The following is a 288,358-nucleotide window of genomic DNA, read 5'->3' as shown; positions in this document are numbered from 1 at the left end:
GGCCGACGACGGCTGAAATGCCAGAAACCAGTCCCCGGAAGCTTGTTTCCTTCCCAGTGTAAGAATTGGTTTGGTAGTTTGGTTTGCCCTGTTCCCATCATGCACTGGGACAGGAACAGACTAATTTGCATATGGCCAGGTTCTGAGCTGGGATGGTGCAGTGAGCTAAAAAACGGTGTTGGATCTAGCCCTGATCTCTTGACTGGGTGAGAGTATTCTGCTTAATTCAGAAACTCTGTCCATCACCACCCCTTGTTGTTAAATGATTTGAAGTAATCGGCATGTTTTCCCCGCATGGTGAAATGGCATAAATTACAGTTCGTTTGATGCTGAACATGTAGGACAGCCGGATGGGGGCTTGTGCAATCCCGATGAACCCCCGTCCCTGAAGTTTGAATGCACCCTCCCAGCCTCTGCTCGAGGGACGGGGTATGGGAACCTTGTGACACGGCCTCACTGTGCAGGGGAGGGACTATAATACTGACAGAACAAATCAAACAAGCTGCTGATGGCCCCACACCCCCCAAAATAGCCCAGTTTAGCAATGTAAAAGCTAGCCCCAGCTCTAAATCCCTGTTGAACTTCTGCCCATGTAAATCCTGCACATCGTCACATTTGTTTGACAAGGGTCGGTTATTCATCCACTTATGTGGGGGCTGAGATGGAGTCTTTTCACTTGCAATGTATGGGACCGAGATGGAGACTTTTCACTTGCTTTGTGTGGTGGCCTATATGGTGACTTTTTATTGGCTTTATGCATGGGGCTGAGATTAAATCATGGGAAAGAACTATATGAACAAGGTTTAATCACTGAAGGATGTCGCAGTGAGGCAGAAAAGAGGTGGATAGATGCGAGACCTCATTACCTTGAGAGCGACTCCTGTAGAAAGCCTCCAGCACAGCAGTTGTGTCAGTTCCGGGGGCTTGCTGGTCCTGCTCGAAGGTCAAAGGCGACGTATATATTGGAGATTCAAGGACACCATAACTTCTGGTCTTCACAAGGTTTGTGATCAAAAAGACCTTGTAAGTGTTAACTCATCATTGCCTATGCCCTAGGTCTGACAACATAAAATTTGAGTGAGGGGCCTTGACGGATTCCTTGCACCCCTGCAATATATGTTGGCCTAGAGACCAGCTATCTCACAGTGCCATCACAAGCCCCCCTAACCCAAACAAGGTGTGAACGGTTTCTGGTAACCACTAAATATGTCACCTCTGACACGTGGTAACAGAACTTGAACCCTTTCGTTCAGTCACTCACGCACTCTTGTTCTCAGAGAAATATACAGAATGCACGATGGCATTTGCTTCAATAGATTTATTGAACCAACATTATTCTGATATAAAATACATGTGCTGCAATAATCAGTAGGCAGAAGCATATGAAAGTGATAGCGATCACCAAAATAGTAAATAGTAGGTTTAGTTCCACCATGGTGCTAAAACACTGTATATGCAGCATGTGCAACAAGATGATAACCAGGTATACTGCTGCTATGCAATCCATACTCGCTGTGCGTCTAGAGTGTATGTTGGTGTATATCCAAGAATCCCCCCATAGGATGATCCAACCCCATTACCTGGCAGGATATAATACAGGATCCTGTCTTGGTCACAAACTGGACACCCCTCACGGAGATGTCAGGCAGCTGCTTAGCAAAGCCTTAGAATACAGGGACCTCCCGATGTCAGCAGAAGTGTCTCATCTGACTAACCCTCAGAAATGCTTATTTTTTATAATAAAAAGCATCCTTGTGATTTATATACAAATTAGCACTGTTATGGGATTGCAGATAGCCCTGCCATCCCGTGGATGAAGATAGGAGGACATTGTATAGCGTGCAAGGCCTTGTACTCAGTGTTCAAGGCATCATGATAATGTTGCGTGCGGCGAAATATGTAAGCAAAGCAGTTTCAGAGAAACCAATCCAACATTGTCACTCACACAAATATGTTCAAAAGGTTACAGTAAAATGTTATTGTGCAGAAAGAGGACAATGTAAAAAAATGTGCAGCATTGCTACGTGGGCCTAATTCAGTCACATAAAACCCGTTCCTTATACTAACTGTCGACCTAAAAGCAATTTAAAAACAGTAGGTCATATAAAACTATAAAAATTGTAAAATCTAAAATCACTCTATGATCGCCTAAAAGCAATTTTCTAAACAAAAACCTCTAAAACAAGCATTTGCAATGCAATATGTCTCGCATTTATGAGAGTTTGAACTATTGGAATTGTAAATGACAGTGCCTTTTATTTATTATTTGGTTTTTAAAACATATATAAAAGGCATTGTCACTTACAATGCCAATAGCTTAAACTCGCCTAAATGCGAGACCTATAGCATTGGAAATGCTTGTTTCTAGAATGCGGCGATTTTTTATTTAATTAACAGTTTTACAAAGCGCTCAAGCACAGTAAGGTATGCGGGTGCTTTACAATAAACACCAACAGTCAAAGATACATTGAATGGGCGAAGATGGGCGAAGACGTCATCGAAGAGGCTCAGTCATAAACCACAGGCATAAACGAAAAGATACAACAGTGTGTGGTAGGAGGACGATAAAGAGAGGAAATGACAGCAATTCACCTGCAACAAATGGACAGGGTGAAGGAAGAAGGTTACCGCTCAGTGACCTGGGCAAATAGTACTTGAAAGAGCTGAAACTGTATCATAAATTCAGAGCTGTTCCAAACAGGGGCCCCCAAAATACATTGGCCCAGGGCCCCCAAAATCCATACAATGTCCCTGCTGCTTAGACAGGTAACTAGAAAGATTTGCCTCACCGTGAGCAGACGTTCTTGTCGCCTTTAACCGCATCGCTGCTGCGGCGATTTTTGCGCTGCGCGGCTTTTTTCACTTTTCCGCGTTACATGACGAGCTCAGCTCGTCATCAGCACACGCCACCCGTGGGTGATGACGAGCTGAGCTCGTCATCAGCATCGAAGGGGTTAAATACCATCCACTGTCAGCTTCCTGTTCTTCTGATTAGTGAACAGTCTGCTTTCCACCACCAATAGTCCAAGAACATACAACCACAGACATTCCACACAGGGAGGTTGGCAATGTGCCAGCTGCCCCTCCATGAAACAATGGGTGAGGCACAGGCTGAGAGCAGCCTGCAGGAAGGGGAACCCTCTGCCTATATGTGGGTCCCTGCGGGCCTTTCAGCAGCAAAACTCTGCAAAGAGCCCACTCACAACAGGAAGAGTGAGGGGCACCACAAGGAGAAGCTAATAAATGACAATGCCTACATGAATAACCATCTCGCCTTTGGGACATTATATGTATTTAGCATGCAGCACATTAGCCTGGGGGCTGAAACATCTACTGTTATTTAACATGGAGGGAAAGTAAGCACCAAACTGTGTGACACGCCAGGTATGGAAACACACGGAGAGAAATATTGCCTTTTAGCGGGAACTGGTATAGTCCAAGGGCTCTGGAAGGAACGCTAAAAGCTAATGAGCCATGGGCATACCCTACTTTTCTCTTAGCAGAGCACCAGCACTGGAACTCCAAGAAGAAAGGGGAGGATTGTTTGTAGAAGTTCCGAAGCAAACTCATATTGGAAACCGTGCACTTTGTGAGGATAATACCAGCCCATATTTTACCCTCCACCACCGGAGCAGTCCAGTCAGGTTGAAGGCGCTGCACTAGTACATCAATACCCAGAGACCATTATATTTTAGAGAGTTCTAGGGCCACCTGGTTAATCGGTCTATAAAACCTGCGGATTTACCTGTGAGGATTTACTGATGAAGGTCTACTATGGTCTCAGGTGCACTGCTAGAGATGCAGACGCTTGTCAGAACATGCTTCAGACTTAAAGACATTGGTGAAACATTTGAATTTTAAAATACAGCAATAACCAGGGTTCAGTGGTCACTTCAGACCTCTGTGCCCTGGTGCAACTGCACCTGGTGCAACTGCACCTGCTGCAGCACAGGGAACTACGCCCCTGGGAGTGGCTGCCCATTATTGACGTCCATGGGGAACGTACCGCGGCATATGCAAGTAAATCAACGGCAATAAGGCACGAGGTTACCCTTGAAAACAAACTCACCAGTTACAATTCCACTTGTGACACTTTACTAGCAACCCTTATACAACGCTTAGTAAAACTGTATGGAACGTAGACTGAAGTTTGGTTGTTCCTCTTATTTCAGTGGGTGATTTGTACCACCCTCACAGAAAGCGCCATGTCTCATCCTGGGTGACGGATGGCGCTTTGGAGCCTGAGGGGGAAGGGCAGAGAATTACCTCAGTATGTGAAGGTTAGAAGTGCGTTCTCATCTCCAAAAAAAAGAGCACTTGCCTGGGGTTCAACATATGCTCTCTTCCTGGAAATAAGTAACAGAACTTGCACCGACCCCCAGACACTGGCCCACCATGGGGTTAATTTAAAAAAAGTTGCAGCAGAGCTCCACGTCCCTTGTTGCTCTTACTAGTGAACATTAAAATTGAAACAAGGTTATAGGCGATCATATGAAAGGCACGCTGATGCAAGAACATTAAATTAGGTAACAGGACCCAGTGCAATTGTAGCTTATAGTGAAAGTAGAATCAACATTAACCGTGCGATGAAAGGCACGATGAGGCAAGAACATTAAATGAGGTAACGGGACTCAGTGCAGTTGTAGCGCAGAGTGAAATTAAAAGCTACATAAAGCGCGCAGTGGGAGCGTGATAGGTGGCAGTATAGAGTGCGGGGCAGAGGGACAGACACAGCGAGGGAATAACATGAGGATACTTGGCAGGAGAGAGTGTGGGGCACAAGGCTATAGACGGTCCCTAACTGTACGGGCAGGTGGAAACAGTAGTTGTGTGCAACAAGTGACTATGAAATTAACTGTCACAGATAATTGATGCCTGGTTCCATTCCACAGCAGCTTTGATCATTCAGCATCAAATAACTCCCATTAGAGAGTGGCTTCAAAACCGGATGAACCACAGTAGCCGGATAACCCTTCAGATAACAGGATAAATCTGAAACCAACACATTTCAAGCCTCATGAAGTAAAATATCCTTGCATACTAAGGACCCGCTTAAAGCATTCTCACACTCGAAGCCGCTGAGAAAAACATGTGTCCATATCACTGCATTGAAATTTGAAAGTTAATTCACAGTATTCAAGCATAAATACTTCCTCTTTGGCTTCATATCTGCATACCTGATGATATTGTAGACAATAATGGAATTGGAATGTCGTGGCAGATAGGGTGATATATCCATGGATAATCCATACCGTGGACAGTGTGTCAGCAACTGTGAGAGGTAATTTTTCAATGTGCAACATGGTATACTTTGCATCTCTCCGTGCCATTGATATCTGTCTTTCAGTTAGAGCGTATGAATAAAACAGATTGGAGGTGTTAATATAACGCCACAGCCATGGCTAGAATGTACGGCTTGAAGGGTCCGACTTAATAACACAATGGATTGGAGACGTGACTGCCCATGTTGTAAAATAGACATGTCTTGCTGCATTATGTCAATTGCAGATGATACTAAGTTTCCCAATGAATATATCCTAGAGGACAACCTGATCATGCCATTGTCAGACACAGCAAAATCCTTTCCTAAAATGAGCCTATCAGTCTTGTGCAGTCTCTCAGCAGCTTCCTGTAGAGAAACTTTTCAAAGTTCATTGTATATGGCATACAAGAAGCGTTTTGACATGGGTTCCAGGGACCTAACAAGAAATACCTGAGATCCAGGTCATCTGACAGAAGGGGCAAGTGTAGTTTCCCCTGAGACAGTGTCAAGGTGTTTAGCGAATCAAGACATAACTTCCCAACATTGTATGATGTCACTACCCCCAAGTGTTCAGATTGTACATAACGTTGGTCAGACCTATTGATCTTAACCCGTTTTGCATTAACTAGGAATCTGGACTGACACCCATTAGTGTATGTAGACCAAATCAACCATCCCTTCCATTTGGGGTCTGATGAATTGTAGGAGCCGTTGCTTAGCATGGCATCTAGTGAATCCTCACTATGGCATGTAAAGTGTAGCCAGTTCTCAAAACATGCAAATGTGGGAATTTTTGGTGTGTTTAAGTGTTTTATCATGGCTATTCCAAGAGAGGAAGTCTGTTGCACAGTTCTGTCCAGGAACTATTTTTGATGTGGTTATTAGGCTTGCTCTAAACAATTCTTTTGTTCCCCAAACAGATTTTGTATCCATTGTGTCCTTCCAAATATCGAAACCCTGTACAGACAACTGGGAAAGGAAGGAAGCGGAGTATATCAGCTTGGTGTTTGTTAGCATATTTGCAGATGTAGGTGCAAGCCTGTTAAAACATGAAGCTAGGTCTCATGTGTCAAAACCTGAAAAATAAGCAAACTTCTGTGCAAACGTTTTTGAGCTACCTTTTGGTGGAGGTGGGCAGTGTTCTCATTGGGTGTAATTGTAATTAGCACGTGGAATACTAGCTTTATGCAGAAAGTGGTGACCATAATGTTGATAACAGAACATATCACGGAAATTAGATGTACCATCAAAAATTTACAGAAGAAAATGTAGTTGATCTTCTAGCAAATTATGCACTTTATCAATGTCTGAATCATCAGAAATAGTACTAGAGTTGACAATATCATTTAAAGAAATTTTAAACAAATACTGAATTTGCAAAAGTTCAGTAGGGCCAAACACAAATCATATGATACCCTGTCCTACACTGTTCTTTTGGGAATTGGAACCACTGCAATGTTCCCTAGGGACGGATTCCTTTGATCACAGTGCGGTGATGCATGTGGTTTCAAAACCAAGTTTTCAAGTTGCACTGCAGAGCGTTCTGGGAGATAATGTCCATTCAGAAACAGGAAAAAGACAGTCACCAAACCAATCCAGAGGACCAGGAATAGCAGCCCAATTGCAATGCAAAGATGTAACCAGTGAGTAACAAAGTATGTATTTTTCAGCTAAAGATAGTGAGCATGCACTTATAGCTTGAAAGGTAGAGGCAGTGGCAGTGGTATCAGGTTCAGTTAAATCCGATGAGAAGTTGCCGTAGTCCACAAAGTAGCTGGACATCGTTCGGTCTATTTTTTGCAGCTCAACAGGTTTTGTAGAACCTGAAGATGACTCAACCTGTGACATATTGATGTAGATCTTATTGTCTTTGTGTAACAGAACTGATATTTGTCTCAGTACTAGTCGATTGTATAGTGGCTATTGTTTCAACAGGGAGAAGAAATACTTCATTGTTGTTCACTGTTTCTTGTGAGAGAGAGGAATCTGCTTTAGTTATCAAAGCATCTGATCTTCCTGTATGTTAGCGAGAGGAGAGAAGTGGCTACCTATAATCCATGTGGCCTAAAATTGAGAATAGGCCACATAATGTGGTTTGATCAGATCAATAGAGACAAACCTTTTCTTCCCGTCTACCAGCAAGGGGCGGAAGAAGTATATTTCTGGTACCTTCGACAGCCAGGACAGGTTCAGGCGCTCTGTAGGACAGCCCAAATTATTTTTTGTCCACTATTTTCTCCCTGACCAGACCCCCAATCTTCAGGACCCAACCGGGTCTTGTCAAGAGTCAACCTTTACTTCCCCAGCATTGGTGTGTTTTACTTGAACGTTGCTTTGTTTGCCCCAGAATTAATTTAGTTCCTGTAAAACAGACAAACATTCATTGATGTCAAATGGTGTGTCTGCCGCCACTGTGCTGACTCGAGGTCTGGACCCCAAATTCTTACCCCAAACAGGATTTCATATGGAGTCTGACCTCACAGGGATGTTCTTGGCATATTATTAGTGCCCTCTGGTCCCCATATAGGTGATGGAGCCAACTGTGACCTGAACCTAGTACCCTTGCTGTTAAAGACTGTTTTAAGTCACGGTTTTTCCTCTCAACTACCTCATTTCCCTCAGGATGATAGGGGGAGGCGTACCGCAAGGTCACACCCAATCTTACCGTGGCCTCTTTGTAATCCCTATAACCAAACACTGTACGTCCATCGGTATGTAGTGTGCCAAATGTGTATCTACCGATTAAGACTCACAAGTCTCTGACAACAGTTCGGGTGCCAGTAGAATACCCACTTAAATCTAGAGCATGAATACACTGCCACCAAGATGTACTTGTAAGCACCATCAGATTATAAGGGACCGCAGTGATCCAAATAGACATAAGCAAGAGGCTTCTTTGAATTAATAGAGGTGTCTGTGGTAAATGTGTGAATATTGATCCCTTCATCCATCTGCTGGCAGATGTCACATTTCAGGATAAAGTCCTTGGTCTGTTTTGTAAAACCAGGCCAAGAATAGCGCTGCTTCAGTAATGGAACTGTGGCAGTAATCCCTGTGTGTGCTGAACCCAGACCCTCATGTGCAGCTACTATTAACCCCAGTCCATGATCAGTGTTAGGTACGACTCTATTCCTCACTCCTGGCATGTGAGCATATGGTATGTTCTGTGCGCCTGTCTTGTAGGAGTACTTGAGTGGAAAGCCTTTTGGCAGGTGTGTGTCTATGCGCACAGCATTGACAGCCACCATAATATCTCTGTCTATTCTCGTTCTAGAATAAGTTATTGCAGCAACGGCAGTAGTATGAACTGTTGCCTTAGTGACTTCATCAGCCATGGAATTTCCTGCAAAGTGAACGCCAACACATTGATGACTTAATGTGTGTATTACATGAGCCTGTGACAAGCAATCTTTCAGCTTTGCCACTTGTTCCCAAAGCATCATGTGCTTTATTGTACAACCCTTAGAATCTCTAAAAAACATTTTGGCCTAAGTAGTGAAGGTATTCATTATATGACTGGACACATTAATAATATTCACACTCTATAAGTGGGGGGAATTCATGATCCATATTCTTCGGTGCCAGTCTCAGGGACTTGAGTTCTGCCAGCTGTGCTGTGCAGTAGGTTTTTTCGGGATTGAACTTTTCATCATGCGTGTGCTCTTTTACTATTGTGCATGCTGCGGTATATTGGTGCTTTGTCCCTTAGGCAGGCTGGGCAGACCCATCAGCATAGATGATATATTCATATTGATCTAAATGCATTATTTCATATGGCAGCTTATATTCTTGCTCATACTGTAAAAATGCTTGTGTTTGTGATGTAGAGTCAAATCTGTAGTCTACATCTGTTGCAGTGAGAGAGTTAGCCCACTGTATCCATCGTGGATGTAAAGACTTGGCATTTGGAACGCTTGCTTTGTTGACAGCCTCTAAGGTTGGTACCGGGGTTACAACAATTATGCGTTTATATTGCGCTAGTGCTCTCTCTCTCTCACCACAACAGTCTGTTCCACTGTGAGGATGTTCTCTGTTGGTGCAAAACGCATTTCAGCGTTTGTGTATAAATATGATTTGTATGCTATGGGTACTATATCACCTTTGTTGAATGTGATATAAGTGTACCCGGTTGATCCAGTGACAACGCGGTTCAGCAGGTTTGTGGTGTTTACACATGTGTGTAAGTATTTGGAAGCTATCATATCGGTTTGTATATTAGTGTGTTCCTTGTGTTCAATGTGTGCTTTAAAAGTCTGGTCTTATCAAGTCGTAAAATGGTTTTACACGTTCTGTGTAATCCAAAGTGTATGTTCAGACAAACTGGCTGAACAATCTGCAGTCATGAGAGCACAGATTTTCGAAATGGGGGAACAATCTGGGAAAATTCTGGCAAAAAAGTTGAGACAAAAAGAGGCATCAAATTTTATTGGCTCAATTAAAGATGAGGCTGGTCAGACACATACTAAACCTGATGGGATTCTAGATGTTTTCCGTCAATTGTATTGCAAGCTACATGCTCAAGATACCCTATATTATTCTAGTGATTTATTTTTGAATTTTATTTTTAACGATAATGTGTCTAAACTCTCTTCAGAACAGACCCAGTTTTTAGACTTGGATATTGCCTGGGAAGAGATAGATTCTGCGATACTTTCTCTGGCTATTGGTAAAGCCATGGGACCAGACGAGATTCCCTTAGAATTTTATCGAATGTTTAGAAATGTGCTGAAACAAGACATGTTGACTACATTCTTGGAAGCACAGAAAGGCGACACTCCCCCTTCGTGGGCCGAATCGACCATTATGGCATTCATTAAAAAGGATAAACCTATTCTTGACCCGGCTTCTTATAGGCCGATATCACTTATAAATGCCGACAGCAAAGCTTTCTCTAAAATCTTAGCAACTCGGCTCTCATCGATAATTCCCACCATAGTATCTCAATGGCAACATGGGTTTATACCCAAACGCGACACTACGGACCATGTTCATCGAGTAATTGCTTTGCTGGATTGGACAAAAGGTACAAATACACCAGTGGGGGTCACTCTCGTAGACGCCGAAAAGGCGTTCGATCGAGTGACTTGGCCTGATCTTTGGGACCTACTATCATTTAAGGGGTTTGGACCAGGTATGATGAGGGCACTGAAAGCTTTGTATAACACACCTACCTCATCTATTAAAATTGAAGGAAACAAGTCATCCTCGTTTCCCATTTGCCGAGGTACAAGGCAGGGGTGCCCGGCCTCCCCGTTGCTATTTGCAATTTATATTGATGTTTTTTTAAACAAACTAAACCATGCGCACGATATAACTCCAGTGGTAGCGGCAGGCATACATTATAGGGCACTCGCATATGCTGACAATCTGGTTGTCCTTACCACCGATATAGCAAAAGCAATTCCAAAGATAGAAGACCTGGCCAATCAGTTTGGTGCCTTTTCGGGTTACAAATTAAACATGGCTAAGACACACATTTTATTTACAGGCCATAACCCTCCATCACTCCCTAATATAGTCCCCATTGCGACTTATCTGGGTATTAAGATCACATCACCAGTTTCACAGATTCCCGAAATAAATATTGGACCTACGAGAAAAAAATATGAAGCTTTACTTTAGCGTATTAACCATCTACATCTGTCTCTATATGGCAGAAACAATGTCATGAAGATGACGATTTTGCTGAAATTTTTATATTTATTTCGTTGTATTCCCTTAGAGTTCCCTTTTCCTATTTTTAAACAGTTGGAGAAAATGACAGGGAGATTTCTCTGGGGCTATAAACGACATTGAAGAGCCTACCAAAAATTGATAATACCAAAGGATAGAGGGGGTTGGGGCACCCCATATTTTTTTTATTACTATCTATCAGCCGTGATGCAATTCATTTCTCCTTTAATAATTAGTGACAAGGCCCCGATCTTGGACTCCCACTCCCCATCAATTTACCAATTGGTTCTAGGAGTAGAGGCTAAGGGCTGTTTATTAAAATTTGTTGAGCCCAGTTATTATCAAAGAACCAAATTTAAGATTCTAAAAGCTGCTTTTAGGACTTGGAAATCCATCAAACAAATTGTTGATATCCCTAGAATCACGAGATATACTCCTTTGATGTCCCTTCACATTTTTCCATTTGTGGGTACAGATCATATTATGAAAAGGTGGCGCAACCTTGGCATCACTCAGCTTAGTGATCACTTACACGATAATAAATTGATATCCTTTACTGAGCTCCAAAATAAATTTAAACTAACGAATGCTGATTACTTCAAATATCTACAGTGGCATTGCTATCTTAATTCATTAACAGTGCAAGAACGCACATCGCTGCAACGAATTCCTTTGATTGACTCTATGTATCAAAGAAGAAAGATAGGTTACTTTTATAATCAGTTGTTGTCCTTGCATCCAGATGACTTATTTTTTAGACAACAACTTTGGGCTGAGAAACTGGGATTGGATTCCATCAAGATGGAGGAATCCATCTATTTGGCCAACTCTATCCTGTTCTCCCGAAGGAGTAGAACACAGCACTACATGGTGTTGTACGATCTTTATTACACGCCAGCCAAAATCTCTAAATGGGGTTCTTCAGTAGGTACTGCTTGTAGTAGATGTGATCTGCACGCGGCGGACGTGGTGCATATGTTTTTTTTATGCCCGCAGTTAAGCAGAACCTTAGCAGAAATTCAACATTTTCTTTCTTTGATACTTGGCATTTCTCTAATACTCACATCAGAGCTTGTATTGTTTGGAGTCTCCTCTACATCCATGATAGATGATCACAAAAAGTTGTTATTTATTTCTGTTGGGATCTTTCGTTCTTGTGTGACTCAAGACTGGATCAGTCCAGACCCACCCTCTTTCTCTGCTTGGAGAGTGTGTCTGTTGGCAAGGTATATCCTAGATCCTTCGGGCGGACGGCAGTCCTGAACTATAGGTCATACGCGGGGAGTCGCGAGTCGAATAATTTTACACCGCGTGAAAATTACTGTGCCGTCTTAACCCAGGAAGAGGATCTTTCTCCTTCTCTCTGTAACTTTGGCTGCTGTGAACCACAGTGTGCCGGCACGGGCAATATCCGTGAGTAATATCACTATGACTTTTTCTTTTTCACATTAAGTACCTCACGGTAGGGTGTACCTTAGCGCGTACATACCACCGAAGTGCAATTTGTCTATGGTCCTGATGAAGGCTGTGCGAACCTGCATTTTTTGACAGCAGAAACATGTTGGCCTATCTTATCTAAGGACACAGGTCTCCTAATCCAGAACCTAGTTTTGTCCGCTCATACACGTTTTTAATCTCAATACAGGTTGGCCCACATTAAATATTTTGTTTGGGTTTCAACCCTGTATTTTTTAATTCTGCACTCACATTTGTTTAGCACATTTTGAGTTAAATCACTGTTACACTCACCACCAACCCGCTCCGCAGTAAATCAGGCGTTGTAGCACGCTGGGGGGGGGCATTCGGCCACCCCAGCGGGGACCCAATGATGAAGCATGTCGCCAACTAGTGGTGAGTGAGGGTCCTTTTAACAAAGAGGTAGACTTGCCCTTTCAGCTGTGTGCTAACACAACAGTACACTAGGTTGCTACCTCCTGGTTGTTATTACTGGATTTTTCCAATCTTGCAGTTACCGTAACCGGGTAGGGGCTTCTGCAAAGTCTAACACATTTATATTTTGTTACACGTTTTTTACTTTTCACTGAGTCACTCCTTAGTTGTTTGAAGATATACTTATTGGGGTACAGTAGTGTCTACTCGAGCCCTTTCTCTCTTGTTGATATTGTTCGGTTTTACATCCTAGAACGTGCCATCTATAGAACGAAAGGGCGTAAAAGAAGGGTAATAGGAACAAAAATGTGGGCACCGGTAGAGCGATGGATGAAGGGGGAAGTGGGGCAGTAGCCTATTTATTCTCTGTGTTATTATTTACAGAGTTACCATATCAATCTATAATCCTGATCGGAAAACTGTTTTCTTGGTTTTTTTTTCACTCCATGTTTGTTTTACATACGAAATTTTCTCTGCTGTTTTTGTTCTGTTCAGTATTAAAAATGCTTGTAACCTGATCAACTTGCAATGAAAAACAATAAAATCAATAAAAAGGGGGGAAAAAAGGAAGCTATCAGATCGGTTTGTATATTAGTGTGTTCCTTGTGTTCAATGTGTGCTTTAAAAGTCTGGTCTTATCAAGTCGTAAAATGGTTTTACACGTTCTGTGTAATCCAAAGTGTATGTTCTGCCAAATTTCATAAAAACCTGCAGAGTCCTCAGCCAATGCAGCTGCCTTCCTTTTTATGTTGCTCAACATAATGGCTGATACTGTGGCAAAATTCGCCATCAGTTTCACCCCTAAGTCCAGGGCAGGTGCTGCCCTATACTCATTCTGTAGCTGCTCCAATACATCCAGTAAAACAGCCAAGGAAGGGGTACCATGTGTTATGGTATAAACTGCAGCAAAGACTGTACCCCAAGTTATGCGGTCTTCCATCAGGAGAGTTATCCCCATCGGCAAGAAGATAGTATCCTGTGTTTTTTCTGCGGACCCATATGGAGAAACACTGCTTCAAGTTGGCTTGTTTTTTGTGCTATCCACAATGGAATTTGTTCCCGATTGGTGGGATCCTTTCCCATAATGGCATTCAGTGTTTGTGGGCTGATACCAGTAGTAGATAATTATGGTTGTGCAATTAGAGCCGTCTGCACAGGGTTTACTGTGAGTGTTCATATTGTGAACTGTGTGACATTTCTGTTTATTTTTACTAAATCTTTCATACAGTGTATGCATTTCTGCTGCAGTAAAATTTTCAGTGTTTGAATGTGCCGGCCATGACCGGCCATGGGACAAAGCTTCCCACGCATTAAACATTATGGAGAACTGCAGACACACGGCTACTCTCAAATTGTTAAATTTTGGTCTCCTGGATACAGATTGAGCTGTTACCTTCGTGTTAGAAGCATTTAGGACAGAGGTATTCTATTCCTGGGTTAAATTATGATAATGTTGCTCAAAGCAAATGTGTAAGCTAAACGGATTCAGAGAAACTGGTCCAACATTGTCACGCATGCAAATATATGCAAAAGTTTACAATAAAATGGCATTGTGAGGAAAGATGACAATGTAAGAAAATGTGCAGCATTGCTACGTGGGCCTAACTCAAGGCACATAACAAAAGTACAGTGGAGCTGGGGCAGCGTTGGTAGACTTGCAGACAAGCAGACAGGTAGCCTCTCCCTCTTTACTGAGCAGACTGAGTCTCATGTGTTCTGTGTGTGTGGGAGGGCGCCTTTTATACTAATAAATATGTTCTTGCTAAGATAGAGATATTTCTATGTCTTTATATGGAGTGTATTCCTCTGATATTTCATCCTCAATGTAGGTATGAAATCATTGTGCACGAGCATTTGCAGCCAAGAATTTAAGCCTGAAATGACAGGGGAGGAGGGGCAGTGACTGAAGACTTACTGGCAGGCCTGGGAGTGTGAAAGGGCAGACTGGGAGTCTGAAAGGACAGATGAGCCGGGGCAGTGCCAGTAGGTGTATTGGCAGGCTTGGGAGTCTAAAAAGACACTTTCAAAATTGCTTTATTAACCTTCTTGCTTTCTCAAATATGCTTGAAAATGCATAATTTGTCCACTCTTTTTTCAAAATTTCCTTTGGGGGAAACCCCTGCTGAAAGCTGCTTATGACGGTCTGGCTCACGCACAGGCAGGCACTCACCCTGAACTTTTGCACCACACCACTTTCAAATGTCACCATCCGCCACTGTCGTCCAGTAGCAGAAAGCGCATTAAAGTTCTTCATTAAGCCTTGAATAGGCTACAGAGAAATTATAAGTAAAAGAGACAATTATTTGCGGGTTACAGGAAAAATTCCAGAAACGAGCATGATGGTCTTCCTCTGCAACAGTTAACAAAAGAAGAATACTGTTTTAGTAAGAGGCATCCCATTAGGGGATAATACAAACTTTTTCTTAGACCCACAGGCATGCAAGCACTGCCTCTTGCAATCACATCCCTGTCACTTTCACCCTGGCATTGTGCCCGTTAGACAGGCAATGGCTTAGTCAACATCATTTGGCAAAGAGTCTGAGTGAAAGCATTAGAACTTTCATGCCTGTTCCTTGAGGGATTGACAGATTTCATGCCTGGTCCAACAAGCTCACCTATTGTGAAGTTCTCTTCCGTCTCCACTCAATTACACAAGTATTCACAGGGTGGAGACAACCATGTGATTCTGCTGTAGCTGCATAAACATTTTAAAAGAAGCAACACTTACAATACTCTATACTAGATGCCTCAGTAGTTGGGACAGTCAATACTGCACCCCCTTACTGTGCTTTAATGGGATATGAATGGGCTTGACAATAAAGTCAAGAGCGGGCTGGTTGCACAGGGCATTAGATGGCTACCGCTGAACATGATCCTCCTACAGGAGACGCACCTAACAGGGTCGCACTGTAATTTTTTGTGAGGAGGAGCATACACCACAATGGTCCATGCAGAGCCCGCAGAGTGGCAATATTGACGAGGAAGAACCCTACCTTCAATGTGTTGAAAATATGGGAAGACCCTCTGGGGCATTACATTGGAGTGCAGGGTACCAGGGGGAGAACTGCCACTTGGTATATATGCCTCACCCCACCTGCAAGCACATACTCCATCTAAGGTCACAGACATACTGTAGGAATCCACCTCAACAATACACATCATGGGGGAGATTTTAATGATGGGATGGCCCCAACTTTGGATTGCTATAGTATCCAACGACAGGTACCCCATCTGTCTGGCCTAGAACCGTTCTCCTGTGGCTTAGGCCTGCAAGATTTGTGGCATCAACAACACCATACTACTAGGGCATACTCTTATTTTTCGGGTGCACATAAAGTGTACTCCAGATTGGACTACATCTTTGCAACCTAGAGAGAGATATGGGAAGTTTCTCAGGCTGAATATCTGGTGAGAGGCCTCTCAAATCACTCATCCTTACTTATCGGTATGGGGCAGCTGCGAGAGGGTACAGCTACAGGATAGAAGCTCTCTGCATTGGATTTGAAAGACACTGAGATTGGGAAGGTTCTCAATGTTGACACAAAACTCTATTTCAAAGAAAACTAACATACCGTAGAATCTCGTATTATGTTATGGGAGGCCTTCAATGCAGTGGCTCGATATACGGCCCAAAACTTGGTCGCTCCAAAAAGAAATTGGGAAGCACCAAACTAGAGGCCTTGGAGTATAACATTTTACAGCTCAAACAGCCCCAGATTCGGCAATGGATCCCTTAAGGATGAGACAGATAGCGACATACCAGATAGAATAGAGGGACCTGGCGCAAGAAAGGCCAAACAACAAATGATGGCATCCACGCACCATTTATACGTAATGGGGGACAATTCTGACAAGCTGCTCGCATGGATTGGCTGTCGGGAAAGAGATGCCAGATTGGTATATGCCGTTTGCACTCAGTCTGGGCAACTCCTCAAAAAAGATACTTCAATAGTGGCTGAATTTGCACTGTACTATGAACTATGCTGCTAGACCACTTCATGGCCCTTCGGCCATTGCCTCTTATCCGTCTCTCTTTGCCATGCCAGTTCTGGACAGGGAAGATCGCGAGTCCCTCGAAGTAGACAACACCTTGGATAAGGTGCAGGATGCCATAACTAGATTTTGAACAGGGAAAAGGCTGGGTCCAAACAGCATCCAGGCGGAGTTTTATAAACAAAATATAAACCTGCTAGGGCCTCATCTACTGATTCTATTTAAGGAGGGGAAGAAAAAGGGGGAAAGGGGGAACTACCATTGGATCTCCGGAGAGCAACGATAGTGGTCCTCCCCAAAGTGGGCAAACCCAAAGATTGATGTGAATCATACTGCCCTATATCCCTCCTAAAAGTAGAGTCCAAAGTACTGGCCACACGTCTACTCCAGGTGATTACATGCAGATTCAATGCAACCAATCAGGATTTATGCCCTTCAGATTGACCCGCCACAACTTGCGTCAAACACAGGACTGCCAGTTGCCCCATGTATTTTTATTGTTAGATGCTGAAAAAGCATTTGACGCAGTTCACTGGCCCTTACTGGAGCAGGTGCTCTCCAATTTCAGCTTTGGTCCACAATTCAGGGGATGGTTAGCTCTGTTATGCAAGAATCCGATAGCCACGATCCGGGTAAATGGAATAATGTCAGAGGAATTTCCCATAGAAAGAGGGACCAGGCAGGGATGCACTCTCTCTGCTGCTGCTTGCCCTCACTTTGGAATCACCGGCCTTTATAATCAGACAACTCCCAAACATACATGGGTTCTGCACATCGCCAGAAGATACACTTGAGGAAAAAAATAGTCTCTCTACGCAGATGGCATGCTCCAATTATGTGACAGAACCCGATGTTACCATCCCACTCCTTTTCGAGGTAATCGAGAAATATGGGGCCCACTCTGGTTACAATATCAATTGGTCCAAATCAGGGTTGTATACCCACAGAGCACAGTAACGGCATTGCCTCTCCCACAGGTACTCCGATTGTCGGCAGAGGGTTTCGTATATTTGGGAATCTTTATTACTGCCAACAGGGAGCTTTGTGCTAGGCGTAATGTTGGGAATGTCATCACAGCTTTCCTAACAGGCGTAGACAGGTGAAGGGGGCTTCCCCTGACACTGATGGCCCACACTGCATTGTTTAAAATTATCATCTTACCTAAACTACCATATGGTGAACAAGGTGGAGATCAGGGATAATAAGTATTTGGAAGCGCAAAGTCAATGGGATCTGTGGATGCTATTGTGGAATGGTGGCCACCAGCCACAGCTCGTGCAGGTAAAAGTGTGGGGGGGGGGGGGGCAGTGGGACCAGGTGGGGGGATTTCAACGGATGATGATGAGGGAAATGGAAATAAATAAGAAATTTACCTTGGCCTTGGTTAGTCTAAATACCCCCTACCCAGCCCCACCACCACACCGCTCTTACCTACACAGAACCAAGTGTCGGTTCCACCCAACAGCAGTCCCAATATGACAGACGTTTTGTGCTTAGAGATGTTGAGGGCTACTACTGAGCTTCTCATCTAATCGCCATCAATGATTGGCTTTACTCCCCACAGGACCACCGACATTTCATCTGGAATGGGCAGGGCTGGAGAAACATACACACCTCCACTATCTGTACGGAGGTGAGGGCGCCCATGCTTTGGTGCCCGCAATGCTGGTGTCCTTACAAGTGTGGTACAAGGCCAACAGAACACTGGGTTGGGTGCACAAGACAATCCATGAGACACCTCTCTGGAAGGATAAATGGTTGGGGAAGATTTCTGAACTATGTGGTTTTGAGGCTTAGGACAAAATTGGCATCTACAAAATAGGAGATGTCCTCGAGAATGCTACGGTCATGTCATTGTCATTCCTCTCAATAAAAAGAGAATACCAACTGTAGCATACCACATTTTTTGGATATGCACAATTATGACATGCTTGGATAGTGAAGATATCCCCCAATTCACCCCTGTTGAGGGACGTATCCTAATGGAAGCACTTGATAGAGGCGCCACATCACAAATATACAGGCCCATAAACTATAATATGCCAGACAACTGGTACATCTGTGGGAGAGGTGGGTATGAGAGCTGGGTGTGTTCGAAGACATAGTCTGGGAGGCAGCGTTGTTGCATCCCCGGGAAGGGCAATCAAGGCACGTTTGCACCTTATCCAGTTCAAAATATTATACAGAGCTTACTATGACTGCCAAAAACTATACAATGGGTAAAGGCCCCACAGTCACATGCTTGCGTTGCACAGTGGGAGTCTGCTCCTTTATGCACACTATCTGCGGCTGTCCATTCAGACAGACATATTGGAAAGAGATAAATAATGAGCGTTCATATATACAACAAAACAATACAATGCGGCGAAAGTCACCTACTTATATGCACTTTAAGAGATCAATATTTAGTGTACACAATTAGTGATAGTTCTTTAGACACTCAACTTGGAGTGGTCCACCGCAAAGGCCACTACAACTATAATTTATATACAACACCAAGGAGTATCTCGTATTTAGAAAGATATCTTTTCAAAAGTCATATGTAGACAAAGTTCATTTCAAAAGAAACTCTTTAAAGCAGGCTTTGCTTCTTCTTTTCGATTTTTATTTTTATTTTTCACTTCAAGTGTAATTTTTCAAAGATACTTCAAAACAATAGATGTTCCAATACAGCCAGTTCAATTGGTGATCAACTATATTCCCATACAGCCTACGCGTTTCGTCCTCACAGGGACATCATCAGGGCTAGATTAAAAAAAAATATACGAGGAAAATCTTCCATTGGGATCAAGTTGTTTACACGAAAGCGGTTGAGAAGTCTTCAGTGATAATAGCCTGTAATCTCCTGCGTCCAATAATCATTGAATTCCCATCCAACGCTGCCTGTTCAGTCTCTTTGCCATGAATATTATCCTAGGTTACGATTAAATTTCAAGTGGACAGTTCTCCGTCTGCAATGATCAGCTTCTCCCGCCTCCGCTTCCTTCGACGACTCGCCTGGTAAAAAGTCGCCTTTAATCTAGCCCTGATGATGTCCCTGTGAGGAGGAAACGCGTAGGCTGTATGGGAATATATTTGATCACCAATTGAACTGGCTGTATTGAAACATCTATTGTTTTGAAGTATCTTTGAAAAATTACACTTGAAGTGAAAAAGAAAAAGAAAAATCGAAAAGAAGAAGCAAAGCCTGCTTTAAAGAGTTTCTTTTGAAATTAACTTTGTCTACATATGACTTTTGAAAAGATATCTTTCTAAATACGAGATAATCCTTGGTGTTGTATATAAATTAGTGTTCATATATACTGAAGAAACTGCTCCCAAAGTACCCCAAATAAATTATATTAGGGACCCCTAATGATGTAGATCCAACCCGAGCTAAACTCCTATTTGGCGCATTGGGCCTAGTTGTGGCCAAAAGAGATACTGCAAAGTACTGGGGTATAGTGGAGACCCCCTCCCTGCAGGAATGGTGTTGTGAGATGGACCTCTATATGGTGGTGGAGAAGGTGATATAGCATAGTAGGGGATACCCATGTAAATTTCGTAAAATCTGGGGATGGTGGAGAGTGTACTATGGACTTGATGTAGGTGGTAGTACTGCCCCTCAACAGTTCTTGGAGGGAATGGGACTCAAGTGGCTGGGAATGAGATGAGCTGGATTGTTACCATTGCATTTACAATGTGTTCCTGTGCTGGCACCAACTGGAAATGTGTTGAGTGCACTTTTTAATTTGATACACAATTGCTACAGTATATTGGTGATGCATAACAGCTGTAAAGGGCACATGTTCCGTGGACTTGTGGAATGTTTCCTATTTGTTGTTTTAAACATATAACCAAAAAAAATACATTAAAAAAAACATTTCCAGTGCTACAACAACTCATGATTTAGTTTACAGAAAACATTTTTAAACATGATGACCTCTGGCAGATTCAAGCAGACGTAGCAAAATCTGAAGACAAATCACAACCAACTAAGACACAGGAGTGAGCCATAATATTATGTGGATTTGCCCAAGGGGCAACAAACAATCCACCTTCCTAAAGAAAGCCATTGTATCAATGTATATGGACAGAGCTCTGTGTAGAACTAATGAATGCAAACCCACTTCCACCTGTGAAGCTGGACAGGGAAAATAAACTGGCAATACCAACGTTGGTAGTGATTGAAGAAGAAAGGAATATTTGGAATGAAAACATTACTTTTCCACAAGACCATTTTTCTTTTTTTTTTTTTATATTTTTATTGCATTTTTTTTGCATATTTATTCCCCCCACCTCCCCCGGACAGGTAGACATTCTACACATTAATAACATGTGTTTTACATTGTTTTTGACATACGTACATAATCATTATATAGAATTTACAAAAAATAAGAAACAATAACATAAATACATGACAGCATCAATATTAATTAGTTTTGTGCGTCTCTCTATTGTGTAAGAGCGGTCCAGATTTTCATACCTCTTTTGCGTCGCGATCTGCCTTTTCGTTTGTATATCGCTATCTCGATGTTATACACAGCTAAAAGCCTGGCTAACCACTGTTGGAAGGAGGGTATTAACGGGTCAAGCCAAGCCGAGGCTAGGCATAGCCGCAGAACTGCCATAGCAATGAATATAAAACCGTGACCACTCTCAAGGTTATCTGGATCTTCCGCCCCAAGTACTATTGCTTCATGTGACAAAATAACACTTCTGCAAAGAACTGAGCTTAAGAACCTCTCTATTTCTTGTATCAAAGGTAATAGCACTGGACAAGAGGCAAACATATGAACAGAATCTGCTTTAAATAAATTACATCTCGGGCAGCGAGTCCCTTTACCACTTCCCCATTTTGCAATCTTATCCGGCGTATAATAGAGAAAGAAGCAGGTTTTGTAAAATTGTGCTTGGAGTTTGGTGGAGATAAGAATGCTTTGGGCTAACTGATCGGAATATAGAAATCCTTCCTTTGAGATATTAAGTTTACTTTGCCACTTCATTGCAGTTTTATCTAAATCGTCCGGGAGCATATCCAGTAGTGAACCATACACCCCGCCTATTGAGTCTTTCTTAAAGTGTATAATTGTCTCTACTACTGTACATTTTTCAACAGGTGTCCTTGCCCCAAGTTTATGAATTAAGAAATCCCTTATTTGGAGGTACTTAAAAAAGTCCCGCCAGTCTAAGTCAAATTCTTCCTTCAAAGTATTAAAGGACTTAATTCCCTCAGTAGATTAGAAATCCCCTAATTGTGTTATTCCTAGATTATACCATTTGTTTACACAGTTGTCCTTAAAAATTATTGGAGGAAGAATAGGATTATTCAGAACTGGAGTATAATATGAGATTGGTCCTATTCCTAATATTTTCTTTACGACCTTCCATACTTTAAAACTACTATAAAGTGTCTTAAATTTGACCTTTTTAGGTCTCGCGACCTATCAATGCGCGCAAGCGCATTGAGCGGAGCAAGAATTCATGTCTCGAAACCAAGGGCTTCTTGTGCTGCGGTTTTGTTTGAGCACGAGCATTCCCGGCTGCACAGCACATCAAAGGGCTTCTCCTCCCCTAATTATTCATGGCCGGCCGCAGGCCGACCGTACTTTCAGTTTGCCGGCATTATCAGGTACGTGTTGTTTTTTTCACTTTGTCTCCGTGCGTGCTTTTTCGTTCTAACCTTCTCTAATTTCTCTCTTTCTTTGCAACATCGTATATATCTTCTGTCTAACCTTCTCTAATCTATAGCTGTCTCTGATTCTATCTACAATCTCTCTGTGTCTACCTCTTCCCTCCCCTCTTGTCTTTCTCTCTAGTCTCTACTCCACCCACCCCTCCCACCCCACCTGGCACCACCACCTCCTCCACTAATTTAATCATGGCTGGCCGGCCGTACTTTCAGTTTCCCGGCTGGCCGCTCTTAACGCTTGTTTTATTAAGCGGAAGTAAAAGCGAACGCTTTCTCTGCCGCTTGCTTTTTTTTTTGATCCATCTCACGCTGACTTCTTGTTATCTTTAGTTATATTTTGTGAGGTTAAGAAAGTTAATGGAAATATAGTATGGCGCTTGGGGTTTCAAACTGTATAAAACCACTGGACAGTCTCCCTCAAGCTCCCAGCGAGACAGAACCCGCGTTGCCATAGACCACCACTGCAGCTGGCACTAATTGGTCTCTTTCGCCATCTCAGCAGACAGGCCAGAGAAGGAATGTGTTAAATATTCTGAGTGAGTGCCCTCCCACCCGCTCCCAGTGACCCCTCTGGAGCTTGCTGCATGGCCATTGGCTGGCAAGTGTGGGAATCACTGCACCGCTGCCACCCATGCTGGGCTTGCTGTGCGGTATCTGGTAACATTCAACTAGGCAACATACATAACAGTACAACTCTGATGCACCAACACCATGCTATTCTCACAATCAGTAAAGCATCAAAGGCCATGCAGAAGTCAATGTGCCACTCTCCAGCAGGCATACTGCGCATTATCTACAAGTGCAGGCAACACACAACCATAACACTGTAAATTTAAACCCAACAAACATGGCCGCACAGGATTCTGATGAAACAGAATTTCAGATCAGTGGGGCTCTGGCCAATAATAGAGTGAGTTCGCATAGGAAGAGACCCTGACGGTTATATTTATTTAGAGGAGTTTTATATAGCTCGAACATAACCCGAAGGGATCGGGTATCAGAGCGCTTTACATAGCACCAGTTGCGTTACATGATTGTTAGGCATGGGGAGATTAAGTGATTTGCCCAGAATCACAGAATGCTCAGCATCGTTGCCGAGTCTCGAACCAAGTTCCCCAGATTCGAGGTCGACTGCCCAAACCATTTGGCCGACTCCTCTCCCAGAGTATGTGTGAAACGCAGATATGTGCAGACAAGCAACACACACCAAATGCAGAAGAGTAAGCATGAAGCCCAATGTTATGGCTTTATGTTCATCTGACAGTTTTAGCTTCAATTTCCCACGACTTGTGGCAGAGAGAGGCCGGCCCCAATGACATTCGGCCCATCTAAGTACAGCCCACACTCAAATAACAGGGCAGCACTGAAGCTCTGTTTCTGTAATGACAATTACACAACATGCAGAAAACCGCCCACAAAACCATAATGTAACACAACTTAACTTCCAGTGCTTCCACTAATGATCAGTAAAAACAAATACCATCAATCACACATAGCATGCATGCATGCGCACGCGCAGACACATACATACAAATACAGATGACACATTATGGAAATATCAGCAAGCATAACACAAGTTTCAGTGCTTCCACCAATATGTAAAAACGCACAAATATGTATCTGTGGGTGCGCGTTTAAACACACAAGATAAAGGCATACAAACGAAAATAGTCGCAGTGCACAATTTGCTGGCTTTTTGGTGGACAACTGCCAATGTTCATGGATTTACAGTTAGACACACAGATCTGCTTATTGCACAACTCTTCTGCTTTCTTTCTATGCACACACAACTCCCAGCCTTGGCTGGATTGTGTCAAACAGAACCACTCAGTCCGACTGACATTCTGCCCAGCAACAGAACACCCACACTTCAAACAGCAAGGAAAGCCCTATTTCTTCAAGTCATTTGACACTGTCAAAGGTCAGCTACGGGACCTGTCAGGGACAATTAAACGATTCTAATGTGGAAAGGGCAAGGGGTCATCAATTCAAGTCAATTAAATATTCCGTTTTATTTTTAGTAGTAAATTGGGGCCATTGTTGGCAAAAATGGCAGGGAGGTGATGGTAAAAAGCTCTAGAAGTTTGAGAAAACAGAATAAAACGCAAAAAACAGCCACCTTATGGAATGGAGCCTTGAATATGGATCAAAGTGTGCCCTGGTGAAGGGAACTGAGGGGCTGGGGCCACTGACTCCTTTCTTGCAGAAAGTCTTTGAAGAGAAAGCTTTGTTCTCCTGGTTCACTTTTTAAGCCATTCAGCTAGGATGTTGAGTTGAATGCAAAGCTTTACATGACTCTGCCTTCTATTTGAAAAGGAAGGGTGCACGTTGGCTCTGGCTGAATTAATCATTTGCTGTTTTTATGTAGGTTTTGCCCCATTGGTATCAGATGATAAGAAATAAAAGGCTGCGTTGCTGACATGCATGCTAACTAGACAATAAATGCAGCCTGGTTTGGTAGTGACATCATGGAATGTGCCTACCCACAGTGTCCCTGCATGCATACGTCATCAGAGAAACTGAATGCCATATGTGCATTTTAATACTGTCTATGATAGACAGGAACAGAAGTGAATTAGATGCCGGCTTTGAAACCTGTGACGTGGGCTCTATCAAAGCTTCAGTACTTGACCAAAAATATGGGTATGTCTCCCTCTCTGCACCTCAAAGTGAAAATAGGTAAATAGAACAACTGCACTTTGCTCTCTAGGGACCCCTTAGTTCCTCCCTCCGTAATCGTGGGTCATACTGTTCAGGTCCTGTAGTTGGGCTGCAAAAAGTGGAGGGGTTTCTATAAGGGATATGGGCTATGTAATCAAGGGTGTGGCTTAAACACATAAACTGCATTTCTGTGATTCCCACAGTGTGCCGGCTGAACGGTATTTTGGTTCGTCTAACCTGCATTCAGAAAAACAAGCACTGGCGTTGCCAATAGGTCTCGCAGTAGGAAAGTTGGAGCTATTGGTTTTGTAAATGACATTTTATATTTATATATTGTTATTGGCATTGTCAATAACAATATATACATATATATATATATATATATATATATATATATATATATATATATATATATATATATATATATATATATATATATATATATATATATATATATATATATATATATATACGCCAGTGCTTGTTGTGATAGCTGTTGTGAGTGTGCCTCCAGAAATAGCCATAGCTAGCATTCCCCACTAATAGCTGAAAGATTGAAGCGGTATGTTCCTCTGAGTTTTCTCCCCCTCGCAGTAATTCCTTACTGTAGAGCAATACACATGCCCAGTAATATCTCCTTAAATTGGGAAGAGCTAGCCCGCCTCTGTTCTTAGGGAGGGTAAGATATTTATACGCCCGGCGGGGTTGTGCATATGACCATATGAATCTAGAAAAGGTACGCTCTATTGCAGTGAACCACTGGCTAGAGAACTCTAGACACACAGCCCTAAATAGGTATAGTATTTTGGGAAAGTACACCATTTTAATTGCATTTGCCCTCCCAATAATGGACAAGTGGAGATTATCTAGACGTCGTAAATCCTTTTGTATTGTGTTCAACATTGGCTTAAGGTTTATGTCCACCACTTCCTCCAGCTTTGAGGAAATTGTAACTCCCAAGTATGTCGCTCCCTTCACCACCCTTAGATCATCCATAGCAATTTTGGAGTTCAAAACAATTTGTGTCTTACTTTCGTTTAGCGCATAGCCAGAAACCAGCCCAAATTTCCTGGCTTCAGCCTAGATAGTCAGCATTGCTGTTATGGGATCTGCCGTGACTACGGCAATATCATCAGCATATGCTAATGTTTTTGTAGCATATCCCTGTGATATAATAGGTGTTATATTGCTGTTTTTCACGAGATAGCGAATAAAGGAATCTATGTATATTGCAAAGAGCAATGGAGAGCATGGGCACCCCTGGTGAGTTCCCCTGGAAATAATAATTTCCTTGGTTAAGCTTCCATTAGCAGAATTTATATACATTTTTTGTATCGCCTTTATAAATTTTGTCCAAAATCCCATTATCACCATTGCTTTCCAGAGAAACTGCCAGGAGACCCTATCAAAGGCCTTCTCTGCATCAAGCAGAATTAGGGCCATAGGGTCTCCTGTAGTTTCTGTTCCGTCAAAGAGCGCAATCACTCTCTGGATATGATTTATCGTTGACCTTCCAGGAACAAAACCGTGCTGACCATTTTTCTGACAAGAATCGTAGTAAATGTTCTGAACATAAAAAGCCTCAACAAACAGTCACCAAAATAGTCACCAAAAATAAGACCTCAAATGATAGTTATTTGAGATCTTCTACATGTGATGGTTCAAACAGTTAAGACTGCAATGTGTTTAACACTAATGGAAGACCCCAAGAAGAAACAGGGAAGAGCATAGCTGGTCTTTGCAGAAAAAAACTTTGCAACAATTGAGAAGCTAAATTAGAAATGGAATGCATTTCTACCCCTCTAAAAGCCTGAACTGTGGCCAATGGGTAGTAGAGTGGACACTGCTAGAACCAATAGAAAGTGTTCTCTTAGAAAATTCAGTACTCTGGCTGGATCATACGAAGAACAAATAATCCCTTTGGATGTGCACCAGTTATCAAAATTTCACTAATGGTGGGTAAAACCTTTAAGAGCTGTGGAGCATCTTGATTGCAGAACACAAAGTCTACATTAGACGAACAACCATGTGCCTCTCAAGCTCCAGACCCCACTCCCAACTGCAGAAGACTGGACTCTGGAGGCAGGGGATACTTGAGAGCAGATGGGGTGACTGGAAAACCCCAATGGAGCCTGGAGTAAAGATGAAAAAGAAGAGGGTACCACAGTCACTGAGGCCAGCACTATACTACCAACAAGACTCCGCCCTGCTCCTCATTAATCTTTTGTAACACCCTCGGTATCCACAGGATTGGGAGAAGGCATAAAAAAACACAGCCATGCCAAGGATAGAGCATCCATCCTGCCCCATGTCTTTAGAAATGGGCTCCGAGTGCAATACCTGGAAAGAGGTGAATTCTCCGAAGTTACAAAAAACTTCTAACCATGGAACTTTAACCCTCTCCATAATCTGCTGAAAAATGAAGGGATGGGGAGAGGGTGAGTTTGAGGAGGGAAATACCCAGCTGAATGAATGAATGAATTATATCTTGTACCGCGCTAACTTAGCCCAATGGGCGTCAAGGCGCCTAAATCAAATAAAGAAACTAGCCAGGTCAGACAGCAGTGTCTCATTGGTAGGCTCTGATGAAGTACCAGGTTTTGAGGGCTTTTTTAAACAGGTCGATGGAGGGTAAGGTTTTGATCTCCATTGGAAGAGAATTCTAGAGCTGAGGAGCGGCGACAGAAAAAGCTCTTGCTCCCCATCTGGTCAACCTAGCGCGGGGCACTACCAGTTGATGTAGCCCGGCCGATCGTAGGCATCTTGTGGGTACATAGCGGGTGAGCAGGGTACCAAGTGCGTCTACAGGGCCAGCCGCAAGTGCTCTATATGTGAGACATAGGAGCTTAAAGGAGATTCTAAACTGGACAGGGAGCCAGTGGAGATTTCTCCTAGCAATGGTGGCAGATGATGCTATAGGGAGGGCCAGAACAAAGCGCGCTGCGGCGTTTTGTACAGTTTGCAGTCAATGGATAAGGCCCTTGTTGGACTCCACATAAAGAGAGTTACAATAATCAAGCCTGGAGCCAACAAGAGCAATTACAATCTGCTTGCGCGCCTGGAAGGAGAGATAGTGTTGAATTCTTTTTAAGATCTTAATAACGCCCCAGCAAGTGGCCACGGTCCTATTCACTTGGAGCGTCATGGAGAGTGAAGTGTCAAAAATGACGCCGAGGTTTCTGGCCGATTGGGAGGGAGTGGGGCAGGTGCCAAGAGATGAAGGCCACCACTCGTTCGACCACATGTGTTGGTCTTTTCCAAAGACCAAGACCTCTGTCTTGTCACCATTCAGCTTTAGGGAGTTGAGGATCATCCACTCCGCCACACGCTGCATGCATGACCTAAAGCTGAATGCGGATGTACTGACAGAGTGGGCTAGTGACACCATGATCTGGGTGTCGTCGGCGTAAGACACCACCTCCATCCCCTGCGATCTTACTAGTCTAGCAAGGGGGGCCACATAGATGTTAAATAGGGTCGGACTAAGGGCCGACCCCTGTGGCACCCCACACTGCAATGACTTGGCAGGGGAGAGAAAATCTCCAAGCATGACTCTCTGTTCTCTATCATGGAGAAAGGAATTAAGAAGACTTAGGGCCGGTCCAGTAACCCCTACCTCCCTGAGCCAAGATGTTAAAATGGCGGGAGACAGAGTATCGAACGCAGCCGTGAGGTCTAATAGGACCAGTACTGTGGTTTGGCTAAGGTCAACTTTGCGGCGAATATTATCCACCACAACAGTGAGGGCGGATTCAGTGCTATGATGTTTTCTGAATCCGTGCTGCGAGCTATCAAGATACTCACTAGACTCAAGAAAGGTGGAAAGATGAGTATTAAGGTGCGCTTCTAGCATTTTTGCCGGGGCAGGGAGTAAAGAGATCGGCCTAAAATTCTTAAGGAGGCCCGGGTCCAGAGACGGTTTTTTAAGGAGAGGCTTCACTATAGCCTTCTTCCACACCGGCGGAAAAGAGCCCTGGACAATAGCCCCGTTCATGATTTCGAGCAGGGGCGGAAGGATGCTATTTCTACACTCCTTTAATTTTTTCAGCGGTACAGGATCCATAGGAGAGGAGGATTTGGTCCTGTCTAGCAGGAGATTAAGTCCTTCCAGTGAGAGTGTTGGAAATTGGGTGAAGGATTCAGAGGAGCCTTCAACCAGAGTATCAAGGTTGGCTATAGTGAGAGGAACATCATCGTCCAGGGAGTGTCGTTGAGCTTCTAGAGAAGTGTGGATATCCGTGATTTTACTATAAAAGAAATCCGAAATGTTATTGCAAAGATCTTGTGAGCTCACCACTGGATCTGGAAGTTGGAGAGAGCACAGCGAATCAGCAATTTTGAAGAGTTCTCTAGATGAAGTTAGAGAACTTGAAAGATTGGAGAAATACTCCTGCTTTTCCATGATCACTCTCTGTTTGTATTCCCGCAAAGCGGACTTGTGTTCCTCCCGGTCCTTCATATCCCAAGATTTCCTCCAACTTCTCTCCTTACTCCTACAACTCTGCCTCAAAAGTCTCAGATGTTCAGAGAACCAGGGAGCAGTGGGTTTCTGTCTCGTCACATAGCGGAGAGAGGCGGGGGCAAGCTTCTCAACTGCAGTAGTGATGGAATCAGCGAGTTCTTGAGCTGCCTCACCCGCCTTCCTTGAGGAGAAGGGCTCTGTGGCCCGAACGTAGGTGGCAAGAGCTTCATCTGTGACGTTTCTGTAATTTCTCCTGAGAGCATATGTGGTGGCAACCTGCTTAGCCGTGGCTGAGGCGGGGAGAGCAAGTTCTAGCGGCACTGCAAGATGGTCTGACCAGACCAACGGTAAAGGGGGGCCAGTAGATAATCTTGAGTCACTGGAAAATACCCCGTCCAGAATATGGCCAGCCTTGTATGTAGGGCTGTTCACCAGCTGAACGAGGTCACAGGCTTCAAGTGACTCAATTAGTGTAGAGGTGTCCTTTGAACCAGCTTCCTCAAGGTGGAAGTTAAAATCGCCCAGAATAGAAAAACAAGATTTTCCAAAATAGGGTTCTAGGATTCTAAGTAGATCTACACAAAAACTAGCTCTAGGACCAGGTGGTCTGTATATAAGTATTCCGGTATATGAGACAGATGGGGCACACAGAATGCAGAAGTATAATGCCTCAAAACGGTCTTGAGGCATCGATAGGGATTTGATGGAGCAAGAGAGAGAGGATTTATAAAGGATGGCAATTCCTCCACCTCTACGGATCAGTCTGCCATGCCTATGGAGAGAGTAGCCATCGGGAATGGCCAGAAGTAAGTCATGACCAGAGGAGTGCGAGGCCCAGGTTTCGGTCACAAAGACCCAGTCTGGCTGTCTCTCTTCCACAAACTCGTGGAAGGCAACATTATTTTTAATAAGCGAGCGCGCGTTTATTAAGAAACCCGTTCTAGGAGGAATGGTAAGACGTTTTCCAAGATATGAATGGGGTCCTATCGTAGCGGGAACAGGGAAGCAAAGGGGAGCTCTGCATGTAAGACAATGAGGGGAATGTAATATCCCCTCAGGAGAGAAGCAATAATGGCAAGAAGCGCTGACGGTTTAAGAGCCATCAGCTCAGAGATAGAATAATGCCTAAGTACCTCGAAAGATGAAGAAGGAGTGTGAGCCGAGTCCAGCCCGTCCTGCAGCGTGTCCTCAGCGCGGACGGGCGCAGACGGGCTGAATTCAGGCGTAACTCCGGCGGAAATCCGGCGATCCCGCTGCGCGATACCGCTGCGCGTCGGCATGGCTTGTATTTATACTGGTCCAGCCTCCTAGTGAGAACTAGACCGCTGTGAGCCTTAACCCTCAATCAATATGGCCGCCAATGAGACGGGGCGAGGGACCCGCTAAGTGCGGTGTACTGCCAATTATAATGCGGGTAAGCGGGTCAGAGGTGCAAGATAAGCGTGGCCGGCAATTAACAGCTATTTAAAACAGGGGATAAGTGCTAAAAAATACGAGTAACCAAGGAGAGAAAACGGGGTAATTTAAAATTCAGGAGAGCTGCGCAAAGGATACAGCTCTGTCAGGTAATGCGCCGAGGCTAGTAAGCTCTAGTGATCTGCTGGCCAATTCTCCTTTCCCAATAGATACAAATCAATGAGAGGCAAGAGATTCTCCTCTGTCCATAGACAGATATCCTGTGTAAAGCATGTGAGGGTCAGAGCATATGTCCTGCCCCCCACACCTGAAAATTGATAGGACCAGACTACTTCATTGTCGGTCCAAACCTGGACTAGCTATTGTTTTATAATGAGATAAATGGAGCATTGTCAATTTACAGCTGCTTGATTCCGTTGGACGAACTCTTGCGTTCGCTTGGATTCCACATACACTGGGGTCCTCCTGGGTTGCTCTCCACCCTAGACTACAGTTATCACTTTTCTATCCCCCCGCATATCTTTTGACAAGTTCTTCCAACGGAAGGAAAAATATTTTTGCACCTGAAAGAGACAGATACACCAACATTACTTCCTGGGACGCTTACCCCTTCCATACCTGCATTCATAAATGCCTTTTAGCCGCAAGGTAAGACCAAGATGCCACTACATATAAAGAATCAAAGGAAATATTAGGTAAGGAGCACACTTGCTGCTTCATACAAGACAAGGTAGATGTATACTCTCCACCCAGTTGGATGTGGTCTGCCAAAAAATGAAACGCCTGCAGCAGTTACTAGATTGTATCATTTGCATACATACTTGCTTGAATTGTAAAGTTGGACGCCGAGTTTGATCGCTTGTTTTTCCTTCTCTACAACAGTTCTTGCTTTTATTCTTTTAGCCGTGGAAAAGTAACATAGTAACCACCCATCCTCTCTCGGTTCTTCTGTCATCTAAGCTCCAGGCATCGGTTGCTCTTCTACCAGTAGTCCCAATCTGCCGAATGGATGTTTTACCAAAATGCTTCAAGATGGATAACCCTTCTCATGCAGACTGCAGTTCCGCTTAAAATCCCTAGGGCAGATTTCAGTACCTGTGCACCAGAAATGAACCCTTAGGGTCGCGCTGCTTGGTCCTGAAGCAAGGTGCAAGGTGCCATATATTTGCAACTGGGAATCTCTTATCTATAAAAACATATATATAGAAACTCCCTATATAGATATTGCCTACTCCCAAGTGTCACATTCTAAGGCAAGACACAAAAACAGGAAGCAGCAAGGCTGGCTTGATCCTGTTTCTAGAGATGGGATTCATAGCTGATAGCAGACGCCATGTTGGATTAGTGTGAAAGAAGCTTGCTTGGGTAGGCAAAAAATGTCTGTAGTAGAAAAGAGACTCATTCAGTGAGGACTGGGGGGTGGGGGGGTAATGTGTGATTTTCTATTCAGAGCAAGCTGATTCCGAATCTTGCAATAAGGGTATTAGCATTGAATGAAGGAGCATTTTATTGTAATTTCCCGGTCCCACAAACTGAGACAAATTGTTGGAGGAGTACTCAATGGTCATGTTGATTAGCAACTTAGGGCTCATATTTTATCACAAATATTATATTTGCTATTAATTTAAACGCAATCAAATCGGCCAGAAGACTCTTAATTTAGGGATCCCAGGTACTTCACAGCAATTTCTCAATTCTGGTCATCGTGATACTGCAATTGACCGATAATAGAGGTATGATTGCAAACTTACATACAAATAGATAATAATGAAGCACACTGTGTTTCTGTGTGTTTTCTACATTGTTTGCTGTGAAATTAACCCAGCTTAGCTTCTTGCATTTGGTAATGGACACAGATATGCTGCGCAGAGAAGTGGTATTTTTTTATCATTTGATGCGGCAACCCTGATTTTCTGTAAATTCATAAAATGTGGTAAATGTACCAGAAAAATATTTTCTACACATTTGCCAAAATGACTTACATTTTCAAACAGAGCCTAAATTAGTGCCTTCGCGTTTGGCTCATGGAACGATGGTGGCCCTTATTTCACAGCCAGAGCAAAGAGATGGAGGCAAGCCAGAGGTCTGAGGTCACATGAATATTTTGCCTTATTACTCAAAAGTTCAGCCTTCACTGTTTGTCGGCAGAACCTTTATAACCCCTAGCAACGCTTCTCCGGAGTTACCTCCAATAATACTACAGCTGAAGGACGAAGGTAAATGATTTCACATGTAGGTAAAAACCGCTCTGTTTCAGGGGTGCAGTGAGGCACAGCAAACCTGGATAAGATTCAATGGCAAAAACACCGAGGTTGCTACGATATGGCATTAGGTGCTTTCTAAGTCATTTAATATCAAACAAACAGTAGCATATCTGAAAATATGAGATCAAAGATGTGGTACAGGCAGCCATTGACCTGCGCTGCAGGCAAAAAAGGTAAGCACTTAAACTGGCATATCTCAGTTGGAAGACATGAAGGTATAAAGTGCTTGGTGAATCCACGACCGTCACAGACAAATATTAGAAAAAGTCAATGTGTCTGTCAAGCGAGGCTATGAAGATGCCTTGTGATGCAGGTTTCCTGAATCATCAGCTCTAAAGATAGAACATGTGATTAAACGCCTCCAAATCATCACGTTACTCTCACACAAAGAGTGCCTTTCAGAAACCAATTCTAGGAGTCCCGTGGCACCAATGCACACTCAATGCTTAATTTGTAAAATGATAAATGCTGGTGCCCAAACTCTTTCTCAGAAACCATTCTGAAAGGAGTTGTGAAATCCCAAGGCTATATAGTCTTGAATCCAACTTATGCCTCTTTTTTCCACCACCTCCTGTTTTATTTCACTCTGTCAGGTTCTTTTTCATCCATTCCTTCTTTCTGTGTCACTATTTTAGGTCTCGCCTGAGCCAGCCCAAGCGCTACTCTGGCGAGACATTTTGTGAGTGGGCTTTAAAAAGCAGACCACAGCTTTTTGTGTGGCCTAGAGCATGCGGTTACACACACAGTTATGAGCAGAGGCGCCATCTGGCTTTCCTCTCTTGTCATGGCTCATTAAGTGCATTGCTTGCGGGCACCCTCACAGCCCGCGATCGGGATCACTTTCACTTTGACGGCCGCACGGCCAATGCTTGTTTCTTTTCTTTAACTTTTCACCAATCACCCTTTATTTTGCCCTCTCTTTCTCATCTGTTCGACAGCTTACGGCCAAAGGCCTGTTATTTCCTGAACTTCTGCTGCAACTTCTAAAGTATCATTGCGCTTTGAGTTCCTGCTCTTGACGCACCAACCGAGCAGGCCGCTGTTTATCATACAACAAAACAGTCACATTTTTTTTAGATTTAAATATATCCGAGTAAAAACGTCTTTCAATATATTTCTAATAGCGTGCGCGTGTGTTCCCTTTCAGACAACCTTTATAGCAAGTATTGCAGTGCTTTTTAAAGGTCCGAAACTGAATGGTTACGTTTCTTCTCAGCCTTAAGACCCAGCTTTTTACAAAGAAAACTTTCTGCAATTCCAACAGTGGTACCGCCCTCAAAGGTTAATTGGACTTGTTGATTCCTCGGCTGAATAAATGTTCATTTTGACTGTGTTAAACTGTGTGGGGCAGATGAATCTGTTCCAAAGGTTTTGTGCACGTTTTTAAAGAACATAACATTTTCTTCACATCTTTGTGGAAATTTTAATATACTCCAAAACACTTCTTCATGTTTCTCTTTAAATGATATTTAGTCATCCATCAATTTTCTTTTCAAATCACAGATGATGAATCGGGAAATTCATCCAAACTGGTTGAATCCAAAAACAGTTATTCAATTACCCAATGCATTTTGGGTCCAATGATGACCCTTCATGAGGGGTCTACAAGGAAATAAACAGAGCTAGTCTCTATTGTAATATTACAATTATAGTTCATACATTGTTATTCAATACAATAGCTATAATGCAGAAAAACACAGTAAGTTAATCATATCACCATGTTAGAATATGAATATCTCTGTCCGTGCCTATGTGTCATGTGTCAAGATGTTACTAACAGTAAAACAATGTGGGATAGACGGAAATCAACAAAGTTTAAAAATAGTTTCCTCGAGTAAACGTGCAGTCTGAACATGAGTACATTTTTTGTGTTGCATGTACTTGAATGTAGTGAAGACATTCTTTTACCCGTCCTCGGGTGTGTGAATACACTGCCTGGAATGACATTGTTACAGTGTGTGCAATTTTCACATCTTTGCATTCGCTTATGCGCCAGCTGTGTAGTCATTTTATTTTTGCTTGTAAGCAATTCTTTTAAGTTCTTTGAACTACTAAAAGCAAAAGTAATTTTCTCAGCAAATAGTGGTTTTAAATCCGGTTCTTGGGTGAATAATGACCAGTGCTTACTCATTATTTTTGTAATTCTGTTTGCTTGTGGAGAATACTTCAATACACATACGGTAGGATTCTTATCTGGTTTGATTTTGCTTTCCAATAAGGATTCTCTACTTAAGGTAGCAACTTTAACTTTGGACTTCTCAAGGATGTTGCGTGGATAACCTCTTTTAAGATACTTGCAGATCTGACCTTCATGCAAAGATGTGAACATTGTACACACTGTAACAATGTCATTCCAGGCAGTGTATTCACACACCCGTGGACGGGTAAAAGAATACCTTTACTACATTCAAGTACATGCGTCACAAAGAATTTCATTCATGCGATCAAATGCCCGTGTGGCAAAATTTACGTGGGTCAAACTGAAAGGAAAGTAAAAATAAGACTGACAGACATAAAAGCAATATACGCTTAAAGAACTTGAAATCCACAGTGGCCTTGCATTGAATTGAAACGGGCCATAACATAGCTCAAGTGAGATTCACGATTTTGAAAACTATTACATCAAAGGGTGATATTGATTCACAGAAGCAACGTTTAAGATCAGAATATTATTGGATCAGAAAATTGGATACCATGTACCCAATTGGGATGAACGATAAGATTGAATTATCTTGTTTTCTTTAATGACTTTAACCGCATTTGTATCAATGATGCTGATGTTGTTCCTGTAATGACTTGTGTATTGTCTGATGTCACATCCACACATTGTGCCTATGGAGTTGACACGTCTAGTATTCTTGCTTACCATTGATAACATTGTATTTTGTTATTCATTTATTTTGTCTATACAATATGGTATTTATTTTGTTCACTTTGCATTTTAGATAGTGTAGGTGACACCACTTGCTTTTCGTCATTACCATATTAACATAGCCGCTGTTTACTTCCATAGACACAGCCTCCACCTTTACCAACATGGCCACCACATTGCGATCGAGTCGCGCTGAAGTGATCTTTAATGATTTATACCTGATTCTTATTTAGCCATTCTTATATAGCCAGACGTAGATTAATCAAATAATTAATATACATTAATATCTTTTAACTAGGGTAATTCATCCCCGTGTATATGACTACCGGTTCAACCTTTCTGCACGTAGTGTTCACCGCGTCATGTGACCCATCTTCCGCCCATCATCGATAGGCTACCCCGCATTTCTATTGCACATTTAAAGAGGCTTGCCGCTATAGGCTATTACACAACACATGAGCACGAAGTCAACAGCTGGTCACTTCGGGATTTCTAATGAAGCCCGGTAGTGGTACAATTTGTAAGTTTGTAGCTTTTTGAGTTTCTACTTTAAAATAGTTGGAACTATCCTGCTCGTATTCGGTGTCCTGATGCGTTTATCGCTATTTCATTTTTGTTTATGAAAGTGCTTTCATAACACTTGTGTTCAGACGTTTAGTCGAGGAAATTATTTTTAAACTTTGTTGATTTCCATCTATCCCACATTGTTTTACTGTTAGTAACATCTTGGCACATGACACGTAGGCACGGACAGAGATATTCATGTTCTAACATGGTGATATGAGTAACTTATTGTGTTTTTCTGCATTATAACTATTGTATTGAATAACAATGTATGCACTATAATTGTAATATTACTATAGAAACTAGCTCACTAGGTTTCTGTTTCTTTCCTTGTAGACCCCTGATGAAGGGTCTTCATTGGACCCGAAATGCATTGGGTAATTGAATAACTGTTTTTGGATTCAACCAGTTTGGATGAATTTCACGATTTATCATCTGCGATTTGAAAAGAAAATTGATGGATGAATAAATAGCATTTAAAGAGAACCATGAAGAAGTGTTTTGGAGTATATTAAAATTTGCACAAAGATGTGAAGACACTTTTATGTTCTAAAAAGGTGCACACATCCTTTGGAACAGATTCCTCTGCCCCACCCAGTTTAGTTTTACATGAGCACTTACAGACAAAGTGCTTGGATGGAGTAGCACACAAGGAATCTTTGATAGAACTTTGAAAAAATAGATAAGCACGAGTGCACCAAAGAATTCAATTATTCATTTTGGTTGTGTGTCACAGTTACAGCATCTCATACCTCCTCTGCAGGCAGTTTTTAGAGATTAGCTAGTCATCGTAAGTGAGATGTGGTTGGACCTTTCATCGATTTCTATTTTCTCCATTGGACATTTTCCATTTGCTAATTACAAGTGGGGCCCCCGTGTGCCCCCGGGGTTAGTTTAGCATCTGCAGTGTTTTCTCTTGTGTTTACTCCAGTTGATTGTTAATGTTTGGGCCTCGAGCCCGGATTTGTTTTCACGTGTCATTTTTACATTTGCAATATTTGCAAAGCCCTGAAACGGGAGTTTGTTTTAACGTGACGCTGCCTGGTGGCCTGTCATTGGGCGGTTTAAGGGCAGGGAACGCGTTCTCTACAGAGCCCATTATATCTCTTTGTACCCTGAGAGGGAATGCTGCTAATTAAGATTGTCCTAATTGAAGAAACAGGGGCGCTATGTCCCCCCCTTTGTCCCGGGAGTGGGTAAATGGCTTTACAGTGCTGTGCATTGCAAATGGGTGAGTGTTGTGTGTGTATACACTGGCCCCATTTGCAATTCAATCTAGATTGCAATGCCATCGAATACTATCAGGCTGTCCCATCTCCAGAATGCAGGGGCGCTTTACAGGGAGCTCCTTCCACTCCCCTTCTCAGACTCTCCCCATGTCACTCAAGCCTCCAAGTCCCCTCTCCCCCCACACACACACTCCAGCCACCACCCGCAGTCTGACAGTGCTCTCTTGCGCTCTCTTTTCTAAAGGCAGTTGGTGCCAGCAGGGTAGGTTGCACCGTTTATATCCTCCCAGTGGACAAACCGAGTATTACTGGGTGTTTGTTTGCAGTGGAACTGGATGGTACATAAATACATGTTTTCTCCGTCCTAACGCCCATTAATCTGCAGCTCCATTGTTTTTGCTTCTCTGCAAGCCTCTCTCACATCTCCCTCATTGCCCGTGTGTCCTCCAATCCAACACAGTGGCCCCTCATGTGTGCTCACACCCATAGACAAAACAAGCATCAGCATAGCCAATAGGTCTCGCCTTTGGGACCTTATATGTGCTTAGCCATGCAACAGTTGATGTTGTTGCACCAATGATATTGTGCTGTATAACTAAACAATTATAAGGTCCCAAAGGCGAGACCTATTGGCTATGCTAATGCATGTTATCTCTTTCTCTTCCTCCTTGTTTCTCCATTTTGTTTTTTTTCTCTCTCTCTGGCTGTGGATCAAAATCTATTGTAAAGGAAAAAGTGCTTGGTCCCAATAATGAGTGCCGGTGGGCATCACCTGGACCCGCTGGCTCAGTGTAGGCACCACTGCCTCAAGTTTTGACATACTTCATGCTCAGCTTACTCCACCCCCTGAATCACAGGAGAGATCAGCCATTCACTCTCTTCCTCTGTACACTTAATAGACAACCTTTTGCAGTCTCCACTAACCCTTGATACCAGTGATTTCAAAATTAAACCTGCTCGAATTAAACCTCCTATGGTGTGAAAATTATTAACAAGAGTTGTGAAATTAACAGAGAAATTATTAACATGGGTATTTGGAAAGGGAATTGAAAAATGTGCAGGACAATAACAAATGGTTTCTGTAGGCCACAAACGATTTGTGCACGAAAGAAAGCAGAGAAATAATGCTAAGAGGTTTGAGTTTTCATGAGCTACGTTAATGAAATGTGTTAACAAAAGAGTTTTACCCGAATTATATTAATTCTATACACTACTCGTTGAGAATATTTACGTTTATTTTAGAATAGTAGAAGACTAAAATGAATAATCAAATGGAGCTTTTTATGTGAACAAATAAACTGAGTTTGTTTATTTCTCCTAGAGAAAATGGCACGCTTTACAGAAAAGGCCTCAAACCACTGTTAAGATTAATTTGCTTTTTAAACGTATTGTGTTTTGTCCTTCGTTATGATTGTTGTATTGTTTTCTTGTTGACGGCTAAGTGGATGGGATAGCAACAGAACTTCCTTACTGTCAGAGAAAATATTTTGTTTTGTGGATAACTGCTCTAGTAAAATGTTGCAATTGTTTCGAAGTGTGAAGAGCTTAGGAAGGAGAATATCGTGATTTCCTCTGCTGAAGGACGATGATGACTGATTGGCTCTAAACAAAGAACTTTTGAGAGTGAGGTGCGACTGAAGTGGTGTGACTGAACACCCTATGTTCCTGAACCAATGCAAACTGTGAATTTTCTTGACTTTGATAAAAGTTAGTGATGGACTTAAACATTTAGGGTATAACTATTAGTATTAGCATCTTCTGTTTGGCTGGCAAGGGTGAGCATCTTCATATGATCTGTTTCCCTTGAGGAGAGAACTGTTTCCTTAAGCTCCATCTTTGGCTGCTGCTGTCTGATCCTGACACTTTAACTTTGCTCCTCATACCTTTGAGGTTGCCTCAGCTTTCCCTTCCGAGACTGAGCAGGTATCAGAAAGAGGAATTGTTATTCTTGTGTAAGAACATTGCGATGAGAGCAAGAAATCTTCATGAAAAGTTTGCTGAAGTTACACAGACATATGTTGGGGATATAGAAAATTCGAAAGCTTTACAAAAAACATACAGATTGGATTTCAGTGATAAGGATCTGGAGAGTTGAAGTGCTTCTGCAAAGAGATTGCAAGTTAAGGAGTTAATTAGTACCTTGAGACAATGGGGTGAGTTGGATCGTTGAAAAGGGCATATGGTCTAAAAAGAAGGAAGAAACAGTTGTGACAACAGGGGTTTTACCAATGTTCCCAGTGAGAGAAACAGGTGTGTAGGCAACTGAAATGATATATCCAATGAGAGAAGTACCAGGAGGTGGGTATGTTTATGTCCCATGATCAAGACAGGATATATTGTCATTTACAAATGAATTTCCCAGATTGAGAGAAAAGCCAGTGGAGTAGTTCAAACAGGTGGAGAGGGGTGTGAAAGTTTCAAAGGTCTTGTTGCAAGACTTAGATGGTTTGTTTGATATTGTAGTTCCAGCTGAGTTGTGGGTCAAATGTAAAATTGCTGTAGATTGGTCAAAATAAGAATATCCTAGAGATGCAAAAACTGGAGCACCATCTGATGAAGTGATTAAAAAATATAATCAAGCTATTACTTACTTGAAGGGGAAAATTTCACCAAAAGAGACAGATTGGGTAAAAATAGATATACCTACTCAGGAATCGAATACAACAGTGCATGCTTATTATGAAAGGCTTCTTCAAGTGTTTAAACAGTATAGTCGCATTGAAAACATTACTGACAAGGATATGGGTCATTTTTAGGTCTCGCCTGGAATAGCATCCGAAGGGTGCCACGCGCTTCTCTTGTGCTGGATTTGACTGCGTGCACGCGCACCCACACTCACGCATGCACACATACACAGCCACACGCGTACACAGCACTCACGCATGCGCACATACACAGCCACACGCATACACAGCCACACGCATACACAGGCACACACACACAACCCCCGTTGCCGCCGCACCTACACACACACTAGCGCACCTACACGCACACACAGAGACCCCCCCACACACACCAGCGCACCTACACACACGCACGCACACACAAGCGCGCACACACATACACACATGCGCCCCCCGCTCCCGAATACAGTCCCACTTACCGCCAATCCGGTGTTCTGTAGCCTCTGCGGGGCTCTCCCTTGGGCATGGGAGCCCCGCGTTACCACTGCTACTTGGGCCAGGAACTCCGTAGGAGCTGATTCGCGCACAAGACGGAAGTCCCACCCCCACGCTAAGTTTCGTTTTCAAGAGTGTGCGCGCACATCTTGTCTTTTCCTTGCAGCTGTATTCCACTAGTCTCCCTCCATGTACGCATCTGTATTCTCCGTGTCTCTTGCCCTGGCGCACCTCCCACCCTGCGCACCCCGTGCATCGACTCCTTCCACGTGCCCCTCGTACAGCGCACTGTGTTCTGCGTGTCACCATCTTCTCTCACTGTCCGTCGGCGTGAGGCAAAATGATGGCCGCTCCCTGCAGAATGTAAACAGGGGCACTCCCACATCTCAAATAAATGAATTAATCTTGGCCTGAATTGAGGGGGAGGGGGTCGGAAGGGGTGTACCCCTTCCGCCACTGCGCAGCAGGGGGTGTAGGGGCTTGTGTTACGCCCCTGTCGATATCCTTCTACCCTTTGGTGGCTCTCAAAGTGTTATTTATATGGAAGATGCGTGTTCTCTAATGTAATCGCCTATTATGTTATTAGGCAGGGCCATTGGAGGTGTTAAATTTTGCGGACGTGGCATTTGTTGCATAATTATGGATTTACCGCATTTGACACATAGTCCATCATCTGACGCATTAACTGCAGGTTTCAGCAAAAAAAAATGATTTAAAGATGCTGCAAAGTGTGTCCCGACGTTGCACTGCACCGCCAAAAGTATCGCAAGGTGAAGCGTCTTGGCTTTGCCAATGCATGTTCATTGAAGCAGTTATGCATTTTTTGACATAAATGATAAAGAGCAATGTAACCCATACGCTGTCCTCCGAACGTATGTAAGGTAACTGAAAAATACAGTGAATATGCGTTTTTCGCGTGAGATTACATTTCTATCTAGCCCGTTCTGCTAATTTGGAATTAGGTGGTGTTGCATTATTTTAAAAAAAAACACGGCAAGACCTAGTCGTGCGCAGAAATGTCTCGGGTTTAAAATCTGCGGATGCCTGCAAACCGTGGAAACTCCGTGTAACTCACACGTGTGGAAATTCTGCTGACCCTGAAGGCAGTCGGGTCATTACAGCATAGTGGCATTGCCCTCATTGAGTTCGCCTGGTACTCGAACAGGAGGTCAGTCAACGGCCTGCCTTGCTTTTGCCCTATAGACCCCCCTCCTGCCTTGGGAATCAGGCGTGTGGGATGTAGTGTGTTGTGGCGCAGCTGTGAACAGAATGCGCCCTTCCCTGCACACAGCCTATATCCACATAGCAACTTTATACACAACAGCCTGGCCCTGCGGGTGAATAACTTCCTCCATTCTGCTCTTCACGAGCGACGTGATATTGGCTCTGATGACACAGCGTAGTGTCGGCGTGCAGGGTGTGCGGAGTTGTAGGTGTTCTACGAGGTAAGGGGCATTGCAAGTAGGAGGGGCCTGGCGGGCCAAGCCCCTCCGGGGGCAGCGTGCACGCTATTTGTGACTTGCGGAGCCTCCTGTGTCGGATCGGGATACACTGGCACAGACGAAGGCCTTCCCCCGGGCACCCTGGCACAGCCCCTCACCGCTCTTTGGGCGGCATGCACACAGTGTGCAGAGAGCGGGGGACTGCAGGCATGTGTCCGGTGGGAGCTGCGACTAGACGCTGCTCAGGGAACCAGCTAGTAAAAGCTTGTTTGTATATGTGTCTGCCTTTACTACTCTTTCTAGGGCTAGACACAGTGTGGTTGTGAACGAAGTCAGCCAGGTCTAGGCCTTTCAGCAGCACGAGAGCGAGCGGAGTGTCACAGACACCTTTCACCAGTGGACGGAGGAGGTACAGCGACACGCCTTTCATCGACTATGGGCTGCGCCTCATTGCCCGATGCTCCCTCCTCCCAGCACTCGGGCAGAGTCTAAAATGCATCCCACGGTTTGTTGCTCTGTTTGTTGTTAGTGACAGGGTAGGTGGGGGCATTTGCTTGGCATCGAGGGAGGCTCTGCTGTCTGGTCGAGCAGTGCGTTTTAGGATGCTGTGAAGGCCTCACATGGTTACTGTGGCAGGAAGCAGTGTCCAGTGTCTGTCCCTCACCATGCACTCGACCAAAAAGCCTCAGTCCTGCTGTCCTCCGGGCGCTCTATTCCTAGCCCAGGCTACTGCTGAGCCAGCATGCCTCATTTTCTCAAAAATGTTGTCTTTGAACACAGATTCTTTTTCCACAGGCCCCGGCACTGGGTTGATTATTTCTGAGCCACACTGAGAAAGAACATCGTCCTCGAGGCTGCCCTTGGTGACAGCCCTGATTATGCAGGATGCCAGGAATGGCATCTCTCTTAAAGCACACGCTAGCCCTACTTATGCGACGTTAAAGGGTTACTGTGTCATGCAGTGAACTGCAGGCTTGGGCCCACAAGCATTGAGGTAGGCTCACCTGCAGTGTAACTAGGGGTGCTACAGGATGAAATACGTACACCACTGAGGCATGCACCACAAACAAACTGTGCACACTTACACCACACACATTGCGCACAGAAACCAATTATAGGCACGCTGTTCACCAACACATCCACCCCACTAACCTGCACAAATAGCTACAGTCAGCAGATACACACACAAACCTCCTCACACTCACACACCCCCACACACTCACACACACACACTTACTCTCCTATTACACATATAACACACCCCTTTCACGTATACATACAGCACACACACACTCCTATCACTTACACACACACGCACACTCACAGTCCACACACACACATACACTCTCCTATCATTTAGACATACAGCACACACACATTCACACAAAATAATCCACCGATTATGTTTTGGGAAACTGAAGGCAGTGCATTAAGCTGCAAGTGTGGCTTGGAAAAAAAGATGGCTGCTTTTCGTTTGGAGGTACTAGGCATTGTGGGCGAAAACCTTTAGTAACACCAATACAGACTTTTCTAAAACTGTAATGCAACCCATTGTCATATACAATGCCAATACCTCAAACTTTAATGCTGCGAGACCCATTGCATTGTAAATGCTTGTTTATATAGGTTTGTGTCTGGTTTAAGACCATAGATTAGAATGATGATTCAGCAGCATTTAATTTGTTGGCAGAGTAAGACAGTTGATGAGATATTGCGTTATCCAAAGTATTGTAGTGATGACATTGAGACGAGACACAAAAACTTGAAAGAGAAATATATGTGGGCTCAGATGAAAGCGGGACAGAAAGCTTGGTTTGTAGATTTCGCTCAGACAGGTTTTCAGGGAAAGGGTCAGAATGTTACAGATACTCAGACTATTTCTGCTATGAAAGGTGTTGGAAAAGGTAGAAGTAAAAGAAAAGATATGAAGAAGAAATATTAGTGTCATGCTTGTGGCGAATTGGGGCATTGCAGACGCGGATGTAGGAGTCTGTTGGCAAATACAGATGATACAAGCATAAATTATAGGAATCAGATACAAAATCAGAGTTCTCAAGTAGCAGATGGGAGAGGACAAGGTTCACAAATACCTCAAGCTCCTATGTCAAATCAGAATATGAATGGTCAAGTACAGAAATACAGTGTGAATAAATATGGGTTTTCACATGAATAAATCGGTTAATTCAAATGTATAGGTGGCTTCACAATATAGGTTGCAGGGCCAAGAGAGTGATACAGATACATCTCAATGACGGTGCCTGAGGGAAGGGGGTGCCTGCTTGGCGCATCCCTAGAGCTAGATCAGTGTGTTCCTTTTGTGGATGGTTAAGTAGAAACTAATGTGATTACATTCCTAGTAGACACTGGTGCTACCCGTTCCACTGTCAGAACTGCGGAAATTCCTAACCTACCACTCTCAGGAGATACTACCCAAGTTGTAAGCATTTCAAATCACTTGATTAAAACTCCAGTGGTGAAACCAATGAAAGTACAGATTGGAGATTTTTCGAGATTTGCATCATTTTGTGTAGTGTGTGTGTCACAAGTCCAGTTAACCTTTTGGGTAGAGACTTCTTGTGCAAAATGAATTACACCATCTATAGCACACCAGATGGAATACCATTTCATACAAAGGATGAAGATGTGGTGTTCAAGATGGTAAGGCAAGGGCCAGAAGTGAATGATTTGTATCCTTTATTTACAGCAAAGGATTTGCCCGTCGAATTGAGACACTGTGTTGACTAATGTGTGGGATTTTTCAGGGAAAGATATCGGATTAATGAAAGGAGTAAGTCAAATTTCTGTTAAACAGGGTGCAGAATTTCCAAAAACACCATCTTACAAAATGAGTCCTGAGACAATTGCAGGAGTAACGCCTGCAATTGAAATGATGATTGAACAAGGTATTTGAAAAGAGATATTATTTATTTTATAGTTTTATAGAGCGCAAACTTGACCCGTTAGGGTATCAGAGAGCTTTACAGGGCATCACATTAGGCAAGGGATCACATTAAGGGTAGAGGACATGTATATACAGTTTACATTTAAATAACTCCAGATAAGGCCCCAGATTTCCTGATGAGGTAGCGTGGTATTCCGAAGGGAGTCGCTAGTCGGTAGTTGGTCAAAGTCTATGTGTTGGTAGGAGGCAGCATTTAGGAGAGGAATTCACCCATAAGGAAGGTTTTGGCCTCCTTTTTGAAATGTGCCAAAGAGGGGATTCTTCTGATGGCTGGCGGGAGAGAGTTCCATATTCTTGGAGCGGATCCAGAGAAAGCCCGGTTAAAAGTTGTTTTTTTCCGAAACCGTGCATGTTGGAGTAAGAGGTCTCTGGCGGACCGGGAGTATCTGATTCCGCCAGATACCACGAGTTTCTGTGCAAGATAAGCAGGGGAGTTTGAGTATAAGGCCTTGTGTGTAATGCAGGCCAGTTTGAGTTGTATTCAGGCCTCAAGGGGAGGCCAGTTCAATACTTTCAGGTGTGGAGTTATATGGTCAAATTTTTTTGAGCTTGTAAAAAGTCTGGTGGCAGCATTAAGGCAGGCTTTTAAGGATCCCAGGGAGATCTTGGGTAAACCAGAGAGGGTAGAGCATCCATATTCCAGTCTAGAGATTACTAGCCCTTGGACTACACTTTTTAGGTCGGTAGTGTCACGAAATGGTTTCAGTTTCCAGAGGTATCTCAAGTGGAATCTGGCTGATTTGGCCATCGAGTTGATGTGGTCTCCCGTGTTCAACTTGCAGTCAAGGATTATTCCCAGAGATGTTGCTGCTTCCACGATGGTCGGTGGGCAACCTAGGGCTGTGATAGCCTTTATCCATATCTGCGTCTCGGGATTGGTTTTTGGAGAGGAAATTAAGAGAAATTCTGTTTTCTTAGCATTGAGCTTGAGTTGATTGGAGGTGAGCCAATAGACGGTTGATTTCAGGGCCTCATTCAGGGAGAGAATATCCTCGAGAGAGGAGACTTTGATGTAGGGCTGGGTGTCATCAGCATACATATGGTAGGAGATATTTGCTGAGCGTAATACTTCGGCAAGTGGTTCGGGGTAGAGGTTGAAAAGGGTAGGGGACAGGGTTGATTCTTGGGGGACTTCGACTTTGACCGGAGAGGGAGCAGAGAGGTTGCCGTTGATTAGGAATCGCTGCGATCGGTTTTGGAGCAAGGATCTAAACCGTTTTAGAACAGCGTCATTCAAACCCATCCTGAGTTTGAGGCGTTCAATTAGTTTATCGTGGTTGACCGTGTCGAAGGCCGAGGAAATATCCAGGAGGATTAAAAGGCATGTTTTCCCTTGGTCCAAAGCTAGGAGGGCGTTGTCAACGATGTGGAGCATGGTTGTTTCAGTACTCTGCCCAGGTCTGAATCCAGATAGGAAGTCATTGAGAAGGTGGAAGTTGTTGATGTGTTGACTTAGTTGCTGTTGTACACACTTCTCCAACACTTTGGCTAAGAGGGGGATGTTGGAGATAGGTCTGAAATTGTCTGGAATGGCTGGGTCCAGCGACGGCTTTTTTAAAATGGGGAGGACTTGGCCGGCTTTCAGAGGGTCAGGAATGGAATCCTGCTGAAGCGAGCCGTTATTTATTGCAGTCCAGATAGTAATAGTAGCTTGGGCGACGGCCACTAGGCAGTTGGAGGGGAGCGGGTTGTTGAAGTGGTTATTCGGTTTTAGGGACGATCGGATTTTAGATACGGAGTCTTCGTTGTAGAGGTTGAAGTCAGTCCAAGGTGCTGGGTTATTAGTGAAGTTTGTGGGGGCATCTCAGGAGGAGGGTGCATGCCTGGAAGGGATAGAGAGTATGTGGCTGCACTAAGTTCATTTTCTAAGGCTGTGACTTTGACAGAGAAAAAGGAGGAGAATTCCTCCGATGATATTAAGGACTTGGGTGTTTCGAGGTTTTGACCAGTTTATTGGATTGGTGTTTGACCAGATCGAAGAGCTTACGAGGTCTGTTCTTGGCGTTCTCTAGTTCGGATCTGAAAAAATAAGTTTTTTAGAGTTATGGATGTTCTTGTTGTAGGTATTTCTGGCCTGGCGGAGAAGTTCAAGATGTGCGGCGGAGGGGTGCTGTCTCCAGATTCGTTCGGATTGCCGGAGGCATCTCCTCTCATTGTTGTGGGGTCCAGTGAACCTGGGGTTCTTATCTTTTGTTTGGGTTCTTTTTAGCTTTAGTGGGGCTAGTTCATCCATGATGTTCGAGATAGTTGCAGAGTAATGATTATTGAGGTCATTGACCATTGAGAAATGGGAGGGGGGGTTAGATATGGAGCAAACCTTCAGTTTATTGTGGTCTAGGTTTCTAATGTCTCTAATCCAGCGTTTAGGAATCACTGGTTGTGGTGCCCTTATCTTGTGGGTGCCAGGTAGTAGGAATGTGATGGTGTGGTGGTCAGACCAGTCACATGGGTCTATAGAGATAAGCTTGACTATTGATTCCTTAGAGATGATCCAGTCGAGGGTGGCCCCGTTCGAGTGTGTTGGGAGTGAACAGGCTTGGGTCAGGGCTTGATCGGACAGGAGGTCTTTGATGGCGTTGACATGAGGGTCCTTGGAGTCATTCGAGTGCAGGTTGAAATCACCCAGGAAGATATCTTTAGAGTTTGAGGAGGACTTAGCAGTGATAAGTTCCATGAGTTGGTCAGTGAAGGAGTCGTTCGTGCCAAGGGGATGATAGATGATGTGTAACTTGCACAAAAGAGTGGAGTTGCTACAGATGGAGAGTGCAAGGTATTCGCAAGAGTTGGTAGAATCCGCCAGGAGTTCTGTGGCACTGAGGTTGGATCAGTAGATGCAGGCGATGCCTCCTCCTTTCTTGTTAGATTGCCTGTCCAGTCTAGCAATGTTGTAGCCGGGAGGGACTAAGAGGTCCAAGCATGGAGATGAAGAGTCATTGAGCCATGATTCTGTTAGAATAGCTAAGCCAAAGTTTTTGTTCATGATGAGTGCAGCCATGTCAACGACATGCTTAAACGCCGATTGGCAGTTGATTAAGAGGCCAGGCAGAGAGGAATCAGGGGGAGTGTCAGGAGTTAGGGTGGACAAGCGTACCTGTGCTAGGATACTCTTGACCACACTTCTGTTGCGGAAGGTAGCCGATCTGTTGGTGTTAATAGAGACTATGCGGATGGCATGTGCGCTTCTGGTGTCTAGCGGGCAAAGGGTAATTGGGGCAGAGTTGTAGTCACTGAGGATGGCAAGGATTTTCTCTTCAGTTTGGTCTAGTGGGCTAGGGGTGGCATGTGTAGAGTGGTAGGAGAGGGCGAGAGCTAGGGTTTCTTCCTCCGAGAGGTGACATGGTTGCTTGCGAGGGCGAAGATGTCTCAAAGGTAATGGTAGAGGGTGCTTGGGGGTCTCGGCGGTGTGTGGGGGGGGGAGGTCCACTGGGTTTTGAGGATGGCGAGGGAGAGTTCAGCGAGGTGCCGGAGGATCATTAGGTGTAGTATGGCGATAGGGATATTCTGAGTTGCATGGCAACTCTGGAATGCAGGGTTTCGAAATCCCTATAGGAGGGGGTTGTTGGTGAGCAGGGCGGCAGTAGCTCTGGGGCAGTGCTATCAGACTCCCTGCAAGGGGACGGCGTTCGGGGGTAGGGGGGCAATATTTCTGGAGCCCTGGTATCGGTATGCATAGGAGGCCAGGTAGAAGGGGTAGATCGTTCTATATCGTGGAATTCTGATGGCAAACCAGTCTCATGGTTAGCATGTGAGGCTGGCAGGGGTAGACCAAAGGTCTGGAGATGACTTTATTGGCAAGGCTAGGAGATAAGTTAGCGATGTTAGGAAGGGCAGTGGTAGAGAATCTTCAGGAGGTGGTTTGTGAGCTCGGCAGGCAGGTAGGATCTGTGTCACAGGTGTTTGAAGGTGTAAGATACTCACAGTTAGAGTGGGGAGCTGGCGGGGCGGGGATCAGTGGTGCAGGGATGATTCTCCTGGTACGGTCAGGCACCAAGCAAGAGGGGATGGGATGATCGGTGTTGGGAACCCTAGGCGGGATGATTAATGGGTGGTTAGGGATGATAGGCAGGCTGGTCAGAGGGGTGTCGAGGCAAGTGTTAGTTAACCTGTTAGTGTCGGGCACATGGTTACTGAGGTTGGTAAAAATGCTTGGAAATTTGTTGAGGTTTCTGGATGAGACTTGGATCAAGACAATGCCGCTTTTATAGATGGTGATTGTGAGGTCAGCTCGCAGGGTTGCGGAGGGTGCTATTGTAAGCTTAGTGCTGTGTGGGATGTTCCTGGTTGCACGTACGTTGAGGAGGTGTGCAAAGGTTTTTCGCCAGTAGGGGGTCCTTTTGGAGTAGAAGATTACGTCATTGATGACTGAGCCCTTCTCCGTGCTATAACGTAGGTCGGAAATCAATGTCTCAGGGTGACTCTTCAGGGTGGAATGCTTGAAGGTTTTTGCAGCGGCTTTGGAGAGTTTGGGGGGGGGGTAATCCAGAGTAAGAGGGATTTCCCTGGTATTACTTAGGCTAGGGGTGGGTACTGAGGCAGCGACACAAGAAATATAGCAGTTGAGCCACTGTCTGGTCGTTGTAATTCACCTATAATGGGAATTAAGAAACCAAGCAGAAAATATAGGATTGTTCAAGATTTGAGAAAAATTAATCAGATGGTAATACCTTGTTCTCCAATAGTGCCAAAACCAGCAGTAATTCTTTATCAAATCCCATGTGATGCGGAGTGGTTCACAGTGATTGATTTGTTTCAAGCATTTTTCTCAATACCTTTGCGTCCGTATAGTCAATTTTTATTTGTGTTCCGTTTCGGAGATCGTGTTTTTGCATTGTGTGGAGTTCCTCAAGGGCATACTGAGAGCCCCTCAATCTTCAATCAAATTTTGAAGAGGTGCTTAGTGTCACTGATAATGCCTAATGACTCGGTCTTGGTGCAGTATATCAATGATTTGCTTGTTTCATCAAAGATAAAAGAAGCTTGTGTGACAGATACTTTTGCTCTACTGAATCATTTGGCAGTAGGTGGGCATAAAGTGTCACCAGCAAAATGTCAATTTTGCCAGAAATGAGTTCTTTATTTAGGGCACAACATTGAAAAAGGAGTCAGGAAAGAGTCACAAGATCGAATAAATGTGATCTTGAAAATTAAACCACCCAAGAAAAAGAAAGAGATTCTGATGCTTTTAGGTATGGTTGGGTACTGCAGACAGTGGATCAATGGATTCTAATTGACAGCCAAGCCATTGCAAAGATTGACTCACAAACATGTGTCAGATCCGATTCAATTAAATGAGGAATATATGAAGGCATTCATTGAGTTGCAGGACAGCCTGTGTTGAGCACCAGCATTGGGAATGCCAGATTTCAACAAGTCAATAACAACAAAGGGTAAGGCTCTATAGCAGCAAGGCTGAGCACTTTTAAACCAACAACCACAAAGAATTGCCAATACTGCTGCTTATTCAAAAAGATGTGCGGATCAACCATCAAATCATCTTTAAGCTCATTAGTAGCTTTTCTTTATACATCAACACTTATTTGTTTCAAAAATTTTCATTGTAAACAATACATCAACACTGTACACACAACTACTGTACAAAGAATCCTACAAAAAAATACTACAAAAAATTCTACTTATATTCAACAGTTCTCACCATTCTTGCCGTCCCACTCGTTCCACATTCATACCCACCATACTCATGAAAGAAACAATATTATACACACATACTACACACCAAACATTGTTGCTTACAAGTCTTTTCTTATTTGAAAAAAGTGACTATACAATTTTTACAAAATTTTTAGCATTTGATAAACCCATTAATTTCAAATGAATCCGATTGAATGAACGTGCTATTTACACAAAACCAATGTTTGGTGTCTCCAATAGTCTATGCGTTTCAAACCCCTTTTAGTCTAGGGGTTCTCATCAGGACCAAACCTCACTAGAAAAAACACAAAAAAACAATAATCAATAATTAACCTTACACTGCCTTTATGATCGCACCAACAGTCTTCCAGTCTAAGCTGGCTTACCTCTATGTGAGCTTGAAACGGATATCATGAATGAATCTCTTGGGGACGGTGAATCTAATGACACAGTGAGGAGACACAAGAACAGAGGTAAGGGGTGACCGTCCTGTCTTTGAGGATTGAAATGGAACTTACAGTCATGTTGCACCAGTGCACGTTACTTACAACTTAGTTCGAAAATGTCGCTTCTATGAGTTACAATCCATCAGTGATGGTGAGACCCCCCCTTGGTATCATGGGGTCAAAAGCCGAATCTGGGTGAGGGAGTCAAAAATGGTGCTGTTAGCGAATTCAGGCGTATATGAGGTGTATCCATTTTTTGCCATTGGGTGCTACCGGAGTTTATTATCTAAACCAGTCAGGCTTTGCACTCCGGGTCGCTGTAGTTGCTATTTTCCACGGATGCTCTAGAAAAGGAGAGTTTTTTGTAAGTGGCTATTTTTTCTGAAGAAATAAACCGCATCTCTTAGTGAAGAAATCAGGGAACGGTTGTCTCACCTTGTAGCGGATCTCTTTCCTTTCCGGTATTTTGGCCAATGAATGTGCCTGGAATGTATCCCGTTACTTCCTGTCTTAAAAACATGGATCCTTTCTCTACTGGCGCTGGGATTTGTAGTTTACTGTAGAACGGTGTCACATTAACGTTGTACGGCCAGGGTTCAAATCTCTGGCTGGCTATTTGTAAACTCGTTGACCAGCAAACTCAACCTCTCCCTACCCTCGTCCAATAAGTCTGCTGCTGGGTGCTGCTGCTGCTGGGTGTATGCACAGTGCTCCGCATTCTCTAGAATCAGCACTAAAAACACACCTGCTAAACACCCACACAATACTGATCACTCTTCTACAAAACAAAGTCCCACTATCACCAAAGGCCACTATCTACACTGTCTACTAATAAATGCTCGATCCCTCTCTAAAAACAAGCATCACATCTACGACCTTCTCACCGATGCAAAACCAGACATACTATTCATAACCGAATCATGGTTGGGAGAGGATATGGCTCCAGTCCTGCATGAAGCCATTCCTCTAGGCTATCAAATAATCACCCAAAATCGTATAGCCAAAAAAGGAGGTGGTCTAGCTGTTGTATTCAGGCAAACAATACATATCACTAAAGTTGACAACATCTCCATAAAGAATTGTGAGGCTCTTCTAACAAGATGCAATCCTACACCGTCTTCCACCTGTAACTTCCTGCTCCTTTACAGACCTCCACCTAGCAAGGCAACATTCCCAGACGCACTTCTAGACACAGTTTCAAATCTGATAACAATACACTCCAATCTGTGCATTCTGGGTGACCTTAACATTTGGTTTGATAAAACCAATATGACCCATCCAAAAACAATAATCACTGGCCTAGACGCATTGAACCTACATCAGATTGTCCCCAATCCGACACACATCGCTGGACATATCCTAGATGTCATTTTTGCTAATACTGAACTAGTTACCTTTCAAACGATAACTCCAGTCACATGGTCAGACCACCACTTGCTTGCTTTCCAACGTAAAACAACACTAAGCGACTCACCTAAAACTACCTTACATCCATCCACCTATCGGCCGTGGAACAAACTCAATTTTGAACACTTGGAAACACAACTAACATCCAGTATAAATCTGGAAACCATAAATTCTGTTCAGAATCTATATGAGTGGCTACATGAAGCTTTTGACATCCTGATACCACTCAAACCCACACAACAGAACAAAAGGAAAAAAGCGCCTTGGAGAAACATAGAAATAAAAAACATAAAACAACTAATTAGAAAGCTGCAACGTACTTGGCTCAAAACAAATGCCAAACAAGACAAACTTCACCTATAAAAAATTAACAGATTATATAAGTCGGCTATCAAAAAAGCTAAGAAAAAGTACTATTCAGACAGAATTCAAAACGCTAAATGTGCAAATAAAGAATTCTTTTAAATACTCAATGAATTTCGAAAACCAAATTGCCTAGAAGGAACTCATCCTGTTACTCATGATTTCACAGACAAACTGGAAAATCATTACAAGGACAAAGCAGACACGCAGGACTCGTATTTACAACAGAAACAAAGCACCAGCACCAACCCTTGTACAAAACAACTATCCAAGAATGCTCTAATCAAGCCTCTCCGTTCCTTCCAACACATCTCACACGATAAATGTATGGACCTGGTCAAAGCAAGCAGGCCTGCCGGCAGTCCTTCTGACCCCTGTCCGCCACAAACTTTCAAGACAATTCTTTTAACAACGTCTGCTGCCATTCCAGTAAGAAGAATCATCAACGATTCCTTAACTACTGGAATATTTCCAGAAGAACTCAAAAAGTCATACATACACCCTTTACTGAAGAAAACAAACTTGGACCCGCTGAACCCCGACAACTACAGACCCATTACAAATGGACCTTTCCTGGGCAAACTGATAGAAAGAGCAGCGTTCGCCCAGATGTCACAATTCATTGAAGAAAATGACATACTTTCAGATTTCCAAACAGGATTCCGTCCGGGAAGAGGCACTGAATCTTCCCTCCTTGCCATCTGGGATGACCTAAAGAATACAGTTGACCGCAACGGTGTTGCTGCGCTACTCCTCTTGGACCTCTCAGCTGCCTTTGACATGGTTGACCATGACACTCTGAAACAAAGACTTTATGAAGCCGGCATAGAGTGAACTGCTCTAGACTGGATCACGTCCTACCTTCGAAACAGAACTAATGTCATCCACACCCCACCTTTCTCGTCCAAACCGTACTCCACAAAAGCAGGGGTCCCTCAAGGTTCTATCATCTCGCCCATGCTTTTCAACATCTACATGAAGTCTTTACCAGTACTGACCAATAAATTTCACCTCACGTGCTACAACTATGCAGATGACACGCAAATACTCCTTCAACTGGAATGCCCCAAAGACATTGGAAAATCACCAATTTTCAGCTGTCTCAGAGCCGTGGATCAGTGGATGACTTGGAGCCATCTCAAATTGAATGCTTCAAAAACTGAAATACTCACGTGTGGCGATTGGAAAAATTACAACCCGCTTGCCGCATGGCCTGATGAACTGGGATCACTGCCTAAAGTATCGAAGGAAGTAAGAAACCTCGGAATGACCATGGACTCCAAGCTGTCGATGAATGTCCAAGTAAATAAACTAGCAAGATCAAGCTTTGCTACTATAAAAACGCTGAGACGAATTTTGCCTCATTTGGGATTTCCACACAAGGTCCAAGCTACCATCTCCCTTGTTCTATCCAAACTCGATTACGCCAATAGCCTCTACCACGGATCACCTTTAGCGACCATGAAAAGACTACAACTAGTTCAGAACTCGGCTGCCAGACTACTCTTGCATATCAAACCACAAGACCACATCTCCCCTGCCTTGAAAGCCCTGCATTGGTTACCGGTTGCCAGAAGATCCACGTTCAAGCTGCTTTGTATTACCCACAAAGCAATACATGGAATAGGACCACTCTTCATCAGGAATAAAATCACCAAACACATTCAACAAAGGAACCTGCGCTCTAAAGGAGCATCTCGCCTCAAAATCCCACCATACAAGAAAAAAACAATGGGTGGCACATCCTTCTCTGTTCAAGCAGCCAAATTATGGAACTCTTTACCCCCAAACATAAGATCCACCGACAACCACCTTGTCTTCCAAAAACTACTCAAGATCTGGCTCTTCCCCACATAAGCACCATACGGAAATAGAAATTTACAGCATATCCCTCTGTATATATGCATTTGTTTTCACTATAGATATGTACCTATCTTTGTGTATTACTTTATAAAACATGTAAAACAATTATGTTGTTAAAAGAAGAAAAAAAAATAATAATAATAATCATCATCAATAAATAAAAATCATTTTTGGTCTACATGTACATACTTCCTTTGTACATCTATGTACCTTCCATGTACTTGGATCTGTGTGTCTGTTACTTTTCTCCTGAAAAAGCATATCCAATGCACTACCCTATCTTTCATCCTGTGCCTCTATCAATATATTTAATCTAAATATACTTACTTTTTTATGTATCTATATACTTTTAATGTACTTATGGATCTATATACCAATCTCTTTCTTCTAATTTAGCATTTCCAATGCACTAGCCTATTTCTCAGCCTATACCTCACTCAATATATCTTCTACCCCAACCTTCTGACTCCTCTCAAACTTCTTTCTACTACTCCTTCTAATGCAATACCCTATCTCTCATCCTATAGATCTATCAACATATCCTCTACATCAACTCTCTCATTTATCCCAAACCCCACACCACTACTATGATCGCCAAAATAACCTTTTCTAGACTCTCTCCTGCTCTACCCCTCCTTGCATCATCTGACACCTCTTTTTACAAACTCTCCCCTCTGACTCCTTCCCTCCAAAACTCATTTTTACTCATCCAAAAGCTTCTTCCTACTGCTAAGACTTTAAAAAAAGAAAATCCTTCACTCTTTTATCCCTCCACTATTCTTTTTCAATAAAAATTAACAGACTAACATGTTTCACTTCTTTCGCTTCTCAAATTCCATATTCCATATTCAACTATACTAATATACTGCCCAAATAACTGAATAACATATCTACTACTCAAATTACTTCATATTTATACTATACTAATTTTCAACACTAACCCATTATGGGTTCCGGAGTGGCGTGCTACTCGCCAGAAAAGCGCTTCAACGCCCATCAGGGGTAACAAGTGCTATATGAATGCAAATCTTTCTTCCCCTTTTATCCATCCGCTATCCTTCTCACTCCAAGTAACAGACTAATATCCACCACTGAAATTACCTCATATATCACCATATTAATTCACCACTAATCCTCTATAGGCTCCCTGAATAGCATGCGTCAACAAGCGAGCGATAAATAAATACAAACCTTTTTCCTCCTCTATCCTTCTGCTATCATTCCAAATCCAAATAACTGGTTAACCTATCCACCACTTAAAATGTACTTGCATGTTTCACTATACTAATTCAACACTAATTCTCTGTGGGTCCCGGAGTAGCGTGCTACCCGCCGAAAAAGCGCTTCGCCGCCTCGTCAGGGGTAGTAAGCGCTATATAAATGCAATTACAATACAATACAATACAATACACGAGAGCGGGATGCCTGGCGCATGTAATTATCGGATGTGTAGGTTCTGTGGACCCGGGTTCGAGTCTGGGGGCAATGACTTCAGCAATAACTCAAGAATGAATCTATGTGGCGCGTTGCAAGCCTTGCTCACTATAATTTTGATTACATGGTAAACAAGAGGAATATGGCTGGTGCACGTCTGCAAATTTCTCATCTTATCATAAACACCCGATATCAAATACTGCTAAAGGTCAGAGTTGTGATCTCATAAATGTTGACCACTTCCTAGACTCAACGATCTTACAGTTTGAACAGTTCCAATATTTCATTTAGTCCTGACACTGCTGTGCCGAATTTGACGATCAATAGGGCTTCTCTTCTTGATAGTTTCTGTTCTCGGTCACCTCCTCGAGGGTCTGTTTCCACATTTGAGATTACTGTCCAGTGGAGGTCTTTTTCCGTGTGTAGTTTTTTAACCCAATGATTAACGAGAGGAGCTGTCTCCACATTTTTCCTAATCCGGGATTTATGTTGACAGATCATTTGGTGTATTCCTTGTCTAGTTTTTCTAATGTACAGCAACCCATGTTATTCCATATACTACATATTTTGTTTTGCAGTTTGAAAAGGTTTCGTGTTTCCAGTATTGTCCTCTGTGGGTAAATAATGAGCCTTCAACTGTTGTGTCGCAACAGGCACATGTGCCACATTTGTGATGACCCTTAACAGGTGCTAATCCCATTAGTTGTCTCAATGTTTATATTAATTATATAGAATACTTGTTGAGAATATTTGCATTTCTATTAGAATTATAGAAGACTAAAATAAACAATGAAATTGAGCTTTTTATGTGAACAAATAACAGAGTTTGCTTATTTCTCCTAGAGAAAATGGCACTCTTTACAGAAAAGGACTCAAATCACTGTTAAGATTAAGTTGCTTTTTAAACGTAGACAGCAAAGAATTGTGTTTTGTCCTTCATTTTTATTGTTGTGCGTTTTTCTTGTTGATGGCTACGTGGATGGGATATCAATGGAACTTCCTTACTGTCAGAGGCAATGTTTAGTTTTGTTGATAACTGTTCTAGTAAAATGTTACAATTGTTTCGAAAGTGTGCTCAAGCCTAGGAAGGAGAATATCATGATTTCCTCTGCTGAAGGACGATGCCCGCATGTCTCTAAACAAAGAACTCTTGAGAGTGAGGTGTGACTGAACACCCTATGTTCCTGAACCAATGAGAACTGTGAATTATCTGGACTTTGTTACAAGTTAGGGATGGTCTATAACATTTAGGGTATAACTATTAGTGTTAGAATCCACTGATTGACTGGCGAGAGTGGGCATCTTTTTGTGAGCTGTTTCCCATGAGGAGAGAGCCGTCTCCTTAAGCTCCTTCTTTGGCTGCTGCTGTCTGATCCTGACTCTTTAACTTTGCTCCTCATACCTTTGTGAGGTTGCCCCGGCTTTCCTTTCCAACGTAGGGTTAGCTCTTAAGACTATTAGCACGCTGTGCTATAGTTTCTTTAGGTTCATATAATACTCTGTAAATACATTGATCTTGCTACAATACTCTTTTGTCTCTTTGCCTATCCATTCACTCATGCTAGTTAAATGAGATGTTATTGTAAATTACTTACTTTCTTTTGTGTGATGATTTATGATTCAATGATGTTTCTTTGATTGACCAATTCATATGCTTCAAAGAAATGGATAAAAGCTAAGTGATAAGTGAAACAGAGTCTGTCATTATTGAGGACTATGATTAGTGTGATTCGTACATTGTAATGTTTAGTTGGTTTGCAGAATATTCGCTTTGTTTTAGATCCTCATGAGGGGATATTATCTGTTTTAACAAGTCAGTCTCTGACAACTCTCAAAAAGGTTTGTCAGAGGACCAGTTATAGGTATGGGCCATATTTAGTTTCGGAGGTAGAAAAGACTAGTGTTATTAAATTGGTTACATGTGTTATATATGTTTGCCCCATGTTTCTGCTGCATCAACAGGACTGATTGCCAGATGACCAATTGACAGATCACAACTCTTCTGTAGCAGTACGAACATCTAGAAAGAAAGACTGATGTTGTAATGTATGAGTACTTGTTAAGCGCGGCTGCCACCCAAAAGGGTATCCTGGCGCTGTTGGGCGTACGAGCACCCAAGGGTTTCTCCTGCTTTAGCTGGAAAAGGAGCGTGAACCAAAGTTCAAAAGCGAAGTGGACAAGCACCATTGCGGTAATGACCAAATGTTCTGTTTCATTGTCAAAGACCACCTTGCGACATCAAGCAAGCATCGCACAGGCATGTCACAAGGAACGCTACTCTACCACGCCTGCACTTACAACTGCGATCGCAGTATGCCGGCTCTTCATTTAGACCATGGCCCTTCGAGGTATGACCATCACAGGTTGGGCTCCCGGTCCAATAAGAGGCTGGACTTACTGTTCAAGGACAAGCAGCGTATAACTTCACGTGCCGTTTGCTGTGGAGGGCTAGGTCGGCCGCCATCTTTGGTGTGGGTCGGACCCTGCCGGACCTGAGTTAGCGGCCCAGCGGAGGTTGGGGCTTCTGTCTATAATTAGACCTGATGCTCGTGGGGCAGTGCGTTTGTGTAGAGGCAGTGGCAGTACCTCGGCACAACGCTTGAGAAAGGCGAGCAGATTGCGAGGGCTCTCCTCTGCTTGCACCTTATTCCTTCTGATGCATTTGAACTGATTCGTTTTTTAAACTTTTAATTACTTTTATACATCACTGTGTTTAATATTGTGTGCTCATTTAAAAATCTACCGCTACTTGCTTTTCATTGACTGTGGTCCCCGTAAGCCCCGTTCCATCGCGGCTTCACGTGCCGTTTGCTGTGGAGGGCTAGGTCGGCCGCCATCTTTGGTTGGGTCGGACCCTGCCGGACCTGAGTTAGCGGTCCAGCGGAGGTTGGGGCTTCTGTCTATAATTAGCCATGCTCTTTAGGACGCGCAGCGGGCGCGCCGTCTGCGCGCCGAAGGAGCGCCAAAGGAGGGCCCGTCTGTGCCCGTCCGTGTCTCGGACGCGGCCAGCGCCAGCCCCTCTGCTGGTGCTTTTCCATCCACTGACAGGTCCAGAGTTCGCTACTCCCGTGAGTATCTCATGGCACTCAGTGCGAATTCCTGCCCCTGCAGGGATCGATGGGAGCTGGCCGATAACTCTCGGCGGATTTGCCAAGTATGCAAATTTCGCTTTCAGCCTACTCTAACTGGTCCTATCCAGCTTCCCATCGATACGTCATGTATTCGGGCTGGCTTGATTAATGCTAGATCATTGGTCAAGCACTCCAATGACATTTTTGAACTGCTAAGTGATAATGAGTTTGATCTTCTCTTTGTCACAGAAACGTGGCTAAATGAGACATGCAACCCAGCTGTCGAATTTGCTATTCCACGTGGTTTTAAAAACACTAGACAAGATCGCCCCTTAGGCAGAGGAGGTGGCATAGCAGCCATTTTTAGAGAAAAGTGGATTCTTTCTATTGATCCTCTGGGCCCCCCTGTGGAAAAAGGTAGGGCTAGGACCTTTCTCAAGATTTGCCCGGCGCTAACCGCCCTTGTACCATTCAAATTTACCAAGCAATGAGGCAGGCGCCGGAGACCAGAAGGCAGGAAACAGAAGTTTATTCCGACGGAGCAGAACACATCAGATCAGACAACAAGGTATCGTCTCGAGGTGCTCTAACAAGTGAGCTGAGACTCTGGCTTTTATATCTTACAAAACACTTGAGAGTACAATCAGGACAGTATGACGCAAAGGAAAAGACATCCCTATAATCCTCGTGTCAATCCTACCCCACATGCGTTCACAATAGGGACCCTTGACCTGCTGATAAGAGGGGAGGGGTCGTCACGCAGTTGAGTGTTCTGCCGAGTCTTAGGATGTGTGCGCCTGATCATATCACAGGGGGTGGGGAGGCCTTGGATCAATAGAGGGTCCTTTGAAGGAGAGCGACCTCATACAATAAGGGGCAGTAAATGATATCTCCCGGCTTAGGCGATGGCCTCGGACCTGTGTGGACAGGGGTCATCAAAGGAGTGGTATTCATGCCTCGTGGACAATCCAGTGCGGGGGGGAAGGTTGATCAACAGAGGGGCATTCATCGGAGGAGAGGAGGTGTTGGTCAGGCGCTGGCGTGACTCCCAAGGACAGGGTCATGCAGAAGGGTTATGTTCATGAGGGGAGGGAGGGGGAGCCAGGGTGCGCGGAGGATGCTTGCTGGGTCAGAGGGGCGCGCTGGCGATCGATCGTGGACAGGGAGACCATGATGCCTAAAATGGCGATCGTGCACGTTGTACGTGGGTGACAAGTGGGCGCAGATAATGTTTAGCTCACAAACTAGAATTCCACAGTCCTCCCTTTTAACATATCTCGCCAACTTGTCAGTTTGGATTTATCCCCATAAGGCCACGTATTTCTACTTCATAGAGGGGACTCATGTGCTCATTTCGGAAGTCCAAAGTCTTTGGGCACATACAGTTGGAAACAAGGCCGCACAAAGATGGTAGACATTGGATACCTAAGCAACACCCACATAAGATCACAACAGGTATCAGCACGAAGGAAAACAACCTCCAACCCCAGTTCCTCAAAGTGTCCCAAAACCAGCTCCCAAGCGACCATCCTTCCTGCTCCTGGTGAACCTCCGAGGAAAGTCTGTGGAGGTGTTCAATGGCTTTGTAGACTGAAGGCGAGTTGTCTGGCACGTAGGTGCAGCAGCTAGATCCGATGATGCGGCATGCTCCTCCTCGGTCGGCTAGGACCACATCCAGGACAAGGCGATTTTGAAGGGTCACAAGGCGGACCGCCTGAAGCTCCGCAGTGTTGTTGGCGAGGATGCCAGCCGTGATGTTGATCGTTGTTTCTATTGCCTGGGTCAGGTGTCGGATAGCGCGGCTGTTTGCCATTGGGCCCCACAGAGGAACAAGTCCCTTTGCTGCATCTAGGAACTGTGCTCCGGTGGAGTCGGCTTGTCCAATGTCATCTGCACGCCTCTGTCGGTGATGGTTGGCAGGGGCTACATATGTGGATGGAAGAACGAAGGCAATGTAACATGCGCCCTTCCAGCCTCTCGGGAGCCAGGTGTAAGCTTTGGTGCCACACACAAAGTACATATTCGGAGAAGCAACAAAGGAAGGGGGGTCAACTGAGTCCAATGTTCTGGTGATTCGGCAGGCACTGTGACCCACCAGCTGCGTTCCATGGCCTTCGAGACACACAAGACCTGTGACATTGATAACAGACAGGGCCACAGTCAGAGTAGCGGTAGTTTGTTTTTGCAGATGAGAGAAGGTGGTCCTGGCTGGGTTGTGGAGCACCTGTACTTCGACTCGTTCTTTGGCAGGAATGTCTTTAAGGAAGGTGGCGCCCGTAAGCGCTGGACACAGAGCAACAGAGGTCTTTTCGGTTTTGTTCAGCCAGAACCCAGAGTAGAAGTGCGACACTGTCCGGCTGGAGGTGGCGTTGTCCTTGTGGCTCTCTTGCATGAGGATCAGCCAGGCGAGGCAGGAGCCGTGAACTGAGAAAGGAGAAGGGATGAAGGGGATGGAGTGTCCTGTAGCATGCGGGAGCAACCCGCAGATCCAGCAGTTCGTAGCATTTGCAGCAAGGTTGTGTTGGTGCAACAGTTGCACGAAGGAATTGTTCCAAAATTCCCTGCGCCTCTCTCAGAGCTGAGGCGACAGAGAGATTAGGTGATGCTCTTTCAGGGGTGTTGGCTGTGCAGTAGGGAGCAATGCCTCATGAGCCGGTGTGCTTTCCTCCAGAATCCAGAAGGAGGTCATGAGGAGGAGGCAGAAGAGGAAGACAATGAAGAGTGCGATTGTCTTTGATTTGTGCAAGTTGTCAGTCTTTGGATTTCTATACTGGGTATTTCCTGTTGCTTCCATCATCTTCTTATCTGGCGCTTCCATCATCTTCTTATCTGGCGCTTCCATCACCTTCAAGGGGGCTCGGTAGCGGGCAGAACCACAGACTTCGTTTAGCTTCTCTCCCGGTAACCCTTGATTGTGTTTAGGTTACCGGTCTGAGATTTTAACTTAGTCCGTGGCCTACTTAGCCGAAACTCCCTCCTTTCGACGCAGGAAATACCCTTCTCTGGATGGCACAGTGGGATCAGAGAATTTTGCAAGTTCGAGTGCCTCAGTATCGGGATAACAGTCCAATATCGGTCGGTCTTTGCTCAGGAGCTCTTCTTGGGCGCTGACGTTTTCTGTCGTGGTTAGGTTTGCAGAGACCTTCCGGCAATGATGCGCGTGCAGCCAGTGCTTCTTCCCCTCCACTCGGAGCGCCGTTCGGGTGGTGATCAGCACTTGCCAGGGGCCCGTCCACCGAGGTTCCAGACTCTTGGTTCGCTGGAAATTTCGTATCAGCACGAAATCTCCCGGTTGGATGTCATGGCCGGGGCCCCTGGAAGCATCGGGGATGGCTTGCTGCACCTGTTGATGAATGACAGACAACGTTTTGGTTAACTTGCACAAATAATCAGATAGTAGGACGTCTGGGACGTCATGAATGGAGGTCGGTTTGGGAGCAGTCCAGAGGTTCATCGGTCGCCCAAACACGACCTCGTAGGGGGTCAAATGGTGCTTGGTGGGGGTGGAGCGCATCGATAACAAAGCCAGCGGGAGGGCATCCGGCCAGTTAAGTCCAGTGGTGGCCACTATTTTTGCCAGTTTCAGCTTCAGTGTGGCATTATGGCGTTCCACTAGACCGGCGGATTGGGGGTGGAAGACCGCATGAAACCGTTGCCTCACCCCCAACCCTTTTAGGATTAGTTGGATAACCTCAGCTATGAAGTGGGGGCCATTGTCGCTCCATAAAATTCGACAAAGGCCATAGCGAGGGAAGAATTCCTTCAGTAGTACTTTGGCAGTAGTCATGGCAGTGTTGTCACGGGTTGGATAGGCCTCCACCCATTTGCTGAAGGCACATACGATGACTAGTACATACTTCAGGTTTTGGCATCTCTCTAGTTGGATGTAGTCCATCTGAAGGACCTCAAAGGGGTGATTGGGGGTCCCAAACCCTCCCCGGGGTACTACAGTTCCTTTCCCGGGGTTGTGTTGCAGACAGATAAGGCACTGCTGAACTAGGCGTCTGGCTGAGTCGGGGATTTTGTCATTGTGCCAGACTTTGGAAATGAGTTCGATCATGGGTGCAGATCCTATGTGTGCGGGGGAATGTGCCATTGTCAGTATGGGGATCAGGTATGAGTCGGGCAGTAACCACTTATTTGCATCCTTCGTTCGCCAGCAACCCTCTTCGTCCTTCAAACCCACCCTTGCCCACTTAGTCAATTCGTGAGGGGTGCTGGCCGACTGTATGTCTCTGATCATTTCCCTTGTGTCACTCCATTTTTCTGCTTGCGACCTGGTCACATATATGCGTGTCACCGTCCTATTCTCAGCTGTGGTTCGTGCAGTGATGTCGGCTAATGCATTCCCTTGTCCGACTAAGTCTGTCACTCTTTTGTGTGCCTGACATTTGATCACCGCTAATCGTTTGGGGAGGAGAACTGCCTCAATCAGAGTGGAGACTAAATCTCCGTGGAGGATTGGGGTGCCGTGGGACGTCAGGAATCCCCTCTCCCTCCACAAGAGCCCAAAATGGTGGACCACTCCGAAGGCATACTGGCTGTCCGTATATACGTTCGCGGTGGTCCCTGCGGCTATGATGCATGCTCGGGTGAGGGCTATCAGTTCTGCTGCCTGGGCAGATCGTTGTGTGATGCAGGCTGTCTCAATTACTGTTCGGGCTGTCGTTACTGCATAGGCAGCTGAAGTGGTACCATCTGGGAGTTTGATGCATGAGCCGTCTACCCATAGCTCTCCATCGGGGTCAGGAAAAGCAGTGTCTCGGAGGTCAACCCTACTCCTAGTCTGTTCGTCTGTGAGGGTCACACAGTCGTGTATGGGAGGAACGTCGGGGTCGTTTTCAGGCAGGGGTAACAATGTGGCAGGATTCAAAGTCGTGCATCTCTTTAGTGTGATGTGGGGTGCAAGCAGAGTCAACTCGTACCCTGTCAGTCGTGCGCTAGTCAGGTGTTGGGTCTTTGTCTGGTTCAAAAGGGTGTCAACTGCATGGGGCACTAATACAGTGAGGGAGTTGGAAAGTACGATTCCCTCGCTCTGACGGATAGAGACAGCAGCGGCAGCTACTGCTCGAAGGCAGGCAGGTAAAGCTCTGGCTACAGGATCAAGAGTGGCGGAGAAGTAGGCACAAGGGCGCTGCTTAGGGCCAATCGATTGAGTCAGGACAGACAATGCGCATCCCTCCCTTTCGTGGGTGAAGAGGGAGAAGGGTTTGGAGTAATCCGGCGTTCCGAGGACGGGTGCTGAGCAGAGTGCATCCCGTAATTCCTTAAAGGAGGCTTGACACTCAGTGGTCCAAGGAAGCGGGGAGGGGACATCTTTGGTCAGCAGGGCAAGTAATGGTTTCACAATGAGGCTGTAATTAGGCAACCACTGTCTGCAAAAAGAGGTTAGGCCGACCAAAGAGCGGACCTGTTTTTGTGTTTTTGGGATGGGGGTGTCTAGGATGGTTTGGATTCGGTCAGGGGTAAGTTTCCTCCCTTCTTTGGACAGAAGATGGCCTAGGTAAGTCACTTGTGGCTGGCAGAACTGTAACTTCTTTTTGGAGACTTTATGGCCATTTTCTGCAAGAAAGTGTAGGAGTTGGACGGTGGCTGTCATTGCAAGCGGGGTGGTGTCGGCCGCCAAAAGGATATCATCGACATATTGGATCAACACCACTCCCTCTGGTAGCTGGAAGGCATCCAGCTGTCTTTTGAGGGCCTGGCTGTAAATGCTGGGACTTTCAGTGTACCCCTGGGGAGCTCTACAAAATCGGTACGAGCGGGATTTTAAAGTGAAGCCGAAGAGATAACGGCTGTCTGGATGGATGGGGATAGAGAAAAACGCGTTCTTAAGGTCGATAACAGTGAAGGTGGTGGCGGTGGACGGGATGAGGGTCAAAATGGTGGTGATATCAGAGACTACGGGATATTGGGGTACAACCACTTTGTTAATCTCTCGTAAGTCGATGATGAAGCGGTACGCTTTCTCATCTCCTTCACCTTGCTTCTTAACAATAGGTAGGATTGGGCTGTTGCAGACGTTGCTAACCACCTCTTCAACCACTCCTGCATCTACCAGAGACTGAATGATCGCTACCAGTGCCTTCTCACCCTCTGGGGATATCCGATATTGCGGGAGCTTCGGGAGCATAGCGTCCTGTCGTACAGTTATGTGGATAGGATCAATCATCATTCGCCCCACATCAGAGTCGTTTTTGGCCCACAGGTACGGGGGCAGGGTGTCAAGCAAGGACATGTCAGCGTCAGTTATGGGGCACATGTGTCGTGGGGGACGGGATCTGGGCATGTCTGGGTTGTCGTATAGGATGACTCGTATTCCATCTGGGGAACACCTAATGGTAGCTCGAAAATGTTTCAGTAAGTCAAAGCCCATAATGGCGTCAGGGGAGTTGGAGGAAAGCAGGAATGTTGCGTCAGTGGTGTTGTTTTCTAGATCAAAGGAAATAGGTACGGACAGGGGGTTAGTGGAGGGCGTTCCATCGAAACCTATCGACGTTATGTGTGAGCCAGACAAGGGTGCCCTTGGAATCAGTCGTTTTGATAACACACTACGTGTCGCCCCAGTGTCTACCAAGAATGGAGACTCTGTACCCAGGACCTTAGCGGTGACATAAGGACCTTGCTGGTCAACACAGAGCTCGACTGGATCCCTCCCTTGCCCCTGGCAGTCCTATGCAAAGTCGGGGGCATGTTCACCTTCGGACAGCTGATATTGGTTCTGCCGGGGACGGTCAAATGTGTTCAGTCTCCCTGATCTGTCATTGTTGGTGCCGTTGGCATGCCCTCGTCCTTGTACCCCATTTCTTGGACCACTTGCCACATCCCTAGAGTCCCTATTTCTATTCATCTCTAGCATAACCGGACACTGGTATTTCCAATGGCCGAACCCTTTGCAGAAGGCGCATTGGTCGTTGCTAATGTCTCTACGTCCAGGGTGGGGTGTGGGAGTGTGATCTTTAGGAGGTAGATCTCTGGGGGTGGCTGATTGGTAGTTCCCCCTTTGATGTTCCCGTCCTATCGTTATACCTTGTATCTGGGCTATCATTACCCTTTCCTTTAAATCTTTCTTCTTTTTCTCGGACGCCCTATCATTCTCATTTTTTTGGTGCTCGTAATACTGAGCCATCTGAAGGATAGCTGCAGGTTTGGAGGCCCCCCAACTACTCTCACTTGTCTGCAGCTTTTGGGAGACCTCTTGCGTTAGACCCTTTACGTAATTTTGTACAAACAGGTGCTGTCCGGTTGCGGTGGTCATGTCTTGGCCACTGTAGTCGGAGAACACTGTCTCGAATCGGGAGAAGTATTCTGACACATCTTCCTGCGGTTTCTGTCGACAGGCCGTGACTATCGACCAGTCTACCTTTCTTTCTGGGATCAGTGTCTTTAATTTTTGAACTATTTTGTCTGGGAGTTCTAGTATGTCTTTCACTGGTTTCCTTCCAGGTTCTCGTTGTCTATCTAATTTACCGAGTTGGTCCCAGGTATGCCCAAACAGATCCGTGTGGTCAGCCTTCCGGATTTGCTTCCACACGTCAGCTGGCAGGCATAACCCGAAGAACAAGTCAATGTCTGCTAAAGTCATTATCGTCGAACCCAAGGCTGTGCCTAATTCGGTATAAAATGCTGTCGGGTTCTTTCTTAAGTCGGGCAGGGTTTGCTTAAAGGTTAGGATATCTTGTCGGTCCCATGGTTGGTAAACCCAATTGTACACAACCCTTCCCTTTGCATTTTCATTATTAATATCATCGCTCGTTCCCTGGCCCCGTGGCGGGATCCAGTAAGGGGCTGCTTCTCTGATAGGCATCATAGTATTGGCTACCTCTACCGAGGTCGTTTCAGGGACTGTAGCCTTGGCTTCTGGTTTCTGTTCCGTGAGGTGGCGGAAGACCTCAAGCATCTGCATGAAGAGCTCCGTCGCCTCACGTTCAGTCCCATCTCCAACATCAATTTTCCTATACAGTGTTGTCAGTTTAGCGGGACCCTTACTCTGATACCTATCTTCATACGCGTTCAGGGTGTAGTAGCTGAATCGCAAGATGAAATGCCGTCTGTGGCTGTCGGCATGTGAATTATATACGCTCATTGTATAATCTTCGCTCTCCCTTCGTTCTACTAATGTCTTTGCTATTTTGTCGATCCCATCCCGCTCATCTTTGCTCAACCTATTTAGTCTGGCTGATGATTGTTTGCTAGACTCGGGGTCGTCTGATGAGGTTGTTAATGTGGCTGGTGCACTAGCACTGAGATCGCTTTCGCTCACACTCGGAGCGTGAAAGCTTTGTCGGCAGGGGGCATATGGAGGGGGCATGTAGATGATTGGGGGACCTAGTAGTAACTCATCGTTCGCCCGTTGTTTGGAGGGCAATTCAGGGTAGAGCGCAGAGGGGGTCCTAACAGGACATTGGCCTGTCGACCCTGATTCTTGGTTTTGCATAGTATCTTTTCTTTCTTTTATTTCTTCTTCTAGTTGCTTCGCGGCTAGGTGGGCTGCCTTTCGTAATTCTTTCCCTATTTTTGCTTCTTCTCTTTTCTTTCGTTGTTCCGTTTCTTTGCGCCACATGCCGATACTGTCGAGCATAGTGGGCGTGGTCTTATTCTTCTGGAGCGCTATTTCTAATGTTTTTATTTTATTTTCGTCAAAGGAACCTATCAGTGGCCACTGACTTTCAGGGTTCCTTTTCGTATATTTATGCCATAGTTTAGTGTAAGCTATAGCGACTAGTCCATACTTAGTGAACATGTCCTTATTAGGGGTGCCCTCCAGTGGAGCTGGATGGTTCATCTCTAATAAGCGGTCCGGGCTAAACAGGCTACCAACCAGTGGGGAGAAGACGGGCATGACGGATTACAACGGGGACAAAAGTCTGCACTACCTATCTTATCACGGCGGACAAAGACTAGACAGAATATTTCTATTCTACGTTATTTGGAGGCCGTGAATACCTCAAAAGAACCAATACCGAATAATCGGTCAATCAAACAATTCAGTGGGGAGAATAAGTGGGCACGAAAAGTTATCGTTACCCACTCTTTCTCTACCTGCAAAGAGAGACCTTGTTCTTCCCTGTTTGCAGACAAAGAATCTCCAGACAATAATCCACGAACGACAGTTCGGGAAACAGTGGGGGAGGAAGATAGGCACGACGGATTACAACGGGGACAAAAGTCTGCGTTACCTATCCTTCACTGCTTGCAAAGAGAGAGCCTGTTTGTTTTTCCCCGTTTGCAGACAGTGAATCTCCAGAGGGTTTCAACAAAGCGTAATACTAGTATTATCCAAACAAAACAATATTTTTTCCAATCTGTCGTGTTTACACGACCTTACCCGGACCGCATGGACGGTTTCCTGTCCTCTGGATCCAGCGCCCGATCGTCCTCTCTTCTTCGTGATGTTCGTGGCACTCCTGATGGTTCCCAGTCAGGACCGTAGATCACTCGAGAGAGGTCTGTTCAGAACTAGTGAAGGTCGGATGATCGGCTGTCAGACGAGGGTCTATCGGACACGAGCTCTTCCCGATCGTTGCAGTCGTTCACTCTGTCATCGGGACCACTCCCACTGGATCCACGTGTCGCTGATGGGCCCCACGCTTTGGGACGCCAATTGTGGAAAAAGGTAGGGCTAGGACCTTTCTCAAGATTTGCCCGGCGCTAACCGCCCTTGTACCATTCAAATTTACCAAGCAATGAGGCAGGCGCCGGAGACCAGAAGGCAGGAAACAGAAGTTTATTCCGACGGAGCAGAACACATCAGATCAGACATCAAGGTATCGTCTCGAGGTGCTCTAACAAGTGAGCTGAGACTCTGGCTTTTATATCTTACAAAACACTTGAGAGTACAATCAGGACAGTATGACGCAAAGGAAAAGACATCCCTATAATCCTCGTGTCAATCCTACCCCACATGCGTTCACAATAGGGACCCTTGACCTGCTGATAAGAGGGGAGGGGTCGTCACGCAGTTGAGTGTTCTGCCGAGTCTTAGGATGTGTGCGCCTGATCATATCACAGGGGGTGGGGAGGCCTTGGATCAATAGAGGGTCCTTTGAAGGAGAGCGACCTCATACAATAAGGGGCAGTAAATGATATCTCCCGGCTTAGGCGATGGCCTCGGACCTGTGTGGACAGCTGGACACGGGGTGAGGGGTCATCAAAGGAGTGGTATTCATGCCTCGTGGACAATCCAGTGCGGGGGGGAAGGTTGATCAACAGAGGGGCATTCATCGGAGGAGAGGAGGTGTTGGTCAGGCGCTGGCGTGACTCCCAAGGACAGGGTCATGCAGAAGGGTTATGTTCATGAGGGGAGGGAGGGGGAGCCAGGGTGCGCGGAGGATGCTTGCTGGGTCAGAGGGGCGCGCTGGCGATCGATCGTGGACAGGGAGACCATGATGCCTAAAATGGCGATCGTGCACGTTGTACGTGGGTGACAAGTGGGCGCAGATAATGTTTAGCTCACAAACTAGAATTCCACACCCCAGCTGATGCTGAGTTGCTCCACTTTTCTCTATCTTTGGGGGCACATTTTACTTTAGGGGGAACTTTGGTGTATCGGCCACCTGGCCATGCTGGTAAATTTCTAGGGGCACTAGAGGACATGATAGTCCCACGGGCCTTGAAATACTCTAGATATCTCCTTTTGGGGGATTTTAATATTCATGTGGATCATTTAGATCTACCTGATACAGTTCGGTTAAATGATGCTTTTGCGATGGCCCAGCTAAAACAGTGGGTTAAGGCTCCCACTCATTCAGGGGGACATGTCCTTGACCTAGTATGCACTAACTTTGATATAAATATGACTCACCCTGAAATAGTGACCTGGTCTGACCATATGCTGATTATGTTCACTTGGCCCTTATCTCGCCCCGCTGAGACCAATCATTCAGCTGCTCATACACAGAAAATTAATATAGATACTCTTTGTGATCAACTAGATACCTCTCGCCTTACACTTCCCTCTGAAATTGAGTCAGCCGTTAGTTCTTTCAACTCATGGATTGAATGTGGAGCTGCTGCTTCAATTAAAACAGGTCTTGTTTGTAGAGTGCGCTCTACCCCTTCTAAACCTTGGTTTTCTAACACTCTCCGCGATCTTAAATCAGGCTGCAAAAAACTTGAAAGACGTTGGAGACAAGCCTATCTCCCTGAGGCTAAGAAAGAACTGAGGACGGCACAAAAGAGGTACTACGCAGCGATTAAATCGGCTTAAAGTCTATACTACGATGGGCGAATAACCAAGGCTAATAACAATAGCAGGGAAATCTTTGCTATTGTTAAAAGCTTTGTTTCACCATGTGCTGCTCAACCCCTTCTAACCTCTTCGGCCAAATGGTGTGAAGAACTCTCTGTGTTCTTCGTGGACAAAATCGCCAAAATTCAAGACGATTTACTCACTGTTTGTAATAATTTTCCATCCTCAATGATTATCCCACCCCCCATTATGCCTGTCCCTATGGATCAGTTTGTCCATTTTACTCCAGTTGATAAAACAGACGTTGTTAAAATTCTTGCTACTCTACAATCAGGATCCCCCTCTGACCCTTGCCCTGCCAGAGTTCTTGCGGGCCTGGCTAATACAGTCGGCCATGAGGTGACACACATTATCAACCTCTCTCTTTCCACTGCCACTGTTCCGGCATGTTGGAAGCAGGCCAAACTGCTACCACTCTTAAAAAAAAAATGGCTTAGACCCTACGGTCCCCGCTAACTTCCGGCCCATATCATTGTTGCCTGGCAAAGATATGCGAAAAGGTTGCTTTTACACAGCTGGATAAATTTGTTGAAAGCTCTCAGGCTCTTCACCCAGCGCAATCAGGCTTTAGAGCTGCCTTCAGCACAGAGACGGCTTTAGTTGAAGTTTCTGAGGCTATCCGGGAATGTTTGGACGGAGGTGGCAGAGCGGCTCTGATTTTATTGGACCTCTCTGCCGCCTTCGATACGGTTCCTCACTCCCTTTTACTTACCAGATTAGCGGACATAGGCATAACTGGCTCCGCTCTTGACTGGCTGACATCTTTTTTAGATAATAGGTCTCAGCAAGTGTGGATGCCGCCCTTTGCCTCCTCTCCCAAAAAACTTACAACTGGTGTTCCACAGGGCTCCGCCCTCAGCCCCCTGCTTTTTAATATATACATGACCCCTCTCATTTATCTTGCGGAACAGCTGGGAGCAAAAATTATGGCCTACGCCGATGACACACAACTTCTGTTCACATGGCCAAAAAACAACTTGGACACGTCGAGAGTTCAATTTTGTCTATCATCGGTCTTTCGCTGGCTAGCCTGTGCCCAACTCAAATGTAATGAGAGCAAATCTGAAATCCTGCTGTATGGCGCCTTTCCAGATAACTTTAGTGACTCTCTCTGGCCCACCGATCTCCCATGCCCCAAATCCATCAGTGGACCTGCAAAAAACTTAGGAGTTTGGTTTAATAATAACCTCAGATTTGAGGATCATCTAAAAAAACTTACTGGGATTTGCTTTTCTACACTCAAAACATTACGCAGATTTCTTCCTTTGCTCCCGAGAGAGGCCAAGGAGACGGTCATTCGCGCTCTTATATTATCCAGATTGGACTATGCAAATGGCCTCTTCTGCGGACTTCCGGCCTATTTGATTCATCGCCTCCAAGTCATTCAAAATGCTGCGGTCCGGCTGTTGTTTAATATACCCAGAAGCTCTAGTGTTCGTCAACCTCTTAGAACTCTTCACTGGCTTCCAGTTGCTCAAAGGATTTTATTTAAAATCCTTGTTCTGGCATACCGAGCAGTCCATCAAACTGGCCCAGTTTATCTAAGGAAAAGATTCTCCCTTTATGTTCCTAATCGCCTTCTCAGGTCAACCAATCTTCACCAAATGAATGTTCCAAAGTTTAAATACAGCAGGCTCGGTGGCCAATCCATCTCTGTCAGAGCGGCGAGAGCTTGGACTACCCTTCCTCTCCAGTTGAGAACATCCTCATCCATCATGGTGTTTAGGAAAGGCCTAAAAACCCATCTCTTTAACATCACTGCTTAATGGCTGTCTCTCTACTCTGGATTTACTCTGATTTGTCTCCCCTTTCTCTCGCGCCAGGATACTATTGTTTTAGTAACAGAGCGCGCTACAAAAGCCTCTATAATAATAACTCACCCTACATGTCTTTTCAGTGCTCTGCAACAAGTTTGTTCCCTAGTGCTCTCCGTACCTGGGGTTGTCTCAGATCTGGATTGTGTTTGGGACTTTGTCTGGCCTCTGCCAGCGCATCCTGAATGTTGAAATCCTTAGGACACAGCCGAGGTCTTCCTCCGAAATGTCCATTGAGTGGTGGTGATGGCACCAACGCGTAGTTCCCTGCATGTTTTAAGTTTTCTAAATCATCGCAGCAAGGTCACCTGGGTTTGTCAGCTCCTGGACATCAGGGCAGGACACCGACCCGCTCCTGACCATATCAACAGAGGAGAGAGGGCCTTCTGGGAGGATTGTCCAGCAGCTTCCATGGAACTTATAGGAGAACTCGGCGCCCACAGTCCTAGTACCACAGCGTGGAGGCGAAAGCAGCGCAGCCTATTGATTTAGTGTGAGGTTGTTGTAAATCCCTGCATGCACCTGTTGGCGGCCGGCAGCTTCAGGGCGCAACAAAGCTAATTACTTTCTTGAAACCAGGATTGAATCCCTTCCACCATGAAGAGCAAGACCCTGCCTTGATCGCACGACAGCATCTACACTCAAACCCAGGTACAATGGGGGCATGAGAGGGGCTCCTCCTGAGGGCAGGGCAGCTGCCCTCGGGGACGTTCAATTACAACACTCAGGGGCGCAGCTGCCATTGGTGCAGCAGGTGCATTGGCACCGGGGCCCAGCGGCCGCAGACAGGGGCCCATGGATCCACGATGTGTGGTGTATTTAATAATCCAAACAGCAGGCCATTTCCTTCCTTGCACTGGGGTCCCTGACATGCTGGCTAAGCTTCTGACAACAATAAAAGAGCGGGTGGTAAAATAGCGAAGGGGTTAATATGTTGCACTTGCTTTTCAGTTGGAAGTGAATTTTGGAGCAGACAAAAATGGACCAAAAACAACAGCATTCTGTTTTTGCGTTTCCAGTTTGCGTGCAAAACACGGGACTAACCCCTGGGCGCTAAGCATTTAATCAATCCCTCGAGCGACCAGAAATAGAACAAAGCTCCGTGTTGTTAGTCAAAATGCCATTGCACGCTAGTCTCCTGCTGGATATTCCAGTTGAACAGACACAAATGGTTTCTTCTAGACACCTTTGCAGACATAAGGGGTTTGACGGCTGCTGAACTGCCACTGGAGAGAATTCGCATTCATCTGCAACATATCCCTGTATTTTTCCCTGAACATGTGGATACCTTCAGCCCCTCCATGTCACAACTGGGCCATGTGCAATTAACAAGTGGAATTAGCACTGGGCCATCCCTGCACTGGTGTATTGATATTTACACCGGTGACAGGGCGGCTGGTGGCTCCGCCCCCGCTCGGTGGATGCCTGTAGTGGAGAGAGAGGGTGCTGCTGTGGGAGAATGCGGGCTCCGCCGGCCGGCGGGTGAAGGGTTAAGCGTGCTATCAGCGGCGCTGCCTGTGAGGCGTGTCTCCCTCACACACAAACACACGTCTCCAGTCTGCACCGAGGCTGGCCGAGCACTGCCCCGGCGGCGGCGGGGAGGGGAAGTTCACCAGGGGCAGGAGGGAGAGGAGGAGACGAGAAACGGGGAGCGGGGGCTGCCACTGACAGGAGGAGTACCGGGAGGAACCCCGGGTCCAGCAGCAGGAACGGGAGCAGCAGCAGGCACTGCAGAGCACTGCCCCCGCCCCGCAGCAGGAGCCCCCCACCTCCGAAGATCGGGGACTGGAGAGCGTCCGCCGCCCCTATCAGCAGGAGCCCCCCTCCAGCAGCAGCCAGCCAGGCTCCAGCCCCGCAGCAGGAGTCTGGGGCTGGCCAGCAGCCTCGTCCCCAGCAGCGGGGTCTGAGCCACCATGCCTTGCCTCGCTGTGCCGGGAGCAGACCCCGCGGCTGCCTCCCGCCCCCTCTGGTAGAGCCCCCCCTCTCAGTGCTGGAGCGGACAGAGTGGCAGGATGCCTGGAAGCGACACCGGCATTGCCGTGGACCGGACCTACTCGGACCCCGAGAGGCACCAGCGCGCCAAGAGCAGGGTAAGCAGCGGAGCCGGGATTCGTGACACGCAGGCGGGAGAAGTGCAGGCTGTAGCCGGGTGGGGGTTCAGGGGTAGCCCTGTGTCCTTTGTGTGTGGCGTGGAGGCAGCTGGGGGCGAGGAGCTGGGTCTCGCCAGCCCCGGGGTCGGGGTGAATGATCAGGTTTTACCCGGGGGGTGTTTGCAGTGTCCGGTCAGACGGGGTAACGCGCTCTGGGAGTTGCGGTGTCTCCCCTGTGTCAGGCATCTCCCAGTGCGGCGCAATGCCCCATCATACATAGAGCCTGCTGTACTTTGGTGGTATCTGTTTCTGGGCGGTAGGGGGGTCCGTCAAGACCTTGTGTCTCCCTGTCTGGGTTCATGACTTGTTTCCCTGAGGCAGGACTTTGTGATGTGCTGTGTCCTGCTAGCGCTCAGGTGTGCATCTTTCTTCTTGAGCGGTAACGCACGCTGGCTGCGTGAGATCCGGTGTCCCTCGGTCTCAAACACATTTGCTACTTTCTGAGCGACAGCTTTAGAGTAGGCGCTCGCCCCACCCCCGGGATGGCATCGCTGGGTGTGATGTCCTCCGGGGAGATGCAGTCTCGCCGTCTGGTGTCTTGTATCTGGGGTGGATCTTGAGGCTCTGAGCCCCGACAGGTTACTCTGCGAAGGGCAGGGCATTGGGAGGGGGCAGTTTCCTCCACCCACCTATCACCTGCTCTTGGTGTTTCTAGGAAATCCATAGAATGGATTGGTCTCTATATTGCTTAAAACAAGCCTGGGCCCGTTGTGCATGCTTCCAACTTGGCAGAGAAGTGAAATGAGGCACAAGGAACATTGATATGCACAAGATCACAATGTAGTAAAGTGCGTAGCCGGTATTAGATGTCACTAATACTGGGCCCACTCTTTAAGTAATGAAATCTGAACACACACGAGAGTGCAAAGCTTTTAATTGGGACCGGGCTCTACAAGGGTCTCTGATTGAAACTACTAGAAAGATGCAAAGTACAGGCGCAGAGGTGCTTTAAAGTCACTCAAGCCAAGGAATACACCCATAACGCTTCCTTTTAATCTCACGTTTGGTGACATGCTGTTCTGTGTTGGTTATTGTTATGAAGGGCCAGCTGTTGGTTATTTATTGCAAACTCAACTCCACTGAAAACGTGTCCCGATGCGTTCATCTGTTTTAATTATGCTCAGGCGCGTCTCCTCGAGCATGCTAGCTGCTTCCGGTGTTTGCGGCGGTGATATCTATGGTTCTACATTTCTTTCCATGAATGTACATTAAGTGGTGTAAATGTGTATTTTTGGGGAGGTAAGGGGGTGTGGGCGGCATTCCAGGTCCTTGCACGGGCCCCTGGGATAACTGGATCATATTCCAAAGCCAGGCCTGTGCTTCACGCGTGCCAATACAATAATATTGCTTAACATTACCGCGAATACAACTGTAAGAAATGTACTTAGAAGCAACACAGCGTGGGCGCCTTTGGTGGAGTATTGGGGGGGAGGAGGGGGAAGTATAACGAGTGCACCTTCTAATATCGACTTGTGCGCAGATCAGAATGGCTGCATAGTGTCCACACATGCATTGTAACTGGTTTGTGAATTCCAGCGCTTGTCATGTTTCCGGGATCCATATTCTACACACCCAAATACAGTTTACATTGAGATTCTGTTAGTACTCCATTTTGTGAAAAGCATGGGGCCTTCTTCGCCATGTCTTAAGTGTGCAGGGAGTGCACCCTGGTTTAAGCGTGCGAGTCAGGTTCCGTAACATTTGTTACGGAGAGTTTTCATCCATTTCAATTAGTGTTTTTTTCAGAAATTATTGTTCAAAAATTGGCTTATATAGGTTGATTTCTATTCGAAATGTGATAGACTTCTGTCAAAAACTCCCAAAGCCATAGGCGGCGCCCGCACGATTTGTGAATTCCAAATGGACACTGCAGTGAACAATTAACTGCCCTGGCACGAGCAGTTGTAATGCATCTGATACGAAAGGAAACTCCTTCCTCCTGTGCCTGTGGGGATGTTCGCAGGGATAGGTCCCAGCGGTCTGATGGAACATGTGTGCGGAAGAGGTTGAGCGGGAGCTCGCATGCGCCGCTGCTCAATAGCACATGACCTGCTCTGGCATTCAAACCCCCCCGTGGGAAGAGGGCCGCGGGCCGCGCCAGATGTTCATCCCCAACCTTCTTTCACCGCTGGATTGTCAGAAATAATGTGCCGGCTGCTCCGTGGGCTTTCCTGTCACGTGGGTGCGCCGAGGTCGGTTTATGTGAAGTGCCCCCCTTCCCCCCTCCAACGCACCCGACTTAAAGGAGGGACCCAATCGTGCATATCAGTGCCTATGCACTTCTTGCACTGTGTGTGCACATAGGCGCTGCCGCCTTGGGAGTGCTGCTGCTAGCCCCGGCCCCTCCAGCCTCAGCGCAGAGTAGTGCTGTGACCTGTGGAGAGGTCAGCGGAGCCCGGCGTGCATACGTCTCTCTCTGCTTCCATTCTTGAGGTGTGGGGCAGCCCCCCATGGGATGCACTTGGCTCAATTCCAGCGCGTGTCCGTGACGCGGACAGCCTAACTGACATTTAAGGGCATAGCGGCAACATTTCCAGTCGGGCTCATCCTTTCGCGTCGTGACACCGCCTTATCACCATCCCTTTCGTGATTAGTATTACCCTTGACCTGACCCCTGTGACTCCCCGCCTGTGTGTGCCTGCTGCAGCATGATGCTCTTTTCTTTTATGTGCCTGATGCGGGTAGAAGCCCTTCCTGCATGTGCCTGCTCTTGTCCAAGTCTCCCCTTCGACGCTCCTGTGATCTGAGACTCGAGTGTGCCTGCATCAGCCTTAGAGTCCTCCCCAATGAGTGCTTGCTGCACCCGAGGCTCCATTTCTGCATGCCCCCCCCCCTCCTGCATTTGCCTACTCTGCGGCGGCATCTTTGCTATCTGACTCCCCTCCACCCGCATTGAAATATACTGTATACAGGAGGGACACAACTGCTGCAACAGAAGGGGTAGCGTGTCGCCGGCCATCCCCACACCAAGCCCGTCTTGTTTCTCATCTTCCTTGAGTGTGTCTCTGCTTGTTTTTTCCGCCTGCTCTTCTGACTCTACTTAAAGTGTCCTGTATGAGTGTCTCGCCGCAGCACCCGTCTGAAGCATTAGATTTGCTTGAATTTGATCAATATTGCATACAAAAATAATGTACCCTGTCAGCTGCACTCCACCTTGCAATGCTGGAATCAATAGATATTCAATATGTGTCTGCTTCGGGAAAGGATTAAGAAAAACCTCATGTTCATATTCCCTGACCAGACAAATCAGCAAATCGACAGACAAACTGACCTCACTTGGCTAATGATGTCCTTACTGAACCTCGGTGATTTCGGGAGCAGGCCTTCTCACAACACTTAAGTAGACGCCAATTATTACAGACCTCTGATGACCAGGCTCTCAGGCTTGGAAGATGGCAGCCCACCTAACTAGCCTGACATGCCCCCCACCAGATCCTGGTGGAGTGTGGAATCTAGATCAAACTGCTCGTTTCATGGCAAACAGGGACAGAGGCCTGGAATCCTTTCAGAAACTAGTGCTCCATTGGCATCCAGTTTGAGCCCTTGTAACAGCACACTCTTTCACAGCCCTGCCCGGATCCAAACGGAAAAGCAAGGAGAACAACAGGCCTTGGCATGGAACCAGGCCGCAGAGGTGTGTGGTGCCGTCAGCAGGCGTGTTCTCTGCCTGCATATGTGCCTGTATGTGTTATCTATGCCAATATATACATGGATGTTGGCTCTTTGTGGACATACACTATACAAAAAGCACACCAGTTGGTGTTGTCAATACTAATTTGAAACGATACCTAACAGCTGATGGTACTTCAAATTGCGCGAAAAACTGAACTATTCGTGGACTCTGGAAGGCACAGTACTGGCCACAGTGACAGAAGGGACCCTCAAACTCCGCACTCACTAGACTGGAGCATCTACCAGAGTGTGCTCATGTCAACCCCATACAGGAGCCCAACCTCAAGGAAAGCCAGGAAATGACGTAAAGGCCTGTAGTGGCCAGCCAAGCCTAGGTAACTGGTGGAAAGTCAACCTTTGTATTATTAAGTTTACGCCTAAACCTTTAGATTTTTGCTAAAATGTGTGTGTGTGTGTGTGTGTGTATGTATGTATGTACACACACACATTTATGGCGCATGTAGCCAATCCTCGGAATCCATTTGTCTATTCTTCTCATTCACGTATTTATTCTGCCCACTGCAGCTACAGCATAGTGCAATGACGGCCCCTTCCGCTGCTGCCTGTCTTCACTGTGATGCCATTTTGCACTTTCACAAGGAGCACCCACAGTATTTCCTTTCATTGCCAGAAACTACTATGACGATGTGTGCTTTTTGAGACTAAAAGTAATTGAGCTTTTATACACCTTTTATTTATTGGTGAGCCACCGCAGACCGCTACTATTCCCCCCCCCCCCCCATAAAGAACTGTGACAAAATAATACACGATTTCGGAAAACCCAAAGGCTAGCAGGCTGCCAATGCTTGTTTGATTATAGATTTCGTCTCTGCCACAGTAAGCTTGACTTTGCGTTTTGGATAATTAAGCAGTTGCCATGTGTCGAATACAAGGCTTTAGCTGAGTTTTGCGCCCTTCCAGCGTGATTTGCCCAGGATCACTTAATGGTGGTGAATTTGGAGAAGCTGGGATTACAGCTCAGGTCTCCCGTATCCTCAAAACCTAAGGTAACTACTAGACCAAATCTCCTATTCTGCTGGGCCTGGTGGATGTAATTATAACTAGTGGCATCTATCAACTGAGCCACAGTTTGGACCAGTCTCAGCTAACACAAGCGACTCATCCTTTCTGATGCCAGACACAAAAAAAGGCTAAAATGACTGGTTACCTTATAGAACGCTATTTCTATGCTACAAACAATTCACAGAACAGAATGATGTAGGTAACGCTCTGCTTTCCTGGTGACAGTGATATGTTATTTCGACAATTACATCACAATAAATAAATATATATGTATCCGCTGTTTAGGCACATATGCTACTGTTACTTCAAAAATTACACCAAATTCCATATATATTTTTTATTGGTTAGGCACAGGGAGATAAACTTGCAAAATCAGACTGTTTGTGGTCAAGCATAGTAGCTATGATTAGAACCTGCTTGATCTTCAGAGACAGTCGACACAATTTAGTTTGTGGTGTGTGCTCTATAATGAATATATTCTATAATTAATTGTAATTATGTAAAGAGCATCCTTATCAGCAAGTGATGACATTGTATTCAAGAGAAACTAATGGTATCAGGTGCGCTTTAACACAGGTCTGAAATGAACATCGAAACTTCCACCATTTAGTTCAGAATAGTTGCCCAAATCCGTGCCTGACCTCACCTTAATTGGGCATAAGACGACTGTGAAATGTATATCACAGTGAAATGTATATACATCTTGAATAGGAACGCGATGCTTTCAGTTTCTTAGCAGTCTCGGTCATTATCAGAAAATAGGGAAGGTAGTGAGTTCCACAACCTCGTTCTGTCCCTTTCTCTGTTATGTGGTAATTCTGCTGTCACGAAGGGGTTACTTTCAAGATTACCAGCTGGCTGTGTCTCCACAGAACTGGACATAGCTTCTTCTATTTGTGAGTTTAGTGGTTTAAAAGGAGAGCGAGAGGCAGCTCAATCTCCTGTCTCTTCTATTGTGTGGACATACTCCTAAAAGTCGCCTAGCACCTCCCACCTTTTCTATTGCTGCCATGTTGTGGGTGGTGTGAACTTTGCTCCACACTTGAACAACCTGTAAACCAGAGGCGGAGCCGCACAAAGTTTACTTTTCACTCGGGTTGCATTTTCTATCCGAGTTTCTGACTTTTGCAAGGCGTTTGTCCCACGTGACAGGTGTGCGTGGGGCCTCGGAGTGCGGAAATGCACACCTTAATGTATAAAACGCGTTGTTTCATTGTGGAGTCCCGGCCTCTGTTGTGTCCCCGAGGGTCCGCCCCCGAGGTCCGGAGGGACGGACGAGTTGGTCATGTGACCGCCCTATAATAAAAAGAGGTCGAGCACGTGAGAGGGCGTTCAGAGACACGCGCCGACCGACCAAGCAACCTTATTTCCCAGTGTCCGGCTGAGTTTATTCTAGGGCCACGTGTTAGGCCTAGTCAGGGTTAGATGCCCCTTGAGCGTAGATCACCCGACACAACAATTGGCGACGAGGGTGGTGATCGATTCCCCGCACGGGGTGCGTGTGTGTGTGTGAGGCGGCGGCTGCGGGCACTCCCACGTGTCCGCGGTGCTCGTGCCGTGCCACCACACACCCCCGCTCGGCCTGCCTGGAGGAAATACTCTGATCCCTGGCTCTCTTCAGGTGAGCAGCGCTGGCCTGCATCTATCTGCAGCGCGCAGGAGCGTGATTGGTCGCGCGAGGTGTGTCCGGCGCTCCGGCTGGACTATATCCCGGCTGCCCACGGCCATTCTACCGGGCGTCCAAAGCGATGGCTAATATTCCGCCCATTGAGCCGTTTGTGGTGGAAGGTGCGCCGTCCACTCTCGCACCGAAGTGGAAAGAATGGGTGGACAGGCTATTCATATTCTTTGAGGCCACCAAGGTCCATAAGGAACAGAAGCGTGCCATGATCCTCCATCTTGGTGGCAAGGACATTCATTCCATCGCCCGCACCCTTACGGAAGCAACTCCTAAAACCCACCACACGCTCATAAACGCACTCAATGCGCACTTTGAACCCATGGCCAACCAAGACTATGAACGGTTCATCTTCAGACAAGCGCGGCAACTACCAGAGGAATCGCTGGACGCCTATCACTCTCGGTTGAAGAAACTGGCACTAACGTGTGGATTTCAGGATGTCACGGAGGAAATCAGAGGCCAGATCATTCAGGGTTGCGCTTCTGCTAAACTGCGTGAGAGAATTCTAGAGGAGTCGGGGAAACCCCTCCCAGACATTCTCACGCTGGGCCGCACGAAGGAGCTGTCCAAGGCCAGGGCAGCCCACATGGAAGCAGCTCTGCAGGCCAATATGAAAGTGGAACCGGTGAACAAACTGCAGGTCCGCCCACAGCCCAAATGGGTGAAGAGAACAACAACTCCGCAGGGCGGAGCCTCGGCGCAGTCATGTGGTTACTGTGGAGGCCCGAGACACCCGGCGCCAGAATGTCCAGCACGGGGTAAGATATGCTCCGGGTGCGGAAAAATGAACCATTTTGAAAAGGTGTGTCGGTCCAAAAAGTTCAGCAAGCCCCGCCAGACAGTACACGCGGTGGCGGAGCCTGAAGGCGCGGAAGGAGGACCCAGCAACAGTGATATGGACGACGACGAGGAAGAACGGTCCACACACAAGGTGCACATGATCGGCACAGCCACCCGACGCACAACGACACTACCACAGTGCGCAATACAAGTAGCTGATCAGGACATCATGGCAACGGTGGACACGGGCGCCTCAATAAATCTGATGAGTGCGTCCCTCTATGGAGACATGGCTACTCCACCCAGCCTCCGCTCCACTCCGATCACCGTTTTTGCCTATGGCCAGGACGTGCCCCTCCGCATTCGAGGAAAGTTTAAAGCAGCAGTCCGGCACGGAGACAAGATCACGCGTGCCAACATCTTCGTGTCGGAGGAAGGCCAAGGTATGCTCCTGAGTTGCCGGACGGCAGAAGACCTGGGAGTGGTCTCTTTTGCGTTTGGGGTGCACGAGGAATCAGTGCAGCAACTGATCACAGACTTCTCGGACCTGTTCGAAGGGATTGGCCGATTCAAGGGTCGGGAAATACACCTGCATGTGGACCCCACTGTCCAACCGGTGGCCCTGCGACACCGGCGGGTCGCGTTTCATTTGAGGCCGCTGGTTGAAGAAGAGCTACAGAAGCTGGAAGCAGCGGGCATCATTGAAAAGGTGTCCGGACCCACCCCCTGGGTATCGCCCATCGTGGTCACTCGGAAACCCAAGCAGCCGGGAGCGGTCCGGATATGCGTGGACATGCGCCTCCCCAATGCGGCCATCAAAAGGGAAAGACACATCACCCCCACGATCGATGACCTGATCGGAGAGATGGCTGGGGCCCGGTGGTTCTCCAAGTTGGATCTCAGGGCGGGGTACCATCAGCTTGTGCTGGATAAAGAGTCCCGGAACATCACGACGTTCTCCACTCACATCGGACTGCGCAGGTACACCAGACTGAGTTTCGGGATATCCAGTGCTGCCGAGGTATTCCAGAACGTCATCCAAGAGCTCATTGCTGGCATACCGGGGGTGATCAATGTCAGTGACGATATCATGGTGCATGCAAGGACAATTCCCGAGCACAACCAACGCTTGGCACAGGTGTTCCGCAGGCTCCGCAGCGCTGGACTCACTTTGCACCGAGACAAATGCGAGTTCCTTCAGACCAAGCTGGGGTTCTTCGGCTACGTATTCTCGGCCGATGGCGTTAATCCTGATCCGGACAAGGTCAAAGACATCAAAGATGCACCTCCGCCCACGACGGTCACGGAAGTCCGAAGCTTCCTCGGGATGGTGAACTACTGTGGTCGCTTCATAAGAGACTTAGCTAACCTGACCCTCCCTCTACGTGAGCTAACAAAAGACTCCACGCCATGGAACTGGGGACCGGAGCAGGAAAGAGCATTCCAAGCCATCAAGAGTGCGCTGTCCAGCAACACCACGCTGGCGTTTTTTGACCCCAGACATTTCACTCTTATTGCAGTAGATGCTGGACCGGCGGGATTGGGGGCTGTCCTGATGCAGAGAGCCCGAGATGAGATAGACTGGGCCCCCGTCGCCTTTGCCAGCCGGTCCCTCACGGACACCGAACAAAGGTACTCCCAAATTGAAAAAGAAGCCATCGCGATTCATTGGGGATGCCGGCACTTCCACCTGTATGTATATGGCAAACCCTTCACAGTAGTAACGGACCACAAGCCACTGCTGTCGCTGTTCTCAGGTACCTCATCCAAACCCCCCCCCAGAATTGAAAAGTGGATTTTGCAATTACAGGAGTACAACTGTGCCATTGAGTACCAGCCAGGGGCAAAGAATCCGGCGGATTATCTGTCACGACACCCCCGGGCGGCCACCCCAGAGGAGATGGAGGAAGCTGAAGAGACGGAGGCCTATGTGCGATGGGTCGTGGCCAGATCATGTCCGCGCCCCATATCCCTGGAAGAGGTGGTGAGCGCCACGGCTCAGGACGCCTGCATACAGCGGGCCAAAGACCTGCTCCGGACGGCCAACTGGCAGAAAGCTAGGGAGAGCTGGAAGGTACTCACACCCGAGGCCCAGAAAATCATGGACGGTCTGTACCACGTGAGGGCTGAACTGAACGAAGACGAGGCGGGGTGCCTCCTGCGAGGGCATCGTCTGGTGATCCCGACGGCTTTGACGAGCCGAGTAGTTCAGCTGGCGCATGTAGGGCACCAGGGAATGGTTAAAACAAAGGCCCGGCTGCGGACCAAGGTGTGGTTCCCGCTAATGGACGACATGGTGGAAACTGCTGTGCGCACATGCACGGCCTGCCAAACCACAGGTGACAGCCCCCGCGAAGCACCCATCATCGTGGAACCCAGGCCCCGAGGCCCGTGGGAAAGGGTCAGCATGGACTTTGGCAGTCTTCCGGATGGACGGCACACGCTAGTGATGATCGATGATCACTCCAAGTACCCGGAAGTCGAAATTATCACCGGCACCAGTGCCGACTGTGTGATTCCCAAGATAGAGAAAATCATTGCCACGCATGGAGCCATGAAAGAACTCAGAACGGACAATGGACCGCCCTTTCAGGGCCAAGACTTCGCAGACTATCTCTCATCCCTAGGAACCCGCCACAGGCGCATCACCCCAAGGTGGCCTCAGGCCAATGGGGAGGCCGAGCGGTTCATGAGAACCTTAAACAAGGTAATCCGCATTGCACATGATAAAGGACAGTCCGTGGAGATGGCCATTTTCACGTTTCTTCGTAGCTACCGCCAGACCCCTCACTCTACAACGGGGGTAGCTCCTGCACACCTTCTCCTAGGGCGAGTAATAACGGACTCCATTCCCCATCACCCCCAGTGGGCACCTGAACTGATAAAGGAACAGACGGTAGAAATGAGGAGACGGGCCGCCTATGATCAGATCAGCAAGAAACGGAGGGCTGTGGCCCCCCACTTCAAAAGAGGTGACCTAGTGCTCATAAAAAATCGGGCCACTGGGGGAAAATTCAAACTCAGTTATGAAAGACGACCATGGCGAGTCAGTGGTGTGAAGGGCACCCGCATCACAGCTACTCGAGGACGAGATAAGGTGACTCGCAACGTGTCTCATTTCAAACTCTACCACCCGGCGAGCAGCGAGCCAAGGCGCCAGCAAGGCGACAGAGAAACCGAAACTGCAACTATGTTGCCGCCTGGTGAATCAACATCTCAACCCGAGGTCCGGCCACGTGCAGAGCAGCCGGTTTCTGGTGAGGATGTGGGCGGAGATCCGGAGGCCCTGGATGAGGCCCCAGATCCGGAGGGGGCCGACAACGAGGCGCCAAGCCAAGAGGTGGAGGCTGGAACAGAGCCGATGACTCAGCGAGGGTCCCAGCGCCAGCTACGTGCCAACCCCACCCCCTCCAGCTGGCTGAGGGACTACTTCACGTAAGACTGTTCTCATTTATATGTGGGCCCGCAAGATGTGAACTGAATGCGCTAGCATTTGTAACAGACGCTGAAGGTATCAGTCCCGATGCTAGTGAGACTGTAGGCTCGATCAGACCATGTTTGCGATGTTGCAGTATGTTTTTGGTTTTGTTGTTTTTCTTGTTTTAGGAGGAATGTTGTGTCCCCGAGGGTCCGCCCCCGAGGTCCGGAGGGACGGACGAGTTGGTCATGTGACCGCCCTATAATAAAAAGAGGTCGAGCACGTGAGAGGGCGTTCAGAGACACGCGCCGACCGACCAAGCAACCTTATTTCCCAGTGTCCGGCTGAGTTTATTCTAGGGCCACGTGTTAGGCCTAGTCAGGGTTAGATGCCCCTTGAGCGTAGATCACCCGACACAACAGCCTCCTCGAAGAGAAAGCTGAAATACCCTTTCAGTGCTGGCCTTTTCTGTTGGGCTTTCCACTGTGCCATTTTTCCGCTTCTGCCCTGTGATTCCCTCCTCCAGCCTTGTTTCTTGAGGCAGACTTCTCTTGGCAGCACAGTTGCCTGTCACACCCATCCTAACACCAGCTTCCAGAGAAGCGGTGCCCTAAAAAGGAAGGGAGTGACGTTGTTGAACACACTTTTTTTTTGGTTTAGCCTAAAATGCAAACATTCTGAATAAGATTGCATACAGAGTAAAGTGGGCAGCAGTTTAATTTGGGAAAACTGCTAAATCTGAGAAACATTTCAACATCTAACTAATTTATTTACAAGCTCTCTTAATTACCCAGGCTGAGAACGAAGCCTAAAAATGATTCAACTTTATATTGCAAACCAACTCCCTTTCATCTCGTCTGCTGCCTTGTGATTTGTGCGCAGAGTTCTGCTTAGTAAGGCATATTTAATTTTTGCATATTAAAGAAGATCCCCTCTGCTACAAACCTTTTACTTCGAACCTATTTCCACCTAGGAATATAGAAAATAGTTATTATTATTTTTTTTTAAGACTATCACTTACACAAATGTGTGGCATGCTGCATCATTAAGTCTTATGCCCTGCACATATGTTATTGCTGGACAGGCTCAACCTGACGTTTGGAGGGAGGGAGCACTTTGATGGTAGTCCTAAGCACCTGGGAGGGATATGATTTGATGATTTAAAATAGCCTTCCGGTGTAACTCGATCACCTTTAACTAAAGGGCATCTTTGGCAGATTACATACAAAGCGGAATGTGTGACGAGCCTGTTGGATCTGAAATCGACATGTTTCAGCCGGTCATGCTCGACCCGAAGGTCTCCTGACTTTCGTCACAACTGGTCAGATCCTGTAAACTTTCGAAATGATAATTCTCCATTGAATTAATCATTTTCTCCATCTACACACACACTCGCCCACTCAATCACTATAGTTTCTCTGCTTGTAACATCGCCAGAAGGCCTGAATAGTGCCATTTACCAGTTATCGTGTTGACACTCCTCAGAGTGGGAGATATATGTGACTACCACAACCTCAGGGTATATTGGTATCACACCTCCCTCCTGTTGCTCATGTTGCCCGGCCGTCCCTCCTACCCACCTCCTGTTGTACTTGTTGCCCATCCCCACCCACCATGGGAACAAAGCTCTATGCCATGGCCAGCGCTGGTCATAGCACTTTTTCTTTTTAACTTTCTTTTTTTTTCTCGAACTTTTAACCATGCTGCACTGCAGCGGTGCTGCTGTACAATATGGCTAAAAGACTTTGGCAAAGTAAGTAGTATTCACAAAGGCAAGACCTTTTTACCTTGCCAGTGCTTGTTTAAAAAAAAAGATTTCCATTCTAGATCATGCAGGTAATGCAAATGTGGCAAGTATAGCCAATATTCCATCTTAGTTTCTCTAGTATAGAAGCATTAAAGCACAGAGGAGCACTCGGATATTATCATAAGATTGAATCGAGTGCTTTTCAAAACTCCTAACTCGTAAATAGATTTGTAATGTCATCGTCTCAAAGCCCTTGTCTTTGTGTTCATCAGATTGTGTACACACGACCCATACACTTGTTCCCCCCCCTCGCGTGGTGTCTTTTTTTATTTGTTAGACTTCTGCAGCTCTAGGCGCTATGGCCTGTTGGTTCCCTCCTATGGTGCGGTCAGCTCATCCAACAACAGTGTCAAGAACCTGTAACAACAGGTTACACAAGTTCTGCAGAATATGACTAATGAGAGGCAGACCTGCTGCTGTTTCCTTTTTTTTGCTAAAGTGAATATCAACGTTTTTCCACTGGTCAAATCGCTCACTGATTATTTCCTTTTTGGTCTGAGTTTTGAGAGCACTGCTGTCAAAGAGACCTGAAGTTTAAGCATCTGGTGGGCTTCGAGTCCACTTCATTCAACCACTGGCTTTCTTTGACCCGCCTCTTTCAGCAATTGGCTTGAGAGTTTGTCAATCATGTTTTAGCTCAGCCTCATGGTGTAGTGATGTCTCGCCTTATGCTATTGGCTGATTGTGTGTGCCCTTCCTCCTCCACATTGGCTACATTGAAAGCATGAGAGACGTCTGTACAAGAATAGCCCTCTTTCTCCACTCCTGCTGGCACCTTCCCGCGTGTCTCCCTCTGATGTGCTAACGCAGCACATTAAACCCAAACCTAGCTGTTTTGTCAATGCTTGTTGTGTTTGTTTGCGCAGTGATGTTTAAATAGAACAGCCATGAGTCGCAAGGATCGGATCTTTTGCTCTGCATTTACTCCCACTTGAAATGTCCAACGATTTGCCTCCCCCTCTGTGGTTGAGCACAGTGGGCTGAGCCGGGAGGTGTGATTCTTGCTTCTGTATGCCTGAGTGTGTGCGTAGCAGTGGTTTGCACAGAAATATGCCTGAAGAGGATATGCGTGCTGTAGCTCAGAAGCATCAGGAGCCCTGTGGGATTCTGATAGGGCTGGCGCAGACATTGCATAATTCGAATGAAGACCAGGTTGTTCAGGTGGTCCCATCCCTTCTTCTGAAAGTGCAGTTGGGGCGAGGGATATCCATAGTGCTGCTTCATCCAATGGAAGGCCAGGTCACATGGGCCTGCTGCTCGTTTCCTACCGCCCTGGTCTATAGGCGGGTCACAACACATGTGTGGGCCATGTCCTTGGTGATCAGTAGGGCAGTGATAGGTGCCAACACCTTTTACCACTTTATTATGAAAGCAGGGTTCTGGAGTTGGTCGAGTGTGGCACGAATGGTTATTCATATTTGCTGTGGCATTTTGTGGTGAGATATTCGTGTGCTGCTGTACTTCAGTGGTAGGTACATCATAGGTACGTGATGTGTTTTGTTGTGGACGTTGCACTGCGTTCAGGCTTGAGCCTGTTATGCTTTGCGTTATGTTTCTTTGTGTATATCACTATGCCATGTAATTCACAATAGTGATGTCTGAAGAGGCTGCTATATTTTAGACAAATGCAGCACGTGCCTTTACATGTAATGTGACGAGTAACACATTACCACTGCCTCGGGAAGTAAAATAGCGCCGCTTCTTCTGCAGCACAAGTGTTTAAGACACCGCCTTAATTTGGTAATGCCAGTGTCCGCTCTGTGACGTGTCCCCCATAGCAAGCATGGCCGCCCCTGGCACTCAAAGGCCTTTTAAATGAAGTGTGTGGAAAGCCTGGCAGCTGGACCGGAAGCGGGCACTTTATGAAACTGTTCATTCTATTTGCACTCGTTACTGGGGCTCGTTTCCACGCATTGCTCGCTCGTGGTGGTTCACCTAGTAAAGCGCTCCCTTTGATTTGACTGCGTTCCTTCCCTGGCTGCCGGTGTGTGGGTGCTTGCCGCCAGCTCGCGCAGGGTAAGGGCCGGCTCTTACCTAGCTCTGCTCTTATTATATTGATGCGGGTCCTCTCGCGCAGCTCGCTGCTTGCAAGGCAGTCTGTGCTGGTTGCAGTCCGCATACTCAGAAACCCTCCGTGTCTCCAGGGAGCTGCTAGGAGATTGCTAGGGCTCGCGCCAGGACTTCCCTAAGCTCCCTTTCTGCTGCGGATGCATCCGTGGGCTTACTGCCTCGTTTTGGGAGCTTCGGATGTTAAATATAACTCGCAGCCGCCTTGTGCTCATTCGCTCTTCGGTTCTGTGGCCATTGCTAACCGCTCAGCACTGCTTCCTGCTTTCCAATATATTGGCTCCCAAACAGATTTTGAATCGACCATTTCTAAGTGTTATTCTATTGTTATTTCAGGATTCTACCCGCACTCCCCTCTTGTACGGCCTCCCTACTATGTTCACGCATCCCCATCTGATTTAGGGATCCGTTTTCTCCTCTGTTGTATTTGTCTTCCATAAGAAGACAGGATTGAAATCTGGTTATTCACTGCAGTGACATCACAACAATGGCTGCTTCACCCTTGTTCTGCGGCCTTGCTGAGGTCTCAAGAGGCCTGAGTGTGTCCGTGGAATGGTGGCTGCTGGTCTCACCTGCTTTCTCTCACCTCTCTTGGGTCTTCACCGGCCAGAGGGAGACAGGAGAACAGGGCAGGGTTGTGCCTGCGCCATCGGGCATCTTCCCTGGCAGCGCAAGCCTCCGCAGGCCTGTGGTGAGAGGACAATGAAGCCATGCTGAGAAGATGGATATATTCACATTATTGTGTCCTGTTATTTAAAACCATCACAGTGTAAAACAAATAGTTAAAACAGAGTACAGACAAAATATGTCTTATTCAGCTCCATCCTGCTTATTCTATACATTTAGTACATCGTAAAGGCATGTGTGAATTGAGTCTTTAAAATTCAAATCTAAAACAAAGAAAAAGAAATCCTACTTATTCAAGAGTTCTGCCAGAGACCTGGAGAACATTCAGGGGCAAAAGCTGATGGTTGCCCGCTCCAGGCAGGCGTATAAGGACATAGGCCCTGCTATAAGACAGTGGTTACAAACAAAAAAGTGAGTTCAATAAAGTGCATGTTGCAGTGTCTGGTATCCTGTGGAATTCGACTCAGTCGGATCCATGCTGACCAGGAGTTGCCTATTCTTGAGCCGGTTTGCTTCCCTGCATGAAACGTTTCCTGTGGCTGCATCGCCTAAAACCGCAGGCCAATGACAAGAGTGCAGGGTTGAATCGGATTGATTGACCTTAGGTGCCTCTTGCCTTCTTGTGTACCCAGCCAAATGTAGGGAGCTACATTCCCTGGTATCCCGGGGCTGGGAAATTATGAGGGGCAGTTGGTGCCATATGCAAGGTGATTTTGTTAATCACAATTCTAGCCGATTGCTAGTTGGCCAACAAGGATTTTTTATAGTGAAGCCAGGAAGTAAAGTGCAGGCAGCAGACCAGTGCAGAGCTGGTTTATTTAGCTTTGCAATCCCAGGTTTTTGCTTATTTGGTCAACCAGGTTCTCTTATACTGAAAAGACTGTTGAGCCAAATAAAAGCCATTGACAGATAAGGTGCATGGTGCAAGTTCGTCTAATGTGATGATTTACGCACGCTTCTTATACGAGACTGCCAGAAGCAAGTGTGCAGTCTGCACAGCATTTGGTTCTGGTAAAGTGCAGATGCAATAGCCTAAGTGACGACAGGCAGACCATGTGAGCGTAACTGGTGCACTGTGCAAAGCGGTTTTATAAATCTTCGCCAGCCCTGACTAAGCCAATTTTTTTGCCTCAAACATCTTTTGTATGGAATAAACAGTAAATAAAGTGCAGGCAACGATCAGCATGTGCCATACGCCCAGGTGATTCTTATTTGGTCAGCAAGTTTCTTTTGTGCTGAGAAGTGTGTCTCACAGAGCTGCATTCAGCGCAGTACTGGATCTGCACTCTCATTGTGAGAGCGTGGACCACCGATTTGGGCTGCATGTGGGTGGTATGGCACAAAGGGTGGTGGGGTGGGTGCCATGAGGCCAGGTGTTTTTTAAAAACATTTGTTCATGTTGTACAGGGCTGAACTCGCCTTCAAGGCAATCTGGCATGGCCAGAAGGTATGGTTGGACAGGGCAGTGTTTGCGCTACATTTGTAGCTACCTGTGGGCCTGTTTTATGTTCTGATGGATTAGTGATTCTCTGATATTACAACAAACATTTCTATGACCAAGCACAAATGTAGGCAGTCTCTCACACTGTGCAGAACTACTATACTGCAGTTCAAAAAGTCCCAATTTGCAGAAAGTCGGTCACATTTTTAGCTATCTGCTTCACTAATGGGAGACGGTTTTATTTTGGTGCCTGGGCCAGTATTCTGTTGCAGTGTGACTCTGGTGTTATATGTGACTCCCCATGGTGTTATATGTGACTCCCCATCACCCCTCTGCCCCTGTGTATATGTTAGAAGGTGGTAGAGATAATTAGAGGGGGCCATACAACACAAAATGATAGATGGGAAAATGTCAATATCAGGGATGCTTTTCACCTTTGGGTGCTGAGTGACATCAGAGACAACTCGAGCTCTGCTTTTTGATGTCACTCAGAAGCAATGGTGTAATATATCTCAGTTATTCACTTTCCCCCCTATCTATACTTCTATGTGTTTGTTATTCTTGCCCCCCCTCCATTGTCAAGTTTCTTCTGCAATGCAGGGGCGTAATACAGGGCCATGCAGCCCCCAAGCTCCAGGGCCCCCCCTCAGCACAGCACTCTGGCTGCAGAGCTCTTGATTGAGCCCGGAGGGGGCCCCTTCACGTGCCTTGCAGGGAGACCCCCTCGAGTTTGGTTATGCCAGTGCTGACATTTTTTGTTCTTGATTCATTTGCTCTTACAACTCCTTTTTTGGGTGGTTCTGATTCTTTCATTTTCATTGTTTCTATTTTATTGTTAAGTGTTTATGCCAGTGCATAAGCTCTTTTTTGTCATAACTGTTCTGTAACTTCTGAACTCCAACCTCGCTCCTCATCTAGAGCTTTTCTGTCCCAGCCTCCCGCTCTCCTGAATAAACCTGTAAGTAAATTCTACTTTATTATCTTTATTCAGAATAACATTAACCACTACTCTTCAGAGGGTAGACAAACAGAAACGTAGGTGCAATGGGTCCAAGTAGGTAAAATGCCACATAAAGTCGTTCTTGAGAAGAGTATTCTCAACTGTCAGGGCCGGACTGGCTGTAGCGGGCACCAGGCATTTTCACTGTGGGGCAGAAGGGTGAGGGCCGGTTTTGGACCAGTGGGGGCCGGTTTTGCTGCAGTGCTGCAATATCGGCACCCTGTAGCAAATGTGCCCCCCCCCCACCTCCAAGCGGCTGGTCCAACTTAATTGCCAGGGCTGGTTTTGGTTCTCAGTCCGGCCCTGTCAGGGCAGGACTGGCTGTAGCAGGCACTTGGCATTTTCCCGGTGGGCCGCCAGGATGGAAAGCTGGTTTTGGTCCTCTGGGGGCTGTTTTTGTTACCGGGGGCCAGCAACATCGGCCCCCTGTAACGAAATCAGACGAAACTGGCCCTAGCAAACCGCTCTGCCACACTTCCCTGCCCCCCAGGGATACCGGCCCAGCAGTTTGCCAGGGCCGTTTTCGGTCCCCGTCCGGCCCTGTCTGACACACACCAGTCCTTTGAAGAAGCGTAGATGTGTTCTCTTCTGCACACAGCTTCTCCCTCAGTGTGGTGTGAAGAGTGAACGGTGTTTGGGATACAAGTCGGCCAGGTTGCCCAGAACTGCTGCTTCTTCTTGCGTTTACAGCATGGCATACTTACAGACAGAACTGATACAACCTTAGTTTCCCGGAACAATTGATAACCTTGCACGTCACCAACCGCGGCTCTCCTTACAGCATTTCTTGGAAATGGACTGACAGATCCACCTGGCCTTCGTGGAAAGGGCTGGGTCCCCGAAAGCACATTCTACAGGTGAAACGAAAGAAAATATTATAATAATTGGGAGTCATTTAGAAACTGAAACTGGCAGGTGAATTCCGCTCACATACGTCACAACTCGTGCATGATTGTGAAAGTCTCTTGTTAAGATTAGTGCGGCCGTCACCGTCAGCTGCTCGTGGTGCCACGTGCTCTGGTTCAAAGTTCTTTACTAATACTCCGGAGAGATGCCATTGGTGCACTGCACCAGCCAGTACCCAGCGCTCTTTTTGTCTTTGGCACTGAATGACCATTTCTTTGTCTCGGAGGACTTTATTGGACAACATAATGATGGCAGATTCTGAGCCTCTCCGAAATGGCTCGATCGAAAGTTGATTGAAGTCACACCGGAAAGGATTAAATAATCTCTTTGAAGGCGCCACCCAGCCAGCAAAAGCACTTATTTAAGTGGCATGTTATGGTTATGTTATTGTAGATAAATGTGGTTGTAGAGTGCACGGCGTGGACTAGCAATTCTCTGCATGCTGCTTTCTGAGGTAATACTGAGAGAAGAGGGGTGCTCTTGAGAGAGATAAATGAGGAACCGAGGGCAAAAAGAACAAAATAGATGTGTGTGAATGTAAATTGAAAGAGGTGAAGACGAGGTGGGCGAGAAAACCCACCTTACATTTTCTGGTATCCCGTGCTAGGAGGTAGAACCCCAGCAGCTATAGTGGGAACAGGCCGGACATGCTAGTAAAGCAGTAAGGTTGCTAATGTTCGGTGCTTCAGACCAACACATTGTCCGTACTTCACACTGCAAACTAAGGGGCCATATCCATGAACACATTTTCCCATAGTCACAAAATGGGCAAAACCCCTTGATGTATCTGGCTCTAAGTCAGTGAACCAGTAGGTATGTTTGTACTCAGACCTACAGGATTTAGGCCCCTTTAGGCACTTGAGAGAGCTTACTACATTTGCAAGCTACTGATGTGATGACCGTATGGAACAGAGGTTTAAGAGGCGTCTGCCAGTGCCCACAAGCACTGTGTCCCCACCCAGAGAGGCTCTAAGTGCACCCACTTAAACCGGCCCTAATCAGCAGTGCCTGCATCTGTAGGTAATTCAGTGGTTAATGGACAACATGCTTGAAGGGTATTAATTGTTGGTGCCAATGCTGTTCGGTCCATTCATTCTCCAGGACGCAGTAGTGGGTTTGGAACTAGGATAGACTATCACACAGTGATTACAAACAATAAACTTAAGTGCCCAGTAAGACCAAAGACAAATATTGTTCAAGACCAGTATTGCCAAAGTCAATAGGCCTGATTAAAACAAAAGTACAGGCGTGTTTTTTTAAAACCGGTTCCTTTCAATTTTTAATAGTTTGGGAAGAGAATTAGAGTTTGGTGCCAGTCAGTCACACTTCTCAACTTCTTTATCCCTGGAAACATAAATCACAAACCCTGTTCAGGGTTCTCGGATAGTCTTTGCAAATAGCTCTGCCGCTGGCAACTAGGAAATGTCAAGAATATCCCATCTGGGCTGGAAGGGGTGCGATGCTGGCTCTTACAAAGTCAGAAATGGTACCAGGGCGATGCAGGATCGCCACACTCTGTCATGGAAGGTCTTGTGTAGCCTCTCAAGTATCCTGTGAAGGTCATGGCTTTGGCTCTGTTCTGGCCAGAAGAGATGGAAGGTCATCACAGCTCCACGGCATCTCACTTCCATGATATGACCTCCATGCAGGTTACAAACCAGTTGGCCTTTCTGGCAACGACCATCAGAAACATTTGTCCAGGCACCCCAGGAATGGAGTGAGCCCAAAAAGAAAGATAAAAAATTAAGATGCTTTCAGGAGTCACCTATAAGGAGCCTCTGCAAAGGAGGAAGGAAATTGTGGTTTCTGCCCCAATTCAATGGTAAAACACTGGAGTTTAACCGGGTTTGCAAGTAGATTGAGTGTTTTTCTGAAAAGACTTATCAAAACTGGTGAATATTTAGTTGCATGTCATTGTTTTGCTTATCAAACAGATTACATTTTGGTTTTATAAAAGTATAAAAATATTTGGAGAAAAACGAATGATCAAACTAATGGGACTCCCATGCGTGGACCGCATATTTCTCTACAACCACCATGCAAGTACCATTTTGAATATTAATAACTGCGGTTTTTTAACTTACAGGACATACCCCACTAACCAGTTTGAACATTGGCACTTAGAAGCAGGTGATCTATTGATCTTTCTAAATAATGCTTATTTTATGTAGCTGTGTAGGTTGAACGTTTGAGTGTCACTTCAATTGATTGGCTCTGTGACATTCAGATCATACACTGACCTCTGCACCAAACCTGGCCTGTCTTACTGTGATTGGCACATGTGAAAAAAATGTTAGAAACATAACTCTGCCACTGAACCCACTGAGCTATTCTGCCAGCACTCCACATTTGATTAAATATCATCATCAAAGTTCATAATTGTCACAGCTAAGGAACATGCATACCATATATATTTTTGCACCAGAAAATAAAAAACCTCTGGTAACCATAATGGATGTATAATCGTCTGTAGGTTATTGGCCTTCAGCGCCTCAGAATACCGTCACAAGTAATAAGCAACCAGTAATAAGATGTTACCAATACTAAGCCAATACTGATATCAAACCACTGAAGATGCTGGCATGGTGAGTTTTTTTTCTAGAAGTGGTGAGAGGGTCGGGGATGGATGGTGTTTAGGGGTGGTGAGAGGTGAGCAAATTAAAGTATCCAAAGTCATTGTTTGACAATATAAAATATATAAATCCAAAATAATTCCCTCGAAGTAAAGCACGAGAATGAAACACTTCCTTGAAAAATGTTTCTAAATGCAAGACCTGTATACACTGCAATTACACCTTAACAATAAACGTGCAGAAGACATTTTAGAATAAGGCATTCTATAAATTGAAATGGTTATTGCCATTTATCCTGTAAATTTCCATTGAACAGTTTAAGCGAAATGGGTTCTCAACAGTGATATTCCATACAATCATTTTACTTTGAAATCACATACAACCCTTCCCCTTACAGGAGGTCTTAGCTACCCTGCCTTGATCAAGCATTGCTGACAAGACTGACGAGTGCAGCGGTGGTCAGGCCGACTTTGTCTGATGCTGCGCAAATCCCGAATGAGAGGTGAGGGGAACCCGCATGGGTTCGGCTTATGGTAGAGGAGACCTACACACATTTAACAGACCTTTTTTAAAAAAAACTATTCATGTGGAAGTTACTTTTAAAAACTCATTTGAAATGGCTGTCTTGCTTGCAGCCCTCACTATCTCTAGGACTTGAGAACTTTAAACAACTGCTGGGTTTGGGTGAACTCCTCCCATGTGATGTTGTTTGGTTTGTAATGTCCCTCTACCTTTGAATTACTGCTGATGCTTTGGATCCTGGTGAGACACCACTTCCTCTCCACTGCTCTCATCACAGCGCCATCTTCTTCCATGGCATGGCAGCTGGACCGCCTTCAGTGAACGCAGTTTGTTTCTATCCTAGAGTTCAGGGCGGATAGAGGAAGAGAAATGTCCTTGCAACTGGTCAGAGAGCCCTAACAGCTGATACTGACAAACGTCGCCAGAAGGCAAGAAGAATGTAAAGAACTGCTGCTGGTGGGGCCAGTTCAACTTTAGGTCAGTGGGTGGAAGCCACTGTCAATCAAAGGCTGCTCCACATTCAGAATTCCTCCCTGAAGGGCCCTGGGCTCCTTTTCCTGGGCACTCCCATAACAGACAGGAGAGGCAAGTGCAAATAGTGAAATGAATGTGATTTCGAATAGACAGTTCAAGCTTTCTGAGTTGTTTCTCTCCTTTTAATCAGGGGTAAGCATCTCTGTGTGATGGAAGAACAGGGCACATAGACCAGTGCTGGTTAACCCTTTGTTCTCTGGAAGACCCCCGGCCTGGCAGAATCCCTTTGTGGAGTCTACCTCTTGCATAGGGAACAGGATTTTCAGAGGGAGAGCTACATGAAGGGTTTTGCATCCACCAACACAGCAAGGAAGGGAACCTTTATCCTGTGCTGTTTCATTTGCAGTCTCTCAGAGGACTCCATTCTCTCAACACATGGACCCATAGGCACGTAACCGGCAACAACAATCACACCATACGCATGCCAGGGATCGCACAACCCAACAGATAAATGCAGGAAGGAGTGAATGAGCCCAGTTATAGCTGTCCAGACCTATTCATAAGATGGGGTTTATAGCCCCTCGTTCAGGTGTACATGGAAAGAGGGCGATGATCCTACAGGTGATGTCCCCCATAGACTGGGGGGAATATGCCAGGGCCATATACATCTTCGTAAACCTAATTCATGTGTGGGTAAAAGGTCCCCTTTGGTGCCTCCCCTCCTCCCTCAAGCAGAGGTGTGTGCTCTGCTTCGAAGCAACAGAAACCACGAATAACTCCAGTGGGCGTCAACGCTTTAGAGTCCAGTGAGGGAAACACAAAAGGTCGGTCAGAAAAAACGAAAAAGGCAGAATGTCACAGGGGTCTCTACACTGGAGGGGCATTTGTCCTCGATCTGTGAGTCCTGCTCTGTGCAAAGGCCACACGTCACGTCTCGTCTGCTCCTCAAAACTTAAAAACGTATGTATAGGGTTTGGGATTGAAATGTTATCTTCTGATTATCGCCCACTTAATGTGCCATATAGATACAACTAAGGCAATTCCAAGTGCATTGTGGGTAATGGACCCATTATGCATTCTGACTGGTATGTGGGATTGTTCTGTTCTGGAAGCTCACGTGCTGATGATTATTAATACGCAGGCTAGACAGATGGACATGCCACTTATCTCTATGCGAAGACATGTTTGTTTTCAACACTAATCCAAAAACAGAGGACACAGGGTGCTGCAAGGTAGCTTTCTGTTTTTTTCTGGATGACTTTGGCATATCTCGCAAACAGCTGATGTGGTGATTCATGCTCTCCACGCGGCAGAGTCACAGTTAGCATATAATTATTTTCAGATTGTTCTCGCCAGTTTTGCTGAAGACGTGCATTTGAAAATTTGCATATGCAATGGGATTCTACCCAGCAGTGTTCCACTGGAAGAGAGCGTCATGTTTGTTCCATGCACAGCTAGTCCGTAATGCCACCGATGGATTTAAAGAAATCTCACTGTGTGGAATCATCTTTAACGCGGTAGGCGACACCGATGATTACTCTATGAAGATTCACCACTGTCTGCGCGGTTTTATTTGTGGCGCTGCTTCAGTCGCGAAGTGCTCTCATTTCAGAAATCCATTTTAACTGGTCAATTTATAGCAGCTGCAGGCTGGTAGGCGGGGTGCTTCTCAGCCCTACTGATGTATTTTGTGTTGCCTCATGCAACTTAGAGTGATTAGTGTCAAAATGGTTTTGGCAGTGTGGGTTTTCAGTTATCGGTCAAAAGGTGAATTTTTAGTAGTTTCTGTGTGAGTTCCATGCTGAGTTTAGAAGATCTAGGCCAGGGGTCTCCAAACCGGTCCTGGAGGGCCTGATCCATGCCAGATTTTTTAAATAACTACATGTATCTCAATGGGGATATCCAAAAAATCTGGCATGGATCAGGCTCTCCAGGACTGGTTTGGAGACCCCTGATCTAGGCTATTCTAGAGCATTGCTCCAATGGTTATGTACTTCTATATTTTTAGGTCTCGCCTGCAACTGCATGTGAGCTCCCGCCTGCAAGAGATATTGTTTTCTACAGGGGACTTGGAGCCCGCACACATTGGAGCCACATTTGTTGGCTTTATTTTCACTCTTATTTGCTTGTTCCTAATTGGCCAGCGTGTCCCGATTTCACTTCCTCTTTTGTTCTGTGGTGCAAAGGCTATGTACTGGTTGTCCATGTTGCTAAATCCCTCCCATGCCTCATCTTCCCATTGTCCATGTTGCATCTACCCCCCCTTTGTCTGTGTTGCTTATTTTCTTCCACCCCTCTACCCTCCTGTTGTTCTTCTTTCATATTCCTGACAACCCGCACACCCTCCAGTTGTCTGTCTGACTTAATCCCTCATACTCCCCACCCTCTAGTTGTATGCATTGGCTTGAACGCACCGGCCATTAAAAAATGCAATGATACCCAGCATTGGCCGCGTCATAGTGGTTTTTTTCGTCAACTTTTTAGCCATGCTGCACAACAGTTACATTGTTATATAGTAAGGCTAAATTGACAAATCCAAAAGCCGAAAGCTCGTACATATGCGAGATCTATTGGCTCTGCCAATACCTGCTGCTTGTGTTGTGTACTGCAGATAACGGATGAAGGCATACCTGTTATGGCTTTGTTAATCCGGCTCAGAGGAGGTGTACTAGTGGCTTAGATTGATGCAATATCTGTGTTTGTAGAAGGTGGAGGCTATGTTCAAGGCAAAAAAAAAAAAAATATATATATATATATATATATATATATATATATATATATATCCATACACACCTTTCATGGATAACCCTGAGGGAAGACGGAGCTCTTCACAACAAATGTAGTGTGTTAATCATGGTTCATGGGCGTTAAATTGTTTCCTTCTTTTGTAGCATGATCTAGTGTTGAGGTTTATGGTATTTTAGAGGTTTCCCTTTGTGGGCAAAGCAGAGAGTTTTGAAAGGGGCTCTGAAGCTGAGGCCGAGCCATTAGAACATGAGACACTACCAGTTGCTGTCTTCAAGGTCAATTAAGGGGATACGTGGGTGGACCTAGTCAATCCTGGAGTCAGTTGGCATCCCGACCACTGCCAGATGGTCTTCACAGTGGGCAAAAGGGAAAGGTCGATATGCATGAATGATCATTTGGTTGATGGTGGCATGGTTCTGGTTCTGCGTGAGAAAAGCAACATCAAGCAGTAACCAGTGGTTAGAACTATTGCAAGCATTCCTCCCATCATCTTTTGAGTGTTTGATGTAACGCCTTAAGTGGCCAATGTTATTCCCAGATGTGGGTCACTTGCTCAGAGTGCCACTGAAACCAAGATACACTGACTGAATAGACCCAATGATGGCCAAACTGGTCTTGGGTTGCTTGTGTTTTTGGTTCAGTGAGGACCTGGCTCGGCAGCTCGGGCTGGACTGTTACTGTTGCAGCAGGGTCAAGACTGACTTGCATATGGCTGTGTCTAATCTTAGGTGGTATGGTGGGCAAAAGAACAATGGGTCGGGTTCTCTACCCCGAACAGTTTCCAGTGGTTAGAATTATTGCTAGCATCCTCCAAACACCTTTAGTGTGTTTGCAATGTCCTTTAGGGCATATGTACACAATCATGACGCTTTTTTTTTATTAGAAGGGCTCCAAGAATTCAATGCAGCAGATTATAATGTGATAAAGGTGGGACTGAATTTGACAATGCTGCACTACTGCTCTGTTCTTAAAAATAGCATATAATTGAAATATTAAAATTTTAAAATAATATCAAAGGCAGTGTCTCGGAGGGGCGTGGCTTGGGCGCCGATGGCGATGGTCGCCTGAGAGCTCGGCTCCGGGACTAAGCCCGAGATTATCCTGAAAATCGGAGGCTGAGGGGCACCCCAAACCCCGCATTCGGTTGTGCGAGACGACGACACCCTGCCGGGGGCCTTAGTGGAGTTTGGACGGGGTCTGCTCTGAAGAAATGCCGAAGTTTGCGGAGTGGCGGAGTGCGACCCATCATGGCGCCCGGATTCCTTTGTCCCCTCGATCGAAGCTACTGAGCTGAGGAGGACTCGCGGATGTCGGCTGGCACCCGGCTTCATCATCCTCGGTTGTTTTGGACAGTGGACATTGACGGGCCCAGACTTTATACAACGGGTTCACACCCGATTAGACGACTGGGCGGGTGCCCACGCACTGGAGGGCACCGAGTGTGGGAGCCTTCGGCTACAGGTGGTGGCCCGCATCGCGACTCCGCAGCCAGATACGTCCTCCCGGCCAATTCAACTACATGGGAGGCGCGACACTCTGGCGCCACGGAACGACCGAGGGAGTTGGTGGCCCTCACCCGGGAGCTATAGTGGGTGAACGGGCCTGCCCGTCCAGGCGACGGTTGTCTCCGCCCCCTCGTCGGTGCCCTCGGACGACGTGGCGGTGGTGTGAGCCGAGGCGGCGGAGCCCCTACAGGCACTGGAGAAGGAGATCCCCCAGACCCGATGTGAGACGGAATTCCCGGGAAGGTCGCGATCGACTCCTGTACGCGGAGACGCTTACTCCGGGACACCTACGGAGAGCCCCCGGCAGCATGGGGAAACCCAGAGGAGCCAAGGGATCCACCCAGACCACCTCTGACTCTGAAGCCCAGGACAAGGAAGAGCAAGGAGACCCCAAAAGACCTGATGGCGCTCCGCTGCAGCAACAGTTCGACCGAATACTGGAGGCGATAGAGGCTACTCGGTCGGCCCTCCAACAGGACATTGCTCAGGTGGCGACAGGCCTGGGCCTCCTTAGGGCGGACCATGGAAAACTCTCGGACCGGGTCAAGGAGGTGGAGGGCACGGTGAAAACTTTGGAACCGGCGCAGAGAACCTTAGCTGCGACGATAAAGGATGCCATGTCCCGAATCGAGACCCTCGAACGGAGGGCGGAGGATGCGGAAGGCCGCAACAGAAGGAACAACATCCGAGTGGTGGGCCTGCCGGAAAAAATCGAGGATGGTGATATGGTGCGATACTTGGAGACCTGGCTCCGAGACACGGTGGTCCCGGAGGGGCTGTCCTCCTTCTACACTCTGGAACGGGCCCACAGAGTTCCAGCACGACCCCTACAGCAGGGACGCACTCCAAGGCCGGTGGTGGCGCGGTTGCTACATTTTCGGGACAGAGACTTGATCCTAAACGCCGCCAGGCACAATGGTCCGTTCCAGGTCGCGAACAGTCAGGTGAACATCTTCCCTGACTATACCTACGAGACGCAACGCAAGCGGTTCTCCTTCCTGGCGGTTAAGCGTGAACTCAGAAGTGAGGGCATCCAATATTCCCTCCTATTCCCCGCGAAGCTCCGCGTCATTGTCGACGACAAAACCCAGTTCTTCGACACCCCGGAGGAGGTCTGTAACTGGCTCGAACTATATCGGACAGGGAAAGATGGTTTCGGCGCCTCGACCCAACGGGAGGATGAGCCGGAACAAAGGAGGCGATCCAAGAGAGTCAGAAATCGCCGCGGCCGCACGGGAGGGCCATCGACTGCGGAGACATCATCGGAGCGGAGGGGAGTGTTGGAGGTTCTGTCGGAACTATCGGGAGCAAGAGATGAAACTCTCGAGGAGGAGGAAGAAAACCCGGGTGCCCAGGGGGCACCATCGGACTCGGAGGATTCAGTGGCAGACAGTACCCATACACCGGTGATCACACCGAAGTCGGTGGAGGACCTCTTAGACGGACAAGGGTGACGGGGTACGCTGCCTTGTTTTGGGTGGGGGCCCGGCAGGGGGGAGGCGGTTACCGTTCTTTATTGCTGACAACGGAGGAGGGAGGGTTGGGGGGCCTCTGCTCTTGCCCCAGGAGGGTTTGATACCGGGGGGGGCTTGCTATAGTCCTGGTAGCCTGGGCGACGAGGGCCCACTGCCTCCGCCCAGCCCGCACCAGGCCCATAAGGCCTTCCTACGGTGGCGACCGTGGGACTAGGGGAGGTTTTGGGGTTGATACACGCCGAGGTTTGGATGGGATCTAGATGGTGCAGTTTGGGTCCTGTTCTGGGGTGGTTGGGGGGGGGGCCTTGTTGGTTTTTGGGTGGTTTGGTTTTGGTTGGGGAAAATGGCCGCCATCAGCGCTGGGTGGATTGATACTTTTTCTTTGGGGGGACCCAAACGGGAAGACTGTGCAAGAACACTATGGGACAATGGCTGATGTTGCTAACTTGAAATGTGTTACTTGGAACGTGAGGGGGCTTCACACTATGTCCAGACGTCACAAGGTCCATGCTTATTTAGTGCGTAGGGGAGTGCAAATGGCGCTGCTGCAGGAAACGCATCTGAACAAGGCGGAAGGGGCGGCGCTTCAGCGTAGGTGGCGAGGGCAGGTCTTCTCCACGGCGTACTCTGCTTATGCCAGGGGGGCGCTAATATGGATTAGGGCAGGAGTCCCCTTTCAGGTCAAGAGGACAGCGTTGGACCCAGAGGGGCGTTTCGTGGCCATCTCAGGCACCCTAGGAGGGAGGGATCTGAACGTTTGCTGTGTGTATGCTCCTAATGTTGACCAGACTGCCTTCCTTTCCGGGTTATCGGGCTCGCTGGCCCACTTTTTTGCCGGGCCCCTCCTGCTGGGGGGAGACTTTAACTCCGTAGTAGATGTGGACATGGACCGCTCGCATCCCCCGCTCCCCGATTCCCCGGTCCGGCGTACGGCCAAGGGTCGTCAGGATTGGCAGACCCGCTGGGGTTTGACGGACATTTGGAGGGCGCATCACCCCGCGACTAGAGATTATTCATACTTTTCGAGCCTCCATGAGCTACATGTCAGGCTAGATGGCTTTCTTGGTTCGTCCGAACTAGTTTCGGCAGCGGTCCGTTCGGAGTACCTATCGCGGACCATCTCGGACCATAACCCCCTCCTGCTGGACGTTCGCTGGTTCCCCGGGACGCCGGCAGTACCCACCTGGAAGATGCGCCCCGAGATCCTCGAGGACAATGTCTTCAAGGCGGACCTAGGGGAGAAAATCACGGATTATTTTGCGTCCAACGGCGGTTCCGCGAGTACTAGGGCGTTCGAATGGGACGCTTTTAAGGTGGTGGTGAGGGGCTACTGTATCTCTAAGAAGGTGGGCATGAGGCGTGTTATCCTGGCAGATTTAGATACAGCGGACCGGGCACTCCGCGAACTTGAGGTTAGCCGTCCCGGGCACCCGGAATTGCAAACGCAAACGGTAGAGGCGAGGGAGAAGGTGGCGGTGGAGGTCGAGCGGCTCCGCTGTTTTGATTATAAGGCCTATACGGTCCGGTCTATTGCGGAGGGAGACAGGTCAAGTGCGTTGCTGGCGTGGTTGGCCAACCCCACGCGCCAGTCCCAGACAACGACAAATATGCGTAGGGCAGATGGGACCGAGGTTTGCACCCAACCGGAGATTCTTAGTTGCTTCCGGCATTACTACGAAAGTTTGTACCATAGTCGCTCCGCGCGTGACCCGGATCGGCTTGACAACTATCTTAGCCCACTGGAACTACGCACAGTAGGACAGGAAGTGGCTGAAACCCTGGGATCCGATATCGACTTAGGGGAGATCCGCGGGGCCATCAAACGGATGGCGAGAAACAAGACCCCGGGCCTGGATGGCCTCCCAGTGGAGTTCTATGCAGCTTACGCTGACCTCTTGGCCCCTCGGTTACTAGTGGTCTACAGGGAGGCGAAGAGGTTGGGTCGTCTCCCTGGCTCGATGTGTGAGGCGTTGGTGGTTCCTCTCCTCAAACCGGGCCGGGACTCGTCCGACCCGGGGTCTTACCGTCCCCTATCCATGCTGACGGTGGACTACAAAATATTGAGCAGCATCTTAGCCTCGAGGCTGCTGGGACATATGAGTTCCCTAGTACATGAGGACCAAGCCGGTTTCATCCCACGGCGGAATACAACTATGAACATCCGACGGCTGTTCCGCTTGCTTGGGGAACCATTTGTGGAAGCCCCGTCCCCGGTGGTCTTGTCGGTAGACCTGGAGAAGGCTTTTGATAGCCTGGAATGGGACTACCTATGCACGGTATTACGGAGATTCGGCCTCGGGGAGGGATTTGTCAAATGGACCACAGTCCTCTACGCTTCCGCTTCGGCCAGGGTTAGATCGGGCCCTTTGATTTCGTCGCGATATCCGGTGGAACGGGGCACGCGGCAGGGATGCTCTTTATCCCCGCTTCTTTTTGCACTAGCGGTAGAGCCGCTGGCGATGCACCTCCGCTCGGGAGCCCACTACACGGGCTTATGGACGGCGGCGGGCCCGCATTATGTCTCGCTCTATGCGGACGATCTGTTGCTCTTCCTGGAGGATCCGGTCGACGCTTTGCGGGGAGCGGAAGTAGCGCTAACGGAGTTCGGAGCAGTCTCGGGTCTCCAAGTGAACTGGTCTAAGACCTGCCTCTTCCCAATGCGCAGGGGCACCCCCGCTCCTACGCTAAGTAAGGAGATCAGGTGGGAGCCCGACTGCTTTAAATACCTCGGGGTATTTGTGTATCATGACCAACCCGACCTCCTAGATGGGAACATTGCCCGTTGCATGCGAGCGCTCCGAGGCTGCATGGACTTCTGGGCCACGCTGCCGCTCTCAGTGGCGGGACGTATTGCCCTGCTCAAAATGGTGGCGCTCCCCCGGCTACTGTACTACTTCCGAACCTTGCCGATCTGGGTCCCACCGGCCACGTTTCGTCGCCTGCGTTCTATGGTGACCGGGTTCCTCTGGGGAACGGGCCGGCGGCGGGTGGCCCTCAACACCCTGATGAGGCCAAAGGACGAGGGGGGGCTTGCTGTGCCGGATTTCGAGAAGTACTATCTGGCGGCACAGCTCCAGACCTACACCCAGGAGATAGCCAGGGAATTCAGAGGCCCGGAAGTCGGAAGGGGGACGGGTATGGCCAGGCACATCCTCTCCTTTATCGCGCTGCGACAACGCTTGATCCTACGGGACCTATCGATGGAGGAGCGGACTATCCGACTGTGCTGGAACCGGGCTCACGCTAGAGGCCACTCACGGAATCCATATGCACCTGAAATACCGTTGGGGATGCTGACGGCCCTCCCCCACGGAGGGGATTGGTCACGATTGGCGGACTGGGAGGACTCAGGTTTACAGCTCGTCGGGGACCTGTATGAGGACGGAGCGCTCTTGTCCTTTCAGGATCTCATTGACCGCTTTGGGATCTCCAGGGGCGACTTTCTGCTGCATTCGGCCATTGTGCGAGCGATCCAGGCGCACTGGCAGAACGGGCTAGAGGAACCCCAATTATCTCAGGTATGCCAGTACGTGATGATGTCGGCGGGCACGGTGAAGGCGGTCACTTGCCTCTACGGCAGGTTGATCACCGAGGGGTTGGTTCCTCTCACCACATTGAAATCCCGCTGGGAGGAGGACATTGGTAGGGAGATACCGGAGACGACCTGGGCCCAGCTGGTGAGGCGTGCCTGGAAGGGTACACGCAGCGCCCGTTTCCAACTGGTCCACTATTATGTTCTCCACAGAGCGTACCTGACCCCGGTAAAGATCAGGCGTTACTTTGCCACGGCTTCAGCGGAATGCCCTAGGTGCCCGACTCAGGAGGCGGACCTTTTACACATGCTATGGGCCTGTCCAGGACTGACGTCCTACTGGCAGGAGGTAGCGGCGACCTTAGAGGAGGTGACGGGGAGGCATCTATCATTCGATGTGGCGGTGGGGCTCTTGCACTGGTTCCCCCATACCCCCCGGAATAAAATCTCCAGTAAATTCATTGACCTGGGGCTCCTACTTGCTAAGCGAGAGGTGACCGGGAACTGGAAGGCACGGGCTGGTCCGGCAGGCAGCAGATGGCACAGTGAGCTTTTGAAGTGGGCGGCGGGTGAGAGCGCGCTAAGATACCAGCTGGCTTGGAGGCAGGGTAACGAGAAGGCGCAGGAGGCCGCGTTAGAGTGGGAAACGCTGGTGCAGGCCCTCAGAGATTATTGTACCCCCAGCGACTCCGATTGTGATGAGGCAACTCGCCCCGAGTCCCGATAAACATTAGCATTGATAGCACTATTACCTTCACCGTGGGTCAAGCAAGGGATCCTACGTTGATGAGCTCCCTGGCGCTGATGGTGGGGGGGGGGGGGGGGGGGGGGGAGAGTTCCGTAGTTAATGGGCAGTTCAAGGGGGGGGGTTACTGTGGGGGTTTTGGGTTTGTTTAGAAAAGCAGAAGACGGACAGTGTGTCATCCGGACCAGCTCCAGCATTCTACTGACCCCAGCTTATTTGCCGCCCGACCCCAGGGATATGGGCTAATTGGCTGTGTACAAACGTTATGGAGGGGGATCAGTGGGCTTTCTGTTGTAAATATCGTTCATACCACAATGCTGGTCGATACTGTATTGATTTACTGATTCCTGCAATAAAAATATATTTAAAAAAAAAAAAAAAAAAATCAAAGGCAGTGTCTCCTGTGAATTCATTGTGATACCTGAGGAAGCCACAGCTTTCAGCTTGTGAGTACTTTCCCCACAGTGATGGCGCAGCAAATAAAATATTACCAGGATAGAGATTTGTCTTTTGTTGCGAGTGTGCAGCATGCACTGTACATGAAGCAATACTGATTCCTTTGGCAATGAGTGGTCTCCATCTGGCCATAGCACTCAGTTTTAGTTTGATTAGGTTTGTGATCTTAAAAAAAAAAAACTTTAGTAAGCCCTTTTTTGAACACAAAAAGTAACATGCCACTCATATTTTCCAGAGCTCCAACTGGAGCAGTGTGCTTTTCATTTGTGCTGTTCCACAAAGGCATTCCCCAGGGGAAAATTCCAGGTGACTAGTTTCTAATGGTTTCTTCAAGCTGGTTTTCCTTGTTGCATATGGTGTTCCACTTAGCCTTTGAAATGCTATGGAAAAAATGTAATTGGCATCTTGGAAATGGTTATTGGTGCCTAACCTTGCCTGTGGGTTTTGCCTAGTGTTTCCTCTCTGTACAAAAACCGTATTCCTATGTTCAAAGGCCTGCCTGGTCAACAGGAATGTATACATGGAACAAATGCTTATATGTTTCTTCCGATCCGTACCATGGTTCCAAAGGGGAATCTTTCTCTGCCTCTCTGAGATTGGAAATGTACGGATTCAGAAGTGCAGCAGTAATAAGAAGCTGCAGCAAAGTCTTCAACACCTTGAGATTTAATCTAATTATATAGATTCCAGGAATCTGGCGGGCAGGAGAAACCTCCCCAACAATGTTATCCCTCCACCTCTAGGGCATAAATAAGCATGTGACGCCCAGTCGGTGGTCAGCATTAAGTTGGGTTCCTTGAACGACTTTAACTTTAAATGTTATTTAAAAACAACTTCAGAACTAAAGTTTGCATTCCCACGACTTTATCTGCACTCGCTGCACCTACTGAACACGAGAAATAGAAAGTACTCCTGCCTGCCATTATGAATTTGGCCCTGAAATTTTTTACTCCCTTTTGGCGGCATGGGAAGAGGCCACAGCCCTTTCTACTTGTACTAGCAGCATCTGTCTATTCCATGAATTTTCATATTTTTTGTGTTATGGGTCAATTCTCACATATATTTACAGTCATGTGATGTGCTACTACTTAATGTTCTCACACATGCCTTTGTGAATCGGCCCCAGAGGCAACCTGGGATCCGGCCTACTGCCCTCCGCAGTCCTCAGAACTCTTACATTTGGTACCAAATCAACTTGAAGTTGTGACTTGATAATCGTGTTTTAAACCTATGTGTTCTGTAGTGAACGGTCCCTTTGCTGTTCTAGGCGGTACAAAAGGGGGTGGTGATGGACGGAGCATCTGAACCAATCAAACACTCACACCCAGTCAACAGATCTGGGTTTAATCCATCACCGTTCTTTAGCCCACTCTGCCACCCCAGTTCAATCATGGCCATATGCAAATCAGTCTGACCCTGTGCCTCATGGGAACAGTCCAGCCCGAACTGCCAAACCATGCCTTCCCTGGACCGGAAACAAGCTTCCTAGGACCTGTTTCTGGCATTTCAGCCGAATTCAGCCCGGCTTGCTTGAATCCAGTGGCAAAGTGAGCAAGGAACTCACGTCTGAGCATACCCTGCCAACTTATGGCGAACAAAGGGGTACAAAAGGGGGTGGTGATGGACGGAGCATCTGAACCAATCAAACACTCACACCCAGTCAACAGATCTGGGTTTAATCCATCACCGTTCTTTATCCCACTCTGCCACCCCAGTTCAGACATGGCCATATGTAAATCAGTCTGACCATGTGCCTCATGGGAACAGTCCAGCCCGAACTGCCAAGCCATGCCTTCCCTGGACCGGAAACAGGCTTATGCCAGAAACCGGTCCTAGGAAGCTTGAATCTGGTCCAGGGAAGGCATGGCTTGGCAGTTCGGGCTGGACTGTTCCCATGAGGCACAGGGTCAGACTGATTTGCATATGGCCATGTCTGAACTGGGGTGGCAGAGTGGGCTAAAGAACAGTGATGGATTAAACCCAGATCAGTTGACTGGGGGTGAGTGTTTGATTGGTTCAGATGCTCCGTCTATCATCACCCCCTTTTGTACCCCTTTGCTGTTCAAGTTTGTCATTCGAAGTCAATGGTCGTAGTAATTTCAGCTCACTTGTACTCTGCAATAATTACTGAGAGGTGCAGCATGCACTGATATTGGCTACCATGGCAACAGATGGGTTTGAGTGGGGCAGGCTCCCATTGTTTCATTCAAACGCAACACCTTTAAACAAGTCCTAAATAAATACGGCCATAATGCACATTTCCTAGCTTGATAACCTAAACAGGGGCTGTTGCCTCTACTGTCACATTGGAATTAAAATGCTGGTATCTATTCTCCAGTAGTGTGTTCAGCGTGCATCACTCCCTGCATCGAATGTGATCACATTTTATTCCTATAAAAAATGCACATGTTCTTTCAACAAAACAAGATTAAACTAGGGAACTTACACTGATAATTTCACCAGGCATTTGTCCTCAGTCTTTCTGACAACAGGCTCAGTAGAGGTGATGTTTTTTATTTGATACGTGGAAGTAATAAGTAAACATTGCAGATATATGTGCTGACTTCATCCAGCAGTTTTTCCAGACTTTTACCCATTCCACAAGCCCCTTTTAAGCTCTATTTACACAAATAAGGCTACCTGGTGAAAAGAGAGTTGAAACCTACCCGAGGCATTCCCACGTCCTACCTCATTGTAAGATTTGTTGTTTTTGTCCCAGTGCTGAATGGATTGGAATGAGCTTGGCATTCCCCGTGTAGTTTAAAAAGAATTTGTAGAAAAAACTATCTTTTATCTTTTACTTTAAAACTGAACTAAGAATCACAACCACTGCCATTGTTACATTAGAAGTCTATTCACTAAAATGTAATGGGGCAGCAAAAACCACTCCAGGCACCCGTTGACCCAAAAGACGTCACATGGTTAACAGCTTGTTATGTTAAAATTACTTTCAAGGTCACGTACACCGATTGGTTTCTTGGCGCTAGTATAGGAGTAGTTGAGCCCCGTAGCGCTACTCATATGCCTGGACAAAGAGCCATATCTTAAGAAGTCTCCTGAACACTGAGAACCTGCTGCCCCCTAGTCTCTTCCGTTTTTAAGACGGAATGACCATTACATTCAAGTGGGCAGACCTCAGATTACACGAAGGTACATGTCTGTAGGGACTTAAAAGATGAGGCACCCACTTTAAAAGCACAGCGTTGTGGTATTGGGAGCCTGCGGAGCTACCGCATAAGAGGGGTGGCATGTTGCCATCTTGGTTGATGCAAGATCAGTCTGGCAGCCTGGTTTTGCACCAGCTGCAGTTTCCTGACTAGGTATGCAGGTAATTCGAAATATAAAGCGTTTGCATAATCTCAATGGCAGATGACCATTGCAGTACAATCCGCACCAGTGTCTCTCTCGTAAGGATTCTACAGATTTTCCTGATCCTCCTTAACTGGAAGAATCCGGTAGAGACTGCTGTTCCGATCTGAGACTTCATAGATAAGTCACTATTTATTGTGACCCCAAGGGTTTTCGTTGAAGGGAATGGAACTGGAGGACTACCCAAATCCGTAGGCCAAAAGGGCAAGCTCCAGGGGTTCTGAATGCCACCAGTCCGGATCAGTTCAGTTTTGTCCGGGTTTAGCTTGAGATGGTTGCTATTCATCCAGTTGCAGATGTACAGCAAGGTGGCCTGAAAGACATAGATGGACTTGGGTGTATTCTTGATTGTGAATATAAGTTGTAGGTCTTCTGCATAGTTAAAGGTGTTCACCTTACGCTCCTTAAGGATCGGATCAAAGGGAGTAGGTATAGGTTAAACAAGTGCGGGGATAATGACAATCCCTGTGGCACTCCACAATTCTTCATAACCTCAGGCACGATAAAGTGAGACAGACTGACAGATTGAGATCGATCCTCCAGAAAGGATGTAACCCAGTCAAGGGCTGGGCCCTGCTGTCCTTCATCTCTGACACGGTCTACCAGAATTTCATGGTCGACCGTGTCAAAAGCAGTGGAAAGGTCTAGCAGCACCAGGTCCTGAGAAGTACCTTTATCAGCTTCCTTTCTTAATTTGTCCAATACCGACAGAATGACCGTCTCCATAGAGTGAGATGGGAGAAATCCTGCTTGATGGGGGTCAAAGAACTGAGATTGTTTGATGAATGAGCATAATCATTTTGCTACATGGGATTTTAGTATTTTAGTCAGATAAGGAAGCAGAGATATGTGACAATAATTAAGTAGGGCCAAGGGTCGGCCCTAGGTTTTTTCAGAAGGGGACTACAGTAGATTTTTTGAAGGCTCTGGGGACACGGCCCTGCTTCAGTGATTCATTCAGAAGACGGAGGGCGGGAGCAGGGTTTGCAGTTAACACTTCCTTAAGGATGTGTGGTGGACAGCTATCTGTGTGGGAACATGATGTAACCCCAGCCTAAGAATTCCAGGAAGGCTTCACTGCTAATCAGTGGGAATTGGCATAAAGAGTTAGGGTTCCTCAAGGCCGTAGGCAAGGCCTCATATGCAGGACTTAGGACTGGTTTTGATCTTAGCAAATTTGTCAATGAAGAAGACGTTCCATGAATGGCTAAGTGACTGGGACGGCACTGGTTTTATTATGACTCTATCCGGGATGGACAACTCGTTGACAATTGAGAATATGTCTTTTGATTTGTTTGTAGTGTTCATAATCTCGCAGAGAAGTAATCAGACTTAGCGATTTGGATTGCTTTCCTATAGTCCTTTAGTTGAGCTAGGTAGGAGACTTTCTTATCGGAGGAGTAATTTCTTCTTCACATTCTTTCTAATTGGCGCAAGGCCAATTTTTGGATTTTTAGGTCTTCAGTTAACCATCTCTGCTCCTCATGGCGCCTTGCTACTCTAATTGTCCTGAGGGGGTCATGTTGATTATTCACTGTCAAATTGGATGTTACAAGATTGGATGTCCAAGTTTGATCTAGATTATGTCCCTTAATATGAGTGGGGGAGGTTACATGCTGAGTACAATTCAGCCCGTTTGTTTAGATCAGCCATTTCTGCTGATTATTGTCTGTCCTCCCTTTCATTGGCTCAATAATTAAAATCGCCAATAAGCAAGATATGTGCTTGTCCCTTTTTTAACCCATTAACAGCCTCCAGTTTGCTGTCTGTGGCTGCCATCTTGAACTCTGAAGTCGGGGGTAAAGATGGCAGTGCCAGGGCGTGCAAGACGTCATGCCAAACGTAACAGCTGACGTCTGAGAGTAAAGGCTGAAGAGGTGTTGGTTTCCTTCATTAAGATCCAGTCTGAGGGCCTGGCCTAGGAAGCAGGCTTTCAGCTCTATTTTCAGAAGGAAAGTATTGTTGGGAATGTATTCCTCATTATTCAGCAGCAGAAATGAACAATGATCACAGGAAACACCGGTAGGATTTTTCTTCTGAAGTTTTATTCCACGGTTAGGGTACATGTCAACCCCGAGTGTAATGAATCAACGACATCACCTGACATGTATATATCAATGCCCTCCCACATTTGAAAGAATACCCCGCTAGCACAACCACCAGCTCCCCGTGCAAGTAAACATCCCTTGGACACAGGGAGAAATGCGCGTGTCCCATCATGTAACAATACTTCTCTTATCAAAGAAAAACAACACTCATACACACGCGAGCTCGCGAGGAAACTCTCCATCGCGCGCTCGCGTGTATGCAACAGGTATCTTTATTGTTGAAAACATGGGCAGGATTTTAGAACCCCTTTGAGGCATAAGTTGACACCAACCTACCATGTAAGAGGCTAAAAAGGTAAGGCAACAGTAGCACGAATATGCCCCTTGCGTTTATTCTTAGAATGTAACTGCATCATAATTCTCGGGAGCTTAGAATGTTGGGGCCTCATTTATGAGGCTGTCTTCGTCACTGTTACGCCGACAGTGCGTCACTTTTTGTGACGCACTAGTGGCGTAAAAAATGCGCCTTATTGCTCCATATTTACAAAGTGACGTATCTAGGTAGATGCGTCACTTTGTAAACCCCTGCGCCACATTATACCTGCGCCAGGTTTAATGTATGCAAGGGGGGCCTATTGACGCAAGGATGGGTCGTAGAAGTGATGCAGTGAAATTATGAGATTTCACTGCGTCACTTTTAGGACGCCGTTGCGTCAAAATCTTGCGCCTGCCTCACAGCAGGCGTAAGAGTGACGCAGGCCCTTTCACATGGGGCTTGCCCCATGTGAAAAGACGCATTGCTGGAGTTGCGTCACTTTTGTGACACACTCCAGCAATGCGTCACTTTTGCGCTTACAGATACGTCAGAAATACTGACGTATCTGTTACTCCTTGCGCCATGATGCGTCATACATTAAATATGACGCATCAGGAATGTCGCAGGAGTGCGCACTGAGAAGTGACACATCGATGCTTCCACGCAGCGATGTGTCATTTCTCATAAATGAGGCCCTATATATTCGCTATTACAGTGTCCCAATACTGTTACAATTGTGTCTCAGTCGGTGGCTGCAAAAATTATAGGCAAACAGTATGACTTGTCTGTTAAAGATTGCTCTGTGTGTTATGTCCCTGATGGGATGCCGTCCTGGACTCCCTCTGCAGGCACCTGCCTTAGCAACTCGCGCAGACACTTTTATCCAATCAACATATAAATTGAACATTTGGACAATTTCCATTTAAGATCGTTTATCTCTTGTTTCTGTAAATTGCATAATCTCCCCATGACTGGAAAGGCGACATCTGTCTGAGTACAACAAAGCGAAGCCAGGGCGGATTTATGGAGCCGGAGGAAATCCTCTGAGTGCTGCCGGCATTTGCGATTTTAAGTCGGGGCAGGAACAACCGCTTGAGGTTGCTCTGTGGCTACCCCTTCCCTTGCAATTCTTCAGCAGATAATTGCTTTGTGATTTGAGGTCTGCCACTCTCTTTACAGAAACCTCCGTTCGCTTAGCGGGCTTGGTAGAGGCGTATGTCACAAGTGATTTAAATACATTGCTTTGGAGTGTGCTGGCCACCGCCTGCTCTCTGCAGCTTATTAACCAGAGCAAGAACGAGGACTACTGTTTATTCATACTTGGAAATGGCCTCTTTGTGTATTTTGTGGTTTCAAAAAAAGAAAATAATGCCAGGAAAGCATATAATATGTTTGTGGGTAATCCTGAATTTTACATAGTACGTTTGCAGCATATTTATGGAGAAGCTTATAAAGAACACCGCTCGCTTCCTGCATGTCTCACCAGGATCATGCCTTCACTGCTTTGAAGCGGGGTATGAGGAGACAGAAAAAGAGGCACATTTTTCAAGATGGCCGCAAATGGCTTATGGTCACCTCCATCTGTTGTGTGTCCTCTTGCCCTCTCTGCTGGAGTCTTCCACTAGATGAATCATGGGCTGAAGAGGCCTGCCTATCTCAGGCTCCTGTATCACCATAAGCTGTGGTTCACATCGCTGAAGCCTGTAAGGCACGTTTTTTTGGGTGGAAGATAGTAGTGCGTTGCAAGGGTTAATTTTCAAATTGTAAAGTATCTCTTCTCCAAAACCATAATATATTGCAACAAGGTTACAATTAGGGAGTGCAGGACTGTTGTGTTTTTTTTTTTTTTTTTTAATATGGGTGTTTCTTTTTACAACTGTTAAAATAATTTCAGATACCTTGTTGACGTGAGATACACAATAATTCTATGAGCTTTCATGGGACTGAAAAACGTCTAGAGACCAGTTTCACACCATTTATGGCTCTACAAGCAATGTTTGTGGACCCATGTTGCACTCAGTCTTACATCGGAAAAGCCTTCGACCTCTACTACTAACTTGCCCGATATTTACCACCTTAAACTCTTTCCACATCTCCCACAAAGAACACTTCCCACATTTACCACTGCAGATATGTTTACCCCACTCCCTTTTAAATTCGCCATCTTGTACCCATCTTACATTTAGAAAAAGGTACTTACCCAACATTTTAATGATGCACTTGCCATCATACCTTCGTCCCAAAATGTATCACCATGCATTGACCTCTATTTACAATTGTGCACTTATTTATTATCCTAAACCAACAGCACATTTTCTAATATGCACTCAACCCTATATTTACCACCAAGCCTTGTTTAACCACCGAGCACATCTCCACATCTACCACGAGGTCTTATCACCTTTATCAAAGACCCACTAAGTGCCACAGCAACTCCACTCGCAGTATCAGCCTCTTTAATCCATCCAGCTTCTTAAAAGATCTTAGTGTTGCATTCAGTAGGGCAAGTGAAGAGTTGTTCCTCTAACAAGTGTTAACATGAACTCTCAAAGATTCGTCCCAAAGACACTATATGCAAAATTGAATCCCACCAACAAGACATGACTGGATAATTGGCTGTGCCCCTTCTTCCAGAAACTACTTTTGCTATGCAATTTTGCACTTAGAAAATAAATGTTAATCATTGGGCAGACAGAGCCACAACATATAATTTCTCCTGGAATGCCATTACAAATAGTGCAGAAAGAGGTTTGACATTCCTGGTTCCTTGCTGTAAAAGCTCTTTCAGCCACTCTGTTGGTTTTGCCATGATTTATTCAATTTCATTTGCAGAAAGATACAATGTATAGCTGCATTGTCCTGCTCGACTTTTGTGTTGTTGCTGATTTCTCATCTTATTTAAAGAACACTCCACAGTGGTTCTTCAGATAAATAGAGCTTGTCTCTGAAGCTGAGTGTTGGAATCGGCTTTCTTCCAGCCTTTGTTCAAATTCGAGTCATAATCTCCGTTTAGCACTCCTCCCAAGAGGCATTGTCTCCATCACAGCTTCATAAAGTTGGGGATCTAATTTCTGCAAGAGAAACCCACTGCTAAAATGGACTTACTCAATCAGACGGACCTTCATATCTTCAGGACCGCCAAGTACGGGATTCTTTAATATTCTTAGCTGAATTAAGTGCTGTGAAAACCAGATAAATGGCATCTTTTTCATTTCTCTGTCCTTTACTATCAATATCTTCTGCCCCTGGTAGAACTCCCCTTTGCCCATGAGACAAAAATGTTCAGGTATGCTTTCAGTGAAAACCAAATTCTTTTTTAGTTTAAAAAACGAGGTTGCAATTGGTACTAATCAGATCTGATTGGCTGGCCATTGCTGGTCAACTTTTAAAACCATGAAATAAGAAGTTCTACTTGAGAAAATGACTTCTCTTCTCAGGGACAATAGACTGTGGCACTTCACTGGGGCCCTGTCCTCCAAGCCTGATCAAGCTGTGGACTCTGATTGATTCAGACCTTACTGGTCATGCGTGTATCTGTGTATCTTAACTGCATTTATCAACTGAAAATCTAGCAGGGATTTTACTACTGTTTGGTTTCTCTCTGAATCAGGATTCATACTTTTTATTTAATCCTGAACAGATTATTGTTACATTCTCTATTTATGCATTCTGCTAAATTTCATTGCTCAACTACATTAGAATCGGAGAGACTCGCACCTGTTGTTATGGGTTATTAAGACATTTAGTTGTGTATTGCTGTGCATGAAGCCTCCTTATGATTACATTTGGTTCACTTTTTACCATAGAATTTAGCTTAAGACAATTTGTGCCACTCATTTGGATTTTTATTATTTTAGATTAGATGGCCCTGCATTCGGAACACAACGTTTTCTAGCCTCATTCTAAAACAAACCTCTACCACAGATCACACATTTGCAATTCCAATAATTAAATTGACCAGAGATATCTTTCACAGTACATGCTGTGACACTCAGACATTCCTTCCCTGTTCCATCATGGAACAAATGCATGGACCAATTATTTGAAAACGTTTGCAAATGTTAAGCCACAGACTAGCAGTTTTCCTCATCTAGGGTTTTATTGATCCTTTTTGTGCAGCGCTAACACCTTTTATAAAAGACTTACTAAGTGCCACAGCAACCCCACTCACACTGATAAGTCTCTTCCATCCGTACAGTTTCTCGAAAGATCTTAATGCTGCATTCATTAGGGCAAGTGAAGAATTGTTCTTCTGACTACTGTGACCACTAAATCTCTTGCAGGTTCATGCCAAATTGGATATGTGCAAAATTGAATTTGACCAAAAAGATACGATTGGATAATTGTCTGCTTCCCTTCTGCCTGAGACAACTTTTGCTATCAGCTTTCCCTATCTATGGGGTTTTAATATTACTTACTGGTGTGGAGCACTAAGGTAGCCGTTGGTGTTAGGGCACTCGTACATCCCCTGTAAACAACTCACAATGTAGGTTCCTTTAATGCATTAATCCTGGCTGGAGATTGTCCATCTTACAATCGCCAGTCTCCATTATGAAACCACTTGGGTGAAATCTGTGCTAGACACAATTCTATAAATAAATGCTACCTTGAACCAAATCCTTCTGAATTAACAACTCTGGATAACTTTGTGATCTCAGGGTGTCTTTGGCTGCTTCCTGAGTTGGTAAAGGGTCTACTTGAAGATTTTCAATGAGAACATGTCAGTTAGGAATGTGTTTATTAAGGCATGGTGGAATCTTACAGTTGCTCAGTTGTTATGGAGCGTGGACTGAACAGTGGTCCATGGTGAGTATAGTAGCTGTGTTCTGGACTCTTTGAATGTCATCTAGCTTGAACTGTTGTAGTAAGACTTGTAGATGGTGCCAAGATTGCTATTGACCTTTGCTCCAGTCAGTGAAAAATACCCATCTGTTACATTGTGTTTATGTAGGCATATCAAGACTGCTATTAGAAGGAGATCCTTTTGTCAAAGGATGTACTTTGTATAATCCTAACATTTAGAGTGGACTTTAGGGCAGTTCATTGTACATGATTTGGCTTTCTTGTTTATTTAATTTGCTTACTTCTTGTTCAGTGGTTTTCCTTCCTTGTCTTATATTCCATATTGCCCTCTCTTCCCCACAGCCCTAATGCCTCCATTGCGTGCTTCCCTGATCCAAGATTTTTTCCTTTTTCTTTATCCGCTTCCCCCACACCTCAAATGCTTCTGTTGCTCTTCTGTCAACTTTTCATTGATCCCATCTCCTGCTTTGAATTCTCCCCCATAAACTTCCTGTATGTACTCCTCCGTTCCTCCTCTGTGCCTTCCAATACAATTTGTTTTTATTCATATTCTTTCTGGGGGCACAACAGATGCCAGTTGACGGCAGGCAACCCCGTTGTTTTTTTTGTTTTTTAAATAATGCCTTAGTGCAAGTAAAAAATAATTTCATTATTTTCTGCTCCGAGTGCCATTGGCCACATTAGAACTTTAAATATAAAATAAAATAAATGCAATATACCCACATTTCCCATGTGTGGTTATGTCATTGCAACTGTATTTTTATTGTCTTTTTTTTTTTTGCTGATGCTGCACAACATCTACTAAAGGCACTTAATTTTGCCTATGCTGTACAGCATTGGCAAAAAGAGATTGGCAAACTCAATAGATCAAAATGGACAGACCATCAGGCTTTGTCAGTGCTTGTTTTAATAGCTATAAGAGGATGTAAAACACAAAAAGTGAGAAGTGCATCTAGTTTTTGCAGCTTTTCTCAGAACACTGTTCCTTTTGGCAATTGCAGTGTTAGCACATACCACCAGTGACAATAAGTATACGAGTGTTGTACAACATTATATAATACAAATAATTCTACATTGCAAATTAAATTAAAATAACTTCTAAAAATACTTTTCTATGGTTATCTAAATATCTAGTAAAAAGGAAGGAGTACACAGTGTTTGATAATAGTTTATAAAAATGGCATATGTCCGTAAGAATATATGTACCCATTCTTTTTTAATTGTACACATCTGGAAATTTCCAAAGCTTGATACAATTGTGCAGCATAAGCAGTTTATTGGTGTGGCTCTCTGCAATAAGCGTGTACTACAAAAAGTGCTTTATTTATAGTTTTTTTGCGTGCATGAAGGGCATGATGCAAATAATCAAATACTATAATCTGTGTTTGTGTGTGTGCAAATTGTGCAACGAGTATACCGTGTGTGTCTGAATGTACATGAGACAAATAATGTCACTTATTAAAATAAAGGGGAGGGTGAGCCAAGGAAGGCTCAAGCCTGACCCAGGCTAAATATCGGGTTCTTGTTTAATTTTGAGTAAAAATAAAGCTACTTACCTCCCTTATGGAGTATTCAAAAATTAAAGCACGCATTGGCAATGCCCATAGGTTTGTGCATTGTCATGTGAATGCCAACATGTAATCTTTGACAATGTTGTCTATAAAGTATTATTTAAAAAAGGGGAAAGAAAAAAAATACTGGTGGAAAAAACATTTCTTATGGTATCTCAAAATTGTTAATTGAATTAAATGTATTCAATCTTTATACATGGTGTGGTTTAGTTTTCAAATACTTTTCACACAGGGAACTCTGAACAGAATTAAAAAAGAATAAGGACATTTTGGCATGTAAAGGGAAACCCTTGCCGCATAATTTCCTCTTCAGCCATTTGATTCCCTGTAGTAGCATAGAGAGCAGATGTATGGGTCTCTAGAAGTTGTTTAATTCCAAGCAGATCTTCTGCTTTAGATGCCCCTTCCCCCAGTGCCATCAAAGCCTTTGTGTGCCAGATCTTCTCCTTTCATATATGCTGGCTGGAGTGGGGCGCAAAAAAGGCACGGGGTGAGTACTTGAGGGGGAAGTAGCCCAGGAGGGAGAGAGCTAAAAAGAAAAAAAACAATTCTCTAAATGTGAGCAGTGGACGGATACAAGTCATACAATCAACAGGATAGTAAAGAGGCTGTGCTCCAGGGGATAGACAAACACAAGAAGAGGAAGGCAATCCATCAAATAAGAAGCAAGCAATTAAATGGCAAAGCCAACCAATGCTAAGGAATTGGTGGGCTGTAAGCTCACTGAATGTTGACAGTGGGTTTCAGCACCAACATGCTTGTGCATTCAGGTAGGCCTGACCTAAAAAATGCAGCTGCCTGCTGCTAATGGAGGAACATCTGTCAATTCATCTTTATCATGGATAACAACATTTGAAAGCCCAAATTTGCATTTAAACTCACTCCACTGAACTTGACTGGAATGTAAGTGAAATTGAGTACAGTCTGCATCCAAGCTTTGCTTCACATACATCACATTTAATGCTAGTAAAATGACAGCAAACTCTGTGGGATCTCGGTGATCTCATTGCCTCTCCTGAAATTGTTTGTCAGAAGAAGCAAGTGATAATAACATAAAAAATATTAACATAACAAATAGTGTCCTACTTTTCCTTAAACTTAAGTTTGCAATGTGGAAAACAGTATAATCAATGCCCTTAGCTGGATTGCATTATGTTCCGAATACCCAGTCTCTTTTCTGATCCTGCACCGTTTAATATTAAATCATATGAACATTTTTCTAGAAAAATCTTATGTTGTGTGAAGTTTCCATAGCATATTATGCATGCATTTTCAAGCCAGCGTTATTGAATCCATTGTAGAAATTTCGCCCCTGAATGACCATTAAACAACGCGTTGTTCTTTGTTGTGAAACAGGAAGAAGACAACCTATTTGTCTGGCGGCTGAGTTACAGCATGTGTGTCCAGGAAATCTGGGCTCAAATCTATCTACCCCACTTAGCCAAACTGTGTACGAATGGGCAAGTCGGTCTGTTTCACTTTGCCTCAGTCTCACAGTGTATAGAGTTTAAGAGCACCTTGAAGTAATTCTTGTCAGAACCTGCAGTACACAACATTTCACTCTTACAGTGGAGAAGTGTGGCTCAATGGTTAGAGCGGCAGACCCTGATGCAGAGTTCTAGCCCGGGACCAGGGTTCAATTCCCCGCCTCGGCGGGTCTTGGGCTCAAAAATTCCACGGACCTGATCATTCTCCCCTCGGTGCCTATTCCAATCATAGAGTCCCACTCTGCAACTCTGGGCAATAGCTTGCGTAATCTCCACAACGGCCACCACAACGCTAAGGATGCCTGGCCTCCACCTTGAGGGTGCCCAGGAGTATACGCCTCCCAGGGAAAGCCAGGACGGGTTCCACAGCAGTATTCGTACAAGCGCCTTGAGACCCTTGCGGGTGGGTAGTGCGCTATACAAGTATCAATTTACTTTTTTATTTTAATTTTATTTTTTTACATTTGTTGTTGTTTTAACGTGGACTATAATGTTGAGTCATGTATAACTATATCATTGGCCAAAAATGCAATGCACGTGGCAGTGTCTTCCCACGCTTCACTCTAGGAATCATAGGCAGTGTGTGCTGAAAATTCTTGATGTTTTGAAGTTCCTCTGTAGAAAGGGGGATAGGTGTTGGCCTAACGGCTAGAGCGGTCGACCTCCAGTCTGGGGAACTGGGTTAGAGTCTCTACAATGAGCATCCTGTGATCCTGGGCAAATCACTTAATCTCCCCGTGCCTAACAAAAAATAATGTGTCCTCAGGTAACTGGTGCTTCCAGTCAAATTTGCGCTATATAAAACTCCGTAAAGGAAATTAAGTATTGCTTTTAACACACGATGTTATAAGGTGAAACTTGCAAAAGTCCAAAAGCTTGTTTCGAATTGTGGGGTCTGTATATTGTGTTTGCATGAGCACTGACTCTTCCCAGGCTTGGCTTTCTCTGTGAGGTTGCTGGCCTGCCCACCTCCATCATGAAGTTGTTTGCTATTTACAGACTTTCCTGGCCACCTGCATCAAGCACGGTTTACAGCGTGGCGCGTTGCCTGTCTCTGCTAGATTTACAGTACGAGCAGTGCACTTGGACAATACTAGAACAAAGCCAAAACTATTGGCTTTGTGGTTGTTACTGTCTGGGTATTTGCACTTTTTATGTGGCTTCTTATGTTCTGTTATTCCTTCAGTAGAACAGCCTGAGTCAGCGCCTGTGATTGGTGAGTTGCTGACACCTGAACTGTAATTGCATCACTGTGCAACCGGCAGTCATTGACAGATGCAAGCCTAGTGGCAGAACCGCAAATCACTCCTTAATTGGGTGTTAGCAAACACTGCAGCAGGCTGTTCTTGCTATGCATTCTAAGTGCAATTACAGATGTTCATTAATGCACGTAAAAGATCGATGTTTTACCATGAGCAATTTGTAAAATGTGACCCTAGTGAGAATCCTTTGTGTGCCAAACATTTGTTGCTCAAAATCCCAGATCCTCAGAAGTGCAGAGCATGCTGTAGCACGTCACACAGGGGCGGGGAACAAAAACAGTGACCCAGAACCTTCGTGTGGCCACCGTCTTTGGTTTTAATTGGCTGAAGGCTTTTTTGTACTGATTTGACTGCCACAAACTGGCCTAACATGTAGTGTCATCTTAAGGATTTGGATGGCCCTGGGTAAGAAATAGTTTGGGGACCACTGTTTAGCACAACTTTGAATTTTATTGGCCGCTTTCTGCTAATTCAAGCCCTGTGTTGCCTAACAATATTGAATTATACCTTGAAGGTAAATATTCAGAAATTTACAGAAATGAGCTAGAGAGAAAGTTCTCTTTCCCAGGGGCCACTAGGAAGGCGGGGGCCTTGGGCAATTGCCCACTTGGCCTAAACCTTAAAACGTCTCTGCTTATGTGTTTTTCATTAGAGGAGGAAATGTGCACAAAAGCAAGTGTAGGAAGAGAGTCAGTTGAATTGACAGTCAAAGCGGGTTGACGCTTCTTGTAAACGTGATAAATTTCAAAAGATTTTTTCAATTAACAGTTTACTAAATATTATATTGAAGTAACATGCCTATAAAATGCCTCCAGATAAAAAAAGATTGAAAAGTATAGCCTACGAAATGGCTTTTTCGATCTCCCCACTGGCTAAGATATCTGTCCAGGGACCCTGTTTTGTGATATCACCATGGGTGGTTGCAATTGATCCAACTCCGTCGACATTTAAATCCCGCAAAATTGTGCGTGTGATGTGTCTAATCATGCTGCGCCCTCTGAGTATTTACGTTATCAATTAAAGTGCTATGACTTTCCCTAGACCGCAAGATAGTGCTTTAAAACTTAAATAAATAATCCATTCATTCTTCTGTTTGAGCTTCTAAACTGTTGGTCCTGGCACCATTGGCGTGGGTCTCCCTTCCATTTTTTGCTATTGCCTCATGTGTTTTTGCTGGTATTAAATGCTTTGGGCACTGTGCCACTGCTATTCAGTGCCACAGTGCAAGTGCTCCCTATTGTAAATTCATGTATTAATCAGTGGTTCCATGTTTGGCTATTTGGTTTAATTTTCAGACCCTGGTCTAGTACACGGAGTGTGGCCAGGGCGTGTAAATCCAAATGCTGCTGGTGGGCCTGCAGCACTGGTTGTGCCACCCACAGACGCAGCCTTGTAAAATGTGGCTAAGGTCTGCCATTGCAGAGCCTGTGTGCAGTCTGGTACTGTCATGCTGACTGGGCAAGTGCACCCACTTGCCAGTCCCTAAACCTTCCCTTTTCTTTGTATCAGTCACCCCTATGGTAGGCCCAAGGGAAAGGTTCATTGTAAGTATAAGGTAGGACAAGCCCTGGTGTATGTGGCATGTCCTAATAGTGAGTTACAGCCAATTTAGTTTTTCACTATTGCAAGGCTACCAGTTCTCCATAGGCCATAATGGGCTTAGAATTATTACATTTTATAATCCTAACTGAGTTAGAGAACATGGTAGAAATTGGAGTTTAGTATGCCTGAACTCAGAATGATAAAATACATCTTTTAATGAAGTTGGTTTTAACGCTCTGTGTTTGCAAATACCACTTTTAGAAAGTAGGTATTTGTTTGCCTAACCTTTCAAGCCTGCCTCTGCTAGGTTGGGTATTCCTTTGTCTGGTTTTGTGAGTGACAGGGCTGGGGGATTCCAAGAGACAGGATAAGTCAGCCTAGTGGTGAATAGAGAGATCTGCATGTAGATGGAAGGGAGGAGCTGCACCTAAACCTTGAATAGGGCTGTGCCTGCCTTCAACAAAGCTGGCTTCACCTCCTGGGGAGCGGCTGATGTCTCTGCCCTGCACACTGAAAGAAGAGAAGGAGTCCTGTAAACAAACTGCTCCAGGACTATACTTGCCTTCCACAATTCTGACTCCACCTCCTGTGGGTCGTCTGATGTGCCTGCCCTGCACTGTGAAAGGAAAGGAGAAGTCTGGTAAACGGAGTGCTTCAGAACTGGTTTGGACTGGGCAAAGGCCCCTCTTTCCTCAGAACTAAGGATTTTGGGGTATGAATATTGGGACCCTGATCTCTTTAAATTAGATCACTTTAGACTACAAGAAGAAACCTTTACTGAGGAGAGGAAACTGAGGAAACTGAGGAGAGACTATTCCCAAGCTGAAGCGCTGCTTGGGGGATTGGCCTGCAGTGGTTGCCTTACTGCCAAAGGAAGGACAAAGGAACTTTGTGTACTTTGCTTTCAACTTGTGAAGGATCTCCAAGGGCTTGGAAAAGAGCCTGCCTCCGGCTGAAGTCTCAGGGACAACAGACTTCACCCCCAGCTCCCCAGAGTTCTTTTGAAAGTGCCTACTGCTGTTTTGGGTCTTCTGAGGAACTGCGTGTCGCAAGGAGCTGGAAGCGCGACTCATCAAGAAGAAGTGTGTTGCTTTCGCTGTGCCTGCCGTTGCAACTCCGAAGGAGGGTGTCGCCGCTGGAACTGTCGCACTGCAACGCATCAGAGAGAAGAGTGCCGCAATAAAGAGGAGGCGTGTCGCCGTTGTTGCTGCTGCTGTCGTCGCAACTCCGAAGGAGGGTGTCGCCACTGTAGCTGTTGCATTGCATTGCATCGAGAGAAGAGTCTCGCAACGAGGTCCGAGCGTGTCGCTGTGCCTTCCGTCGCAACTCCAAGGGAGGGTGTTGCCGCTGGAACTGTCGCACTGCACCACATCGAAGAAAAGTGCCTCGCATCCCCGAGAAGCGTGCCGTCGTTGGAGCTGCTGCCGTCGCATCGTGGATGTCGCCGCTGTAGTTGTCGCATCGTGCGGAAGCTTCACGCATCGTGGGAGAAAACTGTCGCAAGTGGAGCTGCTGCCTTCGCATCACGGAACAAGGGTGTCGCCGATGCAGTCCACGCAACAAACCGAGAACTTCTCGCATCCCTGGAGAAGCATGCAGTATCTGGAAGAACTTCACTTCTTTATTTCTTTGTACTTGAACTTTGCCACATTTCCCTCGCTGCGACATTGCTTGTCGTGGAAGCGCAGCGCAACCTAAGGTACATTAACGCAAAGTGTCGCATATTAAGAACTGAACTGAACTAAGCTAAATCTACCCTCTTAAAGTAATAGTTTTGTGTATTTTTGTCGTTTATGGTCTTGTGGTAGCTCTATAAAAAGTATACTTATTTTTTATATAAAACCTTGTCTGGTGTCCATCTGTAGTGGTGTCCCTGGGTTACTGTATGTGGTCACAAATGCTTTACACACTGCCTCTGTAATAAGCCTGTTTGCTCATGCCAAGCTACCAAGGGGGTGAGCAGGGGTTATTTTAGGAGTGTAATCCCCATATCCTGACTAGAGGCAAGGGTCCCCATTTGTCACAAGTACCTACCTGTGCCAACTGGAGACCCCCAAATCTAACATAAACCATAGGCGTATTATGGTACATAAGGGTAGAAACTAATTAGCCACAAGATGACTGCAAAGTCTAGAGAAATGCACAGCGTCATGTAGACAGGAACCTCACTTGGCATCACCCAGTGACTGGATATGTGTGAATTTGAGTGTAGCACGGGATAGTGCTAGAAAAACATAATATTCATATTGAGAACAAGTGCTTTTATTTTATTGCATTTTGCACCAACACTTATAGCTTGTCAGTATGCTACTGGCATAAAACATAAAGACTTTGTTTCCTAGTATAAATAAGAATTAAGCACGCACTAGCTGTGCAAAAAATGGGGTTAAATACACATTATCTTTAAAAAAAAATTATAATACTGAGTCGTCTTTGTTTCATGATTGTATAACAGTGCAGAATATCGTAAAGCCTGTTGAATAAATCCTATTCTTTTATCCGATTAGTGGTACGAAAGAGAGGATTGCAACAGAGGAGCTAAGCAGAAGCAAATCATTACTTTCATATCGATGTTTCAACCTCGAACAGACCATATGCAAAAATAACTGCATCGATTTAGCACATGGCTGGTGCACCATATTCACATGTACATTTTAAACAAGGAATCAAGATACTTATATATTTTCTGTGCATCTTTTTATGCGCAAACTAAGAATTGTCCTGAATTTCCTGCTAAATGCTTGACGAAACAATACTTGTGGCCATATAAAAGAAGTAGTAGCCATCTCCTCAAATCGCAGGTTGAATTGTGAGAGCTCAGGGAGAAACTAGTTGATATGGAATGGGCCACAGTAGGGAATTAATGTAATATGGAATTTGTGAGCACTTTTGCATTCATTGAATATGCATTCTCTGGGAGGCTTTACTTTATTTTTTTGGGGGTATTCCCATAAGGAAGTGTGAAAATTCCAGTACGGAACATGTGTAGGAACAGAAGGTCCCTAAAGGAGTGGGCATATCAACACAAATGACCGGGTCCTTCTAGGCCTTTTCTTATTTCAAAAAGTGTACATCTTATCAGACTTAATCTTTTGTTTATCTCTCCTTGCTTAATGATTTTAGGGGTAGAGGGTACACTATTTAATGGCCACTTTAAAAAAAACACCATCCCACTATGACAGTCAACAAAAGCAACAGACAATGACTATACTGTGCCTAAAAAAAGTGTGAAAAGGCGAGATGACACCTCACTGGCGCACCACCATCGGGATATCTGGTTGGTACTCATCAGTGTAGCCCTGTTCTCCTCCTCGGCGTTCATCAAGCCTTAAATGAAAAAGTGTCTAAACAAAAATGTAATGTAAGTGCAATTGAAGTGCAGTGAGAAAAAATAAATAATAGAAACCAAACATCTGTGTATTGTAAAGTTAGGAATGCACGTAACCAATCATTTTATTCTTTAAACTTTGTGCAGCCTAACTGGTTAAGAAACGAATAGGTTGCTAATCATGCAGCCCAAGCCCACAAGCCAACATGTTTCATTGCCTTTTACCATTTGAGGTAATTTCATCAGGGCGCGAATTTTCTAGCCACTGCATCAATGCTGGACACAACATTAAACAAGACCTTACTGAGCCATTGTGTCTCCTACCGGCTGCAAGGGATTAATTAAAAACGAGACACGACCCCTCCTGTGAGCCGTCCTCCGTATCCATTCACAATCGGTATGGTACGCGACACTCCTTGTCTCATCCTGTAATCGGTATGGTATACGCAACACTCCTTGTCTCATCCTTTAACAGGATGAGACAATTTACAAATTGCCTCAAATGGTAAAAGGCAATGAAACGTGGGTTTGTGGGCTTGGGCTGCAGGATCAGCAACCTATTCCTTTCTTAACTAGTTAGGCTGCACAAAGTTTAAAGAATAAAATGATTGGTTACGTGCATTCCTAACTATAATACACAGATTTTTGGTTTGGTTTGGTTTCTATTATTTATTTTTTCTCACTGCGCTTCAATTGCACTTACATTACATTTTTGTTTGGACACTTTTTCATTTAAGGCTTGATGAACGCCGAGGAGGAGAACAGGGCTACACTGGTGAGTACCAACCAGATATCCAGATGGTGGTGCGCCCGTGAGGGGTCATCTTGCCTTTTCACACTTTTTTTAGGCACAGTAGAGTCATTGTCTGTTGCTTTTGTTGACTGTCATAGTGGGATGATGTTTTTTTAAAGTGGCCATTAAATAGTACTCTCTCTAACCCTAACATCATTAAGCAAGGGGAGATAAACAAAAGATTAAGTCTGATAAGATGTACACTTTTTGAAATAAGAAAAGGCCTAGAAGGACCCGGTCATTTGTGTTGATATGACTATATGAGTGGAGGGCGACCTGGGTTCTATTTTCCCTCTGTGCTTCTCTGTGTGTGTATGCCCTAAAGGAGTGGGGCCTGAAAATTGAGTGCCCCCCTCTCTAAGGTTTTGATAGGCAGGTGGAAGCAATACAAGGGACTCTGCAATCCCTGTCAACCCATGGCATGAGAGGAACGGCTGGTGGAGGGTGGCCTTTTTTTCTGTGTGTCAGCTGTGTAAGACAGGGTACATGCACAGATTCTGAAAGTGGAGCTCTAACCTCACAGCCTTGAATTGATGATGTGTACCAATCAGCAGGTCTTCTAGGTGCATGCCCTAGTGCCCTTAGATTGGTGGATGTAGTCTGAAACAGGGCCTACATTCATGGGAGCATTTAGCTACCCCTATCGATGTTAGGGTACGCATGCGTGGAGTGGCAAGTTTCCCACTGCTCAATAACGTGGTGCTCTGCTGAACACAATGATGATGTGCGTATGTGAAGCTGATTTATTTATGAATGGGCATGCGGCTTTCACACTGTCCTAATATTTTATGTGCTATTAACACGTATGCTAACATCCTCAAACAAAATATACATTTCTTTTCTTTTTTTGTTCAAACTTTAATAATCAATTGATGTCCAAGCATTCACAAAGGCCGAGTTGGATCACATCCCAAGCTAACTGCCCACGGTCAAGAGCTGAAACAGCATCCATTCCAACATCCGTCCGATCTTGTCCAATGTATTTCTAGTGGTGCTAGAAGGATGACATGGGTGGTTTTTAGTGATCTACCTGGGCATTTTAATATAGCACACCACGGAGTGGGCAAACATTCTTTTTTTGAGCTTTCATGTGCTTCTGTATCCTGGCTGGAGAACACAATTTTTTCCAAAACCATAAAATGTTTGTATTAGGAGCATATTTATTTTAAGGCTGACTGAAAGCATTCCAAAACTACAGGATCTTAATAATTGCTTTTCTGACAATTTGCCAGCAAATGCAGACTAGAACGAACAGTTTCACCCCTCCCCGTTTCTTTCAGCCTTATGGAACTGAAGCCCCCTACTTAAGGGCTTGTCTGAGCTTGAAGAGCCACAGAACGATGAGAACGTACACATAGAAAGAGCAATTTTAAAGAACACAGGATAAATGTGAATTCAAGCCTAGAACAAGCAAAAAACACAACACTAGAAAATGGTTCTTGGAAGAAAATAGATTTATCACTGAAGTATAAAAATAATTATAAAATATTGCGCAGTCAGGTATGAGGGACAGAAGTAGAGCTAACCATGTGTGTTTAGGGCAAAAAGTAACGACATTGAAGTCTATCAAGCATGACAGGATCGAATTAAAATTTCTATGGTGACTTTGCAAACAAAATTCAGATAAGAAAGAAGAAAGCACAGCCCTAGCTAGTTAATGTGGTTGGGATGAAGGTAATAATGGCGCTTACAAAAGCCTTTGTTAGATCCAGTAAAACTGGCAATAGATATTTGAAACCCGAATGGTTGTTTGAGGCTAAGAATGGCATAAGAAGAAGGTTGCAGAAGCAAGCCAATGAAGGGTTGGATGTCGAGACATCGCACACATTTGAGATGTGCAAAACGTCAGAAGACTCTAAATCACTTGGCCTTGGATATAATGGACTGCTTCGCGCTAGTGCTTGGTTTCTGTTTCGTTGATAAAGGAGGATGGTTATGCGCGCTTCTGTCGCCTAGTTTTGGACTACAGTTTTATTTGATCACCTAAAATGTGCTTGCACAACTAAAGGTGCATGCAGTGCATTGTGACAGGCATGTGCCCAAGTGGTTCAACTTGTGTTGAAGACGTGCAGAGGGATGCAGACCTATTTAGATGAGACATTAAAGTGTTGTGTCAAGAGAGGCTTTGCTTGTCAGTGGTCTTCTGCTTTATGAAAGCTGGATCAAAAGCATGTGACCTACAGATATAATAGGTGCACACATTTTATTGGTTGCACCCACAGCACAATTTTCTAAAAATATTTTGCCTCTTGAGTTTAAGTTTGACATGAGCCAGATGTATGTAAATCAGTTTTTGTGTCAAAAAATGCTCTGCAGCTGTCAATTTTATTATGGAGGACCCATTTCTGGGCTCCTTTTAAAATGCCTCTTGGCACCTCTGGTCGTCCACTTGATACATCTCATGCATTCACAATTTTCCTTTGCACAATGCTCCCAGTTTTCCCACAACACGGAGCCTATTGGAAAAAAATGGAATTCTACAATTAGATATTTGCATTAGGGTCAATTTCCCACATTATGGAATTGATAAACTCCTCAAGGAATTCACATTGAAAGGTGTGCCTGGTGCAGGTTTTCAAATTTTTTGTAGAAAATAACATGAATTCCCTGTTGGAGTGCATTCCCTCTGTTCATTCTCCTGGCTGAGAAGTAAGCTTAGGAGCAGAGGGAGTGTAATTCTAAAAGCAAACAACCATTTTGTTTCTCTACAGGAAAATTATTTCTCCATGGAAAAAATGTTCTGATCGGGGACCCCCCCCCCCACCCCTCCCCCACACCAGCATTCAGCTGAAGTAATGATACAGCCATTTCCAGACCGGACTGGGGAATAGTGGCAGTTTGCAAATACCCATAAATGTACTTGCTCAGGGCGTTCACAAACTTCCAAGTCTAAGTACTCTTTTTGAAACTCCCAGGAATACCCTAAGTCCTTAAGTAGGATTTATGGGCGAGGAACTCTCTTCCCATCTGGTAGAGATTCCACCCATGTAAAAAGGCTTAAGACTGCCAGTAGTCACCCTGTAAATTGGAGGATGTTGTAACTGTGGATAATGAGATCATAAACTTAGGTTTACAGCCAAATTTACATTTGTGAATAGGCCTCAGAGACTTTTTAAAATACATGCTCCTCAAAAAAAAGTCAACAAAAGGAATGCACAAAATAGTCCTCTCCGTTTTATTAGCTTTTACATGGAAAAGCTATATAAAATGTAGACAATAACCAATAGGAACAACAAAGCAATGGTGAAATACTTGAATTGATGTTATCCCATGCAAATTACTCTAAGCCACATTCCAGACGATTCCAGTGTTTTTTCAATCACTGTGCCACTCTAGAAAGGAATAACAATATGCGATTTAGCCTGGATCCTTCTCCAATAGGAACAGTCTACCCCATCCCATATCGCCATATCCCATCTGATTTCTGACTTATTTGGCCTCTGCGGTGTGTAACTTGAGTTCTATGACACAGTGAGTTACATTACACACATCTGGGCATAGCTGTTGCACTCAGTGTGGACACTGGAAAAACTATAGTAGACACATTAGAGCCTAAAGATTGGCAAACCAGGCCCTATTGTAAACTCGGCATATTCGTCTTGCCAGAATGGGAGGTCGTTCTTTCTCTCATCTGTCGGCTTTTCACTGGGATACTCTCCCTTTGAATCTTTGCCTACTTCCTAGCGTTGCTGAACCAAAATATTATTTTAATTTTGCAATTCAAATTACTGGTCGTGACAAAATTGTCTGAGCATGTAACTTGTTTTTAAATATGAGGCAATGGCTTGTACATTAAAAAGCTATTCAGTGCCCTTATTGGCACATTTTTAAATTCGATAGAATGAGGTGAGTTACAAAGTCGCTGGACTCTCCTTTGGGGACCTTACTACACAAGGTAGCAGGAGGACAGTTTAGAAGGTTAGTCTGTGTAGTTCACTCTACATTTAACTACCATAGCAATATCTAGTCCATATCTATTGTAGAATCTCCTGCTTGAATATAAAGTTGCAGATGATGACAAACTTAACTCGTTGGTAACGTTTTCCAACAGGCTCCTGGTTGCGGCTCCTGTAAAGGCGCTTCCTATTTTTAATTTTAAAAATGTGTTTCCTGGCATTTGACACCGTTCCTGTTGTTATAGAACATACACATACCGCCAGTGATAGTGCCCCTAAGAAGAGAGGGACAGACCCTTAAAGCCTGGAACTTCCTTTAGGTTGCTTATTACAAGGTGATCCAGCATAGGCAGTTGAAGAATGGGATAGTAGAGTGTAGGCTTTATTGTAAGTGGAGGACACCCCATTTTCTCCCTTTTCACTCTCTAGCTCCCCTTTTGTTGTTGATGACGTCTTTAATGGAGCACAAACAATCCCAGGCTGATTTCCCACTCGTTTTCCTCATCAGTGGTGTGTAAGTTCATTTCTATGGCACATTAAGTTATACCACCCATATCTAGGAATAGATGTTGCACTTAGTATGGCACACTGAGAAAAACCTTACTAGACATGTCAGAGCCTTAAGATTGGTAAATCAGGCCCTATTGCAAACCAGATAAATTGGTTTTGCCAAATGGAAGGGCGTTCTTTCTGTCATCTGTCAGCTTATCACTGGAATACCTTCCCTTTGAATCTTTGCCTCGTTCCTAGCCTTCCAGCATCTAAATATTATCTTAACTTGGGATTTCAATTTCCAGTCCATTTATCCTGGGTCTCTCAGTGTGTATTATTGTTGTGACCTGTATGCGCCAGGGGTAATGCGGCATAATATGAACCATGTTAACATACCATCACAGAGTTGGGCGAGTCTTAGTATTAAATATAAACCCAATTCAGCAAAATTCCAGGAGTGGTAGAGTGACTTTACACAACCTTTGCCCAGTGATGACTTCAGGGCAGCGCTTGCTACCCTTAAACCATGAGTACCAAGGGAAGTACAGGGGATCAGAAACAATAATCCAGGGAGAGCATGTGAATGCCTTAACAACCCCGTACTAAAGTTTATGGAAATGCATTTTGAATGGAAAATGTGAGACCATAGATACCTCATTGTTAGTGACAGCTGATATACTGAGACGTGTCCATCTTGAAAATACTGTGATTTCCATAAAACAGATGCCTCCGTTGTTAGTGACCGTCTATATATTGAGATGAGCCCATCTTGAAAATACTGTGATTTCCAAACCTAGTCACATGCCATCTCTTCTTGCCAGGTTCACTCGAATATCATTACAAATTATATGTGTGTGCATGTCTGTGATTGACAATGTGTCCTTCTGAGGCCATTACTGTGAAAGCAGGCTAAGCCGAATTAAAACCAGAAGCCAACAAACTTCTAGTCCAAAGGCAGGACTTTGTTTAAACCAAAATACGCAGGGCTTTATTCGTTTTTGTAACAGTTGAAAAAATGTAACCAATTTGTTCTGCGGACCGTGTATTGAGATACATAAGCGTCTGTAGAAAATGGAAGCTGCATAGACCTATGAAATGACCTCACCCCTTACCCTAAATCACCTCACATGAGAAGTGAAGACAGTGCTATTTCCACTTGGCAATCTGGCACCTGCCCACCTACTGGTGACAACTTAGGCAGCCCAAGGCATGCCTTTCTTCAAACACAAAACGTGTACACAAACATTAAGATGAATAATGTGTGTATAGACCTGCCTCTGCTTTCGTTCAGATTTGAAGAACCAGCAATATTTTTATCTACAGATCCAACTCTGATTGGTAAGCTGAAAAACAAGCTTTTGCAATACAATTGGTCTTGCATTTACCAGAGTTTGAGCTATTGGCATTGTAAATGACAATGTCTTTTCATTTATGTGTTGTTTCAGAAACAGATAAATAAAAGGCATTGTCATTTACATGCAAATGTGTGCTATAAAAATAAAAATAAAGCATTAAGAGAGAGTGTGACCTGCCTGCAACAGCAGGCAGGACAAAGCTATTTGAGAAAATAGTGCTCGTAGGCTCGTAAGCCAACTGAGTAACAACACGCGTAACGGGGTGTCGCAATGGGAGGTTACAAAATGATAAAAGGTGCTGCTAATAGAGGAACTACCAAGCCTTTTGACCAATGAACAGCCACAGTTTACAGTGGACAATTACACAAGCCAATGAAAAATGTGGGCGGAGCTTCAAGTCCATACCTCAATACAGCATACCTTGCAGAGCAGTGCATGCGCTACCTTGCCTCGACCTAAAAAATCTGTTGGTGCTCCGATGCGCTTGCTTGAAGAAGACAATTGGTAATTTACAGAGGCCGAGGGGTGCAAAGGATGAAGACCTGTCTATGGTTCAAACATAACATTAATGGCTAGGGTATAGATGTTTAGGAAGACACCAAGAGATTTTGGGGATTTTAGTACTGGTGGGTCTGTATTGAGGACTTACTCAAATACCATACGTGGATGGAGTGCTTGTGTGCCACATGGGTAGATTGATCCAGTCCATTGGGGAAGGGATTCTGAAGGCTCTGAACCAGGACCTTGCTTACGAGGTTTAGGGTTGAGTATGTGATGCTGGATTGCAGAGCAAAGGATGAGGGTTGGAGTGTAGAATATTGATAGTCTATGAAGTCTGGCTCTTCGAACAGGCTCATATTGTGAAGCAAGTGTCAGCCTAACTAGTGCACATACTGAAAAGGGACCGCCAACGTGCGGAAAGGGTGCTTCAGAAGATTGGGGAGAAGGCTACTGCCATAATAGAATTTGGTTAGCACTAGGGAGCTTATTGTGTTTTGGGAATGCCTGCCGCCATTTTCCAAGTTTGCTGCCCCTTAGAGCATTTATTATTCATTTGACTACAGCTTATGATCTAATGCCTCTGTTGATATATCCACATAATAGTATTATTGGAATTGTAAATATCATTTCAAAATAAAAACAATCGCCATGTACATTGCTGTAATGCATTTCATGATTTTGTGGTCAGCCTATAAAATGAAAGTGGCAAGAAAGTTAAAACTTAGAAGCATTTTTCCCCGAGACCCTGGGTTCACAGGCTCTCCTCATTTCATGAATTACCTGGTACCAGGGCTGTACACATCTGCCTCTCCCCACAACTAGAATCGCAATACAGCCAGCTGCATAGCTATGGATACGGCGGGTTGAGAGTGTTGTCACTGTTGCTACGAACAGCACGGCAGGACAATAAATGCACTCCCTGTAGGACCTTTGTTCTTCCTACTTACCCTAGGCAAGTTCCAAGGGAGAGGGCAAGAAACAAAGTTGACATTTGGATAGGAAAATAATGTGCGTTATTTATTTTGCACAAAAGTACATGAAAATGAATGAATTCTGAAGAGAGAGGGAGTCGTTCATGAACAGCTGTACCACTGTGCACTGTTTGCTAATACATTTTACCAAAATCCTTTGAAGTTAGAATCCCAACCTGCCCACTCCATTGGTTCCCAAATCCTCCCAAGAACAGAGCAGTGTTAGTCAACAAAGTATTTGTAATAATAATATGTATCTCTCCTTTATGTGCAAACATTTGCTTTTCAGAGAACTATTCTCGCTGGTGGTCCCCACTCCAGTTAAAACCATTTTTAAAAAATTTGGACTGGTCTTTGCGTTAATGGTCGGACAATGCGTGCGAGCACACGGCTAGGAGCCACAGTGGGGAAGTGAGACTAGGGACAGCAGGTGTCCATCTAAGAGCATTCTAAAAAATATTATATTCTTTACACCTTGTATGCAAGCTTTCAGACTGTAGCATCAAAATACCTCCCTTGTATTATAACTTTATAGCTTTTTTTCTGAAAAAGATAGCATTTTAGCTTACCCCTTTTTTATACCACAGCAATTGTCCTCCTTCCGTCCCACTTTCCTCTCTATCTGCATTCCTGTTGAGCCTCCATTGTAGAGGACTTTACCAATACATACCTTGCCTCCTGATTCTTTTTTCCTTCTTCTACAACTCCTCCTTACTCTTTGTCTAATGATCTTTTTCTTTCTCCAAAACTGCACAATATTTCCTTTTTGGAGTGTATTTTGATGTCAAGTGATGTTTACTAAATTACCTAAGCATAATCTAATTTGTTCAATGAAAAATTATGTGTTGATAGCTTAATTAGGATAACCATATTGTTTTACTTGCTGACTTCTACGAGCACACCAGGTATCTGTTAGTTAGTCTGATTATTCTGGTACCAATGTATTGTATTCTTCAAACAAATGCTCCTCCTTTGTAGTGAATGTATTTTTTTGGCTGAGAGTCGTGCTTATAATGACCATCCCTTTCACCCATGATGTTTTGTCAGCTTGTGATTGGTACAGTTGAAACTAGATAGTGAGTGGTCATTGGAAATTGGCATGATTTGTTTAAAATATGTTAACTCACTGCTTGCTCCTAGATGTGGGTTCTATAGACAAGAGGCAAAGCCATTTAGGCCCCTGTTTATGAAATAGCCAATGTTCTTTTTTGGGGGGCGGGGCGGGTGCAGTGTTTGGCGGTTCTCAAAACATAAGGCACAGCTTCCAAATTTGTGAGAACTCTCTCCCACCTTTCCTTGTCGTTCTGTAATGAGGAATAGAGACCAGCTTTCGTTGCGATCCTTGTGAGAGCATGCGATTTGAACATCTTGTATATGACAGGGGGTCCAATTCCATTGTAAAACCAGTGTAGTTTAAATTAACCCTTTAATTGGCCCAGTTCCTCTGACAGACCAATGAGAACTTTCTTTCCGATACCAATGAGAAGATGTACATCATTCTTAAATCTAAGGGTCTTAACGATGACCACCCGTGAATTTTCCCTAAATATCTGGGTCTGAAGGTTGAGTTCCAATGTCCTCTGATTCACCTGTAATCCTATTTCCGTTTCGTGGTGGTCCGATCCAGCCTAGTTCTTGGAGTTTACCACTGTTGACGCCTTTTCATCGCAACACATAGAACAGTCCCTGGTTTGTGGGTTTGTGCAGGACGTCCGTGAGATATGTAACAATGGAAGCTGTAGGGGGCAGACAGGCAGTGACCTGACATCTACCTTAAACAGGGTGATGACCATGAGGGGTCCTAAAGGCCTCCACAAGAGGGTGGAGTTACAACTTCGCCTTCTGCTTTATCAGCTATATTTGCCTCTACATGAAAACAGTGAAAAAATAGAGCGGCTGAGGATAAAAGCGAGAGTATACAATGAGGTATAAATTGGTACTTGCTCCCATTTCGATGTATACAATCTGCTGACGCAGAGCAGCTTGGGAGTGTAAGTCACTTAAGTACTTAGAATGAAACCAATATTAATAGGACTGGGACTCCGACAGGGACAATTTGTACTTAATGGCAATGTTTCCACCACAATAGAACGCCATGTCCGGATGCCCCGTGGTTAAACATTTGATTATGCATTTAAGTCCTTTATGTGGTAATGTATACTTAAAGAAGCGAGCAGCGCTGCCCCGCAGTCATAGCCGCTGAGTGACCTGTGAGCGCGCGCAACCTCGTGACATTGGTGCAGCCTCGTTTCCGCTGTGCACGAGACAATCTAGGGAGCATTGCAGTTCCTCATACGCACAGCAAGCCATTCTTTCTGCTTTACCTCTCGCTGACCTTTCCTCCAGCAAACGATGATTTTTTTTATTCCCTTTCCTTGCTGCAGCTGAATTGTAGAAGGGCTCAAGGACGGGTTTTGTAAACAGAGCAAAACTTGTGGAAAACGTGACCTTTTGAAACAATAGTGACCATTTTCATGCTGCGCTGCAGTAGAACAGAAGCAATTCGTGTTTATTATTAGTTTGAGAAGTGAGCTGTCAAGTGATGATGCAACAGCCAGGAGGATTCGGAGCACGAGCCGGCCTTGCCGAGCTCCAGGACGATGAGGAGACGAGCCAAATATATATATATTCCAAACAAACATTTATTGGCGTACAAGATGTAGCATAGAAAATGCAGAAGTTTGCCTTTTTTGTGTGTTGAAGGTCAAGAGTTCCTATTAAAGACATCACAAGAAATAATTGTATTAATTCGTATTTAATCTGCAAAGCAGACCAGGTCCGAACTCGTCTCCAGTGGCTCATACTAATTCAAGTGTCCATTCCATCCTTTTAAAAATAGAATATTTTCATGCATTTCCATATTGTCAGCAGAGACATGCGTTACCCGATTACTGACAGTCCTGCCAAGTATCACGCATCAGGTGTGACACTAAAGCATTTCAGTGTGGTGTCCCGCATCACCGCACTGAAATGCATTGTCACGCATTTAATGCCACTCTGAAACTGGGTGCTAGGGCGCACCGCCAGCGCTTCCTGTGACCTGTGCGCTGCTGCGCGGGCTCTGTGCTGCTCGGCAGACTTGCCAGCACTAGCTGCAGTGGCTCAGTAACAGTTAAAGATCTTGCCTCAGCTCTCTGGCTGAGAGTGCACTGTGCTACAATGTTACAAATCTGCCCACAGCGCCTAGCTACATCATTTCCCGCCCATGGTGCGGTTGTCACTGACACGCTGACTGTCAAATTACCGAGACCCGGGGCAGGGCCTGCAATCAGCAGTGGTTGCCACTGTCTTGTGGCACCATGGGGGAAAATATCCGGATGTGAGGTCCTCTGCCGCTCCGTCACGTCCTGGAACAGAGGAGGAAGGAAGTGAGGTTGTTGGTCAGAAGCGGCGGGGGACTTGAATCTGAGAGTCGCGTCCGCCGTGAGTACTCCTGGTGAGCATCGATTAACACGTTGGACCTGGCTGGCGGCGGGAGCCTGGCCAGCATCGACCACCAGTGAGTGACACTCACTCTCCGCAGCTCTGATGGCCGCCGCGGCGCATCATGAACTCAGTGCTGCAGTTGTGCAGCCGCCGGACCGGGACGCACTTGCAGATAGAGACACCAGCGCAGTCAGTGAAAAGTAAGTAGTTTGGCCCCACGCTGACGCCAGGCAGCCTGCGGCCACTAATTAAATTTAAGTGTAAACTGTTAACTTCGGTCACACAGCGCTGCACTGTGGAGCGCACCACCACTGCAGATCTGCATCGATGATTTCAGACACACTAACTAGTTAAAATCTGAAGGCAGGTCTGCTCTGTCTCCTCATTATTGAGGTATCTGCAAGTTCTGATTGATCATGATTTCAAATTCAGAAATCTGCACTGTCTGCAGGCCGCAGGAGGGCTTCTCTGTCTCGGCCGCGTGACCAGCGCTTTTTCTCACAGTGAAGTGAGGCTTGCCAGAATATATTGAACAAACTCCTTAAATTCAGGATAAATGCAAAGGTGGGCCTTGCTGCATCTGTCACATGTAGAAATATCTGCACAGGAGTAAGGACAGACATTGGTAATCTTGAGGCTTGCCCGGTGCTGCATCCATGCTCCGAGTCAGTGGGTCTGTCTGCTATCCCGACTAGTACTATTATCATAATTTATTAACAGGCTGAGATCCAGGCTGGGGCCTCTCTCATATGATCCGGTTTCAGTTTGTTTATATTAGGGTCCCATGTGGAGAGAGAGCCAGGACATACTCCTTAGTGCCCTTCCATTTCTGGTTCTTTTTTTGCAGTTTTCATACCTTCTTAGAGTTTCTCGTTGCTCAAATGGATGTAATTTCTGATATGCTTGATTTTTGCTTGTGAGAAAGTGTCACTCATAGTCGTTGAATGTCACTGAAATTATGAAAATGTCACACATAAGCAATCTGAAACCTTGGCAGCTATGAGTACAAAGAAGAGTTGAGAGAGGTCTCAGGTATGCAAACTGGTCATGGAGCCACTGTGTTGAACAGGTATAAAGTATCTTTGTAGGTCCTAAATACTGACAACTTCCAAACCCACTGGTGACAACACATGCTGCTTTGTAGCGAGACTTGGGTAAGGTGGAAGATAATGATTGGCAGAAAGCCAGGATGGTAATCTGCGAGCCCCTCAAATTTGAGAATGATTCCGATTTTTCTTCAGTGTAATGCTCAAAGGTGGGAACCAAACCTCACTGTACCATAGGACTCAAGGTGAGACTCGCTGATGAAGTGGAAGAAGGCTAAAAACACCTGGTATTGCTTGTGTTCCAGTTTACTGGGAACATCATTTGCCAAGTAGGTCTTGACTGTTTCTATTGGCGGCAGGAACAAGACTATTTTGCATCCTGTCTAGAATAGCACAGTGAGCTTAAAAATGACGGACTGCAATGTGGCCGAAAGTAATTATCAATGGCTGAGATTAATTTAAGCATTCCAGCTATCACTTTTGTTTTCTGTATGGTATCATATATGAGACCGGTATGCCAAGATGTTGATTTACAGCTCACAGTGCCACAGTACTCCAGCTGTACCTGACTGAGGAAGCCAAGCAATGCTGAAACTGGTTTGGGGTTGCTTTCATTCCCATTCAAAGTGTACATGACCTGCAGGGCTGGACTGGTAATGCCGGGCACCGGGCGAACCCCTGGTAGGCTGGATGTGGTGGGGGCCAGTTTTGTGGAAAGGGGCCTATTTGGACCCTGAGGGCGGCGTGACTGTCCGTGCAAACAACAAGCACAACAAATATCTCTAAAAATGCAGCTGCTGTTTGTCCGTGATTTCAGTGTCAACCAAATGTTATTAATTAGCCTTCTTATTATTTATAAAAAATCCACCTGCACTTGATGCGCCCGCGCGCGCAGTGATTTCTACTCTTTCTCTCGGTCTCCGCTGTCACGCCTACGCGCAGCGCGCCATAGTACATACCCTTAGAGAGGGGTCTAGTCTAGAGTCTGGTGGTGCTCATGCGCAAGGGCATTGGGGGTTGCGCTCGCGCATTAAGTGCACATGACTGGCTGCGAGGCAGAGGAGTGAGGCCACTATGCAGAGGCTGGAGCGCAGACTGGCGCCCTCATAATTTAATTATTTCTAGCCGGCGGCGCACGCAGGTGAGTGATTGTTTCATTTTTGCAATGCATGCCACCCTGATTCAATCCCTCATCATTTCATTGTCCAGGCAGGCACTGTCTGCCACTGTTACAGGTGCACAGGCCTGCCATCCTGCTCTTATTTGTAAGACCTGGGCAGTGGGCAGGCCTCCGCTAGTGCAGGAGGTGAAATACAAAATAACGGCTCCCCATGCACATCTCACAAGCCATGGGCAGTGGGCACTGGCTGGGCGGGCTGGGAGTCGTGACCGGGAGGGGAATAAAGCAAAAGGTATAAGCCCCGCCCCGGTTCTAATAGCTGTGCGCAGTGGATTTGATTTGTTGTGTAGGTGGCTTGAGTTGCGCACCGTCTAAATCAAAAATTTTAATCATGATAATTGTCACCGTCAGGGACCGTGCCAATCATCATGATTAAAAATGTTGCTTTGGTACATGCGACGTGGTACTTACGTAGGCAAAAAAGTGAAGGCTGGCTGAGCAGACGGGGTCAGAGAGAGCACGATTGCGAAGCTGTCCATTTGGAATAAACCCCTTTCCTTTACCTGAATAGACAAAAAACAAAAACTCTCTAGACTCCTTATTCAGTGAGCAGTAAGTGTGCGCATTTGGTACATAAATGAGCAAGAAACAAAACCATCCATCCCCTAAATTTGCCAGAAATAAGGCTTGTTTAAAACCCTGATCGGTAGTTGCTGTGCTGCTTTGCGGTAGTTCATAGAGCCCAACACTGGGATTTGACATTTACAGTCCTCGTCTATGAATGCTGCAATTGTGTTGAGGGTTGTGTGCTGCCAGGCATGTGGGCTGACTGACGCGTGACAGATGTTTACACCCCTGATTTACAAAAATGTGTTTAGTGGTAACAGCACTAGCAACCCACCTGTTTCTTTTTAATAATTTTTATTTGTTGTTGTAGCAGATAATGTTTTACTTTGATAATCACATCCCAGGGCCCCCATGCTTGCTGCTAACCACCCACTTGCATACTGTGTCCAATGCTTCAGAGGTCGTGCAATATAGAGATCTGGACATCACACCCAAGTGGTGAATGCATGTATCTCGGTGTCTGCCTGTTGTGTAGTATAGGTGTGTGCATGCTGTGCACTGTATGTGTGTACATCTCATGTTCGGTATGTGTATGCATGTTGTGCAAAATAGGTGGGGGGCTGTCATGCAGTATAGGTGTGTTCATGTCATGTATGGTAGGTGTGTGCATGTTGTGCACTATTGTTGTGTGCATGTCATGCATTGTAGGTATGTGAATGTCATGCACTGTAGGTATGTGCATGTTATATATGGTAGATGATTGCATGTCATGTATGGTTGGTGTTTGCATGTTGTGCACTAGGAGTGTGCATGTTGTGCACTGTAGGTATGTGCATGTCATGATGTGTTCCCGTTGTGCACTGTAGATATGTACATTTTGTCCTATATAGGTATGTGCGGCTTGCGCACTATAAGTGTTTATGTTTCATCTACTGTAGGTGTGTGCACATCGTGCGATGCAGTGCAAATAGTGGACTATTGATATGTGCATGTCATGAACAAGTGGAGTCTGGCTGTTGATCTATAGTAACATTTTTATCGGCAGATATCTGACTAATCAGAATCTCCAATAGGTAGAATGAATGCTATGAGCAGCGTGGTAACTTGAACTCACACCTGGCTCGTGATGACCGTCTGGGGCAAGCGGGCATGCTTTGGTGGGACCTAAAAGCACGCACATGCTGTTTGCTGTGCTAACGCTAGCTCGAGCCACAGCACATCCGACCAGCGCAAAGCAATTTAGGTAGTGCAAACAGAAAGTTTTACACAGTGGCAGCAAATGGCTTTTATCTATTTTTGGTGCTCTCTGATATTAATATCCCTATCACTTGCATCTCACACACACCACACATAGTCATTACTACAAGTGCTCTCGCGTAGTCGTAGGTTGTAGCACACCGCATCCCGCTAGAGGGGTGCGAAGACCCCTATGATGAAGCATGACACCAAGGGGCCTTTTAGTGTGTGAGGGGTATTTTAAAAAACACTAAGTGCTCCCACACCATTGTGGGAAACGCTTTCCTAAACACTGTCAGTAGGATTCCTCTTGTTTATGTAACTAAGTCCGTGGAGTAAGAATCCTACTTCGTTACTCTACCTCCCTCCTTTGTTTATTTGTTGAGTTTACATTAGTACATGATACCAAGGCTAGCACAGGTCAGCTTGTCACAACTTACCTGGGCATGGAGAGTTGTTTGAGTCTTTGCGAACACGAGTAGCATGTGCTGGTGTGGCCATTCCATATCTGTGGGCAGTAGTTGTATTTGAAGGAGTAACTAATGTTCCAGGTTTTATCACAGGTTTATGGGTTGGTGTAGTTATTTTGGAAACATCTACATCCGGTGGAGACCCCACTAGTATGCCAAACGCACTACTATTTTACAGTATTGCAAAAGAAAACAATTTTAAACCTTGTTTTGTTCAGGGTATCTGAATTGTCACAACTGTGTTAATGAAAAAGTAATCAATGTACACATAGAAATTTGAAATTATTACATCATTTTATGTTTCATTGATGATATGATCTACAAGTGAAAAATGAGTACATCATGATTTATGAAAAGGTCAAGAGAAACATTTCATGAAAAACATTCATAGTACTGTTACAGTTTAACCAATGGCCCAATGCATTTCGGGAACTCTCCCTTCTTCAGGGGCACTGTAGAAAGAATCGAAATGAAAATATGATATTACCATTCTATTCAGAACAAAAAATTGTTGTACGCTTTCACCAATATTAGACATAAGCACAACTTCTCTTGAGAGATCTATTAAAAACGCAGTTCTGAGTACAATAGATATTACTTAATTAAGCATATCGCAACAGTCGCCTAATGAGTTTATGAGTAGGTCAAGAGTAGGTCCAAGTGGAGCCCTTTTGTGAAATGAAGAATACACCTTAGATAAAAACCTCCACCAAAGCTCAAAAGTATTTAACGCATGTATATATGTTTACATGCTCAAGTGTATGGCATATCTTTGAAAAAACAGTCAAAAGGGAATTAGTTCCTTTCTGTGGTTCCTAAATTAAAGCGCGAAACGCTTTGAGGAATAAGACACCAAAAACATTTCTGATCTCAATGATATATATCCTGACATGTTCCACAATTATCTCAAAAAAGCATAATTTTCATTAAAATCAAATTTATTAAAAACTTAATCAAAAACAGCATGATATATAATCAACAGTTTTGCATATAAAAACAATCACAATACATTGACATTCAACGCATATACATATTAACAATAGTTAAAAGTAGCCAAGTTGTCGACGCGTTTCGGTGTTTAAGATTGATGATACACCTTCCTCAGGACTACAGTAAAATTCTTCAATCTAGAAATATACGGAACAGTCAATTAGTATACATTCATTGAGGGATTTCATTTACAGAAAGTTTTTTTAATCTATTGGTGTCTAGAGTATAAATAAGAAGATTTCTTACTCAATTCGCAGTATTCAATTTGCGGTGTCAGTCTAAATCCTGGGGATAGATAAATCTTATCCACTATTATAATTCTGGTTTGTTCCTTTGAAAGACCTGTGTACACATAATATTATTTAGTGTACAGTTAGTGTGTTGATTTAATCCACAAAACTACCTCTGTGTCACCACTAGGACTAGGTAATCGTATGCTTACTTTATATTTTGTGGAAGGAGCCTTGGGGTTTCGTGCTCTGTGTTGATTTCAACCATATGGAAAAATTCTTGTCCACTTTTATAAATCAGGTTGGTTCCTTAAAATGATCTGTGTATACATAATGATATTGGGTATACATTTAGTGTGTTCATTTAAGACACAAAAATGCCAAGCCCTTTACAAAACTAGTTGAAAGTATGCTTACTATGTAACTAGTAGTGGGAGCGTTGGATTTCATTCGTTATACGGAAGACTCAGGGTAATCATCGGGTTGGCGTCTTTCCACTCCTCGCTCTTGCTTTAGCGTGATGGAGATGGAGTGCTTCTTTTTTATAATTGAAGAGAGTTCCTTTTATCTAGATAGAGAATGATAGTGGAGTACATGTATTACACCTTATTGCATTCCATTATCTGTGGGTAATGCTATTCAGTATTGGTGATGCTTTTTAAATTGCATAAAAATAAAGCGTGTTTAGTTTAGAGCAGTGCATATTTAAAAAAAGCGTTAGGGTGCATGAAAGATTAGGGCGTGTTACTATTAGAACAAAGCTTCAAAACATCTTAAAGTTAAGCTAATTGCTTAAGATATGTGAGCCCAAACAGACGCTACCCAGTTGGTTTAAATATCCCAATGTCTGCTAACGCCCAGGGAAACAAAACGCCCGGTCGTCCCCTTTCTCTTACCTCCGTAGTTAGAGCTCCACGCCGCCTGCCTGGAAACCCGGTCTCCAGCGTCAGTTAATGCGCTGGGACAAAACGGGTCCTTTTATACTATGTGGCGGTATGCTCTAATTCAATAACTTCTTGCACCTGTGCCGATTTTTTCGGTAAGCGCTGTATGTTCGCCATTTTAGTAGTTTTTTACCATCTCCTTGCCTAATAGTGCCTACAAACGAGGAGGGACTCATCGTGAAGATAGAGTAATTCACGAAGCGGAGTTGCATTTCGTTTATACGCGACGCTCGCTTTTAATTAGTTTATGGTGTATTTGGATTTTAAGAGGTAGCACCTCATAAGCTTTTGTTATAGAGCATTCAGACCCATGCTCCTGTGAATATATATTGGGGCATGTTTCCAGTCTATAGCCACAGGTTCGTACCGCCATTTTGGTAGTTTATTGGCGTCACTGCGAAGATGTATGTTCTATAGGGCTTAGTAGTGCCTACAAACGAAAAGGGACTAATCGTGAAGACAGAATTATTTACGAAGCGCAATAACATTTCGTTTATGCGCGACGCTCGCTTTTGATTGGTTTATGTTGTATTTGGCTTTTAGGAGGTTACACAACATAAACTTTTGTTATAGAACATTTATAGAACATTTAAGCCCATGCTCTTGTAAATATATATCGGGGCATGTTACCACTCTGTAGCCACAGAGTTAGACCGCCATTTTGGTAGTTTATAGGCGCCTCCGTGAGCATGTGTATTGTTTAGGGCTTATATCATCTATGTTGTAGTACCAGGCTCCTTGCTTATTTCATGATGGTACATCTCAATATAGCCACAAATAAATCATATTATTGTTAGTTATTTTTATAATACCAGGTGTATAGTCCACATTAACTACACATAATTATACCTGAGGCTCACTTATGCATGAAAATCGGAGCAAGTAGAGTGGAATTTTAGTACAAAAAACTGCAATTTGTGATGCCCAATTCATTATATAGGAAAATAGTTCATGAATAGAAAAGGGCTAATAAAAGAGAAAGGGCTCCGGATTGTCATCACAAGGTCACCCCTTACATTCTTATTTGGCCACACAAATATATTCATTTTTGTTATGTAGATCATTGTTCAGATCATACCTGAACCAAATACATAAGCTTGATATTCTACTTTTAGAAGTGAAATCACATATTCTTATTCAACAATATTCCGTTTCTAGGCAAATCATAGACTTAGAGCCAATATTCCATTCTAATAAAGAATTAACATTTATACATATGTACTGTTCAGAATTCATCTTTTTATGGACAGATGTATTTACAGGCATAAATCTATTTTCTGTAGCTTGTCATTTAATTTATTCGATGGATATAGTGATAATTTATATCAGACATCTTTGCACTGAACATAGCACGCCTAAGGAAGTTTAAAGAGACACTGGGCTAGTTATCGCACCAGTCTTTCCCATTCTTCCCTGCTGTTCAGACCATGAGTATAAGTGCGAAATTTAGACATGAAAAATTGTTCTCTTTGTTTACGTTTAACGTCCAAATTTCCTCCTCTCATAGTGGTTTTTATTTTTTCTACTATGCACCATTTTATTTCATCCTCTTTGTGGTTTTCGGTGATCCAGTGATCTACCAATGGGGCATTTTTCTTATGGTTTTTCAGGGCAGATCGATGTTCGGATAGACGTAATCTGATTTCACGCCCAGTTTCGCCAATGTATCCCTTTTGGCAAGGACAGATTATTAGGTAGATCACATTAGGAGTTCTAGAGTTGACATGTTCGTTCACCCAATGTGATGTACCTCTCAATTCGATTTTGTCGGATTGGATGATGGACTTGCAATGAGTGCATGATCCGCACGGTTGGTTGCCTCTAATGGGTTTACCCTGATCAATGCTTAGTTGTTTAATTTTTTTGGGCTCTCTGTAGGTCTGAACTAAACAGTTTCGAATAGTCCTATTCCTCCTGTAGGAGAAAATAGGTTTGGGTAGAGGAATTTTACCTTCTCTGTTTAGAATTGACCAATTCTTGGTAATGAGGTTTTTTACCTTACAGCTTAATCCATTGAAGTTCGAGACCATGACAATATTATTTTCAGGTTCTTTCTTTTTGTTGCCAGTTTCAAAAAGGGATTCTCTACTTTGGTATTTAGCTCTTTTATAGCTGTCTCTTATTAACCTCTAATAAGAGACAGCTATAAAAGAGCTAAATACCAAAGTAGAGAATCCCTTTTTGACCTCATTTGACCTTATTAACCTCTAATAAGAGACAGCTATAAAAGAGCTAAATACCAAAGTAGAGAATCCCTTTTTGAAACTGGCAACAAAAAGAAAGAACCTGAAAATAATATTGTCATGGTCTCGAACTTCAATGGATTAAGCTGTAAGGTAAAAAACCTCATTACCAAGAATTGGTCAATTCTAAACAGAGAAGGTAAAATTCCTCTACCCAAACCTATTTTCTCCTACAGGAGGAATAGGACTATTCGAAACTGTTTAGTTCAGACCTACAGAGAGCCCAAAAAAATTAAACAACTAAGCATTGATCAGGGTAAACCCATTAGAGGCAACCAACCGTGCGGATCATGCACTCATTGCAAGTCCATCATCCAATCCGACAAAATCGAATTGAGAGGTACATCACATTGGGTGAACGAACATGTCAACTGTAGAACTCCTAATGTGATCTACCTAATAATCTGTCCTTGCCAAAAGGGATACATTGGCGAAACTGGGCGTGAAATCAGATTACGTCTATCCGAACATCGATCTGCCCTGAAAAACCAAAAGAAAAATGCCCCATTGGTAGATCACTGGATCACCGAAAACCACAAAGAGGATGAAATAAAATGGTGCATAGTAGAAAAAATAAAAACCACTATGAGAGGAGGAAATTTGGACGTTAAACGTAAACAAAGAGAACAATTTTTCATGTCTAAATTTCGCACTTATACTCATGGTCTGAACAGCAGGGAAGAATGGGAAAGACTGGTGCGATAACTAGCCCAGTGTCTCTTTAAACTTCCTTAGGCGTGCTATGTTCAGTGCAAAGATGTCTGATATAAATTATCACTATATCCATCGAATAAATTAAATGACAAGCTACAGAAAATAGATTTATGCCTGTAAATACATCTGTCCATAAAAAGATGAATTCTGAACAGTACATATGTATAAATGTTAATTCTTTATTAGAATGGAATATTGGCTCTAAGTCTATGATTTGCCTAGAAACGGAATATTGTTGAATAAGAATATGTGATTTCACTTCTAAAAGTAGAATATCAAGCTTATGTATTTGGTTCAGGTATGATCTGAACAATGATCTACATAACAAAAATGAATATATTTGTGTGGCCAAATAAGAATGTAAGGGGTGACCTTGTGATGACAATCCGGAGCCCTTTCTCTTTTATTAGCCCTTTTCTATTCATGAACTATTTTCCTATATAATGAATTGGGCATCACAAATTGCAGTTTTTTGTACTAAAATTCCACTCTACTTGCTCCGATTTTCATGCATAAGTGAGCCTCGGGTATAATTATGTGTAGTTAATGTGGACTATACACCTGGTATTATAAAAATAACTAACAATAATATGATTTATTTGTGGCTATATTGAGATGTACCATCATGAAATAAGCAAGGAGCCTGGTACTACAACATAGATGATATAAGCCCTAAACAATACACATCCTCGCGGAGGCGCCTATAAACTACCAAAATGGCGGTCTAACTCTGTGGCTACAGAGTGGTAACATGCCCCGATATATATTTACAAGAGCATGGGCTTAAATGTTATATAAATGTTCTATAACAAAAGTTTATGTTGTGTAACCTCCTAAAAGCCAAATACAACATAAACCAATCAAAAGCGAGCGTCGCGCATAAACGAAATGTTATTGCGCTTCGTAAATAATTCTGTCTTCACGATTAGTCCCTTTTCGTTTGTAGGCACTACTAAGCCCTATAGAACATACATCTTCGCAGTGACGCCAATAAACTACCAAAATGGCGGTACGAACCTGTGGCTATAGACTGGAAACATGCCCCAATATATATTCACAGGAGCATGGGTCTGAATGCTCTATAACAAAAGCTTATGAGGTGCTACCTCTTAAAATCCAAATACACCATAAACTAATTAAAAGCGAGCGTCGCGTATAAACGAAATGCAACTCCGCTTCGTGAATTACTCTATCTTCACGATGAGTCCCTCCTCGTTTGTAGGCACTATTAGGCAAGGAGATGGTAAAAAACGACTAAAATGGCGAACATACAGCGCTTACCGAAAAAATCGGCACAGGTGCAAGAAGTTATTGAATTAGAGCATACCGCCACATAGTATAAAAGGACCCGTTTTGTCCCAGCGCATTAACTGTCGCTGGAGACCGGGTTACCAGGCAGGCGGCGTGGAGCTCTAACTACGGAGGTAAGAGAAAGGGGACGACCGGGCGTTTTGTTTCCCTGGGCGTTAGCAGACATTGGGATATTTAAACCAACTGGGTAGCGTCTGTTTGGGCTCACATATCTTAAGCAATTAGCTTAACTTTAAGATGTTTTGAAGCTTTGTTCTAATAGTAACACGCCCTAATCTTTCATGCACCCTAACGCTTTTTTTAAATATGCACTGCTCTAAACTAAACACGCTTTATTTTTATGCAATTTAAAAAGCATCACCAATACTGAATAGCATTACCCACAGATAATGGAATGCAATAAGGTGTAATACATGTACTCCACTATCATTCTCTATCTAGATAAAAGGAACTCTCTTCAATTATAAAAAAGAAGCACTCCATCTCCATCACGCAAAAAGCAAGAGCGAGGAGTGGAAAGACGCCAACCCGATGATTACCCTGAGTCTTCCGTATAACGAATGAAATCCAACGCTCCCACTACTAGTTACATAGTAAGCATACTTTCAACTAGTTTTGTAAAGGGCTTGGCATTTTTGTGTCTTAAATGAACACACTAAATGTATACCCAATATCATTATGTATACACAGATCATTTTAAGGAACCAACCTGATTTATAAAAGTGGACAAGAATTTTTCCATATGGTTGAAATCAACACAGAGCACGAAACCCCAAGGCTCCTACCACAAAATATAAAGTAAGCATACGATTACCTAGTCCTAGTGGTGACACAGAGGTAGTTTTGTGGATTAAATCAACACACTAACTGTACACTAAATAATATTATGTGTACACAGGTCTTTCAAAGGAACAAACCAGAATTATAATAGTGGATAAGATTTATCTATCCCCAGGATTTAGACTGACACCGCAAATTGAATACTGCGAATTGAGTAAGAAATCTTCTTATTTATACTCTAGACACCAATAAATTAAAAAAACTTTCTGTAAATGAAATCCCTCAATGAATGTATACTAATTGACTGTTCCGTATATTTCTAGATTGAAGAATTTTACTGTAGTCCTGAGGAAGGTGTATCATCAATCTTAAACACCGAAACGCGTCGACAACTTGGCTACTTTTAACTATTGTTAATATGTATATGCGTTGAATGTCAATGTATTGTGATTGTTTTTATATGCAAAACTGTTGATTATATATCATGCTGTTTTTGATTAAGTTTTTAATAAATTTGATTTTAATGAAAATTATGCTTTTTTGAGATAATTGTGGAACATGTCAGGATATATATCATTGAGATCAGAAATGTTTTTGGTGTCTTATTCCTCAAAGCGTTTCGCGCTTTAATTTAGGAACCACAGAAAGGAACTAATTCCCTTTTGACTGTTGCTATATTTCCCAGTCCTTTCTGGGTTTGTTAGGGAAAACTCTCTCTTTTGTTCAACATATCTTTGAAAAAAACCTCCACCAAAAGACAGAAAAGTTTAAAGCATTTGTATGTCTCCACAAGCTCTAGTGTTTAACAAATCTCACTGAAAAAGAATACTACCTTGAACTTGCTGCTAGCTTTGAATGTCGATGAACAAGCTGACCGTAAGTCGTGTAAAGGAAAGAATGTTCTCGCTACCTGCAGTGTAGAGAGTATCTAATTAAGAAACCAATTTACATGCATACTGGACTCATTCCTAATCAGTAGTTTATCGTGTCGTGTATCGTTGAAAAGAATCACTCCCAGCAAAGGACTGGTTTCTAAAGTATTACAACCACTGCCACTATTCAGGTGAACTTGATAAATTAATTTTGAACGCTTTAATCAGAGTTACTGCCTTTATAGTCAATGATAATTGACACACTGCTAGCGACATGGAGGCAAAAGTGATTATGATCCATTATTACATCAACTTCTTACACACTCAAATATATATGTAGATGAACTCACCGTGATGGTGAACACTGAGCAATTTCTATGACCTTCTGTTGTTATAATTAAAAGGGTGTATCCTATTCTTTGAAAGCGCCACAGCTTAGATGTCGATCTCCTAAATATGAGACTGCAATATGAAGCCAAAAACACGCGGTCAGCAACCCGAAACGTGAAAGTGACTGCTACCATAAAGAATCATGAAAAATCTGCGCCTTCTACACTCACCGATCAACTGTCCAATCAACTTCTAGACATCTATGCTGTTCAAAACAGGTAGTGTGAATCCACACGAACGCGTCTTGATAGTTGCGTTCTGTAATGTAAACAGACGCTGTTGTAAAACCAAGCTGTTACTCGAGTCAGAATTATCTAAAACGTAAACTACCCGATGTTGAACGGACTCACCTACGAGTGAATAGTGGACACCAAATCTTTTCAAATCGAATGACTGTCAGACAGGAAACCACTGGTATACTCCGGCAGCTGAACCAGGTGCACGCTAGAATCTCTGTCCTATTTGAGAAACACGCGGGTGCTCGAGAATTGTCTATTAACAGTGAAAGGGGATTATGAGGTAGCGCCATCTTGGAATGGTGTAAATGAAAGCCTCCGTTACCCGTATTTCACGTAGTGAATACCGAACACGACCAACAGAACAACCAGCATCTTCTGAAATGATACTGCCCTCAAACCGCTAAAGTATCGAAAAAGACAACCAACACTAGTGGGTTACAGAAACTATGAGAAAAACGTCGGGTGTAAATGAATCTAAGTTACTCAAGTGCTAAGAATGATGCTCTCACTAGATGCGAACTGTAACTGTATGTGATACAAAATACTAACTGTCACTAGGAACCTCACGTGTTCTGGTAAAATAATAGTGAAAGATATTTATGAATATTTTAGAATAAGGGTGTGTGAAATTGCTAAGCTACTGAGAGACATTGTTTGAAAGTAAATAAAGAATATAATTAGTGCCCTGGATGCAACACCCAGTGTTTTCTGTTGTGATGTTGACCTAAAGATAAACCCATGTACAAACGCATTCAAAGATAGACAATGTCTATGTGCTGACACATTCATAGAAAACATTGTATCTCAATACGATCATTAAGCCCAACGGGTGCCAAAGTCTGTAAGTATTTAATCCACCACGCTTCTCTTTGAGCTAAACGTGTTGTGTGGTTGCTCCCTGGATCAATTGAAACTATTTCAAGAATAGTGAAACGCATCTGTGCAATGTTGTGATGATGTTCCAACCAATGTGTAGTGAGATGAGTTTTTGCAGTCCTGGTGCGAAATGTACTTTTCTGTTCCGTGATACGTATTTTGATCTTTCTTGATGTTTTGCCTACATAAAGGGAACCACATGGACACTTGATAGTGTAGATGACATTCATGCTGTTGCAATCCCCATTGTGCTTCAAGGCAATAGAATTGCCTGTCTGTGGGTGATTTATTGTATTGCCTTCCATTACGTTATTACAATGCACACAATTGTAACATTTACGCATGCCTCGATAATGTTCTTCTGCGACTGTCGTTTTAGAAGAAAGAATGTCCTTAATATTTTTACTGCGTGTGTACGCAAAAAGAGGTTCCTCGTCAAATAAACCTTTGAAATATGGCTCTTGTTTCAAAAGCTCCCATCTTGTTTTTATGATTTTTTGAATCGCTTGTGACTTGGATGAATATTTAGAGACAAACACTTGTCGATTAGATTTTTCTTTTGGCTTGTTTGACAACAGATTGATGCGATCTTTAGATTCAGTCTTATTCAGTGCTGTTCCTAAAACCTCTACCGGGTATCCACGTATTGTAAATTTCTCCTGTTGCTCACCGAGAGCAATTCTTAGCTTGTCTGTGTTAGAAGTGATCCGCTTCACCCTCAGCATTTGCGAATAAGGAAGATTTCTTCTCAAGGATGGTGGATGGAAACTTGTGTACAGCAGCAAGTTGTTTCTATCTGTTGGCTTAGTGTATACTCCAGTTTCCAAAATGTTGTCTTGTTGGCAAATCAGTACATCTAGGTAGTGAATTATTTCTTTGTTAATTTCATGTGTAAATTTGATTCTCTCATGCTTGTGATTCAAGTCTTCAATTGCTTGTTCCAACAATCTTGCTGAATTCTTCCATACCAAGAAAATGTCGTCAATAAATCTAGTGTAAAACACTAGGTTATTGGACCAAAGATCATTATTGAAAATATGGATGTTTTCAAACTGTGCCATAAATGTATTGGCGTAAGATGGTGCCGCTGAAAAGCCCATAGATGTTCCACTGACTTGTAGAAAAAATTCATCCTGCCAGGTTAAGTAACTGTGTTGTAGGCTAAAAATGAGCAATTCCAATAGAAAAACTTTATTGACTGCTAGCTCTGGTAACTGTAGTAACGCCCATTCACAGGCCTCAACTCCTTCTTTGAGCGGGATAGATGTATATAGTGATGTGACATCAATGGTACACATCAACCAATCACGATCGTAATCCTTTTGTACAGCTTGAAACAAATTGAGAAAATGTGTAGTGTCTTTCACATAGCTACGCCATGACTGCACAAATTTTTGCAAGAAATAGTTGATCAGTTGCCCTGCTGGTGAAAAGATCGAGTCACAACCGGATACAATTCGTCGGAAGGGTGGGTTATTGAGATGTTTATGTACCTTGGGTAGCATGTAAAGTCTGGGTCTTCTCGGATATTGATTGGTTAAGAACTTCCGTAATGATGATGTGATCCAGGACAAACTTTCCGCTTTCTCCAGAATCTGGTTCAAGACCTCTGCAAAGTTGTTAGTTGGATCCTCATCCAATTTCATGTACGTTGTGGTATCTTCTAGATGTTCGTTCACCTTATTAACATAAAAGCTTGAATCCATGATTACCAACGCTCCTCCTTTGTCAGCCATCTGTATTGTTATCTGTTCATCCATTCGTAATCTCTGTAAGATGTCCATTTCATCCCTTCTCATGTTGGGTTTGACCCGTGGTCGTAAATTGAGTTTAGACAAATCGTGTTGTATTAGAGATTCAAAGGTGTCAATAATTTTGTGTGACACTGGTGGCATAAAAGTACTTTTAGTTTTTAATTTTCTCAGTTCCGAGTCATCTGACTCAACATCTAAAGCCAGTGTATCCAATGTAGGAACCACATTTGTGAAAAAGTGTTTCAATCTCAGATTTCGCACCTACAACACAGTTACTTAACCTGGCAGGATGAATTTTTTCTACAAGTCAGTGGAACATCTATGGGCTTTTCAGGGGCACCATCTTACGCCAATACATTCATGGCACAGTTTGAAAACATCCATATTTTCAATAATGATCTTTGGTCCAATAAACTAGTGTTTTACACTAGATTTATTGACGAAATTTTCTTGGTATGGAAGAATTCAGCAAGATTGTTGGAACAAGCAATTGAAGACTTGAATCACAAGCATGAGAGAATCAAATTTACACATGAAATTAACAAAGAAAGAATTCACTACCTAGATGTACTGATTTGCCAACAAGACAACATTTTGGAAACTGGAGTATACACTAAGCCAACAGATAGAAACAACTTGCTGCTGTACACAAGTTTCCATCCACCATCCTTGAGAAGAAATCTTCCTTATTCGCAAATGCTGAGGGTGAAGCGGATCACTTCTAACACAGACAAGCTAAGAATTGCTCTCGGTGAGCAACAGGAGAAATTTACAATACGTGGATACCCGGTAGAGGTTCTAGGAACAGCACTGAATAAGACATGAATCTAAAGATCGCATCAATCTGTTGTCAAACAAGCCAAAAGAAAAATCTAATCGACAAGTGTTTGTCTCTAAATATTCATCCAAGTCACGAGCGATTCAAAAAATCATAAAAACAAGATGGGAGCTTTTGAAACAAGAGCCAGATTTCAAAGGTTTATTTGACGAGGAACCTCTTTTTGCGTACACACGCAGTAAAAATATTAAGGACATTCTTTCTTCTAAAACGACAGTCGCAGAAGAACATTATCGAGGCATGCGTAAATGTTACAATTGTGTGCATTGTAATTATGGCTGAGATACCCGCCACCCCCTCTCAACACAATCCCCAAAGGAGGGAAACCGGAAACAGTTCTTGAAGTTTTTGGAAGAGGGAGGGAGTGACCCTCCCCGGCCGTATTTATTAAAACGAAAAATTAAAACATTAAACAGTTTCATATTAATGTACAATTTCATTACCACATTGCGATGTTTGGCTAACCTTAACAGATTCTCTAATACAGAGGTTCTCCTAGCCGAACTAACAACCTACAAAACATTTTCTTGAAATATTGAAATTGTACATCCTAACGTTTAAGGGCCAACGGCAAGGTCGTAACCGGTGTCAAGATCCCTAACCAGAAATACCCCCCCCCACTTGGGAGGGGCGACAGCACTGAGGCGTACCTCAAGTGCAACTACCAATTTCCCTTGACTTGACGGGGGCCCCAATAAACTCGACGCCACTTAAAGGTCGTTCGAGGACTCGTGTGAGTATCTAGAAGGTAGCGTAGACCTCCCCCCAAACCCCACACAACTTACCACATCTGCCGTCGCAGACGTCACTGGCCCCGGGAAATTCCCCAGGAGGGGGCTGTAACCCCTCCTACACAGGAAGGGGCCTTGACCGCCTTTCCTTTCCTTCCGGCGGCCCATCCTTAGAAGGGACCGCCTCCCCGTTGAGGGGCCAAAGGCCACCTCTCCCGAGCGCTCCCATCCGTGTTGGGTGACGCCCACTCATAGGGATCTTCCAATTACTGCTCACCGATCATGACCTTACCGCCCGACCAAAATAAATACGACAATGCTAACTAAACAAACAATACATCGGCCACTATGACCAAAATAAGCATGCTTATAAATGGACACTAAAAACCGAATATCTTTAATCACAAAACATACCTAAAATCGGCCAACTTTATTACACACTCAATATCAACACGATAATACCACAACCTGTAAACGAAATAGAATTATCGATCCATTTTATTACAAACAACTGGCTGTCTTCAGGGGCTGGTGGGTGGGTCAAAATTGGCTCTTCGTTCCGTCTCGAGCTCACGTGCAGCGAGGGGGTGCAGCTTCAGAGCACAGGAACAAGAGGATGTCTTCTGGTCTTGCGTCCCTTTTTATCCGTCTTCAGGGCGGGCGTAAACCCGCCCCTGCCTGCCCCGAGGGCGTGGCCAGCCGCGTCAGTGTCTAGGCCAGCCCACTCTAGGGCGGGAAAGAGCGCGCCACGGCTACGCCGCTTCGGGCATACCAGCCGAGACTCGCCTCCCGCCCAAAATGGCTTCCCGGGGGGATCGAGGTACTCTGCCATACGTTCGGGGGGACCGAGTGGTCGCCCCTTTCCATATGGCTGAGATACCCGCCACCCCCTCTCAACACAATCCCCAAAGGAGGGAAACCGGAAACAGTTCTTGAAGTTTTTGGAAGAGGGAGGGAGTGACCCTCCCCGGCCGTATTTATTAAAACGAAAAATTAAAACATTAAACAGTTTCATATTAATGTACAATTTCATTACCACATTGCGATGTTTGGCTAACCTTAACAGATTCTCTAATACAGAGGTTCTCCTAGCCGAACTAACAACCTACAAAACATTTTCTTGAAATATTGAAATTGTACATCCTAACGTTTAAGGGCCAACGGCAAGGTCGTAACCGGTGTCAAGATCCCTAACCAGAAATACCCCCCCCCCCCACTTGGGAGGGGCGACAGCACTGAGGCGTACCTCAAGTGCAACTACCAATTTCCCTTGACTTGACGGGGGCCCCAATAAACTCGACGCCACTTAAAGGTCGTTCGAGGACTCGTGTGAGTATCTAGAAGGTAGCGTAGACCTCCCCCCAAACCCCACACAACTTACCACATCTGCCGTCGCAGACGTCACTGGCCCCGGGAAATTCCCCAGGAGGGGGCTGTAACCCCTCCTACACAGGAAGGGGCCTTGATCGCCTTTCCTTTCCTTCCGGCGGCCCATCCTTAGAAGGGACCGCCTCCCCGTTGAGGGGCCAAAGGCCACCTCTCCCGAGCGCTCCCATCCGTGTTGGGTGACGCCCACTCATAGGGATCTTCCAATTACTGCTCACCGATCATGACCTTACCGCCACAGGCCGGATAGTTGACCGGCTATCCGGACCCCCCAAAAAGCTCCTACCTAAAGGTCATGTTTTAACGTTTTTTAACCATGCTAAGAAGTCTCCTAGGAGTAACTCATTCCCCACCCGAGACAAATGCACACCATCCCCCGAATACATACTGTCATCATTAATACAGCCATGCGGAATAGAATGCCATGTCCCGGAACGGAACAACCTACTCACTTTGTTATTAAGCTTTCTAACAGACTGATTCAAAGCAGGAATAGAAATAGCCCCCCGCCACACCTTTCGTGGGATCATATGGGACCACGCAATTGTGCACCCCGGAACTCTCCTCGCCAACCAACTTACAGTGGAAAGCATTGCCTCCAGGAGAAGTCGTCTACCGGTGGTGACCAAATCATTGCCCCCTAAATGTACTATGACTATAGACGGCGGTGACCTCGTCCGCCCTAACAAATCCTCAAAATATGCTTGAAACTGGTCAATACAGAGACCGCCTCTTCCGTAGAAGGACACCCTGTACCCGTATTCCCCAGCTACGTGAATCATGTCACCTGCTTTGAATACGTCCGCGGCACGCCTCACGTATGAGTGGCCCACGACCCACACCTCCTTTTCCACAGCCGGTGATGTCTGACCGCTGGCCCGGTGTTGGGTCGACTGCATAGTCCGCCCCGCCTCGTAGGCTTGCGCAACTGAAAACCAAACAAAAACAAGAGGCGTGAGTACATCATTACAGCTTTACAACATGTGCAACCGCACATACCTCTTATAACAATTGGAGGACCAACGCTCCACTCGTTTCACTTGTTCAACATTAAGACCCCTGGCTGTAGCTTCCGTAGCAGCCCCTATCCGAAAGGAATGGGTCCCAAACTTGCCCGGGTTCAAGCCCGCAGCGGCAATTGACATCGCAAGCACCCGCTGAAACTGAAATTTCGTCAGTGGGGTGGCGTCCGCGTGTCTCAACAAGGCCCCCCCCCATAGTGCCACCCTTCGTGCTAGGTAATCTTCTAAACACTTTACCGGACACATGGAGGACCCGGGAATCCTGCGTATGATTATGCAGTCACCCATCCCGTCTTGATCGGTCTTGGACCTGACAAAGGAGACCGTCATTTCCTCTCCTCTGATCTGAACGTGTTCTCGGCACAAACCCCCTGCCACATCCTGTTTGTTCCTTGCCACCAGTTCGCTTACCCGCATCGCCCCGTGAAATGCTAGCGTAAAAGCGGCTCGGAACAATACCGCCTCGAACTGAGATGAACATGTGGCAGGGAGTGTAGCCAACAACTGGGCCAACCTTTCCAAACCTATCGGGCGCCTCTCATCTACTCTGCGACCCTCAAGGCGTTGCCACCCACGCAGCGCTTTCTGTACAACGAAAGACGCTGTCGGGTCCTGGATACTATGGGCCCTGGCAACAAAGGAAATAGCAGCACGATGCCTCTGGGCCGTAGCCACCGATTTCCCAGCCCTACGTAAGGACATCAGAAAATTCACTACCCATTCCTCATGGCCCCAAAGCCTCTCTCTATCAGTCCCCAAAAAAGGCTAAATAGGACCGAAACGCCCCTTCATATGCCTTCCTCGTCCTTGGTGCTAGACTCTCTCCCACGAGGTGACGAAGTTCGGGGCACCGAGAGACCAGAGAGCTTCGGGAAAGGGTGCCGGCTCTGGGTCCGCTGAGGGAAGGAAACCCGAGAAAGCCTGCATATGAAAACGAGACAGTGCATCAGCCGCCTGATTCATTACCCCTGGGACATGTTTTGCTCTGAATAGCACATTCAGTTGCATACACAGTAAAACAATTTCTTTGAGCAGTCTTAAAATCAGTTTACATCGTGCTGCCTGACTATTGATGCACTCGACCTCGGTCATATTGTCAGACCAAAATATCACAGAGTGATCTTTGAACTCTTCTGGCCAGGTTCTCAGGGCCACCAAAATGGGGAAAAGTTCCAGGAAAGCAATATTACTTGTCAGACCATTGTCATGCCACCATGTCGGCCACCTTTGTGCCGACCATTTTGTGCCGAAGATGGCACCAAAACCTATGCTACCTGCTGAATCTGTCCATAGCCCCAGCTCTTCAGAGGACACGGCTGGTTTGTTCCAGATGACTCGACCATTAAAGTCCGCCAGAAATGCTAACCAAATACGCACGTCCTGGCGGACCTCAGCCGATAGTCTCGTGCGATGATGGCCCTCCTTTAGGCCGACCATAGCTTGGGCAATTGAACGAGAAAAGGGGCGGGCCATCGGTATAACTCTCAGGGCAAAATTCAACTGTCCCACCAACTGCTGTAATTGATGCAGCGTAACTTTAGATCCATTTAGACACACTTGCAGGGCTGCCCTGAACTTCCACACTTTGTCAGTTGGCAAACGAAAACAACCCTCTCTGGAGTCTAACTCGATCCCCAGAAACTCGAGGCAAGTCGCAGGACCCACCGTCTTACCTGGTGCCAATGGCACACCAAACTGCTTCATCAATACACAAAATTCGGCCAAGGCCCGGCCACATTCGAGATCCCCGGCTGCCCCAAGGAACAGAAAATCATCAAGGTAATGCATTACATGTTGGAAACCCGTCTTCTTTGTGAAGACCCATTGTAGAAAACTACTGAATTTCTCGAAATAGGCACAAGATATAGAGCACCCCATCGGCATACACCTATCCATGTAATAATAACCCTGAAACATGAAACCTAGGAGACGCTGGTCGTCTGGGTGTACCGGGAGCAACCGGAACGCTGACTCAATATCTGACTTCGCCATCAGCGCCCCGGGCCCCAGGCGATTCAAAATGGCTACGGCCTCATCGAAGGATGCGTACCGCACCGAACACACTTCCGGATCTATTGCATCGTTTACAGAAAGACCACGTGGAGCTGACAAATTATGAATCAGTCGGAACTCACCTGGGTCCTTCTTGGGGACCACCCCTAAAGGAGAACAAACAAAATCCTGTACCGGGGGTATACTAAACGGGCCGGCGACCCGACCTCGAGTAACCTCTTTCCGGATCTTATCCTGAACCACGGTCGTATGCTGCAGGACGGAAAGTTGATTTTTACACTTCTCCACACCCTGAAAGTCCCCTACCGGGATGCGGAAACCATACGAAAATCCGTTCCGCAGCACCCCAGCAGAAGTACGATCCGGGTATTCACTGAGCCAGGGAATCATCGCCAAGGTATCAATCGGGGTAGGTAAAGGCGCCCCTCGGACTACGTTAGACCTGTTTGGCGCCTCCTCTCCCCCTGTTATCACCCGTTTTGGCTCTGCACGTGGACTCAGGATGGGACGACCCGCACCCACTACATTCATGTTTAAATTTACACGACCCCTGGGGCCTGGTACATTTACCTCTGTTGAAATTGAAGCAGAACCCCCTTTTTCCTGTATTGCCGGCAGGTCTCGAGTAATCGTCGGTACTCGTACCTGACCGAAAGGGCGTCCCCCCATATTGGCGGGAGGATTCGCCAACATTACTTCCTACCAATGGCATTTTCAACATACCTGTCTCCTTCATTTTATCCCATGTCAAAGAATCATAACAATCCCAGGTTAAGCTTTTATTATGCTCTTTTGCCTTTCTAAAAAGATTATCATAGCAGAACCAATGGTTACCCTGGTGTGATGTCGAGTACCCCATGATTCGTGACTGATAGGTCGGCAAGTCGGAAAGCAACTCGGGCCTACGTTCCCCCAAGATCGACGTAAAAATTCCCCATGCATTGCCCCAATTGCCGATAGTCTCATTTACCTTAAAGGCGGCCATTTTTGCCCGCCAAACACTCGGATGCATAAGATCTTTCTGACCCTTAACATGCTCCACCTCATAATGATCAACAAGCAACGAGAAGATGTTCACATATTCCCCCGCCCAAATCTTCTCCTTAATTGCCAAAGGCACATGTTGACCCAACCTTTCTCTACGAGAGGGTGCTGACTCATCCCTCGCAATCGGCAATGGCCGCTTACCTGCACCGGACGCTGCATCTGCGGTCGCAATCGTCCCTTGTGGCTTGTCGACTACTGCAGCCGGCGCGGACACCTTGGCTGCATCCCGTTTCTCGCGCAATTGCTTCATCAGCGCCTGGGCCTCGGCAGCCGTGGCGCCCTCACTACTGTCGCCCAACCACGCTGCAAGTCGTGCTGCCAGCTCGGGCGGCATATCCTCCTTGGACACCGGGGTGACCACCACAGGAATCGGATTCCCCTCCGCCGGTACTGGGGTTGGCGCTTCGAGCGGGGTACAGGGAACCGGGGCGTCTCCCCCAGCTGGTCCCCTCCTTGGCCTCTTGGCTCTTCCTCCTGGAGCTGCTCCAGCCGACGGACGCTCCGGCCCCCCTTCCCCGTCTCTCTCCGCCACCCGCTTCTTCAGCTCAGTCATCTCCTTCATGAGAACCCGAACCATCTGTTCGGTCGTCATTCTCTTCCCGCCTTTCTTGGGCATTTCTCCGACAGAGTATCTGTAAGACAAAAGAAAGATTACAACGCTCAAAATTGGCTCTTCGTTCCGTCTCGAGCTCACGTGCAGCGAGGGGGTGCAGCTTCAGAGCACAGGAACAAGAGGATGTCTTCTGGTCTTGCGTCCCTTTTTATCCGTCTTCAGGGCGGGCGTAAACCCGCCCCTGCCTGCCCCGAGGGCGTGGCCAGCCACGTCAGTGTCTAGGCCAGCCCTCTCTAGGGCGGGAAAGAGCGCGCCACGGCTACGCCGCTTCGGGCATACCAGCCGAGACTCGCCTCCCGCCCAAAATGGCTTCCCGGGGGGATCGAGGTACTCTGCCATACGTTCGGGGGGACCGAGTGGTCGCCCCTTTCCAAACGTAATGGAAGGCAATACAATAAATCACCCACAGACAGACAATTCTATTGCCTTGAAGCACAATGGGGATTGCAACAGCATGAATGTCATCTACACTATCAAGTGTCCATGTGGTTCACTTTATGTAGGCAAAACATCAAGAAAGATCAAAATACGTATCACGGAACACAAAAGTACATTTCGCACTAGGACTGCAAAAACTCATCTCACTACACATTGGTTGGAACATCATCACAACATTGCACAGATGCGTTTCACTATTCTTGAAATAGTTTCAATTGATCCAGGGAGCAACCACACAACACGTTTAGCTCAAAGAGAAGCGTGGTGGATTAAATACTTACAGACTTTGGCACCCGTTGAGCTTAATGATCGTATTGAGCTACAATGTTTTCTATGAATGTGTCAGCACATAGGCATTGTCTATCTTTGAATGCGTTTGTACATGGGTTTATCTTTAGGTCAACATCACAACAGAAAACACTGGGTGTTGCATCCCAGGGCACTAATTGTATTCTTTATTTACTTTCAAACAATGTCTCTCAGTAGCTTAGCAATTTCACACACCCTTATTCTAAAATATTCATAAATATCTTTCACTATTATTTTACCAGAACACGTGAGGTTCCTAGTGACAGTTAGTATTTTGTATCACATACAGTTACAGTTTGCATCTAGGGAGAGCATCATTCTTAGCACTTGAGTAACTTAGATTCATTTACACCCGACGTTTTTCTCATAGTTTCTGTAACCCACTAGTGTTGGTTGTCTTTTTCGACACTTTAGCGGTTTGAGGGCAGTATCATTTCAGAAGATGCTGGTTGTTCTGTTGGTCGTGTTTGGTATTCACTACGTGAAATACGGGTAACGGAGGCTTTCATTTACACCATTCCAAGATGGCGCTACCTCATAGTCCCCTTTCACTGTTAATAGACAATTCTCGAGCACCCGCGCGTTTCTCAAATAGGACAGAGATTCTAGCGTGCACCTGGTTCAGCTGCCAGAGTATACCAGTGGTTTCCTGACTAACAGTCATTCGATTTGAAAAGATTTGGTGTCCACTATTCACTCGTAGGTGAGTCCGTTCAACATCGGGTAGTTTACGTTTTAGATAATTCTGACTCGAGTAACAGCTTGTTTTTACAACAGCGTCTGTTTACATTACAGAACGCAACTATCAAGACGCGTTCGTGTGGATTCACACTACCTGTTTTGAACAGCATAGATGTCTAGAAGTTGATTGGACAGTTGATCGGTGAGTGTAGAAGGCGCAGATTTTTCATGATTCTTTATGGTAGCAGTCACTTTCACGTTTCGGGTTGCTGACCGCGTGTTTTTGGCTTCATATTGCAGTCTCATATTTAGGAGATCGACATCTAAGCTGTGGCGCTTTCAAAGAATAGGATACACCCTTTTAATTATAACAACAGAAGGTCATAGAAATTGCTCAGTGTTCACCATCACGGTGAGTTCATCTACATATATATTTGAGTGTGTAAGAAGTCGATGTAATAATGGATCATAATCACTTTTGCCTCCATGTCGCTAGCAGTGTGTCAATTATCATTGACTATAAAGGCAGTAACTCTGATTAAAGCGTTCAGAATTAATTTATCAAGTTTACCTGAATAGTGGCAGTGGTTGTAATACTTTAGAAACCAGTCCTTTACTGGGAGTGATTCTTTACAACGATACACGACACGATAAACTACTGATTAGGAATGAGTCCAGTATGCATGTAAATTGGTTTCTTAATTAGATACTCTCTACACTGCAGTGCCGAGAACATTCTTTTGTTTACACGACTTAAGGTCAGCTTGTTCATCGACATTCAAAGCTAGCAGCAAGTTCAAGGTAGTATTCTTTTTCAGTGAGATGCGTTAAACACTAGAGCTTGTGGAGACATACAAATGCTTTAAACTTTTCTGTCTTTTGGTGGAGGCTTTTTTTTCAAAGATATGCCATACACTTGAGCATGTAAACATATATACATGCGTTAAATACTTTTGAGCTTTGGTGGAGGTTTTTATCTAAGGTGTATTCTTCATTTCACAAAAGGGCTCCACTTGGGCCTACTCTTGACCTACTCATAAACTCATTAGGCGACTGTTGCGATATGCTTAATTAAGTAATATCTATTGTACTCAGAACTGCGTTTTTAATGGATCTCTCAAGAGAAGTTGTGCTTATGTCTAATATTGGTGAAAGCGTACAACAATTTTTTGTTCTGAATAGAATGGTAATATCATATTTTCATTTCGATTCTTTCTACAGTGCCCCTGAAGAAGGAAGAGTTCCCGAAATGCATTGGGCCATTGGTTAAACTGTAACAGTACTATGAATGTTTTTCATGAAATGTTTCTCTTGACGTTTTCATAAATCATGATGTACTCATTTTTCACTTGTAGATCATATCATCAATGAAACATAAAATGATGTAATAATTTCACATTTCTATGTGTACATTGATTACTTTTTCATTAACACAGTTGTGACAATTCAGATACCCTGAACAAAACAAGGTTTAAAATTGTTTTCTTTTGCAATACTGTAAAATAGTAGTGCGTTTGGAATACTAGTGGGGTCTCCACCGGATGAAGATGTTACTATAGGCTCACTGCCTTTACCAAACAGCACACATAATAGTTTGAACTTGATTTATAGTAGGATTACCACATACAAAGATAAGGAGTGCACAGGCAATTTACATTTTGTTATCTTGGAAACAGCCATGTGACAGAGTACCTTTAAGTTGACAAAAGAGAGCTCAGAGATATTGTTGTACGAGGTTGATTCTACTCTTTCCTGTGCTATCCTAACTCCTGTTCCTCCTGTCCAGTCTCTAGGGCGGTGTGTACCATTTGTTGAGAATAGTATTGTGACAGGATGTTGGGAGTAGGAGGTTTATATAATGTTAACTCAGCTGTGGAATTTAGCCAACATACTTTAGGGAAGTGTGTTTGTGTAGTTCACAGGCCCTTCTTCTGAGGCTGGAGAAACCGCTTTGTAGGTATTGTAGGTAAATCCTGCTCGTATCCTCTGAATATGTACTGGTGGTGGGTGGGGTATTTGGAGGATGTAGCAAAAAAATTACTGCCAACATTTTTTAACCAAGCCCATGCCATGACAACAAAAATCCATTCTTTTCCGTCCTTCTGGTCGCACAGATAACCTCATCACTCTTGGCACGAGGAATGCTGGGACATGCACATCCTCCAGCGACAATGGTACTAAACACTGAATGGGCACAGGGTGGACGTAGCCCAGTGGATTCAGCTAGTGGAATGGGAATCACTTTTCAAATCTCCCAACTCGCCAGCATGCTTTAAAATGTAAATAAACGTCTGTTATCTCCATCATCAGGCACCAGGTACAAATCCATGCAGAAGAAAACAAGTCACCAACAGTAGCTGTTTAAACTACTCCCCATTATCACTGTCTCAGAACCCTCGTCATCAGGTGCCTGGACAGAAATTCATGACGGAAATCTGGAGCAATGCAATGCCAGCACCTTCTCCATAATTCCTCCTGGATTCACCCTTCTACTGCCAATATGTACCATGCTCATCTTGTCCACCAGCTATTACTGTGGAACCTGCTCTCCTTCCCCCATCTGGAGAGCATTGTTTACTGATGTTGTCAGAGTGCTAGTTTGATGTGGTCTTAACAGTTGATCCATGTGCTAATCTTGTTCTCATTTGTGTATGTTTGGGGTTCCTTAAGGAAGGGACACAGGAAATCCTTCTGGGGGTTTACTAGAGGGAGAGGTCCAGCCAAGCTAACTGGACTAACCTGGATTTTATGCACAAAATAACCAAGACAATGAGCCCATAAGCATTGGGCCTAAGCAGCATCTCCCCAGGTACCAGGCTAGATGGCAGACAGAGGCATATGCCACTCCGATCCCTTGTTATTATTCTCCTGCGGGGCCACTGAGACTACTCTCCTTCCCTTGTGGATCCACCATGTCTCTACTCTAGGCGAATAAGAACCACCACATGGGAGAGCAACACGTGAGCTCATGGGTCTAACTTGTAGCTCAGTGAGGTCGAAGCGTCCTCTCTTCAGATAATGGCAACTGAGGTCCTGAGAGAGAAAGAGCGACTGGAAATGACAGAGTGAAAGAGCTCTGGGAGGCAATCAACAAGTAGTGTACCTAGTCATTGTAATAAGTATATCGCAAACAATTCTGAACGTTGATGGATTTCTGATACACATTTACCACTGGTGAAATATAAACTGCAACTATTCATTTTTATTACCTACCAGAGGAAAGCACCGGGTTAGGAGAAATGTTAAGGTTTATGGTCGACTGTAAAAGCAGGTCCTGGAATCTAAGTCAATTTAAATTTTCTACAAAGCCAAGCTGTAGATTGCACTCTGAAAAATAACAGAAAGATGAGTGTTGGTGTGCTTTGTGAGGGTGTGTTGGTGGACTACTCGCAGGCCATACCTGAAGACTGTAACAACTGCTAAATGTTAAAGACAGGAACAATATACACAAGGTAAGTCTGGATGGTGTTCGCTTGATCACACAGGCCAATAATCTCGACAATGGTGGAAACACAGTTTCTAACCTTAGCAGTTCCCCTGGCAGAACAATAATGACGATCTCAGGTGAAGAGGTCATCAAAATAGTTGATAGTTTGACATAAAGCAGCCCTGAAAAATATGTTGATCTGATCAAGGAGGACATGCCCACCAGTCAAACGTGTTTATGCCCTGAATCTCTCCAGCCCACTGTTTCTCTGAACTAGGGTAGACATTCTTTGGGAAAAGTTCATCTGAGAAACTGTTTTTTTTTTTATTGAGCAGAAATAGACAATCAGTACCAGGAAGAGCAGGATAATAAAACAATAAAATACAAATGTACATTGTCTGTACGTAGCAAAAATAAAATGATATAGTACGTATTTAAGGTAAATCAGCTGAGTAGCATAAACAAACATGCCCTGGCAGAATATACGCAAGTCCATTTTTTTCATGATAAATCCTAAAGTGCTGCTGTGCTAAAGACTAATGTTTCCTTTACAAAGAGAAATCTCTAGAGAAATGCTAGTGCAAAATGCTATGACAATAGGCAATAAATTAACCCTTAAACATCAGTATTCTCTCTTCATAATCAAAAAGTGAAGTAAATACTTACATTTGCATATAAAAAGTAAAATAACAGAGTGCAAATTTCAAATAGAGCAGGTTAACAACCTACATACAGTACATCCAGGTAAAATATAAACAAATCAGTTTTACAGAAAAAAAATGTTAATGTGCAACCCTGCTAGTATTCAGTGGCAGCCTGTAAGATACGGGGTGGCCGGGCAGGTGGGGAGGGGTTTGAATAAAAAAATATCACTTACCTGATCTCGATATGTCTTCCCCCGTTTCTCCCACGTCGAGTGAGTCTCTTCCACGAAGCACCCAGGGTCCACACAGCCAATCAAAATGCTGCAATGCAGCATTGTGAATGGTAAGCACCCATGCTCCCCTGAGCCAATCACAATGCTGCAATGTAACATTGTGATTGGTCAGAGCACCGTGGTTTGGCGCTCAGCCAAGGAATCGGAAGCTGGGCACATTCTCCATCCAGGCAGTAATGCAGCCTGCATGGAGAACACGCAAAGTGCGCTTGACTGTTTGGCCAGCCCGAGAGGGTCGGTCAAACATTCATGTGTACTTTTCACAGTGCACAACAACCACTCCTCCTCCCCAACGTCGGGGTGGCCAAGCCCTGCCCTGCCCTAGCCTGACGATACAAAAATAAAATGATAACTTCAATTCTCATTCAAATAAAATGATAATAACTGATGTTATTTTATTTTTTCGTTTACACTGCTCCGTAAGCAGTGGGGCGACGAGCCGCCTCTGCTAGTATTAAACATTTACATTGCGAAGAGAACACTCAGAAAAAGTGCTGTTGCATAGTGCTGTGTCCATGACCTCTTAAAAATAGTTACTCCTCTTGATCATTAATAACCTTCAAAAGCCTATAAAATGGACCAAAAACAATCCTAGAGAAAGAACATCATATACACTCCATAAGAATGTTAAATGTCAATGCAATCTGAGAAGCTGTGGTCAGTAAGTTCTCTGTGCCTTGGGCTAGCATGTACTGCCCTTGCAGGCTGTGTGGTGAGACAGCCTCCTAGCTGGAGGGGTGTAGAGTAGGCGATGCCTCCCTGCAGATGTTCCTTTCTCCAGGCAACATTCAATCTTGCACCATCAGGCTAAGAAGGGCCCAACAATTCTTCCTACGTAAACCTCTACCAAGAAAACTCAGAGCTCCGTTATTGCGCATTGATATGCACTCCTCTCCTCAGTGACTGTCAGGCTGGCGCAGTCTGTCGCCAAGCAGGATGGTGATGCTCCATCCATTGTACATGGTCACCTCGGAATCACTGGCGTAACGAAACTCTAGGGGGCCTCACTGTAAGGAACGTGGAGGGTCCTCCTCCTCCGGGCTCAATCAAGAGCTCTGCAGCCAGAATACAGTGCTGAGGGGGCCCCCTGGAGCTTGGGGGCCCCCGCACCGCAGGGCTGGGGTGTCTGTGTTACGCCCCTGCTCGGAGTGCCCTCTTTGCTGGTACTTTCGGTGTGATTTAACCTACATTAGATGGCCTGTGGAACCAGTGGAGACCCGCATCATCCTATCTTCTCAAGCATTACAGTAACCATGCACTGAAAGAAAGCCTACCCAAGGCCTCGCCCTGCCTCCAGAGAGCCTAGAACAAAGGACTAAAGTAATCGAGCAGCCCACCCAGCACCCCCCTCTGATGGACTTTATGGCTGTTCTTTCCAAGAGAATAAGTGGAACTCGACCGCCTTTCCAGTCTCTATTCTATCATGGCCGCTGTGGAAGGGTGGGATTTGTAAGGCGCACCCAATCACCTGCTCTGGAGGGGGTGGGGGATATGCTACCCCTGTAGTATGACTCTTGAAGTAAGGGAGCCCCCTTCCAGCTATCCCTTATAACCAGCCTGGGATGCCTTTGGCCTGGTGATCTGTGGCCTACGCATGGCAGACTCTTTATGTGTAGTGACCAGGGCCTGAGCGTCTTCCATGCTGGAGACAGGAGGTCTGACAGGGGGCAGTTTGAGGCTGTTTTACCGCCTGCCCCAGTGACTAGGGTGCAAACAGGAGTACATAAGTGGCTGACACCAGTACCCAAAGCCCGCCACACCAATGCACACCATTTGCCTACACCAATGCACACCATTTGCGTACTCATGGTAAGATGGGTGCAATTAGTTCACATGCCCCCCACCCCCACCCCCCTCGCACTGGGTAATAGTAAAAGCGCGATTTTATATAGTGCTTCATACTACACTGATTCCACTTCAAGGCACTGTAACTAACAGGTGTTACTAAAAAGCAAATGTAATGGCACTCTATTGATCTCGGAAAGATCGAAGGCACGATTGGCTTTGATTTTACCTTCATATCACTACAGCTGTCTGTGGCGAGCGTTTAACAGGCTGTGCCATATTGCCGACAATAACATTACTTTATTCCTGCGCCCAGAATAACTTCCCGCCTGCGTTTTTTCGTGTTCAGGAGAGCACTGTGGCGTGAGTCATTATTTAGACTGCAATGCCGTTACTTAAAGCATCTCCACACAGATCTTCCTCTGAAAGACAAACTATCAGTTTATGAGAATTTCAGTGGAAACGGCAGCGAGGCGCATTTTCTGGTTGCTACCTCGACATCCCCCCTGCCGAGCTGAGAGCTGTAACAGTGCCCTCGCTTAAGATGAATAAATTGTAGGCGATTTCATTTCCCAAGCGTGATATTCCGATTCCTCCTCCTGGGGTGCAGCGGGGTCGCCCGCTGGTTTGCAGCCTCCCCTTGCCTGGGCGTCGGAAGTGACGCCTGACAGCGGGCCTGTGACCCGGTGCTGCTGCGGCTGACGGCTCCTGTGCGGCATGGGCAGTCACGACGCTCCATTATGCGAAGGCCCTCGTCCTGTAAGTGGGGCGGCTGTTTCCATGTGCACGGCGTGAATGAACCCTTCACAGCAGGCCAGGGATGCGCCAAGGCCCGGGATGCGAGATGTGCTCGTCAAACGCCTTTATTATTATGAATACAAATATCTGCATGGGTAATTATTTTAATGGATGAACTGTCAAACCCTTGACTGCCTGTATTCACTACGGCTATAATAAGGTTCTGCGTCCCTGACAAACCGCACTCTCTGCCTCGTGCTTCTGAGGCGGCAAAGAGAAGGAAGGCTGCTTGCTAGAACTGTGAAGCTTGTGCCCGAGGGAGAAAGACCACACGGTCTGGGATTAAAACAAGATGATCCGAGCTGAGAGATGCTACCTACTCCCAATGTGTGGAAACTGTGGGAAGGGTGCCAGCGCTGAAATGTCACGTCATGCGCTAGAACAGAAATAATCATTTGATGAGAGTAAAGTAGGCGGCAGGCTGCTGCCTACAGAAGGCAGCATGCACGAGACAGCCCGGAGGTGAGGCTCAGCGATGCAGAACGTCAAGGCTGCTGAAAGAATGTGGAAACATCTGCCGGTCATTCGCCCCTCTGAGCACCTTCTCGGCCGGTGCCCCCTGCAACCGGATCCGATGAATACACTACCTGTGTGGGTGTAAACCTTACCCTATGGGCGAGGCACAGTCACCCTTTAATCTCAGCTCTGTGCAGGGCTCATTGCTCAAGGATGTTCTGTAGCAACATGCCAATGTTGCCCTGTTTTTATCCTTTGTGGTATGAGCTCCTGAAATGCCTAGGGCGCAAGGAAGATTGATGTTGGCTTGGACAACATCTAAAATATCATGTCGATCAAAACCGTGAAGGCAATTCCACCCACTGCTTTGCACAATAGAAAATTCAATTTCCCTTCTACTCCCGGCAGCATTGCTGCAAAGCCAAGTCCCTCAGTGGTGAGGGCCCTGTGCACGGGTGCGCGATGTCAACGAGCAATTGTGTCCTCTGTAATGTAAAGAGTTCTTTTCTCAATTAAACTAGTATGCTGGATGTCATTTGGAAATAGTCACCTTGGGCTAGTAATTCTTAAATGCTCGTGATGTTAGCTTGCGTATGCACAGTCAGAAAACCAGTCCAAAACCCTATGGCATACAGTTGCATCATATGTAAACAAATACCACTAAGGCGGCATGTCTTCAATTTCCTAGGGTGAGTGTTACAATGTTGTCACTAATGTGTAGGCTGAGGAGTACCTGCCAATTCGATGGTATAGGTTTCTTGTTGTTGTGTGAAGGTGCAAGAATAGTTTGTGTGTTGTCTGTCCTATTACCAAACCCTGAAAAGCACTGATTGTCGACCCCTACTATTTAATGTGACCATCCATATTTATCCATGATTTATCATTGGTCACCTTTGATGGGTGACCAAGGATTGCCCATGTTTTTAAAACACTTTTAATTAGGTAGCTCTAAAAGGTAGATTTATCTTCAAGTATTTTTTTTTTTTTAGCAGAAGCCTGGAGTAGAGCAACTTAATTTATTGAAGGTGAAGTTGTATCACAGCATCCACTACATGTAATGAAAGTATATCATTACAGTTTAAACGCCGTACAGCCAATTGCTGCTCAGTTACAGATTATTATTTTATGAGTCAGCCTGTAAGGTGGTTGTCATTGTTATGGCTTCTTTAGGTAGCCATGAGCTGGAGGAGAGTCGTTCTCGCGGGCTTCTGCTTTCGCACGTCTTTGCCAGGGCCAGACTGGGAACCACACCCGGCCCTGGCAAAGTGCTCGGCCAGCCCCCCCCCCCCCCCCTGGTGGGGGGGGGGGGGGGGGGGGGACTTGGAGGTGCCGTCGAGCTCTTTGCCACATTTTGCAGCTAAATCGGCCCTGTACCAAAATCGGCCCCCAGGGGCCCAAAACGCCCCCCACCCGTGCGGCGTACCGGAGGATTGCCCGGTGCCCGCTATGGCCAGTCCGGGCCTAGTCTTCCCAAAGCCTTTCACTTCCAGTTAATTCTCCCTCCTACCCTGTAGAATTTCCCAAATTTCGACCTGTCTATGCCTCTAAGTTCTAGGGCCGTTTACTATATGGACCTGGCATTTGTCATTGATTAACAATGCTTCCTTCAAATTATTGTTCAGTAATTGAATACTGAACTGATTTCCTTTCGTTTGGTTTGTCTTGTTATGGATACAGATCGCGCACTCTAAAATCCGGGGAGTATTTCTTCCCGCTCTTATGTAGTCATTGCTTGCAGGGGTCATGGATCCTGGCAGCAGGGTTGGACTTGCTGACGGGCTGGTCTAAGAGGTCAGTGCATGGGCCTTTTATTTTGGATGCTTGTGAGCCTGTTTTATGGTCAGATGGGCCGGACTTTACTGTTGATTTCCCTGATATTAAAACAAGCATTGCCTGCAGCAAGCACGAATCCACACAGTCTTCCATACCTTGTAAAACGTATACAGCATTTCTTTACAGGTTCAGAACTGTTCCAAGTTGCAAACGTCGGCTTCTTTTTTCGCTATCTACTTCACTAATGGGGGCCACTTTTATTTTGGTGCCAGGGCCTATTTTCTGTCCCAGTCCGACCCTGCCTTGAAGTAGAAGTCCAGGCCTGTTTACAGAACTTGCTCAGCTATCGGGTCAAGACTGCGGTAAAACGTGCTCTGTAAAATACAAAAAATTAAAAAAACATGCTCATTTGATTGCTGTTATGTAGCATTGTTTGTAGAGATTTCCTCACTGGATATTTGAGGTGAAGGTGCAGGGTGGATCAAATGGTGGATTTTTTTTTTACATACACTTGAATGCTGACACAATTATTAGACGCTTTGAGTAGCTGTGTTTGTGTCGTGAGCTATATAATTAAAAACATTGAATAATGGCTCTGTAAGGGCTGCGTTATCACAAGGGCATAGTTTTAAATTGGATGGTTTATGTGGACTCCGGGAAACACATGAGGCCACAGAAGTTGCCAAGGGTGACTATCAGGACCCATGTGCCGCTACTTGCTAGCCCTGAGGACTACTTTAGAGCCACAGTGAATTACTCAGCGTGACTAACTAGCTTTTACAAGTAAGAATGCCTTTATATTTTCCGACTTTGTTGGAGGGTTCTCTGTTCTTGTTCCAAATCACATTACATTTCTACAGCATCAACCCCCCCCCCCCCAAAAATAGGGTGACCAGATTTTAAAAATCAAATACCAGGACATTTAGCAAAAATAGAAGAAGGACTACAGTTTTACATCAACCAAGCACACAGAATGACTGCGTACATCAGCACTGAATTACAGAAGAGGCACTAAGAAAAAAAAATGCAATTTTTAAAGCCAGCGTCAAGCCTGTTAATTAAATTGCTTTCTTATAACAGCTGCTAACTATACCTGCTTTGGAAAACATAAAACCACACGTCCTACAGTTTTCAGTCGACCCTCTCCAAAAACTGGATCATAATCTATATTTCCAGAAATCTGCCCAGTCAGCCGGTGAAAAACCAGGACTGTCCCTGAAAATCCGGGACGCCTAGTCACCCTACCCAAAAAGCATTGTATAAAAAACATACGTTTTTTCGTTAATATTGTTAAAAGACTGGTCCTGTAACTCTCTGGAAGGTCACCAGAATCAAAGTGTATATGATGTTACTTCCGCTACTCCTAAAATTATGGTTTAAACATTGCAGTTGCTAACTGGTTTGTAACTTGTGCTGCCAGGAACCTGAGATTTGGAGCCGTTGGTGCAGTCTTTCAAGCTGCTGTGTAGGCACAGGTGTGTTCCTTCTTCTTTTAAACCAGATTAACAGATAACTCCACGTCTTTTTGTTCCATGGCACTTTGGTCCAGGTTGGGCTTTCCACTGACACAGCAATACAGTATGATCCTTTATATAAACTGGCTGTAATGCTAGAAAGCAACACAACTCCCACAATACATTTTGTTGGTAAATATTTCCCCAGGACTGGAGCATGTCTTCCTGGTGGCACAGAGTCACCTGGAAACCCAACCTCTGAAACCTCTGTCACTGCACACTTTATTGTAACTGACTGGGAACTAGGTATTGGTCAGCTAAGCGGGCACACTATCTTTTAAAGGTTGTGTCTGACGCGGGCTCTGAAATCCTTTGAACCAGTCCCGAGCCATCTGCCAGCGGCTGAGAGTGAAAGCTGCCATTCCACAGGAGCCACCACGCTCCTGATCCCTTTTAAAGCAGTGCACTAAGGGCTGGGAGAGCCCTCTGCAGCTCCTGGATTTATGAATAGGGACAGTGAGCTCTCACCAGCCGCACTGAACTTGCATCAGTATCTGGATGACTGTCAAATATAGTTTTGTGTAAAGGTTGGCAGATAAAAGTGCATTAAGGAATTAGAGTACGCTGATCACTTAATCGCTTTGAAGCTACAACCCACGCCCTTCACTCCTCCGGTGTTAAATGCTTGTTAAAGGTCTTTCAGTGCTGTCCACACTCAGCAGCTTTTGGCACCACAGAGGATTTGGTCAGATTGCTTAATCTCTGGCTCAGGTGCTAGAAATTGACTTTGGGTAATAATTACTGATGTTACAAGTTCAATCCTGTAAAGACACGCTTCTGAGTCATGTGTAGTCTTATGTAAATATACACGTTGTCAATACCCTTGCTAGATGGCTTAACCTATAATAAGGTGATGTGAAAATTCTGTGTTGTATTAAGGATTGGATAGAAAAGTCCAGTTTTTGTGGGCTTTGTGTCAGACAGTAATTCATGATTGCATGGCTTTCTACTTTATCTTAGCTCCCTGCTCCTTAGTAAATGGCAGAGTTCCCTATTCTTGTGTTTGTTCTGTGCAGGAGCATTATGGTCTCATTCTGTTTTTGTGGATGGGTGACGTGCATCTTTCCATTGCTGATGTCATGTGTTGCAGTGAAATAGGGACTATTGTGTCTTCCCTTTGCTCTGTTATCCCAGCCCTCCCGTTCCTCCTTTTTTTATTTTATTGAGAGACAAGATCCTCCCCAGGTCCTTTAGTGTCAGCTTCACATGCCGGCCTTTGTATAAGGAGGAGGGGGGGGGGCGTAGTTAAAGCAATTTTCATACTATTGTGGATTGCACCCCACAAGTGCGCATGCACCTCAACTATCTTAAAGATTTATGTTTCGTTTTGTAACCAGACCTATTCTTAGATGGCCACTGTGCACATCCATGCATTGCAGCTCTCTTGCAATGTGTTTAAAAAAAAAACAAAAACATCATAATATGTACATTACAAGATGGGTGCTCTGCATACACACACATCGGTGGCATCCAGTTATAATGTGGAACAGGGATCACCCTTACCCTTTTTCTAAGGTGTGCTGAAAGTCTGTCAGGCTGAGCAAAAGGATAGACCCTGAAAACCACTCACCACGTCAGGTGTTTTACATGTGCTACTGCACAGGGGTCTTGTAGCCTGAGCCAAGGTTTGCTGGTCTGAAGATCTCGCAGCCTGTGAGATCCTCCTCCAGATGACACAGGTAAGCATCACTGATTGACTCGGCCCTGTGCATTTCTGGTGTAAGCCCTGAAGTGTCCAGGCCTGACTGTCTTCAATGGCGCGTTTCCTAACTTGTCAGAGAGTGGGATCAGCAAGTCTCACAGGCCCCACCCCACTCTGTGCTGAATTAGGGAAGGTCTTCCTCTCATTGGCCGATCAATAAGACAGTGAGCCAATGTGAGAAGGCTGCTGAATCGTCATCGATTTTCTTCCCTCCTCGAATACTCCTGCTCCTTCCTGATGGTGGTGCTTCACTATCACAACACATGCTGGTCCTGCCTTCACCAATGCGGCCCAGTAAGTGCCTTATTGAAAGCCTGGATGTGTGCGCGTGTATGAAAATATCTGCATTTGTGCGTCTGTACTATGAATTGGTGAGAGCAAGTGTATGCATGTATGGATGAAAGTGTGTGTGCACACATGCAAATGGGCGGCTGTGAGTATGTGTGTGTGCATGTGAATGGATAGGTGTATGTGTCCTTGTTGATGGGTGGAAGTGAGTGTGCATGTTGGTGCCCACTGCACTACTCCTCAAATGTGCAACTGACGTCTTAGAATGTGCTATGTTTTAAAAAAAAAAAACACGCACACATCATTAGTTGCCATAATGCACATGTATCTGTGGCTGCCATCTTTTCTTTGTAAGAAAACACACTACAACCAATGCATGTGAACACATGGTTGCATTCTCGGGATGCTTTTTGTTTTTAAGAACATTTATTGCAAGATGGCCACCATCTTGTAATGGGTTTATCTAGATCCCATCCCAAGAAAGCATTGCCAAAATCAACAGCTTTTACGGGTATCAGTGGCGAGACCTACTGGCTCTGCTAACAATTATTATAGTTTGCTTCATTCTTTGCAAAATAGTATGCCATGGGAAAATTTGCTTTTTGCTGACAATTGCATAATTAGGGCAAGCGCTGAAGCAGTGATTGGAACTAGTTTTCTGCTTAAACAATGAATAATATGTCCTCGAGGCAACATGGCATGTCTGCCTGAAAGAGCGTAGAGGGAGCAGGAGAGCACGGTGCGGGGCATGAATTTTCTGCAAGATTAGCCCTCACCCCGTGGGACTGTTTCTGTCAAGACAAAACGAGCGGTGCTCCATCAATTCACTGCCCGCACTCGTTGGAAGATACCTAATAAAGTTCAAGCCAAATATCCTATTTTCGATTTGTATTGCTTGCTCCAATTTCTTCCCTTCCCCAGCCGCATGATCATCAAGTTCATTTAGAGTAGCACCAAGTTCTAATGCTAATGAGGCCGCGCCTTCTCTGAGATGCGACGCTTGTTGGATGGTGAGAGCCCAGCACCTGATACCGGAGTTGAATGAACTTTGGTTTCCAATTGTAACCGTTCGGAGATGATATGGAACTTTGGACGTTTACTTTACAGGCCAGTAGCACGCGGTCAGTAAGGCTCTTATCGGGCTTAATTGGCTGAACCCCACCGTGGTGTAGCAAGGGAGTCCAGGGTCCTCTGGCAAGCTGGGAAAATAGAGCCCAGTTGATAGACACATTTGGGTAGGAAAATACACCCATACATGGAGTCTTGTGGACCCCTCACACCTCTTGGCCCCGTCCCACTGTACCTACTGCGCTAGCAATAGATAGAGCCCAGGTCAAGCACATGTCCTCCTGCCTTTGAGAGACATCCATGACTTTGAAAATGGCCCCTTTCCCAGATGCATCTGTCTACTTCTGGGGCCTATATGTGTTCAAACAGTGCACCCTCTAGTTCTTAGCCTATAACTCCATATGTTCAATATTCAAATGCTACTCCAATGCAGGATTGACTCATGTATGAATTAATACGAAGTTATGATGTTTCTGAGGTGGAGAAAGGGGTGCTCCAAGAACAGTGACACAGCACAGGAAACCTATCATCTCTCTCTCTTAGCAAAGGAAACCTATCGCTTCTCTCTTCTCTGATAAAATCTTCAATTTGAGTTTTGTAAAATAGAATGGGGAAAAAAAACTCCAACTCAATTTTTAAAGTGCAGTCTTTCCCAAAGTCATGGAAACTATGAAGGATGAATTTCCGCTTTTAACACCCCAGCACAGCAACTTCTGAGAGCCACAGATCAGCAAGACTTGGAGGAGGTACACCATGACATAGATGAAAAAAATGGTGAGGATGCAAATCAAGCTTTCCGCATACACCTGGATGCAGATTATTTCGAGCACTTTCTCAAGATGGTCGGTGTTCTGTCTTCTTCGACCTATTCAAATTTGTACAGTGTAGCACTGATGCTAGAAATACATCTTCTAAATATTGTATGTATATGAGGAAATGTTGAGCACTTTAGGCTGCGGCGGACATGCATACCGCTTTGTTGGTGCGTTGCAGTGCCATCATGAGATTGAACAACGCTCCTGTCTAATTTGGGACCATTTATGCTACCTAGTTTATTTTCCATTTGGGTGGTGATATGCTGGCTTCCCATCCCTCTTCTAGTTTACCAGACCTCCACTGCAACTATGGGGCGCATGCATCAAGGGATTTTGTGATCGCAAACAGCGCAATTCACAAAAATCGGCCATTTGCGATTGCAAAATGGCCTTTTGCGATACATGAAAGTTTTTGTGATGCGCAATTTCGGGAATAGCATTTTTTTGCGATTTCCCAAATTGCGATTGCATTTAAGGAATCACAATTTGCAATTCCTTAAATGCAATGCTAGAAGCACTTTGAAGTAGCGATTTCACTATTTGGGTCTGCAAATTACCAAGAAATTAAGCTGGTTGGTAATTTGCAAAAACTTTGAAAAATGCACGAAAGTGCATTTTTCAAAGTTTCATGTTACACACACAATTGCTTTTGGGGCATGTGGGCGTTCAACATGGGTGCACAGTACAATATCAGGGGTGCAAAAGGGTGTCCTTTTGGCACCCGTGCACCCTTGAAGTTGCGCATGCAATTCCTATGGGCCTAAGAATGAATGAGAAGCCATTCCTTAACCCCTTCCATGCTGGGCCGTTTCCGCCGCTGTGCGGTAAACAAAAGAACAGGGCGGGGCCGTGACTAACCCCAGCTGTCATCAGCACACGAGCGCCGCAGAGCGTGACGGCTGGGGTTCGTCACCAGCCTGGAAGGGGTTAATTGCAACTCGCAATTTGCAACTCGCAATTAAAAGTTAGGAATCACTATTTTTTTTTAGCAATTCCTACATGTATAGGCTTTTGTGATTACTTCATTGCAACCTTAATAATCACAATTAAGCAATCGCAAAAGCCTACCTTGATGCATGTGCCCCTAAGTTTCCAAGGTTCAGGCATATCCGGCATTCCAATGGAGCCCACTCTACTGTTTTTGATAGGACGAGGCTTGCAGTAGTCCGCTCAAGCAGCCCAAATGCCAGGTGATGGGGTTGCATGATAGCCTATAACATGGCTGAGGGCAAAATCTCTGAGTGAAACTGATTCCGCCATTTTCTTTGTTTCTCGGTGTACCTGTTCGTGCCTTCAAGTGCAAACTGGTGCACATAGAATCCTGGGCCTTTTCCTAGCACTTTGGATCTGTCTCTCATTTCCTTTTTTAATTGACAGTAAACATATACCGTCTTCTTGTGCCTGTATCCAATTTATTTTGTGTCTGTGAAGATTATGTCGGTATTTTTAGTGAACAAGGAGGCCTTTGTTTTTGTTAGTCCCAGACATCACGAGGAGAGGAGCCCTCGTCATTGCCTTGCATTTCAACAGCAGACAAGTAAGTGGCCTTAATCACTTTTTGCTCCCCTAATGATTCTGCGAACATCTTCAAAACATTTTGAAAGTTTGCTGTTGTACAGTTCCCGGGCTGTGCTTCCCGGAGCTTTGGTTTGCGCTTTCATTATCCGAAATTGCCAGCTCATTTAGCTCATAATTATGTTTTAATGAACTGGCGTCCGCGGTGCCAAATGTAGACCGAATGAGATGGGCATTCATCCCTGTGAAGGGTGCCTCGTGATGCCCTAAAGATATTGAACGAATTCTTCTTGTTCTGCTTCTTGGGATTCTCCGCAGATGCCCTGCTATGAACATAGTTTTTTTCTTTAACAGAAAAAAAGAGAGATACTGTGATCTTGTTGCTTTTCGAGAAATAATTTGAGAACTGGCTCATCTTGGCATGACTTCTCTCCATGGATGAGATCTAGTTTTAAAATGTGTTCAAGATCCAGCAGAGTTTGCAGAATGATGGTACATGTTGTGTTTATATCCTTGAATGATTTATCATAGAACACTGTGTCTGTAAAATCACGAGACTCTTTATAGGTCTGGCATTAGCCAAGACTTTTTGAGTGTACTAAATTATACTTTATGCCTGATAGGGGCTTTCAGCCAGTTCACTTCGTCCATTGTGCCATCCATTACACCACTTAAACCATTGGCTAGCTTCACATGTGACAGCCATTCTGCTCTTTCGCAGGGAGCACCCTGGTACACAAAGTGGTCCCAGTCATTGCCAGGGGCTACAATGCCTAAGTGTGCTTTTTGAGACCAAGAAAATTGTTTTGCTTTTAGCTATAATCTTTTTCGCTATCGTGACAAGTCCCTGGCAGCTCGTCCAACAATAACATTTTATAAAATCCCATCACAAAACAAGTATTGACAAAGCTAAAAGCTTGCCAGCCACACCCAGGCCGACTGGCTTTGCCAATGCTTATTCTCTTATGGTACGCAGTAAAGAGCAAGGCTTTGAGCTTAACATTTGGTTGTGCTATTTAAATATTGGGTGTTAACGAGCCAATCCTCTCATTATGCAAACATTGTTGGCAAGCATTCATGACCATGGTGAGCTGCTTGCTTGGGCTGAATGAAGCAATTGCAGAAAAGAAAAGTGTTTGCATTAGACATGGTCTATTTCTATGTCCCTGCCAAGTGATATGCTGCTAACCACCTGGCTGATCAGTCTTAAACGAGCTGTTGGACCATTTGGTGACCTTTGTCCAGGCATGGCTTTTTAGACAGCAGCGCCTTGCATTTTGGGAGTTGTATTTGATCATTTCCCCATAAGAAGTATGGAATGCAAAATAGCTATGAAGACATGAGAGGGAGAGCACTGTTGGTGGATGAAGTAAAATAGGAGTCTCTGTCGATGGAGATTCATGAGGTGGGATTTCAAGGGTACAGAATGGGCAGGCAAGTGATCCCCAATAGGCCGGCCGACCTGTACACATGCAGTCCTGCCGGAGCTCGTGCAGTAGTACTGCAGTGGGCAGGGATATAAGAGAAGTGGGAGGAACGTCTCTGCCCAGCACTAATCACTTGCCCCCAGATTCATCATTGTCATGTTTTGCGAGTCCTTAATAGCGATTTTTAAGGAATCGCTATTAAAGACTCGCAAAACGGGATTCATGTAGAAATCGCAATATTTATTGCTATTCCTACAGCTTCCTTATTTGCGATTCGCTAATTGCTAATCGCAAATAAGGAATGACTCCACATTCATTCCTATGGGCCTAAAGGCCAAGGAAGCGATTTCAAGGGTGCCAGGGTGTCCAAAGGACACCCTGTAGCACCCCATAAATGGTAATGTACACTGGTGTTGCGCACACACAATGTCCAAAGGACATGTGTGTGTGTAACATACAACTTGGAAAAATTCAAGTTTTTGCTATTTACCATGTAGTTAGACTTCGCGGTAAATAGCGGCCCCAGATTGCGAATTTGCAATTTTTAAATGCAATTCATCGCAATTTAGCGATTTCTATAATAGCGATTTTTGCATTTGGGATGATGAATCCCAAATGAGAAATAGCGCTCGCAAAGGTGCGAGCCGAATTTCCTTTGATGAATCTGGCTATAAGTTATTAAAAAAAAAATATCAATTCTTTAAAGAAGTTGACAGCACATATACATTCACAAGAAGCAGTTGTCAAGTGAATTAACTCAAGAGATTGCTTTGAAAGAACCATTTCTTTAGGTTATTTGGCGTACAGTACGCACCGCGCCCATATTCAGATTTATAACTTGCCAAACTTCGACAACATCTTCGGAAACGGTGAAAAGCTGCACTCTCTAAGATTGAAGGTGATTTATTATTCCATTCTAGTTTACTCTCCCTAAAGGGACGGTGGGTCACATGTTTGTATATAGAAACATGGCCAGTTGAGAGAGATGGGAGATGACAGGCTGATAGCTAGGTACAAAAGTTTCTGTAAATTAACCAATTTCTAGTTCCTTTAGTGTGACTGGCACATAACTATTGGTCAGATTGCAAAGGCTGGCGCCCTTCACCCTAAAGTGAGATATTGGCATTTAATTCCCAACATTCAGAAGGTACCCGGAATGACCAGAATACAGCACCCCAACTACCTGAGCCCCAGTGACACAGGATTCACATGTGGTTCCTGGACTTTCAAATCCATGCTTACCCCACCACAGGAAAATACTCTCCTGTGGAACAAATGAGTGATGAGGTGCACTTTATAAATGAATATGACGTACAGTACCTTGGGATGTAGATTGCAGTACCTTTTATTAGACCAATGAACATGTAATCCAATCTAGAATACTCGGGGCTGTGCATTTGACTGACATGGAAAGAAACAACTTTTGATTGGTAGTAAAAGAAAGATTGCTTCTTTTACAAGCAGGTGACTGAGCTTTTGGGTGATTGTAACCCGGGTATCCAACAACCGTCCAAGTACATAGTAGTGCTAAGTTTACTGTTCACTTGGTTACCTGAAGGATGAGTCATGGGTCACCTGAAAGGCTGTTTTCTAACCCAGAAGTGAGCATCTCCAGGACCATAAGCCTTTTCAATAATTAAAGGCCTTCTATGGTTAGATTGACCTTTGTTTAGACCAAGGATGACTTTAATCACAGTGTTTTTGGGCAAAATGTAATTGGTAAATTTTTCTTAGTTCCTCAAAGGACTAATATTTGTATTTCCTAATTGCGGCATGATCAAGACTCCGGCTTAGAAGACATCCAGTAAAATTTTAATTGTGAATAATAATTTTAACAAGCACATAGATTTGAATAAGGCTTTCGAACTAATGGTACTTTCAAATAAATAGTCGAAAAATAAGACTTGTTATAGAATTTTTAGGAATTTTTTTTTTTTTTTCTTCCAATTGCCAAATGTACTTTAAGTGTCACACCCAGTGCATTTTTGACATACTCTTCTTAGGTTTCCTAGTTTGCTTCCCGGTCATGGTGCACACACGTTTATGTTGGGGATAAAAGCATCATTAGTGAAGGTACTTGTTCTTAATCGCATTTCATTTGAGATACATTAATAATCTATGAACACCTTTGGCTTTTCCTACGCAAAGGATGTTCCCACACTGCTGAAAAGGCCCGGTATAATGTTTCACATGACAATAGGAATAGCAGCACTAGGGTTGACCGCACATGGTTTCAAGGTTTCAGCTCTAAATGATAAATGCAACCCTTTTGAATTAGTCATTTCCACGCTCAGCGTTTCTTTCGGTTCATCTGCTATTATCCTATCGGTATACAGTGAACCTTCATAGAGCATAGTTAATATTCCATGTATGAGGACACTTCTGTTTTATTCTTAGTCATTTATCAAAGATCGATACAAATTCGTAAAAAATACATAATTGCTTTCCTCATAAGAACCCCATAGAAAGTGACAAATTAAGAAGTGTAAGGAAGTAATGTCAATTGTTGGTATAATTAGCAGCCCCAGCTAGGGAGATGGTGCAACCCCACGAGCAGGGTCGGATTGGGATCACAATTCGGCCCGGGCACTGACGAAAAAAGTGGCCCACATTCAAGAGGCGTGGCCCATATTTAAGGGGCGTGGCCCACATTCAAGGGGCGTGCCCTTTCATGAAACACCATTTGCACAGACAAGGAATGAAAGTGGGAGGATACTGTTCTTGCACACGACACAGGGCCAAGGTGACTATGGCCTACATGCTGAGCAACTAAAAAAAATAGCAAGGCCCCTTTTTGTCACAAAATTATTCCAGCCCTCCAGCACAGGAGCACCTGAAAAGCAGCAAAGCCCCTCTTATTACTAACCTACTCAGCCCTCCCCAGACCTTCAGCTCAGGAGCACATGAACAGTGGTAAGGCCCCTGCAATTAGGAAATTAATCAACCCTCCAGGCCTTGGGAAAATGTCCTGGCAGGGGAGCACAAAACACAGCTTTCTGGGTCATCCCAGGTAGCCAGGTAGCCAGGGGGGAGGCTGAGGTGAAGCTGGTGCATGGGAAGTGCTTCCCAGTGTGTTCTGGCAGTTTGAGTGTTTACCATTTACTGTAGTATTACCCTTGTACCTGTGTATGGTACCCTTTTGTAACTTGCACAAGTCACTTTTCTCTTGTAATACACTGTTTGCTCCTCTCACTTTTGTTTGCTTTAGATACTTGCACAAGTGCCACCATTGCCTACGTAACGTTTGTTCTTGTGCGTTCTTGTGCTGGAGTGTCTGCCATTAATTGCAGTATTATACCTCTACTTGTCCTTTGTACGCTTTTGTAACCTGCACACATGTCACTTTTTCCTCCTGTAATGTATCGTTTGCTCCTCTTGTATTTTGGTTGCTCACTATTGTCACTTTTGATTCATGTAACTTAACGTTTACTTTTGTAATTTGTCCACTTATAATTTTCTCCTCATGTATTATTGCTGTTCCTAGTGTGAAGCGCTCTGACACCTTTGGTAAAGTCAGCGCTATATAAAATCGCATAAATAAATAAATAAAACAAAAAAATTCCAAACATCACCAGGCCCCCCACAGCAAGACCCATTTGTCCTCGCCCACTGTGCCCTGAATGTGAAGGGCTGTGGGCGAGGTGTTAAGACTAACACCGTTTCTGGGCTGCATGGGCGCCAGGGGGCCGAGGTGCAAATGGCTCAAAGGCCTGAGAAACACCTGGCCCCCAGGGAGGCCGATTATTGCAAACAATCACCCTTCCCCAGCCCAGCCTCAGCTTGATTGCTTGGCAGGGCAGGGGTGAAGGAGAGCTGACAATTGCTGTCCGGCCGCACAGCGAGGCTGCTTTCATTTTCTGTCTCTGTCTCCATGCACTCTGTGGACCGTTTTTTTTTCTCCCCTTTCCTAGTCCACTCTCTGTGGACTGGGACAGGGGAGAAAAAAACGGCCCACAGAGGGCAATGAGGCACCGGCCCTTCGGCCCATTCCCGAATGCCCGCCTTGCCAATCCGCCCCTGCCCACGAGGATGTCGGCAATGAAAACACCTTTATGTATTGTTTTGTAAACTTACATTTTTTCAGAATGTATTCACCCATACGCAATGAAGCTTACTTGATCAGTAGCGTCACGAAACTCGAGGGGGGCCTCCCATACCCTAGACCCAGACAGGAGCGCCCAGCCGCCACTTGTGAACAGTGCCTGAGGGGGCACCCTGGAGTTCAGGCCCCCTCTCCGCACTGAAGGGGCTACGGGGCCACTGTATTGGATCTATGTGTGCTATATCTGTCCCCAGGGTGTTTTTTTCGATATTTTATGTCTGTCTCTAGTAAATTAGCCAACAACAGCATACTTGGACACCAACCGTCCAAATTTACTTAACAATTAACCCCTTCATGCCCTACCCAAGCCCGTCTTTAAATACTAACTTCTCAAATTGCTGAACGAATTTACGCCAAATCACAAAAGCATGCTTTCTGAGTAAAGGTCTAACTTTTTGACAAACTTGGTGTCATTCTATTTTCTGTAATCAAGAGCAAAGATTCCTACGGGAATTAACATTGGAAATTGCCTGTTAGCCCCCTGTCCCCCCCGAAACCCTGCTTGATAGATGAGCACAAAACTTCCTATGAAGGAGCCAAGGTGGATGAACATTTTTTGGAAGATTTTGTACAGATTTATCAAACCGTGTCAATGTTATTAGCAAAACACAAACACTCTTCCTATGGAAGATCTAAACTTATAACTCTAACCTAATTATACATAAAACGGGGTGACTGCCACTGTGCAATAAATGTATCTTGTATGTGTACTGCTCGACTTCGCTACATTCATTTAAATCTATTACAAAGGGTATTTGTTTGGCCTGTTCTGCTCTAACGGATCTTTGCCACCACCACTTTAATCGAGCAGACAGTCCTCCATAAAAAACATCGAGAGATGAAGACATTTGTAATTTTTGTTCTTGCTGGATTGTTAACTTTTATTTTTTAAATACTTAGAAACTGTGACTTAAAATATAAAAGGAAAAAATAGCAATGAACGTAATAGCGGGCCAGGTGCTAGGCCTTTACGGAGTACACTGTCAAAGTCTTTTGTTTCTTCATAAATATTTACATATGTTTGCATCAATGTAAGATTACTGGCCCAGCATCGATCTACTTGTGCTGCGTCGGTGCATTGGCCGACGGCAGCACTACCTCCCCAGTGCTGCGCACGACCATTGGACGTCCATTCAGCACTGGTTCCAATGGACAGCGCAGCACTGGGGAGGGATGTTTAATAGCATCTATGAGGTTAATTTTCAACTTGCTATGTTGGGAACACGAGCCTTCTAGATTGATCACCTCGAGCTGGTTACATACTAACAAGCAGATCGTGGTTTGTGATGGATAGCCAATAAGGGTTTCAGTCACTCAAGTGACTACTGCAAACCATAGTCCATCACATACATCATGATGATGGACAATAAATATGGCAAACTCATGCCAGTTTTGTTGCTCCTATATATGACTCCTATCAGTTTTTCCGGAATAACTTTGCCGTACATTTTGATGTTATGGAAAATGAGTAGATCTCATAATGAATTACATCATAAAGGATGGCCATCCACATGCCTCTTAATGTCATAGTAGCTTCATGACTACACTTGTTTTGAGGATGACCGCTTACTTGCTGCTGATGTTTTAGCTGTGTAGCATTAATTGCTTCTTACGCTCTGTTGTAGTTACTCCTTTTCAGTACGCCCCTAATGTAGAATTCTCATTTGATGATGTACGTTTCTTGCTGCGCCTATGTTATGCAATACTATTGACTAAACACTTTATATGCAATATGTGTGCGCATTATTTAGTAGTAAGGGTGGACTGGCCAAGTATGGCTCGAGCTGAATACTGGGCTCAGCCTCAGTGCTTGTCACTTGGGGACTGTCGATCCCAAACAGGACCAAGTCGAGCATCTCGGGCACTGCGCTTTTCACTGACTAATGGTTTTAAAAGCCGAAACTAGCCAGACCCTAGACAGCAGGGCGCATGGCATCTAAAAAGGTATTTTTTAGGTCTCGCCTACTCACCGCGCATGCGATGCATAGGAGACCTTTAGCCGTCGTTTAGCTCTTTTTCAAAGCACATACTTGTGCTTGTGGCCGCATACAGCTTGTGGGAGTGCGCAGCTTCGTGCCACAAGCACAAGAATGTGCTTTGAGAAAGAGCTCTTCCAGGTGCGCACCACTCGCGGGTGCACCCCTCTGCCTTTCTCTCCCACTGCAGCCTGCCCTCCCCGCCTCTTCACTCCACTCGTGACCCAACACAGCCTTGGAGCTTGCGTTTGCGGCAGCCTGGCTTTCCTCTCTTGTTTTCTTTGCATTGTTTCTAAACCGTCCCATATTTCTCTGCATAAATGCTTCTTAAGCTGAGCTTTTTTCCAAGAAAATATCTGATATGTTCTAAGTGTGCTGACATCTACTTTAGCAAGGACAACTTCTGCCAGAGCAAATATGGTCTTTTCCTGTAAGGGATTTCTGTGTCATTGAGAGGGGAAAGGCCCCTCCCTCCGACACCCACACAACGTCCTTGGAAAGTTGTCTAGAAGCTTTGCTGTTCGATTTTCGGCAGAGAAGGCAAACGCAGCGTCTGCATCAGTACAGGAATCGGTGCAAACGTTTTTATTCACACAACTGTTGCAGCACGTCAAGTGAAGTTTTTGTGTGCTTTATTCTCACAGAAGAAGGAAGCTTGAATAATTGGCACTGAACGTCTGATAGCTGAAACACAGCCACCCGTTCCTCCACCAGGGGCAGGTGGAGCATGTAAAAAGTTGTATCAGCCACAGGAAAGCCTGTCCTCACTCCTGAAACTCTCTCAAGTACCCAGAGCCCAGACCGCACCCTGATTTAGCCGCACACTCTAATGCCCACTTGCTAAGAGCAGCTGGTAAAAGTGAGTGTAATGTACGGTGACCACCTCCTTCCAGAGACACTATTTCCACTCCCGGACTTTTGTGTGATAGCCTAATGAATTATGGGTATTGTAGTCTTGTTAATCTTCCACTGACCTAATTACACTAACACAACTAAAATTCAGTGGTTTGTAGGTGAATAGTTCAGGACTGGCAATAGTGTCTGCTGTGACCTACAGTGCGGTAGCCACCCTATTAGTAGTATACTTTTCATCCTCTGCCTAAGCACATTTCTTAATCTGCTCCATTATTCTAAATGTTGTATGCTGGATGTGTTTATTGTGCCAAAATGGCTTCTTATGTCATCTTCAATGCAAGATGGTGCACACCTGAAATCCGTAAAAGTGCACTCTCTTAATGCTTTATTTTAATAAATATATTAAGGGTGATCACCAACCTCTAGTTCAGTGTGGACACTTTTTCCAGTCCTTGTCTTCTGTATAGTAGCCTAATGCATCTAGGTGTTGTAGTCCTGTTTTGCTTTCTTTAATCTAATTATGCTAACACACCTAGAATCATTGACTTGTAGGTGAAAAGTTCAGGACTGAAGGCAGTGTCTGAATGGCATAAAATGAAGTGTTTACTTTATAAGAAACTTACGCGAATCATGGTCATAATGTGGAACCTTCAACAGGTCCCACGGCCCACTGCCTACTCTTAAACAAGCATTAGCATAGACAATAGGTCTCGCATTTGGGACCTTATAAGTGTTTAGCCATGCAACAGTTGATGTTGTTGCACCAAGGTGCTGCATAACTAAATACTTATCAGGTCACAAAGGCGAGAACTATTGGCTATGCCAATGCATGTCTGCTGTGTCTGTCAACAGCTAAGCTGCAATTTCTTATTACTCAATAAAGACCTGTAACCAGAGAACAACTTCTGCCAGCCATGGAAGGGGTCCTCTTAGAATCAATGTGAGTATTGTCCCTGAGGTTCAGACCCTCTTCCTCTTTACTGTTTAATGAATCTGGGAAAGGCAGGGGTTTTAATTTTAAAATAGTCTTGCATTTTCCCTTAAGTTTGGCATTTTACCCACATTTATGTTAAATTAACATGTGATACTTGTATTTATGAACATAGTGTTCTAATTTAGGGCATGAAAGAATTGAATTTCATGCCCTAAAGCATGGTCCTTTGGTGGTAATTAAAAGGGAGAGAACAGGAGATACCCATCCAGTGGACCAACTACAAAATGTGTGCACAGGAAACTGATTCAAATCCCCGCTTCCTCAAGTAATCAACTCCTGCAAACATATGCAAATCATTGTTTATGTTCCGCGTGCCTCATTTTGTTTGAGTCGGAGAGCACCTTAAAACAATGTAGTACCAGATTTGTGCTATATAAAAACCTCACTCGTATGTTATCAACAATATTGATCATGTATGCTATTCACTTGACGAACTGATAATATCTTGGTGTGCTCAGGGCACTGGATAGTGATATGGTTTAATGTACTAACGTGAAACCCATGCATTCGAGAATTTTTTTTTCTAACTTGGAGTGTTTTCATGTGTTTCCTTGGTGCATGCTATGTTATTCATACAGTAAGTCTTTTGTTTGCTCAGCTCACCGCTGGTTCAATATTGTCCCTATGAATGTATTGACTTGTCCACCTCTATGCAGTAGGCAGTTAACGAGGAATTGGGCATATTTTCTACTCTTGCCCCCCATAGCAGCTTTGTATACATTTTTCCTACACTCTTGATGGCAATGGGAAGTGCCCTCCATTTCTGCCCTGTGTCTTTGTTTCATAGACTGGGAGATATAGGCAATGCCTCACAAATAAGACAACTGCTACCTGTCCCAGTGAAATGTAGCCTCCTGCTTTGACATAAAACCACAGTTTTCAGATTCGACCAATTTGTGAGAAGTTTCTTTGAGATCAGGAAGTGTGAACATCCAAACGGGCGTAGCACCTTCTGTACGATTCTCACGGAGTCCCCCATGTTCGTGTCACCTATTTATATGGACCAATCAGTGCCAAGAGTGGTCACAGACGCGTGTACTTAGAGATGAATGCAGGTGATGTGGACCCAGAATGTGTTCCCTTTAACTCAAGTACTCTTGGTTTGACTTCTGCACTTACTTTAATCTTGAATGGTTTGAAATCATTGGAGCAATGCAGCTGTATCTATCACCCCTCAGAGCTCTTCTAAAGATGTCCATCAATTAACCTTTGAAAATGATCTGTATTCCTTTTATACAAAGCAGCCTTTCTGCTCCGGGCTGAGTCGGATGGAGTGAAGTTTGTATGCACACACGCAAAATCTGAGGCTGGCGGGGGAGGGTGGAAAAGAAGCAATCAGCAGAGGGCTGAAAGAAAACAAGATACAGTCGCACGAGAAGGAGAGGGTTCTTCAGGTTGGAATTGGTTCCGTAAAGAAGATAGTTTCGCCATTTTGCAGAATTATACGAAATCGCAGAAGTCCTTATAGAAGAAAATCCTGAATTGGGATCACCAGTGCAGAGAATTTATACAGTGTGCCCGCCTGCAACATTGTGCAAGTCCTCCACCACATTAGCATTTTACATCCTAAGCACGCATTGCATGTATTCGCATAATTTAGTCAGTGAGCGAATGGGAATGACCTATTTCCAAGTCATTTAAAATCATTATTGGCTTTAAACCGATTATGGCTCATCTCCTTGATACGGGCCAGTGCTTTTTCTGTGGATCTATCAAAATTATCCTGAGTTTACTGGTCCTTCAGAAGTGATGGGTTTTCGGTGCTGAATATTCTAGAGGCCCTGGTCCTATTTATAGGAATCCATTTACCATGAAGCCTGGTTTGGCGACAGAATGACAAATGTGTCCCTTTGTGCCCAGCGCAGAATTAATCATTAAACAGGAATGCGCCAATTAAAGTCTGTTTTTCACACTTTGAAATTTTGGCTTGGTTTCAGATTCATGCCAGCCCTTCATTAATTAGGGAATATTCAGGCATGGTCAAGCTTCATTCGCCTGCTGCAAAATCATGTTTTCAGCATCGCCAAATGTATTCCTGAAACCGTTTTCCATCAGTCATACAAAGTTCATTATATAAATACATCACAAATACTGGGGAGAAAACAAACTAAGCACAGTACATCACAATGCTTAAAAAGCCCAGTGAAGTGTTCATAGTTCAAACCTAACTCATTGAGACAGGAAAAATCTCTATCTGTGACCAGCAGTGAATGGCCACCATAGACGAACAAGTATTGGTAAAGACAATAGGTCCCACCAGGGATATAAATACATTGCCAATGGCTCTATCCATGCTGTACAGCATCCCCGATGCTATGCAGCATAGCTTTTAAAAAAGAAAAAGCAGCGCGCGGCTAACTGCATCATTTTGTAGGTGCGTGCACCAAGTATGCGTGGGATAAACACATATGGAGTAGGGAAGCAAACAGGCAGCGAGCGTGACAGAGAGGGAGACCTATACAAATGAGGCAGCAGGAAAGCACACACAGTGTCGTAGAGTGCTGAAACAAAAAGAAAAAAGTAGTACCTGAAACTGGAGCGGTGGAAGGGCACAAGTAATGGGTCCAGGCTTCTGGGGAGGGACAAAACCAAGAGGAGGAAGTTAACACCACATGCACCATCAAATTAGAAGCAACCAATAGAGAGTAACAATAAAGCTAATGAAAGGTAAATAATGGGTAGGCTCAAAGCCCACTGTAGTCTAACAAAATGCCTTATAGTAGACCGCACATGCACAGCTGTCGGCGAGACCAAAACAGATCATGTTCAGACAGAAGCTGTACCTCTCCAAGATGTTAGAACATAGTTTAGCATTTAAAGAAGACTGGCTGCTTATTTTGCAAACCCCACTTTGAGCAAATTTGGTCAGAATTTGTTTTAATAAATAAATTATGTCGTTGGCATGTTCAGGGCTGTCCAGTTGGAAACTAAGCTCCAAAAGGACAAAATCTAGCTGGCCGTTTCTATTTTTCTTCCAAGAGCATTACATGTATGCACCAAATTGCATGTCAGACAGCTTCCCTTCTATGGCCAACATGTTTTCCATTCTGTGAAGTACAGAAATTTACTTCAGCGATTTTTACTAGCTCATTTGTAAGACTAACTCGAAGAAATGAGTGTGAATTAGCAAACATGTATAACATATATGTTTAGGATTTAGTCTAAATTTTGGATGCTGTAAGCCCAATTTCATGATACATGTTCTAGCAATAATTATCAAGTAGAATAACAATTCAGATTCAATTACTGCACTTTGTGTTTGTTCTGCAAAAAACAATCAACTTCATGGCTTACCTGGATCTGTTCTTGCATTATGTAGCTCATTATCTCTCCCATCTCTTTTCGATTGGTTTGCAGTCTTGAGCAGACACGCTCGGAATATGAACCTTAGAATTTCCTGATCCTACATGAATCGAGCCATCTAAATTCAAAATCTAGATCTGAGGCTAAACCCAGCTACACATAGTAATGTTTAGCCTCTCTTTTCTTGATGTACCTAAATCTTTAACTCTGGCGAAGTTAGAAATACTCCCCTTATGAATTGGCAATTTCCCCAGTCTCTTTTTGTGCTCAACTAAATGACCTAAGGAACAATCTAATTGTTGTTTACTGTAACCACACGAGGAAAGAGCAATACCTTTATCATTAGGCTACATAGAAGAGTGTAAATATAATCGGACTGTAAGAAAACACAAGGAGTAGCATACCATGCTGGAGGACAGGCTCTGGTAAAAAGAGGCTCTAGAAACCAAGAGCAGCCCTAAACATGGCCGATCTGTTGTTTGTCATTAGAGGCAGCTACACTTACACATATTAGGGTGCTTGGATGCTTGTGTGTATCTAAATCTACAGGGGATGCTTCACTAACACCGAGATATGGTCAAAGATCTTCCCCTACCCACACATAAAGCTCCCATCTACAAGCCCCTGGTCCATGAAAACTCCCTGCATCATCATTTCAACATTTGTGAAAAACCACCATTTAGCCAATCAGGTCACAGGATAAGGTAGAAGCCCAAGATGAACGAAATGGTGCTTAACTTGTGCTGTTATACACATCATAGCTAGAAAGAGGTTGTCAAATGTGAACTGTGGTTACAGAGTAGAAGGTGGGGGCAATGCGCTCTTCTAGCAATGATCTGTGTTCCCAGAATCATGTAGGAGGCAATGTCGATTCATGCAAGGCTGTTTTTGAGAAACAGTATAACCTGCACAAGTGGATAAATCTTTTTTTTCGTTTCTTAAAACACACAAATGCATTTTGTTCCAACATTGAATGCTGTTGCATTTGTAACTTTACCACTAGAGAAAGCTTGCGAACACATTCACACCCTACCCTCACACTTTACATCTCAAAGACAGCGCTGTAAAGGACAGCAGATGCAGAATTCTGGGTGCGTGATGGAAACAGATTCTGTATTGGCAACAGATTCTGTATTGGCAGGAAGGATTTTGAACTAAGGTAGAGAGCGTCAAAGTCTGTGACGAGAGGAGTATTGCAAATGACTCCTTGCACAAGGTAGTCCTCCTTTTGTGCACTTTCAAATCAACGTTGTAGATCTTTATAAACCAGACAGCCTTTGCAGCAAAGTTTTAGGGTCGAATGAAAAACCAGTTTTGAATGGTGCAATTTCATATATTTAGTGCTAAATTAGGGCAGTGCTTGTTGTACACACCTTTTACCACCTTGTTATGAAAGTAGGTTTGTAATGTGTGGCAAGAAAGTTTGACCTACTTGCGTGGAATGTTGTATGTTCTGCTATTTTTTTGTGCTGCTGTGCATTTGTGGTGCATCGTTGCAATGTGATGTTTTTGTATTGTACTTTGGTTTGTGTTGTCTTCGATTGTGTTGGTCCATGTTATGTTTTCATTGTGGTATGTTGCTTTGTGTATCCTATTGTGTAGTGTTATATTGTTTAATTAGCTATGTCAGGAAATACTGTAACATTTCCAGCCCAAAGCATCACATGATTTTAAAGTCTCCACGAGAAGCCCCCCTTTACTAGTGTCTACTTAGGTCCCCAACTATGTAAGACTCAAACCAGCCCAAAACCATGGTAGAGACTGTGTATTGAGTTAGCATTTCAAATGCCCTACTTTATATGATATGGCCCTACATACCACAGCTAATAATCTCACAGGATTACAATCTTGCAGCAATAAAACCACAATATTGTGCAGAATAATCTTAGCGTCCATTCCTGTGTGCAGTAACCGTCAGAGGTAATGCATCCTACTCCTGGGCACACAGCGCGCATCGAGTTGGGCAGGTAGGCTGAATTTCTGATTTACTGTATTAAATCCCTTATTGTTAGGCGATGAGTGAGCATGGAAACACTGCGTTGCCAAGGAGCCTCGTTTATAAGGGGAGTCAGGCCTAATGTATTGAGCTGACAGTCTATGTAAGAGCTTTTAATCATCCCCGCCTCCAAAGTCCAGCATCGCGCCTTATTAAATGTTTGAACTTGTACGGTATAGCGGTAGATTAATGTATCTGCTGCAGGGAACTGACTTTAACCCAAAGGTAAAAGAATTGAACCAGAGTAGTCTAATTGATAGTATTACTACAGCTGTGCTATTTGAAAGCTTGTATTTGTTTTATATCACATATGCTGTGTGCTATTAAAATAATACTAAAATCTTGTGTATTCATAGTTTTGAGTCTGGCCTAGAGATAGCTTTAGCTCTTTTGCCAATCTTCTGTTTTGACAAAATCATAATATATAGGTCACCTGCGGTCAAGGCTGTATGGCCAACACATGTCGGCAAGCCGTAATGCAGATGCTTGAAGAAAACCATGACTGGCAATCTGTGGAAGCACACTTTATCACTGGAATGGAGGTTTAGTTGTTTCAGTCAACTTCTGGCATTGGTTCTCTTTATGAAGGTGATGGGAGGAATGCTTGCAATGTTTCGAACCACTGGCAATCGCTCAGGGTAGCCTCCCAACCCATCAATCTTTTGCTAACCATGCCACCTCAGTTTGTACCCACCCATGTGCCAATCAGTCTTGACCCTATTCCAAATGCGAACAGTCCAGATCGAACTGCCAAGGTAGGTTCTCACTGACCAGAACACAAGCAACCAAGGCTCGGATTCACCCTAGTTATGGGGTCATCAGCTGAGTACAGCTTGTTTCCAATGACACAGTGAGCATGGGAACAATGTCTGGGCATAGGCATAGCCATGGTACCTGGGGAGGTACATGAAACACACAAAAGGTGATGGGAGGAATACTTGCAATTTGTCTATCCACTGGTAATCTCTTTGGATAACATCCCAGCCATCATTCATTTGCTCACAATGCCACCTCCGTTTCATTTGTTGCCTTAAATGTCATTGGTATGCCCAGACATATCTCCCATGTGCATTCTGCTAGTGTCTTGGACCACATGACTGTGAATGGCTCTGCTGTTGGGGTTTGTATATTACTCCCAGACAGTGAAACAAAGGGGACCAAGTGTGGGCAGGATGGGCAATCTTGTCAGGGTGGCTAGGCTGAGCTATTCCCTGCCTCCTTTACACTTCAAAGGGCTTGCATCCAACACACACCAAGGACCTTGGCACCAGCCTTTACTCATCCCATACTTCTTGGAGCCTTGACATGGCAAAGGAAGAACTCTCCAGAACCAGATGTGGAGTTAGTTGGCACCAGGTATATATACTGGACCTCCAGAGCCAATCTCTACTACACTCCTGGACCTGTGGACATTGCAGAAGAAAGACTGCAATGCTGCTAGCAGGGGACTGCCCTGCTGCTACTAGAGGACTGCATGCTGATTGAGGACTGCCTTGCTCTCTGAGAAGGAAGACTGGACCAACTCCCTTCATCCCAGGTTAACTGACTTCAAGGGTCAGTTAGCTGACATCCCGTTTGAGCTACTGGACAGAAGAAGCTCCAGAGGCCTCCCTGCAACTGTCCAGCTGACCTGCTGCAACTGGACCTGCCTGAACCATGATAGCTTCGGCTGGGGTGAGTTACTGATCCCCAAGAGGTGCTCATCAGGCTATGGACCTGTGGCTGGCATCAGTCTGAACTCCTCCCAAAAAGAAGAAGGCAAAATCCTCAAATTTGGGCTTTATTGAATGTTAACTGGTCTCTTCCATCTGAGACTCTGCTACCCGAGATGACCCTCCCCCCTCCCCCAGACTCAGACAAAGACCTGCTATTTGTGCTACAGTGACCACCAGTGGCACCAGGCAAAGCAAGATCTGTACTTTTTGCTACAGCAATGACAGCTCGCAGTGACAACCAATGCTTAGCTCCAGCAATGACCGTCTTCAACACTCGACTGGCTCTTTGCACTACAACGATAAGAGCCCACTCTACCTGGCCTGCACTTCATGCTACAGTGATGAGCTTTCGCAATGCTCTCCCTGCTCTTCATGGCATCCTTCACCGGAGATTGAACTATTTGCGCTGGAGAATGAGATGGTAACTCTTTCAGCAGGATTAACCAGGTCCCTGTATCTGACCCAAGCTCCATTCCAGTCAAAGGAACTTGTGACTTTCCTCTGGTCTATAGACCGACCCGAAGCCTACGAGTGGCATGTGTTTTTAGGCTCCCTAGCTACTTAAAACTTTGAAATTGAATATCTCCAGTTCTACTGATTGGATTGAATCTGTTTTTGAAGTAGTGTTATTTATTACAATTTCTATAGTATTCCAAATTAGTTTGAGATTTTTCTTGTTTCGTCTTTTCACATTATTGCTGTTTGTGTGCTGCATAAGCACTTCACAAAGGGCCTCTAAGTGAAACCTGACTGCTTTTGTGCCATGCTATCGGTAGGGGTCAAGTACAGGTTAATTTAGTGACTTTTTTAGTTCACCCTGACAAGGATTGTGGTTTTTGCTTCAGTGGGGCTTCCACCACCCCCCAACTAATAACCGAAATTTGCAAAATTAAATATATAAATAAAACACTGTATGCTTTCCAAGGCCAGACCTATTTAATTTGCAGTGCTTGTTTACTATTTGTTTAGAGCTTTATCATGAGATTGTCGACCCTTTGGGGAAAAATGCACACTATTAGGTATGGCAGTTTTAGTATGATATTTGATATTTATTGGGATTTGTATAGCGCAACTATCGCTCCGAAAGGAGCATCTTGGCGCTGAGCAAACAGAAGAACCAACTTGGTGAAACAAGGATCAAATGGCTGCGAGGACCGTTGAATCGGGCTGGGGGAATATCCAAGTCTTCAGGAGTTTCCTGAAAAGGCTTTCTGTAGGGGCGTGCCTGAGGTTGAAGGGGAGGCCGTTCCATGCCTTAGCCGCCAGGTATGAAAAAGTTTTTCCACCTTTGGTTTTGAGTTTGATTCTGGGTATGGTGACCAGATTGGCTCCTGATGACCTCAGACAGCGCGATGGAATGTAGCGCAGGAAGCGCTTTGCTAGATAGGAAGGGCCTGTGTTCCTGGTAGCTTTGAAAACCGTGACAAGGAGTTTAAAGAGAATTCTTTTGTGCAGGGGCAGCCAATGGAGACTGTTGAGGGCTGCTGAGGCCGAGGACCTTCTAGGGAGTTTAAGAACGAGCCTGGCCGCTGCGTGTTGGACGCTTTGCAGTTTCTTCAGGGTGGACTTCTTTATTCCTGCTAAGAGGCCATTACAGTAATCCAGCCGGGATAGGATCAGGGCCACAGCGACTGATTTCCTGGCTGAGATAGGAAGAAAGTCGAAGAATTTCTTCAGCTGTCTAATGAGGTTAAACCAGCACCCTGCAGTGATGCGCACATGATCGTCAAAACTGAGGGACGAGTCGAATTGGACACCCAGATTGCGGGCCGAGGAGACCGCACTCGGCGGGGCTTCAGAGTGTTGCGGCCACCAATATTTAGGGGAGAAGAGGATGTCTTTGCCTAAGGGTATAATTTCAGTTTTGGCGCTATTGCATTTGAGATGGTTATTGTTGAGCCAAGAGAAGACTTGGGATAGGCAATTCTGAAAATTGGGGGCAGCATCGGAGTGTTTTTTATCTATGGTGACGACAAGTTGGGTGTCGTCAGCATAAGATGTTACGAGGATGCCGTGGGATTCAATCAGTGTGAGTTACTACACTCTCTAAAAAAATAAATAGCAAGTTTTTGTAAATTTCGGTTTCCGAACTACTTAATTGAAAGTTTTTCGTTTTTCTTTGGCAAGGCAGGTATGCCAAACTTGCTTGGTGGCTGCCAAGATTTTGCAGCATTTGGTTGAGCTTGAAGCTATGCCCACCAGCTGAGGGAACTATATCTAGAAGGAAGCACCTAGCTATAGAAGATTACAAACCAGGAGCCGCTGGGTGTCTGCGAACCATGTCTTAGTCCGTGGATTGGGAATAGGATTTTGACCTGTGAATTACGTTTTTGGGCACCTAGTTTACTTAGTTTTACCTGTACCTTTGTGAATAGGGGCCTAAGCATTTTATTTTTTACATATATTAGATCGCTCGCTCAGTTGCAGGAGTGGTGCAAGCTATGTAGTATCCTAAGTAGAAGCGCCAAAGCAGTCACGTGGATAGAAATGTAGGGTAGCATAAAAATAAAAACAAAACCATGAGGCATGAAACAAAATGTATTCATTTAGGAAACCCACTCCACGTGTGAGAACCGCACGTTTTGGACAAGCGAAGCTAAGAGACCGCCAGCAAAGTCCTGTCTCCAATCTTTGTTTACTCATTTACCATCTCCCAGGACTTGTTTATTCCTGGTTATGTACTTTAACTCTGGCAATCGCATGCCCACACCATAGTAACTGCACAGATCGAAGTAACTCTTGCTTCAATATTCTTCAAGGTCCCACTCGGGGGCAATGCTATCAGCCACATCTGGATTATTCCTCCTGCTCTTCAATGCAAGAGCTTTTTTTCTAAATCAAGTGTTCTTATTTTAGAAAAGAAATTGAAAAGCAAAACCTATTCCCTGGCCTGCGTGCGGCCACTGACTGATAAAAGCAAGCTGTGACAGTGAACCAGCATGTCATTAAACCGTGGCAGCGCTGCTCCTGCCCGGTGAGATCCACATTTGATTCTGTTCCTCGCTTTCCTGTGGCTTCTGCTCTCTCAAGAAATGCACAAGAAGTCTTAAGTTCAGAGTGCGCCTGTAGTTATGCGAGAATGAATGAAGTCATCTATAAAATGTATCATACGCAGTCCCCCGCTTCCAAAATATGGGTGTGCAGGATTCAAGCTACTGTGCAGAAAAAGGTGGGTCTTAGCAGCTGTAAATACCTTTCGTCTCCGATACATCAAATCAAAGGCAGCCGACTAATCCAGAAGTCTGAAAGCCTGACGGGGCACAGAGAAGATGCTTTCTGTGTTAAATATTAGCTCTGCACGTGGACACACCACATCCCAGGGCCACACTTGTCACTAGAAGTCTGTGTGAATAGAACATTCAATATCATAGCAGCGCAATGTAAATCCTTAGTGCCCGATTCACAAAGGGACTTACAGAGTTGCTGCACTAAGGGCCAAATGTAGGAAGCGTAATTCCGGTCGGTAACGGCCCAAATTACCGAATTAGGCTACAGAGATGTAGGTGCCCAAATTGCTAATTCGGTATTTTAAGGAATCGGTAAATTATCAAATCCTTAAAATACCAAATTGGTAAATTACCGAATTAGCAATGTAGGGAGCACTCAAATAAGTGCTTTCCCCTTTTTGGGGTTCGTTATTTACTACCAACTACAAATTGGTGGTAAATAAAGAAAAAAAAAAAGCTATTTTATGCAAATTGCTTCAGTGCCATGTTGCAGACATACATGCCCTTAGGTCATGTTTGTCTGCAACATGTGCACCCATACACAATTAAGGGGTGCAACAGGGTGTCAAAGTGACACCCTGCCACCCTTCAATGTTTTCCCCAATTACCGAATCTGTATTTACCGATTCGGTAATTGACATTCATTCCTATGGGCCTCCAGGCCCGAATCGGTAAATGCCGATTCGGTAATTACCGAAAATTACCGATTCGGTAATTTTTTCGGTAAAATTACCTACATCCCATTTGCCTGTTCTTAAATACCGAATCGGTATGATTCTGTATTTAAGAATCGGTAATCTGGGATTACCTACATCTGGCCCTTAATGTGGTATGTCCGCACTGCAATGCTCAGCGTGGAGACTCCGCTACGAGTCTGGAGACCCCGCCCTGCGTTTGGATACTCCAGACTTGTAACCTTACGAGCTGTAAGTCCTTTTGTGATTCGAGCGCTGAATTCTGCTTGTTCTAATACAGCAGTGCATGTTCTGACACAAGGCCATGCTCTCTTAGGTTGAAATCTCATTTTGAAAATGTCCCTGGAAGCCTTAATTCAACCTGTGTATTATGTCTCAAAAGCATCCCATTGTGCATGTGTGCTGTGAATATCATCAAGTTATTAATGCAGTCTTAAGCGACTCTGAGAGCATGAGTGTACAATATGGAACTAAGGGCCCCATGCATCAAACCAAAAACCGGTTGCAACGGGCAGATTCGCAGAAACTGCCCCTTTGCGACCAGTATTTTTGCATTTGGGATGCATCATCCCAAATGCAAAAATCGCAACTTAAGGAATCACTAAAATTGTGATGACTTAAATTGCAATAGCATTTAAGGAATCACAAATTGTGATTCCTTAAATACAATCCATAAAGCAAAGAAATATTGTGATTTGGCTGTTAGGAATCGCAAATTACCATCAAACTAAACTTGATGGTAATTTCCAATTGCTTTGAAAAATGCACTAAAGTGCATTTCTCAAATTCACATTTTACACACACACATGCCCTTGAGGCATGTTTGTACGCAACATGTGGAGAAAGGGGAATTTCAGGGGTGCAACAGGGTATCCTTTTTGAACCCTTGCACCCTTGAAATTGCATGTGCAATTTGTGAGTACCTATGGAGTACTCTCAAATTGCGCATGCAATTCCCATTGATTCCTATCGGTCTAGAGGTCCTTAGGAATCAATGTGAATCAATTCCTTAATTGCGACTCGCAATTTGTGAATCACAATTAAGGAATTTTAAGGAATTGCATTTTTTTGTTGCAAATCCTTCATGCATTGCATTTTGCGATTCCTAAATAGCGAATCGGTAAAATTCGCTATTTAGAAATCGCAAAATGCAGGCTTGATGCAGGTGCGCCTAAGTATTGGTAATGGCCTTCTGGATGGCTAGGGTTAGAATGGCAAAATGGCAGTCAATGAGAATTCAGTTCCAGCTTCACCAACATTGCTCAGTGATGACCAACTGGATCCAGCATTTGAGCAATTTGGTTCTGTTGCAAACAGGGCTACTCAATAGGTTATCTTGACCTTATGCAAAGATTGTGATAAACAAATAATAATACGCAAATAGACATATAATTTCCAAACGCTGAAAGGGTAATTAGAACACCTATAATTGCCCATATAAATGCTGAAAATAGTTAGGTAAACTCTAAAGTGCGCAATACGTTAAGTGTTTCCAGCAAACCGAGAAATATGAAATGGCACGAGGTCCTCTGTTCATAGCTAGATGCATTGGAAATGGCTTGCCTACCTTGAATTTCTGCAAATGGCTCAAGACCCATATTCAAGCTTGGTGTCTGACCTTATGAGCTGATCCTAAAATAAATGTGGTTTCACTCTAGATTGAGGGTATGGCACTTGTGCAGGTCCAGAATGGCTAAAGATGTTCACTGTGCCAGGGACGTAACACAGGCCCCCGCATTCCCTGCGTTGCGGGGGGGCGGGGCCGAGCTGCAGGAGAATCCCTCAGAACAGTACTTAGGCCTGAGTGCTCCGTATTAAATCCAGAGTGGGGGCCCCTCAGTGCACATTGCAGGGAGGCCCCTTAAACGTTCGTTACACCACTGCACTATGCCATTATACGTCTCTATCAAATTTGGTTGTGATCGATTTTGAAGGGTTTGTTGCTTCATTAGCAGGCTTGAAGTACTAAAATAGTTTCCCTCATTTGACAATTTAGTAATATTTTGCAGTCGGCCAAGTCTTCCATGGGTATGAATCGGTGCCTATAGCATTCTAGTTTTCTAAAGACTCTCTTGAGGTCTGGACGTTCTTCCTTGTGCCATGTGCTGGAGGTTTTTTCTGTTTTTATCTTGATCATATGAATGGACGCTGTTTTGTAAAAGGGCACTGCCATGTTGCTGAAGATGTCATCTGGGGGTTTCACATTGGTTGGTTTCTTCCAAGTGGAAGATAAATCATTAGGAACTTTTTTTAATCAGTTTTTGAAGTGCCTGCTCAGTGTGAACTTTGGCAGTGCATAGGTGGGCTGAGCTGCATCCAGGACTGTATTTAGCACTGGTGGTGCCTGGTGCAACAAGCTTTTTGATGTCTCCACCCCCCCCCCCCCCCCCCGTCCCCTCATGACCTCCTCCTCTATGATTCTAGGCAAATCCCATACTCTCCCCGTGCCCCCCAGGACAGCGCCTGCATACTCTCATGGGTGATAAGCCGCGCAATATAAATCCACAATCTTTAACTTTATGAATTCCTTCACCACCACCCTCCAACAGTGCCCCTCGTCTCTCAGTAGCCCCTCTCTGCCATACATTTCATTTTTGATAGCATTACTCATAGTTCAGCACTCATAGTTCTGTGATCTTCATGGTACACGTTCTTTGCAATAAGCACATTAATGATCTGCACTACTTTGGGACGACTCAAAACTGACACTAAACAAAATTCCATCTCTCTCCAGCAGGAACGTGAATCACCAGATGTATCATGACATGTTTATTGGTGTTTGAAAACTGCTGGACACACGAGGAACTCCGCAGTGTTTTTAAACCAATAAGTTATTTTTAAACACAGATCCTCTCAATGTCAGCACCAGGTGCAGCTGCACCAGTTGCACCGCCCTAAAGCCGGCTCTGTCAATTCAATTCATGAAGCTTTATTCGGTACATATAAAATGACCATAAAAGCACAACAAAATAATCATACATAAGATAAAAATACATCAGATTTCAGGGCAGAGACAGCCGGCTCTGTCTGTATCCCATGCATAGGATGTGGAAAGAGATCCTTGAGTTATCCAACCATATTTGTGAAAATGCCTCTATTTTTGGTCACGTTGTGGTTTATTAGGCAACATCCAGCATGTAATCAGCTGTACGTGTGGGGATAGTGATTAGATGCCACATGTGTTGAAGTGCAAAGGTGATTATTTAAATTCGATTCAGGGATAGCAGTCCTGCCTAAAGATTAGAAAATAACATCCAACTTGCCTGTGACATAGAGCAGTGCGGTTTTTATGTAGTTGTACTTCATTTAAATGTATTTGATTATGCTTGTAAAGTTCAACATTAAACGTAACTTGTACCTAGGACATGTAGCAGCCTGCTGAGGGCAAAGATGCACAGAGAATAATAACAGGGGCCAAAAAGGAACAATGAAAGCATTCCACTTTAAAAAAGGAGCAGCTTTGCACCCCCCACGTAGGGAGGCATGCTCAGCTTTCCTTGTGGTGGCCAAAAGATGAGCTGCTCTTGAGCAGAAGCGGCCTACTGCATAGTCGCGATAGTGGATGTATAATGAGGTCACAGCAGGCCTGGGAACCCAAGCTAAGACAATTAACCAATTAAACATTCTGGCGTCCTCCTTTCTAGAGATTGCTGATGGTTCAAGGACCCGTTGTTTTATTTTAGCTACTTCACCTTTTTAATATAGATCATAATTTGCGTAACTTCCTGTAATAAGTGAATTGACGCTGCATATTTGGCAAAGGAGAAACTTGGAGCAGATAGAATATCAGGGCGAGGAGGAATGCCATGAGATGTACAGTATGTTTGATCTAAGGCTTATTGAATTGCAAATCATATATTTGTTTTGCAAATAGATTTTGAAGGTCCGGTGTGCGCATATAAATATGTTAGACTCCTTAGGGTTAAGAAAAGATCCGGTACAAATGAAGAGGACGCTTAATGCATATGTAGAAGGGCTCGAGTAGGCTGAGTAAATATTATGAGGCTGTGCCTCTCGTTTATGAGGTGTCTTGAAGCCTGAGCTGCCAGATTAACACGTTAAATATGTCCTGTGTGGCATAGAGCATATGACATCTGTTCTTCCATAATGCGGCCCCCGGGGGAATGCAGGTCGACAGGCTAGTCTTCCCCCGGGGTATTCGCGCGAGGACACGGCGGGCGGATGTGAGGTAGGGGGTTTAGGTCAGGGGTGGGAGGGGTTAGATAGGAGGTTATTTAAGGGGGACAGGAAAGGAACGACTTCCTTTCCTGTCCCCGGTGCCTCAGGGGAAAGTTAGGTTTTTTGCTAGGCGGAGTGTGAATCAGTTAGGCGGTGAGTGATTTAGAGTCGGGTTCGTTCCCCTGGTGTCCCAGGGTGACGTGTAGGCCAGTTTTCACGGCGCAATTAGGCGGGGTGTGATTTAGCTTCTTTTAATTAATTTCGGAGCGCGAGCTCCGGGCGGCAATCGGAGGGTGCCGAACGTCACGCATCTCGCGGACGTTTAGGTCGGGTGCCGATCCTCACGCATCTCGCGGAGGGTGTTTTTTGGCCCGTTTTCACAATGGCTGTTCCTGATGCAGAGGCAGTTAGGGCTGCTTTGTTAGTTCTTGGCAGGGCTGGGAGGGCTGATCTCCTCCAGCCAGGGGTGCTGGACCAGGCTTGGGTGGGCATGACCCGCACGCCCAGGGCTGCGTCGGCGGGGGTGGCAGCTGTGGTAGCTGCCTGCAAGGATGAGCCTGCTGGGTCGAGGGATGGAGGGAACAAGAGGGGGAAGGCCAGAAAGGTTCAGGAGCTCCCGAAGGCGGGAGGGGGCGGTCTGGCTCTCCCGGTTGAGGCTGGGGCTACGGGGGAATTGGTCCAGGAGGGGTTTGGGGAGGCGGGGGGCCCCGAGCTGGGGGCGGTTGAGCAAGGGCAGGTGTCTGGGTACGGGGGGAGCGGTGCTGGCAGTGGGGGGGAGGACCCTGAGGAGTGGGAGGTGGCGGCTGGGGGCGATTTTGCCCTCTTGCTGTCGGGCGAGGAGTCTGGGGGGGAGGCTAGTTTCTCGGCTGAGGAGCAGCCGGTCGACCTGTCCAGGGGGCGTAAGGGAGGGGGAAAGTCCCAGGGTTCGAAGGGCAAGGGCCCCGCCAAGGTACAGCAGCGGGGTGGGGCAGGACACGGGGCGGGTGGGGCTGTGGCCCCCGGGCCCGGGAGCGGGAAGGGAGGGCCGGGGCAGACTCCCATGTTTGAGCGTTGGACCCGGATGACAGAAGAGGAGAGGGCGAGGGACCAGCGGCGGGTCATTGAGGAGTATGAAAGGGAGTGGCAGCGCCTGTGCGACGCCCGGGAGGGGAAGATGGGTGGGGTGCCCGTGGGCAATGGGGCCCAGGCATCAGGGCGAGGCGGGGTGTCGGCCGTTGGCCGTGGTAGGGGGGCTCCTGGGGCACGCGGCCAGTGGGTGTGGGTGGAGTCTGCAGGGACTGCCTTGACGGATCAGAGACCTGGTGGCACCGGGGCCTCCTCGAGCGCATACGGCTCGGGGGGGGGGGGGGGTCAAGCCAGCAGGGTTGGCTGGCGGAGGCCGGGGTGGGCCGGCGGGGCGCAAAACGGCCTCTAAACGCCGGGACGAAGATGCAGGGGGGTCCGCGGCGGCCTGCCCTCCACCGAGGGAGCGGGCACCGACCTTGTTGGAGTGTGAATTTACGCCTGGTATGAAAGGGAAGGGTGCTAAACGAGTCGTGACTGAGGTTGTGCCGCTGGATGTCCAGGATGAATGGTTGGATTACGAGGAGGATGAGGATGAGTTGGAAGAGGGTGAGTTGCGTGAGCCTGAGCGAGTGTGCAGGGCTAAAGGGGCAGCTACCAAGGTTGGTGCTTCTCAGGAGGCACGAGATGGCGCCGGTCGGGCCACCAGCGGGATGTCGAGGCCGGCGGACGCACGGCGACAGGAGCGTGGGGCTCCTGCAACTTTGTCAGGTGAGGGCTCTTGGTGGGACGCCTGGCTGGATGGGGGGAGCGGGGGGAGGAAGAAGCCCTGCCGGTCGGTGGGGGTGGGGGATGGGTCTGTGCGGGCTGGAGCCCTAGGTGATGGGGAGCCGGTGAAGGCTGTTGGGGGCAAGCAGGTCGCGACGGCCGGTGCGCAGACAGACAAGGTGGAAGATCTGGAGGGTGTGACCGGGGTGGAGAAACTGAGGAAGAAGTTGCCATACATGGGGCTGGGTGTGCCTCTGGGGTCTCATTTGTCGGAGAAGACGAGGGCAAGGATTTGGAAACATGAGTATGTGGATGTGTTCAAGCTTTTGCACAGGGAGGTCCAGGCAAAGGAAGGGTCTAAGGAGGAGGAATGGGAGCTGACTAGGCGGCCGAGGGTTCCGGTTACTATGGAGAATTGGACTTCTGCCTTTCTGATTTATGCAAGTATCTATTGCGAGAAGCATGGGGATCGGGCTATCGCTTTGTTTAAATACATGGACGTGATAAGGAAGGCACAGATGCACTTCGGGGGTTTCGCTTGGTTGAGCTATGACGAGGAGTTCAGGGCTCGGGTCAGTGTTAACCCGGATAAGCCATGGGGGGATGTGGATCAGGAGCTGTGGCTCCAGTGGATGTCCTCGACGCAGGCGGCGGCGTCTACCCATACGGCCAGCGGTCTCCCGGTCACGTATCGGTCTTTTCAGCAGCGTCCCGCCCAATCTGGGGCGGGTAGCCAGGGTGCCACAGGTGGTCATGGGGCCCAGCCCGTGTGGTCCGGGTCAGCGGGTCAGCAATACAAGCCGGTCGCTTCGGGAGCATGCTGGGGGTTTAACAGAGGTTTCTGCAATCGCCCCTCCTGTAAGTTCAAGCATGAGTGTTCTAAGTGTGGGGGACGCCACCCGGTCACGCAGTGCCTCACCCTGGCTTCGCCGTCAGAACAGTGGAAGTTTGCCAAGGGTAGGGGGCAGCCTGGGCCGAAGGGCCCGTACTCCGGTTAATGTGGAGGCCATGGGTCCATGGCTCTCCAGGTACCCTGATAAGGAGGCGGCATTGCGACTGTACTGGGGGTTTGTGGAAGGATTTCGGATTGGCTATCAGGGGCCCAGGGAGAGGCGGTGGGCTGAGAACTTGCGGTCAGCTAAGGAGTTGCCGGGGGTGGTGGCGTGTAAATTGGAGAAGGAGGTGTCGGAGGGCAGGATTGCGGGTCCTTTCTCGGAGTGGCCCTTGGCGGATCTCATCGTGTCACCGTTGGGGGTGGTGCCCAAGAAGGAGCAGGGGGAGTACCGGTTGATCCATCATTTGTCCTGGCCGGAAGGCGGGTCGGTGAATGATTTCATTGCTGAGGAGGACTCGAAGGTGTTGTATGCTTCGGTGGATGATGCCATTGGGTTGGTGCGGTTGTGTGGGAGGGGGGCGGAGATGGCCAAGTGTGACATCAAGTCGGCCTTTCGGCTTCTTCCCATTCATCCGGCGGATTTCTCCCTCCTGGGTATGCAGTTTGATGGGGCCATTTTTGTGGACATGGTGCTGCCAATGGGTTGTGCGGTTTCCTGCGCGCTCTTCGAGACTTTCAGCTCTTTTTTGCAGTGGGCCTTTGTGGACCGCAGTGGGCACCGGCTGGTGTCTCACTATCTGGATGATTTTCTGTTTGTGGGTTCTGGACGCTCGGGTGATTGTGGTCAGGCACTGAGGCAGTTTCAGTTGTTGGCTGAGGATTTTGGGGTGCCTTTGGCGCCGGAGAAGACTGCGGGGCCCAGTTGTTGTCTGACGTTCCTCGGAATTGAATTGGATTCGGTGGCTTGGCGGGCGCGCTTGCCGGCGGTGAAGGTGGTTGAGATGCAGGAGGCTTTGAGGAGTGCGATTGCGGTGCAGAAGCTGGATTTGAGATCTGTGCAGCGCTTGCTGGGCTTGTTGAACTTTGCCTGTAGAGTGGTGAGGGCGGGGAGGACTTTCTGTAGGCGACTCGGCATGGCCATGTCGGGCGTGGCCCTCCCACATCACAGGGTCAGGATCACGCTGGGGGTCCGGTCGGACTTGCGGGTGTGGCTGGTCTTTCTCGAGGATTTCAATGGTGTGTCGCTGGATTTCGCGCGTGACAAGATGGTGTGGCAGGTTCAGCTCTACTCGGATGCAGCAGGGGCGGCTGGTTTTGGAATTTTCTGGGACGGTCGCTGGTGCGCAGAAAGATGGCCGGATCACTGGCTACGGCAGGGCAGGAGCATTGCTTTCCTGGAGTTCTTTCCCTTGTTGGTGGCGTTGCTGGTGTGGGGCCCGGAATTCAGGAACAGGTCTGTGTTGTTTCACGTGGACAATATGACGGTGGTGGACTTGGTCAACAACCAGAAAGCGAGAGATGTGAGGGTGCTGCGCTTGCTGCGAAGTTTCATGCTGCTATGTCTGCGTTACAATGTGCTGTTTCGCGCGCAACATGTGCCTGGCGCGAGTAACGAAATTGCTGATGCGTTATCTCGTTCGCAGTGGCTGCGCTTCAGAGAGTTGGCGCCGGGAGCGGAGGCTTGCAAGACCAAGGTGCCGGAGGGTATCTGGGCGTGGGGGGAGTGAGAGTGGTGGGGTTGGTGGAACGGTCGCTGGCGGTGTCTACCAGGCGGGCGTACAGGTTGGCTTGGAATGAGTTTGGCGAGTCTGTGGGTCTGGGAGCTGGGGTGTTGGGTTTGCCGAGAGACGAGTGCGAGAGGCGGGTTGTGCGCTTTGTGCTGGACTGCATGGATAGAGGGCTATCACAGACAACGATTGCTGGCAAGTTGGCGGGTGTGTCTTTTTACTGCTTGTTGTACTTGGGTTTTGATCCGGCTAGTTCGGATTTACTGAGCAGAATGTTGAAGGGTTGGGGGCGGGTGCGGGCTGAGTTGGGGGGCGGGAAGTTGCCCAGGGAGGCGGTCACGTTTGACCTTTTGAAGTTGATTTTGCAGGAATTGGTTTTTTGTTGCTATGATGAAAGGGAATTGGCGCTTTTTCGCCTATGCATGATCTGGATGTTTTTTGGAGCATTTCGGGTGTCTGAGCTGCTTGGGGCGCGGGGGGCTCCGGGTAGGCGGTTTGATGATGTGCGGGTGGACGGGCTTCGTCTGGGCATCTGGTTGGGGCGGTCCAAGACTGACCAGCTGGGTCGGGGTAGATGGGTGTGGTTGTCGGTGAGTGGGTGTGCGGGTGTGTGTCCGGTGAGGGAGTGGCTGTGTTTTCAGCAGAAAGTGCAGCGGACAGAGGGGGAGATTTTTGTGCATATGTCACAGAAGCGTTTGACGTCGAGTCAGTTGTTGGCTGTGCTGCGAATGGCTTTGCGGAAGCTGGGTAGGGACCCGGCCCGTTTTGGCACGCATTCCTTTCGAATCGGGGCGGCTACTGCGGCGGCGGGTTTGGGTTGGTCATGGGAGGAGATCAGGAGGATTGGCCGCTGGAGGTCGCGGTGCTGCGAACGCTACGTGCGTAAGTAGGGGAGGGAGCGCTACGCTTGGACGGCGACGCTGCTTGGCGTAGTTTCTTGTCTGCCTTGGTATTAATACCTTTTTCTTCGTAGGTTGCGTTCGGGGGCCAGGGGCCAAGACGGTCACTTGGATCGTGGGACACTCGTTTGTTCATTGGGCTTCGAGGTATGCTGCCAGGCAGGTGTACGGTCGTAGCCTGGGCCTGAGGAGCAGCCATCATGAAGTGCATTGGTGGGGTAAGAGCGGGATGAGATGGGGTGAACTGTTACCATGGCTGACAAAGAAAGTGTCGCAGCTGGGCTGCCCGGATTTGATCATCATCCACCTGGGGGAAAATGATTTGGTGAGACAATCGGGGGTGTCATTGACCTATTTGATGCAGAGGGACTTGGAGGTTATGAAGAACAATCTGGCTGGCGCCTGCATTGTGTGGACTGCTTTTGTGCCAAGAAGGATTTGGAGGGGTGCACTTAAGCCTGCGGCTGTGGAAAGGGCCCGCAGGAAACTGAATAGGGCCATGAGCCTTTTTTGCGCAGATCGAGGGATTAAAGTGCTGGCTCATGACGGGCTCCAGCTGGAACAACCTCTTCTTTTCAGGGACGACGGCGTGCACCTTTCTCACATGGGAAATGCATTCTACCTTATGGAGCTGCGGGACTTGATTAGTTGTCTGTGGAACGAGTCTATCTGGTGTGGGAGAGTTTGAGTTCGAAAGGTGCACGCTTGGTGGGGCAGGTAACCGCCCTCCGGGGGTTCCCTGGGTGGCGGGAACCGGGAGGGGTGGGGAGTCCATGACGGGCAGAATCACCCTTACAGGGAGGGGGTTACAGGCGCAGGATGGGAGAGAGTGGTAGACGGGAGTGCGATGGACAGAAATGACCGAGGAGTCGGGAAGTGGAAAGGGGGAAGTGAATGGGATGCAAAGAGGTTGTGGTGTGATTTGGGAATGGATGGTGGAGCACGTGAGTGAATGACGGTTGAAAGGCAGAATGTTGGGGGGATTGTTAAAGTTGATAAGTTGATAATGTTATGTTTTGATAATCTGTCATGCCTGTCCTAATAAACGGCCTTTTACGCAAAACTGATGCGTGGAGTGGTTCATTGCGCGATGCGGCCCCCGGGGGAATGCAGGTCGACAGGCTAGTCTTCCCCCGGGGTATTCGCGCGAGGACACGGCGGGCGGATGTGAGGTAGGGGGTTTAGGTCAGGGGTGGGAGGGGTTAGATAGGAGGTTATTTAAGGGGGACAGGAAAGGAACGACTTCCTTTCCTGTCCCCGGTGCCTCAGGGGAAAGTTAGGTTTTTCCACCCGCCCACCCTACAAGGAGAAGGGTTTTTGGGTGCGGTGTTTTTTCTGGTTGCCGTGTTGGGCAACGTGCCAGTTTAGGACAGGATGGCAAGGGGGAGACGTTCCGGGAACCGGGAGGGGTGGGGAGTCCATGACGGGCAGAATCACCCTTACAGGGAGGGGGTTACAGGCGCAGGATGGGAGAGAGTGGTAGACGGGAGTGCGATGGACAGAAATGACCGAGGAGTCGGGAAGTGGAAAGGGGGAAGTGAATGGGATGCAAAGAGGTTGTGGTGTGATTTGGGAATGGATGGTGGAGCACGTGAGTGAATGACGGTTGAAAGGCAGAATGTTGGGGGGATTGTTAAAGTTGATAAGTTGATAATGTTATGTTTTGATAATCTGTCATGCCTGTCCTAATAAACGGCCTTTTACGCAAAACTGATGCGTGGAGTGGTTCATTGCGCGAAGCCGTGGCTTCGAAAGCATCAGTGGCGGCTTCTGCATAACGAGCTGTATTTCTACGATGGAAAACCCACAAGCTGTTTGTCTCCTCTTAGACAGCATCCCTTTTCATTTTCTCCAAATCTGCGTGCCTTTCCTCTCATTTTTTTGTCACGCCTTTTGATTGCCTTTTAGTTTCTGTAATGCAGATGCATTAGTGAGTGCAGTTTTGCCCCATGTAATACATAACCTGTATGACACGCCGTACAGTGCCGTCTTTCCCTATACCAAGAGCGTGATGAATGGATCCCAGCCCTGCAGGCCCCTGTGCTCAAGTGACCTTGAAGGCACTTCACTGGCCCAGAGGGAAGACTTATGAACAGAGCTGCACCTTTATGGGTCTCTTACCTGGAATTGGACTTACCAAAGAAAGTGTGGGTTTCGGAGAAAATGGGAAGTGTTATCATGAGCTGATGACACTTCTTTTCTGCCACCTCCCATAGTGCGCTCACAGAGTGCAAGCCACTTGCCCCACTGAGAAGCCTCGCAAGGGAAGGGACCACTTCGACTGATTATGGTTTAGCCAAGGAATAGCCATTCACCCTTATTCCCTCAGCATCAGTCAGAAAAGAGAGCCATAGCTAAGCAGTCATTCTAGGTATTAGAGGGCCTCCCAAACAGTTCATGCACCCTTGAGGAAGGCCCACCACGCCTGCTCTGACCAGCCCTGCCCCGCCACTAGCTGCAAGAGAGAACATGATATGATAATAACAATAAATTATTATCATTTTATTTTTCCTTTTGAGCAGTGGGGCGAAGCTCCACCTTAGCGGAGGAGCCGCCACTGTTATAACAGGTTGGCATGTATGGTCCACCATAAAATGCAATGCATGCTCGTGGATTTATTTAAAAAAGTACTGAAGTGGTAAAACGAAAGTGAAAGGTGTGGCCTACTAGGATGTCAATATGGCACAACCGATAAAATAGCGAGGTGAAAACTGATTCCAAATGTTCGGTGTCCGCCACCCTTGCACTGCTCCTAATGACGACTGACCGTTTACCTCCTCAAGAAGGTTCGCGTTTGACTTACTAACTGATGCCCATAGAAAGGAAACTGGCGGCAATCAATTCATGTACTTTACCCCACAGTATTGTATATGGTAAAACTTTAATTTGGGTGTAGAAGTGAGGGTGATAAACTTGAATGATCTTTCCATCATGCAGCCATGGGCCACTAAAGCCCCCAGAGTCTTTGCATATGTTGACAGTAGGGTACAAAGCTATGCTTGGGTTAACCAGGAGTCTCGTGACTGCAAACTAGGCTGTGACCTCTTTACGCTGTGTTGTTTGTCAACCGCATGTTACACTCTGGGACTTACAGCTTCAAACTATGTTTCGATTAACCAGGCTAGACATCAAGACGCAAGCAAGGTAATGCACTCCAGCTTCCAATGCCTGAATCTAATGCACTGTTTAATGAAGCCCATTAAATATGGCAGTATCATTCTATTTTTAACAGGGTGGCATAATTCATGGCAGAAGTAAGTGCTATGTGTATTCAAGGCACGTAGGGCACTAAAGTGTCCGACTGCAACATGTTGTGGCTGATGATTAAGTTTGTGTGGGTAGCTGACTGATTGGCAGCTCGTTCAAAAGTGCGAAAGGCATTTAACAGTCTTTGCACAGCAACTGTATGGATCTCACAAGCCAGGGTTTCCATCGGTGCTCAAAATAGCGCGCATCAGGGCAGCAGCACTGTATTAGACAAATGAGACCAGGGTGGGGGGCTTCTCCAAAAATGTTATGATGGCCGTGAGGCCTATGTAGGTCCACTGAATTATGTGATTCTGCGGTCATGGCGCTTTCCACGAAATCCTTTATTTACTGCACTTGCAAGCATATTTACAACTGCATAACTTGCAAATTACCATGCACAAAACTACTGCTTCAAGCTCAACCACATTTGAGCAGTTGAAAAAGTTATGAAGGAACTAAACAGGTGCTAACGTAGTGAAAAATGCTGAACACTGTGTTTTCATGCCACCAGTTGGTGCACTGGAGGAATAGGATTTAAAAACAACTTTACTTACAATACAAAAAATATGGATTCTTTGTCATGAAATCTTTGTTTCATTGTTTATGAAACTGCACGTTACCAAGACGCTGTTCAGTTTAAAACTAGATGTCTAAAAACTCCAAGTCCAAAATGTTTTGCAATGTGACAATTTTTCATCAATTGAACCATTCCTTCCAACTGCAGATGTGCATCGGTAGACCCAAGGCAGGTTGGGCGGTGTACCTGCCTCAGCTTGCCATGAAAGGTTCTTACCCAGGAGTCACTTAAGGCAGATCTCCTCGCCTGCATCATGTAGACTCAACAGCTCTCAATTACCTATGGAAACTTTCATCTTGAGATTTATGGTCATTCGTTAGTGTCGATTTCTGGATGTTAGGAATTCACAAGGGCTTGCTTTCTAAACTGAAGCAACTCTTGAAACTACACTACTGCAGAGGTGGGTGAGCTCACAAAGGACGCACTGCCTCCTTGCTTCCTTTCCCGTGGCGGAAACCCCTTGCTAAGGGAGCATATGGCCCCTCAATTCTGGGAATATGACTGAAAGGGAAAGAAGGTACACAAGATTAATATGGGAAGCCTCGGAGACTGTGGTATGGAACCCTTTCTTCTGCCCGAGGTGCAGCGGAGTGACTGTAGAGCGGCTTGAATGCAGAGCAGTTCTGTGCAGCGCTATTATCCCACCTCCCGTTTCATAGGAACCAGAAAATGAACTTTCCTGGAAATTATTCTAGAGAGTAGAGCCCGCTTCCAGAACATTCTGAGGTAGAGCCGTGGAATGTGTGACACTTCTATCCAAACCTACACTCCCAGCTTACACAATGCACCCAGATTGTGAGTGCTGTTCACACCCTTTGCACAAACCGTTCACACCGAAAGCTTGCACGTTACCAGCACAAATGTTTGGAAGGAGCATCATTTGCCTGTAAACTTCAGCAACCTTTCTTTCCTAGTAGAAAGTGAAATTACGATACAGTTTAGAGATCACTATAATGTAGTTTTTCTTTGTATCAGTTGACCAGGCACCCCCGCAAACTAGCAGAGGGACGCCTAACGTACAAACAGCATGCAGCACCAAGAAGAATGCACTATATGAGGCATGCCGCACAAGGGAGACTCATCAGCTCCTGGTAACGCGGCAAATAAAGCGATGCACTTCAAGGCACATCCACATAGTGCCAATATCCGCAAACACTCACCCTCCCCCATACAGCATTCTCCTAGAGCAATAACCAGACACGACGCATTCTTTGTGAAGAAAATTGCTGCAGGTTTGTTAGCATTACAAATATGCCAACATTTGTGGGTTAGCTTACGGGCGATCCCAAAACAGGCAGCCCCTCACCGCCTGCCACCTGATGAGCCAAATGACACCATGGCCCTGCCCAACAGTGTTTGCCATATTTTTGGAGAGGGGAGACCCCTCCCACTGGTGGGCCAACCGCCCACCCCTTTGCTCAAGCCCCATAAGGGGGTGGGGCTTGCCAGGCAACCCCCGGTTGTTCAGGTCCACAACCGCCCGTAGGACTAACGGGGCGCCGTCGCTCCTCCAGTGTCCAACACGAGGACCTCCTTGTGGATCTTTGGCCTTTGCACCCTTGGTGTGCTCCAGCAGAGGGCACCCGCATGTACCTTACAGCCTCTGGATCGCCCTGTAACTCCACGTGCAACACAAAACAATAAATTAGACAAAGCCCCCCCACACACCCCGCTTGAACGCCGGGTATGCTGTAGGGAAGGAAACTGCATCGGGGTAGTGGGCAAAGAGGGTGCCCCAGAGGGTGGGGAGAGGTATATGTACCCATCCCCTGCCCCCTCCTCTCCCCGGAAGTGACGTGACATACCTAGACCCCTGAGGGTCCCTAACACTGGGAGGCTGCCTCCTGTGCCTCTTGTGGCACTAAATAGGCTGCCCTTTCAGTGGGTCTCCTTCGTGGACCCCGGGCAACTTGCATAGAGGCTACATTCAAGAACACAAGCAGTGTCTCTTGAGGGAGCGGAGGGGACGATGTTCATAAAGTACACATGCTGAACCACAGGAGCAGCAGCGGCTGGTAGTGGGAGTACCTGCTGGGCGGTGACGTGAGGAGGGGGAGAGGCAGGGTGGGGGGTAGTATTGTATGGATTATGGACCTTAATAGGTAGGTAAACATATAAATAAATAAAACTAATTTTGTTGAGCGCACTGCATCGCATTTGGTGATTCAATGCACACAACGAAATTCTTTTTATTTATTTATATGTTTTCTTACCTGTTAAGGTCCGTAATCCATACATTACTACCCCCCCACCCTGCCCCTCCCCACGTCACCGCCCGGCAGGTACTCCCACTACCGTCCGCGGCTGCACAGGAGCATGCGCTAATAACGAGGCATGCCTCACAGAGTAGACTCACCAACTCCCGGTAGTGCTGCAAACAAACCAGTAACCAGCAAAGCACAAAATGGCGTCATTTTTGGATACAAGTACTGCCCCTACTGACAGGCCTGTGATGCAGTATTTGCAAAACCGAAGCTACGCCGAGACTCAAACCTGCTTCAGCAGGAGGAAAACCGCTGGAATACAGCATGCCTCACAGAACAGAGCATGTACTGCCCAGGCTCGACCTAAAAAGGGGCGCTGGCCACGGAGCCAGTCGCGGCGCGCACGACTCGCAGGTGGGTGTGCGGGTGTTGGGGTTGCACGGGGTTCATGCTGGTGTTCGCACGGGGTGGATTTATAAATATATAAAATAACGTCACTTACCAGGTCCCGTGCCACCTCCGATCCTGGCTTATTTAAAATATAATTTTATGTTTCTGCTTTTCGCACTGTGAGAAAGCAGTAATGCGATGCTCCTCCACCCTAATTGAGGAGCCACCCCTACAAGAGCCCTGTTAAAGAGGTTTAGCACTCTAAAGCAACATCAGCAGTCTGCAGTGCGCTCTCCATGACCTGTGTACCAAGCATGCTCTGCCATCGACTTGCGAGGTTGTAAGCAGGTTAAAAATCAGCTTAAAATGCATGAACCTCTTCAAGCGTTTTATACGACGCATCAAGAGCTTTCTAAAAACGTAAAAGATACCCAAACAAACTGAACTCAGTGGCGCGCAGATCTGGAATTGTATTAGGTTTGTCATGTTTCTCTTGATCTGACGGAGGACTTTAGGTCTCAAATGCGAACGCAGCGCATGCGCTGCTTCGCCTGCGAGCTTTATTGTCGTGGCTTTCCTTCACGAAGGGAGACAAACCATGTGCGCGCCCGCCGCCGGACAGGCGATGTGCACGCGCATAGCGTCTGCCACCACCGCGCCTTGATTTTATTATGGCTCTGCCGCTCGCTCCCTCTCTGCAGACTGCCAGCTATAGAATCAGGAACTCCTGCAATGCTTGCAGACACCGGTGCAGATGCGCGATCGCACACGTCATGGCTGGCAATTTCCACTTGCGGCAGGAAGCGAAAGCACTTCGGTCAACAGCAATTTACACTTGTGACAGGGATTACGAGCACCACTGACTGTTGGCAGCTCTGGCTACATTTCACTTAAAGACAAGTACCATGTATAGCGTGATAGCTATACTAAATTCCACCGTGCTGCAAGGTGCAGAAAATGAGGCTCAGGAACAAGAGCCACCCGGAACCTCCGAAACAGGAGCCCAGCCGTGCGGCACGGTTCAAACTGCAAAGACCGCGGTCCGATGTGGGTCGATACACTGGTTGTTGCCATCCTGCTGATTGCTCGTTGCCACTATTAAGTAAGGGAGGGCGTAGTTCGCGAAGTGGCGCTACGCGAAGCTACACGAAGTGCACTTCGCACTACGCGAACTTCACGTAGCACTACGCGAGCTGCGTAGTAGCATGTTCGCACTGTGCAAGATGCGTTTTCAATGATTGCACAGTGCAATCATTGAAAACGGCATCTTGCACAGTGTGAGCTGTAGTTTTCTGCTGCTCGAGTAGATTATTACTCGAGCAGCAGCTTTCTCAACGCGAACTGGTAGTTTCTCATTGAGAGCGGTCGCGAGCATGCGCAACCTATCACAATGAGAAACCTTACCTTCCCGTGTTGAGAATCTCGCCGGGATGTCATTTTGCTTGCTCGCGGTCGCGAACATGATGTTCAGGACCGCGAACAAGCAAAAAATGAGCGCTGCACTACGCGTGTTCGCACTGTGCTACGTGCAGCTCGCGTAGTGCGAAGTTGCGCAAACTTAGCAAACTCCGCAAGCATAGGGTAGTGCTTCGCCCAGGGTTACTATTAAGTAGTAGGTCCATAGAATAATTCCTTTATTGAGAGTAATGTAACAGCAGTACCTGCACACAGCTCCGGTTCCACTTCTACAACCAACCGCCTACTTTTCAACTCCTGAATACCTTCCCCATGGAAACCCTTGTATTCCAGAGCGGAATACAATAACCAAAATGATATAAAGGGGTGGGGGGATACTAAGGAGACCTGACTCCCACCCACCTGTTTCCCAGTGCAGGTAGTGGAATCCGGCTTGCTGTTCTACCCACTGTCCCTGGAAACGGTGAACAGGGGTCAGGTAGGTAGGATTGTGAGTGCCTGGAGGGAGGGGAAGAATTATTGGTGTTGGGTCTATCAGCACGGGTTGAGGGTCCCCCCCTAACTCCAGAATACAGCGTTTTGCCCCTACTTTATTGTTGCACTGAAGTCGCATGAAGACTTAAACAATGCACTAAATTCAGCATTATGTATTACCACCCTCCCTCTAAAAGTGCAAACACATATAGGAACTTGGCTGCCACATGTCTACGCATGCATTTTTCCAATCGGAAATCCTGTTTCTTCAGTGTTTTCTGCCCTGTGTGCTGTCTCCAGAAGCACGGTTCAGTGGTTGTCTAGAGTACTGATCTAGCCAGCTCTCTACACGCTGGGCTATCTAGTAATGACATGAAATCTCTCTCCCCTTCACTCTTAACATAGGTGCTGGTGCCCACAGGAGCGAAGACGTCTCCTCTAGACTGATCTAAGAAATATAAAGAAGTCCCAGGCGGCTTTTTGTGACTGTCTTTATCAGCGTCTCGTTGGAGGGAATTCCTCCACTTTTGAATGCCATACTTCATTTTTGCTGCTTGAGTCCGCCCATGCTGTGGCGCTTTAATTTCCACTGTCAAAATGCTGATAATACGGCTTTAAGTGAGAAATATTCCGAATTATTTGCCTGTTTTTTCTTGACTGCAATGACAGCAGGCACATGGTTGTGCGCGTGCTCACACTGCTCACTTCTCACTAGTGGAGAGGTTACGGCATGACATCATGCCAGGTGAGCATTGTAGGGGGAAGGGAAATCCTTTAAAGAGGGTCATTTTCTCTCTGGATTTCCCTTCTCTTTTTGAAACTCAGGAGCAGCAACATTGTTGTGGTGTCACCAGGGTGGAAGTGGAAACGTTTTCAATATTATATAGAAGCCATAGTTGCTGATTATTTATCATATGCAACTAACAACCATTGACAAAGCCAATAGTTCTGACTCGTAAGTATGATTTTACTTGTTGGATCATAATTCTGGATGCAATAACAGAAACAGTAAAACACAAGTCAGGCGGTACACTATGCCAAGCACAGATTTTTAGTTTATGTGTTTTAAACCACGCCATTATTTACATTGGCCACACCCCTTTGAGAGACCCCCAGTTTTTTCATCCCACTTAAAGCCGTGCCTGCAATACAGGCAACACAGGTACTAGTATGCATCTGCATAGCTTTCCTGTCCAGACACTGACAACACTTATGGGTCCCTCTTGTACCTAACACTCCGATCTTTCGGTAATCAAAGGGATTTACTAGTTGCATGTGTTCCAGATTTTAAAATGGTGCCTTCTTGCAGGGTTGGATTGGGATTAAAATTGTGCCCGGGCTTGCTAAAAACAAGCATTTGCAATGCAATAGGTCTCGCATTATTAAAGTTTGAGCTATTGGTGTTGCATTATTATTAGCCATGCCAATAGCTCAAACTTTAATAATGCGAGACCTATTGCCTTGCAAATGCTTGGTTTTTAAAGGCTGCGTGTTATTGGCACAGGGCATGTGATGTAGCTGCTGCGCGCGGTGCCTCGCTGTACGTAAGCGTGATGGGGGCTGGAGTGTGCCATGGATGGAGACATTCTGCAGAGAAGGAGATTCGTGCGATAAGCCGAAGGTGCCAGAAACTGTCCGAGAATGACTTGCGGCTTCAGAAATGCCTGGGTTCAGAGGCACTCCTGGGAGCTGTTGTGAAACCAGAGCGCTGCCCGGACGTGTTCGCTTCTTGGAAGGCACGCGGAGGAGGCGCATGAGAAATATTTCCAAAACTTGACTTTTTTCAAAGCATCAAAGTCGATGTTTGAAAGATGGAGTCGAGGTGATGCAGTGAACATGCCGCCACTCGCCTGGCTTTAGGTGGGTGATGTGGTGCGCAGCGCCTGTCCTTGGCGCTGTAGCGGGTGTGGCAGGGTGGCACTCTCCGGGTGTGGGCAATAGTAGGCCTGCGCTCCTACACCGGTGATCAAAGCAGCACAATATCAAACCTCCGTTTATGAGGCACCCCTCCTTCCGGGCCAAGTCACGTTTCTCTTGTCAGCCCGTCTGCCCTTTGCCAGGCAAGTACAATGCTGCAGGTGCGGGAGGAATACTTGAAAGCCCAGTGGTGTGGCACACACATCTATCGTATCTCTCCAGCTCTCCAAGACGTGCATTATCTGGATACTCACTCTGGGGTGGAAAGTGAGATGGTGAGAATGGTGCTGGTGGCAATTTGGAGGAACGGCTCCATTATATCCAAAATAACATATTTGGGCTCATGTCCCACCAAAAAGCATAGAACGCTCGGGCACCCCACGTGCCAGAAGAGGAGCTTTCATCTATCAATAGAACTTACATCATTATTGAGCCTCTGGCCCAAACTGTGCACTTGAGGTCTCACTGTGACTCCCACCTTTATGTGTAAGCTAATACCGCTCCCAGTAAATGCTGATAGCAGAGAGTGAGGTAATTATCAGGTCCAGTATTCCCTCCCTATGACTTTTCCTGCTCCGAATGAGGCATTATATACACAATTGGTGTAGTGTGCACTAATTAAGGCTTGTAATGCCTCTGTGTGATAGCACATCATCACAAAACACTGACAAACAGCTGTGCTAAATGAAAGGAGATTGGCCAAGTTTTATGAATGGACCTTTTCCAAGGTGATATCCGGAGATTACTGCCTGAGGTTCCCAATTCAAGATAGAGTTGAGTCTTTTCCTATAATCAGTGCTTCATTTGAGCCAGTGGTTTCCGGTGCCCAGCACTTAATCATCAGCACCAGCACTTTTCAGGAGCACTAGTTAAGGTCACATTCATTTACAGGGAGATTAAGTGATTTGCCCAGAATCACAGGATGTTGGAGCCGACGCAGAGACTCTAACCTGCTTCCCCTGCTCCGAAGTTGGCAGCACTAGCCATTATACCACATCCTTTCCCCACTTACGTGGTTCGGAGTTGGTTCTGTTTTAGGCAGCCCTAACAGGAGAAATTGGCTGGTGCAAGCTGCCTCCTGATGAGAGCCCTGGCACTTATTTTTTGAGTTTTTTAATCCTAGATAAAGGAGGCATTGATGAGTGATGGCTGCGTCATAATGCCTTACTACCCTTATTTTTCATCGCGTTCATCCCCTTCTTGCTACTATTATTCTCCCCGATTTTTGCTACTTTACAGCCAGAATTTCCGTTTACCTTTCTTGTAAATGTTTTGCTTGGCTCTTTTTTCTTCCATGATACCAGGGAGAGTTAGGGCCTTTTTTATCAACTTCCGCATAAAGCTTCCTCTTCAATCAAGAGCTACAAGATTATTGAAGACATAATTTGCCCTTTCTCGTGTTTTTTTATCTCCAAACTGGGACCCTCTTAAGGAGGCAGTTGATATCTTGTAGGTGTAAAATTAAATGTAGGGTCGCACTACGGTTGCGTGGAGGAGCAACTCTTTCCTTCGGCAAGCAATATCTTCTATGTCCATTCCCTTGAACTATTTCCCTGTCTAATATGTTGTGGTAACCTCCAGGGTGACGCAGGTGCCCACTATAAACACACCACCAAGTTTTCGAGCATTTGTTTCCTGTTTTCTGTAGTGTTTGCTTGCGGCCTGTGGAGGCTGCGAGGGTGTGCCTCTGGCATTTGCCCATATTTGTAGGTTGGGCTATCTCAGGGATGGTATTTATTAGGTTGGGAGAAGGCATTCACTCATTGAGGTTAAAAACAAGCATTATGTGTTGGTCCATAAAAACTGTCCGGAGGCTCTCTACCCTGCACTAAACTGGACATCACCTGAGTGGACACAACACAAACCACGAGGATTGTATCCAATATATTCTGTTATTGACGGTTTTGCAAGCATAGAAGGGAAGATGAATGTTAGCGTGCCTGTGTGCAATAACCACTGGGAGAAGATTTTCTCTTGTAAAGGTTCTGCGTAAACTTAATTGTGTTTGTCGCAGGAAGCACTGAAAATACTGCTAATCGCAGCAGTCTGCTGTGATGCTGCACTTTCCATCAGCCTGATACTGAGGGCAGTCATTTCAGATTGAAAGAAATTGAAGAACTGCGTTTGCAACCTCTTTTATTTAAACATCTCTTACTTCTTCTGCGAGATCACCATGTCCCATCTGCGTCTATTGGAGCGGAGTGTCATACCTGGACATGGTGTTCCGTCACAAATATGGGATTCACTGGTTCAGGGTCCTTTTCTGATTTAATGGCCAGACTTCCCTTGAATGTTGAACGCACAGATGCAATTGTCACTCTTTTGCTATGAAAAGTGATACACAAAAGTGTTTTGCAATGTTACCAAACACCTGGGGTGCTTTTTAGGTCTCGCCTGGAAATCGCATCCGAAGGATGCGTCCAGGCTGGAGACTTAAAGCTGTCTGACACGGGGGAATGAAGGACAAGAAACTGTGACGAGCTTATCCTTGGCTGGATTCAGCTGCGTGCACGCGCACCAACATTCACGCATGCGCACATCACAGCCACACGCATACACAGCACTCACGCATGCGCACATACACACGCATACACAGGCACACCCCCGTCACCTACACGCATACACAGAGACCCCTCCACACACACCAGCCCCTCTCCTCCCGGCTCCACACACACGCACACGCATTTACACTTACACAGACACGCAGGCACCCAGACAGGCAACCCCCCCCCCGTCACACACACGCATACACACAGACTCCAGGACACATACACATACACACACACATGCACGCTCACACACATACACAGCCCGCCGCCGCGCGCGCGCACACAGATGCGCCCCCCCCCCCCCCCCCCCCCAACAAGGCGAAGCCCCACTCACCGGCTTCCTCAGTGCAGCGGCTCCCACCGGCAGCAAGACTCTTCTTCCCTTCTTCGGCACCGGGGCGCAGGGTAGGCTCCTGCCTGCTCCGGTGCTCCAAACAATCGCGGCTCTTCCGTGGGAGGCGGGGTAGGCTCCCGCCCTCCTACTTCCGGTTGTCCCGCCCGGCCTGCCTGACTTCCTGGTCGCAGGCCGGCGCAAAACGCTGCATAAAAATGCTTAGAACAAAGGCTGCTTCTCAGTTTCTTTTCATCTTCCAGAATATCCCCCTCGAGCGTCTCTATGTGCCTCGTTAGTTCCGTTCTATGCCCCACCATCAGAGCAAGAGCTCTGCCTTTTATGACTACACGAAGGGATCGAAGGGGAAGTGACATGGGAGTAAAGAAGGGCGGAAAGAAGCAGGGAGTGAGTTGAGGGGGTAGTTTATGTCTTCCGGTCACAGTGCCGAGCAGGCAGGGAGGTGCTCGTCCAAAGCACTCAGTGGCAATTTGTAGAGGAATTCCGCGACCGCGCTCCGGTTACCGGCGTCGTGTGTTTTTTCTTTTTTAATTGCGAGCCTCTTTCAGACGTCTGATCGGGATCAGTCCTCGGGCTCGCGCGCGGGCCGGGGTGCATTTCTTGAACAGACGAGTATCGCCTGCCCGGCGGGCCCGGTACCAGGGCAGCCACTGCTGCTAGAAGCGGCGCGGGAGCAGGCGAGGCGCTGTGTACCTGCCAGGCACACTAACAAACCAAGGAGGGGAGACCCCATAACCAAGGGCGGAGAAGACACCACCTTTATGGTGGGGCATGGACAGCCCTGAGAAGAGCCGAGCCAGGGGTCTGGTGTGGCTCTAAGAGCCAGAGCACGAGCCGAGCCAGCCAAATATGTAAATCAGACGAACAATAGCAAGAAAAAAGACATAAAAATAAAACGTTATATATTTTCAACATTTTTCAGTGTCTCAATTAAGTGCATACTATTATATAACTGAGTTAAGCAGCATTTATTGAAAGTAATATTTATAACTTCAAGCATTCAAGTATCACCCCATGCCCTGGTGACATTGCCGCATGTTGCTCAAAATGTGTCAGTTTGCCATGTTCTCTGTTTACGCAGCCTGTATTATTCTTATTATACATGAATCAAGATTCGTTTATTTATGCTAACCTTCTATAACTGAAGTTTTTGTAAGGCACAGATCCACTATTGAATTAATTCAATGTGTTCTCAAACGGGATGGCTAAGGAAAAGTGAAGTGAAGCAATGGGCCGTGGAGAGTGCGTGCAGAGTGAGTGCAGAGTGACAGTGAGTGCGGAGTGACAGTGAGTGCGGAGTGACAGTGAGTGCGGAGTGACAGTGAGTGCGGAGTGACAGTGAGTGCAGAGTGCGTGCAGAAACAGTGAGTGCAGAGTGCGGTCAGAGTGAGTGCAGAGTGACAGTGAGTGCAGAGTGAGTGCAGTGACAGTGAGTGCAGAGTGACAGTGAGTGCAGAGTGACAGTGAGTGCAGAGTGCGTGCAGAATGACAGTGCGTGCAGAGTGACAGTGCGTGCAGAGTGCGTGCAGCGTGACAGTGAGTGCAGAGTGCGTGCAGAGTGACAGTAAGTGCAGAGTGCGTGCAGAGTGACAGTGAGTGCAGAGTGCGTGCAGAGTGACAGTGAGTGCAGAGTGACAGTGAGTGCGGAGTGACAGTGAGTGCAGAGTGCGTGCAGAAACAGTGAGTGCAGAGTGCGTGCAGAGTGAGTGCAGAGTGACAGTGAGTGCGGAGTGACAGTGAGTGCGGAGTGACAGTGAGTGCGGAGTGACAGTGAGTGCAGAGTGACAGTGAGTGCGGAGTGACAGTGAGTGCGGAGTGACAGTGAGTGCGGAGTGACAGTGAGTGCAGAGTGAGTGCAGAGTGACAGTGAGTGCGGAGTGACAGTGAGTGCGGAGTGACAGTGAGTGCGGAGTGACAGTGAGTGCAGAGTGACAGTGAGTGCGGAGTGACAGTGAGTGCGGAGTGACAGTGAGTGCGGAGTGACAGTGAGTGCAGAGTGAGTGCAGAGTGACAGTGAGTGCGGAGTGACAGTGAGTGCGGAGTGACAGTGAGTGCGGAGTGACAGTGAGTGCAGAGTGACAGTGAGTGCAGAGTGACAGTGAGTGCGGAGTGACAGTGAGTGCGGAGTGACAGTGAGTGCAGAGTGACAGTGAGTGCAGAGTGACAGTGAGTGCAGAGTGAGTGCAGAGTGACAGTGAGTGCAGAGTGACAGTGAGTGCAGAGTGACAGTGAGTGCAGAGTGCGTGCAGAGTGACAGTGAGTGCAGAGTGACAGTGAGTGCAGAGTGCGTGCAGAGTGACAGTGAGTGCAGAGTGACAGTGAGTACAGTCACTCAGCACCACCACATTATCACTCAGAACCACCACAGCATCACTCAGCACCACTCAGCACCACCACAGCATCACTCAGCATCACTCAGCACCACCACAGCACCACCATAGCACCACTCAGCACCACCACAGCATCACTCAGCATCACCACAGCCCCATTCAGCACCACCACAGCATCACTCAGCACCACCACCGCACAAATATGTTCTCTCAATGTTTCAAGCTTTATTACAAATGTCACAAAAAGATGTTAATATTTCACTTCTGTTCTTGGATTTTGTTACAATAAAATACACTGAACATAATCTTCACAAAAGTTATTTACAAAAGTTTAAGCTATTGCCATTATAAATTACAATCACTTTCATTAAGTATTAAAAAAAATTAAAAGCCATTGTTATTTGTAATATCAATACATCTAAGTCACGTAAATACAAATGTTGCATTACAAATGCTATAGGTGTCACATTTGCGAAAGTTATAACTATTGGCATTGTAAATGACAAAGCTATTAATTTAGCTATTTTCAAAACCAACACATAAATGAACATTTGGTGAATTTCCATTAAAATATTTGACTTTTTTACTAAGATATTATTATACTGTTTTATGCAAACAAAATTTAGATACTGCATAAATAACTTTAATAAAACATATTTTATATGTAGCTTTTTATGTAAAAAAAAAACTATAGCATAAAGCAAAAAACAATTGCCATTTACAATGCTAATAGCTCAAACTTAAATAATGCGAGACCTATTGCATTGCAAATGCTTGTTTAAGAACCTCAAGCTGCAGAACAAGTCTTGGACCAAAAGATCTAAAAGGTGAACCACAGGTGGCTACATTTATTTCCCAGCCTCATGGGTGGCGGGAAAAGAGGGGGAGAGGTTTGGAGCCATAATCATTGAGGTAGAACATGATTCTCTTTTCTTTGGTTCCGCTAGAAAGCCTTAAATTTCATAATTATAGACCACTTTAGTTTATCTGGCTGTATGATAATTTGTAACGAAGGCACAGATGTGGATTAATTGCAAGCATATCATCGGAAACCATAACATGCGCGGCCTTTCTACATATGCTCACACTACGTACAGTAAGAACAACTATGAGTCTATTACTACTAGTACCTGCATACCCGTCTCTCAGTCAAACTCAATCTTCTGAACATGCCACAGCAGCAAAGACGTTCTTAGTTGTCTGTGATCAGAGATGGTGTCATCTTCAAGATGGGTGACAAATGGCTTCAATCCTTGGTGTGCACAAATCGTATATCCATCGTCATAGGGCACTCGTATCCATCATTTGAGATCCCTATGCCCTACATCCAAACAACGAAAAAACCTTAATCTCTGAGTTTACCATCCAGCAGATCTGTTCCTATGTGGTCAGAGGCCCAATGAATCTGTGATATGGAGGACCTTTTGGAAGTTAGGGGGGCAATGTCCCATATATACTATTTTCCTCCATATCCTCATGGTCTTAAAGTGGTCACGTGGCATATCAGGGGTATTCTGCGATAAACGTGAGGCTCAATTTTGTAATAATTCCATATGTATACATTTATTTGATTTGGCGATGGATTCATGGGCATAGCTTTTTAAAATGTAAATCCTTCATTACTTGAGCCCCCCAAAAAATCCTCTTGGATTGTGAGGGCAGCTACTCTTAAAAATAATGAAATGTTAGAATCTGCTTAGCATGTTTTGAGATTCAACCAAAGACCCCGTATTGGAGCCGGCACTCTTCCTTCAAAGCCTCCGCACGTCTGATGTCAGGCCATGCCACGCCACGCCGAGTCTGTAAGAGGAATTCCCCTGAATTAAAGCAGAGCAGAAAAACACTTGGAGTAAGAGCTCAGAAAAGGAAACATGTAATTACAGCTGGGTATTCGTGAGAGCCGGGTGTGCTAAATTCGTCTCATTTCCGGCGGAAATGCCATCAAGCGAGGTTGACTCCCTGCAGCGGCGCACCTGGCTGCTTCCAGGTAGGTCACACGAGGCTCCTTCACGGAACAGAACGAACAGTAATCTTTTTGTCTTTTTAAGGTGACCCCTGGCTTCACGAGCTGCCAAGGAAGGGGAGTTCCGAGAGTGCAATGGCAATGATGCTTTTCATAGACTCGGATTCACAATTGGCAGTTTTTCTACTCAATTTCACTTTCTCTTCCCTCTTTTTTGCTAAGCTTTAAATGTCTAATATTCGTTTATCTAAATGTATTCCAGTAAATACTCAGCGGTTTCGATTTTTAAAATAGGGCCTAAGCTATGGCAAGAGAAAGTGTACATAGGAAAAGTACGTTTTACCGCGGTGCACGTCATGAGCAGACCTACTTACTATCACTCCAATCCTTCACCTACCTTACTCTAACCTCCACATTTAACATCACTGTTAGGTTGGGTGTTCATCCAACTCAACACGCACAGGGCATCCTTTAGCAGCAAGATTTACTAGAACCAACAAGAGCCCACGCTGATGGGTGCAGTTCACTTCCACGTTTCTCATCAACTCCCAACACAACAAGCTGCATCCCACACTGGACAGTCACCCCAGCATCAGCACCTGCTACAAGAACAAGAAAGCACAAGACCAGTGTGAAAACATCCTTACAAGGGTTAGGCATAACCTACACCAACGTGACAGGACCAGTTTGGCTAAAGTATACCGAAGATCTACATGTCAATAATACAAGACACAGGATAATATAAGAAACATCTCACCATTTCATGGAAGAAAATGCAATGCTTTTCTATAACCCAAGAAAATGTTCCTTATTCTGTTTACATTGTTTTTGATTCTCATGGTTGGAAATACTTGTATTCCTACTCTTGATAACTATTCTAAAACACTGTTTTCGGATTCGATTTCAGGTTCTGCATTGCATTCACCTTCTTTCTCATTCCACATTTCTTCGGATTCCGAGGATGGCTCAACTGTCCTTGGCTAAGATTAGAATCCTAGTTAGTGGGGCTGCCTAGGCTAGTGCTAGAAGTGGGCTCCAAAATGTTTCTCTCTTTGGGCCAGATGTAGGTAAATCCGATTTACAGACTCTTAAATACCGAGTCATACCGATTCAGTATTTAAAAGTCGGTAAATTGGAAGGAGGCAGATGTAGGTAAAAAATTACCGAATCTCTAAGAGTCGGTATTTACCGATTCTGTAAATACCGAATCTGTATTTCCCATTGATTCCTATGGGCCGTGAAGCCCATAGGAATCAATGTGAAATACAGATTCGGTATTTACAGAATCGGTAAATACCGAATCCTGCAAGGGTGCAGGGGGTGTCACTTTGACACCCTCTAGCACCCCAATTCTGGACTTGTGTGCAATGTGACACACAGACATGCCCTTTGCGCCTGTGAGCCACATTGCACAGGTGTGCATGCACAGATGTGCATGCACACCTCAATTCGGTATTTTACCACCCAATAGGATTGGGTGGTAAAATACCGATTTTTAAGGGCCTGTGGCACTCTTAGGAGTGCCACCTACATGTGGTTTTTCCGAATCGGTAAATATAGCGATTCGGTATTTTACCGATTCTGTAAATTTACCGATTCGGTAACTTTACAGAATCGATAAAATATAGGCCCCCTACATCTGGAAACCATAATACCGGTCGGTAACGGCCGAATTCGGCCGTTACCGACCGGTATTAGGGCTCCTACATCTGGCCCTTTATCTTTTAAATATAAAAGACCATCGTCCTCATACTTTCCAGTGGCTTTATTTATAATTTGAATCTGAGGTCCCTTAATATTCAGTACTCTGTTAAAACTCCTCCAACCTTATCTTTAATTAGGAATGTTGGGAGCTCCACAAAACACAATGAAGTGACTAAGGCTTAACATGGCTGGTATAGGCTTTCTGCTCCAACATTCCAATGTTTATTATTCTGTTTCTCTTTTAATTTAGAACATTATAGCCTCAGAGGGTGGAATTTTTTAATGGCCTTATAGCCCTTCTGCGTTTGGCTATACAGGTTGTCAAAGGCCCTCTACCTAACTATAGGCCCCCTTAGCTTGGGCATATAACTCAGGGTTGGCGTCCTTAATAACTGGTATAGCAATTGGCAGCGGGTAATAAGGCTACAGTAGCACATCCTTCATACCAACTTTCGTTACAAGTTGTGGAGGGGAATTTTTAAAATCCTCTTTAATAACAAAACCTGGTTTCCTAATCATAACCCATTCACTAGCCTTCACAGTTTTGCTCTTCGTATAGAATTTTTTGACATGAAATAATTTAGGTTTCGTTTGAGACCTGGCTGTCGGACAAGCAATATGGCCTGTTGAACGGTCAAACTTTCCTCCTTTCCTTTCCATTGACTTTTTGACTAAGTACTGCACCTATTCCTGTTGCACTAGCATCTTCAGTCACTTCAAATATTTGGCCAGCTATAAAAGGCTTCATCACTTGTGCAATCACAATCCTGTTGTCACATTCAGAAAAACCTCATCTTCGTTGTGTGCCCAAACAAATCTTTAATTATTTTTAAGAAGTTTCTTTAACATTTCAGGCAAAATGGCAAAACCACACACAAAACGGCATACAATTCGCTCAGACCTAAGAATGAACATAACGCGTTCTTGTCTGTAGGTCTCGATGTCTCCTGAATGGCAGGAATCCGATCCTCCTTTGGCCTAGTGCTATTGCAACTTATGCGTTGACGCAAATACTCAGCCTCATGCATATCAAAGCTACACATATCCTTATTTAGTCATACCTTTCTCAAAAAGCTTTAAACCTTTCTTAAGATAAGATCATGTTGAACGTTGTCATCAGCAAAAAAGAGGATATCATCCTAAAATGACACAACTCCTTGTATATCCTTAAATAATGAATCCATAAGCCTTAGAAATACACTTGCAGCTGATGCTATATCAAAAGTAAGAGTAATCTTAAGTACTTCAAAAGCCTCATATGGAGTAATAAATGTGATCCAAATCTGAAAATCTTCTGCCAATTGCACCTCATAAGCAGCTTTGAGGTCAGAGGTGGTAAAGACTTTAGCAGATCACAGTTGTGCCAACACTTCCTGAATTTTAGGGACAGGATGGCAGTTGTGACAATATTTCTATTTAACGATCTTAGGTCAGTACACCATCTTTTTTCATCTGTTTGTAGATCTTGGTTGGGACGGCATATGCGTTCTCGCTTGCGAGAGATATTGTATCCAGGAAGGGACTTGGAGCTCGCCCATCACTTGCCATTTGCTGGCTTCATTGTCGCTCTTATTTGCTGGCTCCTAATTGGCCAGCACGTGGCGACTTCACTTAGTCTTCTTTGATGTGAAGCATAGATCAAGTACTGATTGCTTCATCTTTATTAGGGTCCTCCCACATTTGCTGTACAGTAATTGAGGTGCCATTTGTTTATTTCTTCTAATTCATCACACCCTCCCTTGTCCATGATGCTTCCACCCTCCCGTTGTCTGGGTTACCCGCTCACCCACCATAAGGGAAAAATAAAACACGTGTGGGACAATACTTTACTTTGCAAAGGTTTTTTCTTCCCTTTCTTTATGCTTTTTCTCTTGTTTAAGCTATCCATCTGTAAGTTATCTAAGTCTGCAGTTTGCATTCATTCAAAGTCAACTGTACCTTTTACAATGGGTGAAAAAGGATAATACTTTGTTGGAATGTGCTATACAACTAAAAAAGGTTTTCTAAACCTGGTTTAAATTGTAAGGAAGCACCCTTTCTTTTATTTTAAACTTCTATTTACAATTTTTATGGACCGCTAAAGGCCACCGCATTCAGGCTGCACATTGTTTGCTTCCATTTATTTCACAGTATATGTATGCAGTAAAAATGAACAAAATGTAATCACCACGCGGGTTTAAGGAGGTCAGGTCTATTGGGCTTTTTCATAGCTGCTAAATAACTTTTTGGCATATGTGACACATTCTGCAGGACGTGGAATTTTTAATAGGTAGCTATTCTTCGTTATTGTAAGTATAATTGTATTAATCTCAGCATGCAAAGTGCTGTTGAATGGAAAAATAAATTATTGTTAATGTTGAGGCGCTCTTAAGCTATGCATTTGTCAGAGAGGCTGCAGTTCTGAGAATGCAGAGATTCGGATACTTCTAATTACACCTTTGAGGTCTATTGAGCTAAATAAAGACTTTGACGTCTGAATGATATTTTATATCCTTATATGAACAGGTCTCACACTGCTGGAAGACAATCTGGTCTTTTAAGATGCCCTATTATTTTAAAGAACGTAACCCTCCATTTATACACGGGCTGTCAGGTCTTGGCTCCTTTTAGGAACCTTTGAAGTTACATTAGTAAAAAAGTCCGCCCATTTCGAAAATGTCACTGAAGCAGAATTTAAGAGCGCCTGTCTCTGAATTTAAGTGGTGACCGGGGCAAGTTGTGTTTGATTGAAGTGCGAGTTGTTCTTTCAAGTTTGACCCCTTGTTGCTAGGTGGTGTTAATAGGTTTTTTTAAGAGTAGCGCCCCTTAGTGTTCTGAATGCATTCAAAAGCAACACAACTATAATGGAAAATCATTTTAATTACGATTGTATGGAAGACACCACCAAAACTAGCTGGCAGATCTGAGAGGGAGTCAAGCAACTGTGCACCCGTAGGGTGTTGCGAACAATACTGTGTAATTGATTGTAGGTAATTGTTAGAAATGGGGTCTCTAGTTGGCAGGGGCAGGTACCTTTGTCCAAATAGGGACCCTTCCTTCTAGTCAGGGTAAGGGGGATAAACACTTTAGATAACCCCTGCTTACCCCCTTGGTAGCTTTGCACAAGCAGACAGGCTTATCCCAAAGGCAATGTATAAAGTGTTTGTACGAACACTCACAGAAACAGTGATAACACCACAAATGGACACCATTCCAGTTTAGAAAAATAAAGTATCTTTATCTAAACTTAACAAGACCAAAACGACAAAAATCCAACATACAAGTATTAAGAAAAATGACTTTCAAAAGGTATTAGCAACTGAATCCATAGAAAACTATGGATGCATGCGTGATTTCTTGCTAAGTACCTGTTGTTGTGCCAAAATTCCCCAAGCCAAACAGCCGCAGCGATGGGAAGCGTCGAAAAACAAAGATGCATCGATTCCTGAGACCTTTGTGGATGTGATGCGATAGGTCCGCCTGACACAGGGGAGCGGTGCGTGGGGTCCAGTCTGTAGGGGGAAGCAATGCATCGATTCTGAGATGACTCCGATCCACTGGTGATGCATCAGTTGAAACTTGCTGTACAGGGATGATGCGTGGAAATCTGAGATGCTTTGGCTAATGATCCTGTGGCGTTGAACGGTGCTACGTCGCTTTCTTCAGCCGCAATCCTTCGATGCGTTAATTCGTGCAGCGGCGATAGGCGCTGCATCGGTTTCAGCAGCAGCATGGTGGTGCAGCCAGATTCTCCACGCACCACGGCGTTGCATCGGAAAAACTGTCGCAAGAAGAGTGATGCGTCGATTTTCTAGTTGTTGCATTGCTTTCCAGCTCCCAGCAGCAGAAACAACCTCCAGAGGCCCCACACAGTCACAGACACTCCTGGCAGGTCAACACTCCTAGCAAGAAAGTTATGGGGAGCTGGGGGGCAAAGTCTTTGTGTTCCTGAGACTTCAAAACAGGAGGCAAACTCTACTAAAGCCCTTAGAGACTTTCCTCAAGCAGGGAACACAGCACACAGCAAGTCCTTCTCCTTTCCTTGGCAGGAACAGCAACTGCAGGCCAACCCCAGGCACACAGCAAGGGTAGAACTTCTCCTCATTTTCTCCAGCTCTTCTCCTTGGCAAAGGCTCCTCTTGATTCCAGAAGTAGTCTCAAGTTCAGGAGTTTTAGGTCTAATACTTAAACCCCAAAATGTCTTTGTTCTCTTTATGCAAGGGTCTCTGAGCCCAGTTCAAACCAATTCTGTCCTCTCTGGTGCAGCTGGCGTGCAGGAGGTGGAGACGGCATTGTAAGGCAGACAGGCCCTATTCAGGTGATGGTGAGAACTCCTCCGCCTACTCTGAATGCAGCCGATGTCTATTCAGCCCGGCCCTGGCTAATTAAGGAAGGACACACATCAAACGCCCACCCATACCGGTGGCCGTCTGGGAGAATGCACCTCTCCAGCCCCTGTCACTCCAAAACCAGACAGTCAATACACAAACAGGCAGAGCCACACATAATGGTGAAACAAGAAAATGCCTACTTTCTAAAATGGCATTTTCAAACACACAATTTAAAAACCATCTTTACTAAAAGATGTGTTATTAAATTCTGAGTTCAGAGAGCCTAAACTTTATATTTTCATCTTGTCCCATTAGGAAGGTATATTTATAAGTTGTTATAAATATACTCACATTCTATCCTATGGGGCAAGATAGCCTTTCAATAGTGCAAAACAAAATTGTGCAAAACAAAATTGGCTGTATTTCACTATCAGGACACACACACACACCAGGGCATGTCGTACCATTCACATACACTACCCATAGTGGTACCTAGGGCCTACCTTAGGGGTGACTGACATGTAAGAAAAGGAAAGGTTAGGGCCTGGCAAGTGGGTGCACTTGCCAAGTTAACATGGCAGTTAACAACTGCGCACAGACACTGCTGTGGCAGGTCTCAGTTACCGTTTCCGAACTACTCATGTGGCTGGCACAATCCGTGCTGCAGACCCACAAGTAGTATTTGATTAACCAGCCCCAGCACACTCCGTGCACTTTACTAGGGACTGACCAGTAAATCAAATATGCCAATCAGGGAGAACCAATCATAATAACAATGTACACATAGAGCATACGCACATTGGCACTGATCTGCAGCGGTAAAGTGCCCAGAGTCCTAAAACCAACAACAACAGGTCAGGAAAAAATATGTGAAAGAAGCAAAAAGTTTGGGGATAGCCCTGCAAAATGGGCCAACTCCAACAGTATTCAAACCAAACGAAGTAGGTGCATGGAGGAACTTTCAAACAGTGCTGTCCACGGCACCCAGTGTGTCTCTTAGCGTCAGTGTGTTACTTCAACCTAAAGTCGTCTTTCTGAAACTGAAAGATTATGCGTACACCATTTCATCATATTATTTCCCTTTTCCAACTGCGGACATACCTAGAAAGAGTGCATGTCAACTCCTCGTGAGTCTTTCTTCACACTAAGTCCTGGGATATTAGTGTATTTCTTGAGAAAAAAAGCAGAGCTGTCTTTCCAGTTGCATCTCCCACGCCTTTGTTAGACTTTGAGCTGTAACCTGAGGATACATCCCTCCAGGCAAGGTGTGAACTTGCAGGGAGCTAACATCCACAGTTACATCAATGCCTGCTAAAGGTCGTCTTCCCACTTAGGAGCAGCTCCTCATCTCATAGATTATACAAATGTAAAACCGCAAGAAGGGGCGTGGGATTAAATACGTGCTTATTTCAGATTCACTTCTGCAAAGTTTCTTCAAGGTCTGTTTGCATTTACTTATTTTAGACATTTTGAGTGCCTTTGAATACATTGCAGCTGTTGATGTTTTCAGTAAAGAAACTTGCAGTAATTTGGCAGAGCAAACCTAGCTGTCCAATCGGTTTGAACCAATAGAGTTAATCGCTTTGTGAGCTGCACTATTTTATATACATAAAAAACGGTTCAGTGACTAAATATTGAGGGACAGAATATCGACTACCCAGAATATCGACTCATAAATATCGAGGGAGAGAATATAGAATCCCTATCTACAAACAGGTAAGTACTAAAATATAGTTAACCAAAATAGCGAATTTTTTAAATGTAATAAAAATAATATAAAAGTAATTAAATAATAAACACAAATAAAATATAGTTAAAATAATGTACAAAAGCTTAACATTAAAAAAGAATAAATGTAATGTAAAAAACATTTTTTTAACATATATATTTACTTAATATTATTATAAAATATTAATCTTAAGTATAAACAATTTAAATTATTACAAATATATTTACACATATATATATATATTCCTATGACCTAAATATACCAATACATAATATATAATAATTTAAATCATTAAAGTAATACTTTTTATGTTAATTAATAATTTACACTACATTAAATATACCAAAATTAAAAACATTACATAGCTATGAGAATAAAATTACTATTCACACTCCAACAATTGCAAAAGCAGAGAATTTGTTGGATAGTGGGAGGGTAGAAATTACTATTCCCACTCCAGTGAGTGCAACTGTAGGGAAAGCGTTGGGTAGCGGTTGGGTAAAAATTACTATTCCCACTCCAGAGGGTGCAACAGTAGGGAAAGCGTTGGATAGCGGGAGGCAAACAATGACTGCCCCCACTCCAGAGAGTGCAACTGTAGGGAAAGCGTTGGATACCGGGAGGGTAAAAATTACTATTCCCACTCCAGTGAGTGAAACAGTAGGGAAAGCGTTGGATAGCGGGAGGGTAAAAACTACTATTCCCACTCCAATGAGTGCAACAGTAGGGAAAGCGTTGGATAGTGTATGGGTAAAAATTATTATTCCCACTCCAGAGAGTGCAACAGTAGGGAAAGCGTTGGATAGTGTAGGGGTAAAAAATATTATTCCCACTCCAGAGAGTGCAACAGTAGGGAAAGCGTTGGATAGTGGGAGGGTAAAAATTACTGTCCCCACTCCAGAGAGTGCAACAGTAGAGAAAGTAATACTTTTCATGTTAATTAATAATATACACTACATTAAATATAACAACATTAAAAACATTACATAGCTAAGGGAATAAAATTAGTATTCACACTCCAACAATTACAAAAGTAGAGCATTTGTTGGATAGTGGGAGGGTAGAAATTACTATTCCCACTCCAGTGAGTGCAACAGTAGGGAAAGTGTTGGATAGCGGGTGGGTAAAAATTACTATTCCCACTCCAGTGCGTGAAACAGTAGTGAAAGCGTTGGATAGCGGGAGGGTAAACATTACTATTCCCTCTCCAATGAGTGCAACAGTAGGGAAAGTGTTGGATAGTGTAGGGGTAAAATTACTATTCCCACTCCAGTAAGTGCAACAGTAGGGAAAGCGTTGGATAGCATAGGGGTAACATTTACTATTCCCACTCCAGAGAGTGCAACAGTAGGGAAAGTGTTGGATAGCGGGAGGGTAAAAACTACTATTCCCACTCCAATGAGTGCAACAGTAGGGAAAGCGTTGGATAGTGTATGGGTAAAAATTATTATTCCCACTCCAGAGAGTGCAACAGTAGGGAAAGCGTTGGATAGCAGGAGGGTACAAATTACTGTTCCCACTCTAGAGAGTGCAACAGTAGAGAAAATAATACTTGTTATGTTCATTAATAATTTACACTACATTAAATATAACAAAATTAAAAAAATTACATAGCTAAGGTAATAATTAGTATTCACACTCCAACAATTGCAAAAGTAGAGAATTTGTTGGATAGTGGGAGGGTAGTACTTACTATTTCCACTCCAGTGAGTGCAACAGTAGGGAAAGCGTTGGATAGCGGGTGGGTAAAAATTACTATTCCCACTCCAGTGAGTGAAACAGTAGGGAAAGCGTTGGATAGCAGGAGGGTAAAAATCACTATTCCCACTCCAATGAGTGCAACAGTAGAGAAAGCGTTGGATAGTGTAGGGGTAAAAATTACTATTCCCACTTCAGTGAGTGCAACAGTAGTGAAAGCTGCTTTTTTCCCCCTTTCTGGCTTATTCAGCACTTTCTGGAGACTCCCCAGGCCTGCCCGAGGACTCCTCGCTCCGAGGTGACATAGCTGGGACCCTCCACGGAATTGTAGAAGCCCTTTTGTGGATCCTGACGCCCTGGTAGAGGACCGTGCACCCCTGCACCTAAAGACTGCTGTAGCGCCTCGCCGGACCCGCTTCGCGGGTCCCGCAGCGCTTGCTGTATTGACTCTGGGAGCTGTTTGCGGGAGACCAGAGGAACGCGGGGCAGGTGAGCGAGCTAGCGGGGCTGCGAGCATTGAGGCAGGGACTCCAGCGTCCAGGAGTCCCTGCGCGCCCAACCAGTCACACCTGGGCTGCTCTCCCCGCTGGCCACGCCCCCCGCCAACGGAGCCAAAAGCGGAACAACCACTCGCCTTCCTGGGACCCTCCACGGAATTGTAGAAGCCCTTTTGTGGATCCTGACGCCCTGGGAGAGGACCGTGCACCCCTGCACCTAAAGACTGCTGTAGCGCCTCGCCGGACCCGCTTCGCGGGTCCCGCAGCGCTTGCTGTATTGACTCTGGGAGCTGTTTGCGGGAGACCAGAGGAACGCGGGGCAGGTGAGCGAGCTAGCGGGGCTGCGAGCACTGAGGCAGGGACTCCAGCGTCCAGGAGTCCCTGCGCGCCCAACCAGTCACATCTGGGCTGCTCTCCCCGCTGGCCACGCCCCCCGCCAACGGAGCCAAAAGCGGAACAACCACTCGCCTTCCTGGGACCCTCCACGGAATTGTAGAAGCCCTTTTGTGGATCCTGACGCCCTGGGAGAGGACCGTGCACCCCTGCACCTAAAGACTGCTGTAGCGCCTCGCCGGACCCGCTTCGCGGGTCCCGCAGCGCTTGCTGTATTGACTCTGGGAGCTGTTTGCGGGAGACCAGAGGAACGCGGGGCAGGTGAGCGAGCTAGCGGGGCTGCGAGCATTGAGGCAGGGACTCCAGCGTCCAGGAGTCCCTGTGCGCCCAACCAGTCACACCTGGGCTGCTCTCCCCGCTGGCCACACCCCCCTGTCCACCAGCCAATCTCTAGTAGTAACGGGGTATAAGGCAGATTACTGTTACCGCTCAGCGGGAGCGAGCGGGAGCGCGCCGGGAGAAGCCCGGGACAAGGGCGGGACCGTCTGTGGCCGTCAGAGGCCGGAATAGGCTGGGCTGGGCCTACTCTCTTGGCTTCGCCGCCTACCCCCAGGTACAGAAGCCGATAAACCACCTTATTGCTTGTGTTACACCCCAATAAACTATGCCGTCCCCGGCAAGGGAATGTACTCCCATAAGACAGGCAGGAACAAAAAACATGACCTTAGATAATTACTTCCCTCGGGCGGGGGGAGAAGGGGACAAGGAGAACATGTTAAGCCGGCTTAGGGCTGAGCGGAGACTCTCTATAGATAACTTGAAAGGCCGACCCCTAGGAGATTATCCCCCTACACCTAGCTCAGATCTAACACTAATGGAAGACGTCCCTATCCTGCTTAGGGATGTCACAAAAACGCCCCCAGAGACACCAAGGACCTCAACCCCAGTGAGGAGCGTAAGCCCAAGCAGGGAGACGATTGATTTAATTTCCCAACCTCCCCCACAATCAAAGTCTAGAAAAACCAAACCTAAACAAACCGCTGCGCAGGGTGTATTTGGGCCCCCCCCAAACAAACGTAGGAGGAAGTCGAAGGGGGCCCAGGTTAAAAATAAACCCAAGATCTCCCACTCTGACTTTGGGAAGCCACCCAAACATACCACACCAACTGTGACTGTGGCGGGTGATTTACACCCCATACCCACGGCTCAGGACGGTGGGGTCCCCATTTTGACTAAAGAGATGGCTAGTAACACCGCCAATGCCCCTCTTTCTGTTGCTCCGCTGGGCAACCTGGAATTCCTGCTCAGGTCACTTTTGCTACCTATTAGTGAAAGCATTAAAAAAGTGGAAATAAGATTAACCATTCTTGAGGCCACACTAAGTAGCATGAAAAACCCGGCCAATTCCCATGAAAAGGTTCTTAAACCCACTGTCAGTTCAAAAGCCCCGAATAGCGTACCACATCTGGCTCCCCCACAGGCGGCCATTACGGCCGCCCCACCACAAACTCAGAGGAACAACCCTGCCTTAAATAAACCACCTAACTGTACAGGATCTAGCCCCCCTGCAAAGGCAAACAGCGTTCCTCCAGCACAGCCCAAAGAAAGTGTAGCACCTACTCCATCAATGAAGCCCCCTCGTAGGCCACGCAGACCCAACTTACCACCAGAGGCGAATGACTTCACAGTAGTTATGGCGGGCGTCCCCCCATTAAAGGAGGGTGAAGCGGAGGATTTCTGCACTTTAAAAACTAGGGTGATTAAGTGGTTAAATCAGAACAGACCCTTACCTGTACACTTAAGCAACGAGATTATAATGGTCAGAAGGGTACCCTGGATAGGGAGAACACGTAAATCCATCATAGGGGACTGCATATTGGTGAGCTTCAGGGATACTGGAACAGTTGCTCACATATGCCAGGGAAGGAACAGATCACTGGTGACAACAATCCAAACACTCCATGTGTCCTTTTTCTTTCCTCCTGCCCCGGTTCGCACACATGGGACCCGTTCTTATGACAACTGGGAAAGGGTGGGCCGAATGGGCGCCCATCATCATGAGTTCAATCCCAGGCCACCACTTAACCGGCCATTACCACCCTTCCACACATTTAATCGGTTCCATTGTTTGGATGGACTTGAGGGGGTGGACTGACAAACAGAACACTGCAGGTGGGATAGCGGGGACAGAGGTGCCCAAAATGCAGAGCAGGAGAATCTCAGCCACGTATCAACAGGTAGTGCTCGGAGCCAGGTGTTGGAAGAACCTAGGGTCGTAGACAATGCATGCATAGGTGATGCGCAATGACCAGTCCCGAGGGAGGAAGGGCGAGAACCTCTAGGTGGGCCGCAGCGAAGTGGGGTCCAGGCGGGGGACGCACTAAAAATCATTTCATGGAATATAGCCGGTTTGGCTGGGAAAGTCAATAACAAGGAGTGGCTTGAATATATCAGGAAATTCCACATAATATGTCTGCAGGAGACCTGGGCCCTGGAGAATAATTTTCACCTACAAGGGTATAAGTCCTTTGTTGTACCTGCGCAAAAATCAAGATCAGGGAGAGCCATGGGAGGTTTGGCTATTTATACAGATTTGAGCCTACCGGGAAATTATGCTTGCTTTGAGTGCAACTCCCACAGGATTCAGGCAGTCAGGTTCACTGGGAAAGGCCTTAGATTCGTCGCTGTAAACCTCTATAATAATGAGACTGCGGGATCTAACACCCCCCTTGTCATCGAACTAGATAACAGGTTGGGCCAGGTACTAACAGGTCAAAAAAACGGGCTCCCATATGGGTTGGTGGTCATGGGAGACTTTAACTGCCACTTGTGCCCGGCACTGGTCCAAACAAACATAGATTGGTCCCGATGTCCTATGGAGAAGGGACCGCATTTCTCTCACACGCCGTTGGGCTTAGCCCTTAGGACGTTACGGCTTAAATATGATCTCGGACATACCATTAACATGATAGGGATGCAGGAGGGTGGTACACTCCCCCCCACATTTAAGGGTAGAGGATGCTCCTCCTTTATAGATTATATCTTGGTCTCTAGGGCATTAATATATAAGACAATCAGTGTAGGGATTGAGTGGAGTGGTTTTAGCGACCACAACCCTCTTGTTCTGGAACTGCTGTACTTGGCAGGCCCAAGAATTAGAGCCCACCCTACCATCACCGAGAGAGCAACAGACCAGGGCAGGAGATTAAAATGGGCTAAAATAGATGGGGAAAAGTTTTACAAGGGCCTGGTGGACGCAGGGAAACTCGCTATTAACGATTGCCTGGACACCGAAGTCCGTGGACCGAGGGTAATGGAAGCCTTCGACCAGATTGCTAAGCTGGTCGATGGTTTATTAAAAACCAGTGTGCCACTCAAGAATGACGGGAATCCCCGTTGGTTCGATAAAGACTGCTCCAAAGCTTTGAGGGAGTTGAAAAGCTGCCTTAAAGCTAAACCAAGGGTCCCCCACAAAGTTAAAGAGTGTAGAGATGTTTACAAAAAAGAGATTAAGAGGAGGAAGTTTGCCTTGCAGGCAGAAGCATGGGCAGATTTACGAGAAGCGGGGGAAAAAAAGGATTTAGCGGGTTTCTGGAAAATAATTAATAACCCAACCTTCCAGGAAAAATATTCCCCGGATATAGGGGCCAATATTCTCCCAGAGCAGTGGATTAACCACTTTAGGGGCCTCTATAATCATGAGCCTGGTTCCACTGTAGACTCCCCGGCCAGTCCTATTGAGGCCACATTGGTGGAATTTTCCATCAAGGAAATCACTGCAGGGATTGAGGGTCTGACCAAAAACAAAGCACCGGGGCCTGACGGAATCCCCCCTGATCTCTTTTTGAGTAACATCGAACTGTGGGCCCCCCTTATGACAAGGGTAATAAACACAGCTATTATTTATGGCCTGCCCCGGTCCTGGTCCACGGCAGTAATTGTGCCAATCTTCAAAAAGGGCAATAGGGATGACCCAAAGTGCTACCGCCCGATCTCCCTGATTGATGTGTCAGCAAAACTTTTGGGGAGGGCAATCCTCAATAGACTGTCCGAGTGGACCGATGAAAGAAACATCTTCTCGGACACCCAATATGGCTTTAGGGCAGGGAGGTCCACTAGTGATCAGTGCCTGAATCTATATATGCTGACTGCCAAGTATACCATAGCTAGTGATGAATCCATTAATATGGGTTTTATGGACTTGGCAGCAGCATTTGACCACGTTAACAGGGAAAAACTGTGGGGCATGATGCTCAGTATGGGGATAGAGAGCGGCCTAATTAACATCTTGAGAGAACTGCATAGTGATACTACTGCCAAGGTCCGCTTTAATAGGGAGGGGGGGGCTGACTAGTTCTTTTCCTTGCAAGAGTGGAGTCCGTCAAGGCTGCATTCTTGCTCCCTTTTTGTTTTCCCTTTATATCAACAACCTAGAGCAGTTTCTGCTAGGACTGAAGACAGATTGCCCAAGGGTGGGGTCGCGTCACATTCCCGTTCTGCTTTATGCAGATGACGCGGTTTTGAATGCACGCACACCGAGGAGTCTTCAAACCCTGATTGACGGATTTGTCAGTTTTATGAATGCCCTGGATCTTTCTGCAAATCTCAGTAAATGTTATGTGCTCCTGGCAGGGAAAAAAAACACCTCTAAATTTACATACAAAATAGGGAGCCACATTTTGGAAGAGGTTAAAACGTTTCCATACCTTGGTGTAACATTTGATGGTGCCTTGCGGTTTGATACCTTGGTGGAGGAACGCTGTGGTAAAATGGTTTCATCTAACGGGGCAATTGCTAGTTATGGCAGGAGGCTAGGAAGATGGTCCCCGGAACAGGTGTTAAACCTGTATAGCTCTGTATCATGCTCCAAGGTAATCTATGGGGCAGAGGTATGGGGCTTTGTTAATACCACTAGCATCCAACGAGAAGAAAACAAATATTTGAAATCAGTTCTGAGGGCCCCACAATGTACTGCTGGTTTGATTGCCCACAGAGAGTTAGGGAGACCATACATAGAAGATCTGATAAAACTGAGGCCTATTATAGCCTGGCTAAAAATTTGGGTGAATCCGGAGGCGACACTAAGCAGAGAAATCTTATCAGATTGTCTAAAGAGGGACAAATGTATGCGCATCCCTTGGCTCCTTTATGTGAAGAATATCTTAGAGGAGCTAGGCCTTGGGAACCTCTTCGTTCACCCTGCATCGATTGTAGCCCAGGATAAACAGCAAGTGGGGAGAATTTTCCTGGAGCGGAAAACCATGTGCAGAGAGGAGGCTGATGGGTGTAAAAAGACTGTGAGGGCCCATCTCCAAGTAAAAAGCGTTGAAGGTATGGAGCCATACTTGTTTCTCATGTATAATGCCCAGGATAGGTTCCTGATGTGCCGATTCAGACTAAACTTACTCCCATTTATGTTGGCATCACCAGCGGGGTTTGTCACACCAATAGATCAGAAGGGGCCCTGCGGCTGCGACAACAGGTCTCCGCAGGACTCCCTTCATTTGGTCTTACTTTGCCCTTTCTACTCAATGCCCCGGCGTAAATACCTTGTAAATATTTTGAAAAAAGCTAATTTGGTCCACGCTAGGGAGGCATTAGTTTTCTTACAGAAAGCCGAGGACCCTTTGACTCTGTGTAGCATTATGAATTTTATTAAGGTAGCACTAAGACTAAGGCTCACAAGAGGGGTAGATTGAAATCTTTTATTCTCATTTTTAAATGTTTAATATGGCCATACTGTTGCAGTTATGTCTGTAAACTCATTGTACAAAGAATTCTGAAAGGTTTAATGTTTTTTTATTGTGTAAATATGAATGTGCTTTTATGGTGTTTTTTAATCACCGAATAAAGATTCTTTGAATTGAATTGAATTGAAATAGTGAAAGCGTTGGATAGCATAGGGGTAACATTTACTATTCCCACTCCAGAGAGTGCAACAGTAGGGAAAGTAATGAGTTAATATTTAAAAAAGAGTAACTTGATTATCAATACCAATTATTAATTAATAAAAATTAACTACCAATTACAAAATATTTAATAATTAATTATAAGTACCAATAAATATTATTTATGAAACAATATTGACCTATTAATAATTAACAGCCAATTATTTTTCAATTCTAAAAATGTAATATGTAACCAAAAATTACCAATTAATAATTAACAATAAATTATTTATCAATACACAAAAATTATTTCAATAATTATTTAATTACAATTACATTACTTCCCACCCTATTCCCCTATAACCCACAACCCACTCCAAATAATGAATTAATAAAATTAACATAATTATCCATTAAACAATGAATCAAAATTAATTACCAATTAATAAAAATGAAATACCAATTAATAATTAACAATCAATTATCAATACATATAAATAAAAATAAATATTTACTTAATTACAATTAAATTACTTCCCACCCTATTCCCCTATAAACCCACAACCCGCTACAGAACTAAAACGCAAAGTGTAATTAAAAATGATTATTAATTCATAAACTTTATATTTAATTTACTATAATAACATTAATTCTCACCCTATTCCCCTATAAACCCACAACATGCTACGGAATTAAATTACGCCAAAATTAATATCCTAAAGCTCATTACTTAAAAAAAATTAAACATACATTACAAAAATAATAAATAATTTTAACACATATACTAGCATACATAACACTAATTTATTTTTCGATATTATGGAAAACGATATTTCTAAATTCGATATTATGGAAAACTATATTTCTAAATTCAATATTATGGAAAAAGATATTTCTTACCTCAAATTCGATATTCTTTACGAGTATATTTTGGGAATTTGATATTTTGGCCTCTCTATATTTTTGATTCGATATTCTGGACAGTTAAAATTCGATACTTTGGGTGTTTACTATAAAAAACTGTTCCACAGTAAATCATATGAGGTGAAATTCGAGCTTAGCATCCACACATCTGTTGCATTAGGCCTGGATTACAAACCTCGGAGTGTTTGTTTCATGCATGGTGTTATATTTCTGTGAGGACCGTTAATCTCTACTCCTGTTCAGCCAGCGCTGCATTGGTCCATTCATCACAGAGAATCTCTGCACTCCTGATCACTAACTCTAGTTAGAAGCGAGGATACACATCTGATTTCAACTCTTTATGTAAAAAAAGATGAATAAATGAAGACCCTCTCACCCATCAAATGATTCTCCCTGCTCGGATTGGTTCTTTCATGGTTGATTAACAAAAAATAGGGTGAAGCTGTGTTAGAGATACAAATTTGTTCATTAAAGTGGGGTTTTGGTGGTATACTGTACTGAGGACGGTGAGTGTGGGAAACAGTGTGAGTAACTTGTTAAACGAACACCAGGGAAGAGCCAAACAAGCCACCCCCCCCCCACCTGCGCAATGTTACTCAAAAGAGTTTTTACATTTATGAAGTCCAAGGAGCTCTCTCTGTCTTGAATGTATTAGCAAGGATGGCGGATGCTCCCTGATTATGCCACATTTAGAAAAGGATGACCAGAATGTGTTCTGCCATGGGTGCATCCTTTGTTATTATCAAGAATCTTCCTCCGTCATCTGAAACATCAGTCTGGATAGATAGATGAAACATGGGAGGACAATGAGTAGAGAGCCACAGGAAGTGCTGGGTCATCACTACAGTTTTTGAAAAGTCACCAGTGCTAAATTTGAGCCGGTGGTTTCCAGTGCTCACCACCAGCACTTAACTGTCAGCACCAGCATTCATGACAGTCTGCCACATGGCGGCGCTGTTTCTCTAATTTAGAGATGAGCACATTAACAGTTGTTTGTTAATTCAACGGGCATTAAAATGACTAAAACCTGCCACCCAAGCCATTCTTATAACTTTGGGAGGCCTGAAATAGTATGAATTGTCACACTTACAAAAGTGTGAGGGTTAGTAGTTGTATTGGTGCTGTCATTGACAGTGCTGGCGGGGGCAGTGGGTGGTCTAAGCGGCAGCATTTTGACAATGTTGTGCAGTTTGAGCACAAAAAGGGTGCAATGACTAGTCCGCTGCTTGAAGCCATGGCATTCCACTGGCGTGGAACACATATATTATAATTTAATTTTGAAAGGCCCATGAGAAGTTAAAGGAGCAACCGAGAAGAGGGTGTGGAGTGCGGGGGAGTCAACAGGAAGTGGGTATGGGTATTAGAGCTGTATGAAGAGGAGGGGAAGCAGCACACAAGGGAGAGAGCAACATTGAGTATGGGGGCAGGGAGAAGCACACGAGAGAGAGCACTTCAGCACACGAGGTAGAGAGCAAAACAGAGCGCATAGGGATCAGGAGTGGCCGGGAGGGATGTAACACACAAGCGAGAATACGCATGCATGCTCTCGAATTGCTAAAAGTAAAAAACAATCACCGAAATGTAAGCAGTGGAAGGTTACAATTCTACCAGTCAAGAGCACGTTAAAGAGGCTATGCTCCACTAGAGAACGAAGATATTTAGTCAAAATAAGGCTATAAGTGGTTACAGCCATGCAAGTGACATCAAATCACAATGAGGAGCCCTTGTAAGTTATGTGGGGTTTCTTTTTTTCTAATTTTACATTTGCTTTTCCTTAAGGTGCATTCCCCTCTGCCTATCCTTGGGTAGCAGGCTGCACTCGGAGAGCATTAACATGCACTTCTTCTGCGGCCCCTGTCTTTTGTCAACGTATCAATTATAAATAGAACATTCTAAAAATCCTATATTATAAGTGTACTTGTTGAGGCTATTCTAATTGTTCGGAGTTGTTTTTTTTAATGCATTTTCAAGCCTGTGCAAAATTATTACATGAAATCTATTGAAATAGAAGTTATTTTTTAGTTTAACAAACTTAAGGCGTTCCAGAACAATAGAAAATCGTGTATACTTGCATACACGGTGACACTCGCAATAGGTGTTCCCAATACATAATCACAAAGGTAGAGGAAACAGGTAATTTCATACAATGTAAAGTAGATGATTGACACAGATTATTCAAATCACAAATAAACTGAGGGATGCAGTCTCAGGGAAACCACCACTTAGCAATATAATTACACACAGTGGTGTAGAAAGGGTGCTCAGTAGCCCAATACAAGCTGGGAAAATGCCCCGTCTCCTGGTTTGGTAGTGGAAAAACATCTACAATATGGCCCAGATGCCACATCCCTGCTGCATCATTGGTAGCTATGGCCCTGATCACGCACCACCTTCCAGCCACACCTCCAAATTGCCATCTTCAAAACCGCACAAGTTAGAGAGAAGCCTCAAACCCAGGGGCAGCAACCACATATATGGCACAAAAGCAGCCAAAGCAATAGTTCTGTTCCACACCACAGTAACATACAAAGTAGAACCACACAGATGCATCCAGTCCAAAGACACCACCTCCTCATGCTCAGCGTCCTAAAAATCCTCCAGGATTGTGATGCACGGATAAATGACTGTACTCGAGCCAACCAGAAGACACGCGACAACCCAATGTGGATAATACAGGAATCCTTAAGTACATCCTTCTACATATGTATGACAACAAAACACTCCCAAGATGGAACATGATTTACCTTCACACTAATGAACACAAGCCCCTAGTAAAGTGAGCTGTGAACATACAGCCTCCTAATCTCACATAATCAAATACCAAAAACCTTCCGCCATAATTGAAGGCCTTCCCATTTCTGAATTAAAAAGTTCCCAGTTCTGCACCATGTAATAGAAATGGTGGTTGCCAATATATTAATGCTGCTGATATACTAATATACTAATTGGTATAAACAAGAATAGGGGCTGCCCTTAATAAAGACTACCTGGAACCAGGGGCAAACGACAAATCTAGAACAAAGGTTCCATGTGGCAATAAAATCAGTATAAACAAAAATACATTATTAGTGTATATTAATTATGCATTAATGAAGAAAGCAAATAAACACACTTTGCAAATATGACACTTTTACTGCTTCAAGAAGTACTCGGTGCTTATGCGATCACACAGTGAAAGGATGAGAAACATGACACATTGTGCAATTAATAAGGTAATAGAAGAATAGTAGTTCTTTAATTGTTTGCACTGCATATACGTAGTTAATGAAGCAGTGAACAGACCAATCCAGGATTGTCCCAGCACATGTGAAGCTGTTTCCTGCAATGGCAGGACACATTCAGGATTGTCCCAGCACATGTGAAGCTGTTTCCTGCAATGGCAGGACACATTGTTTTCGGCACCCTATAACAGTGGAACGTCTTATTGCCCGCACTCTTTGGCGATCCATGGATGCACACTGAGCACGCGTACGCTGCCTTTAAGTAGGACTTCTAGTGACAGACCTTGTATTTCACCCATCTTCTGGGCTTTACAATTCTGCAAATTTACTCTGGCCACTGTAATTCATATAGGACTCTCTGCTTCAACAAATCCTCATAGTGCTGATGACGCCCCACTAGCTGAAAAGGGTCAAAACGCCATAGACGAGCAAGGCAAGTGGGAATGATCCTGGATCATTCCGCTCACTCTCTTATCAACTATGTATTTGCATTGTAAATAATTTACCAATGTCAATAAATACGCGGTATCGCAATTTTCACCCTTCCACTGTGTGGTCAGATGAGTCCCGAGCACTTCTTGAAGCAATAAATGTTTCATGTTCACAAAGTTTGTTTGCTTTCATCATTGATGCATAATTGAAATGCTATGATCATTTCCTTTTGTTTATATTGATCTGTTTGTCACACGAGACCTCTGTTCTAATGTAAGCATTACATAACATATATGGTTTGAGTCAAATTAGAAGCTGCATTTAGAAACAGTAAGAACTAGGCTAACAGATCCGACTAAAGGGCTAATAATTACCGCTCTTATCGGAGAGGTACAAACTTTGGTCTTAGCACGCGGTGAACGTCCTTATCTTCTCAGCTGGCCTGATATAGGTGTCGAGAAGTGATGCAGAAGTTCATTGGGTAGTGTGCACGTAAACATCTGGATTCCCTCAGAGTCCTGAGTGCTGGGCTCCAAGGAGCTGGTGGTCCCTCCACTTGCTGGTGCAATGCCATAAGAGAGTCCACCATGGGAATGCCGGGTGACTGCAAGTATGAGGACCTGGCCCCAGAAACCGACTGCCAAGACGCATTGGGTAAGGCTGGCAGAAGATGCATGCCTTGTGCCATTCTGAAAAACTTTACAGAAAGAGGATTTAGTACAAAGAAAAATGTCATTGGTGGGTCAGTGCCTGACTAGGTCCAGGAGGGTCAGATCCTTGCCACGTTTTCAGGCTATCCTCATAAGCTGCATTTACATATATATATTTTTTTACTTGAACTGGCAGACAGAGGCTGTGTCGTGTTTAGGTCCTTCTGAACAAAATGTACATGCAGCAAGTCATGCATTTTCCTGCAGAGGTGTAGTTTTAATGAAATCGTAGAAAAGTGAAGCAGCAGTCCGGCAGACCACGTCATATAAAGATAGCAATATCTCAAGACCTTTGACCGCCACTGTAATCATGTCATTTTTTAATTGAAAGCTGCATGATGAAGTACGGTTATAAACCCTGCTAATTATCTTGGGTTAGAGGGGTTCTTTGTATTTACAGGTTGGATGGCCCGTTGGTTAACACAGGGGGAGGCTGGGGTCAGTGTCCTGTAGATGCTCTCCATGCTGGCTTGAAAAGCTTTGGCTGATTCCCTCAGAGATGCAGCCGCGTTTTGCAGCTAGGCACACACCCTCTGTCTCTGTTTTATACAATCCATAGAGCAACACACGTACGATATTTTGAATTTTCAGTTTATAGATTCTCTACATCAATCTCTCTTCAGTCACTGGTCTGTGCTTTACGATTGGATTTCAATTGGAAGCGTTGTATGTTCCTGCTTGGGAAAGTGGCGTTTCCAGTTCTCTGAATATAAATGGAAATATATCTTGGTGAATAGGACTCATATCCCTAATAATGCATTTCATGGTTTTGGTTTAGAAGAGATGGTTCAAGCAGGTCAGCAGAGGAAGCTGTGGGTGCTGAGCAGTCACTAATGCTGAGGCCACACCCCATGAGGCACCCCTTGCAGTGGAGTGTGTTGTAAATAGACTAGTGCTGGTTGTTTTAGTCCCTGCCTTCGTTCACCGTGAGCTTGTGTCGGCAGGACACACCAAACTCTGTGCAGGTGGCCGTATTGTGCCCGCAGCCAACTAAACCTTGGCAACACCCTTATTATCACTGGTGATGTTTGGCTCCCGCCCAATGTTGCACGAGCCAGATAATATATTTACCAAAGGAGGCTGGGCAGGTGTCCAGCAGGGCTCTGGTCTGAAGTGAGCGGACACGTGCAAGCTGCCATCGAAGCTGAGTGGTGTGCACGGGCACATGCACAGGAGGGACCATCACTGCTTTCTGGCGCTCAGTGCCAGGTGGGTAACACACAATCTGTCCCTGATCTAACTGCTGAACTGTAGTAACAATGGCCCTCTAGGTGAACCTGTAGCTCATGGTAAATATACATTAACTTGTTAGCAGTACGATGAACGACTCCAGTGATGTTTCTGCATCCAACATCCATCTGTTTTTGGCGAGAACGCAACATTTTAATCACGCACCACAGCACCCTTTCTTTGTTGCGTATGTGTGAAGGTTTAGGATAGGCGATTTCATCTATCTGAGTGTGCTTTCTGATTTGTCAGGGAGGCATCAGGCGCTGCTGGAGAGATCGAGCTCAGTAGATGACCTATGGAGCATGAGATTGCCCTCCAGCATGCGGCTGTTCTCCAGTTTGAGGTTGCTCTCCAGCATGAAGTTGCTCTCCAGTATGAGGTTGCTCTCCAGTATGAGTTTGCTCTCTGCATGAGGTTGCTCTCTATCTGGAGGGTGCTCTCCAGCTTGAGGTTGCTCTCCAGCATGAGGTTGCTCTCCAGCATACGGTTGCACTCCAGCTTCAGCTTGCTCTCCAGCTTGAGGTTGCTCTCCAGCTTGAGGTTGCTCTCCAGCATGAGGTTGCTCTCCAGCATGAGGCTGCTCTCCAGCATGAGTTTGCTCTCCAGCATGAGTTTGCTCTCCAGCATGAGGTTGCTCTCCGGCATGAGGTTGCTCTCCGGCATGAGGTTGCTCTCCGGCATGAGGTTGCTCTCCGGCATGAGGTTGCTCTCCAGCTTGAGGTTGTTTTCCAGCATGAGATTGCTCGCCAACATGGGGGTGCTCTCCAGCATGAGGTTGCTCTCCAGTATGAGTTTGCTCTTTGCATGAGTTTGCTCTTTGCATGAGGTTGCTCTCCAGCTTGAGGTTGCTCTCCAGCTTGAGGTTGCTCTCCAGCATGAGGTTGCTCTCCAGAATGAGGTTGCTCTCCAGCTTGAGGTTGTTCTCCAGCTTGAGGTTGCTCTCCAGCATGAGGTTGTTCTCCAGCTTGAGGTTGCACTCCAGCATGAGGATACTCTATAACAGTAGGACTGGACCAGTGTAAGCTGCTCACGCGCAGTAAAGCCTTGGGCTGATGTGCTCCTCCGTTCAGCCCAGTTTCATGTAGGATTCCACAATGCTCAGTGGGTCTCGCAGTCATAAAGACAGACTAACGAAACCAAAAGATTTTATGCATATATTCAATTAGTCCAGATATTTGAGAACACAACATTTTAATCACGCACCACAGCACCCTTTCTTTGTTGCGTATGTGTGAAGGTTTAGGATAGGCGATTTCATCTATCTGAGTGTGCTTTCTGATTTGTCAGGGAGGCATCAGGCGCTGCTGGAGAGATCGAGCTCAGTAGATGACCTATGGAGCATGAGATTGCCCTCCAGCATGCGGCTGTTCTCCAGTTTGATGTTGCTCTCCAGCATGAAGTTGCTCTCCAGTATGAGGTTGCTCTCCAGTATGAGTTTGCTCTCTGCATGAGGTTGCTCTCTATCTTGAGGTTGCTCTCCAGCATGAGGTTGCTCTCCAGCATACGGTTGCACTCCAGCTTGCTCTCCAGCTTCAGCTTGCTCTCCAGCTTGAGGTTGCTCTCCAGCATGAGGTTGCTCTCCAGCATGAGGTTGCTCTCCAGCATGAGGTTGCTCTCCAGCATGAGGCTGCTCTCCTGCATGAGGCTGCTCTCCAGCATGAGGCTGCTCTCCAGCATGAGGTTGCTCTCCAGCATGAGGTTGCTCTCCAGCATGAGGTTGCTCTTCAGCATGAGGTTGCTCTCCGGCATGAGGTTGCTCTCCGGCATGAGGTTGCTCTCCGGCATGAGGTTGCTCTCCGGCATGAGGTTGCTCTCCGGCATGAGATTGCTCTCCAGCTTGAGGTTGTTTTCCAGCATGAGATTGCTCGCCAACATGGGGGTACTCTCCAGCATGAGGTTGCTCTCCAGTATGAGTTTGCTCTTTGCATGAGTTTCCTCTTTGCATGAGGTTGCTCTCCAGCTTGAGGTTGCTCTCCAGCTTGAGGTTGCTCTCCAGCTTGAGGTTGCTCTCCAGCTTGAGGTTGCTCTCCAGCATGAGGTTGCTCTCCAGCATGAGGTTGCTCTCCAGCATGAGGTTGCTCTCCAGCTTGAGGTTGCTCTCCAGCATGAGGTTATTCTCCAGCTTGAGGTTACACTCCAGCATGAGGATGCTCTATAACAGTAGGACTGGACCAGTGTAAGCTGCTCACGCGCAGTAAAGCCTTGGGCTGATGTGCTCCTCCGTTCAGCCCAGTTTCATGTAGGATTCCACAATGCTCAGTGGGTCTCGCAGTCACAAAAAAGACTAACGAAAACAAAAGATTTTATGCATATATTCAATTAGTCCAGATATTTGAGAACGCAGAGGGCCTGGTAAGAGAACATACTGACAGGCCGTGTGCATAACAGATAGGTGATAAATGGTACTTTAGTCATACGAGAATGGCTTGTCATATTTCGGGAATGTTGAAGGTGATAACTAGGAAATCAAAGACCATAATACACTGTTGCATATTTACCTTTAAAGGGTGTTTTTTGCTAACATGGCTCAGCCATGATGTGGTGAAGGGAGAGTGTTTCGACTGCAAGGCGTGGTACTGTCAGTCATATGGTCCTTTAAGCGTTCCCGTTTTTATTGTCATTGTTAATGAGATCCGGCAGACACGCCATCTTGGCTTGAATCATCTGTTCACATCTTTCTGTGTGGCTTTAGAAAAGTATTGTAAAGGGGGCTCAGAGAACAGGAAGACCTTTGCCTGCCCCCTCCTTGCCAGACAAACTGGGTATATGCTTAGTGTTCCAACATTAGCTAATAATAGTCTCCCTTTTCCCGGGCTGCGCACAGCCCAGGCGGAGTGCATGAGCCTCTTTTGGAATGCAACTGTTCCCTCACTTGGAACCTTGGGGACCTTCACAGCTCTGGAAATAAGCTGCAGTCAGACCCATGGGCTTGCGACGTCTCCACCAAATCCTAATATTGAAAATCACACTAAAATAATGGTTCAGAGCAGAAAGGAATTTGTGGAATATGGAGCCTATGAAATACTGAAAAGTAAGTTAATCTTGCTGCCTGGTGTTACTTTGGGAGTCTGCTTCATGAACCCCTAAAGAAATGACAGATGCTCAGGTCATAGATTGTCCCCTTCCCCGGCACACTGGCAGAATGCACACACCTGCACATGTCGTCACTCACACCTCTACCTTCATACATCCACAGATGTACAACCACATTTGCTTCCCCACATACACACAGGCATGGATACACACACACATTCATTCTCATTGTCTGCTTTTAATTATGGTAGAACTTTGGAGGCATGAGTGACTGCAGAGTGTGTGATCCTGGGCACTTTGGAATCTACAGAATTCCACCTACAGTACATTTAATCATTCTCATACCATAATTAGTAAGTACCCCATTTCCTAATTCTAACGGTGTTGATGATAATAAATTATGTAAATTTAGAAACCACAGAAATAAAAAAGACGATAGTCCCTTATTAGTTACTCGCTTGTCACAACAGTACATTCTTATTAAATGTATTTCAGAGAATACCTTCTGTGGATTTCTCATCAATAGGAAATAAAGAATCATGATGTTGTTCATATCAAAGGGGACTGTTAGACATGGCACCATTGGCGTGGGTCTCCCTTCCATTTTTGCTGTTGCCTCATGTGTTTTTGCTGGTGTTAGATGCTTTGGGCACTGTGCCACTGCTGTCCAGGGCCACAGTGCAAGTGCTCCCTACTGTAAATTGATGTTTGATTAGTGATTCCATGATTGACTTGTTTGGTTTACTTGTCAGACCCTAGTACAGTGCACTGAGTGTGCCCAGGACTTATAAATCTAAATGCTGCTGTTGGGATTGCAGCACTGGTTGTGCCACCCACAGAAGCAGCCTTGTAAAATGTGTCTAAGGTCTGCCATTGCAGAGCCTGCGTGCAGTCTGGTACTGTCATCCTGACTGGGTAAGTGCACCCACTTGCTAGTCCCTAAACCTTCCCTTTTCTTCATATCAGACACCCCTATGGTAGGCCCAAGGGCAGGGAGCATTGTAAGTATAAGGCAGGACAAGCCCTGATGTGTGTGGCATGTCCTAATAGTGAATTACAGCCATTTTCGTTTTTCACTATGGCAAGGCTTCCTTTTCTCCATAGGCCAGAATGAGCAGTTAGATTATTACATTTTTACAATCCTAACTGACTCAGAGAACATGGTAGAAATTCGAGTTTAGTATGCCTGGACTATAAAATACATATTTTAGTGAAGTTGGTTTTAACATTCTGTGTTTGAAAATACCACTTTTAGAAAGTAGGTATTTTCTTGTCTAACTATCCTAAGCCTGCCTCTGCTAGGTTGTGTATTCCTTGTCTGGCGTTTTTGAGTGGCAGGGCTGGGGGATTCCAAGAGACAGAATGAGTCAGCCCAGTGATGAATAGAGAGGTCTGCATCTAGATGGGAGGGAGGAGTTGCACCTGAACCATGAATAGGGCTGTGCCTGCCTTCCACAATGCTGGATCCACCGCCTGGGGTGCGGCTGATGTCTCTGCCCTGCACAGTGAATGAAGAGGGGGAATCTTGTCAACAAAGTGCTCCAGGGCTGTGCTTTCCCTCCACAATTGTGGCTCCACCTCCTGTTGGGCGTCTGATGTTTCTGTCCTGCACTGTGAAAGGAAAGAAGGAGTCCTGTAAACAGAGTGCTTCAGAACTGGTTTCGACTGGGCAAAGGCCCCTCTGCCCCAGAGGATAAAGGATTGTGGGGTATAAATATTGGGACCCTGATCCCAAGAAATTAGATCACTTTTGGATTACAAGAAGAAACCTTTACTGAGGAGAGGAACCTGAACAAACTGAGGAGAGACTATCCCTAAGCTGAAGTGCTGCTTGGGGGATTGGCCAGCAGTGGTTGCCTGACTGCCAAAGAAAGGAGAAAGGAACTTTGTGTACTTTGCTTTCAACTTGTGAAGGATCGCCAAGGGCTTGGAGTAGAGCTTGCCTCCTGCTGAAGTCTCAGGGACAACAGACTTCTACCCCCAGCTCCCCCCCCCCAAGTTCTCTGGAAGTGCCTGCTGCTGTTTTGGGCCTTCAGAGGGACTGCATGTCGCAAGGAGCTGGAAGCACGACTCAACGAGGAAGAACCGTGTCGCAGTCGCTGCTGCTGCTGTCGCATCTCTGAACAAGGGTGTCGCGCTGAAGCAGTCTTATTGCACCGCATCGAGAGAAGCGTCTCGATATGAAGAGGAAGCGTGTTGCCGTTGCTGCTGCTGTCGCATTTCTGATCAAGGGTGTCGCCGCTGTAGCTGTCGTATTGCACCACATCGAGAGAAGTGTCTTGCAACGAGGAAGAAGCGTGTTGCTGTCGCTGCTGCTGCCGTCTCATTTCAGAACAAGGGTGTCGCCGCTGTAGCTGTTGTATTGCACCGCATCGAGGAAAGCACCTCGCATCCCCGGAGAAGCGCGCCGCCGTTGGAGCTGCTGCCGTCGCATTTCTGAACAAGGATGTCACCTCTGTAGTTGCCGCATCGTGCGAAAGCTTCTCGCAAACATCGGAGAATAGTGTCGCAGCCGAGGCTGTTGCCGTCGCATCGCTGAACTTGGGTGTCGCCACTGCAGCTGACACATCGAATCGAGACTTCTCGCATCATCGTAGAAGCGTGCCACATCTGGAAGATCTTCACGTCTTTATTTAGTTGCCCCGAAACTTTGCTGCATTTCCATCGCTGCAACATTGCTTGTTGTGGAAGCGCAACGCATCGTAAGGTACATTGACGCAAAGTGTTGCATCTTAAGAACTGACCTGAACTAAGCTAAAACTACCATCTTAAAAATAGTATTGTGTATTTGTGTTGGTTATGGTCTTGTGTTAAATCTATATAAAGAATATTTATTTTTTATATAAACCTGGTGTGGTGTCCATTTGTAGTGTTGTCACTGGGTTAATGTATGTGGTCACAAATGCTTTGCACACTGCCTCTGAGATAAGCCTGTCTGCTCGTGCCAAGCTACCAAGGGGGTGAGCAGGGGTTATTTTAGGAGTGGGCCCCCTTACCCTGACTAGAGGCAAGGGTCCCTATTTGTCACAAGTACCTACCTGTGCCAACTAGAGACCCCCGAATCTAACAGGGACCAATACTTGTCAATTCAATTGAAAGAATACATAAACATCCTTGCCATTAATTTTGTTTCAGTTGCCTAAATATGATAAACTCTCAAAGATAAGAGTCTGAGCAACACTGTTAACATTTAATTTGTCAGAATATAAGTAAATCTTCGTGCCCTTCCATGTTCCTGATAAGAAAAAAATGGTGAACCCTAATTTGCCAGAATTTAGACTGCCACTGGCAATGTCGCAATTGACAGAATGTGGGCAATAGGCGGTCATTCCGATTGCCAGAATCTAGGCAACTGTTATTCATTTTCTATTCGGCAGAATCTGGAAAGTCCTTGGGTAACATTCCAAATGATGGCATTTGGGCTACAGCATAATTTATACATTTCCAGAATCTAGCAATAACAAGAATATATTGGCAGCCTTTTAGTCTTATTTAAAAGCAGAAATATTAAAGATTCCGACCAAAACACTCCTAGGTCAGCCCTACCAAATATTCCCAGCAAAGCCTTGGTAGCCGCATTGCGGAGTCGAGGGCTCATCTATTTTGGTCTTTAACATATTGACAGTAGCGAAAAAGAGTGCGCATCTGCGGCTGCTATTCCATTGTGTTACTGTTGGCACTGTTAAAAATAATTTCCTGTGACAGATGATTGAAGCGCCTTCCTTCCAGCCTGAAAGGTTGCAGAAGGTCTTGTTTAATGCCCCTGGGATGTATCCTCGGCAGCCCATTGTTTGAAGGAGGAAGCTAAAGTGATTCTCTTTCTTGAAAACAGCTTCCATGAAGCCGCTTGGTCACATAACCCCGACTGGCAGCTCGGAACGCTCACCTATCGATATGGAAATAGACAGCAGTAGATAGGATCTAGGCTGATGAATGGGACAGTATTGTTATTCACAAATGTGCCTCACTGTTTAGGGAAATGATGCTCCCATTCTGTTCTGCATGTCTCGCAAGCCTAGAAGAATGAGAAATAAGATATACAACAAAATGATTTTATGATGCATTATGAGCAACAGTTTTGTATTCACAAAGTGTTTATGAAGGAGACATAATGCAATGGAATTACATCTCCTGTTTTCTAAAAGCTTCGGCAGATATAATCTTCAAACCTCTCCCAAATGGGCGCTAACATTCTAACAAATTGAAACTTACAGGTAGATGCATTAAGCATTTTTGCGAGCACAAACGGTGCGAATTGCAAAATTCGGCCGTTTGCGCCCGCAAAAATGGCATTTGAGATGCATCAAGGGTTCATGCACTCGCAATTTAAGAATTCGCAAATAATTGAGAGTTCTCAAATTGCGATTGCATTTAAGGAATCGTAATTTGCGATTACTTAAATGCAATGCATGAACCATTCCAAGATTGCGAATTCACATTCTGGGGTCGCTATTTACCGCGAAACCAAACTACGTGGTTAATAGCAAAAACTTAGAAATATGCACTTTAGTGCATTTTTTCAAGTTGGATATTACACACACACATGTCCTTGGGACATGTGTGTGCGCAACACCAGTGAACATTACCATTTCAGGGGTGCAACAGGGTGTCCTTTGGACACCCTGGCACCCTTGAAATTGCGGCACATTTGCGGATCGCTAATTGCAAATCGCAAATAAGGAATGGCTTTCCCATTCATTCCTATGGCCCTTAAGGCCCATAGGAATGAATGGGAAAGCCATTCCTTATTTGCGATTAGCAATTAGCAAATCGCAAATAAGGAATCAGTAGGAATCGCAAATAACATTGCGATTCCTACATGCATCCCGTTTTGCAAGTCTTTAATAGCGATTCCTTAAAATTCGCTATTAAGGACTCGCAAAACATAACTTTGATGCATCTGGGCGTTAGTTAACTATAGAAGACTTCAAAATAATCTGAATAGAGAAGATTTTTTTAATGGTAGTCCACGTGCCTTTAATAGTAAAAGGCAGAAAATTAAATTTTCAGCAATCCTTTCATTATTAATAAGTTTGTGTAAATATGGTCCTGTTGGCTCATTGAACCTAGCCCATAACCGGACAAGTAAAGCGAAGAATTAGAATATATATGCATTAGTACATTCTATTGGAATATATTTTAGTTTTTTTCCTGCCAATTATCTTGTGAAAAATTCTTGACAAATCAGTGTGTTGGAGAAGACCTCACATTACATTTGGAAAAGTGTACTAACGGGAATAAGAGTAACTTTAAAATGATTAGGCTTGGAACTATTGATACTGCAACCAAGGCCTGCCTTCATAGAAACGTGCTTTGGCCTATCTGGAAAGGGCCTTCAGACTAGTGACTGTGGTCATGGGCTTGATGTGAGCTGTGAAGGAGCTCCCACATTGCCCAAAAAGAAGTATCCACAAGGGTAAACGGGTTCCAATAAAGATTATAACAAAGTAAAAGGTGCACCATGGGACAATTATATTTTTGATTTCAAAGTAACCAAACAGTTCAATGCAATTTCTAAAGATGCATGAAAGCCTTCATTTCATTCAGTGAAATTCACATATGAAAGGCATGTACAGTACAAAACAGCCAATGTGTTTCATCCAGAACACTGGACTTCTTCAGGGCAAGAATCACACGTAATAGTGATGCTTCTAATCCACCCATCAAGCTGTCAGAGCTGTGCATGGTCTTAGTGCTTCTTAATAATGGTGTCCTACATAAATGACCCGTTGTTTAGGAGTAACATGTATATAATTAAATAAAGGAATGGGTAGTCAAATTAAGTCCACTCCTGGAGCTTACAAATTAGGGGGCCGAAGGGTGCATGAACCCTAGAAGCGGCACCATTCTTGTTTGGCCCCTCTTAACGAGTACCCAACTAGGAATCCATAGGTGGGGTAAAGTAAAGTAAATGAACAAAGACATATTACTCCCTGCCCCCCGAGTCAAAACGGCCCCAGTGAGGGGTATGATTAAAGGCTGCATACAACCTCCCAAAAGGGAGGGCGTCAAACCGGATCCAATAAAGATGGTATTGGCTCACAATGCATAGCTTGTGTCAGATGCAAGAAATGTTTAATTTGGTCTCTGTTACAAAACAACAATGGCATTCAATGCAAAGTGCTTACAAATTCTGCATTGGCTCAAAGTAAATTGAGACAAACGAAATAAAATTAAAATGGAGAAGTTAGCTAAAAATTCAAAATGTTGCGTTGAAAACATGTAAAAGTTGATGTGTTAAAAATCTGCCACATTAAAATAGAAAACAGACAAAAATGGCAACTTAGTGTTAAAGTGGCCCCAAGCCACTTCTGGGGCAGGGTCATCTTTATTTATTCCTTGGCTTTAGGGTCGCCCTCTTTGGGCACACCTAGAATGATCAAAGAGAAGTCAATAGCTCCCCTGGTAGGGTGTTGAGCTGGGTTTTAAACACCAACAACTACACCTGGACTCCACCTAGTGTAGTACTCACTTATCACTTGCTGCGTCTTCTCTTGCCAATCAAGCACTTGCTTGGAACTCCATGTTTGGTGCTTTACAGCGGTAGAGCTCTGTCCGGTCCCAATGACCCTCTCTAGTGTGTCGGTATTTAACTGGCTGGTGCAGCATAACGTTAGCAGATCAAATCCTGAATGAACTTTGGGTTTTGTCAGGGAGATGTAAGGGCAGGATGCATAGCCGACACCAGTGCACGATAGAGTATATCACGCAGAACTGTGCTTAACGGAGTGAACAGTAGTTTCAAATCGGGCATAGGGGACCTTTAGGATAGCATATAACTGATTGATAACGGAGTAAAGATTACTGAATTGGGTTTACCACAAGCAATAATTTGTTAACAAATATACTTATAACACTTTGAGTCGTTTCCACCTGTTGGGTGTATCCTAACATTTGGTATCAAATGGAGTCAGGCCTGTTGCTTGTGAACATCCCTTCAACAACATCAAGTAAGGGTACAATTCAGTATGAATGATGGTTACGGTGTACCATCATTCATACTGCAGCAGGTACAGCTATGACCTATGGCGAGGTTGGGGGATCAATTTGACTGACTACTCGTACACTTGGGGGTGATTACTTCATGGTTTCTTCAGTAATTCGAGATACATAAGGGCAATGCCTTTGACACAGGAATGTCATGTACACAAATAGCCTCTCCAATATATATCCCATTCAGCGCACAGAGAGGCAGCATCTTAAACGAAGGTAAGGTTTAGCACAAACCGCCTCTCTGTCATGTCAGGCACTTCAACTATGTGCAGCAGTGTTGAGTAAGTTTGCAAGTGTAAAACAAGCTCCATTGGGGGTGATCTGTACTGGCGGCATGGCAAATTGTGCCACATAATGAAGTATCCACAGTATGATCATTTGTTGCCCCCTCCAAGATCAACGATCTGGGTGACCAGTTTCAGACAATTACCGGGGGCATTAACATTGAGTGTAGGGGAGCAGTCCTGTAGGCACCGCCAGATACCAGCCCCCGCAACATTAAGCGGTGTTCGCCCAGACAGCGTGAGTTATGCTCACTGGACACAGCAGTAACATTCTCGTGAAGCCATGGCAGCAGCAAGATGGCCCTCCAAATGCAATAAGAATGAATTCATGTCATATAAGTTGTACAGGTAATGGTGGGGGGCCTCCGTGCTGGTGGTTGCCACCCCTGAGGCTTGGCAGAGTTACAGGGCGATCCAAAGGACTTCAGTGTGAAAAGAAATCACAAGAAAGAGCCCAAAGGGTCTTCTTGCCAAAACCCGGAGTCCTTATGGTAACGTTCCGGGATGAAATTGACAGCACCCCGTTAATACCAAGTGCAGTTGTAGGTCTGAGCAACTGGGGACTTGCCTGGTAAAACTATGCCTCTGCGTGTGAGTTCTTTTCCTGGACTATGGAGTCCAGATATGGGGTGAACCCCCAAAGATACAGTACCACATGTCTTGTTTTCCTGGTCCTCGTTGGCTACTCAGGGTGCAGCCAGTTTAGATCATATCATCACTGACTGCCCTTGGATTTCCCATAAATTAACCCATTACTGTACCAAATAAACCTGCTACAGAACTTCCTCCAAACAAACTTTGTCATTCACTTGTGGACTTTATCTGTGCATTTGTTTGGTGTAATTAAATGTGTGTGCCTGACTATTGGATATCTGTGCTGGGTTGATTTGCTCTTTCCTTCAAGGAACCCTCTGCCTTCCCTCTCGGTCTGTCTCTGATATACATGCAGGCACATTTGTACAAACAAATGTTTAGCCACATATGCCACGGAACTCCTATAAGCAACCACACACAAACAAGCCTTTCTTGCGAGCCCAAATCCGGATGGAATTTTACTCAATATAGCTCCGCTTCTTGATGCCCATTGGAGTTTCGAGACCTTCGGGGACAGTGAGATCTGGCAAAGAAGGTCAGAATTGTGCCAACATAGTCTCTGTGTGTGTTAAATGGAAACACGTTGCGAGTGTGGCACTATGTGGTGCATTTGCTTACACAGAATGTGGGCACATAGTAACTGCAGAGGAAATACATCTTCTTATTGCGAATAACCGAAATGAGCCCGGAATGTTGTTGCACATTTGCCTTTGTTTGTTTGCCCCTGTTCAGCTCTTCAGTCCCTTCCTTATTGGGGACTTCTTCCAGATGTTCTTTTGTGCATATCCTGCCTGGGTCTGAGAGCCATGGAAGCGCCTGAAAGGCGACTTATCCTCGCTGTGAAATTGGTGCAATAAATAAGTAGGAACACCCTTCCCTTGGCGCCACAAGCGTAAATACCGCCTCGGAGAAACATTGTGTATGTGATCTGTAAACAACTAGAATAAAAACTACTAAAAATACAGTGATTTCTAAAGGGAATCGGCCTTTATAAATGTGGGAAGTGCCTCCCAGCTGACAGGATAGCACTGTAAAGAGGAAGCTTGCTGCTGATAAAGGAAATGTTCACAAGGTCATAAGATTGAATCCTGGCAAGACACACTCAGCCTTCCAGCTTCCATCCTTCTGAAGTCAGTAAATTGAATACCTAACTATGGGCATACTTTGTATTGTGTTTATCATAGCACTTTTACCCAAAGGAAAAGGAAATATAGCATGGCACAACATGAAACGTAAACAGAAAATAAATCAACTTAAAATACTTGCATGAAGGCTAGTTGGAATACTCACGGAGAGGCTTTGAGACGCTTCTTAAACCCGGAGAGAGCTGGGACACTCCTGATATAAAACCAGAGCTTCGTGCATAAGTTGGCTGCAAACAGCACAATGGCGCAAAGATGAGAGGAAGAACATGGAGGTCTAGGAACACAAAGGAAAGTATTAAAGCAGAGTATAAAGAAATAGTAACATATATGTTATATGCAATGCTTATAAACAACATAAGTTTGGTATGTAGCACTATAGTCAACAATGTAATATTATTGCTTCTATTATAATGATCTTGCACTTTTAGATACCACTTACCAGACCACTCAAGCTGTCTGGTTGCAAAAGACTTACTGTGAACTTACAGTGGGCTAACAACCTGCCCATTAACTACCATTGGTTGCCTTTATTGTCACTGGCATTTTCTTCTTATTAGATCACTTGCCTCCCTCTACTTGTGATTGTCATGAAGTATACCCTCTTTACAACTAACTTTTGCTCCCCACCCCTCCCAGCTTGTCTGCAAACAACTAGGATCGTTTTGCCTGGATACGACTAAAGAGCAGTATTTAGAGCTATTTTTGCTTTATCTCCTGCATTTCCATATTGAATGAAAGCACCCGCTTTGGCACCCAATGGGTTTTATGGCTTTGGAGAAGCACTCATTCATCTGGCCTCTTGCATCATATGATAAATCAGGGCCGCTTGAATCACGTGATGATATGGCATTTTCCACATAGTTGTAGATTTGCCACATAATCTAGCTTTTGCTGCATAATCTGCAGATGTGAGAAAAAAAATTGTCTATCTGAAATGGATCAAAAGTTATAAAGGCAGCAATACCTGTTGCCGTGCAGTAGAAGGCCCTTTATAAAGGCTGACTGGCCATCTTTCTTATTTTTGTATGTGGGTGTCAGTGGTACTTATGAGGTGAAACCTTTGCCCAGAAAGTGTTAACATGCAAACAAGCTAAACTAGTGAGGTAATGAAAACACAAAAGTTCAGCATTATGCCTCATAATTTGCCTTTCTTGCTGCATAATTTAGTCCACCCTGGCACATAATTTGGTCCTTACCTGCCGCATAATTCCAGTGGCTTTGGGTAGAAATTGTACTTAGTATCTTGCTTCTCCTGCAGGCTCATAGCTCTGCTCCCTCGTGCACTGCAGAAGACCAAATGGCTGAATCCTTTGGAAAGTGAATTAGGCCCTGGCAAGCTTTTCCCTTTACATTCTGATACTACTTTATTCTTTTTAAATTCTGTTCAGAGTTTACTGAGTGACAAGTATTTGAAAAACAAACCATGCCATTAATACAGATTGTAAACATTGAATTCAATATACAGTTTTGAAATGCCATATGTTTGCTTTTCCTTAAATATTTATAAATATACATATATTTTTTTTTCAAATTTCTTTTACAGACATACATTGAGAGAGACAACAGCATTAGATAGGTGAGACCTATTGGCTTTGCCAGTGCTTGTGAAAAGCACAGAGAAGGGAAGTTATTTGTCGATGATTATATAATATGCTGTCACAGGAAGCCACGCTTAGAATTCACAACTTGAGTTTATAGTCAATGGCTTATTACATTGCATAGAGATAATTTCTGCTACAGAAGCATACATTCATAGAGCTGTTATGTGCAGCATTAGTGTGATCCGATTCGATGGGGCTCATTTTGTGGACCTGAAACAGCCTGGATTCAACATGTGATTTATGAGTTGCTTTCACACATTTCTGCAATGGAAGCATTGACCCACTTACAGGTTCACAGCATTGTTTGGCGAATAGCAAGATTCACAGTTACAACACAGAAATCTGAACTGTTTCTTCATTGAGGATAGACTGCATTTAGGGAAGTTGTTTTGTGCAATCTGTTCCACGTAAGGATTCGGAAACACAAAGTTGAGAAACCTTGGTAAATGATTTCTTGCTGACCTCTGAAAATAATTACCACATTACTATGTAAAGCAAAACAATGTATACGCAAATAGAGTTTTACAGGTTCATTCACTGCCATGGGAACTCTGATTGAAATCTGTACCAAAACTATTTTTAAAACAATGTAGGTTGGACAACCCAATGCAGTAAGCACCTACGTAGACTATGATAGCAAGAAATACCATAAGAGGACTTGCAAAGCTGCTGAATGCTTGTAGCTTATTGGAAACCATAAACTGCGTGTCTGTTGCTTACACCTCATCATCCACCACACGGCTAAGCGCTGCATCCCAGAACACGATTACCACACCTTGGTGGTCATACCACATGTCATAGAAACACTTCCCACAAAGGATCACAAAACAAAGACAACGACATTCCAGTCACACATAACTCTACATGGCATAACCTGCTGACCATGTAGGCAAGGAGAGTGCTGCATGTAGGGGTAGTGAGCGCTCAGGAGGGTAACTAGAGCCACATTTCAGGGGGGGCTGAAAAATATTTCAGGGGGGGGGGGCTAATTCTTCCAACCATAGACCGAGTGGCTGTAAGAAGGGGTGAACACACAACAAAAGCCTAATTTACAAGTAAATGGTCTTTTAAATATCTGCTAAGTACTCGGGTGCAGCTGCAATTAGATGCTCGCCAGCCTGCGAAGCTGTCTCTGCCCAGGCTGACACACACGATGGGGAGGGGGGGGGGGCTGAAGCCCCGTGAGCCTAATGGGTATTGCGCACCTGTAAGCGCTACATAAATGCTGCAGTAAAATACATGTTGCAGCTTTCTACCTGTCTATGAATTGAAATGACTAGTGGAACAATTTCATATGACCACTAGACATATTTCATGTAACAATTGTGAAAAATTGCTGTCCCCAGGGTACTAACATGCCCAGGATTTAAGGAATTGAGGCAATTTGACCTATTTTAGGGAACATTCTTACATTTGGTGCAGAAGAGGTCCAAATATTCAAAGAGAAAAGGATATGCTTTCCTTGAAAAACAGTGCATTGTGCCCTGCAGTAGAGTTGTAGGCAGATTACTGTAATATTACTGTCTGATGTGATGATAGAAGCAAAGATGGTTATTCTGTCATAGGGTGACCTCATGCAGTCAGCTATCAGCCATGAAGGGGACGTACTCTAAGAATAGTGCAGGGCTTATGGCCAGGGCAACCAGCTCTTTTGGAGTGGACAGGTACAGCCCAACCTAAGGAGAAGGCCACATCATTGTAAACTCTATTTCTGCCAGAAAATAATTAGAGGTGACATTATCTAAAAAGGCAAATGCATGTCAGGTAGTCGTTGAAGTAAATACTTGAACTTCCTTTGGGAACCCGTGAGTAGGCCTGCTTCTTTAGCAAGGTGAATATGAGTCCCTAAAGGATGGTGGAGCAGAGCAGGTTTCAATAAATTCATATTTCTAATAATTACAGTTTGGGGTATTAGGGAAGAACGGGACATTGGCTTGTCAGAGACCAGGCCTTGCATAATGTGGCTGACGAGACAATATTGCCTGTAAAAAAAAAAACCTCCTGGTCTTATGAGAGACATAAGAGGTTACCTGGGTGCCCTGAATCCCATGTCATCTCACAGGCACAGCAAGACCACTGGTGTGACTGTGAGACCGATGAAACCATGGTGCTTGTTTATGTGCATATTAAAACGATTATAATGAATTGTGTATGCAAACCTTACAACTCCCTGAATTATCAGGGTGCCGCAGCAGCCTCTTAGGAGTCTGGTGTGCAGTGGAGGCTATAGGTGTGTGCTTGCTTACCGCGTGCTGTCTACAATATGGTGCTTTGGGTAAAACGTGTGCACAAAACACATATTAAGTATCTAGATTCGTAAGTATTCTCCCAGTACATTTTTGGAATTGGGCTGAAGAGAAAAGCACAACCTTATTGCATGGAAAGTGAGTTGTAAATTATGAGTGATGTATACACAGTAATATGCAGAACACACAATTGATAAGGGGTCCGAGGTAAAGTTTATTTATAGACCAAGTAGTATTATATCCCCCATCTACAGTATATCATAACAAAAAGAATGCTACTGGTCTGTCAACAGGGTAATAAGGTAATATGCAGCAAAATCAAAAGTTGTAGCAGCTAAGCCTGCGCTGAACTGGAAAGGAATCCCATCAGCCCACCAAATAGCAGAACTTCATCATCTGGGATTTGAGAAACCGGTATCTGATAGCACAGCTCACCTTTTGTGATCGAGAGCTGTCCTAAATCAAAACCACCAGTGATGGATCGGGCCATGATTGTGAAATCTGTGGTGCTGAAAAACTGTTTTTGCAGTGATACTAAATATAAGAGAAGTCATAAGTGCAATTTAAAATTGACTACTATGATAACAAAAAGTAATTGTATTAGAAGCTTATCACAGTGTCAAGACTAAAAAGAGAGTGTGGATAGTTTGTCAAAATAACTATTGTCAGGTGGTAAGACAGGTCTACATGTTTCAGCCAATATAGGTAACACTACAACTCTGGCTTTCTTCAGGACCGAAGACTACACTACTGCAAAAAGAGGACAAAAAACTGTGTGGTGAGAAATAAGTAATAATGATGCATCCTACCATACTTATGGTTCCATTGTGTAGGACAAGTATTCAAAAAATAGATTCTTTCCCATAATCTCATGGGAGTAATCCTCACCTGTCCTGGCAACTGCTCAGGTGATGAGGCCCCGCTCTGTCCGTCGTTACCTCGGGCTAATCCTAAGCCGAGGGACCTCCCCCTCAGTGTTTGAAAGTGTTTTCAAAATACACAATGCAAGATATTGAATTATAGATAGGTAACAGCGAATTAGGGTTATATTTTTTCACCGAGTGACATCAAACAGACAATGAGAGCTATGCTCAATGTTTTTCACCCTGAGGTGAAAAACGTCCCCATAATTCACGTCCCCCTCTTTATCAATTTATGTTATATATTGCTCCCACAATAATCTGTCTCTACTACCCAGAGACAGAGGATTATTTAGGCCTCTCCTCCCTGTCCCAAATGTAAACCAAGTATTGGCATTGCAAATCGGTCTGCCTTCTGAATGAAAGTGCCTCTCGTGTCACTGATGGTTTTAGGCACTCAATCGGTCATCATACATGTACTCTGTCAGCGCTATATAAATGCAATTGCAGTATAATACCGTCGTTGCACTGATACCACAATTCATCAATCCGCTGACTCATTCTTGCATTTACCTCTGACCCAATTGCAATAAAACATACACAAATTTAACAACATATGGAATGGCATACATTACTCATGGCTGCCCTCTTCCCTTCTGTGCTGTGGCCAGAGAAAGATAAACATCTTAAGTGATGTAGTTATCTAGGACACTTTTACAGCAGTACAATGTCATGTGTGCCCCTGAAAATTCAAGCTCAGGCAGCTGGCCAAATAAACTAAATGATCACTGCTGTGTGGAGGGCAAGCACTTTTTGTGAAAGCACACAACTTCTGCCCAATCAAAACAGTTACTACTGGTTCCCAACATGTGGACAAAGTCAAAGTGCTACTCTAGTGATGCTCACATTATTGTATGGTGACCGGTATGCTATCGAGCCAGACCATACCTCGGCTACCAACCTTAACCTTAACCCTTCTCTGCCTTCCTTGCTCCTTCTGCAACTATGCTTTCTGCTTTCAGTCAAAGCAGACAAGCAGCGTGTGCACGGACAAGTCGACATAGGGCTGTCGGACTGGCCTTGAAGGCTTTTATAAGGTAGCAACAGTGGGCAACAAGTTTTGTCATCAACTGTTACTATGTCATAGCAATGAGTTACCAGATTTAGAATATGGTGTTAATGATAGAGGCTTCCTAAGAAAGACATGCATAGCTATTACATTATTCAGCGCAGCAGCTGAATGCACAGCACTTTCATGAAGTATGACTATACTCTTCTAATTCTAAATTTGATCCTTTGTGAACCAAATATGGCATTGTGGGGGAGGGATGTGGCTAGAAAATGTGGTTTGTATACAGCAAATGCCTAGATTATTAGTGTTCAGGGGATCATTTCTCATAAACGTGTGATCACAATTGTATTTTGAATTGGCTTCTGACTGGTAAAACATACCACCCTAAAGGGACCTTAAAGCCTTAAAGGGTAATAGAGAAATGAGAAGGAGTGTCCAGGAGAGAAGGAAGGAGTGAACAAGATGGAGGGAATGGTGAAGGATCAACTCAATGGAATGGCCATACCTAAAATAGAACAATAGTGCATTGTAGGTGGCCGACCATATCATCTTGCCTTCTCTTGCTTCTTCATGCTGTATATGTGGCTATGTAGGTGATTATGGGTTCCAGCAATTATATGCTTGAATATGTGTGTGTCCAGGCATTGCATGACTTGAAGAAAAGTGGGCTAGGCTAATTTTGCGTGGATTTATTCATGCCAAAATTGTTTAAAAGTCGATTAGAGCAACTAATTTGGAATAGATGGCCGATGCAAAATTATTCTGACCTATGCAGATTTATTCAATCTAGTCACATTTAGCTGTCCCATACGCGTTCCCAGTAGACGTTTACAATGCAATTAAAAGAACATGTGATAAGTTCATTGGATTAATAGCATTCTGGTCCCTTTTACACAAACTTTGCACTAGAGCAAAATATTATCAAATCCTCTTGTTGCTTTAGCAATGAGGAATGGAGCATGGACAGTTTTTTTCCAGTCCATTTTACATAGTGATTTTTGCTTTTGGGGGGGGGGGGGAGAGCAAAAATATCGAGGGACCATTGTTAACCATATATAAAGAAGTAATTACTCAGAAACCAGTTTACTTCCCTAATAGTTTTCATCTGAGAAACCTGGTCCATAAATAACCTTTGCAAAAAAAGCAAAGTGATTTTATATTCTTACTCACTAACACACATTTATACATTTGTTGTTAAAGTTTGTGAGGGTTAAGAAACTTCCATTGCATTCTCATTGCCCTGCATTCTCTTTCCACATATTTACTCACACAGAAATCTCCATTTGAGACTACTGTAATTATAAATTGTATCAATTTATGAGTGCAAAATCGACTTTGCAAACGCTTACTCCTAAATGAAGCTATTTCTATCTGTAAGCAAATTTGCAACTTGTATCGTAGAAATGCTGGTCTCTGGCGCCCATTTCATTTCAAAGTAGCAAAGACTACAACTACCATCAAAATTTCTCTGTCTATCTCCGGTCCTTTATTGATGAAATCCACAGTACCAGAGACTTTGAGACATATGGTCACCATAACCATAAGGACTGCAATCTAAGGAACCATAAGAAAAAACTTTGAATACGCGAGGTTGTTCCTATTTCCTTAAGCATCTTGATGTCCTCCTGGATCGATCTTTTTCTCCGCAGGTGGAAGCAGATTAGAACAAAATGAATCTGTGGAAGGAACCAATGAAATTAAAGCTCCATTCTTAACATGCAAATAAGTGTCCTTGCGTCTTTCCTCAACAGGAAGCTGTCAAAAGTAGATCACTATTATCCCGGAAGCACAAGCCTCAAAACAAAAAAAGAACAATGTGTTCGCCCCTGTGTCAGTGGTATTTGGAAACAAATTGTGCACTCCGACTAAAAGATCCATGGGGCTGTGAGTCACAATATCTTTCTTCGGAATACTGCTAGCAGGAAAATACTGCTTGCTGTTAAGTCTCACTCTGCAAAGACAGAGTTGAGCAACACGTCATGACGGTCTGACATTCCACTAGTCATTGTTGTTGAAAATAAGGCGCTCGTTTAACACACAAATGTTTGGTTGCTCTCAACAGCTCTCAGCGGCGGCTGGTGACATTTGAAAGTGGTTAGGCGTTAAATGATTGTCGTACTTCACTGTAGCGCACGAGAGTAGCGAGCGCGCCCAAACAACCTATGGGTGGGTTCTCCTCTGGGAAAATTTAGAAAAAAGAATGGTCAAATGGTGCATTTTCAAGCAAATTTGAGAAAGCGGGAAGGTTAATGAAGCAATTATGAAAGTGCAGTTATTACATTTATAAAGAGATGTCACTTAACAACATAGGTAGCTACTTATTCAGGATAACTAAGGTCATGCCGCCCACTGGCCGAGCATATGTGCTCGTGTTTCTAAAACTAAAATGCTGTAAAATGTGTGTGATGTGCAGCCTCACATGCAGTTGCACACTATACTATCTGTGTAATGTGCTTAGTGCAGGAATGCAGATATAAATACAGAAGGAAGTCAGCCACACAGACTGAAAATCGTTCCCTTATACATATCATGTGATTGGGGTAAGCAAGCTTCAGAGCTAACAGTGCACTATTTGGAACCCGATTAGCGTAGGTAGGCAGGCTGCAAACACTGCAGTGTTTGTAGCATGTGATTGACCTAGACTAACACACGCAGCATTATGTTTGTAACATGTTAGAATAAACGCAGCTTATCTATTACTATCATGTCGTTAGTGTAAATACATCACTGTGTGCATCACATGCTTAGTGCAGCAAGGCACACAGACATACTTAGTTCAGGAAACCACACATACTCAGTGCGGGCAACCTCACAGCCTGTACACAGCACGTTATTTGTACCTTGTGGTTACGGTAAGCAAACACATAGGTCACGCCAAGGAAAACTGGTTTGTAGCATGTGATTTGCATGTTTACTCCGGCTCCGAAACCTCGCACACACATTGGCTAGTGCTTGGCCTTCGATGTGCCGTCCCATGTCATTCTTACAAATTCTGATGTCCCCTTTACTTCCAACAGTGATGCGTGGTACCTCTTGGTTGAGTTCGAGTTATATAAAAATGCAAAAGAAGTGCCCTACTGGGCCATTCAAAGCAGAATAGTGCTGGACTGCTATACTGCCTCATTCAAAGCACAGTGACGCTTGAGTGTGATACTGTCCCATTCAACACACAGTAGCACTGGAATGCCCTAGAGCCCCAATCAAAGTCCCCTAGGACCAACGCTCTCAACTGTCCCATTCAAAGCACATTAGCCATGGAGAGCCCCACTGTCCCACTGAAAGTACAGTGGCACTGATGCGAAGCGACTTACTTTCCGAGTCAAATCATAGTAGCACTGGAAAACGCAACTGTTCTACTCAAATCATTATAACCCTGGAGTGCCCTTCCGCCCTATTCGAAGCACAGTTGCACTGGAGTTCCTACACTGTTCAATTCAAATACAGCAACCCTGGAGTGTCCTACTGTCTCCTTCAAAACGCAGTAGCTCTGGGGTGCCCTACTGTCCCACTGAAAGTACAACTGCACTGGTGAGAATTGCCCTACCGTCCCATTCAAAGCAAAGTAGCACTGGAGTGCCTAACTGCCCCACTGAAAATACAAAAGCACTAATGAGAGATGCCCTTCTGTCTCATGCAAAGCTCTGTAGTGCTGGGAAGCCCTTCAGTTCTTTTCAAAGCCCAGTAACGCCGGCGTTCACTAACTTCGCATTCAAAGCCCAGGATCACTTATTGCAGTGCGCCATTCGAAGCTCCTAGTGCTGACGTGTTCTACTGCCCCATTCAAAGCGCGGTGCGCTCTTAAGATAAACTTTAGGCCACGCACTTCTTTTTTTAAACAAACGAACAAGGTGCATCTGAATATAAAGAATCCAGGCCGTACAAGATTCAAGGGATCACCTCACAGGGAAGGTAAAGCTATATTGCTATCGGTCTACGGGTTTCCAGGAGAACGTTCAAAATAAAAGACAGTGAAACATAACTTTTGTAAAATACGAAAGATAAAAAAAAAGAAAATGGGGGAAAGAGGCCATTTTACACTGAGCAGTACCCAGCACTGGCCCTGTCAGTCAGTCACTCGTGCTCCCCCTCACTGTTGCCATGCTGCCATGAGACTGTCATGGACTCGTGTTATGAATCCTTAGGTGTCCCCGTCTCTCACATTTCACCAGCCTCGGAGATCGCGTTCAGACTTAGAGTGTTTAGTGGAGTTGACCTCGAAACAAAGCATAGCTGCGTTTTCCACATGGCCAAAGCCTCTAACTCGTGGCAAGTGTTTAAGTGCTAAGTTCAACCCCGCAGTTCGAAAGCAGAGCAGTCGTTTTTCACTTCACAAATACTTCAGAAGAAATCCCAGGCAAAGCCCTCATCACAGGCGCAGGCAACACAACTTGAGAGTCATTGCAGCTCGTTGTACCCACCTGTTGTCACACCCCCACCTGTCAATAATCTGCAGTGCTATGCTGTGACTGCATCTGGTGCCAGTGTCCGTCCCGAGCAATAAACACAGTCAATATTGCTCGACCTGTCAGCAGCGTTTGATACGGTCTCCCATGACTGCCTACTACATACACTTCGAAGTAAGGGAGTTCAATCTAAAGCTTTGGACTGGCTCCATTCCTTCCTGTCCAACCGCACGCAGTCTGTACACATGGGACAGTTCCACTCCAGACCTGACACCATCAGCTGTGGGGTGCCGCAAGGCGCCTCCCTGAGCCCCACCCTTTTCAATGTCTATGTTTCATCTCTGGCCGACATTGGGAGGAAGTGGGGCATTGGCGTCTGCTCATATGCAGACGACACACAGCTGGTGGTGACTATGGACGAGGGCCCTGAGGTCACTAAAACCAAATTACACAACTGTCTGGGAGAAATGGAACAATGGATGCACAAGCATTTTTTGAAACTGAATGCAGGGAAATCGGAGATCTTATTGTTTGGGGGAGCAAAACACGTGTGGGATGCCACATGGTGGCCACCCTCATTAGGAACGGCCCCCATCCCCAGACAACATGCCAGGAACCTGGGAATCATCATGGATGACGCACTTTCCATGAAAGACCACGTTCGATCTCTTTGCGGCAAGAGTTTTGCTATACTCAAACTCCTTGCCAAAATATTCCCCTGGCTACCCCTGGACTGTAGACGGTCTGTCACCCAGGCCCTACTGGTCAGTCGCCTGGATTATGGCAATGCACTTTTCAATGGGATGAATGATCAGCTATTCTCCCGCCTACAGATTGTGCAAAACCAGGCGGCCAAACTCATCCTCAATAAAGGTAAACGCGACTCAGCATCGGAGTGCTTGAGTAAACTTCACTGGCTTCCGATGCGTCAGAGGGCTGCCTGTAAACTACTCAGCCATGCCCACAAAAACCTACATGGAACAGGCCCCTCGATACTCCAAGGAAGGATCGAATTCTACGTACCTAACAGAAACCTGCGATCATGCCAATCTGCTTTGGCGAAGTCTAAACGTATTTATAAGGTCAGAACAGGTGGACGTTTTTTTTTCCCACCTAGCAGCCAAAAGATGGAACGAGCTCCCTTCTGACCTAAGACATACCACCAATTATCTTCAGTTCAGAAGGAATCTTAAAACGTATCTCTTCCCTAAGCCGTAGACTTTTCAGTATACACCTCAGCAGCTTTCCTGGTTTCTAGCGCCCTGATATCCCTTGGGATGAGTGATGCGCTCTACAAAAACCGCAAAATAAATAAATAAATAACACATGGAATACAGCACATCTGCTGCGTGCCGATTAAGTCAAAATCAAAGCTGCACAGGCAAACTCTACCACAGCCCACTCCCTCAGCCCCCATTAACCAATCAGGAGGCCTAAAAGTAGCGCGAGGGCCAGGGAGTGCTCCAATTGTTGCCACCCACTACTCTGTCTTGAGATAGGACAGCCCTGCCCCTTACCATTCATTTCAATAGCACGTCACAGTATAAGTGTCCCATTTAAAAAAAAAACTATTTTCCGCTCTCTCTGGCCACTCCCTTCATGCTGACATCACCCTTCTCGCATGTGCTTCGAGGACGAGCAATAGTCCTCGCCCCTGCCCGCACATGTGCAGGAGATACTGACCTCATCCCTTCCTAAAAAAAAAACGGAATTTGTAATCAGCATGAAGCAGTGAGCACTTCATTTGAACCTGTTGCATTGTTTACAGTCTCTTATCTCCTCCCCGATCCTAGTCCTGAAGCTAGTAGGGCAATGCCCTTTTCGCCCATTAACACCAGCTGCCCCTGGCAGCTCTTCTTCAGGAGCAGAGGAACGTTTGCCTGCAAGGACAGCCGGCAAACACAAATAAATAAAATGGCATGCTAATGCCATTTTTATTTATCTGCCAAAGCACCTACTCTCGCTGTGTACAGCACGCGGGTGGGGGATGGGCTGATTCCTGCAAATCAGGATGGCAGCACTGGTGTACAGTGCGCACATTGGATTTGCTTGTGGTCTTGCATTTTTCAGAGTTTTTGCAAATTACCAACCAGTTTAATTGGTCGGTTAATTGCAGCCCCAAATATTGAAATCGCTATTTCAAAGTGCTTCTTGCATTGCATTTAAGGAATCTCACCGTTTGCACTCACAAAAACCTTTGATGCAAGTGCCCCTTGGTTTTTACCTTCAACCCAAATAAACCACTCAATCTCTTAGCCCCATCTACAGAAAGGGATGAGGGGATCGAGTATCCCATACTAAGCAGATATTCAATAGCCTGCGGCTGAATGGGCTGCAGGCCAGGGCCTGCATTACGCTCCTACAGCTTTGCCCTGTCTAACCTGCAATTTATTAACAGCTTCAGGCAGGTTTATGATAGATTTCCACCTGCATCAGTGAGCAGGACACTGGTAGCATAGCGTTCCAAACAGTAAGTTCAGCAACTTGATTTATGAGTGTGCAAGCTGAAGAGCCTGTGATAAAATGGAAAGGTGAAAATGCATTCCAAGAAGAAATCATACCTCAAAATACAGCTCTTACCCAATATCCATCTGCCAGTTTTTGTACCACACTAGAGGTAAAACGAATAGAATTCCCAACTAACTTTCGTGCACCGTTTTACTAGTTTATTGTTTTCCTAATAGCTTTGGCCTACCAGTTAATCCACCAGCAGTAATCCCCACCAGACAGCTAGTGTGTGCTAGGAAATCCATTCAGGTGCTGTGCTGGCAGTGCTGCCTTATCACAGGTTTTGTTCTGCTATCCATCCAAGTGTCCTCAGAAATGTATTGCACCAGTGCTAATGATACATCTTGCATTTATTTTGCCACTAATATGGTCATATCACATGGTTATTGTGCCACTAGTCCTTCCTTCATCACATTGTTATTGTACCATTAACTGGCCACTATTAAACTGATGCGCCCCCATGCTCCGAAATTTTTTATTTTATTGCTTTAAATAAATACTGACTGCTACAAACGTACAGCTGTATTTATATGTGGGGAATAACTTCAAATACCACTTTATTACAATATATAGATTTAAAAAAAATGTATGGATTAAGTCACAGATAATGAAATATGTTTGCATGTGCAATAATATTTCAAAAACCATCAGAAAAAGGTCACGCGGGAAAACCTGCAATAAAGATGGGATAGTGTGAAGAGGTTATTGATTCTAAAGGCACTATACTCTTTACAACTCTAAAAGTTGTGGATATATTCACTATCACCTACCAGCTTCATCTGCCTCATTGGGGCCAGGTTGTCCCCAATCCATAGCGTGCATTACATGGGATTGAATTGAAAGAAAAGTTGACTGAACACATTAGTATTGAAGAAATAAAACATAGCACTCTGTAAAAAAAATACAGTTAGGTTCAAGACTGTTTAACTAAATATTACAAAAATTGAAAATTAAAGGAAACAATTATTTGTCTAAAAATGGTAAATAAATGACAATCACTTCAAATTTTGGCAATTGGTTTAAAAATCAATTAATTGGTTTAAAAATAAATTAACTTAAGTTCTTTTTTTTTCTTTTTTTTTAGTTAACAGGCACATTTTTTTATTTGATATTTTTGCCTTTACTCTGTAATATAATATTGTTACCTTTGTTACCATATCAGTAAAAACAAATAGTTGATGTGATAGAACTATGCCTACTCCCAAGTCTGTAAGAAAGCTGTCCTGAAGCTCTTACAGTCTTGCAGCAATTGCAACTAATATATGCAATGCTGGTGGACCATACCTTTCTAAATTTGTAATACTACTTTTGATTTAGGAGCTCTGAGTGTCTGTAACATTTCAGAAAAACAGCAGAATAATGAGGTAGAAGTGTATAGGTGAGGTAGAGGTGTGGGAAGAACTAGGAGGGTAGAAGCAGAAATAGAGGCCAGGGGTAATTTTTAAAAGTGGCTGGTCGAGATGGAGTTACTAAGCTGCGTATAGAAATAGGGTTGGCGCGAGGACTAGAGAGAGAAGCACATTTCAGAAAAACAGCAGAATAATGAGGTAGAAGTGTATAGGTGAGGTCGAGGTGTGGGAAGAACTAGTAGGGTAGAAGCAGAAATAGAGGCCAGGGGTAATTTTTAAAAAGTGGCTGGTCGAGATGGAGTTACTAAACTGGGTATAGAAATAGGGTTGGGGCGAGGACTAGAGAGGGAAGCGGGAAAGAGTAAGTCCCACTCGGCCCTACATCTCCCCACAAGTAAAAGGCAAAGAGGAGGTAGATAGGAGCGAGGAGAGTTGCAAGGGACTTACCCTTTAAATCTGATTCAAGAGGTTCATTTTACTAAGGAATACAATTGAGTGCAAGGATTTTTTTAATTTTATTTATGTACTTACATGAAGGATATACACCACTGTGAATCTGAAATCCAAGGAATGCCTAAAACAAATAGGGCAACAAGTTTATGGAACAGATTTCTAGACAACAGGCATCCCTAATTATATTCCTCGGTGCACAGTACGCAGAACGATGGAGGTAATTCTCAGGGCTTTACGTGGGAACACAAGAGACGCAGTAAACAGATTAATTTGGCACATTTTGTTAATCTTCCCACATTATTAGTGTAAATGCCGAATAGGGTTAAGCCTCATATTATGTAAATCTTCAATAAGAAAGGTAAAGCAGGCTCAGATGTTTCTGCAATAACTGAGCAGAGTAATTATGCCACTGCTAATTGCATCAGGGGGAACACTTTTCGTAGAATCAGCCGAACAATAGTGCGATTAACTCAATTGGAAATGTAATGAGCCTTTTTGTAGGAGGGACTCTTTAATATAACTGCGCATGAACATAGTTTGATATGTAGTGAATAAAAACAAGTTTCAAGTGATCCTTGAACGGTTTTTGTTCGACGGTGCACTATAAATGCACCGAACAGCTGCGTCATTGGCAGTGCAGACCCCCTCGCACTGCCTTCGAACAGCAGTGGTGGTCTCAAGGCGCCTGCGGGCCTTCTGAGTGCAGCATATTCAGTCCTTTAGCAGATGGACTACGTTCAGCCAGCAAGCAGTCCATCTGCGCGCTTCTGTGGACGCAACGCATAGTGTTCCAACAGGCAGTGGTGTGCTTGTGCACAAAGTACAAGTACAAAATGCACAGCTCGTGCACTGAGCCTGGAGAGCTGATCATTCAACAAAAGGGCTGGGGAAAGACCCTGAAACCTGCTCGCATGGAGCCCTGCCAAGTGTCACGCATCTACAGTTAATATAACGCATTGTAGTTGGTGTCATCACGCTAACATGCAATGTTGGGTATGTTTAGCTCCTCTTGGCTTGGCTGGACAGAGCTTTGATCTCAGCGCAGCATTCCTAACTAGTAGCACTAACGTGACTGATCTCTCAAAGCACCCCAGGCTGTGAGAGCTGAGCCTAGGGAAGTGGTGAGTCTTTTCCCATAGGAGCCAGCTCGGGGCCTAGTGCAACTCTCTCTGCAGGTCGGGTGTAATTTTTTGGTCAACAAAAGCATTTACCCAGTCAGACTGCATCAGAGACCTAGCCAGTGTAGATCAGATGGAGGTCCCAGCAGTGACTGTAAACCTGGTAATCTGTGTCAGTGATGCAGCCGGAGTCCCTGCTGATATTTTGAGTTTTGATGTTGTGTTTCTGTACTTTGTTCCCTGAACATGTGACTCTTACACGGTAATATTATAAATGGAGTCGCCTTTAGATGTCTGTGTGAGTAAAGGTTGCGGGTGGGTGCGCACGGCTGACCAGGAGAGCTCTGGAGTTCAGGCTGAAGGCGCTTCGAATTTCTCAGAGCCAGGCAGTGGGTTTCAAAAGTATTCAGACCGCGTGCTCATTCAATCCCAAGGCCTCTCTGCAGAGAGTACAGAGCGATGTCCTTTGCCACATATTGTGCCAGTATTTACCATTAGATATGAATGTGCGTGAAGGAAAAGAAAATGGTGTGATTGACAGGTGATTCGAGAGAGCGAGTCGGTGTGTGGTGAAGGGAGAAACACAAGAAAGTACACGCAGGACAGAGTGAAAACAGGATAAAGGAGAAGGCGTGAGAGATACAGATAGAGCATTTGTGGGGAGAAAAATGGAGTAAATGGCTCAGAATTATTGGCAACCGGTCTATGTTCATTGTTTTGTCATATGACCGGATGCAACTACAGAAAACAAGAAATTAACTTAAGAGTGGTCATTGCTCTGATTTACTTTGATTGAGAAAGTGTCACTCATTTGGCAGTAGTGTCATTTGTACACACATTGAAACCATAGAAATATCACACATAAGCGGTCAGCTATGCACCTGTGTTCAATTAATTCACATCAAATTGGAATACTCTTGAGAAGACCTACCTAACTTGTGCTTAAAGCAAACTGGCCTGGTTATCAGTGCATTAAGCCAGTTGTTCAATGCATGCCGAGGTCTCCGGGGAGCATGGAGTCCTTTAATACACAGGTACAGGCGTAAGAAGATCAGAGGTGGGGATGGCCACTTGCGTACCACAGCGAATAGCAAACCAACGGACGGCCATTTAAAGTCCTCTGCAAAACTTTAAACATTTGATTGCTTTGCAGAAACCTTAATGTGCTGAGCATATGACTGCAACCACACACATTACTGAACTGAAAACTGATAAAAGTCAGACCCATGGCTGAAAACAATGGCGTATCGATGTTCAAAGAGCCAGAGCAGGCCCATGTTGTGTGATGCCTTCAGCCTGTTTTGGCTTTAACCAACGTGCACTTTGCATTCTGGGATTTGTAGTTTTTCTTTTAAACATTGAGCATAAGATCGATAATCAAAGAATGCATCTTTTTATTTAATTACTGAAAAGAAAAAAACATCAGTGCAACACAATTTGTATAATTTCTGCGGTTTAGAAGCTCTTTTTCTAAATTTGCATGATTGTTTTTTTGCTTGTTCCACTCCTATTTTGGACCTTCGAGCCCAGCCAGATCACTGACTCTGCTCTGCCCATGAATTCTCTGGCATGCCCATCTATTTTTATCATGCTTCATCTTTCTCTTTATGGTGATATTGTCTTTTTATTGAATACCCCTGACTCTGCCAGCCACAGTAACCAAGTATCCCGGCCCTGAAAAGTAACTCTTCGTTTGCTCCGCTACTTGGAAAAACCTTGTTGACATTTGTTTGGAGTCTATCCTCGAACTGTTGCTGCACAAACCACATCTTCTGGCTTCACCCTCAAGCATTCTCCTCTACAATCTTCATTTTGCCTGGTCAGCCTTCCATAATGCTGCAGTGATCTTTGGCCTGTAATTCTGTCATCAGAATATTCTCTGACATATTGTGAAACATGATTTTTTTTATTCCTTAATGACGTCTCCTTGTTGAGTGATGTGTCCTGCACATCTGGTCTGCAAAAAGCATTTATTTTGTGCGCATAACATTATGTTTTGCACATTCATCGTGAAGAAATGAAATGAAATTAGATTTATAAAGCGCATGGCTGCCCAGGAGCGTCCCAGCGCTATAGCACAGAGAACAACTGAGGGATCTCGCCAATCATAAGTTTGCGTGACACCATGCTGCTATTCGAATGAGGCACTGCGCTTTCAATCTCACTAAAGTCTACTATTGAAACAACCCCCAGATCTTGAGAGGCAGCTGTCCCTCCTTCGCCGGCTTCAAATATGCAATGTAAATAAACGATTATACATGGTTTTAAACATGCATGCCACCTTCCTTCCAGGGGTCCTTAGTCAACAGTTTGATCGACAAATCGGACCATCCTCAGAGAGTCCTGGACCCGAGTGTGCAGCAGCCAGAAGCGATGGAACAGCAGCAGGCTGCGAGCAGTCTTCAGGTACTTGGTGGAAGCTTGGCAGATGGACCATTGGAAATGGTGAAGTGGTTGGTGCACACCCAGAAATTTGTGTGTGCCACTTTCCGGACGCCATAATCAATGGCTGTCGAATCTGAAGCTGCGGACATGGGCCTGCTGAACTTTTCTCACTGCTTCTACTTTCTTCAGCTGCTTGCAGAGAAAGTGATGGATAACTTCTGCTCTTTCCTAAGGATTGGCCTATCTCTGTGATCAAGGTCATGAACAAATTCTTGTTAATTGGCTCCTTTACTTCTCTGATCTTTTCAATGAGGCTCTTTATAATGAATTGAGGCCTAGTATGGTGTTATCCTTTTTAAGGTGTCTGGTTTCCATCTTTGCTTGGGACAAAATATACATTTCCAAGTTCACAAACTTAATCAATACCGTAAATCAAAAAATGACAGCTTGTGTAATATTTCTCTTTTCTCCCCTTTTCTCCCTGTTGCTCTATTTGTCTCTCTCTCTGTCCATCTTCACTTTCTCATTCCTCCTCCTCATCCTCTCTTCCCTGCTCTTTGAAAGTTCCATTATTGTTTTCTTTCCTCTGTGCCATCATTGCTTCTGTGCTATGATTTCTATATATTCCCTTTAAAATGATGGAAACCTTGTTTTAATGTCTCAAGATGCACAAGACCTGACAACAAACAACCTACAGGCTAAAGTTGAATGAAATGTGTGGGTGCTTGGTAGCGAACCTGTCCTGGACTGACACTTAAGAAATTGTGACTGTTAGACCAGTCTATCTTGATTTATGTGCCTTGGTTGCATCCTACAAGGCAAGGAAATGACTCACACTTAGTTTTTAGAAGTTTTTCAACCAAATAATATTGTAAATGCATAAATCCCCTGCTCCCCAGCCAATTTTAGGTCTAATGTTAGCCAAGCTCTTTTGATTTTACTGAAATTCTATATTTCATATACTCACTTCTATGGGCTTTCACCCAGACCCTTCCTCCATTGGTCTGATGGCGTGTCATTAAAAATGTTCTTCCACCCTCTATAGCATACAGCATGGCGCAGTGGGCAGCTTACTCAACCATTGGTTACCTTCACTGTGAGTGACCACACTCTTCTTTCACAAAGTGCATTTCCGCACAAAATGTTCCCTTCAGTTCCAGGGACTACTACATCAAAGTGTACTTTGTGATGCCCAAAAATAGTTTTCCTTTTAGCCTATGCTTATTTTTGTTAAATTGGTGAGGGCCTGGCAACTCTTCAAATATAAAGTTTTACAAAAACAAGGGAAAACAAGCATTGACGAAGTGCAAAAGGCTGGCAGCACAACGCCTGACCTATTGCCTTTGTAAATGCTTCCTGTACGAAGCCAGTAAAGGAAGCGGCCACAAAGCAGCTTTCACAATATGTGTAAAAGTCACAAACTGGAACCACTAATGGGACTTCTGGTCCAGTTTAAAAACACGCGTGGGAACAGTAGATAAGTGTATATTGTCACATTCACTATTCTAACACTATGAAAGCTATCGGTCTGATTTCCAACTCATTTTATTTTGTTAAACTAAAATCTCAACGTGCTTTTGGCATTACACTCATTTTGTAGACTGGAGCACTGCAGACCTCTCCAAGCCTGGCATCGCCTTGCTTAGTTACAGAAGAACTTCTCGAAATATCCACACCCCTCCTTCTAGAGACAAACAACAACATCCTGTGATACCCAGGAGTCATTAAATGCCACCAATGTTATCTTCTGCTAGTCCTTTTTTGCCCAGTACTGTGCGGGTCCCTTGTAACAATCACCCACACTGCTGCCCTTTGTGTGGGTATCATTGGAGGACACCCTGAGAAAAGCCCTGTCTGAGCAGGGTTACTGGCTGCAGTAAGTACCCTCGGGCTTTGTTATCAGCAAGATCCTGAAGTACATTATCAGAAGTCATAAATTAAGCAAGGGAAAAAGCTTGGATGAACTTTTGCCTTCGCCAAGAAATTCCATTCTCTTGAATGCAGTAAACGGTGATTACCTCAAGAAAAGTACAACATGTTCAAGGACAAAGAAAGTGTTCACAGTCTTACAAAAGCAAGATTTCATGTACTAGTAGTAATATTGTGTGACTTCATGAGGCGTTGTTCGTAAGCGTCACATCCACTTCCTAAGTGTGAAGGCGCCGTCCGAAACAATGTTGTAGGAAATCGGAGGTTAACATTGCGTTCATAGACCACCAGTGACTTGACTAAAAGCCTTAAAGCCACATGCATCATTGTTGCCGTTTGCGATTTCTTAATTGCGAAAATTAAGGAATCGCAATTAAGAAATCGCAAACGGCTATGCACCAAGAAATCTCAATTTTTTTTGCGATTTCTTAAATTTCCTTAATTGCGATTCACAATTTGCGAATCGCAATTAGGGAATCCCTTCCCATTGATTCCTATGGGCCTAGAGGTCCATAGGAATAAATGGGAAGTCATTAGCAAATTGAAAATGCAATTTCAAGGGTGCGGGGGGGTCCAAGGACCCCCCCCTGCACCCCTGAAATATAACTTTAAGTGCATTTTTCACACACACATGCCCAAAGGGCATGTGTGTGTGTAAAATGAAACTTTCAAAAATGCACTTTTGTGCATTTTTGAAAGTTTTGGCAAATTACCATGAAGGTCAACTTCATGGTAATTTACCTCTCCCTATTTGCGAATTCGCAAATTTAAAATGTTCATGCATTGCATTTAAGAAATCTCAAATTGCGATTTCTTAAATGCAATCGCAATTTTAGAAATCGCAACGTGATTGCGATTTCTAAAATTGCGAAAAAACATGATGCATCCCAATTTTGTCAATTGCTTTCGCAAACGGCCGAAAATTGCGATTCGCAACGTTTGCGAATGCAATTGACAATGATGCATGTGCCTGATAGTGATTTATTCTAGGAGCTAGCAGGCCAATGCGCTCAACGTTAGTGGTTATTTTATTTAAGCAATGATCTGAAAATAAATAATTGTGAAGGAAAATATTAACTCAACTGCACTTTCACTTAGTAAGGAGAGGTGTCTGTGCATGATTGGAATCTATAGCCAAATCAGGATGCTTTTAAGCATCCCCAAACTTTACCCCTTCCCACCATGAGTTTTCTGAGCCTCTGATACTGACTTACTTTCTGGGCGAACAGTAGAAGGGCAGGCTTTGTCACTTGAGCAGAGCATTAGCAAGCTCAGCCTTTGATATTTGGCCTCCCCACCCTGCTAGGTCTCACTGATGACAGAGGTGGAGGAAGGAGGAATCCACGGCGGTGCTGTGGCTGCCCAGAATGGAGGGGCTCTTCTCTCCCAGCCCACCCAGGCAGAAACTCCAGGCTGCTGCACTCCTGCCACAAGCAGGTAAACACATACCACTTGTTGCTTCATTTTTTGTGTTCAACCCTTCCCCAGCACATAGGCGTGGCATCTGGAGACAGGGTTGCACTTGAGGAAGGGCACTCTTTGTTATTTGGGAGCCTCTGAGTCCTCGTGATGCAAAGGTTGACTTCTTGGGACTGTCGCCAGGAACAATTCTTCCTTTACCCCGAGCCATTTTGTATGACTAGCAATTGGAACAGGAAGCACTATATGATAAGCACAGGAGATTTTGCCATCACAGGCACAAAACAGAGGTAAATCTTAAAGAGCACAGACGCTAGGTGGAAAAGACCCAAAGTGGGGAGGGAATTCTGAAGTAATACTAAGAACAGTAACATCCCTGACAAAAATGGTAACTTAGATGAAGGATCTGCATAGGGTTTATGAGCGAACAAGAACCAAAAATGAACCTCATGAAATTGAATGAACCCTAGAAACAAATGCATCGCACTGGAGCAAGGGGAGAAGCCAAATCTTTCATTGACAGAAGAAGGAATCAAACTCTCAAGCGCTGTCACTTCACTGTGTCCTCTTCTTTACAGTTATTGACAGCTAATTAGCAAATGGCCAGGTCAAATGACCATTAAACCTGACCAGATCGATCAATAGTTTACGGTGTCCTGCACCTGTGCTTTGAGATGGCCCCAGTGTAGGCCTTCAGCATGATGACAAATTGAAGCAGCTATGCAGATCAATGAGGCCAATGTAATTTGATGTGGGGGTTGCTTAGCAACCTCCGAGTGTCTTTTCAAACCTATGAATGTCCAGGCATGAAATGAAATGAAATGAAATAAAACTTATAACGCGCAAACTTTGCCCGAAGGCGTCAAGGCGCCTACAAAAGAAATCATAAAAGGCAAAACCAAAGAGCTAGGGGTAAACTTTGACAAAGAGCCATGTCTTCAGGGCCTTTCTGAAAGTTTGTATTGAGGGCAGGGTCCTAATTTCTTGGGGAACCATATTCCACCATCTAGGAGCAAGGCTGGAAAAGGCTCTACCTCCCCACCTAGTCCTTCTAACTAGGGGGACTGATAGAAAACATTTGTTTGACGAGCGAAGATTTCTGGAAGGGGCATAGGGAATCAAAAGATCTTTTACTCCTCCAGTCTCGTTTCTATTCAGGGCTCCATAGACCAAACAAAAGGACTTTAAAGGAGATCCTGGCATCAATTGGAAGCCAGTGCAAGGATTTCCTGGCAAGAGTTGCTGATGACCTCCTGGGTAGGTCAAGTACAAACTTCGCTGCAGCGTTTTGCACGGTTTGAAGTCTTTGCAACAGGCATTTATTAACTCCAGCGTATAGGGCATTACAATAATCAAGCCGAGAGCCTATCAGTGCTTCCACAGTTTGTTGCCTGGCTTGAACGGACAGGTAGTGCTTAATTTTGCGCAAGATCTTAATGATGCCCCAGCAAGTGGAGATGGTCCTGTTGACTTGATGACTCATCTCGAGGGCCGGATCGATCATGACCCCAGGTTTCGTGCTACGCAGGTTGGAACCGGGCAAAGCCCCAGAGATACAGGCCACCATTCCTGCGACCAGATATCTTCCTTCTCGCCGAACACAAGGATCTCCGTCTTTTCGCCATTTAGCCTCAATGAATTGTCCATCATCCATTGCGCGACTGCCTCCATACAGTGTCTAAATTTGGAGGCAGACGAGCTAACAGGCTGGGCAAGAGACAGCAAGATCTGAGTGTCATCGGCGTAGGAGACTACCTCGATCCCAAAAGATCTAATAAGCCTGGCCAGGGGGGTCACATAGATGTTAAACAGGGTCGGACTTAACGCCGACCCCTGGTGGACCCCCCACTTGACCGGCCGGGATGGAGATAGGAACTCCCCCAGCTTTACTCTCTGTTCCCTCTGGTCCAAGAAGGAGGCCAGCAGGCTTAAAGCAGGCCCCTCCACCCCTATCTCCCTCAGTCGAGATGTAAAGACGAGGGAAGACAGGGTATCAAACGCAGCTGAGAGATCCAACAGGATCAGCAGGGTACTCCCACCCTTATCGACTGTGGTTCGGATGTTATCGAGCACCACAGTCAGGGCCGATTCCGTGCTGTGACCCTTTCGAAATCCGTGCTGCGAATAATCTAGGAGACCAGAGGTTTCCAGAAAGGATGAAAGATGCTGGTTAAGATGGCTTTCCAACATTTTTGCTGGGGCTGGGAGCAACGAAATGGGGCAGAAGTTTTTTTTTTTTATTTCAAGAAGATTTTATTGAGAGAGATAATGATCCAAGTAATAAAAACCAAGTACAATAGAGGTGATACAATCTGACATAAGTAAAAAAAAAAAAGAGAGAATATACATCACTCAAGAAGTAAGTAAAATAGATGTAAATAAATTTAAAAAAAGACAATCAATGCAAAGTTGAGAATATGAACCAATATAGGCTGTCAGTGATCAAAAGCAAAACGCATCACTCTCTAAAATTGAGGATGGGGACAAGGGAGGAAGTAGAAGAAAAGAAAGAGAAAAAAAAAAAAAAAAAAAGGAAGGACGGGAGAAAGACCCAGCAGAAAGAAAGAACGGGATGAGAGGACAGGAAAGCTGAAAGAAGAGAAAAAAGAAGGATTCTCACATGAGCGACCCATTGTAACAGAAAGAACAAACAACAATTAGACAGACGAATCAACAGGAAATTGAGGTACTAACCCTTTCGAGGAGAGTTCCATATAGTCATCCAAGGATTTCCAAACCCCTTTAGAGATGGAAGGCGATAGGTGTGCTAGATCTACTGAGGTGTGGGCACTGCGTAGGAAGGATACCCACGCCCACCACGTATGGTAAGAGACAGACGAAAAGGATTTCCATTCCATAAGAATGATTTTAACCGCTACAGTTAAGAGAAGATCTAACAGTTGTAGTTCTATCGGGTCTAAAGGAAGAGGAGTAGGAGCAGCCAAGGGGCCTAGTAAGACTATAGGAAAGGAAAGTTGGAGCTCAATATTAAAAATAAGGGATAAATGTTGCTGAATAAGGTCCCAGAAAGGTTTAAGTAAGGAGCAATGATAAAACATATGTGGAAAATCACCACTCACCAAGCCGCAACTCCAACAAAGGTCGTCGTCTTTAAGGTTGAGCGAGTGAAGACGCGCAGGCGTCCAATGGAGGAGATTGATCGAAAAAAATTTAGATTGCATTAGGGAAGGAGCTATTTTATTCCGGAGAGCCAATTTACCAATGGATTGCCAAGCTTCGGATGAGATATGATCTGTGATGTTGTGATCAAAATGGCGCGACCATTTTTGTTGTGCCACCGTCTGATCAGGAAGCGAAGTGGAAGACAAAAACTTATAGATTTTGGAAGCAACATGACCAGCTTTGAGCCAAATGTGGAAAAGCGAAGTGGTGGAGGAGGAGGGGTGAAGACTAGTTTTAGAAACAGCAACCTTGATTTTAAGAAAGGTATAGAAGTCAAGATTTGTTAAAGAGTGTTCATGTGCCAAGGTAGAGAAAGGTAACGGATCACCAGAATCACTATATAAATGTTGGACAAGAGAGATTCCCTTTGCAGCCCAGTAAGACATGAGGGCGGGCAAAATAGTAATCTTGATTTTGGAGTTTCTCCAGATAGAAGACCACCTAGTTTTATGTAAAGGAATTGCCATCTTTCTATCTACTTTCTTAATCGCAGTAATTGTATCAATAATGATAGAGCGGGAAAACAGAATATGCAAAGTGGACGTAGTACAGAAAGAGGCAAGTGGTAAAGGTGATGCTAATTCCTGTTCTATGAGTATCCAAGAGGGGACATGACGAGTTGGAGGAGAGAACCAAAAAGCACCTTGAGAGGCCAAGAAAGCAGTCTGGTACTTCTCCCAGTCCGGAAAGTTACATCCACCCAAATCACAAGGTCGACGTAAATATTTATATGCTAATCGAGCCCGTTTACCATTCCATAGAAACTTAGAAGTGAGAGCATCAATTTCTCGAAAAAAGGAATCAGACAATTTAAGTGGCAACATGGATGAGACGAAATTGATAATTGGCGTGATCATCATTTTAAGGGTTTGTAAACGACCCCACCATGAAATATGTTTTGGAGACCATGTATCCAGAAGATGACGTACTTTGGTAATAGTCTGAGATTCATTATAAGCAACGGTGGCATGCAGAGTAGAACAGAAATAAATTCCCAGATATTTGAGATGTGAAGACTGCCATTTAAAACCAGCCAAACCCATATGAGCAGGAAAGCAATAGGCATTTAAAGGGAACATCTCCGTCTTATCTTTGTTTAGAGTATATCCCGATACTGTTGAAAACAAGGAGATGGTGTCAGAAATAGCAGGGATGGCCAAGGCGATATCATCTGAAAAAATGAGAACATCGTCAGCGTATGCGGCAGTCTTGAGACAGTGAGAACCAAAAGAGAAACCTTTAATATTAGGATGTAAATCAATCAACCGAAGAAGAGGATCAATAGATAATAAAAATAAGAGTGGGGATAGGGGACAACCCTGTCTTGTGCCCTGGCAAAGATTAAAAAATGAAGACGTAGCGCCATTGACTCTAATGTTAGCCTTAGGTTGGGAATATAAAGACATTACCATATTAACGAAAGAATCTCCAAGGTTATGTGCACAGAGGACAGCTCGAAGGAATGGCCAAGAAACCTTATCGAAGGCCTTTTCTGCATCAAGGGCCAAGGCCGCGGCCGGAAGTTGGGACCGTTTGGCAGCGCCGATAATATGACAGAAAGTGCGGATATTGTCCCTTGCCAGACGACCCTTAACAAAGCCAGTTTGGGAGGGATGTACAAGGAGGGGAATAAAAGATTCTAAACGCTTAGCCAGGATTTTAGCAAAAATCTTTGCTTCCATGTTTAGGAGCGAAATAGGCCGGAAGTTTTTAGGATCCGAATGGTCCTTCCCTTCTTTCGGGATCACAACTATGGTGGCTTCAGCAGCCGTACCAGAAACAGAGCCATCCTGAACAAAGGAATTAAAGACAGAGTGTAACCTAGGGACAAGCAACGAAAGAAAGGTTTTATAAAATAATATTGGATATCCATCCGGGCCAGGGGCTTTCCCAGAACGGGTGGCCTTGATCGCCGCGACAATTTCCTCGGGAGAAATAGGTTCGTTCAGGATGGAGCGATCTTCCTCAGAGACTGACTGAATCGGAATCGATTTTAAAAAGTCTTGACACTTGTCAAAAGAGGATTGGTTAGAGGGGGTATATAGTTTGTTATAAAAATCACGAAAAACTTCAAGAATCTCCTCCGTTTGAAACTTTTTAGAGCCAGTGTGATCTGTAATAGAAGAAATTTGTGAGGACTTAAAAGAGAAATCTTGAAATTTTAGGGTAGCAGCCAAAAGTTTCCCAGCTCGATTCTTCAAAAGTAACTTCTTGGACTTTTGTGCTTGGACACCAATATGAGCCCTTTTAGTAACAATTGTATTATATTTGTATTTTAGGAGCTTTATTTGCTGTAGACTAGTCGGATCTTTGGTGTGTTGAAAGGAAGCTTCTAGAGTTTTGATTTCAGATGATAAGTCAGTAAGCTCTTTTTTAATAGCCGAATTACGTTTGGACATACATTTAATGACTTGACCCCGAAAAGTACATTTAAAAGAATCCCAAAGAGTTATTGGGGAAGAAACAGAGTTCTCGTTTTCACGGAAAAAAGTATCTATATCCGTAGA

General features: G+C 45.2%; 1 long non-coding RNA gene across 2 annotated transcripts; it reads right to left on the bottom strand.

The window, feature by feature from the left end:
- Positions 1-118,807: 118,807 nt before the first annotated feature.
- On the bottom strand, positions 118,808-261,631 carry LOC147751169 (uncharacterized). 2 transcript variants are annotated; one of them, XR_015299946.1, is made up of 3 exons: positions 261,471-261,631; positions 191,361-191,405; positions 118,808-120,017 (listed from the first exon to the last, which is right to left on the bottom strand). It is a non-coding gene; the product is annotated as an uncharacterized LOC147751169 (long non-coding RNA). The 2 variants fall into 2 exon arrangements; XR_015299947.1 differs by lacking the exon at positions 118,808-120,017 and adding an exon at positions 166,615-166,728.
- Positions 261,632-288,358: the final 26,727 nt, after the last annotated feature.

Source organism: Lissotriton vulgaris, chromosome 1_1, assembly GCF_964263255.1.
Source record: "Lissotriton vulgaris chromosome 1_1, aLisVul1.2, whole genome shotgun sequence".
Taxonomy (NCBI): Eukaryota; Metazoa; Chordata; class Amphibia; order Caudata; family Salamandridae; genus Lissotriton; species Lissotriton vulgaris.
The sequence above is the reverse complement of the archived record's forward strand: the minus strand, read 5'-3'. Positions and strand labels throughout refer to the sequence as shown.